The sequence below is a fragment of the Colletes latitarsis genome, chromosome 5, assembly GCF_051014445.1.
Source record: "Colletes latitarsis isolate SP2378_abdomen chromosome 5, iyColLati1, whole genome shotgun sequence".
Classification (NCBI taxonomy): Eukaryota; Metazoa; Arthropoda; class Insecta; order Hymenoptera; family Colletidae; genus Colletes; species Colletes latitarsis.
This window is the reverse complement of record NC_135138.1, coordinates 25811894-26055686: the sequence shown is the minus strand read 5'-3', so window position 1 is coordinate 26055686 and position 243793 is coordinate 25811894. Positions and strand designations below refer to the sequence as shown.

At 37.4% G+C, this 243793-nt stretch overlaps 1 protein-coding gene and 1 pseudogene across 1 annotated transcript; one reads left to right on the top strand and one right to left on the bottom strand.

Moving 5' to 3' along the window:
- Positions 1-1780: 1780 nt before the first annotated feature.
- LOC143341834 (uncharacterized) lies at positions 1781-201453 on the bottom strand. The gene is made up of 6 exons (XM_076765114.1): positions 200866-201453; positions 105270-105478; positions 96743-96878; positions 79982-80115; positions 23890-24139; positions 1781-7683 (listed from the first exon to the last, which is right to left on the bottom strand). Exons 1-6 carry the CDS (start codon positions 200915-200917, stop codon positions 7598-7600), a joined length of 867 nt encoding a protein of 288 aa, XP_076621229.1. The 5' UTR covers positions 200918-201453; the 3' UTR covers positions 1781-7597.
- LOC143342006 (uncharacterized) lies at positions 99546-100958 on the top strand (annotated as a pseudogene).
- Positions 201454-243793: the final 42340 nt, after the last annotated feature.

Sequence of the window (243793 nt, the reverse complement as noted above, 5' to 3'; positions counted from 1 at the left end):
GAGGAACGTTTTTGAAACGCGGAAAAATTTTCATTTCGACCGAAACCCCGTCACCCATGGTTAACCAACTTTATTTCGAATGTATTTCTACGCGAATGTACCATCGCCGACAGGAAGGAATAATTTTATTAAACGCGAACGCTTTGAAAACTCTTGGTAAACATTCGGAGAGATTTCTGTTTGAAAATGTTTAAACATCGAAATTTGGTTGTGGTTCATTCGCTTCGTGGAAATAAAAATTTGTTTTTAAATCTCTCCCAGGTTCGAGAATCCGTGAAAATGTGTACCGTTAGAAACTTGTAAATCATTTATCCCGAACTAATTTCTCTTTTCCGTGGAACATATCGCCCCGGAGTTCCGTTTTCGTTTATTATGGGAAATAAAAGGCGTTCAAACTTTGTCCGCGCAGACGACGCGGTATTCCGAAGTTGGCGGGACAAAAATGCCGCTCGTCGTTCGTCCAAGCGAGAAAGAGGCTGAATACGAGCGTTATTCCCTGTTGGAAACTAACCGTTGAAACCTGGGAGGAACCAGCGATGCGTGTCGATTTGCGCAATTCGACTCGCGACGCGCAAACTCAACGTATCAACCGATGTCATTGAAGATATTCATAACGAGACCGGGTAACGTCAAGAGCTCTCTGCGGTTTTCCTATACCCGGGCAACGCAGGACAAAGAAGAGAACTCGCGGGAACGAGTACGTATACGGGACGCGAGCAACCGTATTTGATGGCTGGAGGGATATTAAGCGGAGCCCGAAACAAACTTTATTTCGAACCAGTCACCCCGACGGAGTCTCGTTTGGCGCTGCCAGGCTCCGCAGTGGCGCCATCTGCGTTGCGTCTGGGAGAAAAGGGGCGACAGAGGCGAAACCGAGGAAAAGGAACACCGAGAGACAAACGAAACCGGAGGGAAAATAGATAGATAAATAGGGGGAGAGGGAAACAAAGGGGGTGGAAGATCGAGAGAGAAAGGGGTAAAGAGGATAAGCGGTGGAAGTGGCTGAAGAGGCGAGAGGACACAGGGGAAGCAGTGGTAATTGTTACGGCGACGACGTTTCAGCTAACTGAAAGGTCGTTTCCTTTGTCGCGTTTGTGTGAGGAGGCAGCCGTCCCACCCGCTGCATAGATACACACGTGCACGCGGCTTTGGCTGATAGTGGTGCACGTACTACTGCAGAGGATATACAATCATCCGTGGATGCTTGGAGAGTACACGCTATTCCCGCGGTGGGTATACCTGGCGCCGAGTATTCGTCGTCCAAACTTTGGGTTTGCAGACGTCGGACTTCCTTTCGAGACTTTGGCAGCTTCGACGTGTCTAGAGAGCACAGAGGGATCTTGACGCGAATTGCTTGCGGCCTTTGCCTGCGAACCGACATTCCGGGAATCAGTTTTATACCGGGTGTGTCTGCGCGACCCACGACAATCGTGGAATAAAGCTGTGTCTCGGGGATGATGTTTGGGGAACTGCTTTGTTTGCTGAATGAATTAACCCATTGACATTTTGATTTTTTCCTCGTGGAGTCCAGGTGTAAATTCTTTGGTCTCGAGAACAAGTGTGTTTATATTTATTTCAACGGTTGGAGGAGTTAAATACTTTTTTCACTTCCTGAAAAGCAAGCTCTCGAAACCGAAGGATTCACACCTCGACTCCACATCGTTTATACACACTAGTAGCAAACATTTACATAAATTATCGTTTTAATTATCTTCTCTTAGTTTTACCTTAAAGTTCGAATCATTTCTGCAAACAGTGGGCTAATATTAATATCTAAACATTTTATAAATTACACTAATTTATTTCTCAACAAAAGTGATCAATTATGCACACAGGTTTCATTACTTACAAAACGATATATAATACATGGTATTTTTTCAACGAGACAAAAATAATTTTAAGAAATAATAACGATATCGCGATCGCACGACAAATGATTATGATCGTCTGTCGGACCGCTGTTGATGCCAATGAATTAACCTTATTTGGAAGAACTATAATTTTTTTACTCGAAATGCGTTTCTTTTTTTCTTTCAATTTCGAACAACAACGAAGTTAGTACTTGGTAATTAAGTACGAGTTTCGAATAATGAAACGGAAACGAACTACTTTGGCATCCGGGAAACGTGTTAATTGAATTCCAGTAGATAACGTTATCCACAACAGTACGTTTTCAACAAGCTCGAATAAGTAATGTTTTTTTTGAACGTATTTATGTGCTATTTACTTGGAACTATTTTTGTCCGTGTTTTAGTAAACCTAAAGTAGTCTCGCGTTCGAAATTACTTGTCTCGAAAGCTGCGCGTGTCGAGGCTTACAGAAAATTCATTCCCCCATTCTTTTTCTTATTTTTCCGGCGGGAAAATATCTACACGCAGACCACGCCAGGATACGTCCCGAATCCTTGCACAACGGCGCGCATTTGTAATCTCTACGGACTCGGTGATACAGCAGTAGATGAAAGATACAATTGTGCGAATAAGAACAGAGTACAGGAAGAACGGCGCGGTGCAAGCGCAACGTGACACGTTAATATAGAAAAGAGGTTTTTATCCGATGAATTTAATTTTAAAGTCGTTTCAGCCGGGTCTCTCTACCCCGATGAGACGAGTAAATAAATAGTTTTTCGTTGTACGATTCGCTATGAAGTTCCTTTTCTCGTTGTATGGCTCTGTATGACTCGTAATATCATAAGCTGCCGCGTCGCAAAAAGAAAAGAAGCATCCCTCGAGGACATTAACGTATTTTCGCCGTTGACTTTAAGACAGCTTAGTCGGTCGCTGTTTTGCGATAAAACTGAAGGGAAGAACGTTCGAAATTAGTAATGTCTGGTACTCGTTGGCGAAGGAAAATTCTTACCAGTGTCTGTACATTTTAAGGAATTAGAAAATATATCGAACGAATAAAAAGGGTAATTGGAATAAACGTAATTTGAGTTCGAGAATTTTAATCTTCTAAATAAAAAGGATTACTTTTTTTTACGTAGTAAAAATTAGAAAAAACTATTGAACCGTAGAATTACGTTGTCTTCCGATTCTTTAGGATGTACAGACGTTATGCAAAAATTGTTTCTTTTTCAAGGAGTACCATAAGTGACCACTTCCGAACACTGTCGTCCTTTACGTCCTCGACGTTGATCCATCTTGTTCGACACGACGTACGTGTAACTTTTAGTCGATACACCTGCACGGGGAATAAAACTCGCCAGTTACCCTTTTACGTCGACGTTCTGCGTAAATGCTCGCGAGTTTACCAAGCATCGTCCAGTCGCGTGCGTCGAAGAGTAAAAAGGTGAAGTTACCGCAACAAAATAATACGGAACTATTTCTCTATCCAAAGCAGAGAAACACGCGGCACGTGGCCGGTTTATAGACGCACGATATCCTTCGGCGGTTTTACAGTTTCTTTAATAAAAGAAGGATGAAGGGGGAAGGGGGAGGGGGCAGAAAGGTATGAAAAACGTTGTATCTCAGCCTCGAGTTTCCTTTTCCTTCCATCGAAGTATCGATCTCCCGTCCTTTAGCCCAGGTATATATTTACTGTAAACTTTCGTATTCTGTATAACGTTTGAGCGAACGAGAGCCTTGATTGTTGACATAATTCATACGCCGGCAAGCAGGAAAATATTCGAGAAAACACGTCGTGGGAGAAATATAAGAAAATATCTCGTTTCTGAAAAATATTTTTCAAGCCTTGTTTTCCTGATGCATTTTATGCAACGATTTGTAACTTTATATTATCTCGTGTTTATAAACTAAAATTACACACTCGCATTTGTTTGATTTCTTCTTTCTACTCTTACGTTTAACGTTACAGAGAGGGTGGTTACCTAACGTTATTATTCGACATATTCCCTTTGGTGGTACGGTTAACCCCCTACAACCTCGTCCGATCGAGGCGAAAGTCTGTTTTCACCCTTTCGTTGCTATACGCCGTTGTTGCTTTAAGGTAATAGTACGGTTAGCAACGGATCTGTTTATAACAGCTTACGAGTTACGATTTCTCACACTTAAATGGAAACGTTTGGAACATTATTATAATGTACCGTTTAATTTATATCCTATTATCAATGCTTATCGTGTACTATTATGTAAGTTTCTTTAAGTTAAAAATAATTTGGATTATAGAGGGTTGAAACGAAAAGAATTGTTTTCTATAGAGACTATACAAAATACGGAAAATCGTACAACAATTTTAGAAAGATATTGCTTCTAATTTGAAAATTTACAAACGTATCACGATTTCAAAATTAGAAAAGAAATCGAAATTAATATAAATTGACAAAATGTATGCTTTTTAGATTTAATCATGGAATATATTACACTAATGGGTCAAAAGAAAATTGTTTGCGTAACGTATAAAGCAGAAGCGAGTATGTGTACACTGAATGTCAGTGATTCTTGCCATTTGGGGGAAAAATTGTTGATTTTTTGCTAATCCATCTCCTTCGCGTCACGTTTTTCAGTTTAGTTTATTAAGGCGCTTAACTTGTGCACGCCTTAGGTGTGTAGGATCATTATACCGTGAACTGCATGACAGTTCATGAATGAACTCGTTTATTCTGTGTTACATCAATTTACATCATAGTAATATGGAATTAAAAAAAATACTAAAAATTATTGACTTGTGTCATTTTCGTAATCACCGGTCCATTTATACATAGGACCAGCAATTAATACAAATATTCCTTATATTATCAACTTTACAGTTATCTACTTACAAAAGCTAAATTATAAGCAATTCAAACGAGAACTTTCACTTCGAACAAACAAAAAACCGAATTCTCAAACACAGTATATAATCACAGATCTACAACATTATCGATAAACTTAAATTGTTTAACAATGAAAGAAAATTATACTTACCATTCCATAAATACAATTTCTTTCGCATAAAATACAAGAAATTTCCAATAAATTTTACTTGAAATAGAATAAATAAAAATTTTCAACATAATGTTATATCGTACAGAATATGCAAAACACCTTAAAGAAGGTAAATTTAAGTGTTTAGAATGTCAGAATATGCAGTTTATACAAAAGTTTTAAGTATTCATATATTTGTACATTTTTATGCATCGTAAACGTTAGGTACAGAAATTAGTCGCGTTTAGGTTAAATGTTTCGAAAGTTTGAAGCCTCTCCACCATGCAGTTGCCGATATAATGATTCTGCGCATTTATGTCATGCAGCCGTTAGGCGCCTTAGTTCGTTAAACCGAGGAGTTGCGCGAAGCGAGACACTTCCCCCTCATTTGGCAAGATTGCCATAAGTTGCTGCATTTCAGATACAAAGGATTTTTCGAAACTCGTACATACGTTTGTCATTTAGTTTGTACAAACACGAACGTTTTCGACCCTCGATACTCTTTTCTTTTTTACATGTAAGTAATACTCATAATCTGCCCCTAACGCGTGAATCAGAGGACATTGAACGTGCTAAAGAATCACCAAAAATTTTAACATATTTTTATTTTTGATTATTCGTATATCCGCGGAGGACGTTATTTGAAGGCCAGAAACGTTCGAACGTGTGCAAAGGAAACGACAAGCATATACAGGGTGTTCGGCCACCCTTGGAAAAAATTTTAATGGGGAATTCTAGAGGCCAAAATTAGACGAAAATCAAGAATATCAATTTGTTGATTGAGGCTTCGTTAAAAAGTTATTAACAAATTAAATTAAAAAATTTCAAATCATTCACGGAAAAATTATTTTCGGTTACGGGAATCAATCACAATCATTTTTGGTGAATACATATACCCTCGAAATCCTACGCACTTTTGAGAGAAAAATTCGAGTAGGTGAAATTTTTCGGCGAAAAACAAAAATTTCAAATCGTTCTGGAAAAATTATTTTCGATTGCGGGGGTCAATTACAATCATTTTTGGTGAACAGACATACCCACGAAATCCTACATACTTACGAGAAAAAAATTCCTTACTGAAAATATCATGTCTGACCATACCATTGATATGTTTCACTGAAATTTCATGCGAATCTTTAAAACTTCATAACTCCTGAACGGATTGGAGGATTTTAATGTTTCAAAAGGCAAACGATGCGTATTTTAGTGAAGAATATGTAGAAATTCCAAAAATATTCGAAAAGTTGATTCTTGACCCCGTAAAATGAGAAAAATAAAAGTGGTCCAATATTCAAACGTTCATAACTTCTACAATAGTGAACGTATCTCAATGAAATTTAGCATGGAAGTAGAGCTCATGGATACCTACAAATAAGTATTAAATAAAATTTCCGTAGGACGTCAAAGAAATTTATTGAAAATGGAAAACGAATTTTTAAGAAAAATCGACAGGGGGTAAGTATTGAAATTTTTCAGCGAAAAAAAAATTTCAAATCGTTCTGGAAAAATTAGTTTTGGTTGTGGGTGTCAATTACAATCATTGTTGGTGAATACACATACCCCCGAAATCCTACGCACTTTTGAGAAAAAAATTCTTTACCGAAAATATACTGTGTGGCCGGAAATGTTTTTATAACTTTTTAACGAAGCCTGAATCAACAAATCAGTATCCTTGATTTTCGTCTTATTTTGGCCTCTAGAATCTCCCATTCAAATTTTTTTAATGGTAGAGTCACGAAAACCTATGGTTTACTCAAAACGTTCGTTTTAATTCGGAGATGAACGTATACTTTGATCGCACATCGGATAATAAAATTAGGTGAATCGCCCGTAAAAGTAAATCGCGTTAAAACTAGCTCTTCTCGTTTACCAAACTATCGTCGATTATTACACTTTCCCCGAAGAAACAACCCCCGTGTTCGCGACAGACCTGGTAAGTACGCACGCGTTTCACTCTCGCACGGAAGCATCGTTGCAACGAAGCGATAGCGTTTCCACGGCTACGCAGGACGCAAGAAGAGGGAAAGGGAAAATTTGAAATCTGGGCCGTGCACCTCTTGACTAGCTTCTACGCGTGAAAATCGCAGGATCGATCCCCGAGTCTTTCGCCTGGCTCGCAAACAATGGCCGAACGGATGCAAAGGGCGCCACGGCACGCATCTTCGTCCCAAAATGGCGGCTGGAGTATCCTCGTGGGTCTATACGTCGCTGGTCACGTTCTTTCCAACGTTCGTCAAACTGGGAATTCGGAAGAAAGTACCCTTTGAGGCGAAAACGTATGCAAGCACGGCGCACAACGTGGATCTCGACTTCAAAGCCGATCGTCGAACTGTCGTCGAACAGATCAGCTGCGCGTTACCGATCGGACGCGAAATCGCTTGAGCAACGCGACGGAGCGATCGTTCGCAAGTTTAATTGCCTTTGTTCTCCCGAAACCTGTGAGTCGTAAAGCGTTTCGCGGAATTGTTCTACGGTGGAACTTTTCGACCGGATATCGCGTCCGACGTTCCCCGATCGCGCGAGATTTCGAACAAACTGAACGTGGTACGCTAAAAAACACGTAATATTCATGCCGATTCAACAATAGTGTTATTGGTTTTCCCGCCGGTAGATCAGTTGCCCCTTAAACTTTGCCCCCCTTTTCCCTTCCTCCTGCTTCTCCTTTTGACTAGTGCGCTGTTTATCGTGCGACGCCCGTGAGCTCCCTTTCCGTGGCCTCAGGCGTGCCATGACTATCTCAGAAGCAGCTGGAGCATACACAGCATCAGCATCGTCAAACAGGCGGCCGTGGAAGCTTCGCTTCCGTTCTCGGAGGTCACTGTAACATACACACGACACGTACAATGTTATTATGTTGTCCTGTCCTCGGGTTCGTGATCGCTATATCGGTGTCGTCAAAGCTGGCTATTACACAAGGTGTTGAACGTAGGACTGGGAAGGGTTGCATGGTCGAAAGGGTCCCCAGACACGACGAAAAGGCATTTGCATCTTCCAAATTTCTAGGCGGCTTAATTAGAAATTGATAAAATTTCTTTCACAATAATCGTGTACTACTTATGATGAAAAAGCTCGCCACAAGGATTTCATTTGCTGAAAATATTCGACATCAAAATCTGTTATGATGATCTCCAATTATTTAGGGAAATATCTGGAAAACTAATCAATATAGGGGCAGGCTGTGAGAACAAAAAGAGTTTAATTTTTGACGATAAATAACACGGTTCCGATACAGACTATGACGTCTCTGTAATCAATTAGATAGAATATTGGGAAAATATGTACCTTAGTCTGTAAACTCAGCGACCAGTGTTCATAGAGCAAAAACATAAAATGTATTTATAAACCGACGATCCGATCGATGAAAACGTATTCAGTTTTAAAATATTTCGTCGAGTAGAAACTTCGTAACTTTGAAGGTAACTTTTATTCCTTGTGCGTAAATGCTAACCGATAAAACAGATTCGTTTAATATTCGTCAAAAAATTTCATAAAAAACAGAGATCGCCAATCGAGTGTTTTTTTTCAGTTTCTATCAATCAATTTAGAATTTTATGGAGTTTACTACCATCGGATAACCGCGAATATCTGACAAATAAAACACAACGATCGCGCGGTATTACACTTTGGCGGGTGGCTTGTAAAATGTTGCTATTTATTCGACACGAATTGGCGTCGTGGTTCTTGGTAATACGAGAATAACGCTTATCTGTTGGGCAGATTTGAAATCTGATGAATAGGCATCGCGATGATGGATCCGCGTAACAATGATAATTGGTGAATTTTAATCCCCATAGAACAAGCTGTGCGTTATCAACCACAATTGCGTTGCATGCGGAAATCAAATATCTGGTACGCCAGTGACGTTAGCAGACGCTGCAATCGATGCAGAGGAAAGAGGCTTAAAGTATCATCATGTCCAGATACATAGACTGATGACGTTTCAAAGTTACCGTACCTAATCCCTTCTCATAACACGCAAACAATGGAAATCCATTGAATGTTTCCCCGTATATAACCACAAATCGTGGACCAGTTTCAATAAAACCGTATTTCACCTCATTCGTACATTCGTTAAAGGAACTTGTGCTTCCTTGTATTTTTGAGATGAAACTTTTCTTTCTTCCTTCATTAAACAGTGAGTTAAGATGAACAACTGTAAACAGTGATGATCAAAATTTTATTCGAATAATAACATTAACGATATATGTCTTCATTACAGTATGCAGATAACCGTTAATATTTACATTTCTCCTCTCTGTTTGAACAGTGAATTATACTATAATTTATGTAAAGGAGGAGATTTAGCGATAAGCTGCAATTGAATCCGATTCTGAATAGGGAATACTAAATGATAAATAAAATTACGGAAAAGTGATTTATTTGCAACATTTATTCCACCGAACAGTTAATCAGATAAGCTTATACTTCTCCAAACCCATATATAATTTCATTTCACAATTTACATTGTAACTTTTATTGCACAAATAATAGATAAAAGTCGTGTACACAATTTAATAAATTAGATACAGGAACTGTCTAGGAAACAACAGTCTTAGATATGAATGAATCTCATTCTTTGTCCCCGCTACAATGTCGTAAAGAGTCTATAAGAAGAACGATGGAACTTTTTCATAGTTACAGGTAGCATTATTCAACGATGCAACTGGTAAACTTCTACCCCTTTTCTTTGATATCATCTCTCCATTCAACCCTTCGTGTTTCACGTAATAGGGGTTACAGACGTAACCATTTATCATACGATAAAACACAACGAGGTGCAACGATGGTTCTTTCGACCTGTCGTTCATCGTGTTCCCCACATAAGTACACTTAATCGTAAAAAAATATATTTTCGAGTTAATGATTCTGTTTCTAAGCTGAAACTATACAGACAATCTTTCTGATTGGTCGTTGAACACGTTCCTGCATCAAATCTGCAATATACTGGACTTTATGACAGGGTCGTACTGGTCATTCAATATGGCCGCGCTTTACGGCAGATTGTACGAGCCCGTGAAGCGTATAATTGTAAAGCAGAAGTAACAAAGGGTATAACAAGAACGAATCGAGAAAGTACACTGCGTGACTCAGAAAAATATAACTTAAAAATGCTGTAGATTATTGGTCTCAACAGCAAGTAGAAAACAGTCAGCGACCATCAATTGAAAAGTGTCTTTAGTTGTTAAAATACTACTCACATTGTATGTAAAATATTTAAATGGGCCATTTATTACCTACGGACAAGCGAATAAAATCAATTTTCACGTAATCGTATGACTTATTCACTGAGAAATTGTAACGTCCGCGGTCTGAACACGTACAACAGATAATTCATCAGCTATTTCCATGAATCCCTGTTTCTCCTCTATTTATCATGGGTAATGATATTAAACCGTAATACCGAAACGCATAATAAAATTTCCCAGCGGAGCAGAAACTCTCGCAAGGGATACTATTAAACGGAACGCCAATAGATTTTCTTTCTTCGTGCTTTGTTCCTTCGGTCGGGGGAAAAGTCAATTCCGTAAAAACAATTCTGTCGACCACGGGCCAGGGAGTAATACGTACGAATCAACGGACCCGAGCAGTAGCCTGCAAAAGACCTGGTGTGAACGAAATGAAATTACTACTAGCACGGAACCGAACGAATTCCTGTAACGTCGGTGCCAGGGGTTTGATGGAAAAGGGACCAAAAGGAACGAGCACCGCGGGTTCTCGAATTAGTACAGAACCGCACTCTTTTTCGACATATCAATCCTCCGGATTCGCTCTAGACATCTTTTTATCGAGCTACCTCGAGGAAACGCGAATGCACGTGCTCGAAATGTATTTCTTTCAAATTGATGCGTCCCCATGGTTAGTTAAGCTTTTCTTTTAAGCGACGCTGCTTGTTTGGTGGTAGTTTTCCAAAGTAAATACGTTAACAGCGTTTTAATGAATATTTGGAAAGATATGGAGAACATTAAAAATAATAGATATTTTATTTCCAGCTAAAGTCGAACTCGATTGAAACGAGATCGATAATTATTTTAATTTTCACGTATATCCCAATAATCGTTAGTTTTTATAACGATCGTTCCACGTAGGTATACCGTACAAATTTTGGTAACGATGCAAACATTTCAATATTTCGAAACAAATATCCATTTCAAGATTCATGAATTGCCCATTGAAATTCCGTTTATTATTAATCCATGTTAAGTGTTTAATGCATCGTATTTTACATAAGCATATTAATCTACGTATTGTACTTTTTCCTTCATTAATTTTGTTTCTGCAATATACCCTTCACTTGATTAAATTCGATATACTGTTTATTTCGTGAATTTTTTGCGTGCAATATACTTCGATAAAAAATTGCTCGTTTAATTTCGTAATTTAACAACAGTTATGGAGGATTGCTCTCTTTATCGTGAATACTCAGCGTCCATCGAAAAAAGCAATTAACTTAAAAACGTAAAGTGAATCATTCAGACTAAAATATGAATCGCAAAAAGCAATCGCAAACGCATTCAGACCGAGCGTAAGCTTATCAAAGTAGGAAACAAAGGACGTCTTTCCCGGTTAAGCGTTGATAATACTATACATTGAAACAACGATCAATTTTTTGTTTCTGAACGTAGCAAAACTGAGCTTGCTTGGAACAACAATTTGAAGAATACCCGGAAAAATTCTCGTAATGCATGAGACCGCGATAACGTTCGCCTATGGGTTTCCAGTAAGAGCTTTTCAGTGAAATTTAAGTGACTGTACTTTCCGAGGAGTCCATGAGGCTTAAGCTGCAGGGAAATCTGAAGAGTTCTTGATATAAAAACTCTCCAGACAACTTCATGAGCTAACATTCTAAAGTTCGTGACACGAGTCCTCGAAAGTTTTACAGAAACGATTTACTTGGAATATGGGGTAAAAGACGTTGTTATTGTCGTACTCTCGTGTGTACGCTTACGCGTGCGTGTTGCCTTTCCCGGGGCTCGAAATTTTCCGAGTTGAGAAAGTTATGGAAAAAGGCGCTGTTAGTCGGCGGTGTTGAATGCACAACTTCGCGAATTACACAGGATTAAAGTAGAGACGAAATTCCCCGAACGGACCAAACTTGCATTTTTACACGCCACTGCGGTACAATGCGGACCCAAACACCTTACCTTATTTCGAGTCACACTAGATGCTGACAGAATTTCGATGCTACTTTGTGAACTTGATTCCATACTAGAATGGTCCTTATTTTTCGACTTTCGATTACTTTTTGACGCAACCCCCAGGTTGTGACACTTGGTGAAAAAAAGTTCTGTGCAAAATTTCAGCCAGATTAGACAACAGGAACTCGTGCTGCATTAAAATTAGAGTTTTGAAATTTTTATGATTTCGCGTTAGAGTCGGATGCAATTGTACCATCTTATATCAAAGTTGTCGACTGATATTTTTTAGTGAAATTATAATTTCATATGTCTAAAACAATAATGTGATTTTCATTGTTATATTTAGAATCCCATACAACGCAGTGTCTGGAGTAGAAAAGTATAGTACATATTAGGGTGGTCCTTGTTTTTCGACTTCCGATTTTGTTCAGTCTTGCTCTCTTAAATTATGACATTTAGAGAGAAAGTAACATGTGCAAAATTTTAGAGTGATTGGAAAACGGAAACCTGTGCCGCATTTGAGTTAAAATTTTTAAATTATAGGTGATTTCACGTCAATTTAGGACATACTTGTATTCTGCTATTTTAGAAGTATTAATGAATATTTTTAAATAGAAGTACAATTCCTCAGATATATATTAATAATATTTGTATATTACTTTTAACAATAAGGCCATAGGAATAAGAAGTGTCCCTTATTTAATTATCGTTAAGAGTTCGACGTGTGCAGTTGGCAAAATATTATTCATAGAGAAAGTGAATGTGTATAAAAATGGAGACCAGAAGTTCTGATGAAATACAGGGTGTTCGGCCACACTTGGGAAAAATTTTAATGGGGGATTCTAGAGGCCAAAGTAAGACGAAAATCAAGAATAACAATTTGTTGATGGAGGCTTCGTTAAAAAGTTATTAACGTTTAAAGTTTCACCAGTACTGAATTTTTTTCTCAAAAATGCGCAGGATTTTGGGGGTATGTCTATTCACCAAAAATGATTGTAATTGACCCCTGCAACCGAAAATAATTTTTCCAGAATGTTTTGAAATTTTTTTTTTTCGACGAAAAATTTAGGCACCTACCCCCTGTCGATTTCTCTTAAAACTTCGTTTTTTATTTTTAATAATTTTGTTTGACGCTCTACAGAAAAGTTGCCTAATACTTTTTTGTAGGTACCCATGAGCTCTACTTCAGAAAAAAGTTTCATTGAAATATATTCACTATTGTAGGAGTTATGGCTATTTGAAAATTGGACCATTTTTATGGGGTTTTTCTCATTTTGTGGTGTCAAGGACCAACTTTTCGAATATTTTTGCGATTTGTACATATTCTTCACCAAAATACGCGTAGTTTGCTTTTTTAAACATTAAAATCGTCCAATCCGTTCAGAAGTTATGACGTTTTAAAGATTCGCATGAAAATTCAGTGAAACATATCGATGGTATGGTCAGACATTATATTTTCGGAAAAGAATTTTTTTCTCGAAAGTGCGTAGGATTTCGGGGGTATGTGTAATAACCAAAAATAATTGTAATTGACCTCTGCAACCAAATATAATTTTTCCAGGATGATTTGAAAAATTTTTTTTTCGTCGAAAAATATCAGCAACTACTCGATTTTTTTTCTCGAAAGTGGGTAGGATTTCGGGGGTATGTCTATTTACCAAAAATGATTGTAATTGACCCTCACAGTCGAAAATAATTTTTCCAGAACGATTTGAAATTTTTGAATTTAATTGTTAATAACTTTTTAATGAAGCCGCCATTAACAAATTGGTATTCTTGATTTTCGTCTTATTTTGGCCTCTAGAATCCCCCATTAAAATTTTTCCCAGGGGTGGCCGAACACCCTGTATATTTGTTGGGGCATGACGAAAGTCAAATTATTGGATCAAAGCTTCCTAGCAGTAGACAAGTATTGTGTGTGTTATTTTACAACGTACGGAAAATAAAATTGGATTTCAAGACAAGTGCCGCGATCGTGATCAAAGCTCAAAAACTATTAGCATTGTATGAAACTTGGCGTACATTGCAACGGTCTCATAAACGCCAAAGTGAATTACAAAAAGCAAGAAAGAAGGAATTTTGTAATTCTTTTGACGATCTTTTTGACATAGCTCACAACAATGTGTTAACTATGATTAAGATCGAAGAAGTACTGAAGTCTTCCCAGGTAAAAATTATAAGAAAGATCTGAATAACAGAAGACTATGACTGTGTACTTGAAAAATGGTTTCTGTTTGAAAAAGACCCTCAACATCAGACCAAGAAAATCGATCAAATGGTAAATTACATATACTAATGGTAGATTCTCAAGGCAAACATAATGATTGCCTAGTATGTTCAAATCGAAAAATAAAAGGTGGAAGGCGAACAACAGTCTACTTTGGTGAAACTTGCGACAGGAAAACATTTTTACATGTAAGAGATTGTTTTAAAAAGTATCATATGTAAAAAAAATATAAATAACAATAAACTAAATATTCGTATTTTGATATTATACATTTTTTCTGAACAATCGTTTTGTTAATATAACATTAAACTTTAAATAACTGCAACAATTACTTCATATCTAACATGTGATATCAAAACCACAAAAATTAAACCAGAGTTGGCCGAGATCAAACTAAAAAAACAATTATAGTGCAAAGGGTTAATATAAATATTTCACCGGGTCCACGAAACTATGCTCCAAAGGAAACTTATAAGGGGGATGATCTATCACGAAAACATCGCGTCGACACGAGATGAAACTGGCCCCCGGAGAAACGCTTCGATTGCTTCAGCGATGGCGAGAAATTCCTAAATACATTTTTCTTCAGGCTGACCGCGCCTGAGAATTCTTTCACGCTTCGAAGAGTCTCGGAAGTGATTCCCGAGATATCGCCGTGGCCATCGGTCAAAATAATCGACGAGGAGACACTTCCGATAATCACGACGCTAAGCGTCGCCGATCAATCACGGGATAGCGTTCTCAGCCGACGTTTAAGTGCACCTACCACGGACATTGAGACGCGTCTCCGTGAGCTATACAGCGGGATATTTCCCTATCTGGCCGCACGTGGCCCGTCTGCGTCGCTATGATTCCGCTGCGCGAAACCATGCAGCCGATAAGCGACGTGGCCGATGTCATCGTTTTCGACGGTGTTGGTCGACTGTCCGGTTGTCCGACCCGTGAGCTTCCTTCACGGAGTAGTTAACACGTGAGCAAAGCGCGCCGAATAATAGGTATGCTCAAGGACTGATAGCGTAACATCATTTAGGAGAGTGATTCGATGCATACCAACTGTACGAACATCGTCTGAATTGTCTTGCTTGGGAGAGACGTCCCTCAAATTTTGACAAATCTATTGACTTGAGTTATAAGTAAATGCCGTTTTTTCGCGCTAACTTTATTTCTTTATTAATCCTTTGCACTCCACTGGCGCCACTATGGCGACAAACATAATACGTACCATAGCTCGATTGAACTTTCATTTATGATGACACAAACTGAATTTAGAAAACATATAAACAAAATTTAATTTATAGGTATTCATATACATGTTTGTAGAAGGAAGAATATTTTTTTATTTTTAAAAATCACATCACAAATTTGGCATTGCTAATCGTTCATATTAATAAATACTCTCAGAGTGCAAAGGGTTAAAAGAGTTACACAACACCTTAGTGTAAAACGTATTCTCCATTATTAAACCTTTTCCTATTCATTTGGCAGCTTATCAATTTCTGATATAAAAAACTCAAATTGTTTTGATGAGAAAAACGTTTGAATAAATTCCTGTACATATCGCTATTGAATTTTTGTCCGTTTAAAGAATTTTGTAGGGGTCGAAATAAATAGTAATCTGTGGAGGCTGGGTCCGGTGAGTAAGGAGGATGAGGTAACACGGTCCATCCTAGTTCCAACATTTTTTCCTGGGTAACTCTTGCTGTATATGGTCTAGCGTTGTCATGCAAAAGCATGACGCCTTTACAGTTGATAAGTCCTAGTCGTTTCTGTTGCAACTTTGCTTGGACCCTGTTCAATTGTCCAGTGTACAAGGCTGCTGTTACTGTCTTATTACGCTTTAGTAACTTATAATGGATTATTCCTCTTCGATCCCATCATACGCAAGAGGGAATCTTCTTTCCATGAAAAGAGACTTTGATTTCTGGTAGAGGTTGTTTATCTTTATTTACCGACTTTTTTTTCGGATAACATTTTCGTAAGTGAGCCACTTTTCATCTCCTGTAATCAGTTTGTTCAAAAATGGGTCATTTCTCTTCCTAGACAAGAGCGAAGTGGCAACCGCCATTCTACCCGCCTTGTTTTTCTCCGACAAACTGTGCGGAACCCATACGCCTAGTTGGCTAACTTTCGCTAGTTTTTCCAGGTGTTGACAAATGGTAGATTGGGATGTCTTCAACTTATCTGCTAATTCTCTGGTTGTTTGACGTCGGTTTTGCTCCACTAGGACTTTCAAAATGCTGTCATCCGGAATGAAAGTTGGCAAACCAATTCCGCACTGTACGTTCTGCTACTACACCTTCACCAGATTGGAATTCCCATAACATTATGTAACGAATGTACTGATTTGACATCTTCATTTCACTTACATGAAAAATTGTACTAATACTTGATCTGAACTTGCTGACTACTATTTCTAAACTGTTTAACCCTCTAAAATAAGGTAAGCACGACGCGACAACGAACTACAGGTCATTTGGAATTCCCAAAACAGTTTATGATCTACTACCTGAACCAGCAATTACTTGTGACTCAACCCAATATTATTTCTCTGCTGAATAGTAAGATAACTGACGAATTGGGGTTGAAAAATACGCGTTATGGATTTCGCCAGAATAATTCTCTAACTCCATAAGCCGATATTTAAATATTTAACTTCGTACGTTTTCTACTGTTTTGTGAAAAAATATTTCAAACCGGGGCTTTATTCAATCAACTTTAATAATTGAATCATGGAACGGAATCGGATCGATCGGGAATCCATTAACGATTTACCGCGCGAACCCGTGACGTTCATAGAAAGAGATTTGAGGACGTTCAAACGCTTCTCTTCCCCTTTTAGTTCGTCGTTGCACACGTGAGATCAGCGTCCAGGGATTCCAGAAGAGATTCGCGAAGCCATTGGAACGAAGGCTCAGCGGGTGGGTTTGGGGGAGCGCGAGAAGAACAGAAAGTAAGACGAAAAGGGGATGAGGTTTTAAAGGGGTCAAGAGAGAAGCGGGCCAGACGGTGAACCGAAGTTTCGGAATGCGTCGAGAACCCTACAGTCGACATCTTCTACGAGGCAAGTTTTTCAACGAGACCGAATCCTAACGTACCCCCTCGATTCCATCGGAAAAGAAGACGTGGAACACGGCACAGAATTCCGGCTGTTGCTCGTCGTCGGAACTTCTTGCGTGCACGCTCGATTTTTGCTAGGGAAGCCAAACTCCAAAGAAAATACCCACTCTCGTTTAATATGCCGGATCGTCCCATTCTTCGAGAACGGCTTCGTTTCTTCGTACGGTAATCTAATCTTGATTCGTTCGAATTTCTGACGGCGCGCTCTCGATCCCAGTTTTGGCTTTTTATCCGATAATCCTTTCCCTCGAATGAATTTAGATCGAGAATTCGGTTTAGGGAATATATTAAAACGGGACGAGTAAGCAAACGCGTATCAGCTGACAAAATTTTGGAAAACAATTTTCGGTAAATTATTTTTCCTATATTATGCTCCGAGCGCATTTTATCTCTAAAACCAAAATGAAAACGAATAAATGACAGTAAAATCAGTTGAAATTTCGAGTAGAATAAATTCCATGAGTTTTACCATTCATTTTAATCTGTTTTACGATGATTCGTTTATCGAATATACAGGATGTTCGGTTACCCGTGGGAAAAATTTTAATGGGAGATTCTAGAGGCCAAAATAAGACGAAAATCAAGGATACTAATTTGTTGATTGAGGTTTCTTTAAAAAGTCATAGAAACATTTTCGGCCACATAGTATATTTTCGGTAAAGAATTTTTTTCTCGAAAGTACGTAGGGTTTCGGGGGTATGTGTATTCACCAAAACTGATTGTAATTGACCTCCGGAATCAAAAATAATGTTTTTAGAACGATTTGAAAATTTTCAATTGTGTCGAAAAATTTGTGTACACACTCGAATTTTTTTCTCGAAAGTGCTCAGGATTTTGGGGGTGAGTCTATTAACCAAAAATGATTGTAATTGATCCCTGCAACAGAAAATAATTTTTCCAGAACGATTTGAACACATTATTTTTCGCCGAAAAATTTAGGCACCTATACCCCCTGTCGATTTTTCTTAAAAATTACTTTTTCATTTTTAGTAATTTTGTTTGATGCCCTACAGAAAAGTTGTCTAATACTTTTTTGTAGGTACCCATGAGCTCCACTTCAGAAAAAAGTTTCATTGAAATATATTCACAATTGTAGGAGTTATGACTGTTTGAGAATTGGACCATTTTTATGGGGTTTTTCTCATTTTGCGGGGTTAAGGACCAACTTTTCGAAAATTTTTGTGATTTATACATATTCTCCATCAAAATACGCGTAGTTTGCTGTTTTAAACATCAAAATCGTCCAATCCGTTCAAAAGTTATGGTGTTTTAAAGATTCGCATGAAAATTTGGGCAGAGATTTCTGGCCAGAAATTATATTTTCGGTAAGGAATTTTTTTCTCGAAACTGAGTAGGATTTCGGGGGCATGTCTGTTGACCGAAAATGCTTGCAATTGACCTCTGCAACTGAAAATAATTTTTTCAGAACGATTCGAAATTTTTTTTTTTCACCGAAAAATGTAGGCACCTATTCCCTGTCGATTTTTCTTAAAAATTGGTTTTTTATTTTTAATAAATTTGTTTGACGCCCTACGAAAAAATTTTGTTTAGTACTTGTTTGTAGGTATCCATGAGCTCTACTGCCAGATTAAATTTTAATGAAATTCATTAACTATTGTAGGAGTTATGAACGGTTGAAAATTGGACCACTTTTATGGGGTTTTCTTCACTTTACGGGGTTAAGGAATAACTTTTTCAATATTGTTAGGATTTTTACATATTCTTCACTGAAATATGTGTTGTTTGCCTTTTGAAACATTAAAATCCTTGAATCCATTCAGAAGTTATGACGTTTTAAACATACGCATGAAATTTCAGGGAAACGTGTCAATGGTATGATCAGACATTATATTTTCGATAAGGAATTTTTTTCTTAAAAGTGCGTAGTATTTCGAGAATATGTGAATTGACCAAAAATGATTATAATTGACCCCTGCAACTAAAACTAATTTTTCCGGAACGATTAGAAGTTTTTTAATTTTGTCGAAAAATTTGTCCACTTACTCAAATTTTTTAATTTAATTTTTTAGTAACTTTTTAACGAAGCCTCAATCAACAAGTTGATATTGTTGATTTTTGTCTTATTTTGGGCTCTAGAATCTCCCATTAAAATTTTTCCCAGGTATGGCCGAACACCCTATACAAAATGTTAATTTAATTAGAGCGTACACGTGATTATTATTTGAACGACATTGTTGACTATCATTGAGTGCATTTAAAACATGCCAGAAAAGTTTCCTCGAACACGCTACGTTGTAAGACATTACAAGTCCGTTAAAATGTTGGGGCATGTTAGTGCACGAGTAGTTTCAGATTTTCAGTATTACACCGGTCACAATAACGTGGTATTCTGCTACTATTGACCCACATACGTACTTTCCCTTCGTATCACGTGAGATATCTCGGTTTACCACTGCATAGTTGATTGCCTATCCCAAATAACTCTGGTTTACCGCTGCATAGCCGATTGTCTATCCCGAAACAACACGATTGTATACCAGTCAATGGATTAAAGCGGCACATTTAGAATGATATCCAGCAATTTGAGGTTTCCAAGAACACAATTCAGCTCGCTAATGAAAAATAAATCCAAACTAGACTCGATCTCGTAACTCCATTACGTCGAAGATTATTTCTAACAAAGATAAACTGCACCGGTAGGAATTCCAAGTACGAACTGGACGCTTAACTCGAGTACCTAAAGCGTCAAAATATCGTGCAACGTGAATTTCACGACATTAATTCGCGAGTAACGGGAAATTATTTTCCCGCAAGGAGATAGTGAATTCTTCGCGTTTTAAAGCGACGAGAGAGCTGTCGGTTAGACGCCATCCATCATATTCTACTTTCAATGCGGCAGAATTCAATTTAATCGCGCCACGTGGCTCGTCGATAAAAACTAGATGAAATTTTACGGTTCGTATTCGTAGCTCGCTTCACCGAAAGTACTATACGATACGATATAATTCATTACCTTTTGTGAAACGAATGATATAATTTCTCTCCTCTATAGGAGGTAAGTGATTATTTCAATCGCGGGAGAATTCCATTCTCTGGATTTAAGAACGCCCCGCGATGGATGAGAATCGCGAAGGAACGAAATAAAAGTAAATCTAATTCGATTCCGGGATTGTTGCAAACGATGCTGCGAAAATAAATTAGGTTCGAGCGCTCGATCGTTGGTGAATTCAAAAGTTCGAGGACGCTCGAGCGGCTCGATGACAAGTTTATAAAATTTAATAAGCTTGTAATATAATCCAAGCGACCGAAGAGTGCGACTACTTCTGAAGTTTGAAAGTTCAACATGCATATCATAAGGAAAAATGAAGTTATGCTAACTTCAATTGCTTCGAGATTGAAGGGGAATTTTTTAGTCGTTACCATCAAGTTCAGCGTTCTCGTAAATTTCCAACAGGTCGTTACTAAAAAAACAAACACAAGGTCCTTCAAGTTTTAATTATATTTATACGTATCGTCTAAATTTCCTAATTCCATTACGAAAGATAAAGCCTTTATTATCTGCACAGGCGAATAGTTTCACAGGGTCATCGAATTTTACACCTATTTATACATGAACGCAGAGCATTAGTTTCGATTGAAAAACAACGACACGATCGGAGTCTTAATTAGGAAGTTGCTGTCCGGTTATTTGTGTTCGAACGGCTCACCGAATAATGCAGATAATCCGTGAAAAAAATTGGTTTACCGTTAATACTTGCTACATCAAAGTAATCCAAGCATTGGTATGCCTCGAGCGGTGCAAATATTCGACGATCTCGAAATTCTTCGTAGGATTCAGCTATTTCCCAACACGAGGATACGGATTATTTGGGTATTATTAATTATACGTCGTGTAGTTAATTCGGGTTTGCATCGAAAATTAACCGTGCCGTCGTATCATGGAAAATCACTATGTGTCGTCGTAAGACATCAATATAAGGTGGATCAAGGTGGGATTATCTAAATGAAGAATTACATATAATGTCAGAAAATAATATTGTTCTCAGAGTCGTTTTTAAAAAATTTCAATTATACGAGGGTCGTTCAATAAGTCCGTAGAAAAAGATAAAAAAACAAATTATTTTAGGTAGATTTTTTTTATTTTTCAACATAATCTCCTTCTAGTTCGATACACTTTTCCAAGCGTATCTCCAATCGACAATAAAAATGAAACCATGTGGTGGATATAACTGAGATTTTGACAGCTGCCTAGTGAGTCATGATGCTTACTAAAAACAAACCATTTTCGATGCTACGAGTGCCAGGTCTTGGATTTTCTAAGGACTTATTGAACGACCCTCGTATACTAAATGTATTGTGGGAAGAAAGAAAGATCAGACTTGGACATTCTAGTGAGCCTCATAATAGATTCATTTAAAAATTGTACCAAAATTGTTTTATTATTTATAATTCATCCTGTCGTTATTTTATCGTTTTGTATTGTGTGTTACAATTGGATACGTAAGACAATATTAGCAGAATTTCAAGTTCCTCCAAATTTTCAAAAGTGTACCTGTAGATCGCTTTATCATACCCAAGAAATAATAGACTAATGGTGTAATATGCGGTGTTTAAGGAGACCATTTTACAGGAACATCGTTCCTCCGTGCTCTGTCGATTAAAGTGAATAATGCATGTGCACCAGTACTTTGCTGCTACAATGAAATGTGCAGGAACTCCATCATTATTATTGGCAATATGTCTCCCAACAGCATTGGTAGATTATTTTTTGAAAATATCAAATACGTGTGTATATATAAACTACACAATTGGACGAATTTTTTGTTTCTTGTATTTGCCATTATTAAAATTGCAAATGTGAGACAATTAAATACGTTTTAAAGGAAAATTTTGAACGTTTCGCATCAACGTTGATAGTTTTGTTGTTCGTAGGATATATATTGCAGATTGATCGTTCAACCTGGGTACACCCTGTATATATAAGAGGGAACGATATTACAAGGGGATGGAAAGAATGGAGGAGGGAAAAGGAAGGGGTGTGGGTGGGTAATAGGAGCCGGGGCTCTACCCGTGGCCGGTCAATTAAATCTCGTCGACGTCGCGTGCAGGAAGCGAGCGCAGCGTGCACCGGAGGCTTCCTTTCCGAATTCGAGTGGGTGGACCCTAACTCTCGAAATTTATTAGCCTGTGCGACCGACCGGCTAATCCCGGGCTAGGTAGCCTGAGGATGCAACTATTACCCACAGCGTACACCAACCGGCCGCAAGCGAGCTCGTCGGGAGGCAGGTGAACCAACCACCCTGGCGAAATGAAACAGACAACGGTATTTGACAATTTACCAAAAAAATCCATCGAGTCGCAAACCTACTTTGTTCGTTGCGAACTCTCAGTTGATATGTTCTTAAAATAAATATTAATCGAAGTGCACGTAGACTCTCCACCATGGAAGACTATTAACTGTTTCGAAAATAATCAAAATTTTCTAAATTTGCGTCTAAACGAAGATTCATTTCGGTATGTGTGAAGGAAATGTGCTTGTAAATATGTTACGAACGTAGAAAATAGTTTGTTTTTAGAAAAGTTAGACGACTGTGGGAGCGTAAACAGCGCGAACCGCTATAACATTCTGTTTGGCATGCAATACGCACCGCGGAGTTTCTCAGAAGTTTCATGCGGTGGCTAGAGTAGCGCTAAACATGTTTATACGGTTAACAAAATGGAGGGAAACGTTATCCATTCTGCAAATTAATTTCAAAATAAATTGTGATGATTAGTAATATAGGACTTCAAGCCTGTCTATTCTCAACGAAGTTACGATTTTATTTTGCAGAGATACCGCGATTCTAAGCAATCACTTTCTGCCCTTTTAGTACTAAACTCAAGACTCTATAGGTCAATATTCTGTCGCTAAAATTAAAAAGAAATTCGTTCGAAAGCTGGGATTCTGATTCCAAAACGCATTCTCAAGTTCGTCATTGCTCAGATGATTGTAGCCTTTAATTCGTGGGGGTGGAGTATTTATTCTACAAGCATGTTTATACGGCTAACAAAGTGGAGGGAAACGTTATCCATTGTGCAAATTATTTTCAAAATAAATCGTATCAAAATAAATAGGTCAATATTCCGTCGATTAAAATTAGAAAAAAATTTGTTCGAAAGCTGAGATTTCGATACCAAAACGCATTTCCAAGTTCGCCATTGCTCAGACGATTGTAGTCTTTAATTCGTGAGGGCGGAGTATTTATTCTACAAGCATGTTTATACGTTTAACAAAGTGGAGGGTAACGTTATCCATTGTGCAGATTATTTTTAAAATAAATAGTCCAATACTCCTTCGATAAAATTTAAAAAAAAGTCGTTCGAGAATTGGGATTTTGATTCCAAAACGCATTCCCAAGTTCGCTATTGCTCATCAATATAGACTTGTAGCCTTTAATTCGTGGGGGTGAAGTATTTATTTTAGGCTTTCGCCATTTTTCCACTATATCGTCGAGAATCCCGCGGCGTCGTATTACGCTACAATCTGGAGCATTCGTATCGAAGTCCTAGCCTTAGTCAAAAGTCAGTATAAAATTCCTGTTACCTCTCTCTGGCACGGGTTCACGCAGACCAGCCCCAAGCTGCACTTCGCTTATCGCCGAATATATGCCGGGAATCTGGGCGCTGCAGCGCAGATTCAACTGGCCGTTCGAGTAATGGAACGGTTCAAGGTTCACCCTGATCTCGATCCACTGAAGATTCTCTTGGTGATCGGCATGAGACGCGGCAGCGTCGTTGTGATTCCACTTCTGCTGCGAGGACTGCTGCGGCTGATGTTTTGTGTAGGAATCCACCTACGAGAAATCAAGCGTGAATTCATCGCGGAGTTTCAGACGTCATGGGGAGGGAGGGAGGGAGAGGGAGAAGAATTCAGTCGCGCGAGATCTGTACGGCACGTATATAGTCGGAGAACGTTCGCGCGAGCGAGTAAGAAATAGAAAAAAAGAAGGAGGAGCGAGAGAGATTCCGAGGAGCCGAGGAAATGTAAATCTGCTTTTAACGAAATCCGTTCATCTGGAATCGGGAAGCGAACCCTTCGTCTAGCTCGCCCTACTTCATCCCTTTCCCACCCTTCGCTACCGCATGCTGGCACCCTCCGTTAAGCACAAAGACGACTCCTTCCAGTTCGATGAAAAGTCGAAAGACTTCACCATTTCCGGCGCCGTGTTCTCCCGATTAACGTTTTTCTTTTTCTTTTTTCTTTTTTTTTTTTTGCCTTGTGAGAAAACGCCGCTCTAGCTAACCCGGGAGTATTCACTGGAACGCTTGAGTCCCGAGTTTCTTAATGGATCATTATCGTTCTAAGAACTGGTGATGGCGTCGAAAGTAAGTTATTCGGTTGAGCGGTCCATGAGCTGAATCGCAAGTGGGATCGGCTAAGATTTACTTAAAACTTTCCAACGAGGAAAAATACTAACGACTTTCCCGATACTCATCCGCGTGCGCCGTTTCCGGCGTTTTTCCGACGTCAGACCTTATGGTTAGTTGGATATGAGAGCACGATCATGAATTACATCTTACAGTTTGGGTTTCGGGATCGTCGAATAAAATAAAATGGTACTACACTGGCGTGCAAAACTTAGGGAACACTAAATTGCCATCGAAAAATTGCTGATATTTAAAGTGTGATAATTTCGTAATAAAACATTATGCAACAATCATTCTGAAGTCGTTTTAAAGCTTGGAGCTCTCCCACGTAACGCAGAAATGACTCTGGAGGAAACTGCTAGAGGATTTTGAAAATAAAGGCTCCAAGCTTTAAAACGACTTCAGAATGATTGTTGTATGATGTTTTGTTACGAAATTATCACACTTTAAATATCAGAAATTTTTCGATGAAAGTTTAATAATTATTTGCTAACTTTTCGTTCCAGAATCGTTAGTGTACTCTGTAGAGGTGTAAACCGTGAAGCATATTAGGATTCTTACGACGTGAACGAAGACACGACGAAGATCTTACGAAAATGAGATCTATAAGTGGATTCCTGAGCGAGGCTATCTAGCATACTCATGACTCGGGGTATAGAGACGTTCGGTATTAGGAAAAGCGATCTGCTTGAATGGATTAGTGTTTAACTTTGAAACTGGGGTGAAGTAGGGATTTCACGATAATAATCTTACCTTGAGACATGAGTCATTACCGAGTTGGGTTTCTAGCGAGTGCTTGCGTCACTGTTAATAGGAGCACTCAGGAATGTTACTATAAGCATCTCTCAGAGGATGAAACAAGCTAGCCATTCTCTTAATGCCATGAAATCTATAAATCTATTGATTTATCGAATGGATAATGCCTAGCGTCAGATTATAGATGCACTCAGTCAGGGAGAAATACTGCAAAAATTATGTCAAAAATTTTTAGCGAGCTCGAAGAGGAAATTTTCGTTCGCTGGCGCAGAAAGTGGTTCTAAAAGTTTCGCCTTGGTGGCAGAGTTCGGCGTTTTTCGTTCGAACAACCGTTAATAAATAATGCACGGGATTACTGGTTATTGAAATTAATCGATGAAAAGATATATATGTAACTATCGCAAATTCGAAATTGCAACGAAAACTAGGAATATCCTTCAGAAAATATGAAGCTCAGTAATGAGATAATGGATGACGCAGTTGTACGAGAGTAAACAGTTATTATCATTCGTTTGTTTCTTTTCTGTTAAATAGGTTAATTGCTCGAATAATTGTTCTATATTATAAGTCGTCTATTGAAGCTCGCAGCGAGTTAAATAATCATAATTCGTGAATTCAACAACAAATCTTTCGACGAACGCTTAAAATCCGATTCGAGGCGCGAATCAACAGCGCTTAAAATCCGGTTTCTATGTGCAAACCAATGTTATATGTTGTAACGTCGAGTAATGTATGATGCCACGAGCATGACGGATATAAGAACAAATGTCCGGACATTCCTGTCGCGTCTAGCGGAATGAATAACGCGTTTTTAAACGTAACACGTTCCTCTGTCGCGTTATTATTGTTATTTCGACGAACATTCTTTATAAATTCGTGGAAACGCGGGAGCGAGAACGCGAATTACGTCGAAGCACGAAAGCTAAGGGTAGAGTTATCGAGCAGCTGGCAGAGTTTTTCACCGCGCGATTCGGGGATGGATTTAAAAATTTTAGTGGAATTTGTCAAAAAAAAATTTATATAAAAAAAGAAATAAAAACTAGAAATTGAACGAATAAAATCTGAAAATAAAAACGAAAATAAAGGAAACAGTTTTCTAGCCATTTTTTTTCGTAAAAAGGAATCGAAACATTTTCGCCAATATTCGAATTAATAGACACGCTTAACTTTTCAATTCCATTGATTTATCGATTCTATTTTATAGTATATCAAAGACCAATGCCTGTTTCGTACTTTTAAATACGATTTAATGAATCAGATTATTCGTTAATTTATTACTTTAAATAAAATATATTCCGCGAGGTAGAGGAATCGATTCTGTGTTAAATTGATGGCACGCTGAATAATAGTTTCGTCGGAAACACTTGTTCGCGAATGTAGAATTCAATTTTGAAATTTTTAAACGATGTTTACGCGAGATACCTTTGTACAATTTCGAAAGACCTTTTAGTGAGGTTAACTATAATATGTTTCGATGTCGTGTAAATTAAGAGTAAATGCAGTGGTGTATACGAATACCCAAAAGTGCAACTCAAAGTAATGACGAACTCGAAGAAGTTTCGCCGGGAACCTCTCTGCGACGAGGAATCAGGGTTACCGTCGTGAAATTAGATCTGTGGGGACTTTTGATCATTGACAATCGAAAGAAGCCATTGCTACGAAACCTTTGAAAAGAATGTTCGCGGCTCGATGACGAGAAACGTCACCCCTAACTTTGTAAATGCGATTCGTGTCAAGTTCCACTTTAAGTACTTGAAATCTACGTCGCATTTTTATGAACCTTTTATCATGACTTTTATCAGACTTCTATGACTTAAAACAGAAATTTAATATCGATATGCCAGAAGAAGAAGTGTATTATGTAAATATAATTGTTTGTTTGAAAAATAATAGTTACGAAGTACAGTGGCTCGTATCAAGTAGCTCATTTAAGTTTTTTGGCATTGGATTTAGATCATCTGCGGTAATAATTAAATTTAGAAATATGCAGAAGAGAAATATGCTGTGTTAAAAAAAAAAGACTAAAGGTACGTGATACAATTTAAATTGTAGTAATACCTGACATTCCGTTCGGATGCAATACTTGGCCCCCACAATAAAAACCCGGAAAAATTCATATCCGTCGTCTGCGAGCGTATATTTCCCGTATTTAACAATTTGTCAAATTCCCGTCAGTCGAGACAAACGTACGCACGCAGATATGTTTCGAGCGCGGCTACGCGGATTTCCCCGTTTGAAAAATTATGCAATTTTCACCCCACCGGTCGCGTCTGAGAGGAGAGAAAAACACGATTCGATTGACTAATGGTTTAGCAGCGTCGATGCTTATCTCCTTTCGTAGGGGAGATCGCGACGAGTCGATAAATTTCGCGCCTTGAGCAGCCATTTCCTGAATTCAATACAGCACGGGGGTGAAACGTGAAAATGATCGCAATCGACCGTCGATTATGGAAACCAGGATACCATGTAGCGCCTTGATCATTTATTTTCTTTCTTTCAACAATCGGGACAAATTTTGGAATACAGAAAACGCTTTAAAGATGATTCTTACAATGTTTCAACCCTTAATCAAAATTCTATAGGAAAATATCGAATAATAAATATACAACCACTTATCTGGTACTCGTTAAATAAAAAATATAGAATTAAGTATTTCACGGACAAAATTTTGGAATACTCAGAACGCTTTTAAGATAATTCTTACAATGTTCAACTCTTAATCCCTTGACGTACGATTTAATTTCAAATAATTTTTCAAACGTGTACTATTTAATTTTGTTTAAATTTGTTCATACAAGAAATGGCCACGAGAAAGAATAGAGTTGTTTTACGAATACTTCGTGAATGTAAAAATATGTTGATTTTAATCGATGAGACTTGATGACGAGTAAATAGTCTCATGATTGTGGAGGATGTCATCAAAAACTTGTAACGAGTCAAACTCGTCATTGTATGGCAATAAAGTTAATCAAAATTCTATATGAAAATATCGAATAACGAATATACAACCGTTTATCTGGTACTCGTTAAATAAAAAATATAAATTGAAGTACTTCACAGTGAACAAAATGTTTCTCCGTTCGATCAATCGAACGTCAGAAGTAAATTACCGTGCCTTTTATCGTATTAAGGTCACAGAACGTCGATTAATTAAATAATTATTCGACCATGCCCTTGCCCTACAACAAAATTAGTTTTAACCGTCCCAATTATATGGTTCCATTAACTTGAGCGCAGCAATGGAATTGGTAGGGACGAAGATTACGAGGAACTTCGTTGGGGGTGCAAATTCGTGCACACAGGCTGTGTAGGCTCGGAGGCAAACAACGGTACGTCGCAAGAGGTTAAATCCTCGGCGCTTCGTTCAATTAGAGAAAACCGAGAAAACGCGTGCCGCGGCGGCGTGTGCTGGAGGTCGCTTTCTGTATTCGTCGAAGGCAGCCAGAACTCTGGGAGCGACGATGAGAAGCTCAAAGGGGCGGAGGTCGTTGAAAACGAGCGACGGGGATTACCAGATAGCGACAAGGACGACACCAGTGCCGCGCATTCCTCGTCCGGGGATGGCGATTGTCGGCGAACGATGCAATGTACGATGTAACACGACAAAGTGCAAGAGTGTATACGCAAACACACCGACGGCTACGCATCCTGTGACTCTCTGTACACCTATACCAACCCCCAAAAGTTTGGAGTCGCTGCGCGAACAAACAGGGACAGGATCCTTTTCAGGAAAGTAAACGCAAAGTAACAGAAGAAATTTTATTCCTCCAAAAAGTAACGTGTTTTCGTAAACTGATAGGAATTTTGTTTAAATTGCTTTTTTATTTAAAAAGCCTTACTTTTAATGGGGTGGTATATTCTGGGCATCCTGCCAGTGAGTTTCTCTCTGTGAGTATCTTTCTGTGACTGGTGCTAATCATGCCATATTTTACCCTTAAATGGTACTTTAGTGTCAATTCTCACCCACACACTACAACTATAATATTATTCTTGTAATATTGGAAATGAAACGAAAAGTATATTTTCTTTAAAATCCAAGTTTATCTGTAGGAAATTTAAATAAAGTAAAATTTGAGTAATAAGACCCATGGTACCAAGTAAGGGTTGAATAAGAATTTCAAATTTGGGTAACTGTAAAGTCTGTAAGTGAATCTATATAGTAATGTCAGTTTACTTATTTTCTAACTTTGTATCATGTAAAATGTCATTAGTGTATCAATTTCTCACAGACCCTACCGTTACTTAAACTTGGCACGTGACCATAAGTCGAGTACGTATTGTCATTATCTTGCTACGTATCGAAATTCTTAACTATTAATCAGTGGCTTAATGACATGACATACTACTCAAGCATCTGCTTATAGTCATCCTTCTTCATTGTAATTATCAGATTCCATGTTCTCCAACTGTTGGAAGCGCAGCTCTTAGTCGTCCATCCATTGCAATTAGGAACACTGAATTCGGTCTACTATTATTAATTAAAATCGGAGTCGATCAATTTTATTCGCGAATAACAAATAATTTACATTTACATTTTATTCGTAAATGAAAATTCCTGATTATGGTGGATCGTAAAGCGTAACTAAACTATTACATATTTCAAGAAGACAACACTTTCTTTCCCTTTGATGTGTGAGAACATCAAAATGTAATAATGAAAATTTCGTGTTTATGAATTTTGTATTTAAACGACGTTTCGGTCCAGTCCCTTCATGTTCGTTTTCAGACACAATATTTACACGCTAAAAGGAGGAAAATTATACACTTGCATAAAAGAACATCCTACGAATATGAAGATTAGGATGCAAGCAAACTAAAGAAGCTTTTCCGCAATTTTAATAAATCCTGCTACAACTGAAAATTCCATGACCTTTAAAAGAACCAATATGGATATCGTTACATAAACAAATTGATCGCGAAATGAGCGAACAACTCTAATACATCATAATTGTGATCCAATTACGACGGAATTTAATAACGAATCCTTTAAGGATCAGATAATTGCTGCATATTTAATACCGTAATTTAAAATTGCTAATGAACTTGGGAGTTACTTAACTCATTATTTTCTACATTCTACTTCATTTTTATTCAAACGCTTCCTTCGTTATGAGGTAGAGATATGGGCATACTGATCTTATTACAAATTCCTTTAAAGTTTAAAGTTATACAATTTCAATTTTTAACAGTAGAAGTGTTTGAAGTTTAAGAATATTTTATAGAATATTACATAATATTTGAATAAATTTAGTTGTGTTCTTATTGGCAATTCATTTCGTTACACTATTGTACTGTAACTTTAGGTTTTGTCAGTGAAATAACAAAAGGCAATACATAGTTTCCTTTCTTCTCCTTTGATTTACTTCTATCATTATCATTATACGTTTTTTATTCTGCTCTTTCATGCAAGGGTATAATTTTCCTCCCTTAAGTGTGTAAATGCTATGTTTCTAAACATGGCCCCAAAGGAAACGTCGTTTGAATAAAGAAATCATCCATGAGCGCAGGATCTCCGTTATTACATTTTGATCTTCTTACATAGTAAGAAGGAAGCTACCTTCCTGGAATACTAGTTTGTTTATTTTCGCTTTGAGGCCAAACAGAATTTAAATTTTTTATTCACAAATTAGAAACGGTTGAAGAACATGTTTAACGATCATTAAAACAGGATTTATATTTTTGCAGCAACGATAGAGTCCAGTATAACGAATATTATACTATATGAAGCTCAGAGTTTATTTAAATAAATTACGAATCTTATAACCGGAACGGCGAAAGTGCTTCATCGAGTATTATCAAAATAGATAGAACCACGACTAAAAAAAAAATTCATAGAAAGAATTCTCCCTTGGAAGGATCCTGTGTTTCTTAATTCGCGCGATGGTGTTATACTTTTGACCTGTAGTGTACATTCTAGGTAGTACAGCGCGGGCTTACACCTCAAAATGTACTGCAGTCGGTGCTATGAATTGCACCTAAGGGCGTAGCCATGCGAAACCCCTGCAATGGCAGTTTGTCCCACGAATTTATGCACGTGGCTGGCTGCTCCGAAAACGGGATACTTTTGACCGTTATTCCACGCGCGAACGTCAAGCCTTTTCGGTACCTTTGAAGCGTTTTCGGCGGATTTTCCTTGCCTAACCGCTGCTACAAAACACACCGACGAAACGATATTCCCGTGAATATTGTTTCAACGTTATTTGACACGTTATTGCCCGGCAATTGTTGAATCTGCGACCGTCGCGACAACGGGACCGTTTCAATTATTAACATCTCTCCCTGCATGAAACGTAGATTTACATTCCCTTACGAGCGCAACCATTTTCTCTTCCTACGTGTCCGATTGTATTCGGCGCGCAAACTCGTTGCTTATTTCCTCTGTCGAGTTTAATGACAGTTTTACAGGGTGTACGGACAATTTATCGTGGCGCGAATTCAAGTACGATGACGCCAACTTTAATGCGTTCGTTGTCCACTGGCCCACATGTAGGTTGCGGTGACTCTGACCCGACCGATATCGCCCAAATGATTAAACCGAAACCTTTTCTGAAAAATTTATATTGAAATCAAAATTCAATTCAAAAGCACAATGTTTCAGGATTTTATTTTATCCGTACTGTTACTTGTTCCGAATGGATATTATTGGAAATTATGTTATATGTATCGTGAGTACTCAATTCGATTACGTGGTTAGACAGCTACGATTGGACGAGTATTGAGTCGGAATACCCGTAGAACTCGATGAAGACGTTTTACGAACTGCAGCTGATCAAACTCCAATTGCAATAGTTGAAGAATGGAAGCCTGGACTCGCGAATAGCTCTGCTCCAATTAAAACCTCCGAAACTTCGCCAACGACCACAATTAGTCCTTTTAATTTTGGTTTGCCACAAAATTCTAAAATATCCTCGATTCACGTTAATTTGTGAAATATTTTAAGAAACGTAGAGGACCAGATTGTTTCAAACGTAAACAAATCTTGACTTGGGAATTTATTAAATGTCCGATTTCTTCTCGCGTAACTCAATGGTAAGTTTTGTAGAAAACCATACAAAAATTAAAGGTTATCGAGGATTGTTTGAGTTAGCTAGTGAGAGAATTTTTATTTTGCAGTTCGAAGGGAATCGGACCAGTAACGGGATGACCCAATGCAGGGTGGTAGAACAATACCAAGAATACCCATACGCGTGCACGGCAGAAGGAACTGTGGCATCTCGTGCAATTACCTTCTACCTTTTCCTTTTCCAACGATTCCTCTCGTCCATGATTTCCTGGTCTCGTCGAGATTCAGCAGGTATTTAAGGGCGCTTACGCCCGTTGAAAGAACCACGGATAGGTGGTATCGAGTGAGCTCGGCCGGGGAGAGTTGGGCGGAGGTAGGAAAAAAGCAGAGATTGTCTAGAAGGCAGTAGGAACGAGGAGTGAAACGAAACCACGCTGCTAGAGAAGAAAGAAACTGAAAGCCGATGCTCGAACACCGAATCGATCCAATAAGATTCTTCCATTCTCCCTTTTACAGGGTTAGCCAGCTGCTTGCAACGTGGAATCGACCGACGTGTTCGGACTTTCCTTCGCTCTGGATGGGGCAAGCCTCGAAATTCGTGCACCTCTGCAATTTGTCGGACGATTTCGGCAACGAAATCTCAATTAAAGCGACTTAAATACAAGGGTCGTGGTACGTTAGCCGCGGTTAGATAAGAGGGAGAACGAGCGTATTTGGATTCCATCTATTCCTCTTTTTCTTCCAAGCCAACTACCACCAGCACCCTACTTCGAGGTCCAAACTAACGATTTCACAGAAAGCTTACGTATCATAACAGAAACGTTGATATTTTCTGAGAAGTCAATGATCTCTTCGGAAAGCATAAATATAAATATATAAGTAAAGTACATAAGCTGTTATAAAAAGGATATCAACCGTCGCGGTGAAATTCGCTTCGACGAGCAGTGAAGGACCGAACATAAAGAAGTGCCAGACGTCTTGTTATTTAAATTAGGGGTATGTTTATGCATGAATTGCGCCCAAGTGCACAAAGACACACGAAATGGCCTGATATTTTCTCAGACATCGGAAAGACTCTTCAAAGGGACTGGCGCAAGCCGGTTGCCAAGAATGAAAGGTGAGGCCTAACCGTCAAATCGATTCGACGGAATTCCCAGTGTGTTTCTCTTTCCGTGAAGCGGTTGAAATCTTCGAAGAAACGTCTTTGAAAACAGTTCGCCAGCTGATTCTTTCGCCGACTCTGTTTGATCTATCGTGCATCCATCCGCAGAAACCTTTATCTTCGTCGGTGCTCCGCGTTATTCGCTGCGCATATGGTGCATCGGTAATCTATAAACTAGATCCGATCCAGCGATTGCCGGAGACTGACGCGCGCCGCGTATGGAGGCGCACGCGAATACAATATATCACGGAGAATATGACCTCGAAACGCGCGGGATACCATTCGAAACAGGTTGAACGTCCAGGGCAAGCGTTTGCAGTTTCTCTCCCGCGTAACGTGTCTCTTGTGTACCCCTTTGATCGATGATTCCGCAACGACAGTCGCTGTTGCTTCGTGGAGTTCACGAACCAGTGACACTTGGATGATTAAGAACGCCACTCATAAAACTACTGCCCCACGGACGGAGTTCTTTCCTCTGTATTTACTTTATTACGGAGAACGTGGTGGACTAAAGTTGCTTTCGGTAACAAAACTTTAAAATATTTGTCTCCAGACTTTCTTAAAAGCAACACTTCCACCATCAAATAGAAAATTTTTATGTAACGTGTGATGATTTTTATCAACAAGGAATGACAGATAAGCAGAAGGATCATTGAAATCTCAAAATTTAGAATAAATTGATGGAAACTTTAAAATATTTGTCTCCAGCCTTTTTCGAAAGTAACACTTCCATCCCCAGATAGAAAATTTTTATATATCGAGTGATAATTTTTATCAACAAGGGATGACAGATAAGCAGACGGTTTACTGAAATTTCAGAATTTGAAATGAATTCATGGAAACTTTAAAACTTTTTGTTTCCATCCTTTTTCAAAAGTAACCTCTCCATCCATTGCCCCTAAATAGAAAATTTGTATGCAACGAGCGATGATTTTTATCAACAAGGGATGACAAATAAGCAGAGGGATCACTGAAAGCTCATAGTTTAGAATAAATTGGTGGACGCTTTAAAATATTTGTCTCCAGCCTTTTTCTAAAGTAACCCTTCCACCCTCTAAATAGAACAATTTTATGTAACGAGTTTAACCCTTGGACGACAGATGAGCAGATCGCTGAGGTCTCGCAGTTTAAAATGAATTTGGGAATTTGATTTTCAATTTTATCGTCAATGTGTTCGCTAAATAAATGGTCGAATAAAGTTTCGCGGTGCGTCGTATGCATCAAGCCGCGATTAGCATCGTAAGTTTGCCCGTATCGTTATTTTAATTACAGAAATGAAATCACGTGGCCTGATTAAACATGGGAACTAAATCACCGCCATGAATTAAACATAGGAATTAAATTACTCGCATTAACGTACAATCAACATTCCACCCTTTCATTTTTGCACCGACTACGGGAATACGAGGCACGGAATCGAACAGAAGTTTGAATTTTAAAACTTTGTTAAAACGATTACATTTCAGCGATTCTCGAGATATCGCAGGTAATATAACATCGGTATTGACTGAATTCTGAAATATGCAAAGTAATTGAACGTCGAAGAACATAAATTTAATAATACGGCGTGTCTGGCATCAATGATTAATTAAACTATCGAATAAACATCGTTTTCGAGGAAAGTAAGGCATTCAAAAATTATACAAAAGCGTGTGGCTGGTAAACAAATTTCTGTTCTAAATATAAACGATCGAGTAATTGCATTTTATTGGCACTTTAATCAGTTAAGAAAACTTTGGTCGGTTAAAATTTTCGCACGGTAACTGATTATCAGTGAAAGAGGTATAGTGAACTCCTCTGGGCACACTCAAGTGGTATGTAAAGAGATACCCTTGTGGATGCACGCCGTTAAATGTATTCCTCGCCTCTCATTACAGAGCCGTATAGGTTCGCAACCCTTAATGTGGTGGTGCCAAAAAAGTGTATAAAACCTTTCCCGAGCTCTTAAACCAGACACTCAAGTTAGCTACCATCTTCACCCCTCATTGTTTTTAAGAGATTATTACGTCGCTGTCATTGATAATACTGATTAATTTTTCAGTCTCAAACGAAAGTATAAAAATGTAAAATTGAACCACAAGGGTGAGTCGAACGCATACGAGTAACATATCATAAATTATTGCATTCTAAAAACAGGTCAATCAATTTGGTCTCCATTTCAGATAAATTATTCAATTATTGCATTAATATCCGTTTCTCTCAAATTCTATGCTCCGTATCTATTTCCTGAAATTGATAATGGAATATCTGTTGTTGTTATATTTAATAATTCGTCCATTAAGCTTTCCTGATGAATGCAGTAACAAGTATCTACTTTTATACCACTGTAAATGATTATGAAAACCTAGTCCATTACTGTAAAAATAACTGACTGGGAAAGCAAGAAAATCTGACACAATCCTTTCCAAATCGTAAAATTCTATTATGGAAAATCGATAAATACCATTTCATGTTGACGCGATAAATTTTCGTGCGTCGTATAACGCATATCAATTAACCATTCATTCACGTGTATGCAGCGCGAAATTCACAAGCGAGGAACGTGACTAGCTGTTGAATGACGATCCAAATAGAAAGATTCCTTTCCCTGTTCGGGTTCCATGAAAATGGGGAATAAACATAATATCATCCCAGCCACCCTTTAGGGTACTTTTATACAAATACCTTGGACACATTTGTCCTCTGTGTCAAGTAACCGTCACCCAGGATCATTTTTATCGCCCTCTTATATCTCATCTTAAGGATGTTGCAAGGATACTTTTCCCAGAATCATATTTACCAACTTCTCTATTATTCCGAAGGTGTCTCAGGGATATTTCTGTTTCCTAGAATTCTTTTTCCAGACAATCGTGTTTCCTCATCGTTTCTAACACCTTTTTGGGTATCCAAGGTATCATTCTAAATGCGACCAAGGTATACTTTGCTTCTACTTATCAGATAGTTGGTTCCTAGTATCGTTTCCACCACAATTACGAGCATCGTCCTAAACGTGTTTCGAGGATGCATTTCTCTCTGGAAGGTGGCCATTATCCAGGACAATTTCTACTATCGTTTTAGGTATTATTCTTTAGGAGTTATCACGGGGATTCTTCTTTTCAGGTGACCATTACCAAGGGCCATTTCCACCACGTTTTATATATCATTCTAGAAATGTCTTCACGTGACCGTTAAAATATTTATAAATTTTACATTATCCAAATAATTTTACAACAATTTTAATTTAATTTAATACTTTTTCTCATAGATTTTGACAACACGAATGAACCTAGAATTACCCAAAGAGCGATCCAAAGCAGCTTTGCGATATTTCAGCTATCGCGTCAAAGTGTTTCGAACGAAATATGTAAAAGGTTAGTCGGGCCACCCGGTGATTCGCCTAAAGGTTAAACGGCGAATCGCTGTACCGTTTAGGTCCACCAATTAAGGCCTCATTCATGCGTACGCAGAACGAAATTCACGGCAGAACGTGACTGGCTATTGAATAGCGGATCGAATCGAAAAGATTGCTTTTCCCCGATCGGGCTGTAACGAAAACAGGGCGAAAAAACATAATGCATGCATTCCTATAAAGAGCAACTCGATGTTCCTGGCGCGAAGCTCGGGCGAAAAAAGTGGCGACGAAGAAGCGGTACTCGCTGGCGCTTCTCGTTTCCGATTTAGGTTTTTCCGTTCCGCTGTTCCCGCAAAGAATGCCGCGTAAGAGCGGCGCGACTAGCTCGGAACATTAAGGGATTCAGGCAAGTATCTTTCGGGGTGAATACATCGCATCGAGGGTGGTTTACAACCGAACAGCAACTTTCTTTCGACGTCGCTGGCCCGCCCACTATTTGCATTGGAAACACCGCGCGCAGAATAAACCGACTGTGACGACGAACGGTGAAGTTCGATGTACACGATCCACGAACGGAATAAAAACTATGATCACCAGTTTTACAAACCCTTTACTGTTCTTCGAGTCACGCGAAGGCCGATCAAACGGTAAACAAATTATTTAAAATTGTTCACGAGAACAAAACTTCGATTTTAGATAATTACTCAATTTAAAATTTAACTTTTATCATCATCATTTTAGAATTTTTTAAAGGGATGTTCTTCATGAGTGCACTTCTCGAGACTTGTCATTGTCGTTAGTAATCAAAGGGTAAATAAATTATTTAAAATTGTTCACGAGAACAAAACTTCGATTTTTAGATAACTCGTAAACTACTTAAAATTTGTCTTTTATCATTCTAGAATTTTTTATAGGGATCTTCTTCAAGAGTGCACTTCTCGAGACTTGTTGTCGTTAGTAATTCTGAAAGTATCGCAACATTCGTTTAGGTGTATTTTTAATTATATCCGTTTATTTCTTTGCTTGTTAAATAACCTGTAAACCAATTACAAAATGATCTATCGACGCTCTAGAATCCTTACTATTCGAACTTAGAGGGACATGGAGGTTTGCGTAGCGGCACACTCGCGAGCATGATTTTAGTTAGCGGGACAATGACCAGGGGGTTGTGTCGTATCTTGTTCGAAAGCTTATGCTTCAAGGATCACAATGGCGGTGCTCTGGATTGCTGGAGCTCCCTCGTTCACGAGATATAGGGGGTGCAAGAAGGGCGTGACTGGGGAGGATTTCCATTGAAAATATAATCTTTCACGAACAAGTCTATACATTTTATCGAAATCTTGCTATTCGTATTGGGTGAAAAGTAATGCACGTTCGTAGTACGAGCCATCAGAATGTAATTATAATTATCTTCTACAAATATCCAGGACATACTTTTGTTCATGATCAGTGTGTTTTAAAATAGAAACAAATAAAAGTATCGTGTCGTCGCAAATAAAACTAAGTTGTTTGTGACAGCGAGTCTGTTAACCGGAAGAATTCGATAAAATTTATAGATTTGTTTGCGAAACGTCGTATTTTCAATGGAAATCCTATCCAGATACGCCCTACTTGTACCCCCTATATTTCGCGAACAGAAGGGTTCCGGCAACCCAAACCTCCTTCATTGTGATCCTTGAGTCATAAGCTTTCGAACAAGATACGACACGCCCCCTTGGTCATTGTTCCGATAACTAAAGCAGTGCCCACTCGCGTTTCTCACGTTGATCATACTGCATTTCAGAAAAAGGAACACATACAGGGTGCTCTACGAAACTGGGCCAAGCCATAGCTTCACAGAGTAAAGGATAGAATAAATTAGAAACTTCTGTGTCTTCTGTGAAAGATTTATGCTTTGGAGGCCTTACACGTTATTAAGGGGGAAAATCACTGTGACAACTGAAAATAAAGACAATTTTCAAAAATTTTTTGGGTGTAACTATAAAACTTTTTCTGATAATACTTTCGAAAGCACATTTCTTGTACTACTTCTTGTAAAAATTTTGTATAAAAATATTAATTATTATAGCCATAATGGGAACCAGCGTGAGAGTTGTGAAACAAGAAATCATGCAATTTCCTTAAACTATAAGACAGTAGCTTCGGTTGCACGTACGAATTTTTAAAAATAATTATTTATTATTACATGGTGGAACTTTGAAGAAAAAATCTCAAGAAACTGTGACAAAATCAATATTTCTTTTAACACCACGTCTGAAAAGAATAGTATTAGGAACCATCGTACAAAATTTTAAGTAAATCGGATGAAAGTTGGCTGAGTTATTCAGCCGCCCAGTTTGAAAAATGTGGTTTTGAGAAAAACGTGTTTAAAGTTTTGCACCAAATTACCTATGAAGTAACGTTGAAGTTTTTAAACTTTCTAAAGGACATCCACTTCAGGACTCTAAAACGTATCCTCTGTAGAAAGATCATCGACATCTCCTTCATTTATATCTCCTTTTTCCTTCAACCGAACATTATACGTCTGCTTGCGGTCCAATTTTAATATCGAGGATCTTCATTATTTGTAATAATCCTGAATAGCTATCGTTAAATTGGATTACGGCTAAATAAGTTACCAGTTGGATCAATATCGCTTTAGATTAAATACTCTTGATTCACATAGTTATTTCGATCAAAACACTTTCCATTCATATGAAACCTTTACCACGGCAAAAATAATAAGAGTTTCAAATGAATGACCCGAAGTAAAGAGCAATTAGTTTCAAGCGTTACGCATATTACATTTTCTACATCAATTTTGTCATTTTTGCGAATTTTACTTCAATATTTTAGGTGATCATTCTTAAAGTTCCCAAGCATTGAAAAGAGATAAAAAACAAAGTTTCGATGTTTTCAATCCGTCACAGTGGTTACCCCCCTTAAATTACTGTAATATCACGTTTTTGTTGTGTTTAATCTCGTTGCAGAGTCACAGCCATTTTTATAAATAGCAGTATGCAGTTGCTTGTAATCGCAGGAATTGCGATACAAGTCTGCAGATGTACTGTTATAAAATTTTTGGAATCTTTCAAATATCGCAGGTTTTTTGTCGAATTCGTGTCCGAAATATTTCAACACTAGCAATGGGATTTGAATAAATAAACGTTTCCAAGTGGCTCCAAAAATAAAAATCCGAGGGATTTAGATCCGTGGACCTAGCAAACCAGGCAATAGGTCCTGCACGATCCATCCATCTGTTACAAAATTGTTCATTCAAGAACTGTCTGGCTAGTCGGCTAAAATGGGACGTTGCATCGACATGCATAAATCACACGGGACGTACAACACCTAATGAAACTTCTTCCAATAACTCATGGAATCGATTACTCAATAAATTGATGCACGATCGACTTGTTAATCGCCCATTAAAGAAACTAAGCAGGACATTAATTCAAATAGATTGATAGACTCAATTATACTAGTTAAACACTGATTAAGAATTGTAGAAGCATAAAAACGATAACTCAGGAAGAAGGTAAATCAAGATAAATGTTTATACAAAACGAAACAAGGTAATTGAAAGAGGAGATTCAAAAACTTGAAAGCAAATAGCACCCACAAAAATGAACAAAAAGCTTCCCCAGTGGACCGTGGAATAGATACAAGTAATTTATTGTATTTTTGGAAATCAATCGTATATCGACTGTCACGTCACGTCGTACAGTTTGACAGGCAATATTTAATTCACCAATACAATTTTTATTCCACACAGATCCAATATCGAACAGTTTTGTTCATTTTTTGTAACGACTAAATGTAGATATTCCAATAACTGTCATCTTAAGCTTTTTAATCATATTAAATGTTTAACTAAAAAGCTGTCTCAGAATGTCAAGAGAATTTCAATGTTATGATTGTCACCTCAAAAATCATCCTTTCCGTATAACTGCCACCCAATAATAAATGTCAGTCTTATTGATTGTCACCAGATAATTGTCAGCTCTTATTATTGATAATGGGACCCAATTACTGCGTTTAAATTAAATTAAATCGTAGCAAGATTGGAAATTTTAATACCCGATGATATATTAATTCTTCATCAATTATAGATTAAGAGAATCCACACGATACATTGACAAAAGATAAGTGCTGGATATTCCGATATATTTCCTGACTTCTGATACTTCAAATTGGAAAAATATTTAGTTTTCGACAATTTGTGTTAGCAACTGCATCCTGCGACTTGGTCGTATAAACATTAGTTCTATTTTCTACCAAGATAACGTACACAATTTTCCAGCATTTCTCAATATCAGTCTCCAGTTATCGTACCAGTATTGCGTAAACGTCTTGGAGTGGATGTTCCTGATTCTTTCTGAATGCTTCACTGAGTATGTCCAATATTTTTCTGCATACGTACTGGACATGGTCTCCCGTCTCGCAGAAAATTATTGACAGACCCCTACAGCTGGAAACGTTGAACTAAATGACGCATCGTTGGTTTTATGGGCGAATTTTAGACACGAAAATAGCTAAAAGATAATGGATCACTGATTTTGGAAGTCAAATTCAATTTTACGCGTTGTTCCCTCGTGGAGTTCTCTATAATAAACTTTCAAAATTTGAAACCAAATTAGAAAAAAATAACGTTGTTCAATTTTTAAATAGTAGTTTAATAGACGTAGGGCTGCCCTGTACGTTGGCGTCTATTTAACCTAAATTCATCAAGCGTAAAGAGAATCGATAAAATTTCCTTACCGAGTCGGATCAATAGTATCTATTTTCGACAAAGCTGTTTGAAGTTGATCAGATCTCGTTTGAAAGCAGTTAATTTGCGATCGCACCGCGAACTTACAACGAATCCACAATAGGGACCGTATTATCTGGGTCACGTTGATTACTTATTCGATGACAAAGTTCTCGACGTCGAAACCAATACCGAATACTTCAAAGACTCGAAGGATAGAACCTTTGCCGATAGGGAGGATTTAACTTGTGGTTACCAGCGATCCCCCTGTATACGATTTGCAGAAACGCTGTCGGTTTGCTTCTAGCGGAGCAACGTCTAATTTGTATACGCCAGATACGATGAAATCTGCTAGAGTCGAATAAAATACGTTCGCCAAGGATTTGCTAGAGAAATACTCTGCGGTTTGATACAATTATTCTAGAATAGATGTACAAAATTAAAATACTTTTTAATGTCGTCGTTTCTCACTCCAAAGTGTCATCTAAAAGAAAAAGCTTCGAACGTTAAGGATTTGAATATCCAAACAGCTTTAAAAATAAACTGTCACAAGTGTAATTTAATTGCTCGTCGATTGAAAATATTACAATTTTGTACGCACCACTTTATCTTAAAGTTTTTGGCAGTCTAAAATATTACAACTGTCTATGCTTGGAGAAATGTCTAACGCATCAAGATATTCAAAACTCTGCAAGACTTCCAAGACCACTCAAGTCTGAAGATGTCTCGAGGTTTTCGAGACATTTCAAGAGCTTCCTATTTCCTATAAGATTCCGAGCGATTGGATACTTACGTTATGTATTCGACGCGATTTGATCAGTTTACAATCTACGACTAATAAGATTCAAATCCTGTGCTATATATTTGCAACGATCGTTATTTTTCCTACGACATATTACGGAGCTTCGACTCTATTTATATCGTATGAACTAGCCGGTGTTTTGATAAACCACTTCCGTGATGGCGCACTGGTTTTTACAAAACTCATAAATCTCACGTTGGAACGTTGAGTAAACATAACTTGCAATTAATTATAAAAACTCACTGCAATCTCTGCGAGCTCAGCATTTAATAAACAACTCTTCTGTACATGTATCTATTTCTTTCCACTTTTCTTATTTACGTTCACATTTATTAGTTTAATTCGTGTTCTCGTTTTGGACGTGTGCAATTCAGTTTACGTCTGAGCAGAGAAATAATTTTTATACAAGTTATTCAAATAATCGTAGTTCAACCGGAAAGGGGATACAATTTTTTTGCTTGGCTTTCCGTTACAAAAAGATCTAAATCTGGATGGGACGCGTACACATGACTAATTATAAGCCTCGAGCACGATTCTGTATGCAACAACGTGAGCAGCATTTTGAAGAATTTCTCTCGTAAAATTAATTTCAGAGAGTGACTGTTTTATTCTTATCTACGCAACCATTCTAATTAAATACAGTCCACGCCAAAAATTATTAGATTGAGATTCATGATTAATAAAGTGCACTGGTTCTCCTCGAAAACGGAACTCGTACAACAATGTTTTATTTCGCAGTTTTTACCTGTCTTTTGCATAAAGAATCACTTCATCTCCTTGGATGCCTTGAATAAACACATAGAACAGAATATAAATTTTCACGAGTGGAGTAGGCAGAAACCCATTCTGTTTTTGTATCTGTGGAGCTACAGACTAGTTATAGATAACAAAACAAGACGAAAAATTACGGGTAATTCCATACTAGACGTCCTGCATAAATAACTATAGACTTCACTGAACTCTGTAATTTTTAATTCTATTAGTTCCTTTTTCTGCGCGCCCGAGGAATTTTAAATTGCTTCTGTATTATAATTCCAGTAGAGAACGCGTGGATCGAAGCGTTTGGAAACTAAATATTCTAATCAGGAAATAAACAAAGTACATTAATTTCGAATTACTTCCGGAAAAAAAATAATAAAGGAACAATCGATGTACTTGATTCTTTTTAGTGAAAGTCAGAGCCAATATTCGAAGTCGATTTTCTCGGGAACAAAGCTGTGTATAAAAAAATGTTATTCTATATTTTCAACACACCTTTTCACGTAGAATCACCTCTGATTTCCATTAAAAATCAATAGTGTTGTATACGTATACAGAGTGTTCGGCCACACCTGGGAAAAATTTCAATGGGAGATTCTATAGGCCAAAATAAGACGAAAATCAAGAATATCAATTTGTTGATTGAGGCTTCGTTAAAAAGTTATTAAAAAATTAAATTAAAAAATTTCAAATCATTCACGGAAAAATTATTTTCAGTTGCGGGTGTCAATTACAATCATTTTTGGTCAATAGACCCTCGAAATCCTACACAGTTTCGAGAAAAAAATTCGAGTATGTGAAGAAATTTTTCGGTGAAAATAAATTTTTTCAAATCGTTCTGGAAAAATTATTTTCGGTTCCGGGGGTCAATTACAAGCATTTTTGGTGAATAAACATACCCCCGAAATCCTACTCAGTTTCGAGAAAAAAATTCCTTACCGAAAATATAATTTCTGGCCAGAAATGTCTGCCCGAATTTTCATGCGAATCTTTAAAACGTCATAACTTCTGAACGGATTGGACGATTTTAATGTTTAAAAAAGCAAACTACGCGTATTTTGGCGAAGAATACGTAGAAATCGTAAAAATATTCGAAAAGTTGATCCTTGAACCCATAAAATGAGAAAAACCTCATAAAAATGGTCAAATTTTCAAACAGCCATAATTCCTACAATAGTAAATATATTTCAATGAAACTTTTTTCTAAAGTAGAGCTCATGGGTACCCACAAAAAAGTATTAGACAACTTTTCTGTAGAGCGTCAAACAAAATTATTAAAAATGGAAAACGAATTTTTAAGAAAAATCGACAGGGGGTAGGTGCCTAAATTTTTCGGTGAAAAAAAAAATTTTCAAATCGGTTTGGAAAAATTATTTTCAGTTGCGGGGGTCAATTACAATCATTTTTAATCAATAGGCATACCCTCGAAATCCTAAGCACTTTCGAGAAAAAAATTCATGTGTTTAGACAAATTTTTCGACAAAATTGAAAATTTTCAAATCGTTCTAAAAAAATTATTTTTGGTTGCGGGAGTCAATTACAATAATTTTTTATGAATATACATACCCCCGAAATCCTACGTACTTTCAAGAAAGAAAATTCTTTACCGAAAAAATACTGTGTGGCCGGAAATATTTCTATAACTTTTTAACGAAGCCTCAATCAACAAATTAGTATACTTGATTTTCGTTTTATTTTGGTTTCTAGAATCCTCCATTAAAGTTTTTTCCAGGGGTGGCCGAACACCCTGTATATCCACGTTATCATTCCGGGATTAATGTTGTAAGGTATATTTTCGTCTCTATTCGCAGATTGCCATAAATTTCACTGCCTAGACTGTCTCGAGACAGAAGTGGATGGAAGGAAATGGTATCCAGACGGTATAAAGGCTGCATGGGGCGAAGCGCGAGCAGGCCCAGTTTTCAAGCGCGAAACGGTTTAAATTGTTATGGAGTGGATATGGGAACGCTGGTACATCCGTAATTACGTTATCCGTAACTGAGATCCGGGCTTGTTTTGAATGCATGGGCGGCGTCGGGATATACTGCATATCCAGACCCACCGTAAAGCTTTTCCCATTACGTGTGTACTTGTCACGGGGAAGACCTCTCCCGCGTTCGCAGAATCCTCGAGTTACAGGAGATTTATTCGAATCAAGATACTACCTCCCGCGTGATTGCGAAGCTTACCCGTTGCAAGATATATTTCAGCCACGAAGAAGAAGTATGTCGGAATTCGGGAGGAGGACGGCGAGCAATCTTTTTCCAGCTGTGGGTCGAAAACGAACTCCCTCTCGTCAGGTTACATTTCTTCTTCGGACAATTCGTAATGCTCGCATGAATGATTCAAACGGCGGAACCTTTCGTCGACGGTTCTACAGAGCCTTGAGAGTTCATCTTAACGGTTTTCACGATATTTTCAGACGATTCTGACAGCCCGTTATGAAAATTTCGCGAATAAAAATTACGTAGCACTCTTACAATGAATAAATAACAACGTCGTTAATTTAGTTCTTATTTTTTAAAGTCTTCAATCATCACTGAATGACTCTGGGTACGTTTGTAACGAATTTTTATTTGTAGAGACGTTTACGATTGATTCGACATCGGAAACATGCACGTTCAGGTACGCGGATTCGTGAAATTTGTTTGTGTCTATGCGTCGAAATTTAATCAATGGAGCTCGGACTTTGTGTTGTGGAAGGCGCCATGTAGTTTGATCGCTAATTAGGTGCTCAATAATAATGTAATTGTGAAACACGGACAAGACATCGAATCTGTGACAAGCTTGTTTACTGGTTATATTCGGTTACAGCGTATCATTGGATTATGTTAATGGTTGACTTACGCGTTGAAACGAAGCTTTGTTGTATTCAATTCTGTTATTTATAATTTCTATTTTGTTCGAAAATGTTAAAACAGATCCAGAAAATACTAAAATACTAAGACTCGAAGTATTTTGAATCAAATTATTGCAATTTATTCTCAGAACGTTTTTATACTATCTGTGCAAGACTTAAGTAAAAATATTATTATCAAAAATCCTTGAACTTATATTCGTAATTTTCTTGTTTAGAAAGAATCTGTTGCCTCTCCAATCGGTATAGATGGGTTCGCGAGCATAATGCTACACGGCGACCATTATATTCGACAGATTTAGCCTCGAGCTTTTCTAGGTAATAGAATGAGGTACAAATAACGATAAATTAGTTTTACCTGTTTTCGTCGACCGAAAAAATAGCAAAAATCCCCCAATAGTTTACGATAACATAGAAGTACCGAGGGAATTTAAATTTTTCAAATATTCTTACCAAAGAACTTACCAAAGCTCAATTTATGATTTAATTTAGTTTCAATAGATATATTTGAACATCACGCGTGCACTATGAATGGAAAAATATTTCAGTATTTCTATTCACGGAATATATTTGTCATTTTGCATCGCAGGGGATAAGAATTTTAAAGAAAAGATTCCATTGAATTTCGCATACCAGGCGTCGGAAATCTCGCGTATCACGCACTACATTTCATCATGACGCAGCAAATATCTCGAGGATATCAAGCCAACACCTACTATAATAGAAATACAATATTTCATCGTAACAGGACCTTCCACGCGAAACGTGTTTAAACATTTGTAAGGTTGACTTTATATATAGAACTACTATACGGGCTCCTCTGCCTAGAGTTGTCGAGTAAATAGTCCGAATGGGATCCACCTCGGTAAATATGTCCCCCGATATGTCACGGGCGCTTCCACGTTATATAGCATCGTTTATAACACAGCCAAGACGGTTATGGCACGAAGCAGTTATAATAAATAATATGCAGTCAGAGGAATCTCTTCGCTTAGGACTCGAGCTAGCAAGTAAGAACGAGAACTTCTTCGTTTGCTGCATCGACGTTTGTCGAGAGTTTCAAACGGCCTTAATGTAAACAGGAAAGAGATGGGAATAGGGAACGGACGGGCTAGAGTGCACACATCTTACAACGTCGGAGATGTCGCTGAAATTGGAAATACTGTACTCGTTGCTTTTACTAAGAAGATTTTAGTAGTAATGTTTCTGCACTGAGAAATTCAGCAATTCTCGATTGTGAACTCCCTTCTATTCAATAAATATAATTATTCACGGAGAATCTCATTTTCTCGGTTTATTCGTACAAAATGACCCCAGTGACTTTATTTTTAACTTCAAAAACGCAACGTACAAAATGACCCTTCGTCCACCTAATCAATCATAAACCCTTCTACCTCCAAAAGGTAAAACGGTTCTTGATAAGTTGCATAGAAAAACTTTTAGGTCTTCCTTTTCCACAAAAAGTACACGTTTCCACCAACTCAATAAGTAGCAAACTTCGCTACTAAAATATCTCGTCAGAAGTTGAATGAAAAGACTTGCAAATTTCACATCTTTGCTTTCCGCTAACGTAATAAGTAGCAACGATTGCTCTTAAAACGCTTCGTCTCAAAATTCAGCGAAAAGAGCATTATTAAAAGACTCAAATCTCGATTCGGTGGGTAACAAGGATTGCAAACATACTTTTCGATCTCGCGTTCAGACTACCTAGACGTTGTAATATCCTGTATTTCTTCGGAAATGTTGTAATATCAGTTTCGTGGCAAGATATTCAGCTTTTAGCAGCCTGGTTACAGTGGGAAACAAGAGTAATAAGTAGCAACGATTGCTCTTAAAACGCTTCGTTTCAAAGTTCAGCGAAAAGAGTATTCTTTAAGCAAACCAACGAAATCATTTTGTGGGAAATTGAATGAAAAGACTCTCAAATCTCGATTCGGTGGATAACAAGGATTGCAAAAATGCTTTTTGATCTCACGCTCAGACAACGTAGACGTTGTAATTTCCTGTATTTCTTCGGGAACATTGTCGTATCAGTTTCGTAGCAAGATATTCAGCTTTTAGCAGCCTGGTTACAGCGGGAAACAAGAGATTCTTGAGTCCCGCAGGCGGAATTTGTGGGAATGGGGGCAGAAGTGGTTGCGGGCTCGCGACGTCGATGAAGCATGCAGCGTCGATACGAAAATTAATCGAGCACCTGAGAATTGAAAGTAAACTCCCGGGGAGACTAGATCCCGGGTTATAGCAGCAGGATACGTTTAATACACGACGGGCGACGAGAACGACGGCTCCGGGATGCAATGGCTGCCGGGTTTACAGCGGAGCGACGGTAATGGATGCGATCGTTTGTTCTGCAACGCGACGCGTCCTCGTTTTTGTTGTAATTTTATACGTTTAATGGCCGGCCGCCCAGAATGGCCCGAATGTTCGGAAAAAATGCCCGACGATTGTTTCTACGACGGGGATTTATTCATTTTCGAAAAGAATGATCGTCGGATTTTCAGCCCGCGGCGAAACTCCTGCGTTACGACAAACAATTTACTGTTTTCTTCTTTCCGAATAATCGTTTATCGCGTTTCGCTACGTGTCGCTCTCTGGACATCGATCTTCATTTTTTTTCGAACCATTTTAACACCCCTCTAGTGACACTGCGAACAAAAATTCAATATATTGACTGTTTGGACTTTCAAACATTGTTATTGTCGAACAGCCTAGGACGCGTTCTTTATTCCTTTCAAATATTAATAGTACGAGGGTATAAGACCTTTCAAATTACTTTATAGCACAAAATTTACCGGACTTATTTAAATTTAAGGAATTTGCAACTTTACCATCTTACTACCTTATTCGACAATAGGAAATTGACGTATACTAAAGCCGAGGAGGACGAGCTCAGAAATCATGATTTAAAGGATTAGATTTAGATTTTCTGTTAATTCGTTTTATGTATATATATTCGAAATGTTAATAAATTATTGTGTTGGCAAATAAGCGTTGTTTTCTTTTTTATTTGCTAAATAATCGGATTCACGAACTTTGTGAGAGCCAACATTGATCTCTTACTACTATCTTTTTTGGTAGAAGATTATGAATCTTTGCAAAAATTTTGTTACAAGATGTAAGGAACAAAACCTAGCATTATCAAGTGACCAGCGTTGGGATACAGTTTCGTATTTGTAGAGAATAAATTTTATTTTAATTGTTAGGCTTTCAGACGTAAGTAACAATTTTTATGTTTGTGTTAGAAATCGTCTGCATGAAGAGATCTACGTTTAAGATAAAGATGCCAGATGGTGTCCAAACCTCAACGAAAGATAATTTAAATGTTTGGCAGAAGTTATTCAGACATTTAGCAGCGAAGTGTCAGACATCCAATAGAATACGTTCAATCAGGGGGACACATCCATCAAACGTGGAACACATTCAATGCATACTCTTGCACTATAGCGTTTACACGTATCTATTGTTGTGTCAGTAACGTAAGTTTTGACACAACTGTCGCGCACAACAGATCTCACATAACAAATCACTGCAGCGCATCCTATCCGTCATATCACACCTATTTCAACTGACTCGGTGGTACATCGCGATAAAGCATACGATCGCTTCTCTCAGTCGCAACAATAATTATCATGACTGAACATATGTCTATCGTCCCATTGATTAAATCGTTAACAGCAAATGAATTGTAATTTTTCCTAAAACCTTGCTAAAACACACACACGCTGAACAATAATTTAAAGGATAGAATTTTCTATACAAAGTGCAAATTAGAAGTTACTTCAAACGATCAGCCAATGTGACTGAAACTGTAAGGGAAATTAATATTTTGAACAAATTTTGAAACAAGAATTATTCAGATAATTTAAAATTTCAGTAATTTCTAGAAACTTTTACCGCTGAAGAGTCATCGGGTTTAGCGTGCGATCAGTCTGTACACCCTACAAAAACTCGACCTAGATCCAGCGCGCATAGATGCTACTCGTGCCTGAGCAATTCCAAAATGGGCGTACAAATACATACGTTTGAAATATCGGCGATTAAACTTTATAGAGCCGATCGTTTCGAACGACATACTCTCTCGTTAGCCACTCGACACGAACAGAAACCGAAATTGATTGCGGAAGCTGGGATGGCTCGATCGTTTCATGCAATCACAATGTCGTGAAATTTATCGTTTACAGATCTAAGGTACAGACTCGAGGAAAATAATTTTCAGCGTCCTGCCTGAAAGAAATTTTACAGTATTAATTCAAAAAACAACGTCTATACTAACGATAAATTCAAGAATTTTATTAAATGCTCCGAGTCTTCATAAAATTATCAACCGATAGATCTTCTACGGATCGTCGAAAGATAACTGTTTCTCCCTTCCTCCGAATCAAGTTACAAAAAAACGTAGTTTCTCTTAAAACAGAGTTTACGACACGAGTGCCTGGAATGTCACCATTTTTTCTAAGCACCTCGAAGGAAAATTTTACGAACTCATAGACCAGGATTTACAGCTAAACGCGGAGTTGAGGTTCCATAGTAGTTGTTTTTGGTCACAAAACTTCCGAGCTCTCGTTGAGTGGATGCGTTACCAGCGTCTCGTTTCTCCATCCTCAACAGCGATTGACGTATCGTAAACTCGCGGAACGTCGCGAGCAATAACTGGCTCTAACCAAACAGTATTTCTTGCAAACTCCTACACAAAATATCCACCGATCGTACGTGCAACGAAAACGTGAGCAACAGTATATATTTATGGATGAATCAACTTTTCCTGCACGGTAAGACGAGTGTTTGAGACAATGCGGAAGAGATCACTCGGTGATTTAAGTTTCCATTTACGATGAAAACTAGTTCTCTGAGAATATCGAGTCGAAAAACAAATTTAAAACAGCATTTCGGCTTCTCCGAATGAAAAATCGACGTTTTAAAATCTTCAGATATTATATTCGTGGATTTGAAAAAGTTCGCTTAAAACTTTAAGACTTTTCTCATCGAGGAAATCTCGAGAAATAAAAGGCCGATTGGATTGTGTTCAATTAGTTAATGTAAATTATTGTTTTCATTTTAATTGGCATTAGTGATGCATGGAGCCTCGTCCTATTTACCAACAATAGTCGAGATCGAAGTCGTTTTCCTTGGAAACGTAGCACCGAGTCTGAAAATTTCGCTGCACACTTTCGATCCGTGGCATCGTAAAGAATCTTCTATTTTCCACTCGCGCCACGAATTACGTCGTGCCCCACATAAACATACGTTTCTTCCCGCGTCCTCTTTATCGGTTCGCGTTACCCCGGAGCCATCCCCGACGTCGCCACGGCGGTTTCCTTTCTCAATCGAAATTTCCAGCCTCGGTCGCGACGTGGAGCGATCGTAAAGCATCGGGCAATGACGCGAGGAGACATTCCCGTGGCCAAAACGATGACAACGACGGCGACGTCTAACCCAGTCTCGTACGGTGAAAGCCTCGTGATAATGGCGACTCGATTATTCAACCGAGAGGAAGGAAGAAACACGTTATCCGGCCGACACCTGTGATTTCCCTCGTTCTAGACGAAAAATTACGGCTACGTGTAACTCGGCGTCGACGTGTAACGCGCCGTTTGGCCCGATACCGGAAAAGGCATTCCGGGCCATTGGTCACGGCGACGCTTAAGCGACATTCTATCTCTGCCCCTCGATGTGTTTCATCGCGACGCTTTATGCTCCGAGGCGAACAAACTAACGGAGACCGCCGCTTTTCTTCGTCTTCTCGTCTCACGGCTACGAACTTCTCAGCAGTTGGTCCTCTCATTCCCCTCTGACCGTGTTTCTCTTGTATTTTCTGCCCCCCCCCGGGTCTCCGTCACCCGGTCAACTTCAGAACTCTTGGACCTCTTCGTAATAAGACATCGTCTATTTGCAGTAGATACCTCACGATAAAGACGCTGTTTCTTTGTACCCTTCATTGTTTCCGTCCCTTTCGCTTGTATCTCTTACTTCCATCAAACGCCAGATTTAATGAAAAATGGCCGACAACGCTGTGAAACTTTCGCGGTGTTAATAATGTCACTGGAAATAATTTTTATCATTTTGTTTTAATAACTGATATTTATCGTTTACTGAATTGAAAGAAAGAATGCATTATTTTTTAGAAAATCTCAGAGGGAAATGGTCGAGTGGATGAAATCAGGCGAACGAAATTACTATTTTTCTCCATACGTTTCCGATAAATATTTTTTTACGAGCTTCGCGATGCTTCGTTTCGTTCATAGTACTTTAAATTGCATCTTATATGTAGCGGAATATCATTTAACAAGGAGGGTGGTGTAAACTCCGAAAAATGCCAATATCGTTCGCTGTTCAACGCGTCGAAGGGGAAAGAACACGAACCGATAAGACACGTATTGAAAATTCCACACCACGCATCGACACCATATATTAACTGATTATTTTTACACCTTTTAAGACGACACAAATTTACAAATTGTTAGTTATATCTTTCAACTGTAAAAACTTCCGAACTCTTCAAACAACCCTTGTTATTACAGAATAGTTTCGTAATTATGACAATATTAGTTATTGACTATGACTTAATTGTATCGTAATTTATAATTAACTAAAAGTTTAAAGTGAACAATGCTAACAATTGCTTTGATCCCAACATTATGAAACACTTTCTTCCCTATTTAATCGCAAGTTCTACTAAATGAAATTAGCTCGTTAGTTATTTTCGTATCTATATAAACAACGTTTTTTTGTAATCGTTATATTTTTAGCCGATTTCGACTTAATTGTGTCGATGTGACTATAGTCGACGCTGGTACGGAAGAGGTTAATAATAGTCACTAGGGGATTCACCCCTGCGGAGCGTTTTGCGCTCCACTTACCTCGCAAAGACTTTAGCGACGCTGTTTCTATAATTCTAACCAAAATTACTGTTTCTAATTCAGTTCTTGAATTAATAACGTATTTCGCTTGACGTATAACTGACCGTGACTGAATATACGTCTGTAAATATCAATTCCAATACGTTCCAATGTGTGCTCTTATAATTTGTTGACCATCATGGCGAACGTTAATTGAGTTGGCCACTAAATACACTGAAACGAATTTCCTTTTAGCGAATAAAAGTCGTCGTTGAAAATGAGATCTTCAACGATTTAAAAATATTCACGATACGAAAGAATTTCGACAATTTTCACGCCGTTCGATCCTCAGAATTTAACAGTACGTTTCGAGACTTCTTGAATCTCACCCTTTGACCCAGAAGGCCTAGAGACGGTTCGAATTCCATCACTGGCTCCAATCCCGTGTCTCGTGTCTCTTAGAAGGACAGACACGTGGATGCGTGCAGAGACTCTAAGCACCTCGACCTATGCGAATACCGAACGGACGTTGGATTCCTTGAGGTTGCTCCAGGTGTATTCCATAATACGTTCTCAGATACAGTACTGACTTTCGCGCAATTAGTCGAGCTGCCGTGCATTAATGCGTGGATTTACGATCGTAATTAATACGCCTCTACGCGAATTCCAGTGGCATGTTTAACGTCTAACTAGATTTATGGCATTATTTTAACGAGACGGTAAACAGAAATTCACGCAAACTGCGCTCTTCGAACGAACTTGGTACCGAGCTCGTGATAATTCGAAGAATAAGTAGCTGTTTCGGTAACTTAGTTTTACGTTTCTTCTAGTTTCGATAATATCATTGGTCCATCACGTCGAAACATATGGATAAATTGTCGAGAACCAGTTTAGGTTTTGCCTCTGCTCGATTATCTCCAACGAATCGTGTTTTGCGAACGGTATCTGCAACAGTGCATAATAGTTTTGCACGTCGCTTTTGCTAATGCACTTTCTTATCGACGAAACAAAGTTCCCAAGAGAAGCAATTAGAAACTTTCGCAGTTAAGTAATCTATGAGGGAATGAAGATCCTGTTGTTGTCTTTTATTCGCGATGTCAGCGCCAATTTTTATGGAACGTTTGGATCGACATTAGAGAATTTTTAAGACGTTCGTTGTCCTCTGTTCCGTATGCTGGTTATGAGAGTCAGAAGTTCCTGATCCATAAACTTTAGGATTTAAACCATGTTTGCGAATATCCATTTAACGACCAGCATAAAACTTTGTTCGAATTACTTCTCGGTTATAAGTATTGTTCCTCGTACATCAGTCACGACCTTTATCGATTTTTGGTGCATGTAAGTGACATCCATTTTTGCATTTTTGTGACTCAGTGATCAATGTTATACAAATTGAATTAGAGAATTGAATTCCTGTGTTACAAGAAGACGTTCCGCTAAAAACTCGGGGAGGAATAGACGCATGATGGATCTGGAGCTCATTTCAGTCACAATGTTAGACATCATCCCAACAAAAACTATACCAGTCGTTGAATTGATAGAAGAAGATCAATTGTATGACCTGCACATTTACTGATTGCTACATTTCTTTGTGGATATCTAGACTATAACTGTAATTATTGTATGGTTTGTGTATTAGTGTGGTATGAAGCAATTAATAAAACAAGAATCAGCTTGACAGCATCCTACACAGGATTTGGATTGGATCAGTTTGATACATTAGGTCTGGGATATTATGTCTGGGTTGGATAAAAGCTGAGAACCCAGTTGTGTATGCATCGTAGGTAGATTATGGGTTAGATGGCTATATATGTCATATCAATTAGCTTATTTAGATCCTCTATATAAATTCATCATATTAGATTAATTAGATCTATTACGTCAATTAAGTACATTAGGTAAGGTAAGAAGATTAAATATTGTGTCTAGGTTTGTTAATTTGAAGTAGCTTAGGCATGTCAAGATTATGTAAATTCTACGTCTGACTTAAATTTCTATTATAATATTCCATCGTTAATATTTCCAAGCAACTGTAAATATTTATAACGGATATAATGATCGGTCAAAGCACCGAAGTTTCGAAATGCTGTGTGCAAGGAAATCGTAACGAAAGCTATGGAAACTCTATGATTACGCTGACACGAACATTGCTATCCAATTTGTATGCAGCGAAGGAAGTAGCATAACGTCTATATAGGTTCTCGTAACGACAGCCGAGTTTAGAGTTTTGGTACAATACAATTCCAACCCATGAGAACTAACAGATATCTTAATTATTCTCTGTATGGGGATATCACCATGTTTAAAATAAATCCATTAATCTTTATAAAAACTCTCTAAGTAGACGTGTTCGTTACACATTATACGTAATTAATATAGTTTTCTAAAATAGCGGTGACGAAAAAATTGTAAATTATTTTACATGGATTATGGTTATTGCGTCGCCAGACGACTTGAACTTCCAGTTCTATACTTTTTTTGCTTTCCTGCTGACGAGTTAACAGATTACGTCAGGTAGGATGATATTAACGGAGTCCGAGTCGCTATGAATTCTGAAAACGCCAGACGTCAGCTGTGCATTTTCTTGATGATTGACAAATTACGTTTTATCCAGGATGAAAAAGCGTTATTATCGCGTTATCCGTAACTTGCACCACCCTTTTAACTTTCGCGAAATCCAATTTGCACGTTTAACTCATGATATCTATCAAATCAAATAGTTATTATTTATTTTAAAAAAAATTGTACAGGATTTCTGTCTCTGAAGAAGTTGACGCCTCGATGACGCGCAGCTCGAGCATAAGGCGTTAGTTCTCCATGCTCATAGAGAATCCTTAAGTTCGCCTGGCCGTCGTTGAGAGTTATCTCGTCTCTAACGAACCGGTCGTCATTTATCATTTATATGACGTCAGAGAACCGGTGCTTAAGTTCACGAATAACGTAGATCTACGAGTCCTTTCTTCACCGCAAGGCAATTCCATTGAATGTTACGCCCCGAGTGTCGGACGCGGTATTACCCTGGCTCTCAGCCCCTTGTAGATCCAACATTTCGCTCGGGATGGGAAGTACCCAGCAACAACTAAGCTACCCGATAAACTCATCAACCGTTTGAATTGATTGTATGGTATCAGCTTCAATTTGCCGACGGTTTTGGCTCACGGTTCCTTCCAACGAAAATAGATGCGTAATCCTAGTCCCTTTTCACCGTTTCCGGGTCGACGTATTATCCATCTACGTGTAAACATTCAATCCTTAATCAAAGTAACAGTAACATAGAAAATGGCGTAAACGGTTTCGCGAACCGTTGTCAAACAAACGCTGAGAAACAAATCGATCCTGTATTTTATCCGATTTATGACTGTATAATGGCTCTTGGTATTTGTAGCCATGCAAATAAAAAAATTAAAAATCATAATTTGGGAATCTTTATTACCTATATTAGTCATTACGATATGTTTTAACACTACATAGGTGACAGAACTTTTCACTATGAAATTAAAAGAATTGATTCTCAAGTTGAAACGTTAAAGGAAACAAATCTGAATAGGATTCATGAATTTTAACGAGATTACGAAAATAAGTATTAAGACAAATTTTAACTGGTAAAAAGTTTAACGAAAACGAGCATATAAATGGGAGAAAGCGATGGTTGGGACATTAATATTTTGGATTGAAAATTAGCATCAGAAAGCGACGGTGGTTGGGGGATGATTCAATAACTGTCAAATTAGAAAGACAGCGACAGGAATCGCGGGGCTGTAATCAGTACGGAACAAGACGGAAACCGAAGAACTCAATAAAACACGCTTGCCAGGGTAACACCCGCGACTGGCGGTAGAGACAAATCCTGACAAGCTGAAATAGCTCGAAATTGATCACGAAATCGACTGGGGGCCGTGGCAGACGCGAAAATACCAGCAAAACGAAGATCTCGACGAGCTGGAGCGACAGGCTAAACCACTGAAGCGTCGAAGTTTCCGTGAAAAAGGCGAAAGGAAAGGAGACGGCGACAACAGGACGGGGAAATCGACGGGGAGACCTATAACGGTGAGTGGCTGTTTTTGAGGGATAGAGGGGGCGGAAGCAAATAATGCACGAGACGAGGGAAAGGTCCGAAATGCTTGTCTCCCTCGGTTTTAGAGGATCTTACCGGAGAAACAATGGGGATCCATCTGCATCCATGGGCTTCCATTCCATCACGCGGCGCGTGTCCGCGGTAATTTGACGCTGAGTGATCGTACTTGTCTATCGACAATTTAGTAAGTGGCCATCCCTCCGCGTTCCCGTCCCGGGGCTCTTTCTTTTCCCCTTCGGATGCAGCACGCGGCCCGCACTCGCGTTTCCGTCAGATAGAGCTGTCTATAATAGCCAGACGTCGACCGCCACTGTAAAGCCTAGAGAGCAGAATCGGGAACGGTGATTGCAGACGCGCGCCGATTTTCCTCCGCGTTATTGGCCAATAACCTCGGCGGTATTGGTAAACGCGCCAACACGTACGATCCTTTTATACGTATATAATATACGTATATACACGTTGAATGCAGCGGCTACGAGGTACAGGTGAACAAGGACCGAGAGCAACACCAGCGGTAGAAGTACATGTCAAATGAAACGCTCTTTCCCTATCCTCTGGTTCCCTCTCTGGCTGAAACCGAGGCTGCACGTCGGCGCGAATTAAACTTAACCACAATTAGCAGGCCCGTTGCTTCGTTTAGCTACACATAACCGCGTGTAAATTGTAATAGCTACCCGGCGCCGCCTACCAACACGCTCAAACATTCCGTGAGCGCGGGCTACGAGGGCCGTGATAGGTATACTGTGGATCGTGGCGCAGGTTGCGGCTGACGCACGAGATCGTGTGTCCGATCGCGAACGTTGAATACGAGATCAGGTGATTGCGATTCCATCGATCCAGCACGGTGCGCTGGAGCTTAATCAGGAGAGAGAACCGAGCCACGAAGCTAGGCACGCGGTGACGTAAAGGGCTCGATCTGTCGGATTAGATAGACCCTAAGCAGATTTCCACGCGACAGGAATTCGCGTTCACCTTTCTCGGTTCGCCGATAGTTGCCAAAAGAATTCCATTCGAGACTATTCAGCGACCACTTTCAAACACCGCCACGAGTATCCCGACGAAGGATTTATAGGCCAGCCGATTTATAGGCATTGGATTTAAGGCGACGGTCTGGTAATTTCAGATAATAATATCGATTTTGTTCTCCTTTGTATTTTTATGAAGCGTCGAGTCGAACGGAACGTCGCAATGCTCGCTAGTTTTATTACAACGAGCTTTTATTCGTTCGAAGAGCGATTATATAATTCAGATTGTAATTCTTGTTTGCTGTTTGCCAATAAATCGATTTCCATAGAATATCGTCCAGCGTCGAATTAATGTCTCATGATACGTGTTTATTTATTGATTACTTTCTACGTTTTAATCAAACCAAGAGTTAATGTACCAATTTTTGAGGAATACCAATTTAAAATTTATGTAATTTAAAACATAACCGACGCGATTTAAACGATGAATATTTAATTCGTACAATAAATTAAGTATTTAACGTTTCTGAGTGTTGGAACCAATTAGTTGTCCAGAGTATTGACGTTTTGTCCCGTGTTACCTCGACTATTCAATGAGCTTTCGATCAACTATATTAAATTTTAATTAGCACATTGACAACCAGATCATATATGGACGACGTGACTTTTTGCTATTCCGTAAAAAAATTAGTTTTTAAGATATTAACTAATCTGGAAGATCTTAATACTGGCCAATTTAAGCACGTACTTATTAAAATTTGCCTTTCAAATTTAACATATTTTTGATATAAAATAAATTTATATAATGAAAATCCTTCAATTAAAATAATTAAAACTAATAATATTAAAAATAAACTAATTTCATATGAAATTGACTGTGAATAGATCGAATTGAACCTAATATTGAATAATTTGAATTTGAAGATCAACCTCTAATTATAATAGGAAATACCCCTAAACTTATAATGCTCAATATAAATATAATTGAATATTTACTAGAATATATCTCTATCTTAGGGCTAGTTGCCCTAGTATGGAATACGTTCCTAATTTGGAACACCGCAATATTAAAGAATCGTGATTTTGTCATGTATTGGTGATGAATGCAATCGATTACGATTGCCATTTGTTGCAACTAGCGTGTATATGCCCGAATTCCAAAGCAACACATTTCGTAAAAGAATATTGAAAAAAATATCACAGTCTGAGTTTTTGCTAGGTGATCTTTGACCTAATATTATACATAACAAGATAACTGCATCAGCTTTGTGTTAGCTCAATTATTCCTTCAAATATAAATATATATATAAATATATTTAATATAATTATACATATATATTTATATTAATGCATAAATATGCAGGGTGTTCGGCCACCTCTGAGAAAAATTTTAATAGGAGATTCTAGAGGCCAAAATAAGACGAAAATCAAGATTATCAATTTCTTGACTAAGGCTTCATTACAAAGTTATTAAAAAATTAAACTAAAAAATTTCAAATCATTCTGAAAAAATTATTTTCGGTTGCAGGGTCAATTATAATCATTTTTGGTAACTGTTACGAGTCAAAAGAACAAAAATTTCGTTATAAATTTTGATAAAAGTACTGCAAGCAAGTGAAACACGCGTATAAAAAAAAGTATTCCATATTAGAGCAACTGACCCCATTATTAGTTTAATCATGGAAATAGTATTAACTGCCTTAAGCTTCATCAGTCGAATTAAATCCAAGTAGCATCTGTATTTCAATTTAGCCAGTAACACTATCGTTAAAATTTTAAAATCACTCACTAGCGAATAAATATGTGAAAAATTCAATCGTTGGAACGTGAAAACGACGCTGCTGTAGCAGCACTTTGCCTGTTTGAAACGTTTAACGAAATTATCCCTTAAACGCTTCGACGGTAAATATTGTTTCACGGAATGACGCCTGACTGATATTTATCGAGCCCCATTCGTTTTCCCCCGGATTTAGTTTTTCCTTTGCCGGATTGATTGATCGGACTCTGAACGCGTGCTGGCCTTTCGGGAATAATAGTGTATCGTATTAGGGAGGGCAGTGGACCGATTCGTTGAGAGGCGAAATTTATAGGTCTTTGAAAAGAGACGGCGCGTGTCAGTGACACAAGGAATGGAAAATGAACGTTCCGTCGATCCAAGGCACTGTCATTCGTTCGTTTCCCATCAGTTTCTGAATCACTCAGAGCCATTTAGAACGTCCAATAAAATTGATCGTGGCGCGACGAATTGTAAGTTCGACATCGTAGATAAAACGTACAAAGGAGAATGTCGAAAAATGACCATTTTTATCTGTGGGTGGAAAAGAAAAATTTCAACATTGTATACGTTTGTTCTCATCGTATTTCGATTAAACAAATATTGTTCCTCCGCTCGTACAAACTACATAGAAATTTTTCCTTTCCAACGAGTATTAAAGATGGTTGTTTTTCGATGTTTCCCTTTATATGGTGCTAAAGCGGTAGATGGTATGCAAACTTCTCAATTTTCACTCACTTTTCATTTACATGATGTTTGCGTTGCGTACTGCGTGGAGCATAGCTCAATGTACGCTGGATATCTAATTTCCGTCCTATATTCACGGGTCGTGGTAATAATTTTCACCGAATATCTGTGTTACGCGAAACGTCCAGCGGTTTGCGGAGATTTGCAAAACAACAGTTGTACACCGCCACGCGATATTGTAGTCTGTGTGAGATACACGTAAATATTCGATGTTGATTGTCAACATTCATCATTAAATACTGAAACATTATGTGCTCCGGTATGGCAGGGGATTAAATTTATGTGCTGATTAAATTACTGTACTTGCTCTTCCGCGATGCGCACGATTTCGTTGATTGAACGAAGAATCTTCAACTTCGTTCCTACGATTTCTTTATTTTAACATACGTTAAATTAACGGTACATTAAATGGCTATACCAACGTGTTAAATTAAACAATAACTAAACATTATAAACACTTTGCTAAATCAGATTGCTCCAATCTTTAATTAATAGTGACAGTTTATTCATATTCCATTTCTTCGAATAATTGAGAACGAATTAAACCACGGTATTGCAATTTATCGACAATATTTATCGAATTGGACATTTATTCGGTTAAGCTTTTGTTCGTTCAATGCAAAATATAATTTCATTTTATGATTCGGACTGTAATGTTTATTCAAGAAACGACGCATATAAAGTTTATCGTTTATTCATTATTTAACATATTTATCTGGATACGAATTCTGCCCATCCAGGTCACATTCGTGTATTTTTCATTGCGCGAAATACAATTTCATTTCATGATTCGGTATATTATGTTTATTAAATAAATAACACGCAAAAAGATGTTTACCTTATGCTTGTTATTCGAGAGTTTTACCTGGAAAAGAATTTTATTTATCTCCGTTACGGTTGTGTACGTACGACTCGGCGCTGTACAATAATTCACTACGACTGCATCAAATCGGGGTCTACGCGCACGGACTCTGCTGCAGTCTTAAAGACGCTCGCTTGGAACGTCCCAGAAAATGAACATATCAAACCGCAGAGAAACGATGTGTCACGTGTAACAACTGGAGCAGCATTTGCTCCATTTACTCCCTTTGGTGGAAATTATTAATACGCTCCCTCTTCCGTCGTGGAAAAGAAAAATGATAAATAGTGAAAAGGAAGAAATCAGTCAGAAGAGATACAAACATATTACAAATTATATATTTATCTATAATATAAAAACTCGTGTAAAATAAAAGGTCGATTACCGTGGGCAAAGAAATTAATTAAGTATGGAAATCAATAAGTACGACTGCTTTAACCAACCAAATTGCGGAGATTGTCTACACTCCCATTCCAGGGCAATTTTCCTAACAAGGAGAGGACTCCAAGTGTAACGGGATGTCTTCGAGTAAGTTTCACATAGAGTGGGGCAAATTGTATTCACGAATAGTACAAATTTCAAATTCATTCCTGAACTACTTATATTAATTATATTAAGATTGTGTTGTTTTGCGATGGCATTAATGTACGCCTAAAACCGTACGGTAATTTTATCGTAATCAGGACAGGAAGATTTAGCAGTGTGTAAGACCTGGCTGAAAACTACGGTTAGGGACTTCTCCTCGTAAACGTAACACATGCAAGAGCTTGTATCTTTAAGCGCATGTACCTCGAGTGCCACTTACTTAACTTCTACCTAGGTAGGGAGATTTTTATGACAGCCGTATGCGTCTATGTTACCTTATAAATCATTCAGTCGCTCGTAGAAAGAAAATCATTGCTTTCTTTATACGAGACGTTTGAGTATGAAAAGTATACTCCGAAGACATTTTTAGAAGCTTTGTCGCGTACGTTGGTTAGATCGCTGTAAGTTAGACCTTTGCTTCCATAAATTTACCCTTCCAGAGTAGAATCAAACCATCGTTTAATACGACTTTCGTAAAAGAAATAAACGTAAAAGGAAGACGAAGACGAACGAAGATAGTTTTAAATTTGAAACAGAAGAGGTACTGAATGAAAACAGGATAGAAACTAGAAAAATAACCTAAAAGAAGAAAATTGAGTGCACTGTACAGATGACAGTTACATGAAAGCCGTACAAATTTCAAAATTCTGTACAATTATTAAGGTATAAAAGCTAGAATTTATAAAAAGAAAAAAATATATTTTTGTTACAGAGAAATACGTGTAAATTGGTTTTCCATAGAGTTTCACCCATCCAAAGGGATTCAAACAACTCCCAGAGATAGTTGGACCACTGTTGTCATTTTTTATTTTTGTTTACGAAGAGTTTGTAAAATGTATAAGAAAACACGATCCACGCGAGCGAAGCTAGTAAATTATAAAGTTCTGAAACAACGTTTATTTCACTTACGTCTTTATAATTTTTGCAAAATATACACGAGATGTGAAGCCTTTTAATAATTCCCTAAAGCGACATGGAGCCTTAAAATTCCGAAAAAGCAATGGTTGCAATATATTTGATTATTCGGAAAATTCGTTTTCAAATTCACACTCTTTGCGTGCTATACTAACCGGTTACTATGGTAATAAACAAACATTCCTGGATGTGTCTCTTTAACTAACATAACTTCACAGGCTATACTAAGTACGTTTGTTTTGATAGAAATTAAATTGAAAAATGGAAAATCAAAGAATTCACCATCATTACGTAATGTCCGTACGAAAAAAGTTATTGGACTTTGACTGGGACGTTCTACTTCACCCAACCTATTCTTCCAATCTTGCCCCATCTGATTTCCATCTGTTTCTTTCACTGAAAAATTTTCTTCGTGACAAAAAATTCGGATCCTTGAAAGAGCTTAAAAATTATCTGGAGTTGTTTCTCAGAAGTAAAGATCCTTCTTTTTGTAGCAAAGCTATTAAGGGAGACCGGGGTCAATAATAAAACTTTGACTTTCGAACATAATAACTCAAAAAGTATTAGAATAAAAATTCTTGTATGAAAATGTTACCTAATTATCTGACAGTATTCGCTCACGGCTGCTTTATTGTATGCCAGGTAATACTAAAGTTGTTAGTAAAAAATGAAAGTCAGAGAAAGTGTTACAACCGTCTCTTACCCAGGGGTGATTGTAACACACTTTTATTCTTAAAGAAATCAAGTTACTTATAAATTAAATCATAGTATTCAATAAAGATAAAATTAATACACATAAAAAATCAAATATAAATCAAATTTAGAAAAAAACTAAAACTATCTATGAAATAAAAATAATAAAACTAAAATTATCTGTAATTCTTATTTGCTTTCCCAATTTTGGATCACGTTGTTTTATATATTCTTCATGTGTCCAATTCTGGCATTCAATTCATTGCACCCATTTCTCATTCGGCTTACTGGAACTATATGAATCTAAACATACAAGGTAATAATATTCTTTTTCGTTGTCTTCTCTATTCTTGCTCTTGCTCGTGTTTTTATCACCTTTTTTTTTCAAATTCGAATTATGTGTCTCTTTGTTTCTTTTTACACTTTATTTTTCTTCATATTTTGCTCTAATATTATAGTAACGTTACAATTGCCCCGGATCCCACTCTTGAATTTATATTACAAATTCTCACTAACAATACGTTTAAAAGCGCTAATTAACGATCAATATTTAATTCAAAAGGATGAGACTAAAGATTAAGAGAAAAAAGAAGTACTTACTTGCACGAGGAATACTTATATCACAATTTTAATGCACTAAGAAAATACTACTTTACGACATCGAAAAGTCATTTATTTCAATATATTTGTTTATTGAGTAACTGTATCGTTAAATGATATATTCAAAATTTGCGATAATCGTTAGGATAGATATTAAATTATTTAACATCTTATAATTGCCCCGTGTTAGTATTGACCCCAGTTTCCCCTACATAAAGATGGGCCAAGATCATACAACAAAACGGTGCATATTTGATATAATAAAGTTGTACGTTAAACAAAATATCGTGTTTTTAGTTCACGTACCAGATTTGAAACGAACTTTCCGAACAACCTAATATTTCCATTAAGGTTACAGTAATCTATTCCAATAGAAATGTCAGAAGATCGATAAAATTTTAGACATCAAAGGAAAAGCGATCGTATTAATGATAAAACGAACATTTTCAATTTCTCTGGGGCATCCATTCTCCGGTGTCGCTCCACCAGCAAGCATTCGAAGAAACTTCATCGATAACGGATTGAAGAACAGGATCAAAGGGGGGCGGTTCTTGATTGGAAACCGCCCACCATCCGTGTTCGAATGACAGAACGGTCAGGCAAACAACGTGATTACATTGTCTGTGCCAGAGCACGTTGAAATTTGGCGTCCCGAGCTGTGCACGCGTGCACGCACGGCGCATAGAGAGGACACCAGAGAACCGGTCCCGGTGGTTTCCGGGGGATGATCGATCGCGTCGCACGACAAAACTGTTCGATGAAGATGTTCCGGGGTGGAATGGTTCGAGGGGTCGTGATCCTCCGTAGTGGTCGTGGGTCACGGGTGTAAACTTTCATTATCTCCCGAGACGGAGACTTTATTACGCTTGTTCCAGCGTAGCGGTGTACGTCGACAACGATACGTCCGCGTGTACGTACACATATTTGTATGAGCGGCGTCTGGGCGTGTTATCCGAGGAGGACATCTCGAGTTTCAGAGGAGAACAAACGGCACGTCGTGTACGCGTCTACTGACGACCCTATAGAGATTGCGAGACCGTTCTTGAGACTTAATGAATGAGACTCCCGGAAGAAGGTGGGACAGATAGAGAAGCGAGAGGAAGCACGGGCGAGGAACCAACGAGAAAGAGAGAACCGAGAACAGAACAGAAGGAGAGAGGAGGAAGAGTCGATGGGTTAGTTTGGGTAGGTGGTTAAGGCCAGGTCGTTACCCGATTTCTCTCTCTTCTTCGTCTGCGCGCTACAAAGTTCCACCGTGGATTCGATGACACCGCAAAGAGGCGTACGTAACTGGTTGCATTCTGAGCTTTGGGGGGGAAGGAAGGGGCAGAAGAGAAGAAGAAAAAAAAAAAGAAAACGAGCAAGCGGATGAGAAGAGACGGAGAAACTGCTCCGTCGACCCCGATTTTTCCTGCTAAGGATGCCTCTCCACTCCGTCAGCTTCGCCCATAAAGTCATGACGAGCTCAGCGTCGGATTAGCCTCGACACCCTTTTCTCTTCTGCGCGGCGCTGCTCTGCAATTTGTATCGCGGAGGTGAAAGGAACAGGAGGGTGTACTGTCGGGATTTTAATCTGCATTGGATTATACCCTCAAAAGACGATGCATTTCATTATGTCGAAGCCACGCGGGAAAGTGGGCCGTTGTTTGTACACGCTGTTGCCGGGCGGAACTGCGGAGAGAATAAAGAACGGGGGTCCAACGTCGAGGAAAATCCCTTTGCGTTATCACTTTAGACACCCGTCTATTTACCATGGAGAATGAAAGTAGTGTCGGAATGCTATAATTTCGCCCCCATCTTCTGCGCGTGTCTCCGTCATAAATCACGGGAATTCATTTCGACGTTCGCGCGCCCATCGTCCGCCATTTCGATACTTTTCGTCGACGAGCGTCGAACTCTGTTCCAGTCGCGCTCTTGATTCCCTTACGATCAGTAAAAAATCGAAAAGTAAACCCGCTGTCGCGTGCAAGAATCGAGGGACACTTTACTTGGTACATTAACCTCTTGACGTATGATTTAATTTCAAATAATCTGTACAACGTGTACTATTTAATTTTGTTTAAATTTGTTCGTACAAGAAATGGCCACGAAAAAGAATAGATTTGTTTTATGAATACCTCGTAAATGTTAAAATGTGTCGATTTTAATACACAGGCTGTTCGGCCACCCCTAGAAAAATTTTAATGGGAGATTCTAGAGGCCAAAATAAAATGAAAATCAAGAATATCAATTTCCTGATTGAGGCTTAGTTAAAAAGTTAATAACAATTAAATTCAAAAATTTCAAATCGTTCTAAAAAAATTATTTTTGGTTGCAAGAGTCTATTACAATCATTTTTGGTCATTAGACATACTCCCGAAATCCTACGCATTTTCGGGGAAAAAATTACTTACTGAAAATATCATGTCTGACCATACCATTGATATGTTTCACTGAAATTTCATGCGAATCTTTAAAACATCATAACTTCTGAACGGATTGGAGGATTTTAATGTTTAAAAAAACAAACGATGTGTATTTTGGTGAAGAATATGTAGAAATCATAAAAATATTCGGAAACTTGATCCTTGACCCCGCAAAATGAGAAAAATCCCATAAAAATGGTCAAATTTTCAAACAGCCATAATTCCTACAATAGTGAATATATTTCAATGAAACTTTTTTCTGAAGTAGATCACATGGGTACCTACAAAAAAGTATTAGACAAAATTTCCGTAGCGCGACAACCAAATTTATTAAAAATGAAAAACGAATTTTTAAGAAAAATCGACAGGGGGTAGCTGCCTAAATTTCTTGACGAAAATGAAAAGTTTCAAATCATTCTGAAAAAATTATTTTCGGTTGTGGGGGTCAAGTACAACCACTTTTGGTCAATAAATACACCCCCGAAATCCTACTCAATTTCGAGAAAAAGATTCTTTACCGAAAATATATTGTGTGGCCGGAAATGTTTCTATAACTTTTTAATGAAGCCTCCATCAACAAATTAGTATTCTTGATTTTCGTCTTATTTTGGCCTCTAGAATCTTTCATTAAAATTTTTCCCAGGGGTGGCCGAATACCCTGTATAAGACTTGATGATGGGTGAGTAGCCTCATAATTGTGAAACTTTATATCAAGAACTTGTAACGAGTTAGACTCGTCATTGTACGACAAGGGGTTAATTACAAATATCTTAACCATTTATAAGTAGTAAATCTTCCTTATTATTATTTTCTTAAAAATCGTTTCGTTAATCTCAAATAATTGCAAGCGCCTAAACGTTGTGAACTTTTCTAATACTTTGTGTAAAACACCAGTGCTTGGAAACTTTTCTATTAAACGGGAAAAAGTTTTAAAAATTTCTGCTCTGATTGAAACCATAGATGAATATATCATAGAATGCTATACTGATAAGGATCGTCCGCTAAGTTACCTAGATTTTGATAAAACTTTGCAAGTTTACGGAATTAAGAAGAACGAAGGACGCGTGTTCTTTTTCAGCCACAACTCGAGTCCTCCGGAGCGAAACTACCCTCTATTGTGCATTTATGGACACTATTAGGGGCACAAAGAACCTTTTAAAACAATTTATCTTCTAATAAAAATAGTGTTCTCGTGTCTTTGACAATTTAAAAAATATATTTAAAATGCTTTGGGGGTAGTCGCAATCCTCAGACTCGAAGTGAATGAGAAACTGTTAAAAAATATATTTAAAATGCTTTGGCTCAGACTCGAAGTATCGTGAACGAGAAACTGTAGATTTTCCGGATTTATTCGATTAAATTTAGTTTAAAATTAGCAGTATATTTCCGATTACTCCGTATCCGGGGACTAAATAAAACGTTTTGTTCTTTGAAGGCCCGTGGTGCATTACGCTGTTTATTACAATCGTGCGATTAATTTAAACACAACCCAATTAACGCAAGAAGCGAAGTGATGATGCAGCAATCGATTCGCAGCGTTGTTCATGCGTCGCTATTGTGCCTGCAGGTGATAAACACGTGTTTGCGGGTTCATCCAATTCGACGAGGCCGAATCGGATCATTATTGTGCACGTGCAGTTGCCTGCGTTTCGTCAGATGTTCATTTTCCTCGTTATCCCCATAGTTTTGATCGATCACAAATAACATGTTCCCGCAAACCTGTCGTTCGTCACAGACTTTGAATTTTGTAGTTATTTCTCGTGGCATTTTTTCGTACGAAAAACTGATTTTCAAAAAGAATTCCAACCAGGGAAATTACGAGTACCTATTGTTAGCCTCCTTCCATCTTCTACGATTGTGTTAATACGACAGTTTAAAGTGCACGTCGTTCCATTTTAAGGTTCTTTGTCTCTTTATTTCACGGATGATTTATGTTCCATTCAAGGGATCCTTTGCCCAGTCAGTACGAATCAATCATCGAATAATCCTTGTGTTCTGTCTCCGGGTAGAAGAGGCATCGAGTAGATCTTGACACTTTGATCGATATCCCGACAAAAAGCAGAAAAATCTAAGTACAAACTGCTATCTGGGGTAATATGACTTTCTATTACGCATTCTCGAGGATATTGGCCTTTTGGCCACCGAGCACTTGGCCCATTTCACTAGCTCGTAAGAACAATACGATCGAACGATTCGTCTGAATACGAGTGTCGTACGTGGTTCGCTGAGTCGTCGATTCAACATGGAAATAAATTTCTTCAATTTGATCCGATCTAAGCGAAATTTGGGACAGAAGTCCTACGTGTTTTATTTTACCACCGGCGGTGTACAAATCGGAAAATAATGCATAACGTTAATAAAATAATCACTACATGAAACTAAAATGGCAACTTAATCCCATTCTTGATTTATACGAATCAAACCATATTTAAATTTTAATAAAATCTATAACGTACGTTGCAAAATGCGATCGATCCGTCACGGAATAATCCCCCAATATATTTCCGAGAAGACTCGATCAACAACCGACCGTTGATTATTAATCCAAGTACAAGTGCATGCATTAACTAGTAACGTTGCAAACTCTTGGCGGGCCGTATGATTAAAAGAAGCAATTTCCCCCTATAAAATTCCTTTGCATTTCTCATCATTCGCGGATGATAAAACGAAGAGTGGCTCAACTTCTCAGGAGTTAATTGCACCGCCTCGGGACGAGACGCGAACAACAAAAGAAAAATAACGTACGAGTATTACTTATCAGGACGACCCTCTACTTGCACATAAAATTTCATAATTTCTTCAACGCTCGGTTCTAAGGCCCCCCCTTTTCCTGGAAAAACTAACGCGGTCGTTTCCACGCGGATTCCCAGGACTGTCGCTTTTGTGCTTTATAATGTCCGCCATACCTCACGGGGCCACACGAACAACAAAGCCCTCGGAGGTTCACCTGCGAACAAGAGAAAGAAAATACGCGACTGTAGGTCTCCTTGGGAAGTCGTGAGTGCACGGACATCGGTCGCCCCCGTACCTTCAGGTGGCAACTTACGATCCAATAAAGTTTTCACCTTCCCCATCCCTCTGTACAGCTGCGACCCCGATCTTTCTTCCCGCGGGTTGCACATTTGATTCGCGAAAGTTACCTTGAGTTTTAAGTCAATTAAATTCCACGGAAGCTGTGGGCCAGTTTCGTGTAACCGTTATCCCTTGAATATCGCAAAGCTTTCGTTGTGCAGTTAGTAATACTTAAAGTTCGTTCTACCTACACCCGACGGTGAAATTTCGGTAATACCGCCAGTTATAATGGCGTAAACAGAGGTAAAGAACACAGAATTTGTGACAGTGAGTATACATTTTCAAATTTAAGAGAATTTCTGATAAAATTTAAAAATATTATGGTTTTACGATTAATGTAAAGTAAATAATCAAATATTGTTTTGTTTCAAGGATACTGTTTACATTAACGTAACAATATTTTCATGGAATCAAGATTCTGCATCTTCAGTTATTTTCCAGGAGCCAGGAGAATTAAATTTGAAATGTAAAAATTCAATTATGCATTTCTAACTCGAACGCAAACTTTCTACTGCAAAGAAGTAAACACGAGCTTTGTAATATCTTTAAATTCAATGTTACCGAGATATCTACATTAACATGAAATATGCGTTTGTATAAAGCTGAAGTTTTAAAAATTTTTTTAAAGGTTTTTAAGCTTTATGCTTATCACAAATATAAGGCACAATGTTTTTCGAAATACTCCATGGTCCCTTCGAACCATTTGTCATATTTTTCGTAGACAACGATCCGCGTTTGCAAACGAGACAAAAATAAACCGACTGCTTGAATTGGACAACTTTTACGGGGTCCAATTTAGGGAAACGTACCCGGGCCAAATTAAGCAGCTGCACAATTTTTTTTTAAACAACCTTATGGATAGAAACGAGAGTGAAACGAAGCTAAACGAACGCTGTATGAAAATGTTCGGTGAAATGTGTGGTGCTATTATTCTTGTAGCGATTTTTTGAAGTTTTGACGTAGGAAATAATCGCGATTTCTGGTCAGCGTTTTGGTTAACAATATGCGTCAGAAATAATCTACTTAACGAGGATTTCCGCGGAATGTCCCGCGTCGTGACAATTTGCTACTTCGAGATTCGACGGAGCATGACACGTATGAATTCTAAATATTTCGTATGAATACGAAATAAATCTCACTCGAGCAGATACTGACCGTTTTATTGAGAAATATATCACGACGAAACAAAAACCGCAGGAAGCAAATCAAAGTGGGAAGAACAACAAACACAATACACTGATCATAAATAAACTGCTGAGCATAAATGGCTGACCAATATTAAATTAAATATAACCAGTACCAAATTGTTAAAAAGAACGCAAGGGAAATTTATTCAGCGCCAGTAATGGCCTTTATTTATAACATAAAATTAACACATTGACTGCCACGTCACCCACATATGAGTGACATGATTTTTCACTAAAAAACTAAAACAATGAATTCTCAAGATTAGATGTGGAAGAAAATAAATCTAGATAGGACTCTTGAATTTTAGCGAGTCTGTAAAAATAAGTTCAATAACAAATGATGGGTATGCTAGTTTTCAGTTGTCTGAAGACAAAGTTTCCTTTTCGTGAGAAATTTGAAAAATTTACTTTTCTGTGTTTAGTTTGAGGAGCACTGCATTAATATAAAATGGGCTAGTAAAGGGCGATCAAACGTTTATGAAATATAGAATTCCCAGCAAATATGCGATAGGAGAACGCCTCGAAAGTTGATACGATACATTTATGAGTTAATAAAGGTTTCGCGCGAGCGATTGAGCGAAGGTGCCCTGTAAAATGAGAGCCAATCGCAGACCTGATGGTCGTCTTATCGTCGACCTCGTGTACAAAATGACAGAATGACGCATTCCTAGAGAGACGGTAAACGCGCATTTTTACAGAATCGTAAAACTTCGCGGAAGTGGGTTCGCCAAACCGCCAGGTCAAGAAGTGAAAGAATCTCGCTATAACGTTTCCTATATCGAGGTGTTACGAGAGGCCATCCGCGTATGTTTATCAAAAATGGGAGAAGCCATAAGGCAAATATTACTCTCTAGCTCCTCGTCAAACGTCGACAATGAACGACGACGAATCTCCTCGATTTTTATTCCCGATCGTTCCTTCGTTCACCGTCTATCTGTCCATTCTTTTGCTCATATCGAGTGCTTCTGGATGCGTCGAATGTCGCGCATTGTTGCTCCAAGTATGATCGATCGAAGCCGTATCAATACGATTCTGATTTAATTTTTATAATTACCAGACAAACTAAATTTTTAGCGAGAAAGACTCCTTCGTTCGATAAAACACTTGTTTCGATTCAAAAAGTTTGCTTTAAATTATTATCTAACAGTTGGATCGTTTAATTTGCAATATTCAGTTTTATGTTTATCGATCCTATAGTTAGTACTACCGCTATAAATTATGAAAATACAGTGGTTGGCTTTTGCCTCCCATTCCAAATCCTCTATTCCGGTTAATGATTTATAAATTAGAAAGGGTCGAAATCGTTAATATTAAATCGACCTGGAATAGACTATGGAATACTTATAGTTTATACTAAACAACCATGATATGATATTAAATGTAATTATGCATGTAATTTAAATTTAGTAGCTGTAATTGTCTCAATAATGTATGAATGAAAATTGAAATTTAACGTTTCGACTATTTACAAATTGCTATTAATTTTATTAAGTAAGATGAGAAATTTTGTTACAAAAATGTACAGAAATAATACAGATGAATAAAATCCTATTATTAATTCTGTTTCGTCCAATTTGTATAATTGCGCTACGTACAAATTGCCAGGTTGAAGAGGCGATCCATGGTTTTAATTATCTCGCGTAGACAGTCACAGAAGTTTTAGTTCATTGTTCGACCACATTTATAGAACTGTTGTTTGCCAGTTTTTACGGTTTGATTTTTCTTCCATAAATGCCGCTTCGATGCTCTTATTATCGGTTCCGAGTATGCCACCAGTAATTTACGCGCCGCGGGTCTCGTTATTAATTGTAAAATGTTACAAACGAAAAGTACGACTAAAAGTAATAATGCACGCGCCGGAAGTTTCGTCATTAAAAGTTACTTCACCGCGGCTAATGATAATTTCCCTTAAAAGTACAAGTAAACACTCCATAATGCTTAGCGAGTACTTAAGTGATATACGGAGGATTCGCGTATTGTTGGACCTCATTAATTTAATAAGCAAACCTATTGTTAGAAATCGCGAGGAAATAAAATATTTGATTAACCGTGGAAAAAATATATTTCAAGTATATTTTACCTAATTGAGAATAAAGCGTTCGCACTTTTGACATTTGTATTTATTCGAAACAAATTCGCGGGTTCCATCAACTATCAAGGCTAGAATAAATACTGTGCGTTTAGTACAAATAAATTTTCGCGTTATATTTTCCAGAAAAAATAAAACGGTGCATGGCTGTGACAGTAATTAAATTGATACGGAAAATCATGAATTTATTGTTTATTCTCTTCCATTACGTACACTGCCGTTCAAAAGTTTGGAGCATTATTTTATCCTTACAATGAATGAAACACGCGGTTCAAATATTCGTATAATAGAATGAGCATGGTGTACTTTTTCTAAAATTCCTGGCTTTGTTCAAAATACTCGACAGGCATGTTTTACTCACCGAAGCAAGAAATTACTCCGTATAACGCTATGAAATTAGAATTTGCAAAATTCATTAAATACTCAGAAACATAATACTTGCATGGAATATTAATTAAATGTAGAAGAATGTAAAAATACTGTTTGTAATTTTAAGTAATTAAACAAACTATCTACTAAAATGTTATTTTTTTAGTTAAAAAAGTAGACAGGAAGTTGTCGTTGGTAAAATCTGGAAAGCTTCTAACTTTGACATCGTTAATTTTTCGAAAATGTTAACGAGTACTGAATATTCACAACATACAGAAGTTTGTTCAATAACCTGCATAAAATGTGAAAGCAGAAATAAATAAGTAACGTAGAGTTGGAATTAATATTTAGTCAAGACAGTTACAAAAATTTCATGAAACGAAAAATAGAAGATATCGATATTATGCATACAGAAACAAGATGAAAAATAGAATAAAAATTATAATATTCATTGTCAAGTGCAATTTCCTCGACTTCGCCAGAGGCGGTGATTTCTTTTTTAATTTTTTATTTGCATTTGACATTGAATAAAAACTTTTGGCGTTTAAAAACACAGTTAATAGATAAATATATTATACTTCATTTTGAACTTGCCCTGATAACAATTTTATTCTACAATCTACCACATTTATATACAAAATAAATGAATTGTTGTTAAGTCGTGTAGCGTTCAATGTGTTTAGAGACTGCGTTTAAAGTTTTCACTTCGTTTGAGACAGGCGTTCTATTTCGAAGTTCTTGGAAACGTAAAACTTGAACCCACATCGAGCCTGAGGAGTTCGTTGTCTAAAGGAGATACGACATTCTGTTACACAACTCTACGAATCCACCACTTCGTCTTTCAGTAAATTTAAATTCCAGCCTCTGACATCCAAATTCGAAATACCGAATGCAGGAATGCACAGATCCGAAAACTGCTGATGAACAATTAATGTACCTATCCCATACTATTTGAACAATCCTCTCGCAGGAAGTAAAGCATCAGCCTATCGATGAACTCGACTGGTATTCGAACCCGGACATTGCATTTGATGGCCACCGTTCTAACAATCGAGCAGTTCAGATAGTCGGCAGATTCTTTTTCCTAAAAGTTTAATCTTTGACAAATGTCTGTTCAACGTCGTACCTATTCTTACATTGATTAGGGCACTGCTTCCCGATCTTCAACTTCCAATACACTTTAGAGAAGCCTACAATTGCATGGTACACTTATGATCTAAATATATTATTTATTTAAAATAAAGAATTTCGATAATTTAAAAATTTGTCTTGCAATTTTGTAAAGCATCGTCAAATATTTTCGACCGGTAACGCAATAACGCAGAGAAATCTTTTCCATTCAGCCGCTAATAATAAATCAAGACTCGTTGTACACAACGGAATGAACAAACTCTTTTATTGACCCTGCAAACATGCACAGCGTACCAATTAGATAGCACTTTCGAGGCAAGTCCACATATTTGGTTTAAAGCCACTCTAACGCGTGCGCCAGAGAGAGAGAGCGTTGTTTGCGAAATAACTTATTTCTTATCGCCCCCCGGGAGTGTTCTCTGCAAATTCGGCGAATACCTCGAAACAGTATTTCCCGTAAGAAACCAGCAAACCAATACTCCAGGCTTCCAGACCTCGCAATTCCTTATAAGACAGCGTTTCTTTGCTCGCGTACACGCGCGCGACTAATTTTCTCCGTCTCATCTAGTGAAGAACCAAGCGTCGACTTCCTCCATAACCGTACATTCCAAGAGATTTCTTATACCGTTGATAGTTAGAGGAAATAGCGAACCAACCCCTCCGCGCCTTTTTCTTTTACACCCTTCTTTACGACCAGGTAATGGAATTTGATAAAAGTAAAACGCGATGTCGGTGGACGGAGACGTATTCGGTTTCACCCACGCAATTTTATGATAAGTTTCTACTGCGAGAGTCGTATGGAAATACGCGTACGTACACGAGGTTCGAATTAACTTTTCAAAGAGAGATTTTTAACTATTTCGTGCACGCAAATCCCAATTTTCAACAGTCGATGTTAATATACTGTTATCGTAACCCTTGTGATTTTAGCAGTGGATCTCGACCTTAAGGGTTGGACAATGTTTAGGAACAATAATTTTTTAAATCAGGTTTTGATCATTGGGTATCGTACATCGAGATCTGACAAACCGACGTCTCGTGTATGAAATCTGGATATATTATATTTGCAAAGAGCAATGCGTGGGAGCGAGGGAGAGTGTGACTGGTATGTTTAATCTACTATGCATATAGACTTAAACGTGTTTAAGCTGCTGTGTGTATAGGCCTAAACATGTCAGGATGGTTATTATGCATATAGAATACACATTTTGCTAGAGAGCTGTGAATAGAGATGTTTTTACGAGTAAGTGTATACCAGTAAAAGCGTTATTAAATAGATTTACGTGTTCCACAAGCTAAGTAGTTTTAGTCTAAACTGGTTAGACAGTTTAAATTAAATTAAATATATTAATGATATACGCAGTCTAAATCTGAATCACGTATGGAGATATCTTACAATGTATTAGATATAGTAATTTATAAAGCAATTCAGGGGTTGAAAACGTCTAAAGTTATTTCCTCGAATGTAATACTATTGTACACTTGTCATCCAAGCTATTAGACTATATTAAGTAGGTTATAACTATTAACTAGACCTGTGCTAGATGGTATAGGTTAGGTCTCTGTTCCATAGAATGGGTTGGTTACATCTGGATTACATCCAATACTAAGTAGGTTATGTACGTACACTATGTTAGGCATATTAAGTACATGTCAACCGAAATAAATTGTGAGCTATGGGTTGCCTAAATCTAGTCTGGTGCTAAATAACGTATGCTACATCTCTATTCTGTAGAATATATTGGTTACATATGGACTAGATCTAATATCAAATAGAGTCTAGTCTGAATGACTTGTTTTAATCTAGAGTTGATCTCTGTTAGTAGATACTGCATTATCATGTCGTTGGTAAAAAGAAGTATATCCAAATATTAGGTTGGTCAAAAAGTTCGAGCGTTTCTTAGATGGATGAAAAAAAAACATTTTTATGGCGCTTTTTCTCCATGATTTCACGACCGTTTACGTTTGTTATAGTCGTACATAATCCATTTTCGTCTCCTATCACTATTCGTCTGACGAACGGAATCCAAACATCAAATCAACAGATGAAACCAAGTATATGTAAATGGTTTGGGTTGTATTATTTTCTATTTTTAAAGTAATAAAGTATTTTCGAAACAATGGGTACGATACAAAACAAAATAGATCTTGAAAATATTAAGTACGATAGAGTGTCTACTATCAATTGATTTCGCACACTTAAGACATGATATTTAGACTGTAAAATGAAAAATATTGTCAAAAACCGCACGAATTTTCTGGCCAACCTAATACACCTATCAAAGTCTGGCTTAATCGCATTACCACGTGATATAGTGATTCCATATCGAAGAATGGCGAAAGTCATCTCCTTAAAAGTTCTATTCGCACGTAAGTGTTTATCCATGCACGCCCCCGCGCGTATTCCGTGAAAACTCTTTCCCGCGAAAGATCAGTTTCCCGATAGTTTGGTACATTTTAACACGGCGAACTCGTGCCCGGGATCGACAAATATTTCCCGTCGAAATGAATTACAGTAAAATTCCGATTATCAGGCATACTCGGGACTGGGGCAATGCCGGAAAATCAAATAAACCGGATAATTGGACTATACCTACATATGAAGTGATAAAAATGAGGAATATAATTACAGACGAGGTATATGAGTGGACCTTACATCCAATGTATTCTTTCAACCAAATTTCTGAGGCTCTAGAGATCCATTACCATTTTCGTATAACTCTGCAATATTAATAACAGGTTACAGAAATGACCACAAAAGGAAGCGAGACAGAAAATGAAATTACAGAAACATTTCTGACCGCACATTATATTTTCGGTAAGGAATTTTTTTCTCGAAAATGTGCAGGATTTCGGGGGTATATCTATTGACCAAAAGTTATTGTAATTGATCCCTGCAACCGAAAATAATTTTTCCAGAACGATTTGAAATTATTTCTTTTCGCCGAAAAATTTAGGCACCTACCTCCTGTCGATTTTTCTTAAAAATTCGTTTTTCATTTTTAATAATTTTGTTTGACGCCCTACAGAAAAGTTGTCTAATACTTTTTTGTAGGTACCCATGAGCTCTACTCCAGAAAAAAGTTTCAATGAAATATATTCACTATTGTAGGAATTATGGCTGTTTGAAAATTTTACCATTTTCATGGGGGTTTTCTCATTTTGTGGGGTCAAGGATCAAGTTTCCGAATATTTTTATGATTTCTACATATTCTTCACCAAAATACGCGTTATTTGCTTTTTTAAACATTAAAATCCTCCAATCCGTTCAGAAGTTATGATGTTTTAAAGATTCGTATGAAATTTCAGTGAAACATATCAATGGTATGGTCAGACATGATATTTTCAGTAAGTAATTTTTTCCCCGAAAGTATGTCTAATGACCAAAAATGATCGTAATTGACTCCTGCAATCGAAAATATTTTTTCCAGAACGATTTGAAAATTTTTTTTTCCGTCGAAAAATTTAAGCACCTAATTAGATTTTCAATAATGAATTTTTTTCTCGAAAATGTGGAGGATTTCGGGGGTATGTGTAATGACCAAAAATGATTGTAATTGACCGCCGCAATCGAAAATATTTTTTTTAGAACGATTTGAAATGTTTTTTTTCAAAGTAGAATATTTTTGGTCAGACATTATATTTTCAGTAATGAATTTTTTTCTCGAAACTGAGTAGAATTTCGGGGGTGTGTCTATTGACCAAAAATTATTGTAATTGATCCCCGCAACGGGAAATAATTTTTTCAATTTTGTCATCTGTTTAGTATCGACGTCATTACTGGATTCATGCTGCTGTGACTTCTTTACTTGTGTGAAATATAATTTGTAACATTTACCCAGGGATAGTCGGGATAAATATGCCGGTTATTATGACATTCCGAATAACCAGGTGCCCGATAATCGGAACTCTATTGTATATTCGAGTGGAAGCAAGCTTTCGTAAACTGTCAGTCTCGGTCGAAGTTGGTTAAACAAAACTTCGCGAGCGGACGAGCGATCCGAATGCGGGGAACATTTAATTTCGCGGTTATACGTATTTAGCCGTATCGGATAATGAGATCCTTCGTTGTCATCCCCTGGGATTATGGGTAATGCATCGCCAACGGCTACGTCCCTGTTTTCGTTGTCGCGGAAACTTGGTCGACGTTTTTCACGAGCCTTTAATTTCATTTATTCAATTAGAATTTAATTATCCGCGGGAACGAAAAGTCATACGTTTACGGCTACTCCCGCTCGTGTTCGTACGCTATAATGATGATTCATTTCACTAAATAGGGGGAAAAAACTGGTTACGAATCGAACCGTTCTTTTTGGAACTGGTATAAATCATTGAGATATTTAAGGGTTTGCGTTTGTATAAATTTAAAACAAAACACCGTGCAAGTTTGAGAGCACTGCGTATTGTTGACATTATTTATATACTGTTTATACTGATATCAGAACTACTTCGTAAATGGAAGTAACACAGTGCAATAAACAACATTTGGTGAAAATAAATGGAAAGATCATCGTTGTGGTGTACGAATTAAATGCAGATCTTCTCTGGAGCAATCGTTCAAATGGAACGGAATTTAAAAATTATGAGAAACAAATTCTTCGTGAAAGGAGACATCGGCTAATATACATAGACCCATAGAATGTGCGCCCGGAAAGATTTTTCAAGAGGAAAAGTTCTCTTCTTTGCTTAACCTCCTTAACTTTTATAGAGCGGCTCCTCAAACTTTCATACTGCGATAACTTCTACGTTCTCCTCGTATATAGTGCAATTACTTCAGCCGTGTACACGCGTGTGTACGCAGAGTCGAGCACCCAATGTTATCACTGAAAATTGATTTAGATAGGAAGAAGAAGCGTACCCGGATGAAATTATTTATTTCGAAGAGGTAAATATCGTAATCGACGGAAATTTTCGTCAAAATGGCTGATGAATCCTTAAAGGCAAGTTCCGCAGCATAGATAGCGCCAGCGTCGAGTCAGTGATACGTCAAAGTAACGACAAATATTAACAAACTGCTAGTTCAAATATAGCAATCAACAATTATAGAATTTTAGAGTAGTAGCATATCGTGAATTTCATTTAAGTACATATTAAAAGGCTCGTTTCAGTTTACGAATGGATGAATATTCAGATATTACAAAATCAAGTGTCATCCCCAGACCTAGTTGGACTTGTTAAAGCTACCATTCAAACTGCGAGTTCGTATCAGTACATTTATGCAAAGTTCGTTCAATACTATACTACTTAAGTTACTTGGAACATTATCTTCCTGCACAATTCCACGGAATGAACGAAACTTCAGAAACGAAATGTGTACTATCTATCTAAGATAGTCTTATGCTTACCGAAACGTCTATATTGCATGAAGATCTGAAGAAGATGGCGATGATTTTAACGCGCGAAGAACATTTAAAATGCTGTTTAAAATTGTACAGAATAACAGGGGTGTTTGCAGCGATAACGCAAGGTGCCTGACTCTGTGTAATAACACTTTTGCATGATTAATTTCACGGTTTCGCCGTAAGTGTGGATTCAATAATGACGCGTGGATTATAGGTATCACTTACCACCACGTTGTTCAGGGTGAATGAGAGATGAGCTGGTGGCTTCGAGGGTGGCAAGCTACAATTTGCCCTTAAAGTCTCCCCTGAGTTGTAACGTTCACGTTCCGATACGATAATGGGCTTGCTTTCGGGTAGAGCTGAAACATAATAATTCCATGGATGTCTCTTATAGAGATCGTCGACGAGTTGCTCGTGCCACTCCCAAACAATATACAAGTTTAAATTGTGCTACTCTTCAGTTACGATCTTCGATCCGATATTCGAGTAGCTTAGTTGCTTCTACGATACTTTTAAAGATCGATAGTTTGCCAAATATGTGATAAACTTATTTAAAATTTTACGTAAAATTAACTTTGTTGTACTCGTGTATATAAATTAGAAATTACTAGCGCGAATATTCGTCGTTGTGCATTGTAAAATGATTGAATCTTCGTTTTACAATCTTCGACTGATCCGATATTCAAGCAGCTTAGTTGCTTCTACGATACTTTTAAAGATCGATAGTTTGCCAAATATGTAATAAACTTATTTAAAATTTTACGTAAAATTAATTTTGTTTTACTCGTGTTTATAAATTAGAAATTATAAGCGCGAATATTTGTCGTTGTGCATTGTAAAATGATTGAATTTTCATTTTTATTAATTCCATAGAAAATAGAGGTCGAAAACGTGGTACTATAATGAAATGAAACTATAATTGCACAGATACTTGTTCGTAGTTGCATAATAAAACATCCACGGAGATTGCCACGGACGGAATTAATCACGTAATGCGGTATTTTGCCAGTTTAGTTCGTACAAGCGAATTGCCGAACCAATCAGCCAAATCCTATTATATTTTACTTCCGAATAAAATTCAAATTCTGCCACAGTTGGCACAATTCCTGGCACAAAAACAAAGACGAGGAAAAATTTCGAATCGATCGATCCGAAACAAACGAGACCTTTCTTAGTCCAACCGTATGCGTTCGACCTTCCATTAAGTATATTGGACTTTCGATCGTTGTCGACAAATCTTTCGGAGCAATCGGAATAATGGTATAAAGTAGGTCGAAGTATTGTTGCAAAATATTAACGACATAAGTCGTGTACGTATCGGAGGAATAATGTAAATGGCTTCGGGAAAATCGTACCGACACACGTATCAATTCCTCTGCATTCGTGACAAAATGGTCGCTTCTTTGATCGTCACTTTCAAGCGACGTCTTAAAACTTTAAGTTAAATGCGAATACGGAACTATTTTGCTCTATCGTGCGTAAACATTCATGAAAGTATTAATACCTGTGCAAATTTGACAGTTCGAATTTTTGTAAACGAACATGAAAGCTCCTTTTTTCGCTAATTTTTAAAGTTCTTTTATTGTATAAGACATTACCTTCTACTGTCTCATTCGAGTTAATGCATTTCTTAGTTGAAAATTAAATATAATTAGAGATTATGTACGCTGAATGATATTTAAATAAAGTCGTAATTTCCAACTGCTTATTTTGCTTTCGCGTTCAACAGAGAGTTACAGACGACAGAAATTTCTAAAATCTAGACGAAGCATACTTGTATGATTACGCTTAAAGACAAGAGATAGAACGGTGATCTAATTAAACGATACGATGAGGATAACCTCTTTAGCGGCCTCGAGCGATTTGTTAATTTTGATCTGACTGTGACAGCCCCTAGGCGAAACCATTTTCTTTCTGTCTTATCATGTTACAGCTGTGAAATACTCCTGAAAGGTGGTTCAAAGACAAAGATATAACATCTTTAATTTTTAGAATTAACACGTTCACTACCATATCAAAACCGTATGACATTCTGCAAAAGTAAAATTTTGATTTTAGTACTTATTTATTTCAGTACTTATTAAACTTATTAAAATTCACAAATTCTATCCAAATTTATTTCCCCCAACATCGTAACTCGAGAATTAATTTTTCTAGTATCACAACGTTAAATCCTGTCACTCATATGTGGATGACGTGGCAGTGGAAGTGTTAAAAAGAATATTAAGGTTTGTGAGAAATGTGTAAATAATTCTTAATACGTATTGAATTTAATGTAATTATAAAGCAACAACTTTTAGTATTACGAACGAAGATTTATTTACTCGAATAATTGTAATTCGACTCAAAGAATTTCGATGTGGGAATTATTTGAGCAGATGGTTACAGACTAACAGCGGATGGACAGTACTTTCCAGCATTAAACATTCGCACTGGAGCCCCGCGGTGTTCAGTTTCTCCAAACTGTCATCGTAATCAGACTCCATCACACGAGACACCGGTTGGAAGAGAAACTGGTGCTGATTAATTTGAGAATATCAAATAGCGTGGCATTAACGCAGTTCATTTTCTCGCCGCTAATTGGCATTTCGTGATACACGTGCCGCTGCAGCCGTAGCCTAGCCCCGACGAGTGCTGAAATTAGGACGGTCGTTATCACATTTAATTTCACAATTGAACGAACCCCAGGACGTACAAAGATCCCCAGCAGCTCCTGGCTGCTTTCACTTATCTGACATCGGCGCAAGAGCTGAAACTGGAACCGATTACCGCGAAGTGAAGCGAGGGAAATAACCGTTTACCCTCTCGTCCTGTCGGTGATAAACCGGTGATTCGCGAAACGATAGAACGACTAATCGAATTTCAGTTATGTTATCGTCTTCCGTCTATGAATAGTACTCTGGCTTGATTGCGCTACAGTTACCGTACCCGCCAACCAGTCCCCATTTTGGTATATGTATAAATTCAAAACATCGTTTTACATTTTTCTGGTGGAAAACGAATTTCCACGGAAGCATAAGGGAACCATTGTCAGGGAGGTTAAAACTTCCAATGCCTCGCGCGAGAGATCGAACATTTCCATTTATTCAGGTTTACTGACGTTTCAACAAATAGCAAAACGAACAAGTCACGCGCATACACAGTTATAGGGTGATTCGAATATTGTTATTTCTTAAATCAATTCACACGCGACGAAGCACTTTATAACGATCGAAAGCTAGCCATTGTGTCTTTGCTTGAAAATTAAAAATGATTAAAAATGAACTAAGGAAGTACGTACATTTTTAGTTTTAAATAATATATTCAGTGATTTTATTCGAGTTAAAAGTCTCGCGATATTTTTGTTAGATTCGAGACTTGTTAGTATATTTAGTAATATCATTTTCTGATCAGTCTGTACGTTCTCGATTTCTGGTTAGATGCATACAGGAAAATGCAGCAGTCGTAAATGCTCCATTTCCATGAATTCTAAGCAAAATCGTTAGTCCCTATTTACGGAGAGAATTACGTTCTCGAATTGACAGTGTCCAATTACTCTATTCAAGCTAATGGAACCAGCGTCGCGATGTTGACCAACTCTCGTTGAAACAAATGAACGTCTAACACGACCACACACGCGCACGTTTTACGAAACTGATTAATTTCTGGCGTTCCGTGCTTAATTCCAATGATGCGTGCCCATTGTTTGTTACATCTCCGTAATTTGCTTCTTCGACACTTTTTGCTTATTTCGAATATTCGATGAGTATTTAGAAACGTAATCGTAAATAAATAGACAAATAAATATATACTGGACGTGTTTATTAATATTAAGTATTAATCAGAAATGTATTTATTTAATCATAATTCAGACGATTTTTAAAAATAATATCAGTTTACGTCATAGACTGTTCGCCTCAATTTCCATATTTATGAAACATTTAATTACACGTTAAAATCTACTCGAGTAATCAAATGTTTTCAGTTCCAATTTTGTTCGAATTATTATTTTGTAATTAATTTACTAACATTCAGAATAAATTTGTTCTTTGGAGATACGTGTATTTTATATTAATTTCAATGCTCCTATATTTCGAAGTTAATATTTCCATCTACATATAATATCTTCTTGCTTTATAAGTAATGAAAATACGAAATAACAACGTGAGTTTTATTTTCAGAAAATATTACATTAAAAGAAATGAATATCTCGAACGAGAACATTTGCAATTACTTTGGAAAAGATTATATCATATTTACATTGTAGTTAAAATTGATATATTGTCATCAAGACTCTGAAAATATTTTTCTATAAATAATTACTATTAGCAATCTTAAATCTTTCACTGTTATTTCTCGTTCCTCTTCATATTTATTTTAAATCGTATCGAGCAGGATTGAAATACGTTTTAAATATATACGAACCCCTATCTGAAACGAAGCGATTACACATATCAATTTTAAACTGTTCCCATTTCATTGTCAGATTCGTATAATCGATCAAAAGTAATACACGCGCATTTATCGCGCATCGAAATTGAAATTCAAAGTAAATTTACATGAATCTGGGAAATTAAACAGAACATAGCGATTTAAACCGCAGCTTTTTCAATCTCCAATATTTACGAGGAGACGCGAACGCCGGGTTCGGATAAGAATCGATATAAAAGGTCGTTTCGTCGATGTTCCATGGAATCCGGGAGTAAGTACGATTTTTCTTCAACTACGTGAAAACTGCGTCAAGCCAAGATTCGTTTACTTTAAGAACATCCCGCGGTATTATCGTAAAATATGAAATTCATATCCGGTCCGGCGTGGAAAATAGTCTTCTGAGTCGCACTATGAAAAATTGTACCCTCGGTCTCCAAGTGCCGCTAATAAAGAACGAGTTCCACTGATATTATTCCACCGTCGAATCATTATTATCGAAACCGAAGCTCTGCTCTCTCCAGCATGCTCGACTAAAACGACAATAGCGACTTGTATAAAATAAAATAAAATATTGGACAGTCTGTTGGGAATTCCAACAATTTGTAGGACACGTCATTTAGTTCACTATTACTTAAATTACTTGATTTGGTAATCTGGCAATGTACCTTATTGGCATACCCTAAAGCCATTAATCCCTACTTAATTAGTTTCAAACCGTACTTTGGGCCCATTTGCCTGCCCTTTGGGACTGCGGACGCCCACCCCCGTACAACCCTCAGTGGGTGGGATTTCGAGTGTCGGAAAGACTGGCCCAAGAGGGATGGGCAAGGTTTTGATTGGTTAATAGAATCTCCGCCTAATTTGACATCAGTATATAATCACGTTACAAATTACAATCATAACACTTCAAGTTACACAAGAACCTTTACAAGTGATACCCAGAACAGAATCTGGTTAGAACAGAACAGTTACAGTTACATAACAACATTGAAACGTTAATTGTTAACACCTATATATATATTTGTTAATAAATTTAAAGTATTTGCAATTAGGTATTGGACTTATCTATTACTAAATAACTCGGCTCCACGAATCTCGTGGGAACCTATACAGTCTGTATTATAAAAAAAAAAATAAATTAAAACAATTTCTTCTTCCTAGCGAAAAGAAAATGGACAAAAGTGCTAAACAGTTTGCAGCACGCGATATGCTTTAAACTTCCAAAGTAGAAGTTCCTGTCCGTCGACGGTGTACACGGCGCTCAACGAAAGCAGCGAAAAATGAAACTCGCGTTGTCTGGGAACGAGCAACCGCCCCGAAAAATTCGTCGCGCTTGTATAAATCATTATGTATCATTGCCGGTCGCGCAGTACGAGTCTCGTTACAGTTCCCGAATTAAGCTATTAATTTCCGTACGTAAAAATTTCAACGAATCCATTCGAACGGATTAAACGCTGTCATAAATTTTTCGGAATGGCGTTCGAATGGCCCCGTTCGATGTTCGTTTCTTTCGTTCAAATTGCACGTGCACGCGCGTCAACGAAATACACGCAGATTTATACACGGTCGTTCCGTTCTAACGCAGCACCGAATTTTCGTGCGCGCGCGCCGCGACATTATCGCTTTGTCACGGCCCGGTACGCGGCTACAGGGAAAAAGGGGGAGCGTATTTCGGCTAATTTCTGTCACTTTCAAAGTGTTTTATACGGACGAATTCGTCTGCGCCCCGTAGAATATTGTTCGATACAAACGACCCATGAATCCCGCGGTTTTAAATGGCCCATGGCTGCTGGGGATTTCGACAGCCATCGCGTATCATTCGATCATCAATCTTGCAGTCCGCTTATCGGAGCTCGATTTCAAAATTGGCCTGACACCCTGGGCCAAGAACTGTTCACCCTCGGCCAGGTGAAACGGCAAAAGTCATAAACTATAACCGGGGAACAGCGGGGGAAAAAGCTCTGTATTTCTTCGTTACGGGTCGCGGAAAATACCGATGAAGGTTTTTTTACCCCCAAACGTCGAAATGATAATCGATACTTCTACGCGTGACATTTGGGGCTGCGTTCGTGAAATTTACCGCGAACGTTTTGCTCTTGAACAAATTTATCGTATCGAGTATTTCTGTAAACACATATTTTATTTCATTAACGTAATTGATAATTAATTGTGGTGACTCTCTCGAGAAAGGCCCTATTGCCCATACGTGATGTAGTTCACACAATATTTGAGGCTTCCACGGTTCAGATTCTGACAATTAATGCTGGTTGAGGTTTGCCAAATGTATCATATCGATTATTTCTATAAACTCATATTTTCTTTCATTAACGTAATTGATAATTAATTGTGGTGACTCTTTGAAGGGAGGTCCTGTTGCCCATACGTGATGTAATTCACACAATATTTGAGGCTTCCACGGTTCAGATTCTGACAGTTGATACTGATTGAAGTTTACCAAATTTATCACATCGATTATTTCTTTAAATTCATATTTTATTTCATTAACGTAATTGATAATTAATTGTGGTGACTCTTTGAAGGGAGGTCCTGTTGCCCATACGTGATGTAGTTCACACAATATTTGAGACTTCGACGGTTCAGATTCTGACAGTTGATATTGGTTCAGGTTTGCCAGGTGTAAACCATACCCTTGGAAATTGTTTTGACGTTTTGCTAACATTGTGGCTAGATTCTATAGGAGTCAAATGACACGCTGATATTGATATGTAGATGTTACTTGTAGTTTCCGAGGACGCGACTTACATCCAGAAATCTCAACCATGGTCAATTGTCAGTTTACAAAATATTTAGTATTTGACTTCATCATTAACATTACAAGATTGATTGGAGTTTCGTGATAGCAATTTTAGTCGTTAGTTTATTCTAAAATAATTAAGGGGTTGTTTACAATTCGACACTCTGAAAGAAGGCTTTATGATTTTTCCCCCATCGAACTTTTAATTATTTTAATATCCTACTGCACTGGCGAAAAATATATTTCACGAACGAGTAAAAAGAAATATTGAAAAGCAATTAATTCAACAAATATATTAGTCGGTACGCGACGATGGCAAAAATTGAAATTTATCTGAACTTTCATTTCGATTAAAAATACAGAATTTTCATTGCAGTTTAATCGTTACGAATTGGGTAAAATATAATTTGATTAATGGTTAACGATTATGATTACTATGTATATGCCGGGTCAACATTATTGATGGGTCCACTAGCAACCCAGCACGGCTCATCAATAATATTTTTTATATAGCATCTGTTAAATTAATGGTTACTCCATTTGTAATGAAAGGGATCGCATAGTGAGGCTTGATACTGTAATGAATCATCGTTTACAAGCTACGCTGTTACGCTAATTAACGAAACGCATTAATATCAAGTTAAAAATAAAAAAAAGCTCGCGTCTACGTGATTTTGTAACTTCCGCTATTTTTCTCCGATCCTAATGAAATTTTGTTTACTTGCTGTTTATGTTCCGACGGAAAGTTAAAGGTTCCATCCTGTATATTTACGACACTTTCAATCACATCAGAGTGAGGTTAATCAGTTGTCGGCTAATGTGCCTGCAGATGCGTTTGGTAGCTTTACTGAATCGCAATGACATCGATCGATCGCTCAACTTTGCTACGTTCATTATTGATAAGCTGTCGAGCTCTAATTACCGAGCCTGTTTAATCACAGAGTATTTTTATTGACACCGATGAAGCGTGGAATATAATGAGAGAGGACGAAACCTGTAACATCGATGGAACAACTTTCTGTCACCAATTATATTGCATGTAGTTAATCCAACGCGAAACCGTGCAGTTTGTTTTTGTCTCGTCAAAGTACAAAGTTGTAATTGCGTGTCTGCTGCAAGTCGCGGTGATTTGGAACTGCGTTAACTAACTTCTCTTTTTCCCTATCATAAATATGGTTGTATACTTACAGCCTTACATAATGTATTCGATTTCTTAAATCATCAAAAGCCACACGATAAATATTCATCTGTATTTTCATATACAATAAATGACATGCAATCAATTTATGAAAATAATTTATTATCGAATCGAGCACCGAAGTAGTTTTAGTAAGTTGAATTAGTTAAATATTTATTTAAACTCTCAAACAGAAATTTGGTACGCTTACAACTACAAATATACACGAAATTTATGCGCTCGTCTCAGTGATAAATGTGTTTCACCGAAACATCAGAAATCAGTTTGTACAAGGAATCAAAATATTATATTACATGATAATATTTTGATTCCCTAATTCTAAATACGTAACTATAATGGGAATAAAGGATTAAGAGTGTAAATAGACGCAAATCGCTTCGAAAATAAGCCTTTAAACCTTTTTAATCTGTTTGAGACTTTCTAGCGAATCGAATTGAAGGATTGTGTAGCTGGCAAGGGAGCGTTTATTTCGTTCGAACAATTACTTTATAAGTAAGTTTTCAGGTGGCTGTTTATTAGATTTTTGCTATCATCTTACTTCTGTAACAACGAGTCAACGGGAAACGAATTTTAAAACTTTTTCGCAGGCGAGTGGATCAATGTTTTCAATGAGAGGGAAAGAGAAGAAAACCGACGAACTTCTGATATTTAACTTTCAACCAGAAATAAGCATTCTTCGTGTTAATCTAAAGTTCAAACTTTTGGAATAGTTTAAAGACAGATGTTTACTGAAAATTTGTTGACATAGTGTTTACGAGAAGAAGTTCGTAAAAACAAATATGGAGACTCGTTTATGCAAAACAAATTGACATTACCATCTCGAAAGAATTGTACTGAAATTAGTGTCGAAATCGATTCGTTTAATTAATGATATGAGCTACGTGTTTAGCCTATTTGAGGTAAAAAGGGAATTAAAGTTTCTGTTTAAGGATTAGCCAAAAGAAGTGAATAACTGGAAACAAAGAATAAAATAGGATTATAATGAAATGCGAAAATATTATTCTTTCTTTGTTTTACTCTCATTATATTACTTTCTGTACCTATTATTACTTTTCTTTTTTATGAAAATGGGAATAATAACGCGTATTCTATGGAACGGCTCGATTCTTCCATTCGTTCTATTAAAATCCGTTCTGGGAAAGTGGGAAAACTTCAGAACCCGAACTATGAGAATTGATTAAATTCAGCGTGCACGCGAGGGATAGTTTCTCGTTGCATAGCTCTCTTGGCATGCTCACCGATGCCAGGAATCGTTCAACTACTTATAATGTTTTCATTACAGAACATCGTATTATTTGCTAACAAACACCAATCGATCAACTTGTTCTTGTTTTAACTTTCAGCATTCGATAATTACAAGTTTCGGTATTCTTACTAAATTAGCGAAAACTTTTCGAATCCTATGAATACAAATACACTAAGAAATTTCTTCGAATACTAAAAAGAATTTTTACATTTACTTTACGCAAATCTACTTCCACATACTATTCAAAACATTTTAGTAATTTTATTAAGTGAGATTTCCTCAAATATCAAGACATAATTTGCAGTAGGCGCACATTTTTATCTCGAAACAAATGCACGTTTAACGCAAGATTAGTCCTTGTCGATTTAACGGTCAAGCGTTTTTCATTTTCCCCCTCGTTTGCACAGAAACGAGACCTGTGCATAATGGGATAATCCTCCAAAAAAACAGATATTGTGTCCAATCCAATTCCACGCGTCGAGTACCTCGTGCTGAGAAGAATAATTTTTGCGGAATCAATTTCCCGGTAATTGTTTGCGGAGTATCTCGAAATCCGAGATAAAAATTCTGCCCCACGTGTCGCGAGGTGAAAACATTGCATGAGAATTCTGAGCGTATGTACTCGGATATTTTTCACGGTAACGATCGCATTCTCGCCGAAAGCACTCGAAATTCATGGACCATTCGAAGAATCGACCAAGAAGAAGCATTAGAATTATCATAAAATCCCTAGTTCTTATTTCTTTGAATTACGCTTTCCAACGAATGGAGACGTTCGGTAAAATAAACGTCCCTCGGAATATAGGTGCATCGGTTTTATAAATTGCATTCGAGAAATAAAACTTCGTCGTATGCATTTTCTTATAATTTTACAATCTGTAACAACGCGACAATGATTGAACACTGAAGGACAGGTTAATATTATGATTCGAAATTTATTTAAATTCCTAAATGACTGCAGCACGTTTTGAACAGTTCCAGCGGTTCTATTTCTTTTCTACACTCCTACAAAGTTACACTTTGCATCGAGATTTAGTCCAAGTATTTCATGAAACCACTGTGCTGCAGCGAATTGCAAGATTACGGAAATTCTAGCGTAGCTACTACACATCCTATTACCGTACCTTGCGTTCCTTATTTTAGGAAACAAACAGTACTATGAACAGTGTCCACAATTGCCTCTAGTATCTGTTACCACTATTCGTACGCCATTACCTAAAAATTTAAGGGTTGTGCACAGTGTTCTCTACAGCTACAGAGGTTCGAGTGTATCGGTATTATGTAAATAGCCACGAAAGTACCGAGTGTGAGTTACTATATTAAAATTTCATGTAAACCAAACTATAATGGCGAAACATATTACCACAAGATTGCTGAAATTTTCAGATAGATAAATTTTATAAAAGATCTTCCAAGAACAAATGTTATAAGGATTCATTTTCTTGGCTTCTCTATTAACATTAAACCTACCGACACTTCATGTATATACATTCTGGATTAAATAAACAATTTATGACCCAGTTTTAACGCACACTAGTCGTACAATCAGTAGAAATTGTTGAAACATTTTTGGGTATATAGCGTCAAAGTAAATTTCAAAATAAACACAGAAAACAGAATAAATAATAATAGTTGATATATTCGTCGGATAAAGGATGAAATGCCCTTTAAAACGAGCATTCGTTCAAGTCGATAATGTAATTAGTTCCGGAGGTATACGGAGATATACATATAGTGTAGGTGCTGAAATTTTTCGGCAAAATAAAAAAATTTCTAATCGTTCTAAAAAAATTATTTTTAGTTGCAGGGGTCAATTATAATCATTTTTGGTCAATAGACATACTCTCGAAATCCTAACCATTTTCGAGAAAAAAATTCCTTACCGAAAATATAATTTCAAACCAGAAATCACAGCCCGAATTTTTATGCGAATCTTTAAAATATCATAACTTCTGAACGGATTGGAGGATTTTAATGTTTAAAAAAGCAAACGACGCGTATTTTGGCGAAGAATATGTAGCAATCGTAAAAATATTCGAAAAGTTGATCCTTGACCCCGCAAAATGAGAAAAACCCCATAAAAATGGTCAAATTTTTAAACAGCCATAATTCCTACAATAGTGAATATATTTCAATGAAACTTTTTTCTGAAGTAGAGCTCATGGGTACCCACAAAAAAGTATTAGACAACTTTTCTGTAGAGCGTCAAACAAAATTATTAAAAATCAAAAACGAATTTTTAAAGAAAATCGACAGGGGGTAGGTGCCTAAATTTTTTGACGAAAATGAAAAGTTTCAAATCATTCTGGAAAAATTATTTTCGGTTGTGGGGGTCAATTACAACCACTTTTGGTCAATAGATACACCCCCGAAATCCTACTCAATTTCGAGAAAAAAATTAATTATTGAAAATATAATGTCTGATCGGGAATATTCTACTTCGAAAAATAAAAATGTCAAATCGTTCTGAAAAAATTATTTTTTATTGCGGGGTTCAATTGCAATCATTTTTGGTTATTATACATACCCCCGACATCCTACCCACTTTCGAGAAAAAAATTCTTTACCGAAAATATACTGTGTGGCCGGAAATGTTTTTATTACTTTTTAACGAAGCCTCAATCAACAAATTAGTATCCTTAATTTTCGTCTTATTTTGGTTTCTAGAATCTCCCATTAAAATTTTTCCCAGGGGTGGTCGAACACCCTGTATAAGTAAATATGCGTCAGAAATTTCGTAAACTGAAGCGACTGAATTTTGATCTCTGTACTAAACTATCTATCCGTATCAGTTACGCTCGTCTTTTATCGTTTTAACATAAATGTTGTCGCGAACTAGCAACAGGAATTTTAGATTGAATTTTGGGGTTGCAATTTCAAAGCTTGACCATCAAGAACGGGATTATTCGAGCCATCACCCGCCAATTTGATATTGGTTGATTAATTCAATTACCGGTAGAGGATCCGTTGTGATAAACGTGCGATTGAAGTTAGATTGTCTCGAATGTTCCACGTTGTATTGACAGTAAACGTATTGCAAAGTCAATATATACTACATGTAAACGTAACCTAATGACTTTGAATATACAATGAAAAATTCAACAACCGAGTAAAATAAAATGAGAAAAGATATAGCACGATATTGTTGTACGTCGAGTAAAAATATTTTACACGTTATGATTTATTTATTTTACTGCCGCCGTTCATGTCTATCTGTTGCAGTCACGAAAAGTCTTTTTTTAAGGGGAGCCTGTTAAAAAGTTTGGAAACCACTGGTTCGAGTAGAGATTACCAGCTGGGGTACGAACCCTCGAGCGACCTTGACGAGCCAATTTATTCCGCCTCGATGTTAACGAAATCTTCAAGCTCGCGCGCCGCCATTAAACCGACTGGCATTGAAAAGGGATGGAGAAGCTGCGTCGTTGCGGAATCGGAAAACGCGTAAACATGCTCGCGATCGCGCAGCGTGCACTGATTAACTCTAGAAGCGTTCCTTTGATGTCTGCGCGGTGTACTCGAGGAAATTAGAAACACTCGAGGAATTTACGCGAAAGCCAGCTTCGCAACGTGTACACACGCGAGTATCGCTCCTCGGCGCGCGCGCGAAAACGTTTCGGGACAACGAAGCCGATGCGCTGGTTCGAGCATGCAGCTTGCAAGGATCAAACACGAGACGGTTAATGACGTCGACGGGGAGAAACTTTCCCTGCGAGCTGTACACCGCGCGGGCGGAAATTCACGCGGATTGAAGGCCGTCGCAGGACGAGCCCGAAACGTTTCAGTATCCTTGAAACCCAGTATTACTGATTTTGAGTCTAACGCGACAATCTTCAAAGGATGACTTTCCAGGCTTGCACGCTAGAACGCAACATGGCCGAAACCTTGAAATATAAAATCATTAAATATGGATTTATACTTCAGCACAGATTCTGTCAACTAACTTCGTGTAGTACTGATTTGGTGAACTTCTTGGTGCTCTTTATCATTGTAAAAAGATGCTTAATAGTATTAGAATAAGCATGCATTTAATATCTAATGCTAGTATAATCCTAAATTATATGTATGTCTTATCTGGTTATCCGGAATGTCTGAGTTATTCTTTTATTTTCTGGTTTTGATCGAAAGGCATGTACAAGTTTGCTTTCTTCTATCTCTCTAGTTTAGTAATCTGGTTTCTAAGAATGTGAAAGAGAGATCGATGGAATTTGAATTCCATCTATCTCCTTTCGGGTGAGATCTGGTAATCGATATTACCCACGATAGAAAAGTTCTTCTTCGTGGGTAATGGCTGCGAATTTAGAATTGTTTCCTAAAACACAAGAAAAAATTGTATTCTGAAACTTCTTATGAAATTTAAGAATACATAGAACTTTGTCTGTATTAAGTACACTAAAAACTGTGTATATTTCCATACTAGCGGACACTCCTTGTTAAACGTACCAGTTTCTAGTTATCTACGAATGGAAAAAAGATTCCGTATTCCGAAATTCTATGTCGTGGAAAATGTTCTTGATAGAATCTACGTGCTCCGCATTGACTTTGGTTGGAAAGGTCGTACATGAAACGCGTGTTGGCCATTTCTGTAGAACCGTGCATACGTGACCATTTTCCTGCTTCCAGAACCACACTAAACTCTCGAGCTACAAATTTATATTATTAACAAATTCTACGATCCATGATACTGTTTCTAAATATCAATTAACATGTTCGCTTCGTCACAAATATCGTGGATTTACTTATACTATAGGGTTATTCAAATTGAGTGTCATATCTTTCAAGAGATGAGACTGCTAAACGGTTTGATTGTTCTTTATTATATTTCACACGTCATGGCACACTACACTGTGCAACAACGTGTGCAAATTGTTGAAAATTATTATAAATATTCAAGTTCTGTTCGAGCTTGATTTTCGACGTCTGATTTCTCGAGGAGAAGATATCAACTGGCCCCCAAGATCATGCGATCTAACTCAGTTAGACTTTTTCCTATGCGGATTCTTAGAAAGTAAAGTTTATGTCAATAAACCACAAACGACTGACGAGCTAAAAAACAATATTATAGCCGCTATTAATGAAATATAACCCCAATTATGTAATAGTGTAATAGAAAGTTGCGTAAAACGAGTCGGGCTCGTGAAAAAAGAAACGAGGCGATCATTTGAATGACATTGTGTTCCACAATTAATGTTATGAAGTGACTTTATATTAAAATAAAGGCACTCGTTGCCTGTAACCGAATAACTGTTTACAATTTGCAGGCCTGTTACTGCGAAATATACCTGTTTACAACACGTATCCGCAAATCACAACGAACATGTCAACACTTTACCGACCACTAACTGTTGAACGTTCTGATATACAGGGTGTTCGGCCACCTCTGGGAAAAATTTTAATGAGGGATTCTAGAGGCCAAAATAAGACGAAAATCAAGAATACCAATTTGTTGATGGAGGCATCGTTAAAAAGTTAATAACAATTAAATTCAAAAATTTCAAATCGTTCTGGAAAAATTATTTTCGGTTGTGGGGGTCAATTACAAGCATTTTTGGTCAACTGACATAACCCCGAAATCCTACTCAGTTTCGAGAAAAAAATTCCCTACCGAAAATATAATTTCTGGCCAGAAATGCCTGCCCGAATTTTCATGCGAATCTTTAAAACGTCATAACTTCTGAACGGATTGGACAATTTTAATGTTTAAAAAAGCAAACTACGCGTATTTTGGTGGAGAATATGTACAAATCGCAAAAATATTCGAAAAGTTGGTCCTTGACCCCGCAAAATGAGAAAAACCCCATTAAAATGGTCCAATTTTCAAACAGCCATAACTCTTACAATTGTGAATATATTTCAATGAAACTTTTTTCTGAAGTAGAGCTCATGGGTACCTACAAAAAAGTATTAGACAACTTTTCTGTAGGACGTCAAACAAAATGATTAAAAATGAAAACGGAATTTTTAAGAAAAATCGACAGGGGGTAGGTGCCTAAATTTTTTGACGAAAATGAAAAGTTTCAAATCATTCTGGAAAAATTATTTTTGGTTGCAGGGGTCAATTACAAGCATTTTTGGTCAACAGGCATACCCCCGAAATCCTACTCAGTTTCGAGAAAAAAATTCAGTACGGGCGGAACTTTAAACGTTAATAACTTCTTAATGAAGCCTCCATCAACAAATCGGTATTTTTGATTTTCGTCTTATTTTGCCCTCTAGAATCCCCCATTAAATTTTTTCCCAGGGGTGGCCGAGCACCCTGTATGTGCGTCTTCTTGTACCTATAGGAATGTTAAATCAAACTAAAGTACTTACTATATTGTTCACTTTCTGTTATTATAGGCTAATTAAATCTAGTAACAGTTTTTTATTTTCATGACAACCGATTAATAGGTTACCAGTAAAATGGTAAAACGAGGAGTGATATTTAACAATTTATTTACCGCACAAAGGTTCGATGAAACTTTTACTTTCCACATATATTCTATAACATTGCAAGATACAAATGTTTCTTTTTTCATTACGTTTTATTGGCTTTGGATGAAATAATAAATATTATTCTTTATGTCGACGGCGTTGATCGGCGTGCAGTCGGTCATTTTTTTCCTTTGTTCGAGAACAAAAAATCAAACGACATTTTGTACATAATAGTACTACACGTCGCATGAACTAACATTCTTTATAATAATAATAATTTAAACTATGTTTATTGCATAATTAAATTAGAAATTTATTACAAGAATCATTTTTTTGTGTTCAGAGCCGTGTATTTTCGACAATTTTGTATTTTTTAAGAAGGATTTTAGTTCATACGACGCGTAGTACTATGATAAACAAAACGTCACTAGATTTTGTATTCTAGATCAAAGAAAAAAAATACTAGACTGCACATAAGGAATAACGTTTATTGTTTCATCCAAAGTCGATAAAACGTAACGAAAAAAAAAAAAAAATATTTATATCTTGAAATGTTAAAGAATATACGTGGAAAGCGACAAAAAGATTCATCAAACCCTTATGCTGTAAAAAAATTGTCAAATATCACTTCTCGTTTCACTATTTTACATGAATCTCCTCCCTTAATACCGATCGATAAAGTATTAATCTGAACCAAGTACACAATTACAGTGGATCAACGCGGACAGAGACGAACAAAGAGAGCTGTAAGGCTAGCAGAGGGCCATTTTTATTTCTAGCCTTCCTTGCCACCGAATGCTAAACACTTCCATTAGATTACGTTTCTTTGATTTTGTCACTATCCTCGTTTCTACCACTATAATTGCACCCTTACCGCACAAGGAAAGCAAAGGGCTGCGAGAGTGGCGAGCAACGAGCGTCGAGTTCACCGCGATACAACCGTGACGTAAGAAAGCATGTACTTACACACTACCGTAAGATTTTTCGAGACACAGTCCGTGGTGAAAGTCGGCGAGTCCGCCGTAACTTCGCAACTGAATGTACCCGAGAGGCCAAAGTCGACGTCGCGCAGCGTCACCTGACTATTGTTCGAGTTGGCAATCTGAAACAGAGGATGACGAGGGACGTTGTAAAGTGAATGCAAATGGATATCAGGCAGGGAGGACACGCATTATCGCCCACGAGCCCGGGTAGACGCCTCGAGTACTGACTCGTCGATTAACGATAACTCGATTTACCTGGCGCGGTTATAATTCGAATTAAATTCCGCACGGTTGCGGCCGCCCGGCGAATATATCCATCTCGCCGCTGTTTGCGCGGAATTAAGCGCCCACGCACGGTTCATTGCTTTCTTTTTTCCTTTCTCGTTGAAAATGGCCGGGCAGAAGGATCGTGGACGAACGTAATTGCGAGAGTTTGTTGATACCGCGTTACGGGGTACGCGTTGGTGCGTTTCATGATGTTGTAAAGCAGTCCTGTCTATAAATTTGGGGGAAAAGGATAGGACGAGTTTGTTTAATAGCTTGCATTTGACGAATTTAAGGGGGCAGTCTCATCTGTACGTTGCAAAATTTAACCATTTTTATTAATATTTTTAAATTAAATGCTGCATCTAACGCTATAATTTATTTACATAATTTACTTAACTATCCTTTGAGAATACAGAGTAAATTTTTGACTTTTCATGTTTTTATTACGCTCAAAGTAATCACGTGTTTAAACACTAGCGTAATTAAATCTCCCAAGGTTGACTAAATCAAAAAAATCAAAAAGATTTTTATTCAGTAGATTTCCTGTTATCGCCCGTAGCAAAATTAATTTATGTTGAAAATTGGCAAAATAGCGAAAGCTTAAATTAAAAATTGCAAAATTTTGTCATTTTTTCCTGCAACTTTTTAATAAAAGCATATGATATACTTATTATAAATGAGATTATACAATATTATGAGATTGACACAATACTTGACATTTATCTCTCAAAATTTAACAGTTCTTAACTAGTTTAACAATTCTTAAATATACATATATACTTTCAAAAAATGAAATGAAAAAGAATTAATTTTGTTGAGGTCTCACATAAGACTGTCCCCTTAAGCAAACAAAAATATGTAAAATTAATTTGTAATTAACTTGTAAAATTAAGGGGATAATATGTCTAATAAATGTTTTTTATTTTACAATGCATAAGTATATCTATGCATATAAAACGAGAGCCTTCTTTGTATAAACTAAAACTGAATATCCACTTAAACTAAAAATCGATGAGTATCTACTACAATAAAAATATAAAAATCGAAAGGATTGACTTCAAATGGCTCGAGTATGTTTTGTTGCAGCGCATCGAAAACATGAATATCAAAATATGCATATCAATTCAAGAAATCTCCCATATCATCGCTGAACATGCAGGTCGTGCGATATTACATATCTGCATATGCACAAACCTCGAATTTTGAACAATTTTTTTTCTACAGTGTATTGACAGACAGATCCATGTAATTCGAAAGTAAAATCATTCTGTAATATGTAAAATCAAAAATGTTTGATTCAACTGTGTTTCGATCGTGGAAAAAGTTTGTATTATTTATTATGATTGTACAGCATCTTCCATCAAAATGACAATTTATATTATCATTTTAATCTGATTATAGCGTCTCTCTTTTCAATGTGTCGCTGAATATCAACATAATGAACATATATCCATCGATTATTAATATGCCAATTATTATTAACGATTGTGCTCCGAAATGATAGTCGATATTGAATAATCGGAACCCGTCGTACAATAGCGTATTATTTAAAGTGAATCATAAACTGAATGAGAATCGAATTTACGCGTTGCAATTTGCTCATCGAATTGTCTATTTTCATAACGCCACTTTAAATTTCGCGAAATTATTTCGTCGTGCTTGTCTTAACATTTCTACGATTTACGTAACCATGGTAGAATGTTCCAACCCCTCTGGGTATCTTCTATATCCCGACCTTTCCCTGTGTCATCTAAATTCTACGTTACCTGAAATCTGCATCAACCTAACTGTACACCGAATCTTTATTCATGCTTCAAAATACAATATCCCTAAAGCTTGCTTTGTCATCTTCCTCTCGTGTCCACTCTAAAAATTCATGAAAGATCACTCTTACAGAATATGCATTTACACTCTCAAACATTATCGATTCGTTCCTACGCAATCATAACGTGTTTGAAATAGTAAAAATGCCTAAACCTTGCTTTGTCATCTTTCTCTCGTGTCTACTCTAAAAATTCACGAAATATCACTCTTACAGAATATGCACTTACACTCTCAAACATTATCGATTCGTTTCTACGCGATTATAACGTGTTCGAAATCGTAAAAATCCTAGAAAAAGTGCAAGAACACCAACCCTTGACGTTACGATAAATGGAAACGTTTATCTGCGTGTTTTTTTACGCGCTCGCAGATTTCCTGGCGGTTCAACTTATCATTGAAGCAACGCGCGCCGATCTCGTAACTTTCATTTCTCTTATCGCGAACGCGAAGCCCCAAATTGCAAAATACTACAAATCTTTTAAATTTATTTTTTTTTTGATAAGGAATCTATCTGAAGATCTCGACTCTGTTTCTCGATTTAATTTAAAAACGTGACGTTCCGTGTACAACATTTTGCCAGAGTACGTCTAATTGTAGCGAACTGTCGCGTGTATATCCGTGGCTAGATAAAAACCGACGCCGTTTTAGTTTCTCTCGTTAAATATCCGGGTCGCAGCTGCGCGCGTCGAGAAAGAATGATCGCGTATGTTTTTCTCCTGCGCTGCTGCACCACGGGCAAAATGTTAATATCGACGCAGGCCAACGCGCGACAAAGGACGCTTTTTTGCTAAATGTTTCTTTCTGTCGGCCACCGTCGAGGACACCACTCGAGAAAATCGTCATCTTATCAGGAATTACCCGGCACTCGAGTAAATTGGCTCGATGAAGCGAGCGCGAAAGCACGGACGCAACCGAGACCAAGATAGCGTCGTAGTTCATGCATCCCCCGAGGCGGGGGAGGGGATCGCTTCATTGGAACAGGTAAAAGCAAAATATGCATAATTAGCGGGATTTAAATAACGAAGCAAGAAGATACTGCGGCAACGGCGGGGGTGGAGACGACAACGGGGAGGAAGAGACGGAAGACTGCCTTCAGCTGCTTCTAAACCAACGCCAAAACTAGCGAGACTTTTTTCTCTCGTTGATTTATGTGATGCAGAATGCACACGATGCAACGTGACCGAGGATACAGCATAGAGCGCGGAAGAACCGTTTAACAAAGAATTTTTAGCCGGTTCTTCACTGATTTTAAAGAGGGAAATACGTTCACATCTTTCAAAACATCGAATTTTCGGGTTTGGTTGAAAAAGTTAGCTTTAATAATATAGTACAGACGAGTTTAAAGCGAAATTCGAAGTTTTATGAAAGTTATAGCCAGCATGGCGATGAATTAATAGTTGTAAAAAGTGAATGTGTCAGCCATGTCAGAAAGAGAATGGATTCGAAATATTAAAAAAGAAAAAAACTGAGAGGTAAAGGCAAATTAACGAATGCCATTATAAACAAACTAACTACGTATTACGGCTTAGCAATTCGGAGGAATATTAATAGCGTTGAAAACATGAAGTTATGGCGACGTTTAATCATATCTTTTCAATAAACGAAAATCCAAAACATGAAAATTGTCCGTCTGGAGCCGATAGCTGGTGCAAGTAGCAAAAGGCTGTTGCTCAAGGAGAAGATCCTAAACTTTTAAATCTTCCTGCACTACTCCACCAAGATTTAAAACATCTTCTTCCCATTTACGAAGATTTATCTAGAGAAGATTTACTTCAAAGATGCTTGGGCGGCCATACACAGAATGTAAACGAAAGTTTTAACTCGACCATTTGGCATATGGCTCGTAAGAACCTGCATTTGGACTTAAAAATAATTGAAATAGCTTCCTATAGAGCTGTTTGAGTATTTTATGAAGGCTACAGCTCCATTTTAAGAATGATGAACGAGTTGAATATCATTATTGGTACACAGTGCAAGCTATTTGCTGAAAACACCGATGAGTCGCGGATATCTCGGCAGAACCGGTGCAGCTTATTTAATTACTTCAAAATAATCAATTTTTTGAGGAAGCTGAAGAACCATTGTATGAGCCTGAGATCGCAAATTAATCGATAAGTCACTGAAATCAATAGTTTTCCTGTGTAGAAACATTAAATGCGTTTTTCTTAAAACATTTGCATTTTTCAAATTTGCGTAAATTGACCGATCTGACTGAATTTTTTCATAAATTTACATTATAATATTGTTTTCTAGATATACCCAAAAGTCAGAAGCTAACGCTTTAATAAGGACCCTTTTTTTTTTACATAAAAGTAGCAAAAATTGTGTCAAAAATTGAAGTTTTTTTTATTTTTTTATGTTTATATTTTATTTTTATTGTATATCAATAGCGCAATTATATCATTAATCGAAAAATACCCTGCTTTTCTGTTTCAGATCCATAGAAAAAAGTAAAGAAATTACGCAAAATAATAAGTCACGCGAGAGTACGCCTACAAGACTGTACAATAAAGCTGTCATTTTTCTTCATTTTTTTAAATAAAAAATTTTGTTGAACACCCTGAAACAATAATGAAATGTTGCGAGAGTTTCAGAAATAATAGATTATTTTATTACATTAAAAAAAATTCCTGAAAAACGTCTCATTTTCGAGCGTCTAAAGGTATATCCCCCTAGACTAGTCTACAACTCTCAACGAATCTGTGCATTATTCGGTTTAAGTTTAAAATTTTGCAAAATTAAGAAATTGTTGCAAGTTAAAAAGCAGCTGAGATAGTAAATTTGTTGAATCTTTGGAGTATAGAAGGTTGCAGTGAAATTAGGATGAATAGAGCTGGAGATAGAACGTTCCTGAGTTTGATTTAAAACGTATAAATATAAATTGGCAAGAAGCGTATTTTTGTTCGCAAAGACTAAATTACGACTGTCAAATCCGTGCAGAAGATTCAGAATAACGTCCCTCGTTGAAGTAGCCTCAGTTTAAACTGCTTTGAGTTCTTTATAATGCGGCGGATGTCTGCAATGTCTTGTATTCACAAAGGAATCGTACAAAGGAAAAACATTCTTCCATTAGCCCTCTATTGAATAATGTGCCCGATCGAGAACAGAAGAAAAAATAATCCCTGTAAAGTTCACTGAGGAAAATGTACAGGATTTGCAGATGTTTTCTTATAACGATATCTAATAGCTCTGTGGATTCAGCTGCTTCTTCTTCGATTTATTTAAGCTTATGTATGATCAAGAATTTCTTTTTCGAAATATGGAATACAATTTAAACAGTAAAACAAATTCTCTATTCAATTGTAAGTTTAACATTCCATATAAATTGAACTCAAGACTTTAATTATTTCCATTATCATTGAATTGTTGAAATAGTTCAATGTTTTGCAAATAGATCATTAAATTTTTAGAATATGAGTTGACGATTGAATGTGATGTTCTGTAATATTACACGAAAATTTTACTTGTAAAATTGAAAATTATAAATATTATTATATGCATGGAGTATACGAAGAGGAATTTCGTTTTCATGAAATGTAATTGATGTTTGTCCTAATTGCATGAAAGTTCAATATAACGTTCTACTTTTCGTGTGTATCCGATTACCGATCAGAACAAAAGTAGAACGTCGATTATTGTAGGAAATTGAGGCTGAAAATTCCTGCAATTATCGAGATAGCTGTTCCAACGAGTAATAGCCCTGTACCTAGAATGCACACAGATGTATCCTAGTAATTATGATACATCCAGGAAGGGGTGATTCTACGCGACAAAATAAGTCGAAAATGTAGAATGTAATTTTACCATACTACACTTTATACTTAAGAAAATCAACGACAGAAGAGCAGTAGAACAGCAATAGTATAGCAGAAGTAGAAATACCAGATAATAGTTGGACGCGTCAGATAAACTCTGTTCGGTTCGATAAATTTTCAACTTCGTTTTCGTCTTATCCTTTCAAGTAAATCACCCTCTCGTACCATGTAAATAAACGTCTAACTTTTACCGTTATAAATCGTACAAGCAACGAAAACCAATTTGACAGTACAGGCAGGGTTCTCCAGATAACTTTAAAACTACTTTTACATAGAATTTCGACGTAAAAAAAATACCTTCAGCCAGCTTTTTATTTTGATCTACTGTGGGATGACTTGTCGTTCCAAAAACCAGACCCGAGTACCGAAGAATAATAGAACAGCAGTAGTACAGCGCAAGTAGAAATACCACATAGTAGTCAGACGCGTCAGATAAACTCTGTTCGGTTCGATAAATTTTCAACTTCGTTTTCGTCTTATCCTTTTAAGTAAATCACCCTCTCGTACCATGTAAATAAACGTCTAACTTTTACCGTTATAAATCGTACAAGCAACGAAAACCAATTTGATAGTATAGACAGGACTCTCCAGATAGCTTTACACTACTTTTACATGGGATTTCGACGTAAAAAAAATACCTTCAGCCAGCTTTTAACGATGCTGATCCACCGTGCGATGACTTGTCGTTCAAAAAACCAGCTGGACTCCAATACCGAACAAAGTCCAACGACAATGGTGTAAACAATGCTTTTCGTTCACGGTTTTTACGCTTTGCCGGAGTGACCATTGCGTGCCTCTGTCGCCTGTTAGGAGGCAACAGAGGACGGTCGCGTGTGCAACGAAACGATAAACGTAAAAGCCGTGTGTATGGTGTTTCCAGATCATTCATTCGACCTCGGGGACAACAGACCGACCGAACTTGTTTTTACTTGCGTAAACGCGCGCTGTCGGAGGCGGTTGCATCGATCTCCGTCAAACCACCATGCTACGGAACTGCGTGCAACCGTGCCGCGTAACTGCATACGGAAATGTTCGAACGATGATAAAAGCGTACTGTTTTACGGTGATTACAGCGGTGAAGGGCACTGTTAACGAACAACGACCAGACCAGGCGCGATAAAAGTACGTATCTGGTCCAGGAGAGGAACAGGAAGAGGACATGACATCCACTACTGCTTCCTGTTCTGATTGTCTTCCCGTGTTTTAACGCATCCAAACCCGGTCGTGTTGCTCTACAAGGTACACGAGATACACTCTCAGTTTTACATCAGCCCATATAATCCTCTCGCGGATATATTACTTCCAAACAGTACCGGGTAATTCCAGCTGACTAAGCTGACAAACTTTTATGCATCACGAGACATTTGAGGGAGGATGACATTTATAGAATACATCTTTTTCTCTCCTTTTATTCTGGTCAATTTATACTTTGTTATTATATTGCTGTTTAGAAATGCAGAATTAGTTTGTAAGAGTGAGAAATACGTTAAAGACCATTTTCCAATTTTGAGGAATTATTGTATCTGTGTTCTCTATTGTATAATTTCTACAATTTCTTGCTGTAATATTATTTCTTTCGATAAATCATCAATATCTTCTTCCGCGGATTTATTAAATCAGTGATAAATTCCTTGGAAATAGTTTTCTTTTAAATCCTTGTATCGTGGTCAGTGCAATTAATAAGTGAATTCGTTACTGTGTAGGAAAGTAGCATTCCCCATTGAGTGTGTTATTTAGTACATAATTTTTTCATTCATGAAAATTTTGTTTCGTTTATATGGCGGGTTGAGAGCCATAGTGATGTAAGTTATATTTTAACTATTCTACGTAAAATAATGTTTTTCAATCGTTGATTAAAAAGATTCCAGATAAATATTAACGTTACAAAAGCACATCTACAAATTCGGAAACGTATTATAAAATGTCTGTATATAAAAATTGAAAAATATTTAAATTCTGGAGTGAAATAACCATTGAAATGGGCTTATTCCGCTATTTCGCAAAAAATAATATTCTGCAATCGTTAATTAAAAAGATTCCATACAAATATTAACGTTGCAAAAGCACATCTATAAGTTCAGAAAAATGTTAAAAAATATCTTTGTATGAAAATAATTGAAGGATGTTTAAATTCTGGAACGAAATTTCAAAAACATATCAGTTAGTGAAAATTTAATAATAAATATATTTTTAAGGAATAATAATTTTTAACGCACAATATAATATGTATAATATAACTTTTTACTACATTTTTATATAGAAGTATTAATAATAGAGCGTGAGGTGGACTTACACCATTATGGTGCTAAATGCTTTGCTAACTTTGAAGGCTAAGTATAAACTTGCAAGTAAATCAATTTTAATGATAAATAAAAGACAACTTGAAGGTTTCAAATTCAGTGTTAACTCAAATTTGAAGAATTTGGACTTACACCACTCTCAACCCGTTATACAACGATTCTCTCCGACTAAAAATAAATGAAACTGACACGTCAGAATCTATCGCGTTCAAAAGCTAGTTCAGGAACGAATGCTGTTCGCGAATAAAGTTTGCCCAACTCCGTAACGTCGAGAATCGCTGGAGAATGGAACGATGAGACTTACGTCAACGTAGATCCCGGAAATGTTGAAGATCTTGATGTTCGGCTGGTCCTGGGGTGTAAAACGGTAGAACTCGTGCTTGCCACGGTACCACTTGACAGAGTAAAGAACAGCGCCCTGGAGATCGTAATGGCAGCGTAGCATCGCCTTCTGACCACGTTGCACTGCCTCCGGAACTATTTCCAGGCTGACATCCCGCAGGCAGCTCGCACCTTTGTGGGAAATGAGAACAGGAACGGAGCATTAAGTCTAGTGTGCATCATTAGTCCGCTTTTACTCCTCGCGCCGGAGGTTGCACAGCACGCGTCAGCGAGAAATTGCAATTCCACCGAATGACAATTCCTCTCGCTTCCGCCACCTAACCCACTCTATTCTCCCTCTTCCGTAACCGTACACGTGCACACAAACGCAACGCCACCACAAACATACAATTTTTCTTCCCGCCTCCCGCCGCCATCTATCTTTCCTTTTGCCCTAACCTCGATCAACGCGCTCCACCCTCCCATCATCCTCGTCCACCGACTTCCACGACCCAACGTACGGCTCCCCCCCTTCTTTTTCTCTTTTTGTCCCTTTTTGCTGACGTTCCGTTCACTCGGATTATCGACGATTCGAACTATTAAAGCCCGGAGGAATTGAACTGTATACGCCATTCATATTAAAACAGAGTCGAGCTTTGCTGCTTGCTCCTTGATGTCGCTGCAGGATGAGACCTCTTATTACATGGTAGCTTCCGGCAACACGGAAGTAGGTGGATGTCACCGAGCCGCGAATGGGGACGAAACTCCGTGGGGTGATTTCCTCCCCCGAGAAACGCGAAAAACACCGGTGTGATGTTTCAGCAGACGTATTATTTCTCCGCGACTCGCGGCCTGTAGCTTTTCAGTCGGAAAAGGGGATGTCACGACGTCGACGACGATTGGAAATTGCAGATGAAGTCTACCAGCCATAACGTTTCTTCTAAATAGAACTTAAAACATACAGTGGACTATCGACTTTAATTATTCTTTCGTGCTTGGCGATACAAAACTGGTATTAACCCCTTGGCGTAGGATTTAATTTCAAATATCTTTTCAAAGGTATACTATTTAATTTTGCTTAAATGTATTCGTGCTAGGAATGGCCACGAGAAAAAAACAGATTTGTTTTACGAATACCTCGTCAATGTAAAAATGTGTTGATTTTAATATACAGGATGTTCGGCCACCCCTGGGAAAAATTTGAATGGGAAATTCTAGAGGCCAAAATAAGACGAAAATCAAGAATATCAATTTCTTGACTGAGGCTTCATTAAAAAGTTATTAAAAAATTTCAAATCATTCTGAAATAACTATTTTTAGTTGCGGGGCTCAATTGCAATCATTTTTGGTGAATACACATACCCCTGAAATCCTATCCACTTTCGAGAAAAAAATTCGTGTAGGTACTGAAATTTTTAGACGAAATTAAAAAATTTCAAATCATACTAAAAAAATTGTATTTACTTACAGAGGTCAATTACAAGCATTTTTAGTGAATAGACATACCCCGAAATCCTACGCACTTTCCAGAAAAAATTCATTACCGAAAATATAGTTTCTGACCATACATAACATACCATACGTATGTTTAAAAAATCTTAATTTCTGGACGGAGTGAAGGATTTTAATGATTCAAAATTCAAACAATGCGTATTAATGGAGCTCTAAAGTCCCAGAAAAATGGGTCGAAAAAATACATTGCATATAAGGTCTACTCTTACTTTAACGTTAATAACTTTTTAACGAAGCCTCAATTAACAAATTAGTATTCTTGATTTTCGTCTTATTTTGGTCTCTAGAATCTCCCATTAAAATTTTTCCCAGGGTTGGCCGATGACGAGTGACTAACCCCATGATTGTAAAACTTGATATTAAGAAATTGTAACGAGTCTGACTCGTCATTATACGGCAAGGGGTTAATCGTTCTCCAGAATTTTGGTGCAACAGTTTATTTAGTGAGAAATTTCAAATTTTTGTCAGTCTTTTTATAAAATCAAGAGGTATTTTCAAAGTTACGAAAATATAAAAAACAGGAATATTTCAGTTTTTAATTTTGAACGTGTGGCTGTAGTACAGCTGGGTATGCGAGGGATTAAAAACCAATATAAATTCCAAAGGGATAATTAACGTGAATTAAAAAAGTTGCGTATAGGAAACAACGAAAGTTGTGAAAATTAATTTTCTATTTTAATTGCACGAAGAAGAGAGCTGTATCGCGAAAACAGAAATATAGTAGAATGAAAAAATTCTAGAGAATGATCACGCAAACTTTCAATGGGAGGGTTGAGCAAAATTGAAGTATCCGAAAAAATTTGCAATAAAAAATTCTGTATTATACTCCTCATTTACTAGACGACCGAAATAGAAAACGGGGTTTTCGCGATGAATATTTTAATTATGTCAGTATTAAAAGCAGGAGGCTGTATCTTTTCCTTTGTGAGAAAACCATTATAATCACTGTTTCCTAATTTCCCTCAGCTACTTTAATATGCAATTACACCAATGCAACTTACGTTGTCTGTTAATATTTTTCTTTTCTTCTTTTACTAAAAACCGCCTAGGAATAAATTTTCAAAAAATTTCTTGAAACTAACAATTTTCAGATTTGAAAGCACCCGTCGTTAAAAGGAAGTGTAAAGGCTCCGTAGAATAAAGTCTAAATAGCTTTCAGAGCAGCTGCGTTAATTTGCATTTGCATTCGACGCGGTAAATAGTAAATCCAATACCAAGAACGTATCGCAAACTTAAACTTGACATCTTGTACTTTCATCGGTTTTCGCGCAGGAGTGACTAGCGACGTTTGCCACGGCGAGAGGAAAAAATAAGAGAAAATTCTGCGCTCACAAAGGCCAAGATCTGCGAAGTTGGAAGAGCTTTCTACCCCCCTCCCCCTTTCATTTCGAATTGAAAGGAATTCTGGAAAACGTAAGCAGGTATATGGCGTACGCTAGAAGTTTCAGGGGACTGCTTTTGAGGATTGCAATGTTCTCAATCTCCGTTCCTGTTCCGCTAGTTTCTCGCTGCATTATTCGATCTACGTATATTTAACACAAGCGACCCGTTTCACTTTTAAGGGTGGCTCAAAGGACTGGCCCAATGGCGTCTCATAGTTAATTACTCTGAAAAATGCCACCTGAATTCTTAACATTGCATACTTTTAAAAACGATACGCGATCTAAGACAAAGATTAAACTTGCCAGTTTCCTGAATTCGAAAGAATAAAAATCCTGTTAGATTTATTTCTATACGAATGCAAGTCGAGGAGCAGATACACATTTTCGACCGAATTCTTTCGTCATCATTTGGCAAATTGGCTGTCGTTTTTGTATTCGTTGATTATAACTATCGAAAGCCTGGCTTTACCATGCGTTACGGAGTTGGGGGTTGTTTTCCTAACAGACGAAGACTCCTATCCACGGTTTGATTTTAATATTTCCAACGAACAGTGCACTACGAACGTGTTCTACGCAAATTAAGCTCTACTCGTGACCGCAGAAGGCTGCAATCAGAATTGCAAAGTCCTGTTGGCTCTTTTCCTGCGTGGCGGTTTTTCCATTTTACCTGTTCGCAAACAACTTTTGCTCACTCAGGCAATACTATCGAACGCCGTATATAAAATGGAATATCCATGAGGCAGCGTTAAACAAATTTTTTGTCTGACCGATAACTGAAGAACAACGGATAAAATTCATTCGTTCCTTATTCGAGAGAAACAAGTCGTTCGTTTTATTGGTAAATAAATTATTTTATAGGAAATACGCTGTGTTTGTTTATTCAATGTTACCTAACCTATCGAATATTCTAAAAGAATATTAACATTGTAAAATAGAGTGTCAAGAAATATAGATATTAACATTGTAAGATCGAGTCTCAAGAAATATTATTGTTATAAATAATTGAAGAACAACGGATAAAATTAATCCGTTTCTTATTCGAGAGAAACAAGTCGTTCGTTTTATTGGCAAATAAATTATTATACAAAAATAACACCGTGTTTGTTTATTCAATATTACCTAACCTGTCGAATATTCTAAAGGAATATTATCATTGTAAGATGGAGTCTCAAGAAATATTGTATAGCAAGCATTTTACTATCTATGAAACGATAATGATATTGCTCCCATTGGATATTGCAAAATGGTTCTTTACAAATTAACATAGCTCGAAGTATGGCGACCAATATCGCGATAACGGGACAATGAAAAAGAAAATACCTCGGTAACTTTAAATAATGACGAGAAAATGATACCTAATTACATTGAGGATTGTACGTAGTATCGAGTAACAGTTAGAACATAAACGATGAAGACAGTTTTACAAATAAAACTGCGTGCAATTATATCGAAAGTCATTAAATATTCCAAGTAATCTAAATGTTTCGTGGTTTCTATCTTTTGTGAAGGAAATAGTTTGCTATAGCTATTTAGTTAATTAAATACCCAATTATATTGAGGACTGCAAGGTAGTATTAAATATGAGTTTGTCACAAATTGTATTAGCAAAGATAATATTAATTGCATTCAATATTACTGTTTACTACGTAGTATTGAATATAGGTAGTATTAAATATGAGTTTGTCACAAATTGTATTAGCAAAGATAATATTAATTGCATTCAATAGTACTGTTTACTACGAAAGGTGAAGACAATTTTATAGACAAAATTGTTGATACAATTGTACGATATTTCAAATAATTTTAGTTTAATTAGTTTCCTCTATGTACATCATTCTCTAATTGTTGATCGACTTCCATTTAGATTAGATTTGAAACGACATAGAGCAGCATCACGTTCCTGTACAGTAATTCTGACCAAACGAAATAATTGTATATTATTTATTAAAGATACAATCAAATAAAATTGTGACGATATTACAAAGAGGGAATTGCAGTATATAATTATATGCAGTTTTAAATACAATAAAATCAGTTTTAGAAATTAACAAGTTTCCTTACTAATTAATATTTATTAAATTTGATATAATTTAAGAAACGTGATCGAACTCCTGCATCTTTAAGATTATCATTATTCAATAATCCGATACTACCAGCGCGCCAAATTTATGAGACTGGTCGAAGCAATAATCTGTACCGTTTCTATGCGATCCCAAGATTCGCTACGGAACAAGTCGATCAATTATAATATTCATTTTTCTCTTATACAAACATACGTCACTTCATAGTCGTATTGCAGCCTCGAGCGTAGCTTACGTAAATTAAATTACACGAGCAGCCACAAGCGATGATCAGAATTGCAAAATTTCCTTCGCAGAAACCGACAGAGAAGAATATTACTCGTTCTGCGATATATTATACAAGTCTGAAAGCACCTGATGCCGTAAATAAACGCGTGTATAGTATTCGAGTGGGAGCCACGCTTATGGGAATGTTTTATTACTCGGGAACACGAAACATATCCGTTTCTTTATATTACCTTGAAAACGCCTCATTTTTTTTAACAAAATTACTCAATTAACGAACACGTCCCACCACATCTTATACATTTTAATTTAATCTACAATTTTGTATACCGTCCACGGTTGAGACTCATATTAATTTCTAATTCTTCCATCTCAGGTTTTTTCTTCTCTTATACAGTGGTTTTTACACACTAATTAATTATACATTTTCTTAAACTCAAATTCTAGATCTTATTCGATGAGCATTGTTACAGTCAAAACATCATATTTATCAAACATCTAACTCAGTATACATTTCGTCTATTAAAATAAATTTCCTGTCCTGTAACTAATTGTAAGAAAAATTTTTGAAAATTATTGAAGTTGATACAAAAAGAGTTTTATTAGTTTTATTTAGTAAGTAATTTCCATTTGACCTCAACTTCTGTTTCTAGCTGATGAATTACACTAATCATGTTACTAAACAATTGCCATTACGTTTCTATGATGCGCGGAACTTGATTTCGTCATAGGCTTCAGAGAGTCACCAGTATCTAGCCACTGAGCAATTTGCAGTCGATTGTCGTACAAATTTCATTTATCATCACACACTGCTACACAATTTAGGCACTATTAATTAAAATCGCATTCAAACACGAAGCACATTTATGGTCCTCATTAGACTTGAAAAGAGTACATTTTTCATATGCTTTGACGTAACTAAATCCTTGGAAATCAAGTACATTATTTCTTTTCACATTTCTTTTGTGCATTGCATTAAAATTCATTTTTAAAATATAAGTACATTTTTTTATAGTAGTTTTAATGTATGGAAAAATAATAATAATGTAATTTTATTTTAATGACGGTCCACCAACAATATTTTTTAACCGTTTTAATTCCAATTTATGTCAAAACATGCCAAAGTATTGTTTCGATAGGCTCAGCTGACGATGCTTTTAGATTGTAATTGTAACAAAGTTTTCGTTAAAAGTTATTGGCATTCATGCTTGTCAAAGCAATCATCCCAGAGACTATAACATTTTGCAAAGATTAAATTTGTCCTCCTAATGTCGTTACCGCTGTTAGTTTGGTATTTTTTCCTAGATGAAACAGAAGAGAGAAAACCACCAACAATATTTTTTAACCGTTTTAATTCCAATTTATGTCAAAACATGCCAAAGTATTGTTTCGATAGGCTCAGCTGACGATGCTTTTAGATTGTAATTGTAACAAAGTTTTCGTTAAAAGTTATTGGCATTCATGCTCGTCAAAGCAATCATCCCAGAGACTATAACATTTTGCAAAGATTAAATTTGTCCTCCTAATGTCGTTACCGCTGTTAGTTTGGTATTTTTTCCTAGATGAAACAGAAGAGAGAAAAATTTGCCGATAATATGGAGAACAGAAGGACAACAAAGGTGCTATGATATTTTAAATAAATCCTTTACTACGTATATCTTTAAACAGTCGTCAAATTATTTTTATATCAAAACAAGAAAACGACTAATCCAAAAACGACTCGAAATGAAAAAATCGTTTGTTAAGTTTCTTGAAAGGATACTGAAAAATAAAGTGTTCCGGGAGACACAGAGATCCAGAGTCTTCTATTGGCTTCGCGAAAGGTCCTTCCCCCCTATTTCTATGTGGAAATAAACCGGAAGTACGAGTGGAGGACTCGATCGTTCCCAAGAGAACTCGATGCTATACGAGCGGCTTATTGTCGTTTCACGGGGCTGAACTTTCGACTTGGGGGGGGGGGGGGGGGGGCTGGCGCGACGAGAATCGCAGTGAATCAAGCAGAAATAACAAACAGATTTCGCATCGTGACCATACCACTGTGCACGGTTTGAAAAAGTACACTTTTTTGTACGTGTCGTGAACACTGGCCCGCGAGACAAGTTAACGAAGTCTCTAAGTTATTACGGGAAGTTTGGCGGTTTGATCGGAACGAGCAACAATGGCCGAAAAGGCCACCGTGATTTTTCGCGAAGGCAGGTGCTTACGTCACGAAACAGCCCGGCCACACAACTTTGCAATAAAAAAAGACATTCCAGATTTCTTCTAGAGAAACACCAAAATACAAGACATGGAAATAAAAGGTTACATTGTCTAGCTGCAACATAGATAAAATTTATTTTATTTAACGTATCCAAATCGAGTAATACGATTTCTTTAATTTTAAATATTTTCATTATTTTTCTGTTATAAGCATTTTTCATTATAGCGATTCAATTTTTCGAATCCGTAAAAATGAATAACGAAAACCTTTGATATTTAGTTCCTAGGTATTATTGAATATAACAGAAGGGCAATTTTGGTATAAATCAAAATTTAATGAAAAATTTTATACGAATGTATGTTGACCTCTGATTTGCTTTGTACATCGCGAGTGGTTTATCAAAAAATCATGAAATTCGAAGTAATAAATTATACGCATGGAACTTTGATGTTATTAAATTTTTTAAAAAAGGAAGGGAGCAAAATATTTTAGTTTTTGTATTTTTCGAAATGAATTTTACAAACGAAAAATATTGAATAAAAAATGAACTTTTGTTTCTCTTTCGCATTGGTTAGAAATATTTTTTAGCAAATCTCTACGGATCTAATAATGTACCTTTTATCCGTACCAATCGTAACGAACTCTTTTTCATCCCTCGTTCGTGCAGCAAAAGTTTGATAAAATCGCGTTATCCTCTGCAATAAATAACTCTATAATGTTAATTAGAGCGTCGTTTTTGTTCTGTTTCACTTGTCAGAGGCGATGCTTTGTACTCCGAATAATCAGGGACTCATTACGTTTTCGGCTTTCGTGCAATTGGAATATTTTCCAGAGTTTTTGGCATCCGAACATGCAGCCAGCCGTCATTACATTTTCATTTGCCATCGCATTCATTTTCCATTTCGTTCTGGCTCGGTTCTTCCTATCTTCTCTCCGGTATTCTTTTTCTCTCGTTAATACAATATCTCAGTCCACTTCGGTGCAAATGTAAATGAAATTTTTGAAGCCAATTAACCTCGTGCGTTATGAAATCGAATTTCAACTTAATTTCGCGTTAATGTTTATTTCCCTGCAATATTTTTGTTTCAAAACGAAAGACGCAGATGCATGCTAGTAGAGTTATCACAGTTAAATTAATCAGTGCTATCTATGGGAAGCGTCTGTACAGAATCAATTTCACAGATTATTCTTTAATACTTATACGTATACGTATGAATTAAAAATAGAAGTTTATATGAAATTCTTGATCTCGTTGAAAATTGTATAATAAATGCAATCTTTTAACAGTCGATTCGTTATAAAATTAATTAAACGCTGCTTTTGTTAAATATCCTGTCGTAAGCTGAAATTTTTATGCACCTTGATGAAAGAACCGATTTGTTTCAAAATTTTAATTTCAACGAAATAAAGTGGTTCCCTCCACGCGACATGTTTGACGAAAGAATTGTGTATACAAGGCCACTTTAACCGTTCCGATCGTTTAATTTTTATCCTTTCAAAGCATTAAATTAACAAACGAGCGCGCTTTCAAACATTCGCGAGCGCATAGTGGAATTAAACTCTCCTGTTGATTGTCTCGTCAGCTTTCAGCGGCTATGGTAAACGATTTGTCATTTATAAATGGTAGGAAAAAATATAAGTATACTTTTTCACAAAATGAACCTTCAAAATATTGTGCGTAATCGATTAATCGTTTTTTTTATTAACTGACGATTTTTATAATTAAAATTCCAACGTTTTATTAAATTGCTCGTAACGTATAATGTTATAAACCTTTTTTCAATAAAACAATCGCGTTTTAAGATAATCTTGTTCGCGGTAGAATTATTATTTATTCACCTAGTACTGGTTAAAAATTTGTTTATAACAGTTTTTATAGTCGTTCTTGAGATATTTATGCACGGTATTCAGTTTATTTTTTCGAGATGGAAGCAACGACGTAACATTCAGCCTCCGCATGAAATATCCGGCTGGCGGCTCGGCGAAAGCCACTTGAATGCAAAAAAAGGAACGCAGGATATAAATGTGCTCCGCAGTGTACACACGTGCGTCTAGCCTATGAAGTTCAGTTTAATGAACGTTAATGACGCTTGGTGTCGTGAAAAATGTGTGGTTCTTGCGTTGCATTCCGTTCCTCTCTTCTTTCTCTATGAATACACCGCGATTCCACTTTATTACTCTTACAGAACGCGAAACACGTACAGAGGAATAATATCGTTTGCTGCGAAACGAGTGCCAATTGAATCTGAACCACTGATAAGTGGCGATAGCGAGCTGTTTCCTCCTCCTCTGGGAGCCATTAACGTCGATGTGGCAATTTACGGCTATTAACGAATAAAGTACCCGATTAAAACTGGCTATGCGAAAAATTACGAGTCTCTTTCCGTGGATACCTTGATTATTCACGAATATGATATACTATTCTCGATTGCGTTGGATATTGATTTCTTTGCTTACATTCGCAAACTTCGATACTATGTATGTATACATTTTGAAATACCTTTCCTATAAGTAATCGTGACAGAAACAAACGTAAATACATCGTTTCTAAAATTAACAGCGATTTGAACACCAGATTTATGGAACACGTCAATTGTACGCGTTTCAGATACCACACTTTAAGTTAGAAAATTTGTAAATAATATTTGCCACCAATTTATGTTGAATTTGATTAATGTAACGATAGAAATGTGTGGAATGTCTATAAATCTAGTATGTATATATTTAGGAATACTTTTCCTATAAGTAATCATGATGGAAACAAACGCGAATACATCGTCCCTGAAATTAACGGCGATTTCAACACTAGATTTACGGAACACGTCGATTTTAAGTTGGAAAATTTATAAATATTATTTGCCACCAATTTATGTTGAATTTGATTAATGTAACGATAAAAATGTGTGGAATCTCCATAAATCTAGTCCGTTGACAAGAGAGAAAGAACAGTAGAAAAGCCAAGTTCCAATAAAAATAAGTTTATCGAAAGAACGCGATGTTTCTTTTGCGATCGCATTAATTTAGCAGCGTACGTTATTGCGATCGATGAAATTCTATAGGGAAACCCGGTACGTATTCTTTCGCGGATATCGTTAGTCACGAGATTACTCGTGCATCGGATTAGCCAGAATAGAGAATCGCAATTTTGCTTCTTGTTCTCGTTTTATTTCCTACCACGTTCGCGATTTGCATGTGGACGTACTTTCCTCGATTCTTCGGAAAACCTGGGAGAACTCGGCGAAACTTTTCGTCCCGATCCCCCACCTGGGCTTTTGTTAGTCGAAAAGTAATTTTCAGACGCGACTGCAGCGAGGCGTTTACCATCGACGAAAACATTCGCGACAACGTTTTCATTAACCCCGCGTGCTCGGTAAAAAGTCGCTTTCCGCGCGACCCTTTCGCAGACGGGGCACCTAATTAACGATCGGAACAACCGCGATATAGAACTGTCAACAATGCTCGAAGCTTGTTCGCTTCGATAACTTTGCGCGCCAGGGAATAGAAAAGCAACTGTGTGAACACGGTTTACATACTGTAAGTAAGGCTACGCGAGAACTCGAGAACGTGGATTCGAATCGGCTGGAGAATTTTTCTCAGCTACGGACTGAGACACTGAAAGTACCTCGCTACGTAAGAATATTGAGAATCCCGGAAGTTTTCGATATGCGAAACACGAAACACGAGTCGGGACAAACTTCGCTTTGTACGAACGAGCACCGAAATTTTCGAAAACTTTCGTACTTTACGTGCCGGGCGTTCGATGTTATTATTTTTTCCAATTGTTCCGTCTGTTAAATTTCCTTCTTTGCGCTTATGACCACAATTGTTAAATTCTTCGGTGTATCATTAATGAAATATTAAAATAGGCACGTATTTTCTTTTTTTCTATAAATTAAATTAATTTGAGTGATTATTTAAATAATCATCAATCGTCAATCAACGTCTGTTAAATTTCCTCCTTTGCACGATATTTTGTCTACAATTATTAAATTCTTTGGTGTATCAGTACTGAGATATTAAAATAGCCTTATATTTTCCCCCCTTAGAGTAAATTATTTTTAATGATTATTTAAATAAAAATGTATTCAAATTTATAGTAAAATTTGTTGCTAAAAATGTATTGGTACAATGGCGTACGACTTGTAAGTAGAATCGGTCAGCACTGAACAGACCAGCCAAATATACAAATTCGATTATCCCGAAAACGAAGCGACACAGAAAAGAATTTTATTCTATATTTTCGATTTATTTTGGCACGTGGGATTGCTACTTGCTACGTTGTACCACCTGGGACACCTTATGTAACCACACCGTTGTTTCGTGGAAGTTTTAATGTTACTTGATATTCGAATTCCGTGGATACAAGAAACATCAGTAAGTACTTCTTATAGTTATAGTTGATACAGTTGCAAGAAAATTAGTCCAACGACACGATTCGAGGGAACGACCGATCCCAGCGGGAAGTTTAAAAGTTTTGATCTATTCAAGCTGCACGCAGTTGAATTCCCTTACCGCGATATCTGTTGTTTCTTCTTGTGTTCTTTTCTAAATTGCTGTTGCGAATGATGTAAATGACACCAATTTATAACCCGTAATGCGAGTTATAACGTTCTATGGCCACGAAATGAGGGCAATTATTAGTTTTATGTCTGTAGTTTGCTCTTACTATTTCACCAAAGCACGTAGTTTCCCAGGTTGGATACGTTTCTTAGATGATCCGCAGTTCCGCGAAACGGATCGACCTCTTTTGTGATTTAATTTCATTTTTAATGCGACTATTTTACGTTCCCGATGGCGAACCCGATACTTTAACTCTCTTAAGCACGAAAACGAAAATCCCAACTAACGGATAGTAAAAATTTTGAAAACTTTCCATGTATATTCGTCGAAGCACGACTCGCGAAACATTTTGTACGTTCTTCGAGTCCCCGTTCCACGCTGTATCTGATTTCTTTGGTTCCAATTCTCGTTGTCTCTGCTTCCGACAAGAATTCTATTGCCGTGCCCGCCAAAGGCATTCGAACCATTATTATCGAAGATCGACCAGAAATTTAATTTATCCAAGGACACTTATCGAAAACTCGAAGAATGCAAGGGGAAGTGTTCCTTTCAAGAAGGAAAAATGTTATTGAATTATGGAGAGTCAAGTGTTGTTACAGAAACTCGATAAGATACTTTGGAACAGGTTCGATAATTGGTAGCTGCATACATTTTCTTTGTAACAAAATCTTTTTAAAGAGTCAATTTTACAGCTACAATTCCGAGACCAGGATCGCTGATTCTAAAAAAATTCGTTCTCTTTCAAGTTTAGAATAATATATCAATATTCGAGGGAAGAATTCGATCAATTAACGAGGTAATATTGTGCCACGAAATCTTTACGTAACAAATCGCTATTTTAAATAGCAGAAAGGGTAACGAATATTTTAACTTTATTCTTCCACATAGTTTGAGAAAATTTTAAATCCAGAAAAGAGGAAATAGCCCAGTTTCTCGAAAATAAGCTACCACTGAACGCAGACTTTTATAGAATGTTGTCTGCGCCACAAAATCCACTACTTTCCAACAGCGTTCAAAGAACTATTTCGACTCCTTGATGGCATTTCCGAAAACTTTGGAAATCGGCAAGAAACCTCTCGGAAAGACGTTGATGTACCTTATGGCAAAGTTAATAAAGGATTATTGGTTGACATCGAACGACTGGCGACAGACAGTTCTCTTGTTGATGAATGGCCAACTTCTTACTGACACTTAATCAAACTTATTATATCAGCTTGCGCAGAGTTTCGGTTCCATCGCGAGTTTTATATGAAACTTCCAAGGTTCCGGTTGGAGCGTTCTGTTTTCAAGACCACATGTGTTTCACCCAATTTCTTGTTCACGTGTTTCTTACGCAAACATTTTTCTGATATTACTCCGGGATCGAATTTATGGAGGAAACTGAATCGAGAAAAACTGATAACATTGATGTACACCGGGGTAAAAAGTTAGAAGGAAGTAAAATAATGGCTCCCATTTGTTATTCTTTCCTCATTATTTTTACGTCGGAGATTGGATGCAACGACTTTAGAAAATTATGTTTTCTTATTTCGTCGTCGAGTCGAGCAATTTAATACTCTGACAAATATATTTTCACGATAATATTTACATTTTGAAAAATAAAATATTCCTTTAAATAAGCTTCAAGCTTCGACAAAACTGAATCTGAATTTCTCGTATTATTAAAGATTGGTCTGTGCAATAATTCATCAGAATACAACTGGTCGTCATTACGAACACTAATGAAGTTTTTTTCGTTGTTCCGAAGACCAAGTTTCTTTTCTGCTTTCGTTAAAAAGCAGTTGTCAATTACTCAGTCACTCGCACTGAGTCTTATTCATTCAAACGAACCGGCTGACTCCCTCATTCGGTTACACCGAAGCATTCATTTACTCACACTGGCACGGTTGTTCATTCACTGACTCTCTGCTAATGCAGCCACCGATTCATTCATATTTGTATAATGGTTCACTGACTTGCTCACACTTAGTCATCCACTCGTTTTACGTTTGCTCGCTGATACCGGGTAAGCTGCAGCCAAGGAGCGCTTACAAGCGAAGAACCATAATAGCCCGGTTTATTGTCTTCCTAACAAGATAATTAATTTTTCCTATTCTAGTCGAGGTAAATTAACTAGCAACGCCCGAGGATTAAGTCATAAGCTTAACCTCAACTGCTAGAATCAAGATACCAATAATTCCGTAAATTAGTTTACGTCATCCTCGGTACTCTTTAATCACATTAATGTCCTCGTAACGACATCCATTAAAACCATGGCGTTCGGGCAAACGATTAAGACGACTCCTTGGTAATCCACTCTTAAACGTGCTAACAACCGTGTCTATCGTGAACGAAAATACGGAAACGCTTCGATTATTATAAAATTCAACTATCCAACGATTATTGTCAGGTTTCCTCGTGCATAATACGGAATCGATGTATGCCACAATTTCAACGAAATAATTCAATTACAACGAAGCCAATTATTTACGCAAACATATTTGCGCTCCCGTATTCCAACGCTCATCCGTTCGGATTACGTTCGCGTAATTCTCCAAAATATAATACGGTACGATCGCGAGTATTTTTCCGAAACGAAATGTTAATGAAAAGTACCTTTAATGTCGTCACGGCGACATATCCCAGTCGCGTGGGAACGCCGTATAATTAACGAGGCGTTCTTGCGCGAGCAAAAATTACGTTTTTTCGCGTCGCGCGGGACCGTTTCCAGTTTAGCGGCGCCCGGCGATCCCGAATTATACGAGTAATGACGTTGCGTAATGGAATCAGTAACCGTTCAAATCTATTCCCTTTTAAGCTAATTCTTTCCAGTTGCGTAGGGCTCGGAACGAGATTAATCGCGCAACGAACGAATCCAATAAACGATTTTACGCCCGTGACACCGGAACACTGTTAAAATTCATCGCTTATACAGATTATACGCGAAGGGGGCTTGTTAACGCGATTCCCGCGGTTTGCTTGTCGCTGGAAAATGTCGGCCTGACCCGGAACATTTCGCGCGATATTGTCGAGTCCCCAACTAATGGTAACCTTGTCCCGTGTACACTTTATTTGCGCAAAATTGCGTCTCGTACAATTGTCAACCGGCGTTTTCTACGATTGCTGTACGCGTGTTTACCAGGTAACTATACTCGGAACAAAGAGACAGTCGCCTTTCTCCACCATTTGCGTGGGCGTGGCTATCCAGACTGGACTGAGAAAAAAAGATGATAGAAAAAAATTTTTTTTTATAAATCAGATTCAGGTAAAACCATCACACTGTCATCATACAGGGGGTGTAAGAAGTATTCGTACAGTGACTAATTACGACTAAAATGATAAATAATAATGTTTATTGAACAATATTTTTTAAACAAACATGTTACATGTATACTGCAACGTCTGTAGAACAACAATTTATGTAAATATCAAGGAAAATGAACAAGATGACAGAATACATTTTTGCTCTGATTATGCAAATTAATAATTAGCTTTCGCTCTTCTACAGTAATTTTCTCACTTTTTCAATTCCAGACAACGTTTCTAAGCAGACTAGCATAAGTAAGCGATATTTGAAACTAATTACGTTGTGTTTACACAATAAAATTTGAATCATACATATAATAAACTGTAACTGTGCGAATACTTATTGTACAAGGTGTTCGGCCACCTCTGGGAAAAATTTTAAAGAGAGATTCTAGAGGCTAAAATAAGAGGAAAATCAAGAATATCAATTTCTTGACTGAGGCTTCGTTAAATAGTTATTAAAAAATTAAATTAAAAAATTTCAAATCATTCTGAAAAAATTATTTTTGGTTGCGAAGGTCAATTGCAATTATTTTTGGTGAATAGACATACCACCGAAATCCTACCCACTTTCAAGAAAAAAATTCGGGTAGGTGCTGAAATATTACGGCGAAAAAAAATGTCTCAAATCGTTCTAAAAAAATTATTTTCGGTTGCCAGTGTCGATTACGATCATTTTTGGTGAATACACATACCACCGAAATCCTACGCATTTTCGAGAAAAAAATTCTTTACCAAAAATATAATTTTAGGTCAGAAATGTTACTCCAAAATTTCATGTGTATCTTTAAAACGTCATAACTTCTGAACGGATTGAAGGATTTTAATGTTTAAAAAAGCAAATAACGCGTATTTTAGTGAAGAATATGTAGAAATTCTAACACTATTGAAAAAGTTGGTTCTTGACCATGTAAAGTGAGAAAAACCCCATGAAAATGGTCCAATTGTCAAACAGCCATAACTCTTACAATAATGAATATATTTCAATGAAACTTTTTTCTGAAGTAGAGCACATGAATACCTACAGAAAAGTATTAAACAACTTTTCTGTACAGCGTTGAAAAAATTTATTAAAAATGAAAAACGAGGTTTTAAGGAAAATCGATAGGGGGTAGGTGCCTAAATTTTTCGACGAAAAAAAAAATTTTCAAATCGTTCTAAAAAATTATTTTTGGTTCCGAGGGTCAATTACAATCATTTTTGGTGAATAGACATACCCCTGAAATCCTACCCACTTTCGAGAAAAAAATTCAAGGTGTGAAATTTTTCAGCGAAAAAAAAATTTTAAATCGTTTTGAAAAAATTATTTTCGGTTGTGGGAGTCAATGTCGATCATTTTTGATCAATAGACATACCCCCAAAATCCTGCGCATTTTCGAGAAAAAAAACTCAGTGCAGGCGGAAATTTTAACGTTAATAACATTTTAACGAAGCCTCCATCAACAAATTGGTATTCTTGATTTTCATCTTATTTTGGACTCTAGAATCTTCCATTAAAATTTTTCCCAGAAGTGGCCGAACACCCTGTATAGACATTCATCTCTATCATTTTGCTCACTTTTCTTGACACTTATATAAATAATATAAATATTATTCTACAGACTTGGAGTATACATGTAACTGTTTGTCTAAAAAATATCGTTTAATAAACATTATTATTCAGCATTTTAGTCGTAATTAGTCACTATGCAAATACTTTTTACTGTATGTATAATTTGACGATTTACATGAACTAGTGGAAATCCATATTTGCGCTCCTTGATGCATGTCAACGACGATTGACGATAAATTAATTTGCTTGCATCGTTTGTTTGAAAAAAAAAAAATGTCTGAAAATGCATTTATTCTCGGGTCGTTAGTGTGTCGTTCCTCCTTAAATTAGTCTACTAATCACCGGAGAAAGAAGAAAACAAAGATCGCGAGATCGTCTGCGGCGAGCAATTTGCTTTTTGTACCGGTACGCTTGAAAAGCATTCCTCCGGCAGGCCCGCCACCGCTGTAAAGAAATATACTAGAGATTAGAAGCGCGATAATTTACTAGCAGCTCGTTTCTTTGCGATGCTTCCGTTACTCTGTAGTTTTCGCCGCTTGTAGCACGGATACCCGCTCGACGGTTTGATACGGAGGTCATTTAAAAAAGACTTAATTAAAAGGATAAACTGGAGAGGTCGGAAGCGGAAGAAAAATTCGCGGGCTCGCGTTGGAAGAAACTTGCAACCGATGTTGCCAAAGTACACCTACGAAGGTATTCCGCTTTGCTGCACTGAATTCCCCGAACCACGCTGTTCCAGAAGTTATCGTTCAACGGGTAAACAAGTTGTAATTCGATTTCTTAACGAAGAAGAAGATGCGTGTTTGATAAGATTTTAATAATAGGATTATCTTTACTGTATTTGAGAATGAGAAGATGGTATTTTATTCCGAATCTGTTAAAATTGCAGCGAGGAAATGTATCCGGTCGACTGATGGTCCAAACTGAGAATAATTATCAAAGAAAGGAAAAGTTAAATTAAATTGAAAACTGGTACAAAGTGAGTTCAAGAAGAGTTTTGGACGTGACGGTAATTAAATAATGAAGAAATATATTTAAAAATGATGAAAATTATAGTGTACGACATAGACAATGCAAACATAGTGCAAGATGTCAATGGAGGACGACCGACATTTGGTGGAATGCGATTCGTGGCTAACTGTTGATAGAACCAATAGCTAACAGCACGCACTTGGATAACTCTGTAAACATTGATTTTAGCGGAAACGGATTAACAGGAATATTGCATAATTCAAAGGAGGTCATATAATGTACTGATCAAATCGATGGTCTGGACCTTAACTGCTTTCGTTAGCAAATTATGTTTGTCAATTTATCGACGAAACAGAGGAATGTGATTCCTGGCAATTAAATAGACGTTTCTGTACTGAGATGAGAAAACTGTTTCCTTTCCTATGAAAGAATATTACCGATCTTGCGAGCTTTAATATTCACCGATGTTGTGTAAAATTTCTTTCGTAAATAAAAGAAATTTGTAAAAAGGGCAACGTTCACCGATTTATTGAAGGGGGTTACGCGACGACCCGTCACAGACGTAAAGACGTTCCCGAATATAGGATAAAAAGGAAGAAATCGTCGAAGCGACTGCTTCTAGTTCGTTGATCATAAGAAAATACAATAGTTTCGCGTAGTTTAAAAGCAGGAACCGGTTGAGCGAACTTGTAGGCGGGCGACGTTCTTCCCTTTATTCCACTTCGGAGTTGTAATCGTTGACTTCGAGTCTGCCGACGGTCGCGTTTCTATATTACGCTTCCGTGCCGAATTATAAAGAGAATCCCGAGATCAAATTTTCCCAGTGAAACTCTCTCCGTGTTCTTATTCTCTCGATTACAGGCTAAATTGTATCGAAAAATGCGACGCTCGGGTCGCGGCAAAAGACTCTGCAGTTAGGCGTACCTACGAAACAATTTTCTGAAAGTTTTACACCCGGTAAAACGAATTATAATTATAACATTTAAACTTGCGTTCTAAACAATTAGCAATGTATTTAAAATAATAATAATACTTCTATATTGTACACAGATACACTATAAAGGAGAAATAAAATAATAGAGATTGATAACGATGACAAAGTTACTTGTACTACAAAGAGTCAGATTCATCAATATGCTGTTATTAAATTTAACCCTGTGTTTGTGTTTTAAAAAATTTCGTTTAATTTCAGTGGTCCCATATTTTTAAATTTTAACATTATATATATTGGTTGCTAAAACAACGTACAAAAGTACACATCGTCAAATATTGATAAACTTTGGAATTTATTTGATACGATTCAATGAGAAATCCAATACAGTTCGTCAGTGTTTATTACTTTTACCAGAAATAAAATGAGAAACAATGATTAAATTATAAGCACAAACCAACGTTGATAAAATTTCGATTATTTCATACTTTTAAGCTGCTTCCACCCCCGTTTTTAGTTCCATGTTTTCGCTAGCGACGATAGAAAATTTTTCAACACATTTTCTTAAGGAGAAAAAAATATTAAGAGAAACGATGTTTTCATCTCTACGTATTACATGCTGCTATTTTTCTTCTGCGAGCTGTCAGACGCTCATACTTAAAAATACAATTATACTGTACAGGTAGAGAATCGCAAAAAAAAAAAAAAAATAAGAGAAAGGTACGTTTATTTTTCTGACTATTCATTTGATAAAGTTAAGATTTCAAATTAAATGAGTAAAATATGCATAGAAAATTTCTTTACTCTTTTCGAATTGGAAAATGCTCCTTTCTCTAAGGATTCATTATTTTTTAAAACACTTTTATTACGCAGAAAATTTATGATGGGAAGCAGAAAATGATTTTGCTCCACGTATGCATACAATTTTCAGTTCCCTAATTGTTTTCGTAAGATCTTGATGTAAGAACGATGCTAGAATGCTGCACGTGAGATGTTTTGTCATAGCGTCTAACAGTCACCATACATTCCTCGAGTTACATTATCGAATTGGGCGTGGATCTAGCTTAAACAGGCCAAATGTTGATACAATGTGGCACGGTAACGTTCGTGATACGCGAACCAAATGATTAGTACATATTAGGGTATCCAATCTACCGTAATTCACCATTATTTAAATTAGGAGATCCTGTACGTCATATCCAAGTGTTCCATGCTTAATGTTCTACAGATTAGGATGTTTCCTAATAATACGTGTTTATACTGCTTAAAAAATGAGAACCCACGATTTTCAGGTATTAATATTTATCTACTTATATCGTATTTATTAACCTTCTTGCAATATTTCATCTAATATGTACGTAGCCGAAACGTCACATTTTGATAAATATTATTAACGAAGAAACATCGTCGTGAACCAAGCCATTGGTCAAACACCCATGGTTTTCGAGCAGAGTGATTACAAAGAACCATTCATTCTACGTTGTCGGTGTAAAACTCTCGCTGTAGATCGTTAAATAAAACCTTCCATTCATTCTGGCCGGCTTTATTGCCTAACTGAACCAAAATTGAAATGAGATCACACACATAACTTTGAATTGTTCTATGCGTAATATACACAGGTCATCACACAACTTGTCAGCGCGTCATAGAGGCCTCCCACTGATAAAATGGCATTGATCACACGCATTCTATCAATCGAGGAACTGAAACGCGCTTTGCACCATAGGTGCACTTGTGACCCAATGACAAATTTCGCGAATACCCGAGCACGCCGATCGTTTTCAGCTCTATTCAAAACACAAACATTCAAGCAGCTTTCAATGACGAAAATTCGCCTGCCCTTTTATTTTTAGACATAAAACGAAAATCAAGGAGGGGTAAAACGATTAGAAACTACACATTTATTAATTTCTAATTCCTTGGAACGTCCATATTAAATAGTCCTTATAATTACACTATGCTCATGTGTCTTTCTCGAACTTTAGAATATAGATTACAAAATTGGTTTGAATATTATTAATTAAGTAAAGGAAATCGGAGCAACAAACGGTCCAGCGATTCTCTTCCGCGCGATACGAGAAGTCCTTCGCGGGAAGAAGTTCCATGAAAGAAGTCATACTCATATCACGAATGCAATCCGCGGAAACTCCTTGTAACGGAGTCGGTCTTGCGAATCTTCGTTAATTACGGGAAAGTGTCTGTCGGAACCGGAACTGGAATTCGTAGCAACGTAACGGTGCCCTTAAAGAAACGTCTTCTATCGGCGCTCTCAAAACTTTGAACGAGTTTCAGTTACCCCCGGCTCGTATCGTAAAGTACATCGTCCTGGAACGACGAGAGAAGAGAATCCGACGAAGAAAGAAAAAAAGGAAGGGAATATTTATTCATGTTCCGGAACATCCTCCCGCTCCGGTGAAACTCGATAAAGTGCAGTATTCAAAGCTACGAGATAGGAAAAGGTTGAAACCAGACCGAAACACGCTAGAAAGAGAAACACGGGAGAGGTCTGACGAGGTCCGTAGGCGTACTTTATGAGCAGTTACACATCGTCCACGGACTTATCCCGGAAGTAGTCACCGCCTCGTAGAACGAAAATTAACTCGTCCGACTATTTCACCAAGTTTGAGACGCGGTTGGAAAAACTGACGTTGCCTCGAATGGCCCTTGGAAATCACCCTTGTTTCACGGAACTTCCTACGGTTATACATTTTCTACTTTCGAAAATACTGGTCTGATGCACGACTGGGAACGTGGCTTTTACAATATCGTTAACCGTAGTAAAATATGAAATGAATTTGACACGTTTAATCTGGATGTTTCGAATTTCTGCGCTTTCCCTGTATTGCGTGGTTCGTTCCGTCTCTCGCAGGAGAAATTATTATACGTGTCCAGAAATTGTTTAACGCTTCGCGGGAAACGTAGAAAAATAACTCGTACCTTGAAATTATTTTACCCTGTAAATTTCATTTTAATTTAACGACCGTGTCAAATCGTGTTCGAAGTGCAGGGTGGCCACGTGTGTTGGCGAGAAGAAAGCGTAAACACAAACTCGATGAAGCATTTAAAATCAAGAAGGAGAGAAACAGAGACGTCTGACGCGAGATCTATGGGCATTAGGGTGGTCCTTATTTTTCGATTTTCCATTACTTTTTGACGCACTTCCCCAGGTTGTGACACTTTTTCTCTTTTACGGGGCAACGTACTTCTAATTTTTGCATTATATATACAGAGAGTTGTGTTTTGATGTTTATTCGTAAGATATCCTTCTCTTTTATGTTAAAAAATTTTTTAATTTTCATCGGATAGGAGCTAAAACGCCCTTGAAAACGAATTTTGTCGATACCGTAGTTAGTTCTAGAGAAAACAACTATTTAAGAAAAAGTGCTGGCTAGTAATTACACAAACATTCTATATTTAAATTTAAATTCATTTTCAATTAAATAAACAATTTATAATTCAGTTTTGTCGCACATCAGTCGTATAATCAATAGGAATTGCTGAAATTACTTTAGGTATGTAGCGTCGAAGTAAACTTCAAAATAAACATGGAAGACAGAATAAATTATAGTAGGTGATATGCTCATTAGGTAGAGAATGAAATGCCCTTTAAAATGAGCGTTTGTACGAGTCGATAGCTTTATTAGTTCCGGAGATATAGCGATTTTAGTTTCAAATCGATGCGGTGGCTAGTTACGGAGATATAAGGCTTTAAAGTTTGTTTACGTTTTACTGTTGCGCTCGCGCGAGTTCATTGATATCGCGCGCGTAGATAGTAAACAGTGCGTAGTAAATTCTTGGAAATACTACTACTTCCTGGTCACGTGACTGTCTCGACTCACGCGCGACGAAGAGGTCCGACGCGACGCGTCAGACGGAGACAGAGATAGTCGAATTATAAAAATTACCACTTTACATACATTACGATATCTTGAAAACGAAAAGTCCGATCGTCAAAAACCAAAAGCCATTTTAAAGGGGAAGCTTTGCCGCTGCCACCGGTGGTTTAATAATTAATATAACATTAGTACTTTCGGAACTGCACGCGTCTAAAGTTTTACTATTTTTAATACGTGTGAATAGGCTATTGTACACGAGCCGGACAGTGAGAGTCGAATTAAGAAAAATTACCTTTTACATAAATTACGATATCTCGAAAACGGAAAGTCCAATCGTCAAAAACCAAAAGCCATTTTAAAGGGGAAGCTTCGCCACTGCCAACGGTGGCTCAATAATTAATAAAACACTAGTAGCTTCGGAACTGCACACTTCTAAAATTTAACTATTTTGATACGCGTTGTTAGACTGTTCTAAGACAGTGGAAACTGAAGATTCTCTTCTTTCGTCTTTGCTATATATATATATATTTCCTATTTACATCGGAAGCTAACCAGAATTTGATACCAAATTTTGTCCAGTTTTTTATAAAAAAATATAAATCATTCAACCGGTCAGATGACCGGTCGTGGTAGGCAAGACTACATATTTTTCTCGGAAAACAAACAATAAGAATAGAGGTGAATATTGTAAAATTCATTGTACGTACATTATACGAAAAGTCGTGAAGTTAAATGGCGCTAAAATAATATTATATGTTCGAAATTCTAACCGAAATTTTAAAAACGGTCATTTGACCGGTCGCGGTAAGTTCAGTGTCGAATTATGACATTCACTCCCTATGTTATATGCGATGTTTAATAGTAAATCGAATGATAGTATTGGAGATCACACGTAATTATTGTTTTACACTAAAGGAATTATAATTTCACCAAAAAATATCGGTTAATAAATTTAGAATAAAACGACACAAGTACATTCGACTCTAATGCAAAATCGTTATAATTTCAAAACCTCGATTCAAATGCGGCACGTGTTCTAGCTGTCCATTCACGCAAAAATTTGGCATAAATGATTTCTTCGTCAAGTGTCACAATCAACGGGCTTACGTCAAAACAGAATGTTGTCCTTTGTAGCTAAGGACCACCCTGGTGGACATACTTTATCTTGCAGTTACACGCGTCGTTCGCGAACTTGTCCCCGGAAGTAGTCGCCGGGCTCGTAGAACGAAAATTAACTTCCACTCGTGGGTCTGTTTCGCCCAACATCGGGACGCAGTTGGAAAAACTGACGTGGAACCCCGTTTCCGTTAACTGGCTCGAATGGCCCTTCGAATTTCCCTTATTACACGGAATTCCCAGGTTGCGCGATGTTCGCGGAGCCCCGAGTTCCCGGGTCTGAAGTGCGACAGTACAATTTCCGCGGTTTCGAAACTTTAAAAGCCTGCACGCTGTGAATTAAAACGTCGGAAAAGGGTAAACAAAATAACGCTCGACTCGCGCAATTCACCCTCGCTCGAGTCGAGTTCCGTTTCTCACTCGAATGGGGGGGTTGAGGGTAGAGACTTGTACTCGGCACAGATAGATCCACCTCGGCCCCGATGGTTCCTCGGGTACCTTCCGCAGCTACGAGACGTGTAGGGGTATAAATTACCGCCCTAGAAGCCTTCTGGCGGGAACAAGACGAGAAACTCCGTCATTTTCCGGCTCCCTCCCCAACACTGTGCTCGGCTTTTTCAATTTCCTTGATCAAACTGGCTATTCAACGGTCGCGCACGATTCACCGATATTGTCTCTTTTCACTCTGCAACCCGCGATTGACGAACTGGAGAACCAACCTGTCTGTATAATTCGGAGATAAAAAGGAATCGATTCCTTTCTTTTCGTGTTTTCTGGAAACTTCAAGCGTTAAACACTTTACGATTATACAGAAATTTGAAGAATTTTATTGGGAAACCTGTCTACCTGGAAGACAAGACGAACTAATTTTTTCGTATGTTTTAAATATTAAAAATGATATTCTGAAACTACTAGGCATTAACAAAATTAATTCTATGGCAAATTTTGAGGAGCTTGTCTAATTCGGAGATAAAATAAATTAGTTCCTTTTTATATTAGATCGTCCCATATGTTCGTGCAGAGTTTTGTGTTACACCTTAAAGCAATATTTTAAATATATAACAGAATTTTATGAAAAACGGTAAACCTCTTCTCGTTGGACATCTTGCCCCTTCCTTTGGCAAAGCCATTGTATCGTTGCTATAAAATTTGTTTGATTTTATATTAAAATGTAGTTCAATACTTATTATCAAACCATTGACATTTTCAAATTATTTGCCCAGTAATAAACCTGGAGACTGTTGTATTTTATTTCTTATAAGGTACAAAAGGTTGCCAAATTGCTGATTAAGTAATTTAAACTACTATTAAACTGAATAAGGTGTACGCTAAATTAATAATTAAGTAATTTAACTAATATTCACTAAATGAGGTCCGTTAATAAATGTTGGAATTCCCAACAATATTCATGCAATGAGGGTCAAGTACGATCCGTTCGTACGATTTCGTTCCGTAAGCCAGTGTGGAATCCAAACTTCGAGCTTTGATATCTATTTGTTTCAAATTTGTACGAATCGTTGATGTTAATATGTTTAAAATTTTAGAAACCCTCTGAACTGAGGATTGTCCGTTTTGTGTAGTTTATACAAATTATTCGTAGTAATGTAGTTCGTATAATATGAACAGATTACGAAGAGTGAGCACGAATATTGCGTCTGGTTACTCTGATTGCTTCCTGACATTAACAAACTTTGAACAACTGCATAATTCATTCACCTGATTCCAATAATTAATTCCTGACGAAATACATTATTTTTAATTAATTGATAGGTTTAAAATATTATTCTGTCGCAACTTAATATTCTGCAGAATATTCAATAAATACATAATCCCGACATCATGATGCACTATTAAATCAATTTATTAGTACGGTATGTGATTTCAAATTTTTTGTACAATTCTATCGTCCAAATTAAGTAAGTTTTCTCTACTCAAACATAGTATCTAACAGAAATTTTTAATTTTAGAAACTATTTTTAAATCATTGTAAACGTCCATCTAAAAATTACGATGGTGATTTGATTTTTCAAGAAAAATTTTCTAATTAACTTGGCAAATCTGGATTACTCATAAAGCACTTAAAACATGAAAAAATCCATTTCGAACGAATATTCTGTACATTTCGAGTTAAGGTTGCATCGATCAGCTTCTTACTGCCTCGTCCTTTTGTCGCGCGAGCCTTTGATCTCAAAACTAGAACACCTAGATTTTTATTCTGGTCGTTCTGGTTTCTACGTAATCCGAGTGAAATAATTTCATAATACGCAAATCGAACTGGACTAAAATATTTCAGAACGAGACATAAAAATGTATTTTTTATTTTCTCTTAATTCTCTCATAGTTGCAGAAATATATAAAAAAGGAACAAATGATCCTCACTCTAATAACGTACGTATCTGTTCGTAATAACAGAGTTTAAGCGTGTCACTTGTAGCCCGATTAAACGTTTCGATGTAAAATGTTATTATGAACACAGTAATGTTAAATCAACGTGTAGCTTAAGGATATTTTCCATTGCTTTGTTCCTCAAGTAACTCGTCGCGCGACATTACAGATATTCAATTAAACATGGACCCACGCCATGCAGTTTCAGTCTTCAAAATAACAATTACCTTTGTCCTTGTTAATTAGCGTCGTTGTTAATTATTCGTTTCATTTCTGGGGCTAAACTGTACCTAGTGTTGCAACAAGCAAACGAATTGCTTTGATGTTTAACCGGAAAGTATCGTCCCTTTAACCTGAAAACGGAACGCAAAACCGTGTTTCGCTTTATGTAACAAATGCCGGACGATTAACGAATTCTATTATACGTTCCATAGTTAAGGAATGCGTTGTTATGATCATGGATTCGCTAACTAGATTTAAAAGTCTAATCTAGATTTTAAAATATTCGAAATCGAGAATGAATTTCGTAGATAAAAAGTCCATTTGTGCTATCGAAGGAAGCTGTTTTTCGACAAAAAAAAAAATTAAATTACGTATGATGTGATGCCCCACAATAATTCTGAATATGTAGCCGTATTGTAGGATCTAGGAAAAGGAATCTATAGTTACGGAATTGCAGAGGTATAGCGAAGGTGACGCGAATAGGTCGGCTGTTCAGCAGTCCGAAGAACGTAGGTTTGAATGCCCGCATCCTTCTTTTTCCTCGATTCCTACAACATGGCTGCAGTGTGGAATGAAAGGGCCAATGTCGGGATTCCCATTCATAGTATTATGCAATAAATCAGATCAGCCATTTTCCCATCGCGACACAGTAGTAATTACTGCACGAAAAATCGTTAACTCTTTGATTCTTCCAATAAACGTATATAAAATTCTTGTGCTGCTTTTTTGTACTATGCTGTGATATCAGCTATCAGCTAACAATGTTAACTAGTTATACTTAATTGCCCAAGAATTTGGGTGGTTCGAAACCCTCTGCTTAATCGAATAAACGCAAAGAGTACCAAAATTCTTGCATCTAAATCGTTATCGAATTGTCGTGGAGGCAAGAATATGACACACTGAAGAATGAAAGGGCCAATGTCGGGATTCCTATTCATAGTATTATGCAATAAATCAGATCAGCCATTTTCCCATCGCGACACAGTAGTAATTACTGCACGAAAAATCGTTAACTCTTCGATTCTTCCAATAAACGTATATAAAATTCTTGCTGCTGCTTTTTTGTACTATGCTGTGATATCAGCTATCAGCTAACAATGTTAACTAGTTATACTTAATTGTCCAAGAATTTGGGTGGTTCGAAACCCTCTGCTTAATCGAATAAACGCAAAGAGTACCAAGATTCTTGCACCTAAATCGTTATCGCATTGTCGTAGAGGCAAGAGTATGATAAAGTTATAAGGGTCGTTTACGAATTATTCCGAACAAACGAGCAGGAAGGAATTAAAGGGTCGTCTATTCTTGTCGAGGAGGACCTCTCCAGAACACGGTGCATCGCGGTGCGCCTCAGGAACCGAGAATTATGTGTAGGGAAACACGAGAGCGTTACACGACAGCTGTCGCAATAATGTAATTTCGCGGGGAAAATGTAGCAATTAACGAGCTCGCGTGTACCTTGGAGAGGAGGTTATAACGATCCAATGGAAGGAGGACGAACGCGTTGCATGCGATACAGCCACTCTGTGTCCGACTGAAGTACACGCATACGTACATGCACACGCGAGAGAGTACTCGATGCGTTGTGCAAGCGCGGTACGCAAGCACGCGACCCGTTCATACGCAGTGGCGAAAGCAAATTTTCGATGTCACGCAGGGAGTGAAGGATGCATGCCGCAAAGTGGCGGTGAGATCCGAGAAGACTATGGTAATCGGAATTATCGTCGATCGTCGACCATATACAGGACCAACCACACAAAATGGCATGCTCAGATTACTTTGCAAAACAATCCTTTTGGAAACGCTCAAAGTAAACTCTTTCTTTCACAAATTTTCAGATCATAGACACTATTTAAATGGGATTCTAGTATAAAATATCCTTTAACGCGTTAACTGACCAAAACTTTGATTTTAGACAATTTCAAACTACGCGACTTAAAATTTGACTTAGTACTTATTTTCGTATCGAATTAAATTTATTTCTAAAGGGAAATTTAAATGGTGAAAGGGATGCGCGATGAAAGAAAAATAATTATAAGTGAACTGAATATACAAGGTGTTCGGCCACCCCTAGGAAAAATTTTAATGGGAGATTCTAGAGGCCAAAATAAAACAAAAATCAAGAATATCAATTTCTTTATTGAAACTTCGTTAAAAACTTATTAAAAAATTAAATTAAAAAATTTCAAATCATTTTGGAAAAATTATTTTTAGTTGCGAGGGTTAACTACTATCATTTTTGGTGAATAGATATACCCCCGAAATCCTATGAGCTTTCAAGAAAAAAAATCGAATAAGTGCCTAACTTTGTCGGTGAAAAAAAATTTCTTTAAATCGATCTGGAAAAATTATTTTCAGTCACAGGGGTCAATTACAATCATTTTTGGTGAATAAACATACCCCGAAATCCTAAACATTTTCGAGAAAAAAATTCCTCACCGAAAATATAATATCTGACCATAAATGATCTACTCCTTTAAAACATCATAACTTCTGAATGGATTGGGGGATTTTAATGTTTCTATTATAGGTTTGTCCTCAAATCAGGAACATACAACGAATTTTCTAGTTTTACAGAGTTTTCTATGATAGCATTTGTGGTATTAACTTGAACCACTCCTGCTGCCTTTATACTTGTCGATGCATTATTAGCCAAGTGCAGTTCCTTATTAAATGAACTTGTAATTTCCATAAACTTATCTTTATCTTTGCACAAGTGAGCCTTACAGCCACTATCAAGACACCAATACTTATTTGTCCAACTCTCAGCAATATTATGTGTCTAGTTTTTGCTAATATCATCTATATTAAACACTTCATCTGCCATTCCTGCCTTCGAATTGGCATTTTCAAGATTTCTTGAATAGCACTGGTTTGCCTTATGTCCTAATTTTTGACATTTATAACAACGCAGCCTTTGATTTGTCCTGGCATCATATCTATCATCTCTCATTTCACAATATATACCAACATTTAGGTTATCAACATTTCTATTTGTACCATTAATACTTCCTTTATAAAAACTTCTACTTGAGTTACCACCATTTCCCTTATAATAGTTAAAATCTCTGTTATAATTATCATATCTTTTACTTATACTCATTGCTCCTGGATTATCAGTGTTATGCTTATATCTGTGCACCTCTGATTCCTCTAAAATTTTTATCTTGAGTGTTTCTGCATCTGGCAATTCGTCCCAAGATTCTATCGCACATCGAAAATTTTCGTACGACACGGGAAGGCTATACAACAACATTGAGCTTAACAAATCTTTATTTAAATTTACTGTCATACTTTCTAACTTGTCAACAGTTTCAAAAAACTTGTCTATATGTTCGCGTACATTTTCACCCTCTGACATGCGATTTGTGATCAACTTCTTCAGCAGTGCTGTTTTTCTCGCGGGTCCTTTAGACGCATAAATTGTATTTAGTTTTTGACATACCTCAAGCGATGTGGTGCATCCTTTTATTTGTATGACTTGTGATGGACTTATTGATAAAATTAGATCAGCACGTGCCTTCCTATCCATGCCATCCCACGCTTTGCGCCATGCTTCCAACACGTGGTTAACCCCACTTTTCTTTTAAACTTACAAACTTTATATTTAAACCAAGCTGATCAGAATGTATTGGGCCCATAACCTGTTATAGGTTAATTGAAACAAATAGTTGGCCAAAATGCATGGTTAAACAGTATGAATTTATTTCAAAAACTTTACACAAAGCACGTACATACTCAGTGCATAGAAGCCGAAAAACACAAGAGCCGATGGAGGAAGCGTCACGTACCGGATGTTATACGAACGACTGAAGCGCGAATTACAAACACAATTATATCTAACAGTTTCAAAATGCAAACAACGCGCATTTTAATGGAGAATATGTAGATATTCTAAGAATATTGGAAAAGTTGTTCCTTGACCCCGCAAAGATAGAAACCCACCATAAAAATGATCCAATTTTAAAACGGCCATAACTCCTACAATAGTTAATGGATCTCATTGAAATTTAGTACGGAAGTAGAGCTCATGGATACCTACAGAAAAGTCATAAACAACTATTCCGTACAGCGTCAAGCAAATTTATTAAAAATGAAAAACGAATTTTTAAGAAAAATCGACGGGGATAGCTGTCTCAATTATTCGGTGAAAAAAAATTTTTCCAAATCGTTCTGGAAAAATTATTTTCTGTTGCGGGGGTCAATTACAATTATTTTCTGTCAATAAACATACCCCGAAATCCTACACAGTTTCGAGAAAAAAATTCCTTTCCGAAAATATAATGTCTGACCATAGATGACATGTTTCACTGAAATTTCATACGAATGTTTAAAAATTCATAACTTCTGAACGGATTGAATTATTTTAATGATTCAAAATTCAAACAATGCGTATTTATGGAGCTCTAGAGCCCCAGAAAAATGGGTCGAAAAAATACATTGGATATAAGGTCTACTCTTACTCTAACGTTAATAACTTTTTAACGAAGCCTCAATCAACAAATTAGTATTCTTGATTTTCATCTTATTTTGTTTCTTTATTATTACAAATCTACTTGTTCTCCATATCTATACCTCGAGGGATTACACATAATTGCATTTTGTTCGTCTGAATTCGAGAGCCGTTACATGTATACTAGGTGTGCAAAATACAAATTTTAAACGATTTAACGCTTACATTTCCTTTAACGTTTCTACTCGAGAATCAATTGTTTCAATGCCATAGTGAAAAGTACATCGGTGCGAAAGAATTAATAACCGTGAAAAGATATTTTCCATCGCTACACGCGTCGCCAAAAATAGCGTAAGCTCCAAGGAAACCTTTCGCGCGCAAATAATGAAAATACTCGTACGATCTCTATCACGTGTATATTCCAAGAAAATTCTTCGCGCCAAGAGGAACGCGAGGCACCGTTTTCGCCTCGCGTATGGCAGATGTTTTCGAAAAAAAAAAAGTAGTTTCGTACGCGGGAAAATGCATATCCAGGGAACTCGTTTTCCTTCCCGTTGAATCAGGAACAACGCCGCGCCGAGTATATGAATCAACGTACGAAAACTTTATCTTTAACAACGCCTCTAGTGTGCAGCCAGAGCCAAGAGCGCGCTTGAATACTGCGATTAAAAGGGAACAATAGACCGGTTCGCGAGGAAAGCCTGAGACCTATTGCAGCAATGGAATTTCCTGCACCCTCGGTTTCACGTTTTGTACTCTTCCGGTAACGCTGCGGTACGCCGGTTTCGCGGTGACATCCCCCGCCTCCCCCGCAGCCCCAGACTCACACAAATATTGTCAGCTGTAATATATGCCGCGAAACAGTGCCCGGAACCGCTTTACACCCGAGTGCTGTTCGCGGCAATATTTAAAACAAAGTACTTTCTGTTCGAAGCGAGAAAAACGCTGCAACCCGGAGGGCGCGAGCTGTCATTCGAATGATCGAAACGTCATGGTTGGGCCTTGGCTCTGCAGCTGCGTTAGTATTCCTTGCCAGTACCATGGACTATCGTATAAAATGTGTTCACAAAAATTATCGTCATCCATGGAATAGTGGAAAAGAAATATGGTGGCATTGTAGTTAAGGGAAATACGATAACTGCAATATTTATAAAATTAGTAGCCACTCTGATTGCTTCCATTTTTCAAAAGCAAAAAAAATATTTCAAGCTTTCCTTTTGCACTTCAATTAGACAGTTCCAGAGTAAACTATAATTTTATTTCATGTTACGTAAAATTTTAGTTATAGTTTGGCCCTGGAATATAGGGAGCGATAGCTTGTTTCACTGGTTTCGGGCTCACCACGCAAACCTGTTAACTTTATTCCCCGGTCTTCCCACTACTTTTACGATCTACGTAGCGAAGTTTTGCTGAGCGATTACGCCAAGAGGTTTTATCCCAAGATTAGGGGAATGACAAACTTCGGAGTCCGCATCTACACGGCGGAGTCTTTAGAATGCAAACGGAAAGCGATCGCTTCTATTAGCGGTTGCTTTAAGGATCGATTTGTAAATGGGGAGAATATACGCTGGAACCCAGAGAAGTTTTGGGATTCTCGAAAATTGAATTGTAGAGTGGGTGTGTGCTCAATATGGAACAGCACGTAATATGGAACACTGTACGATCTTGACTGGTAAATAACGAACTTTACTTGCAACTATGTAAATTGCTGCCTTGTGGGCAAAAAGCAACCACATCGAGTTTCGAGCCTCGATCGGAACTCGTTGAAAGGAAAATATTTTTCACGACATACAAAAAATGGGAAAAAGCAATATAAAATAATGTTTTATATTTCTAATACCCCCTTTTTATTGTTTGTAATTTCAAGAGTCCATAGTTCTGTCGATGTTTAGAAAATATCAAAGCCTTTCGATAAATGCTGAAAAAGGACGTATGAGACAATTCAGCATATCATAGGGAACTATGCATCATGACCAGATTCCATTTTCTACGACCATCTGCGTACGAAAGAAGTCTGTACCCTGTAACTTGACTGAACAGTACGTGCGCGAGCAGAATATTGTCAGAAAATGCTTCAAAAGTTCAGAAAGAACCAGTCTGGTGCAACAAACTCGATCGTAACGGTTGAGGAACCCCTCTGTTGTTTCAAAGCAGTCTCAAAGCTCCGAAACAAAATCAAGAATCAGAAAGAAACAAATTTAATGTCGTGCAAATAGAACGGTAGTTTTTAGAAATATCTATTAAAAATCTAGAAACGTTCAAAAATTTTATACCAAACACCAAATATTATCATGATATTACTTCTTTGTAATGTAGATATCATTACTCCTTAATTCTCATCTCTTTGTAAAGGAAAAATTCTAGCATTTTAGCAAACCTGACGAAACGGCGTTGCCCGGAAACATTTAATATAAAACCACGACAAAGATTTCTTCGTTTCGAGCGACCGACACCGGCCACGTTGGGTAATTATGAAACGTTTCTAATTAAACAAATTAAATTTACAGGTCATGTATATCACCGAGGGCGTTTCTTTGCTCCCCAGCGACAAAGAAGGTGCGTGTTCCCGGAAACAAAAGGTCAACACGCGTTCGCTTCTTTCTTCGATCCAAGTTTCCATAAACGGAGCACCAGGAGTGCGCTAATCTGTATTAGGACGATGCATCCACGGCCCGGGGAAAACTCGAACGCCCGTGGCCGAGCAAAATAACGAGAGTAACGAAGTCCCCGGCTGATAAATTCACTAGGACGGAAGGAGATCGTTCTTCTCTCTTCCGCTTCCCATCAGTAGTTACCGAGCGAACGACGAGAGACCTCGAAAGTTTGAACGGAGACGCTTCAGAAACGCCTGCGAAATCGACCTCTCTTCCGGCACACCAAAGCCAGACTTCTCCCCTAATTACGCCATTCCGACGACGTTGTTCTTTCTAGGCAGAAACTCGGCCAGCGACACGATGCTCGTTATGTCCCCCCCCCCCCCCCCCCTCAATCGAGATCTATGATATTTGTCCCTTTTATGGAGCCGGATACTTTCTACTCGATCCATCGGTTTCAATTTATCGAATCCCGAGTCGATCGAGCGAGGCCAAGATAATTTCCCGGGATTATAATGGATGAAATTGTAGACGTTCGACCAGAAGATCGATTACTTAAGTGAACAGTTGAATCGGAATCAGTGGAATGGGAGAGTTACACAAATTGTAAACAGGTTTTATTTTTCAAATTTGCTACTTCAACACCTTCATTGACATGGAAATTGTATAAACACGAACATTTATTAGTCTCAACTTTCGTTTCTTTTTTGTCTAATATTGTGTTTATTCTTTTGTGGGGAAATTTAAATGGTGAAAGGGATACGCGATAAAAGAAAAATAAGAGCGAGATTCTAGAGGCCAAAATAAGACGAATATCAAGAATATTAATTTCTTGATTGAGGCTTCGTTAAAATGTTATTAAAAAATTAAATTAAAAAATTTCAAATCATTCACGGAAAAATTATTTTCGGTTGCAGAGGTCAATTGAAATAATTTTTGGTGAATGTATATACCCCCGAAATCCTACGCACTTTTGAGAAAAAAATTCGAGTAGGTGCCTAAATTTTTCGGTGAAAAAAAAAATTTCAAATCGTTCTAAAAAAATTATTTTTGATTGAGGGAGTCAATTACAATGATTTTTGGTGAATACACATACCCTCGAAATCTTACGTACTTTCGAGAAAAAAATTTTTTACCGAAAATATACTGTGTGGCTGGAAATGTTTCTATAACTTTATAAGGAAGCCTCAATCAACGAATTAGTATTCTTGATTTTCGTCTTATTTTGGTCTCTAGAATCTTCCATTAAAATTTTTCCCAGGGGTGACCGAACACCTTGTATAAATTAAAGGTAACATTAGCAGTCCATGAGTGTTCCTTTATTATTACTAATATGCTTGTTCTAGAGCCGTTACATGTTGTACAAAAACTCGAACGTCCTCTCTGCATGGAGAAGAGGGAGGGGATTTTGTGTATATACCGTACGGTAACGATGTAATAGGTGTGCAAAATAGAAATTTTAAACGATTTAACGCTTACACTTTGAATTTACATTTCCATAAGTTGAAAATTAAAAATCTGTGAGTCGAAGACTTGAAAATTTTGCCCATTACGATCAAGTTACTGACGCGTAAAAACGATTGTGCATGCACAGGAACGCAACTTGGAGCGTAACTTTTTCTTGATCGATATTATCAGGAATGAAACACGATATAAGAAGTATAGCGTAGAAAAACGCGAGGATAAGATCGTTAAAAATGGTCTGCTCGTTTATCCCAGCAGCTCGTGATGGACCTTTTTGCGTCGATTACAGCCAACGCGAGTCAACAAGATGGGCGCCAAAGTGCGAGGCAAGAGTCGGATCGTAGCCTCATCGGTAAACGGTCGAGTTCGCAAGATACAAAGCAAATAAACTCGCGTTGCCACGGTGCAGTTTGCCAGACTCGCCATCCCGCAGCGTATACCTCGGTTTATTAGGTAATTATCTTCCTTATCAAAATATTCCTCGGCCCTCATTGCAGCCACTTGAACACCGAAACTAACATAACTGGTCGAGTTTTAACGAGAATGTTGCGCGGACTTTCGAAAATCCCTCATTACAATCGCGGAAATCGTTCAGAAGTCGGTCCACGGTGAAAAGGAAACTAAACAGAAACGAAAGCTCAACGACGAAACTCTTTTACCACTTTCATCGATAATTAAGTTATTTAATTTAGAAATTTTAACTCGCAAGAATATGGTGAATCTTACAATTACTTTGCATTTTTATTATTCTTGCTGTCTATTAAATAGTTCTCAATTGTACGCATGTATTTACGTTCAACAAATCGTAACGATTATTCTGATGCTACGGATGCTTGCAATCGACGGTTTAAATTCATCGTACAATGTTTTAATTTCGAGTTTCAATTGAGTAACGATAAAACGGTGATATAAAAGTATTTACCTTTTCATATTTACATCGTCTAACGACTATTTGAAACGTACAACGATGCGATATTAATCATTAAAAAAATTAATTCCACGATACTGCTTCGCAATAAAGCAGTCATGTATTAATTTAACAATTGCAACCTTAATACCATATTCTGGTGTTTGAATCGTAAATAATACAGCTTCATCTCACTTTTTACAGAGCACTCGTGAACTGAATTTCTTTAACGACCGAATAATTAACGAAATGAAACGTAATTTGACCCCAGACGATATTACTTCTCGACAACTTGAGAACTGCACGAAGATAAATGAGGTAAATTTAATGACTCTATTGGCAAAATTTAAAGACAACTGAAAGTTGTTTCTTTCGGATCTTATTCACTATTTCACGTACAAAGTTTTCCCTTGTTACACGAGGCACTCTCGGCTCGGCAACGAGAAACTTTGTAAAAGGAAAAATCTCGACTCGTGATTTCGACAAAGCTTTACCCAAGAAGAAGACTCTTCTGTTCGACGATGATGCAAGCAGATAGATAGTTCAAAAAGTCGACTGCGCTCAGATTTATTTGCGGCATAGCTGCTTGTTTTCTCCGATACAGTAGCGTAAAGTGTACTTTCTTTATGCCCTTTTATAGCGACGTGCGCGTCTCGCTAAATCTTTCATTTGAAAGACGCTCAGTCCAATACCACTGATCGATTGTGACGACTGTGAACTTTCTACTCTATCCGATTTATACTGGGACGTATCTTAGAAACTAAACTTTTTACAAATGCATAATTTATACAGATTACACGTATATACTACATATAATTATTTAAGAATTTCAAATTCAATCTCAAAGATTTGTATTATATATCACATTTAGCATGAATTATTTTTACATTGTCGCTATGTTCTATGAATTTATGAATTCTATTATTCTTCTATGAAGTTACTACATATTGTGAAAATCCCTGTAGATTTGATGTATATAATTATTTGAAAATGCCAACTTCAGATTCACAGATTTGTTTCGTTATAAAAAATTTAACATGAAATTGCGATTGAATTAAATGAAATGTAAATGAAATGTAAATTGAATGTAATGTGGTTAATCTACGTGAAAAAATGAATCGAAAATGTACAATAAATTTTTTTCATACTACGCACTGTCTCCAAGAAAATTGAATCTTTAAATTCGCGGAGCGTGTCTGACCAATTCTCGATGTTTCTACTTGCGCTGATATTTCTACTAGTAATCGGACATTGCTTGTGACGCGACACCATCTAGATTTCGTTTATAATTATAACCAATGGAAATAATTAATATTAGATCATTATCGACATTTATAAACACTCAGTAATAAATTTATTACGATATTTCATTTAATTTGAAACTCTCTTGTTACGATTTCATTTATACATTAAATTTTGAAACGATACCGCATGTTAAATAAGCATTATTTTCAAACTCTTTACAAATTCCTACACACATTTTTTCTTATATAATTTTAAATACCAATAATCCTGTAAAAATCTAATTATTTTCCCATATTTATATTTCCAGTTTCAGAACAGTTTGACTGTTTTGAAAAGTACAAATAGACATGAATAAAAGCGAACAATTAATTTCTTGACTCAGAAGCCTGTAAAAGTATGGTCGTGTGAATTTGCTAGAGATTAGAGATCATTCGATTGTGTTAGGTCAGCGTACATAATGATTAATGCTTTGTCCTAATCAGTGCGCGTTGCTGTGTAAACGTGCAGAGTATTAATTGAACTATCGTTTTCGATAACTATGAGAAATGATCGGTGTTTATGTATAATATTGGCAATGTAGAAATTGATGTAATACATTGCTGAAGGGATGTGACGCGGTGCACGTATTAACGGAGAAATTACCGTACAATTTGGAGCTACATATACATTACAGAAACCAACAAACTATAATGGAGAGACAGTCCATTCAAATTCACACAGTATACCTCGTTTCTACTTACCGTATTAATAATATATTCCGCATGGATCGAATTCATAAGTTGTCGATCGTGCTAAAAATACACTGAAGCTGCTTCAAAATGGATTACATAAATAAAGCTAAAAAGTTTCGAACACAACCGTTGACAGTGGAGAATCGCGTGTAAGTTAGAATTAAATCTATTAATTAAATCTGGCGTATTCAAATAAATGTGTGCGTACGCGCAAAATTTCGTCTAATTAAAATCATGGTGCAAACGTTAGCTAATTATTTCACAGAATTCGCAGCGTCGAGTTCTCGTCGTCCATGATATTTTCGAAATCGCTCGATCGAATTAAAATTTTATTTACGCGGTAAGTAAATTTGTCAATGGCGGAAACGCGGGTGCTATTGAAATCCGAAGCATCGAAAGCGCTGAAAAATGTTCAACCAGTATCGAAAGTACGATGTTATTCGTAACACGTAACAAACGTTGGAACGCATTTATTAATCACCTCTTTACGAGCACGCACGATCGCCGGCATGATCGCAATTATTAAATACGTGGACTGCAAGCGTTAATACGAAACACTGATAAAACGATAATGAATGAAACAGGCGTACAAACGATTTTCCAATACTATGCTGTTAATTTTCTTGCTTATTTTTTTTAAACGAAGATATCAGTGGATCGATCGTTCCGTTCAGTCGCTTGTATTTAATTGCAAGTTCGAAACGCGACACTTTATCAAGCGAACAGAGATCCATCCTTCACAGGATGTCCGACGTGTGATTCGCTGGAATTTAAGTAGCCGATAGGTCGGCCAGTCACGTCGAAACCAATTACAATCGACACGATGATCGATACGCGAATAATTATTCCGAGGCTAATGCAATGTCAACAGGATTGCGTTAGGGTACAAGCACCCGCTTCGTTTTCATCGGGTGCAGGTCCCGTTGGGATACATTTAACGCAGCCGCCGCTCTCGACAGCGGACTCCGTGCACACACTTTACCGATGCATCGACCGCTGCATAAGATTTTCATTTGCATTGCGCGAATCGGTTGCTGCCGGCCTCGTCGAGAGCGACCTATTTGCACGCACGCAAATTCATTTAAACAGCCATTCTGCTCTGACCGCGGAAAAACTGGGGCGTTTATGGAATTTTATAACGCGTACGCCATTCCAAATATTAGGTCAAAACTCCGCATCGACGTTCAAACGTCTCTTAACATCGTAATTTTTTCGTAGAAAAACACGAACAACAGTGGCGCGACTATTGCAGGAATTTTTGCATCTTCTACAATCACATAAAATCGTGATCAATTGGTAATTGTTTCATTTTTTTAACAGTTTGCCGTACAGTAACGAATCACTCGTTACAAGTTCTTGATGTCAAGTTTCACAATCATGGGACTACTCACTCGTTATCAAGTCTTGTATATTAAAATCAACACATTTTTATATTTACGAGATATTCGTAAAACAAGTCTATTCTTTTTCGTGGCCATTCCTTGTACGAACAAATTTAACTTTGAATTTACAAAACTTTGAATTTAGGCAATTGTAAATTACACAACTTAAAAGTTGTCATAGTAGTTAGTTTCGTAACCTCATTAAAATTTATTTTTTTTAACATTTCAACTCGAGAATTAATTGTTTTAGTTTCACTGTTAAAAGTTCTGTCACCCACATATGAGTGACGTGGTAGTCAAAATGTTAAATAAAATTAAATAGTATAAGTTTGACGAATTATTTGAAATTAAATCGTATGTCAAGGGGTTAATTGTAAGATCAAAGCACCAGAGAGTACCAAATTGAAAAATATTTTATTTGGGTACTTTATTATGTGAAAAATTCAATTTATCTAATGTTGGTGTTAATATTTAGCCCTTCAGTGGTTTTATTTTACAATTGCAGTGAATTCTGATCGTTTGCAAATATTCATACAACAATATTCCGCCATTATGGTTTACTTATTTGTCCAAGTACAAATCAATATTAACGTTGTAGGCAATAATCTCGATCAAGTGACCGTGATATAACCGAAATTTCCTTTATCCCATGTATCAAAACTGCAACAATGTTGGATTACTGAACGATTAGCGTGGTCAGAGACGCGGAAAACTGGGAAAAAATGGCGTTGCCCGGCAACGGTGTCATGTAAATAAGGATGAAAACGTTCGCCGCTAGCCAGCGACTCCGCCAAAAATTTTCCGCACAAATCGTTCAGCACACGATGAAATTTCAAGTGAAAATACTCGGTTATTCTTACGAAACGAACGGCGTGAAATCGATGAAAAGCACGTTCATCGCGACGCGTCCTCGAAAGTAACACGTCCGACGCAAAACCTCGCGCCTTTTGTCAGAGAACGAAACTTCTTGCTAAAAGAAGCCGACGGCGTCTTAATTTCCTCTGTGCTACATTTGCGCCAGTGACAACAATATAATAACATGTTACCCTCGGGAGAAGAGATCCGCTGAAAAATAGGAGCCCTTTGTAGGGGCTCCTCCAAACAAAAAGCGGCAGTTACACGTATGTATGTAGCGACTACAGGCACAAGACGAGCGCACAAAAATGAAAAATGTCCCTAGTTCTGGTATCGCCGTGAATCACGCTGAAATTTGTCCGGGTGGACGGAGTGTCTCTTTTTAAAGAAGCGGGACCGAGTTGCGGGGAAGATGTAGCCCACGTGTAGGGCGCGTACGTGTCTCTTCGTAAGCAGGGCGGCGGTGTTCTCAGCCGTGCCAAAAATGTACGTGCAATACGTACATACGCGGATGAGAGAGGCTCGCGTTGCACCATGTACGTGACCTGCAACTGGCCAAAAGAAAAATGCCACTGTCATACGGCACAGCTGATCGTATTACCGAGCCACTCGTCGCTATAATTTTCTACGAGCGTATGGAACTTGTCGTCCCTCGAATCCTCCATTTGCGTGTCAGGAGACATTCTTGCTTCTACAATACTCCCACACCGACACAAATTTTTCAGGTTTCGCTGTCCTATTCCAATTACTGTTTCCGTTTTTTAACTGACAGATCAAGACCGTATAATATTTTGCCAGACTAAAATTTTTATTCTAGACCATTGTAAACTGCGTAACCTAAAATTTGTTTCGGTTCTTATTTTTGTAAGTTTGTTAAAATTCACAAATCCTATCCAAATTTATTTCCTTCGACATCTGAACTTGAGATGGTATCTTAATTTACCTATTACACTGGTATCTTTGTGTCATCTAAGATTTATATGTTCATTTGGTTTTATATTACTTGTGCTTTCTTCGATCATTCGCTGTGTAAGACAATCGAAAAGATTTTTTGGAATTAACGAGTGACAGCTGCCCTCTTCCAGATTGCAGAATATTAATCTTTTACTTGCAAGCGTAGATATTTTTGCTAACCGCGTTAAAGTAATCAGAGAAATGCAGAGAGTTACACGGTGCCAGAGTATAGATGTTTATGCATGCCGAAGCATCGAAACTTTGTTCTTTGACGTATTGGAACTTCAACCTTTCGTGGCAGGGCGCGTGGTTTTTGAAATTTCGATGATAACGGAAGCACTTGTGTATTCTTCTCTCGAAATATAAATTTCCAAACGTTTGTTGGAACCTTTCCATGCCCGATTCAGCCCCGGGAAGCTGTCCTGTTTGGAAAACTATGCGATCCGAAATGAATTCGATTTAATATTGAAAGTGGTACCGTTCCGTGTTTGCGCGAAATTAATTATAGAAGTATATTTTACGTCAAGCTTAGTTTCCAACGTCGTATCGGCAAAATGCAGTAAAACGTAGCGCGTTCGATTTTGGACGATTTGCAAAAAGAATTAGAAGAAATTATTCAGATTGAAAAATATAAAACTCTAATGCTTGGGAATTAAATAAATCTTCTACTGTATAATTCTCCGTACGTTCATATATATTCAATGTACATATTTTATTGTTCCGAATGTGATCACGCATCAAGTTCCATCTTAATTAATTATAATTAATGATATTTTCGAAAAATGAAATTGGATAATTTGCTTGCTTCGTAATACTTGCATCACGTGTCACCGAATACTTTATAACAATAAACATTATTTCAAAAGGTAATGCAAAATGAAACAGAATATGTTATAATATTATCGTAAAGTATAAATTTCAACCTTCGTTTTGGATATTCTTAGTAATAAATAAATAACCAAAATTGAATACGACTTCAATGCAATATCGTCTTAAGAAGAACAAAATTAAAAAATGATTGCACTGTAACAAAGTAGGTTATGTAAAGATATTGGAAAAATGTAACGAGTTTTAGAACGATCGCGAAAGTTACAGGGAAAAGAAGAATGTGATTTCAATTTTAACAAGTAATTTGAGTTTGTTTAGCCTGAGACATTGTTTTCCATTTTTTTCTAATTTCTGTACTGTAAAATATACTTTACAATATATTTTAACTTTGTCGTCCAGAACAAGAAGTATGTAGAAACATAGGTAACAATATTTATCGCTTCCAGTCCAAGGTAAAACAATTTTCCAATCGGAGATCGCGAAATAAAGGAGATAGTATTAATTTATCGGAATAATTATTCTCGACCGAAATCTGGATTATTACGAACAGATCGATGAGCGGCAAGCACAAACAAAATAACAAAATTCGACGCTCCAATTAAACCGAACGAGTCTCAAAATTGCTGTTTAATGAGCGCAGGCGGCGTTTGAAATTTTTAATGAAGCACCGCGCACCTGAACGCTGAAACGATCAATCTATCCAGGGAAACGTTCACTTCCTTTCGCTAACTACCGCGATTATTCCCTGTTTGTCATCGAGGAACCGTCCTCGCTCGCCAAGCGGTTCGCCATTTCCCAGTGATAATTAATTCATAATCCGGATTCTCAAGGAGTTGGCAGAGATAATCGTGCTCGGCTGGAAGAGGGGCCTGTCAACGTTAATTCTTCCTGGCGGGCAGATCGTTTGTGTCTTCGTTATTTGCCCATGATAAAGTGCGAGTCTCCAAGAGACGACCCTCCCTGGCTCGGTTTTACCAGTGATTTACGGTCCCCGGTATGGCCAGCATATTCATATAACCTTCTCGCCGCTAATATCCATACGTTCCCTTTGAATCCCGCGCCGTAAGAATGCAAATGTCGTGGAACACAGATACCACAAGGATGAAAGAACCTCGATTGCCATCGATATTCATCGTCGAAGGCGGGCTCTGGGCCACGGGATATCGCTGACGACATAATAACGCGTCGCGGAAAAGAAATTAAACCAGCGGTTCGCTTTGAAAGAAAAAAATCGTTTCTTGTTAGACAGCTCGAGTGCCAAGCGTTCCCAATCTCGAAGCAAGGAAACAACCTCCGCGCAACTATCGGAAAAGACATTCAAGAATGAAAAGGGTCTCCCGCCTTTTTGCTTGCTCGCCTTTCCATTCAATTTTTTTTCCTACCTTGCAAACCAGCCGGAGTTTTCATCCGTCTTATCGATTGAAAACTATTTCCATCGATGATGATTCCGACATTTTTCAGAGGTGTCTCGTTCCCATCGTCTTTCCGTCTAAAATCCAGCGCAAACGTGTCTTCTCCTTCTTTTAATTTCAAACTCCGATAATTATAATTTTTTCCGTGTGTACCTTCGACGGAAGCAAAAATCGGTAGAACAATTTCTTCGATCTTTCCAAGACTAATTAAAGACTGAGCTTGACTATTCGTTTGTATCAATTTTATAAATTTCCGTTAATAAATGTTTGTAAAGAGCTTCGAGGCTCGTAAAAATACCGCTAAATATTGTCAGGTCGAATATTTAAAATATTTTATAAAAGACAGGAGCATCGTATGTTCCAAAACAAAACAAAAGGCTCGCTCTGCATATCCCTTGACGATAATTAATAGTAGGAACGAATAAGTGAAATAAAAATAAATATTAGTATTTCTTTGGTGAAACGAGTTGCACAGCTTCGTCCCAACGGGTGACAAATTTCGCTCAGCGACGTTTCGTTTACATCGACTCGATACGTCATCCTTCAGACGCCTTCGTCCAACACCTGCCGCGTATCCGTAGCAATTTTCCACGCACGCAGTATCACGTTTTCATTCCCGTTTCTGGCGTCGTGTCAAGCATACAGACGCGAAGTGTGCTTTTCTTCAGCTGGCTATGGCCCCCGCTCTTTTCCATCTCTAATCCCATAACACTCGCCCGCACGTTCTCTCCCTTTGTCGCTCCCGCCATCGCGCTTGCCGTGGTTTACTTATCCGACAATAGAAGGAACCGCGTTATTTATACATTCCGTGCCATATGGACCCATACGGTGAACCGAAAGAAAAACGTAGCGATAAAGGGAAGAATGTAGGGCGCGTACTTGACCCTTTGAAGACACAAACCTCGATCGAACAAATACTCGCACGATGGACTACGCGCCTATGAACCCTACGAACCCGCGGCACAATATTGTCACGAACCCTTCAACGTTTTTTTTTTTCTTTTTCTTTCGAGAGAGACGACAGCCGTTTTTAAGTTGTGACATAGGCGCCATCGTTCCAGCCTTTATCCGCCAGTCACGACTGTCCCGGTGTTGGAAATCTATTGTGACCGCGGTAATGAAGGGACAAAAAGATTGAACAAGATCGAGTTGCCTCGCCTTTCTGTCCTGGAGCAGCTGCGAAAATGATTTACGCGAAATGAAGTTCCAGCCGTTCAACTCCGACCGCCATTATTTATATCCTGCTCGCGGTTAACATAATTCCACTTGGATACCGGTCGAATAACTTATTTTTGGTAGACCATGAGTGGGTTTCCTTTATAATTGGCTTACAGTATCGGAACGAGCGTTACGTTACCGAGGACGAAGCTTGTATTTACTAATAATTTGTGATCATATTCAGAAATTATGATGATGTGCTTGGGATAAGTGGAAAATAAAATAGAGTTTGTGTTCGATGGTTTGTGGATATGTTTAAAAAGATCTGAATTTTGTACGGTCGGAGAATAATTCATAAATTTTTAGTGGGTCGTCGCTCGCGAAGAATTTCGTAGGCATTACTTGCGAGAACCGCAAATTCCGCAGTATCACGGAATATCTGGAAAAACGGAGGTTCAGACAATATACTTGAGGCTTATACGGCTTACTGTTCGTTAGAGAAAAAAAAAAGAAACGCTGAGTCTTCTAGACTTTGTACAGCAGCAACGGCCGTATAAAAAATGGAGGAATTTAAAAGCTTGGCGCCCATGGGAACCAGACTGGTGCAAGGTTATCCGGAAAATCCCGAGCATGGTAGTCAAGGAGCTAAAAAGTTTAGACCCTACCCACAGCTTTCTCTTTCAAGTACGAGTCACCGACATCATGCAAATCTCTATACATAAAAATGCCGAGATATTAACTTTACGCATTTTGAATTAAGCCATTGAGTATTTAATTCATTTTTACATTCCCTACGCACAGTTCTCTAATGAACGATAACGATAAGAAAAAAGTATATTATTTGCTAAATATAAAAAAAAAATAAGTAATATAATGAGTAAACTTTGTAAATTGTAATTCAAATTTGTTGATCCAGTTTCTGAATTCTCTACTTTTTAAGGTACAACGTTTTGAGGTTTAAACAGGAATTTTCCTTTTTGGTCAACTCTTTTAAATCCTCAGACTACTTTGTAATTCAACTAAAAATTTTAATTCCCCGAAGAGGAATCACAATTGATTTATATAATATTGTTGCTTACCAACTCTTGTATTATGAATTTTACAAGTACAAAATATTTATGTAGAGAATACGAGAAACATTGAAATAATGTGTTAATATCCCCAAAATTAAGTTGCGTTAATTTCGTTTTATAAATACTGGTGTAATCGATACCTGTTAAAGTGGAATATTCTTAATTAAATGCAACTATACTTTTAATTATCGAATTCTATAATAACTATATTTGTTCGCGACATTTCGAGACAGGCCGTAGACAAACACGCCTTTAATTATAAATTTGATAATTTATAAATACGACGGTTCTATCGCGCGAAAGTAAATTTATTCAGAGCGAACGAAATTAAACGAAATATCAATTCTTCGATGAAATTTTAATTAAAACGTCTGTGCCATCATTTTGCTCCTAGATTGGTCGTACGATGTTCTTCAAAGTACGCGTCTAAATTACCCAGAAAACGAAGCATACAAATTAATACTTTTATACGAAGAAAAACGCGTTTAAACGTGGGAAGTTTAGAGAAGCTATTATCAAACAGTGTCTGAGAAAAAATAAAAATCCTCAAGAAACACTTCCTCTTAGCGATTTAAACTAGAAAACCCCCCTTAATTTTAATTAGGAACGGCACGGAGCTGCGCGTTACGTTTAATTCGCCTTAATAACGTTTGCAACTTATTCCATTCGTTACTAATTCAACCGTTCTACTGTCTGTCTCCTAAATACCAGGACGAATAAACATAATGCTAGCTAATGGGCTAAATCCACAGAGAGACATAACCGGGGAAGACAAACGCTGAGCCTTCTTTCCCGCTTTAAAAGTGTGGCCAAGTCCAGGGTACCTAGCGAACGAGTACTTTATTTACGGCTACCTAACCATTATCTCGTCTCCTATACTGTGTCACGAGAGCTTGAGCCACGGAGAACGAAAAAAGGAGGAGCCTTAAATTGCACGTATAGATTTCGAGGCTCGAGGCTGCACAGGGGTTTGCACAGTCGCGTACAGTGGACCAAGGTAATAGTTGACCATGTTCAAGATTAAAGTCTATTGACTGAAACACAAAGAATTGGTCCTTATGGATCAATGTACTTTCCAGTTATCAATGCATCCTTTGTACCGCTGAGCACAAGGCTATACGAGTTACTAGCAACCATTGATACTTGTATCATCTCGTTGATCATCCCTAACCCATTGGAGTTGGAAAAAAATTAATTCTTTAAGTGAAAATGTTTAAAAACACGAATCCGTACAGGATGAATCTATCGGATTACAAAAATAAGAATTTTTTATTATTTTTCAATTATCTGAAACTCTATAATTTTTTACTCATAAATTTGGACAACAGAGAGATTTTAGATTTTTAGTCTAACTAATATGAAAGATTGATCACGGTGATAATGCATATTAAAACCAGTGAAAAATTGACTAGTGACGTTCAAACGGACACGAGCAAATTTAGTCTGATCTATTACGATCTCATCTCGTACTATGATCCATCACCCCAATTTGTCACTAGTGCACCTATGGGATATGAATGTTATAGATGCCTCCTCTTCGCTTTTTGTGCGATTTTGCATTTGTCCCGGTACCAGTCATATTTCCGACCATTTTGATTATAACGTGCCAGAGTTCAACAAAATTTTTATCGTGAGATGAATTAAAAATACTCGACATTCCTCGATTACAGTTTTTATTATTAAACGATTTTTCTCGACATTGATTCGATCAGATTTCTTCTAAAGTTGGAAGCTCTTCAAACGATTAATCACGTCACAATTAAAGGCAGGATTTAGTGGAAAAACTTTATCAATAGAAACGTGGTAATATTGATCTTACTATTTTTGTTTCTTTGAACTTTTGTCAAATTAAATTTCAACATTCCTTCGTTCAAATTGTTGCCCACATTTAAGACCCTCTCTCGACGATGAATTTGATCTAAATTCTTCTAAAATTGGAGACTCTTCAAACGATTAATCGCACCACGACTACAAAAGCCTCAACGACCCACTGTATAGTAAATTCTGGACGAAGCAAATTAATTACTCCTCTCGCAAAAAATATTGCTTAATTCCCTTTGTACGTATAATTTTGCTTCGACAAAATTCTTCGCTTAAAAATGTAAAAAAAGCGACCCCTTCGACTTTTCTTATATTAAGAAGTAACGAAGCGTCAAAGTCAAATTTTTTTACAGATTCCTACCCCTACGCGTCGTTGTTTCGATTCCCGGATTCACAATACGCGATCGACTGAAGGACCCCCCGAACATAAATACGCGACTTCATTGTTTATTTTCCAAACGTCGTGCGCGGAACGGCAGGGTAAAGGAACAAGAAAATTTCTGCCGTCGGTGGAACAGCTCGGGGACGTAGACGTAGCGTGGGTGGTTGTTGCGAAAGGACGATTTCTCTTCCCGCGCGACGTATCGCGCTACGCCACGCCCCGCTTCGGGATCCGTTTCTATATTGGAAAAAAATTCTCTAGGAATAGAGAACAGGAGTGAAGAGAGTTTCAGCGACTCCACGTGTGCGCCTGACGAAGAGAGGGATGAAAAGAGAGACGGAGAAAAAGGGAACACCAACGTGTTTACCGAGAGCCACGTAGCTCACTCTTTTTCTTTATTTCGCCGATGTTTTCAACCCTCTCTTCTCTCTCTTCGCGCAAATTCTGACCTCCACCGAGAATTTCCAAGGATTTTAGCCGCGGCCGGAACCCGAAGGCCGTTAAATCGAATTCAGCAAATATACGACGGTCTTCTATCAAACCGAAGTGCTTCGTTTTTAAGGAATTTGTTCCTCGACCATCAACAGTGTTTCTGGGTAATCGACCACGGGGCATTTTCGGGCAGACTCGGGGAAGAAATTGTCCTTTTCTTCTTCACGGATCGTTTAACCCTTCGACGACCGCGAGGGATCTACGACGGAACCCCGATCTCGTTATTTCGTTAGTATCTCGGTTTCTTAATTAATACCGTTCCGTTTATAACGCTGAATTTCTGAATTATACGGTTCAACTATTTCTGTACGAAGCAATTTTCTATGGAATACCATTTTAAACAAAATATCGTAAATAAAACGATAATTTCATATTTAAAATTACAAAATTATATGATGTTTTAAATATACGCATGAAATTTCGGAGAAACATTTCTGACCACACAGTATATTTTCGGTAAATAAGTTTTTTCTCGAAAGTACGTAGGATTTCGGGAGTGTGTCTATTCACCAAAAATAATTGTAATTAACCCCCGCAGTTAAAAATAATTTTTTCAGGATGATTCGAAATTTTTTTTTCACCGAAAAATTTAGGCAAACCTGTCGATTTTCCTTAAAAATTCGTTTTTCATTTTTAATAAATTTGTTTGACGCCCTATAAAAAAGTTGTCTAATACTTTTTTCTAGGTATCTATAAGCTGTACTTCAGAAAAAAGTTTCATTGAAATATATTCATTATTGTAGGAGTTATGGCTGTTTGACAATTGGACCATTTTTATGGGGTTCTCACTTTACGGGGTCAAGGAATAATTTTTTCATTATTGTTAGAATTTCTACATATTCCTCACTAAAATACGCATTATTTGCTTTTTTAAACATTAAAATCCTTCAATCCGTTCAGAAGTTATGACATTTTAAAGATACGCAAAAAATTTTGGAGTGACATTTCTTGCCTGAAATTATATTTTCTGTAAGGAATTTTTTTCTCGAAACTGCGTAGGATTTCGGGGTTATGTCTATTCACCAAAAATGTTTGTAATTGACGCCCGTAACCAAAAATAATTTTTTCAGAATTATTTGAAATTTTTTAATTCAATATTTTAATAACTTTTTAACGAAGCCTCAATCAAGAAATTGATATTCTTGATTCTCGTTTTATTTTAGCCTCTGGAATCTCCCGTTAAAATTTTTCCCAGAGGTGGCCGAGCATCCTCTATATTCTGATTTTCAAAAAATCGTATCTTAACGTAAACGTCAATATAAAAGATTTCAATAAAAATATGTGCAATGAATGTTCGTTAATCTAGCGTTAACGACTGAAGAACAGCTCCAGAGTTACGGTGTTAATCCTGTTGGATTATGGTCGAAGCAAACACTCTGCGGAGGGGTTAGTCGCGAGCGGTCACCGATTAATTGCCAGCTCGATCGGTTAAAAACACGGAGCAACGGGATTGCTGGACCACTCTGGGCCACGCAAGATCGAGCCTGTAACGCAAAACCGAATGACAGGCACGTATGTCTGTCACAATCTCGGTTGAATTATTCCGTGTCCGCCTGGAGAGCCACAGCGCATTAAACTCCGGCTCTTAGCGCATCGGAAATCCGCCGTGGCCGGACAGAAAGGGGTCGAACCGTCCACCAGACGCATTTATCCGTAGCACCGAGTCGGATACTGGAATATTTTCAACGGCGATAAACAACCATTCGTCTAGACCCCCTACGGAAACTAGTCATCGGTTCTTTCTCCACTCGTTCTCGTGGCAAAAGGGATCCGTGTGCTTCGCCATCCTCCTTCTACCTAGGCGAGACGCGCGTACCGCGAAACGATCTGATGAATGTTCCGTGGCAAAAACGATTCCACTGGTTGGGAGATACGTCGCGGTTCCTTCCTGAAAGAATATTAAGCACATCCCCGGCGTGTCCGTCGGCGCTAGGGGGGGGTTTCTAAAATTTTCGATCGATCAGTCTTTGGAGCCAGGAAGACCTAGGCCATCGTTCCAAACCCCGACCAGCGGCAGGGACAGGAAAAACGTAGACAGGCGGATAAATCTTCGATCCCGTGCGCGGTAAATGACCCATCGGACAACCAGAATCGGAGAAATGGGGTGACGCGTCGCGATATGGTGTACAGGGCCATCCAGCGTCGAACGAAACCTCAAATATTCCGAAAGTCGCGAATGGTGGAGAATTGTATGGGGAAAGAATCGAAGGTAGCGAAAGAATCGACGACACGAAGCTTGGAAACCATTACGTAGGCTGAGAAGTGTGTTAAAATTGTCAAATCATAATAAGAATTTCTTTTAATTTTCAAATGTTTGACTTTTCCTTTCAGTTTTCTATAGGGTCAGACATTGCGTTTAAATATTATATTTATTTTCATAGTATGTCAATGACGTGAACTCGACGTCAAAACGTTTAACTTTGAAGATTTGTTTGTACAAAAACAAAGCATTTTTGTTTGAATTGAATATGTCATTAAAGTTCACGCAAGAGTTCGTTGGACGATATGACTTTAATTTGCGTTTAATTGGTCTGTGACGTGGATGTACGTTAATTATCATTATAAACGTGATTGTTCTGGACTATGCACGAAATAGACAATTTGAAATTATACGAAAATTGAATTGAAAGAGAAGGTGCTAATTATATTTCTAAAAACTATAGAAAATCAGATATTTACTCTAAATTCTGTCCAATTAAGCTACGCAGGCCATTGACAGATGCCATTTCTTGAGCTTAATATTAAGAATGAATGTCTTTTGCAAAGATAAAATTCTTTCAAACGGAAGTATGCCATTCACTGCAGAAACATTATAACGAATGCTTTGAACGTTCCTAATGAAAAAACTCTTAACAGTAATTATCGCAGATTTTCCAAAACTACGGTCATTTTCTTTTTCTTAATGTCACTATTATTTGTATATTAATTTATTAAAAATTTGTATAAAAATGAATTTTTATCGTTATAAAATGTTTTGGTAAGAAAAGATATACTTCATAGAGACATTGTCTGTTCGAATGAAGAATATCTTTCCTTTCGTTTTCTTTTCTTCATACGATCCATTAATATTTCTAATCCTCGCTACTAGCCACCGAACAGATTTCCAAACATTCGTTTCCCATTTTGCCGCAATTAATCAGTAACGTGGATCTGCACTCATCAGAAGCTAGCATTCGTCGAGCTCCCCATAAACCTGCAAACTTTGTGTCACGCGGTTTAAATCACCCTACATGGATCTGCTATCGCGCGGAATAAATTTATGACAGCTGAAAGAGACAGAAACGCACCAAAATGATGAAACGTTGAACCATGGAGATCCCACGAGAGACCAGACACATCGGAACACGCATAATTTCCAGCTTAAGAGGATATTGCTGTCTAGACTGTCATTTTTTCAATCTTCTTTGTGATTTTTTTTTTTTAATGGTAGGTAGGCTGTTTCGTAGTGAGATTTTGCAAATATATTTACTCATCTTATAAGTATGTACAGTATTTTCATCAAAAAATATTAAAAATTATGGGAGTTATAACTTTTTGTTTAATAGCTCTTCTGAAAAGGGTGCTCCACTGACTTCCACGATTCCAGCCGATCCGCTAATCTGAATCAGAGGTGGCCAAAGTATTTTCATTAGGAAAGGTGCAGTTATAGCAGGAATTAGAGAGAAGTCAAAATCTCTACAAGTTCTAAATTTTTATTTTTCAACCTTTTTTTTGTCTGTAGTATATTAACAAAGATAGTAAAACTCAATAATTTTAAAATCTCTTCCAATGATAAAGACGTGCCTGCTGAATATTCTCTTCGAAGACAATTTATAAAGGCACATTTAAACAAGAAGTTATAACTCCTAGAATATTTAATATTTTTTAATGAAAAAAATACTGTACTCACTTACAAGATAAAAGAATACATCTGCAAAATCTCAGTACAAAACAGCCTACCTATCATTAAAAAAAAGTCACAAAAAGGGCCGAATAAATGGCAGTCTAGACAATAGTATGTACTCCCTTAAGGACTCACGATGAAATATACAGAAAAATATCGCCGACAGTTTTACGAACCGCTTAAATCGCAGGAAACGACAACGTGTATCGTTGAATCGCGCGAAAGATGATACGAATCGTTGGAAAAAAGATCGAATCTCCGGGCTGATCTCGGATTATGGCGCCGAGGCAAAGAGATATCGCTTCGCGACTCCCAGCGTCCGAAATCTTTCGACGAGGCGCGATAGGCACGAAGAAGCCAAATGCTCGGCCTTTCAACGATCCCAAGAAAGTTCTCACGAGAAGTTCCAAACCTTCTTCGGGACCGACGATGCGAGAAGCGTCCTGTTTTTGCGATAATACCCTGGGATCGTCAACCAGCGACGTATTGTGACGTATGAAGCACGGACGTAATTTCCTAGAGAATGATCGACGATCTTTCCGGATCACCGGCGAGTAAAAAACGCGGAAAATTTTCTGAAAACGCGTTTCCAGCCCGATACGAGCTTTTTCGCCCGAAGGGAGATTTCCAATTTAAATTCAACTTCGGTTCCGACCTCTTTAAAATTTCGCGATTCTGGAACACCGACTTATGCTCGCTGCTGAGATCAATGAAACAGAAAAATGAAGGAGGACACGCGACAGAGTATCATTGCAGCTCCTTGCAACTTCAGGTCGCGCGTTTTAATTCTTATTTTTGATAAATTAAATTGTGCCTATATTAAAGGAAAATTAGATACATATATAATATCAATATGAGGAAGGAAATATATTTTTTATTGTTTTGAATAAATGCAGAATCACGTTCATACAGATAACAAATGTTTCTATTTACCATTCCTCACTGTGTATATTTAATATTTATTACATTTTACAAGAAATACGTTATGAAATTATTTCATTATATTACCCAACAATTGATTCAAATTAAACGGAAAGTAAATTGTTGATTTTCTAGAGAAACAATGTAACCATTTGTGTTGAAATCATCATTTAACTAAAATTTATTTCCGAGTGTCGAGAGTTTTAACCAAATTTATTGGCTGTATTTGCGTGGATGATTTATAATTGAAAAATAAAACTAAAACATGAGATTTATTAATTTTAATATCCAAACATTACGAAAGTGTTAAACACATATTAGAATCTGTGGACACGGAAACATAAAACGTATACATTTAATAATTGCCAGAAATTAATGTCACACTCTCTGATAAATCGCATATGATCTACAAATTTCAGAACTTATTACGATAATTATTCAGCATTATACAATTCCGTTTTAATATATATGCCCAACAAATCGTTATGATAATTACGTTAATTGTTCGCCTACCGGTTTCAGAATATATAAAAATTGTTCTAGCAATTACATTTAATAAAACGTTAATCATTGAAACATTAATTACGGAATCTCGTTAATTTACTTTAATTGTCCCTAACAATGTACATGAACAACGTAATACGATGAATAAATTTCAAAGCTCAATTGTTCAAGGGATCCGCGTGTACACATTGCGATATCGCGTTACGATGTTAACGAACGCATTCATTTTTCAGCAAAATACACGTAATATTACTGTGTATGCCACAGTTTCGAGATACAAACTAGCAATAAATAACGCCTCTGCAGAAAACGCGATCAACGAACACCAACTTTTTCACTTTTATCGTTCGAATAATAAATAATCTCGTAAATGCTTCAACACTTTCGCTACGTAAATATCAATTTCAAACATTTGAGTCATATTTTATTACGAGCAGACGAAATGGAATCATGATTTAAGTGGAAAATGTAAACAGCGATATTTTGGCGAAACCAATTTTTTATTAGACGTCGTGAAAATGAAATTGCCAACGTACACGGTTATCTAATAATATGACTGTGTAACTGGTGTAAATTTAATGGATAATTCACCATAGATTCCAAGAAGCCGAGTATGGCTGGTCAAACAGATACAGTAAAGTTTTGGAGTATACTGAAATGGAATATTAATTTGATACCCTTGTGGGTTAAAGTTATACTTCAAGTTTACAGAACTTCCGTTACTGTGAGACTAAGACGAAAAGGTATGGTTTCTAAGAGGGGAAGGGAAGGATGCAAGAAGGATGAAAGGAATAACTTTGGTCTTGGGTTTGCCAACGGACATGTCAGTGAGCTCCTTCTAATCAAAGAATATCATTAGCAAATAACGATCGTTTTGAATAATTCCAATAATTACACTGAATAGTAAAATAAAAAAAAATAACCAGTTAAAGTAGTTTATTCTGTTCAAAGCTAAATGTTTGAAAAACTGAGTTTAAAGATTGGTTCTCAGTACGTATATCTTCGAAACGCTGTATATTATAGCTGAAATACGTAGCACACGAGTTGGCGGTATAAATCATGCAATATAGACAGGTCTCAGAATAAGGCATGTACCACTTGTCACGTAGTGCGCGGCAAAAAGGCAAGTTGCTATCCAGGGACGGAAGTCTGTTCCATCCTGAAGATCATAGCGAGTGGAGAAGAAGGCGAACCACGAGTTTTATGAATATATTACGAGTTCAGTGTACGCCTTAGATCGTCCAACCATCCAAAATCTGCACTCGGGAGCCGTAACACTGAAACCCTGAGACCCTGAGAGACGACTACACCAGAGGGGCGGAGGAATACACATCCGGGAGGAAATTGAAAAGTTCTATTAAAAATGGCAACGCTACGAGACGCATACGTGGAAACACGTGACGTAAATCGATCTTTCGGTACGTGAGACAGAAATTCGGGAAAACTGAAGTTGAACATCGTCCCCCCGTGTCCCTTAACTCGATTCGAACTACTTTTTGTTGCCGCGTTAAACTCAAGCTCGACGTTTCACTCAAATATACGTGGACGTAAAATTTTGTTCTCTTGCTCTCCTACAGGTGCAAGATATAAAAGTATAAGTACTGTTCATACTGCATGAAATCTCCTATCTTTCGATAGTCTAATACAGTGGACGAAATTTCTATAAGAACACTATGATTTTCTACAAAGTATTCCTTTATTTTATAAATATCTGGTACTGGTATGAGGGAATCTTTCACAAACCACTGCATCGTTACAATAAATGTAGACAAACTCGCGTGTTCAACGCTTGGTAAACAGAAATAATAATATGCTGATAGAGGCAATGAGGAAATTTTTAGAAGAACAGCAACTATTCCACAGTTTTACTTCTACTTATTAACAGTATCGATACTGAAATACAATATTCGTATGAGAACATTAAATAATTCGACGGTGTATTAAAAAGCCACTAGGAAAAGTTTTGTCATAGCAATTTAATTCTCTGAGACAAATTTAAAAGACTGTACTTATACAAATTTCACCATATTTCCGTGTGTTAAACTGTAACATCTTGTTTACGATAAAAATAAACTATTTTCTACAGATCTATATATTACTTTTTCAACTTCTATTGCACCTTAATTATTTCCTAGCATTCCTTTCATTACATCGTCAAAATTATTTAAATTCTTATTAAAAATCATAGTGTTCTTATAGAAATTTCGTTAATTTTGGTAAATTGTGTTTCTTTTAATATCGTAATAGTGAAAGTAAAAGATTCTAACGCTTATAAAACCGAGTCCCGAGAGTAAAAAGCATTGTATCGGTTATTGTTGGCGTTTAATTAAGCCACGCCTTTCTCTGGGACTTTTACGGTTCCCAAGCCTGAAATTAAAACTTGAAGTAATTGACCGATCGAGGTGTAACCAAGCGGAATATACTTTGCGGTAGGGAGCTATAACGACGATAATCGACTCAGTATAAGCCTATTACTCTGCACACGCAAACCTTGGATGCTCGTGCAGATTATGCCGGCAAAAAAGTTGCGTTCTAACGCAGTGTAAGAGTATTACGGTGTTCTCAGCTTTAACAACGGCGCATCAAGAACAGTAGATAATAAGGATTTTTAAGCATCGCCACTTCCGTTAATTAACTTTGTTTCGAACGATACCCTGTGTGCATTCAGAAACTACCAAACTGGCCGAACGTTCCCATCGAGTATCGCTATTTTCTAGGAAGCAATAATCGGAGTAGCAAAAATACTAATAACCAACTTGGAATTACGAAATCTCCAATTAATTCGACTCGAATGTTTTGGAATTGCTATTACTATTTAATTTGAGAAGTTTCTACGTTTCTGTAAGTTTCGAACATTTCAAGAAGCATCAAGTGATTAGGAGTATTTACAGTAAAATTATTTTTTAATTAGGCTAATCCAAATATAACGAAAATTTGTAGGTATTGAATATATATTCGCGTATATTTTGAAACTAATAATTTAATACTTTGGAACACGCGATATTTTCTGAGCCACCATGGTGTGAATCCGTGAAACAGGAATCTGTTTCGAACCTCACTTTTCTCGCATTTATCAACATTTTCACGCTCGATTGCACTTTTAACCAATAAAGTAATACATCCACGTTTCTAGTGGGCGTATTTCCTTTTTCGAACGAAGCAGAGTGTCCATAAAACAAACGAAACTCAAGCATCCAGAAGCCATCAGCGCCAAACTTCCGGAATAGGGGGTTAGCAAACAATTCTGTCAAAACTAGACCGTTCTGTGCGCTACCATAAACAAAACAAGCGTTCGAAAGTGACCTAAATTGGCCATGAACATTTATTGCATAGAAAAACTTGTGTTCCTCGATTTAAATTTTCATCGACGCGAATCCAATCATTTTACACCAATCGTTTGAAGTTTTCTAATCGACCGATCAAATTTAACGGAATTCAAATTAATATAATACTAACTACAGAATCGATTCATGAATTGTAGGAAGTACCACCGTCATAAAAGTCAGAACAAAGTAAAACATCGTCTTTTTAAACGTACCAATTAAATTTTCCGATTTTACAGTCCAGATGTTCGATCGACTTTTATCAGATTACTAAGAAAGACATCAAGCAGCGATAAGAGGAATCTTCCGACGACTTAAACTTTTCGTACTTCGAGAAGTACAGATAAGTTTCGAGGGGAAAAGAAAACCAAATGCACGACAAATCAGTTTGGTTAACGTAGCGAACGTATTAAAACGACAGAAGGCAACTTGATAGAACAGCCATTCGTTTCAAATATTTCCTAAGACATCGGCTATTTGTATGGAAATGGAATCTCCGAAAAGATACAATATATATGTATTGATACCGTTACGGAGGAAATGATAGAATCAGGACAAATGGTTGTTTTCAAGGAACGTGGATAAAAGAAAAGGATTTGGATTGTCGAAAAATCTCGATTTCCTGAAATATTTACAGTCTCTGCGTATTTTCGAGCAAAATTACAATCTACTCGTGCTTTGAAAGTTAGTGTTTTTCGAAGTGGAAAATTTTCAATGCAGAGAAATGTATAAAATAGGATTACCACAGACGTAACGCGTTAATTTTCTTTCCCTTTTCAGATTGACAACCGTAGAACGTCCTCTAACAGAAATATTCACCGAATTCACATATTTTTCATCGAACTCCAATATTAATAACATTGTACCGTGTATATGTACACACTTCAACCGGACACGGTATTCATTATACGCACGTAAATCTGCACAATTGCTGTCATCGACACAAAAGCGCGCAACATTTTGAATACGTATTATAATACGGAACGTAATCGGTCGATTGGACGAATGTTCCATATGTTTAGTATTAAAACACGAAAGCTTCACGTTTTGTGAAGATAGAAATCCTGATCCTGCACACGCGTCCTCTGTGTTCGAAAAACTGATTAAATTTCACATTCTGTTAAATTCAGTATAAGTGACGTTTAAAAACAAAAGCTTCGAAATTGTACAATTCATTTTTGCGTTTCATATCTACGTGTGTCAGGCGTACGTATTTTCGTATCTTCCTTTGTGAGAGGAAGCAAGGTTGCCCAATGACTCCGAATGAGAGAATTATTTAGCGTCGAGACTAATGCAATATCGATACTATCGGTATCGGATAACCAAGTATCGTTCCGCATCAAACTTTTTTATTTTCCGTACGAAACTATCGATACATATTAATTACAAGAGCACGTTTTCGATAATTTTGTAATGCTTGATCACAATGCTGCGTATGCATAATATCGCGCACAAATCGATAAGCGTATCGACTTATTATGCTTAATACGAGAGATTCAGTGGCATGCGATAAGTGTTTACGATAGGTCCAACGTCGAGAAATTACTTTTTCAAATTTGTCATCACTATTATTAATTGTAATATTATTTTTTTACTAAACGATGTTTGATAAATAATTATAGTGGTAATTATAAAAATAGCCTTAATTTTTATATGTGTAAAAAAACGAAATTTATTCCTGACTTTGCTTAATCTCGATCCTTTCATGCAAAGTAAAATTATAATTAAGTTTTGATTCCATGTTTGTGAACCGTTAAGATATGTTAGGTTGGATAACCGCAAAGTACGATTCTAAGTGACGCAGCCAGTATTTCTATTTTCAACTTCCTTGCCGCATGCCACGAACAGGTCAACTATGCAGAAGGTTGCTCGAAAAACGGGGCCCAAGGGTTACACATCTGTTAGGGCCACTGTATGCGCGTGCCGCTTCGAGGGTTTATGGCACTCGGCCACGGGGACCAAAAAATGAGACACACGTGGTCAACAGATACGTGCAAGTTTCGTAACAGCGAGACTACGAGGGCCTCGACTCTTTGCTTAACCAGTCGATTCACCAACAAACGTTTGTTTCACGTGCTTTATAAAAATAGCTTGTTCGAATAATAAGCATAGTTTTCGAAAAGTTCTAGCAATCATCAAGAAGACAAACAACTTAGACAGATAAACGACTTCCAGCAACTTCAGGCAGAGCCATAAGAATTCGCTAACCAAATAATGTCAGAGAAAACACTCGAAGAACTCTGTGTACCTAAGCAGCTGCTATCTACAAAATATTAATATAATTCAAATACCTTAAAACGCTAATACACACGTATATACCGGCATCCATGAATATCACATTTCCTCGTATTAAGTTTACCTCGTACACTTGCGTGAACAAGGAGAAAGAAATTGGTTGATTCGAGTTATGCAATTTCGTTGTCAAATGCATTGTCAAATTTGACCGTGTTTGCTCGAGCCATGCAAAATTAGTTCGACGATCGCGTAACCGCGTAGAAAGTAGATAGATACGCTTAGATATTTATAGTCACTTAACGGGAAAATGATGTGTTCTCGTAGGCACGAAAGCAATCAGGCTCGATCCGTGAATATAGCGAGTCGTATGAAAAGCTTTTTTGGGCTTAGGGAAGGTCCATCCCCCGAGGGATCGTCCTGTTACGAGGATACGACGCGGGATCTATGTGTGTGTGTGTGTGCTCGCGGACAACAACTGTAAGAATATGGCTCTCTCCAGCGGGCCAATTCGTCGATCATGCGGATACAGTGGGTTTTCCTCGCTTTTGTGAAAATTGCACAAGGATATTCGGGGAAACCCTTTCCTCGTCCGACAAATTGTACCACGGGGAAAGTGCAGATACCGGGGATTTGCCTCATTGATCCCTCCACCTACGCTAACACGCGATTCCTCGGGAATACGCTGTCGGTTTTAATTAATTAAGCGAAGGGACCGATTCTTCTCTCTCGCCGGTCCGTTACATTTTGTTCGTGTAATCATTACCTGCCCCCCGGATCTCTAGTACACTCTTTTTTTTCGCTGCACGATGAAAAAGGAATCCACGATGGACCCTGGCAACGTCAAGAAAAAAATAAAACTGCTTATCAAGGCTCGGGCGAAAAAGAATTTTCACAATGGGAATCCACTGGAGTTATTCGACTATACAGGCTGCTCGGCCAAAATAATTATTTTCGGTTGCGGGAGTCAATTACAATCATTTTTGGTGAATAAACATACCCCCGAAATCCTACGCACTTTCGAGAAAAAAATTCGAATAGATGTGAAATATTTCGGCGAAATTAAAAAATTTCAAATCGTTCTAAAAAAATTATTTTTGATTGCAGAGGTTAATTACAAGCATTTTTGGTCATTGAACATACCCACGAATTCCTACGCACTTTCGAGAAAAAAATTCCTCACCGAAAATATAATTTCTGGCCAGAAATGTTTGCCCCAATTTTCATGCGAATCTTTGAAACATCATAACTTCTGAACGGATTGGAGGATTTTCATGTTTAAAAAAGCAAACGACGCGTATTTTGGTCAAGAATATGTACAAATTCTAACAATATTGAAAAAGTTCTTCCTTGACCCCGTAAAGTGAGAAAAACCCCATAAAAATGGTCCAATTTTCAAACAACCATAACTCCTACAATAGTGAATATAGTTCAATGAAATTTTTTTCTGAAATAGAGCTCATGGATGCCTACAAAAAAGTATTAAACAAAATTTCCGTACAGCGCCAAACGAATTTATTAAAAATAAAAAACGAATTTTTAAGAAAAATCGACAGGGGGTAGGTGCCTAAATTTTTCGACGAAAATGAAAAGTTTCAAATTATTCTGGAAAAATTATTTTCAGTTGCGAGGGTCAATTACAATCATTTTTGGTGAATACACATACTTCTGAAATCCAACCCACTTTCGAGAAAAAAATTATTTACCGAAAATATACTGTGTGGCCGGAAATGTTTCTATAACTTTTTAACGATACCTCAATCAACAAATTAGTATCCTTGATTTTCATCTTATTTTAGCCTCTAGAATCTCCCATTAAAATTTTTCCCAGTTCTGGCCGAACATCCTGTATAATTGTAAATACTGTTAAAATAATATCACGTTTACTAGGACTGGCCAAAATAATACGTCTTTATTATGAAATATTAGTCGAGTTGTCTGAAAATTAATTAAAGTACTTTTGCAAATGTAAAACCGCAGATGCACATGCGAAGTATTATTTAAAAAATATTCGGGAGAATATTTTATTTTTAAAAAAAATTTACATTTCATAATTTTAATAAAAATATACATTTTACATAAATGGGAATATCATTATTATCGTAGCTAACGTTCGAGATAGATTCCATACAAATTGGATCAATTTACCGTGCAAGAGTTATGTAATTCGCGTAGTTCATAATTTTTACATTCAGCAGAATCCGATAAAATGGCTCGTTAATTACTTCAATGAGCTCAGAGATCTTTGTTCCCTGATTAACCACGCCGTGTAATCGTAAATAACTCTTAATGGGTATAAAAGAACAAGCCCAGCTTTAATTACCAGCAATTTGGGCGCCTAATATTTCGACAAACAAAAGTCGAAACTTTGGCTGGGTAAAAAATACGATTGGAATAAAATAGGACAAACTATGGAACATAAATATTCCATAGTTTTTTTAGTTACTATATTCCTTTCATTTTGATTTTATTTTTCCTCTCTTTCATTTCTTCTGCTTCTGTTTTGAAACGTCATATTCTGGTGTAAAAATTACGTATTATTATTATTTATATTCCAAAATACTGTTTCTCGTGGCGGTGAAATTTTACGTGTTATCACCGACTACAAGGTTTATTGATTAGCACCATCGAATAAAATAAACTGTTCCGACCACCTCAGCGAATACTAAGAAGCAATTTGCGTTCTACAAATATACTAGAGAAACGTAAATACTGTGTCGGCGATTCCAATGCTTCGGCCATCATGGCTGGACGTAAATGCATCGTTAAGTGCCGTGAAATGGAAACCAGACACATCGAAATAGCGTAAATAACCCAACCACGTTAATGAAAGCTGAGGAAACGTTGCGGTACCCAGAATCATACAAGTAAAATATCGTCCAGTCAACATACGTGTTCCATTTTCGTGGCCAATTTCTTCTGTTCCATCCACTACGAACAAAAAGTATTGTTTGCTTTTGTTACGTTTTTCTATATCCTTCTGCCAGGTGATTTATCAAGTTCATCTTTTCCTAAAGACGTTATTGATAAAGGAATACGTGACTCTGTATCTGTAGCCTTGCACTGGCCCGAACTATGGAGGATTTATCATCCAGTTTATTAGCTTTCACTGTCGCAGCTGCTCGAAAAATAATAGTGTTATTTTTCGTTTCAACAGTGTATATTTTGTCAGTTATTGAAGCAATATTTTCAACAACTTCGGTGGAGACGCTATTATAGTACATTTACGTTGTGAACTTTTCGTATTTGAATGATACATTTGAGAAAGTAACTGGAGATTAGGGACGAAATGGTCAGCAAATTGTTCGATTTAAAATGTTCGATATATAAAAATGTCACTAAGAAAAGAATTTTATTTTTAAAAGACAACACACTTACAGATATATTTATCTGTGAAATCCATTTTCCTGATTTTTTTTTGTTCTAGCATGTTTGGATGAATTCTATACGGCGAATGTACATTTAATATTGTTAAAAATATATTTTCAATTAAACGTAACTTCAACAGACAGCCTTGTACCTTTGCAAAAAAATAGCAAGTTCATTTTTAAAATTGCAATTCGAAGACAAACATTTTCGGTTTAATATGAATGTTATTAAAAGTCAATTTTTTCCGAAACGGCAAATATTTTAAAATTGATTAAAAAATTCAAAATATTTTGAACGGTTATTTATTTTTCTACACGAGCATTTTTAAAGTTACGCATTTCATTTGAAAACGAGTTTTTAAATATTTTACGGCTGTGTGGAATTTTCATACTGTCTCTAATCCTTTTATGAATAAAACATAATTTGATCAAACTTTCAAAGTAATTTTCAAATAGTACATTATATAATGACTTTTTAAAATTGTTACAGAGAATTCAATAAAGAAATTTCATTCGCAAATCTACAGCTAGATTTGCAACTGCATTTTATAAAATTGCTTTTCGACATGTTACAATTTTTTCGAAAATAAAAAGGTACGTTTCAATTGAAACAAGTCTTAAAACTGAGAGTTTTTTCATTGCAAATTAATGATATATATTGAAATCAAGATTTTCAAAACGATTGCGTTGAAAAAATGTTAGTAAAAAGAAAATTTTAGTTAATGATTTATTTTAATTTTCGAGAAAATGGGGTCCCTTGAAGGGATTGCACCCCCGTCCCTGAGTTACACCCTTACGCCGTGCCTGGATATGTTTGTTCTAGAATAATGCACGGAGGAGAATAAGTTGGAAATTCAACTTCGGTCACGTATTTCGTACGTTTGTTTGCTATTGTTTACCCTAATATGCATTGCTTTGTGAGTAACGATTAAAGGATTGTCGTGAACACCTGCTAACGTACATTTGTAACGTAACGACCTCCTTTGAGTGAAGTGTAACAACATTGAAACCTTAGCTACGTTTGAATTATACGAATACAAAGGGCTAGACTAAGTAAAATAAAAGCATAATCCCAGCGTGAATTCCTTTATACATTGGGCTACCTCGAAACATGAATGCTAATGTACTAAAATATTGAACGTAATTGAAATGTGAATAACCATAATACTCGCAGATTGGCCTATCCCAGACTCATTTAGTGTCCTAATTGATATCAGTATATTATTACATCGGTTAAACCATTTCAATAAATATTTTTTTTTCAATAAAATTTCATAAATACTTCACGATTCGTCGAATATTTCAGTTGACTTATTTTTAATGTAAACTGTTTTATTTTATCATTTTATTCTCCAATCATAATTGTCATATAATATTATTATAAACGACACCGTTAACGGTTAGATCAGTCACAGCAATTTGAATTTAATTTAACACAATTTTGTACAATATTTGATTTGCTTCAACGTTATTTAAAAATTGCTTACTTGACAAATTTTTAAACATTTGATATTGTAAGAATTAATCGCGAGGCAACGTTTATTATTCCCCTAATCAATTAAGGGGAATGATAAAATGCTTGTTATAAAGACCAAAAAATTACCGGAGACCAAAGTGACAAACTATTTAATATTCGAAGCATCTGTAAAAACATCTTACGTCAAAGTTCTGCTAAAAACAAATTCATCCTGATGCGAGAAGCCGTAGTTGTTGACGTAGAAGAAATACAAGGGTATCTGTTTATCAGATCCATTGTTGAGGTTCTCTGTCCAGCAAGCCAACGCGTGGGGGAAAATGTTGGCCATTTGATAGCCGTCATGTGGGTACTTTGTAAGCTACCCTTAGCGCACGCTACATACGCACATGCTCTTTTACGCTCCCTCAAGTATTATTCAGGTGAGCCGGTACACAACTCACAGAACCAGTCATCTGCATTCATAGGCCAAACGCAACCGCATACTGGGTTAAACTAGTTCGCGCCAAGACAGCTTGCGCGAACAGTAAAGGGTCGAATAAGCAATTAATAAACCGAGGCAACCCGCGAAACCAAATTATGACAGAATTTCCTAACGTTTTGTCAGCTGTTTAAGAATTCTATATCAACGCTTCTCGCGTTCAATATTATTAAAACTGTCAGAATTTTGGTCGAATCTCAGACACTAGCCGACCAGTTCAAATTTATATCAAAATCAATTACATCGTGGGTCGTTCAAAATTCTGTATTTCTAAATCCAAATTCAAATTTATATCAAAATCAATAGTACAATTAGTGTAAATTAAATTTTTTTTTCGTACATAAGATTGAAAATGAAATGAGTTTTGTTTACAGTTGGTATATTTATGAAACACAGATTAAACAGTGTTTCCGTCACTTAAGTTATTAGTTACAATAAACTAACGGAATTGCTTTTGAATATTTATTTTTATAGTACTATCTAGGAATAGAAAGTACTATTACAGCTTAATTTATTTCCAAGATATCAAATCCCTTACATTTTAAGGGGTTGGTATATTTATGGTATTTTTTACAGTATATTCAACTTTTGATATCGTGCAAATTCTATATAAAACATAGAGATATTCAAATAGAATATATGAAATGATAATTAGAGAAATGCTAGGAAACATCCTCCTAAAAAATATTTGATACATCAGTCGTGATTTTTAATATCAGTTTGAATTTCTGTTAGAAAAATAAGATTCTCTGTCCAACCCAACTACCGACGCGACTCAATTTCGTTACCAATATTACTTTCGATGTTCGTTTCGCCTAACGCTTGCAGTATACTCTTCTTTAGCGAATTTCATCCCCCGCGTACGATATAAAGAATTTATAGTAGCCGACAAATGCAAATTTATATCAAAATCAATTATATCGTGGATTATTCAAAATCTGTACCTCTAAATCCAAATTCAAATTTATACCAAAATCAAATGTACGAATAGTGTAAATAAAATTTGTCAAATCCGAGGTTGCGGCCCGTATAGATTTTTAGACGGTTATCCGATTCGTTATCAACGTTTACATTTTCTCGTTCCTCGGAACAGCCAGCATCTGGAAATTCGTGTCAACAGATGCCACAACGTATCCGTCAGAATATGAAAGAGTAATTAGTATGAGCAGACAGCCGGTAACGCGCGCAAAAGGGTCGTTAATGAACGATCGAAATTTCGAACGCGCCTTCTCTACGCTTGAAAGCATACTAACGCCTTACGGGACCCGAGCTAATCCATCGTGAATTTCTCTCCTTATCCGGCTCGCCTTGGTATTTGCACTGATCGATCTTGCACAGAGTCGCCGTGCTGCGATAAGTCCGTAATTGTTGTACTTGCTCAAGCTGGCGCCGGATGCAGTATAATGCAGATGCAATTAGTGCTTGATTTGTCGCGTCCTCCCATCCTCATCGTCCACCTCTGTCTCCATTTCTCCGCCATTTTCTATTGGGGGAGCTTTAACGTCCAAAAACCTTTGCTTGACGAAACGCTCAAGGATAATCTGTCGCGCTTGTATTTCGTCCTTTCGACAAAAACTTTCGGGCCACCAACTGTCGCGCTGGCAGAAATGGGACACTTATAGATTTTTAATCTTGCAAATTAATCTTCGATCGAGATTAAAGGGACGATCAGGCCTGTGAAATTCTTGTTACATTCCTGGGATATACGTATAATTTGACCGCCGAGAGCAACCATCCCTCAAACATATTCGATTCCATTGGTTTCATGTTTCGAAAGCCCGGAAAAGAGGTTAAAAAAAATAAAATATGACCCAGCAAAAGTTGCCTTAAACAGCTAGATTCTGACCGACTTTCGCTCCGGAGTTTTAACGTCAAACTTTTAGCAGCGAAAAGTGGCGTTAACAACGATTTGGCAGCTAATATAAAAAACGGAAAATTTGCTCGATCTGTGCAGCAGCCAGTAAAAAATAAAAAGGTGATAGCTGATAGTTCATTATACAAATAAATTATATACTATTTTCTGGGTCATTATTATTACCTGGATGAAACGTTTATTTTTCTAACCTGTTCTCTAAGATTCCACGATAATTTCTGTCAAATAAGTAACAACAAGCCACATGGATTTGAATCAATCAACTCCGTAGAAACTGCTGGTTTATCGTCGCTATATTTCAAATTCTGTCACAAATTTTAACATTTATATCGATTTCCATAAACTATCTGATTCGATGAATCGCTCCAATCTTTTATCGAAGCTACATATTCTTCTAATTTGCATGGAATATTTTTTGTCCCCGTTTTACTAGGTTCCTGACTAGAGCCAAGACTAGAATTCTGTGTCTCACCTATCGTACAGTTCACGCTCTTATCGCTGTATAATTCTTCCGTGCGATCGTAGATAAAGGGCCAAACTGTTTAGTCTGCTAGATGCAAACCTCGTATTGCTACGACTCAGAGAGTGCAACGAAATTTCTGAAGCTTCTCCAGACCAACAAACCCACGACTGTCTATTGTCATGATTATGAGCCAGTTCTGTCAAAACCAGGTTCTTTGCCCTCGAGCAGCAAAGAGTTACAGCAAGTCTGGTGTCAGAATATAAACTTATCGATTATTTGTTCCTCCAACGTTTCATTTTGTATACCAATAAACAGTCTAGACTAAAATAGATAAATGCATTCCACTAAATGCTTTAGCCATGCAGCTTTCGTTTCTGGCTATATCTGTTCTTTAGTACAGATTCTTAATATCTGAGAAGTAGAAAAAGAAGATTGTAACCTGGTTTCTAAATAGAAATTTTATTTTACAGACGCTGTGTACTCGTTATTGATCAAATTTAGTGCGTCTATATTAACAAAAGTATTCTAACGAATGTTGAGAGACATTGCAATATTAAACAATATTTAAAATATTTCTTACTCTATATTTGGACAATTCTAAAACAGAAATTTCACGTAAATAAATACTCCGACGTCACAACGAAAGACAGCCATATTAATGACGTCAAATCCATTTCAGCAGGAGTTCAAATTCCTGCATATTTAATTACTACAACTTTTTGGATTAATATATTTGCTTTGCTGATTCACCGAACTCCAAATAAAATACATGGACAGTAAGGAAGCAAATGAATCAACGTATCGATATTTTAGATCGTTCTATTGTAGTTTCATCAATCTAAGACGTTGGAAGAGTCTTCGTTTGGACACAACTTGTTTTATCCAAGCTACAACTGTGCTGCGTCACCCTATTGCATTACCACGAACAAGGCAAATACTCCACTTTGCGGGATACACGCAAACATGACTGCAGCGAGTATGTCAAACGCGAAAGGCGCGCCAAACCCGAAAAACGTTGATTCAGTAATTGCAATTTCGTACGAGTTTCCCACCTTGACAATATGATTAGAGACAGAGCAACGAAAATATGCGAATAAACGAATACCGTTCGCGATTTTAATATTTACAAACATTTAGCCGTCGCCTAATTTACCTCCGGAACGGGATTTCATTCATAATATTCCCGCGGGACTGAAACGCAGTTGAACGATTTGATTAGGTGCGTTTCTGTGCCAGTGATAGAGGAAACGAACGAAATAACGACGAGCACGGTTAATTGTAGCGCTCCTTTGTGATACGCGAACGCGAATTTTTTTTTTTTTTTTTGTAACCTGAAATTAAACTCAACGAAATTGGAAATGTAGTAAAATATACGGGTTCTAATATTCGAAAAAAACGATTCCTAAAATTCCGATCGACGTTTTTATCTCGCATGCCTACCTTTTTCCAGGCTGGAACTGTAACGCGACGATTTTACTCTTCATTTGTGAACACGCGTTGGAAAGCCGGGCAGCCGAAATATTGAAACGTCCAAGTATATTTCACACGAATTAAATACAATTAAAACGTTCGACGACGAGTAAGATAATATTTACGAAATTCGGTTCAATATTTTGGTAGACGAAACTGATCACCTATAAAAGAAGTACAGTGCGTATCATAAATATACCAACCCATCTATATTTAAATATTTTGTCAGATTAGGAAAAGATTATGATGATGCGGCACTTTAAAATAATGTATAATACTATTTAAGTAAATAAAATGAAAGAATTATAATACTTTAGTGTATGTAATAGAAATGGCTATGTGAAAACCTAAAATACTAAATTTCAATGTAATATACCAACTTATATCATTTTTATTATATTTCCAGCAATTGGATTGTGTTTTCTTTTGTTTGCCTGTCATATGTTTTATTTGGCATCTTTAAAAGTCTAGCGTGTTATTTAGGTTAAAAAAATTGTAATATACAGGGTGTCTCAGCATCAGTGGTACAACCGGAGAGGAGGTGATTCTACATAAAAAAACAAATTGAAAATAAAGAATAAAATTACTTCATTTGAGGTTTCGTTGTCCAGAAAATCAACTGTATTCACCAAGCACGCATTTAACTATGGCTTAGATAAATAGATTTCGATACAGGCTTTTGTTGTGTTTTTTATACTTCTGTACACCCATGTTAACATGATTTCCTGATCACGTATCATAATTTTATTTGTTGCCTTAGTATGTTATTATCTTCCATTTTGACTAATCATGGCCCCCATATTTAACACTCATATTAAAACAAACGAGTATAAGAACAATATTTTATGCACTCTTCAATTAAACGCGAGAATCATTTGGTATTTGCAGAATTAAAGACACAGAATACATTAGAATCCATTAGTTCATACAAATCTAATTTAGAGAGTTATATATGTAGCACAATGGGCAATTTTTAACAATTTTTGTATGAATTAAGTTAGTTTAATAAGTAAATTACATGCCTTATTTTCATTTAAATCTATTTTAAATCCATAAACAGAGGTAACACAGTACATCATGTTGATACTAATGATATTGGTGCTTCTAAATATTTATTTTTATAGTACTATCTAGGAATAGAAAGTACTATTACAATTTAATTTATTTCCAAAATATCAAATTCCTTACATTTTAAGGGATTGGTATATTTATGATACGCACTGTATTAATATTGAGCACCGGAATATTTTTTACAGTGTATCCGACTTTTGATACCGTGCAAATTCTATATAAAACATAGAGATATTCAAATAGAATATATGAAATAATAATTAGAGAAATGCTAGGAAACATCCTCCTAAAAAATATTTGATACATCAGTCGTGATTTTTAATATCAGTTTGAATTTCTGTTAGAAAAATAAGACTCTCTGTCCAACCAAATTTCCGACGCGACTCAATTCCGTTACTAATATTACTTTCGACGTCCGTTTCGCCTAACGCTTGCAATATACTCTTCTTTAACGAATTTCATCCCCCGCGTACGATGTAAAGAATTTATAGTAGCCGACAAATTCAAATTTATATTAAAATCAATAGTAGAAGTAATATAAATAAAATTTGTCAAATGAAAAAAAAATATTTGATACATCAATCGTGATGTTTAATACCAGTTTGATTTTCTGTTAGAAAAATAAGACCCTCTGTCCAACCCTACTTCCGACGCGACTCAATTCCGTTACCAATATTACTTTCGACGTTCGTTTCGCCTAACGCTTACAGTATACTCTTCTTTAGAGAGTTTCATCCCCCGCGTCCGATGTAAAGAATTTATAGTAGTTGCAAGAGCACCTGCGCTCGTATCAATCGCGCGACTGGAGACGAAAATTGATGTGCAAACGAAGCGCGCGAGAAAGTATGCCGCGGAGCAATTACTCTCCGCGTCTTTGTCAGCGGAGAACAAGGCGAGACGAAGCTACCCGCGGCTTCTGGTGAACCCGAATTTCCCGAAGATGGGCTCCGCTATCACAAATCGTGACGACATATTTATGGGAACGCGTAAAGACCATAAGATGTCGACGATTCGTACGCCCGAACGTTTTCACCCTAAGCACTCCGGGGTGCGTGGGGTATTTTTAGAAGCCATTGATGAAGCCGGGGACTGATTTATAGTAATCTCTCCAACGAGGACAAATTTCTGCTCCCGTTTACGGAACGAGAAACACCGATCGACCCGCTCCAGCAACGATAACGAGATGATCTTGACGAATGATCTCGCGGAGCGAACACGCCAGAGAGACGCGTGCCCGTAAAAAAAACTGTTCGTGTATCTTGTTAAATATAGTCGGGGCGAGATCCGCAAACGGAAACGTAGCGAGCAGGCGGAAGTGCTTGTACCATTCGCAGCTTAGAAGAATGCTTCTGACAGGGAGAAGTCGCGAACTGTGGTCCGAGTTCTATACTCATATTTTTGTTTTTTTCGTCTTCTTTTGAGGCGTGCGAGGGTAACTAGAACAGCCTCAGAAAGCAGCAAGAAACGTTTCTCTTCCGTTTTCGAGAAATAAATTCTCGAAAATGCGGAAATGACAAATGTAATTGCACGAAACCTAGATTTAGAAAATCTTCCTGGCGAAATATTATACAGAATATTAACTGTGAACATGGAAAATATGAAATGGGATAATTCACCACTGTGAGATACGCATGGAACAGATTATTACGCTGTTTCGCATTAGCTTAATGGAGATTCAAAGAATCTCGTTATTAGACCATGCAAATTAACTGCACTTATTATGGAAGCTTGTGTCTACAGATGATTCGTGAAAATAAACGTTACGTGAATCAAGACGAGATCTCGTAATTTCATTACTTTTACTTGTATACATATAAGATACCTACTTAATGATGTCAATAATGAAGAATTAACTCTATATACTTGTAACACGCATATCTGTGACTGCTAATTAGTACTAAATACATATTTCTAGAATATTCACTAAGAATGTATTATATAATACATATACAGGATGTTCGGCCATCCCTGGGAAAAATTTTAATGGAGGATTCTAGAGACCAAAATAAGACGAAAATTAATAATAACAATTTATTGATCGAGGCTTCGTTAAGAACTTATTAACGCTTAAAATTCCGCCCTTACTGAATTTTTTTCTCGAAACTGCGCAGAATTTCGGGGGTATGTCTATTCACCAAAAATGATTGTAATTGACCCCCACAACCGAAAATAATTTTTCTAAAACGATTTGAATTTTTTTTTTCCACCGAAAAATTTCACACCTTCTCGAATTTTTTTCTCGAAAGTGGGTTGGATTTCAGAAGTATGTGTATTCACCAAAAATGATTGTAATTGACCCCTGCAACCGAAAATAATTTTTCCAAAACGATTTAAAATTTTTTTTTTCACCGAAAAATTTAGGCACCTACCACCCCCTGTCGATTTTTCTCAAAAATTTGTTTTTCATTTTTAATAAATTTGTTTGACGCCCTATAAAAAAGTTGTCTAATACTTTTTTGTAGGTACCCATGAGCTCTACTTCAAAAAAAAGTTTCATTGAACTATATTCACTATTGTAGGAGTTATGGCTGTTTGAAAATTGGACCATTTTTATGGGGTTTTTCTAACTTTACGGGGTTAAGGAACAACTTTTCGAATATTTTTGCGATTTATGCATATTCTCCATCAAAATACGCGTTGTTTGATTTTTTAAACGTTAAAATCGTCCAATCCGTTCAGAAGTTATGATGTTTTAAAGATTCGCATGAAAATTGGGGCAAACATTTCTGGCCAGAAATTATATTTTCGGTGAGGAATTTTTTTCTCGAAAGTGCGTAGGAATTCGTGGGTATGTCTAATGACCAAAAATGATTGTAATTAACCTCTGCAATCAAAAATAATTTTTTTAGAACGATTTGAAATTTTTTAATTTCGCCGAAATATTTCACATCTACTCGAATTTTTTTCTCAAAAGTGCGTAGGATTTTAGGGGTATGTCTATTGACCAAAAATGGTCGTAATTGACCCCCGTAACCGACAATAATTTTTCCGTGAATGATTTAGAATTTTTTAATTTAATTTTGTTAATAACTTTTTAACGAAACCTCAATCAACAAATTGATTTTCTTGATTTTCGTCTTATTTTGACCACTAGAACCTCCCATTCAAATTTTTCCCAGGGATGGCTGAACACCCTGTATAAAACCACATGTTCCAAAACCTGTAACACAGAGAGCCGTAAACCATTATGAGCAACACATAATGTATATCGATCTGAGCCAATTTATTCTCCTAAAAACCCAACAGAATCGAATTTGATTTTCAGTGCAAAAATTAAAAAACCAAAGATAGAGAAGGAAAAGGTAGATTTATATTTAGATAAGTGTCTTTAAAATGTACAGTTTTAGCAAAATTGACTGTGCTTGAAACGAGAAACGAATAATATACAGATAATACGTGTGGTTTTACGAATTCCCCGTCCTTAATAAAAAACGATCGAGGGTTAGGGCTGCCGTAAAAAATGTTCGTTTATCTTGTTAAATATACTCGTAGTAAGATTTGCGAACGGAATCTGAGCGCGCAGGCGGAAACGTTTGTACGAACAATGTCGCCGCAGAACTTTCCGTCGCTCCAAAAACCGATAAAATATTCAATCTGTCTAACAATAAAGCAAACTCCACTCGAGATTCAGCATTTGAATATTGCGTCGACCGCAACCCGGTGCCTTGAGCATTTACTTCAACCACCGTTAGCGTTACGCGATTCAGAAAGGGCCTTAAGGGTTCGAAACATATGTCACGACCCCGAGAACAAAAGGCACGTGTGTACAAAAGCGTTTGCAGCCGCGTTCTTTGTGTCTTTAGCGGTTGAAAAACCCGTTGTTCATACCAAGCTTTTGGTTTCGAGAACAAAATTTCACTGCGAATACAACGGCGTTTTTGCATTAGATTTGAAACGGTTTCCAACGTTTAGTTTCATACGAAACAATGACGAACGCGTGCAAACAGAAGAAAATAAACGTAAAGAAAGAATGGAAGACGAAATCACGATCGAGCAAACACCGAATAAATAGCAGTTTATAAACTTTCATCGACAAGTAGGACAAAAGGGAATTACACTCTTCGCTATATCAGGTTTTTAATCATTAATGTTAAATAATACATGAAGTTTAATATACAAAATGTTTTCTCGTCTAATATAAGTTCTACGTGTAATTAGCGGTTGAGCGAGCGTTGTTCGTACCAAGTTTTTAGTTGCAAGGAAAAAATTTCATTACGAATGTAATAGCGTATGTAAAATGGCGCAGTTATTACATTCAATTTCGAACGAGGTACGTTTGTGATTTAGGTCGATGCGTACAAAATTTTTCGATGGAATTTTTAACATGTAATATATTGCAATTTCATATATTACGTTGAAATTATTTCCATGCGAACTCTCGAGCTTCTCCTAATGATCAAATATTTCCAGCACGATAAAATTCAAATATCCATCTCGTAAAAAGTGATACGAAATATCTGAATCTACAGTCCAATAAATAAACATCTGTTGGTCAATGATTAATAACTCAGAGAGGATTGTAATACAGTTTCATATTCTTAAAAATTTGTTTTATTTATATTAATTTTTACCAAAATTCCATATTCCTGTTTAAGTCTTATAGAATCCGTCTTTCGTCACAAGTGACAATGTATATTCCACAAATATATGTTAGCTGTATCTCTGGGGCAATGAAGCGGCTGTCACCATTCGTTACAGCTTTTGAAGTTTCGGACGTTACTTAAATCATACGAAATCCACTTATCCATCTTTTTTAGCGTGTCAATCCTTGCCAAGTGACGGACGATCGTAGAATGATAAATCTACAGAGGCAAAGCCATCTCTCGTACTATTCGACGTGGATTAATGTCAATACATAGTCTCTTCCAAAACTTCATAGTCTGCGATTTGCTTCGCCTTTCCTGTAGACTTAATCTATAATTACACACGACCCACTTTCAATACTGAAATGCTGAATACTTCGTGTCTTAATATGACCTTTTCTACGTACAACACGACGCAGGATTTATGAAATATCGAGCCAATAATTCTTTGATAATAATTCACATCACCTTAATCAGACGTTTTAATATATTTGCTTTCGCAAAGAACGCTTCAATACGCGCATTTTACGAACTGAAATTTAAATCCCGTTGACAATGGAGATTTCAGATGCTGGTGTAAAAATTTTCTTTGCTCGCGTGCAAGGATTCAAGCAAGACTATCTCATTTAGCATTAACAAGAAACCTTAATGAGGAACCACTCGTCTCTGAGGCAGCTCGAAGGGAACTAAAAAGATTCCTTGACTCCGGCGCGAATGACAATGCCGTACTTATGTAAACCGTCTGTTTTTACGCGCGGGACGTTAAATCATTCCCGATTGGACTTGCCGCCTTGCTGTTTGCCCGGAAGAGCATAAGTAATCAGGGCGTGTCGGGGGGGACGAACATACTGGCGCATCTGGAAAGGTTAAAAATCACCTCGTACTTTCTTGCCGGCCCGAAATTCCGTTTCATCGTGTAACGAACCAAGAAATTTATTTCTGGCAGTGCACAACGTTTTTTTTATAAATAGACCCACGCTTTCTTGTTTAACAAAAGAAACTACTTCCTGTAATTGTCACCCAGCGACGTTAAAACAAACGTACAACGCTCGATGACAATTAAACGTTGTAAATTTGTCGTGTTTTTCCAAAGAATATTTTCCCTCGTAAAATTTTTACTCGAGTTAGTAACTTCTTTTTGACATATTACAAAAAAGGTTACAAAGAAATTTCAATTGACTTTATTCAGGTTTCAATTTTACACCTCATGGTTATTTATGCCTGCTTCGCGATTCCGTTTCCTTTTTCTTACCAACCGAAATAATTTTTCAGTATAAATTGTTAAATATTCCCTTACCGTTTGCGAATAAATTAAATATAACCGGGAAACAGTTGAAACCTCGAGGGTTGAATTTACGCAGTTTTATGTAGCAATTTATTTCTCGTTTTCGCTGAACTTAATTAACAGATTTACCAAGGTGTTAATATATTTTTCACCTAGTTAAGATGAATTCAGCTGCCAAGAGAAAGAATACCGTATTTCTTGCAAAGATACTCTTTATACAAACGTCTCGTTTATTTCTGATACTAGGGAAAAATGTCAAGGGAAAAATATTTGACAAATAAGTATTATTACCAGTAAATACTAATTACTTGACACGTTAATTTGAGAGAAAAAGGAAAATAAAATCTTGCATGAAATATCCTGGAGAACATCCTGTCCGTTACCAATCAGAAAAGTCTCGTCTAATGGAAATCGAATTCGTTTGTACAGGGGTGCCTTGCTTGTTCCTCGACATATTGGATGGAGTATTGATTCTCGTTCCAAGATCGAAGACGAAACGAAGTAACGGTGAAACAGTAGCAGAGCGTTATCTTTTATCCCAGATACTTTCACGGAATAACTACGTAGAACATGGACACGTAGCTCTCCGGCAGAAAGCATTGATCTTATTGGAGGTAGCCACGTTTACCGAGTGAATTCCTTCGCAACCTTTACCTTAATTACTTCTTACAGTTCATGGGCTGCTGGATAACGAGTCCGCGACAAGAAGCATGCATTTAAGCCCGGGAATTAGGGACTGGAAAACGCGAAGAAATCTGCTAATAAAGTTCCGCGGAAACGAGAAACGAAAAAACGTTTTAACGTTTTTATTAGTGGCAAAGTAGCGGCTCGAAGGAATGCTAATCTTAATTCCGACGTTACATTTCTATCCTATCAAAAACTTAATTCTATGTTTACAATTCGTTTATTGTGAATTTCTTTTCACGCTGCACGTGAATTCGGTGCGGATTCCGTTATTAAGGCAATTCGAAACTGCCTTGCGGTACCGTACTTTTAAAAACACGAATCGCATACCAATGTCACTGCGGAATTTTCAGGTGACGCACTCGAAACGCAAGCAGCTTAAAATCTTCACTATGAACCGCACGGCTTTTTCCGAATTGGCCAATTTGCAGCGATGAGAATCGACTACTCGAGGAACAAAGTACGATTTGTGGTATGCGCGGAATGAGGTCAACGTCGTCGTCCTCTTACCCTCTTGGGAAACGATCGGTCCTCCGATTGCATAGGATTTTCCTACGTGCGCCATGCCAGCGTCGTTTATATGCCTCTATCTCCACAAAATATCTAACATCCTCTAAAATGTATCCATGCTCTAAAAAGTCAACCTTAAAGCAAGTAAATGCCACGTACCAACGTGTCGTTGTATTCAAGATACTCCAACCCTGCTACGCGCGCGTAGAATCGTAACACTTAACTTAATTTAATTTCTCCCGCAAAAACAATCAAAGATACTCAATTTTAAAAGGTCCCAAGATTTAAAAATATACTCTTTTTAAATAATATGCTTGCGAAATTTAATTTGAAGTCTGTTCTTAACCATTTTCTCCAAGTTTTGAAGTACTTTCTAATATTAAAATTATCCTTGAAGTTCTGGAGAGACACAGAGTAAGACAGAATAATCCAGAGAAAGGTACGAAAAATGAAAAAGTAAAAGATGCAAAATTCATTTCCAATCAAAATATTTCAACAGTTTCAATTATTCCAATGCTCTAATATTATATTACTTTAATTAAGTATATTTTTGTCTTGCAGCGATCTGTTCGTATCGAATCTATTACGATTCAATTAAAATGTCGATGAATGCGAGGCGTCGCATCGAAGATTATCAAGATTTTTGATTCTTTATTTAACGAAGCAACGGAAATGTTCAAAGATTTATCGTTCCATGCTTTTATGTTTGAACTGGCTTCATTACTTCCTACAAAAATACTCGTTTCAATTTACAGAATGTTGGATCTAACGTTACACCCGGAAATATTCTATTACACGTTAAATGAGAGAAACTATTTCACTTTATGATTTCAAGATTTTAAAGAGTTAAAGAACAAAATAATCTAGTCACTAATTTTAGCAATTAAATTGAGTTCGTGGCAACTACTAAAGTTTTTGCACACTCTATAACTTTTCATTCATTATTAGGAAGTTGCATACATCTTGACACTTTGAAAAACTCGATTTTTAGTAATTTACATTTTCTTGAAGCAGGTCTTCAGAGTATGTTCCTAAAATATTAAGAGGAAATTTGCATAATTGAAGAAGTTATTGAATTTTAAATAAACCAATTCCCGAGAGGCTAAACGCGTTTACTGAAACTATAATTGCAGTTTTCTGAAATTCATGTTTCTCGAATTGGTGACCCGAAATATTGAGAAACATTTCACTGGTTTACTCGAGACTTTCAAAGACTATTCTACCAAATTATGCACACCTACGATCGACTTTTGTTAACAATAACTACAATAAATAATAACTACACATTGTTTTGATGCAACTAATTTTGTAACCAACTCTTGTTCGTGCATAATTATAGCCACTAAAGTTTGTCTGTAATGCACAATTATATATACATGAATCCTCGAGTCACGAAGTTTCGAATTTCGCGAATTCATATTGTGATTACACGCTTGCAGCTGTGCCCATATTTTGTACATGTATATACACGCACGTATGAAATAATACAGTTTTCTTTATTTCGATTCTTCTTGCCACAAAGAAGTACGAATGTTTAACTTTAATTAACTTTTATGACGAAAATTGTGTATACTGCAGGGAGCAGTTTTGATAGGAGTTTTAGTTGCATTGGGTCAAACTTTTTAGTCAACATTCTCGAAAAGTCTGCTGATAAGGGAATAACGCAAACTTCAACAGTAGAATAGTTTAAACCATTTTTAATTCGTGCGGAGTTCCAGTATGAGAGAGTGAAATTTTACCTTCAAATCATGCAAATGTTCCTTCGGTCATGGAATATTTTCTTTTATATATTTACAAAATTTATTAAAAGAAAACAATTATTTAATATATATCAATTCTTCAATATCTTTCACCGGGTGATGTCACCCCTTCAAACCGGAACTCCGCACGAACGGAAAATGTATCACGAATAAACCATTCTACTTGCACACAATTTTTCAAAATTGTCTGAATTTTCGAATCCGCTGTTGCTTTGCAAGTAAAATTTAATCTACCACCCTACAATATATCACCAACTTGCTCCAAAAGCTTTAGAACGAATTAACCGTCGGAAGTCGAGGATTCGCTGCGCCGTATTGTTCTTTCAGTCTAAACGTTGAAAGAACTGGCAGAACTTTACTGCGAGACTGAGTACATTTATCGTTCCAAGCGCAATGTTGATAACGGGTTAATAATTAACGGAAAAAAGCTTCCGCGAAGTAGTTCGGCAAACGACACGACCAGAACCGCGCTCCAGACGAGAAAAGGGGTGCGCGCTAATTTCCGTCTGGCTATGCAGGTTGACTTATTTTTGCATAATGCAGCCTAATAAGGGCTAATGAATGAAATGCCGTAACCCTCGATGTTGCGCAAATTGGATTTACACCACTTGCTATTCCTCCACTTTCACCTCGCCCTTCCACTAGCCGTTGTCATACTTGTAATCTCACCGTTCCTTCTATCTCGTGCTTCTTTAAACCCTGCCCCATCTCGCCCATATTTGCATACTATACAGGGTGTACAAGCATGCACGCTAAAACTGGGTCAAGGGATCATTCTACGCGTTACGATACGTCCAAAAAAAAAAAATTTTAATCTTTTCGTTTAAGGCCTCGTATTTTAAAAATCTCTCAATACTACTTGTGACTCAGGATTATTAATATTTATCATGATATTGGCACTGCAAATTAGTACACAGACAAGCTTGGAAATAGTCGAGCGTATCGTCGACAGATTTTTGAACTCGATTTTTTACACGTTACGATACGTCCAAAAATAAAAAATTAAAATCTTTTCTTTAGCATTATTAATATTTATCATGATATTGATACTGCAAATTAGTACACAGACAAGCTTGGAAATAGTCGAGCGCATCGTCGACAGATTTTTGAACTCGATTTTCTGTGGAACGAGGCCCCCGAACGATAAAATTTTTCTTTCTTTTTAGGGTATATTTTTACATGTAGAATTACACCCTACACTCTGTAAAACGCGGGGCAAATTCTGTGAATTCCTCTCGCCAGCCAGCCTATCTCGAAGAGTGGTACGATTTACGAGCGTACGAGGTTGAGTCTTTCATATTTTTTTCTATTTCATTTTTTACTTTTATATTTTCTTTTTGTTTCTCTACTCCGCGTCGCAGTGTCCACTCTTCCGCCTGTTCCATTACTCGCCATTTCGTTTCCTGTGGAACGAGGATTAGGTAAAAATCGGCAGCTCGCTTAGGGTAAGAAATTCTGCAACGCGGGTCTGATCGATGCAAAGAGCCACTGGGAAAAAGTTCGACGGATCGCGAGTGTCGGGGCAGCACAGAAAATCAATTACCCGTTGCACAGGAAGGTGTTGCGATCCGGATTAAACAGTCACTCGAGCCAGCCTAAACGCGCTATATTCGGCGAACAATCTGTTAAGAATATTCTGAGAGGGTTGGTTGCGAAACGTCGATTCGCTGAACATAGCTTTTTCATTTTGCACACTCAAATTCAGATGCTTTTTTTATTTAGTATCAAATAGTGTAAATCCATTTTTATTTTTATTGGAACATACAGAATGGACTGTGAATCGATCACCGCGATATTTGAGTTAATCCCGATAGTTTAACAAAAACGTTTCCAATGAAAATTCATCGATATCGCGCTAGAAATTTATTAGTGTAAAACGAAACTTGCCGTTGTCATGCACTGTTTAAATAGCACGTTCATTTATTACTTCCATAATAAAAAAAAATTATTCTCACAAATACAATGAACATATACTTATGCATTTTCGATTATTTTCCTCTGGTTCTTTACAGCTCATAATTTTAAAAGCAATTCAGGAGTTTATTACGCAGATTAAATCACCGTGGTACACGTGCAAAGAATTTATCAAAAATTGTTTAAATTCAATACACCGTATCATCTGTCTGGGGTACAATGATTCGAGATACAGATCATTAAATTGCACGTCACTTTACCGTCGAAATTTAATTAGTACGTAATTCGTTCCATTTAATGCGGAAAGAGAATATAAGTTATTTCCATCATAACGAAGTACACTTGGTCAGATTCATAAAAACGCGAACTAAAGTGAAATTTTTGACTGCAGCTGGAAACCTACGATTCGTAAAACTCCTGATTAGGCAAATTACCGATGGAAAAACGTACAAATAACTGCGTTATTAATTTAGTTCGCGTTTTGCGGACGGCTCGAAATCCAGTCCAAATAAAACGAACAAGAACGATGACCTGCAAACATCTTATTTCCATTTCATTATTTGTACATCTACAAATCTTTCATGAGACTAATTCTCGTAAGAAACCTCGAAGTACCCTAGTTCCTGGCGTCAGCCCCTTCCCTGCCAGCTGTACAAGTTTGGCTCCATTTGTAAGCGGACGATAAAAGAGCAAAGTACGTTCCACGTTAGAAGAACAAACATCGGCTGCAGCACGTTAAATAACATAAACTTGGCATCGGGGTTAAAGAAAGTATGGTTACCGCAGAATCTTTCGGTGGACTCGTCAATTGCTCGACGAACATCCATTGCTATCGCAAAATTTCAGTTAAGTGTCCATTCGGAACGAGTCTTTCTCATTGGAAATGCACTAACAATCGTTAAACGAATTCGCAATTGAACTTAACAATAAACACGCGTACCGTTTGGTTAACCTTTTACGTAACACTTACAATTGCAGGTATTAGATGCTGGCTACCTCAACGAAGTTACGCGAAATCTTCCCGTCATGAGATTCTCATTACGCGGAAACAGCACAACTTCCTAACTGCCACAAAATACTTTGACGGGTACGTAGACTTGTTAATGTACGAATTCCTGAGAAGGTTTGCGTCGTCGACGTCAAATTAGTATCACTATCATTCTACGAAACGAGTGACGGATGAATTCTCTGTAGACAGTAATACCATTTGTAACGACTGTTCTGACTCAATACTAAAGTTGACACTCATGACGCTATATTACAACCGAAGATTGGGTGAGTTGTTACGCAAAAACGAATAGAAAATGTAGAATAAAATTATTTTGAAAATCTGTCGAAGATGCATCGGGAACGAACTATAATATTCATTGAGAAATTGTGCGGATTCAGAATTAATTACAGTTAATTTTATTCCATACTTTCGTCGAGAAAACAATTTGTAATCTAAAAATTTCGGAAATCCTGAATGAATTTTTTTAGAACCAGAAATAATTCTAATATTTGCAGACGTTGAAAACGCCTGAAATAAAAAAACTGAAACGCGTAAATAAATTAACGTCGGCGTAGGAGCGTGGAAAATTTTGATTTTCATTTATCATATTCGCGTAGCCATCGCGTTGATGTATAGTTTCGTACTATTGAATCTCACAAATATCTTGCACGGAATTCCGACTCAAGACTAATAGGTTCTTATCACGCATCGCGGCTAAGACCCTTTATCACGAAATCAACGCTATCAAAACTTCTAACCCCGGTTATTACGATCGCAGATGAAACTAAGTAAACGATGTCTCCGAGCAAGATGGCCTCGTTTCGAATTCACGCCCGCTCCCACGGTGTTAAGTGCACATGTAGACATTGGCTTTCGCGCTTCGGGATTTCGTCGGAGCAAGAAGGGCGTGGCTCCTAATTGGAAGGGGATTAATTAACGCGAATAGACGCGGTAAGAAAACCTCCGGGTCTTCGAACGTCGCGAGCGGTTTTCTCTGTCGCGCCGGGCTTTCCTGCCGAATTATGCGCAGAGTTTCTCATCCAGCCCGTGGGTATCTTCGCCGTGGAAGGCGTGGAAACACGATTCGCCGTTGTGCTCCAGCCACGGAAAGGAGAACAAAAGAGATCCAGGCGCGAAGGAACAGAGGAAGATGGATGGAATTTTGATAACGTCAGAGCAGGGCATGCTTTACCGCAACAACCGCGATATTTCCTCCCCGTAGTTATCCTTGGCAGAGAAAGAAGAATCAGTGCTGCCAGGCGTCGTGGCTGCTGGGTGTGCGCATTGTTTCGAAACAGTTTCAAACTGTGCATGAAACATTCGTTTCAGACTAATTGCTTTCCTTAAACTTCCGACGCTTCTTCTTTGCAATAATTTTCTACCGAATGACGTATCCTTTGCAGCTTCTCGCCTATCCCGGGTGTCGCGTAAAGAGAAAATAATGAGGACGCAAAGACTATTATATGCTACAGAGAAACGAGCCACTGGAATATAAGGTGAATTAGACGTAAAACTTGGTTGCATCTTTTTTAACCCTCTTCTGAGATAACCTCACACGTTCGTGTTTAGTATGCAAATTTCAGTAAATATTTGAACGGAAGACCGTTCAAATATTCCATCTAAATCTCGATTCTATCGATTTATATTTTACAGCGTTTTTGTACAGAAAAGAGGCGCAATTTAATTTACCGTAATAACCAACTGAAAAATTCTATTATCCTGCTCGTTGCTGACGAGATAAGTACAGGTTTTTAAACTACAGAAATTAGAGATTGTTCGCAGAGTAAACTTGATTCGTACGTTTCCCACGTTAGGCCTCAGTTTTATTTGAATATCGATTCAATATGTTTGCTAATGACTGCAAATGTGTTACATGTAGAATGGCAATTTAGGTCTGAAGCCGATGCAACTTTCACTACGAGATCAATCACGTTCCCATGGATGATTCTCATGAGATATTGAATTTCTCAAGAGAGTTTCTCAATTATAGAACATGGAATCATCGATACAAGATTAATAGAAGATATGAATCAATAAGAATAAACATCACGTTGGCCTTTTAAGCAAGAATATCGCATAACTATTAAACACTAATTTATTACGCTTGGAAATAAAATCAAAAGTAATTGAAAATAATCAAAACAATTGAATCTTTTCAGTGTTGCGCCGCGAATTGGGTATTCCAGAGTCATGAAGAATGTAGAATTCATTTATTGCAGACGGTCTCGTGAAAAGGATTTTTTTGGACAACTGTAACATGTACCTAGGTAGTCAGTATAACTGTTACTAGCCACAGGCTAATTCCCAGGAATCCCGGAACAATACACAAAGAGAAAATTATAAAAATTCTCTTTCCCGACGAAATGGCGCTCAGCGTGACATACATGGCTACCAGGGCAGCCGCAACGGATCCGCCTCGACATCAGATTAAATGAAAAGAGATATTTAACAATGTACACGGTAAATACAACCACTCACGAACTTGCAAAATTAGCTGTAAACAAGAAAAATTCACCGAGATATCTATTAAAACAAATTTGACTCTGACTTACACATTTTCTGAACTACTCTATGGATTTATTTAAACACGGAACACATGTATCGTCCGCTGATAAGCCTGTAACGTTTACACGTGTACACGAGTACTTACGAACAAGGTTTCTTTCCCCATCAGATTAAAGATCAATTTGTAAAAGCTTCAAAGAGACCCTCACCCTTTTTTGTGCTCGATATGTACATGGTTACATGGCCCGCGTTTCACGCTACAAAAACTGGACGACCTCGTGCATGAAATTTTGTCACATTCGCCACGCTGTACATTTCTGATTTTATCTCCTACCGACCGACGCTTTTTTCGTACTGTTCGAATCAGATTTGGTGGGAACCTTTCTATCGCGATAAAGAAAGTACGGGAAACGTGTGTTCGAAAGGTCAGAAAATAATATATAAATATCTTTAATTTAGTACTTTAATTTTTATATTCTTGTCGTCGTTAAAATATTCGCTCACGCACGCCATGAAATTCAACATCGCACCTTTTCTTGCAATTACGCCTCGAGCGAAAAATACTGGGCGTTTCGTAATTTAACAAACTGTCAAAATTAACTTCAACGCAAACCCAGTTCAATTACACGTAGCACATTCAAGAGTAAAAAAAACTTTAATCACGCAACGTTCAAAAATTCTTTCATTTAAAATTCTGTCCGACTTTGTTTCGCCAAAAACTCCACTCGGCCGGGAATCTTTTCCCTTGGAATTTTAACAGCACAAACATAGCCGGAGACTCCTAACGAGGAAACGCACGTGCTGCACAAGGGCCTAGCGAAACGTGCTCCGGCGGGAATTCGCCAAAGTATCCCAATAAAAAGAGGCCAGCCCCGTGGCGGGGCATATCGCAGAAATATCATGCTATTACTTCTGTCGTAACTGCGATCCTGAGTTCAGAACTATTCTGACATTTCGAAGGGATTCGTACAGTCCGTGTTCTAAGAACCAGCCGCGAACCGTAGCAATAAAACGAGGACTTAAAAGTTTCGTGTATGGAAGATTCTTACAAGAGGGGAACACACATTACACATGTAGGTAAGCTCGTAATGCGGTAAAATGCTATGAGACTGCGGATCGCGAGGTAATAACTGGGTGCACGGTCGAACCTGGACCGCTGCTTCTGTCGCTGGGGAAAATATATTCTCTCTTTCGCAGTTCCCAAAACCAGCGTTACGTCGCGAACGAGGAACAAATTTCTTTTGATAAAGTCAAAACAAACGCAATCATTTGGTGAATATACACGAATTTCTCTTCTAGATCAAGATTTATAGAAATAGAGGAAGCTGGAGGATGAATGATACAGGAACTATGAAATCCTAGGTTTTTACAGTTTGAATATTAACGATTGATTGCCTGAACCAATTTTGAGAGTTGATAAGAATCAATAAAATTGTGGTGAATATACACGAATTTCTCTTCCGGGTCATGATTTATAGAAATCGAGGAAGTTGAAGGTTGAACGATACAGGAGCTATAAAATCCTAGGTTTTTAGAGTTTGAATATTAACGATTGATTGCCTGAACCAATTTTGAGAGTTGATAAGAATCAATAAAATTGTGGTGAATATACACGAATTTCTCTTCCGGGTCATGATTTATAGAAATGGAGGAAGCTGGAGGTTGAACGATACAGGAGCTATAAAATCCTAGGTTTTTACAGTTTGAATATTAACGATTGGTTGCCTGAACTAATTTTGAAAGTTGATAGGAATGGATAAAATTGTGGGCTAGAAATTAATTGAAATTAAAGTTTAAAATTCGCTCCGTTCGAAAGTGCGATGTTATATTTGGCACTCCAGCGCCTTTTAGACCGCGTAAAAAAAGGTGAAACTGAAGAATGTCACGCAAATTTTTGAGAAAATCGAGCGAGACTGCCAAGTTCGGTTCAGCCTCGGTGGATCCTGCAACTGGGGTCGCAGTCGAAACTTTAACTAAGTTTTAAGTTTAAAGAATGTGACTTTCTAATTGAGCATTTTCTTATAAATGCTAAATTTTGAATTAAAATTATTGTGCCAACCCAGAAATGAATAATTATTGGAAGATCAATTTTTAGTACTTTTTCCCCCTAATACAGAATTAATATAAAAGATTTGTACAACTAATAGTTCTGAGATCGGCATCGGGAGACTGAAACTTTGAAGGGTACTTTCGCAACCCTTAAACTTGAGCTACCGCTGCTAAAGAAAATTCTTGTCTCTCATTTATGGCCGCTCTACAAATCTGCAAAGTTTGTTGCATTCAATACTTTTAACGCGGCATATTTCATTTACATCGTTGCCCTGCCAATAATAATCTACAAAGTTTGCGTATAGAATGAGATTAGAAAGAGAACCTTTACAGAGATTTATTAACTTTCTTGGCCGTGAAATTTATTTGCTATGTGTTTCATTAATTATCATATAAATCACAACAAAATTAGACAAAAATATGACTCTATTTCTATCTTTAAGTTCAAGGCAGTAGCTCGCTCTGTGGAAAGTGGAGAATGGAGGATGGACAACATCGGTCTTAGTTAAAATCTGTAGTTTCCTGTTAGGGATTAACAGGATAATAGTTAAGGATAATAACCTCTCAACCGTTGGTCATTTACATCGTTGACTTCCTTGACCGTGAAATTTATTTGCTATATGTTTCATTAATTACCGTATAAATCACAACAAAATTAGACAAAAATATGACTCTATTTCTATCTTTAAGTTCAAGGCAGTAGCTTGCTCTGTGGAAGGTGGAGAATGGAGGATGGTCAAAATCGGTCTTAGTTACAATCCGTAGAGTTTCCTGTTAGGGATTCTAACGATAATAACCTCTCACCCGTTGGTTAGGAATGTCATATCGTATTAAAGCGCGCGCTCGTACACGTCAAACCGTTTATTATCGCATTCGCGCCAGTTGGACATTCGTGTATATTATTAAACCATCTTCGCCCTCGGTGTATGGCGTCTCCTTACATTTACGGACGTTTCTAAAATTACGCGCCAATCTCCCTTTTACTTCGTTTTCAGAGTCTTCTCTTTACGGCCCTCTTGCATCCACTTGCCTCGCGCGTACCGCGTGTTCGCACGTGCGTTTTCATTCGAAACAGCCGCCAACAGATTCTTGCACCTTCGCCCCCGGTTTCGGAAACGTAGATCAACATCGAGATCTTTACGATCATTTTTATACGATTGTACAAAATAAGACAGCTTTCTTTTTTTAGTGTTTTAGATACAAATAAAGAGTAGTTTTCGTACAAAAATAACGGACAAGATCGTATAAAAATGTAGTTTCCGAACTAATATTAAACGTTATTGGAGACTTTATAAAAATACAAGATGAGATAAAATAATATAACTTTAGACAAGTGTAACTTCCCTGACAGGGATGCACAAAAATAAGTTGCAAGTTTAGAAAAGGCACTATTCGTTCTAAATCAAAATACGTCGATTAAGAATACAATGTGTCACAATTGCTCGAAATAAGTTCACCAAGACTCCATCTAATCTCGCTTAAAAATAGCATTGTAAATTAATGGAACGATACGTTTTCAGTGGCAACAACTAATTTAAGAATTTCATGAAATACAGCAAAAATAAATAACGCTGGCGTAAAAATCTGCCTGATTTAGGAGCTAATTACGCCCTTAGAAAAATTCCACTCGTTTTCCTGTTAACCGAACAATTACGTGGAGTGATACGTTCTTAGGAGGACGTGTCGTAATTCACAGCCAGCATTCCTTGGCGATCTAATTGCCGCCGCGACGGGCTGGAATAGTCTCATGCTCGTATAATGATTCGATCGCGATCTCGAAGTGTCTCTTCGAAGGAAATTCGACAGACTCGAGACGTTTACCTGGCACGACTTTCAGAAGACTCGTTGCGGTACAATTCCACGTTTCTCTTCCACCCTTCGTTTTCCCCAACCTTTGCTGCAACCCTACCTGTCTTTCACAGGTACATACTTTGCTACGAAGCCGTAACTTAAAGCAAGAATAATTTATTTTGACAGAACCAACTTACATTATCCAGTTTCATAACTTCTGCAACTTTTTAACTTGTAATATACTTAAGCGAAGTTACATCGCTCAGTTTTGATTTAAGGATTCATAACAATGCGTTATTCAGCTTGCCAGGTACCATGCTCCAATTGTTATCGATATTAATGGAGCCTTCATTTTCGAAGCACATATCAACCACGAAGTCCCTATTGTATTACTAGCAATAGCTAAGTCGCGTATAGCAGGTACGAGTATGTGATATATTAGAACAGTATAGTTATCGTGTCCAGTCTGAACAGAATGACGAATGTCGATTTTAGACCTGGCACCGACAGTTGTTTACGGAGTACCGATTGTTACTGATCTTGACAGCAGCTTCGCCTGAATTCGCGCGAATAAAGGGTGTCTCTACCGAACGCTATACCCAGTTTATAACTGATCACAACTAAGTTCCTCCCTGCAAGTCGTAATCTCGTAATCTACTAAGGTCGAAACTTGTAATCTTCTAAGGCGAAGGAGTTATTTCATCCACTCGGAAAAGTTTAATAATTTAACACGCGATGTCCCATCGGTTGGAGGACGAATCTCAATTTTTATCATAAGTATACACGGTGAAGTAAATGGAGAGTATTCTAATTGATCTTAATGAAGCTTTTAATTTAAGTACACGTATTAGAACAACGAAGTTGTCGTGTCCACTCTAATCAGAAAATCTTAATTTTAGACCTGGAACAGATAATGTTTCATGTTGCCTCAATCATTATTAATTCTGATAGCAATAGCATCCGAATTGCATCACGAGTTAACGGAATCCCTACAGGGTACACCTATCTTGCTACTAATTATAATTAAATTTCTCGTAACAGGGAAATACTCATAATGTACAATAGCAGACAAAATTTCAAGACTACGTTTCTTTAAAAACGTTCGATAGTTTTCCAAACATCGAATTTAACTCAGAGCCATTTTCAGAGCCATGTATAAAATATTTTCAATATTTTCCGAAAACAACGTCCGTCACACGACAACGGCATTAATGTATTTTTCGAAACTATTCGACTTTTTTTTATGTTACCTTTATGAGTAAATCGTGTACACCGTTCAAGATTGTGTGCTGAAACACAATTTCGCTCCTGTCGCGTGCAACTCGCCACGCGTTGCTAATGACATTTTCAAATATTAAAAAATATTCCCGAATGAGCATTTTTGTAATTAAGCAGAACGTTTTAAATCCTCCGATTAATAGGATATTCGTACAGATTCCATTAAAAGCCAGCATTTTTACGCGTTCGGTGCATCCTCTCAACCCCCACATTAATGAAAAGAATTACTGATACGATAGCTATCCTAAAAGCCATAAAATTCCAATGTTTATTTAAATTAAAATTATTTTATTAAACTCCAGACTTCCATATTGATTTAGCGACCTCGAAAGGCCTTCGATACCCAAAAAACAAGTTAGCTATTACTTTCAATGCACATATCGCGATCTGTGGTTCTTTTCGCAGAGGCTTCGATTGATCCAAGACGTTTACCCGGCACGAGTCTCGAAAGACTCTTTGCGGTACAGTGTCACGTTTCCTCTCCGCCTTTATTTTCCGTCGATCCGCCGGTACCAGCTCTCCTTCACGGGCACATCCTTTACGGCGATGGTTCCTCCCCCTCCACCCACCACCCTCCCGGGGAATAACGACGAAAATTGACAAAAACTCGCGGTGGTGGCGCGTGAGGCGTAGGTACAGTGGCTCCTTTTCGTCGGAGACGCGCATTTACGCCGCAATGGAAATCCGAGAAAGCCGCGAGTTCATTCAAAGCCAGCCTGTTTTTTCCCTCCTTTCCTTGCCCCGGAGAAGTCCGCGAACCGTGAGACGCATTCATCGTATCCCGCGGGGACTTTCCCTGGCTAATGCGAGATGAAATTACAGCCCCCCGGGGTTCCGGTCGACAGTCACGCCGTCTACTCGAAAGACACTGGCGGAGTTCCTCCACCTCCGGCTGCCTCTCTTTCAGCTTCTACCTTTGCTTTCTTCGTCCTACCGCGGAGTCCCCTCTATCCTTTCGAATGCTCGTACACACGAGGAGAGGCATTCGTTTCAACTCGTTTGGTTGCCGGCTATAGCGAACGTTTACCCTCACAAAAAGCTGCCCTTAATCTCCAACGGAAGCCAGCCTTCCTCCTTCGACCGTACAATTTCAAAGAAGAGTTCTCTAGTTATTGGAAGAGAAATTCTCTGGGTTTTAACGAGATAACTTGTACTTGCACGATCGCGGATTGATAACACGCGATAACGCTCGCGGAACCACTCGGGCGACCTTCGTCGATACCGTGCGACGATTCGTTTTCCGCGAGCGTTCCCTAATTTTCGCTCGTTAGAGTGCCATGGTTACGCAGCTGGCTTCGTTTTACGCCTTTCGCTATCTTCCATCGTCGTTTGTCAATTACGGATGCGTGCAAATTAATTCGACACGACGCAATCGTTATATTTACGAGGGTCGTTCAATAAGTCCTTAGAAAATCCAAGACCTGGCGCTCGTAGAATCGAATATGGTTTGTTTTTAGTAAACATCACGACTCACTAGACAGCTGTCAAAATATCAGTTATATCCACCACATGGTTTCATTTTTATTGTCGATTGAAGCAAGAAACTTCCTCTTGCATCAAGACGAGCACGGGTGCACACCTGTGCAGTTTCGATGGCCAAAATCATGGAATTAAAGTTCGAATTATTACAACATCCACCGTATTCACCGGATTTGGCCCCCAGTGACATTTTTATTTCCAAACTTAAAAAAATGGCTCGGCGAACAACGTTCACGTCGAACGAGGTCATCGCCCAAACAGATGCCTGCTTTGAGGACCTTTCGAAATCTGACTTTTTAGATGGCTTAAAAAAATTGAAGAAATGCTTGGAAAAGTGTATAGAGTTAAAAGGAGATTATATTGAAAAATTTTTAAAAATCTACCTAAAATAATTTGTTTTTCTATCTTTTTCTAAGGACTTATTAACCGACCCTCGTAAGATCAATCGGTATATTCTCTCTCTCTCGATTCGAACGAATTAAAAATTTTATTTCAGGGACAGAGAGTGTGATATACGATTTTACTGTAGCAAATAAATACAATAAATTCTTAAACTAAACGCGAAATAAATTTCAACCGCCTTGTATACAAATTAAAATTAATTAAACTCAAGTAACCTGAAAATGAACATCCGAAACATTTGGTAAGTACACAATTTTCGACCTTCTGCTGAAAACTTTCCTGAATTCCTAACGTAAACGAAGAAAACTTTGCGCATATAGTACTTTCATTTCGCCGAGAAATTGATCAAAGTATCTCGTTTGAAAAAAACAAATGGTTTTCTGAAAATGTTTTACCTCCCGAGAAATAGACAGATTATTAATGACGCGAAGAGCGTGGACTTATTGCCCCTTTATACAGCTTTATATTCAAGGGAATGAAAAACGACTGGTTATTACTCGCTGTCGTTTACATTTATTCCTATTAAAAAAAAACTCTTGTACATAAGATACTACGTATACAATAAAATGTATATGATTGACGGTTCGTTAATTACAAGAATAAATTGCCTGCTCGCGGAGGGAAAACAAGCTTCGGAAATATGCTCGACGGAAACAATGGCGGAGAATGAATCGCAAGCGTCAAAAGATCGTGACAAATTATGCGTAAATAATCGTCGCGACGCGTAACGCTTGTTGTGGAACACGTGGAATAATCAGATTGTCGAATCTAATTTTTGGGCCTGGGTAATGTTTCACAGTGTCTCGATTATTATTGATGCAGATAGCAATTTCAGCTGATTTGCTTCGTGAGTTAACAAAGTCCCTAGTGGATACACCTATTAGGCTGCTAATTGTAATTAAGTTTCTCGTGTCATGAAGAAACTTATAATGGATGTCGCGCGTTAAGATTTCATGGCGTTTCGATTATTTTCGATCCCAATATCAGGCTTACCCGAATTGTATGAGTTAATGAAGGGGCAATCAATTTCAATATTTGATAGTTATTATCTATAATTCATCATACAAGAACGCATTAAAATAACACAAACGTAGTATAAAAATTCTCATTCAACGAAAAATACGTTTCGCGAAATTCGCAATTTTTTCGGTTCGCATAATCGCCTAAACGAGCAAACAATTCGCAATTTAATGGAGAAATTCGAGAAAACTGAGTTTACACAGACCGTGTGCAGGAAATCCGAAAAATTCAAATATTTTTAACGATTATTACTTAGCCGGAACTTGGCTGACAATTGTTTATAAATATTCCGGACTAGGAGTTATGGAACATTTTGTGACCGGAATTAGTTCATATTGATTTGGAGAATATATGGTTTCTGCAAGACAATGCCACACGCTATACAGCTGTCAAACAATTACTCTATTGCGATCGAAATTCAAAGCTAGAATTATCTCAGGAAACAGCAATATTAATTGGCTGTCAAAATTCTATGATTCGATGTTTGCCGCAAAAGTATTCCGTCGATATATTATATATTATGATTAACAATAGAAACGCAAGAATGGTAGACGATTTTGAATGCGAGCCAATAATGTTCTCTGGTCGATCTCGTCGTTAGAAACTAGGTGCACTCTTTCTCTACTTGTATATTTACAAGTTGTCTAGCAAATTGGAACATGATCTCGTTGGATCAGCCTAAACGCTCCACTTTCTTTCGCTCTGAACTTCACCTTTCTCTTCCTTACGACCAGGTCGACTTTAGGCATAAACTAAATAAGCATTAGCCTAGTTGGTATCTTGCGTTGACAGTGTCTTACATTTAACAAGGACTGTGTTTACCAATACAATTCACTATCGTAAACAAAGTCGTCTTGCAAGTCTTGTGAAAGTCACGTTGGCTGAACGTGTTTTCCAACACAGGACAATTTATTTCAAAATACATCGATAACCATTTATTTTAAACTTTATTTAATGGAATACTTTTTCGTGTGAAATTTAATCAGAAAAGAAAGATGAAAGTCTTGAGCCTTAGCATGTAAAGCAATCATTAAAATATGGTAAAGATTTCATTATGACATCTTATGGAACAGCGTACAATTCATCTTATTAATGGTACTATAAATCAACGTATGTATGAAAACATTCCACAGTGCCATATATAAAAAATTATGGAAAGTATATAATTCTCAGCGAGACAGAGAGTCCAATCGTACTGTATAATTGAAGTCTTAAATTGGCCAGTACAAAGCCTCAAAGCAAGTTCATTTATGGGCTTATTTGAACAAAAAAAAAATTTTGCTCTGAGTATCACACTCCATCGACATTCATCGCTAATCGTTGTAACAGATTCCAAGAAGAATGATGTAAAAACTACTCCGATTATCATGAAAGATTAATAAATGCAGTACTGAAAGCGAAAAGCCTCTGAATAAAATATTGAGATTAAAAGAGTAAACAAATATTGGTGTTAATAGACAGTAGATAAAATTTATATTCGTGTGAAAGCACGATTACAAAAGAGTGTACAAAAAATTAAACAAGTCAGAATAACTCGTGTTACTATACCTAGCCAACGTTTGTTGCAACATGTTCTATACGATTTTAGATGTGAGTGACTGCATGCGTGTCTAGCTCTAGAAGGGGCTTCGAGGAACGTTTAGCTCGAAGCCCCATCGATCTAAAATCCGAACCTATCCTCGACGCCATACCCGCGTCGAAACAAGGAAGCCCGAAATTCTCTAAACTGCATTTTATTACGAAAAGATCGTTCCATAATTCTTGTTAGAAAACCGTGCACTACCTTGTGATCAAAAAATATCCGGAATTTCTCATTTAAACGAACCGCGTTTGAGATATTGTCGAAATCATTTTTTTTTCTAAGTTGATACATCTGTCAGTTGTTTACATGTTACTTTTAAGCGCAATCTGTCAGATAGTTTGCGCGTAATAGCCTTGTGAACAAGTCATTTTTTAGTGTACACTGCGAATTTAGTTGAGGAAACAGTCTGCCAGAAATTTTGTGTTTCTAACAAAATATCATGTGTGGAAGCGTTGAAAATGTTAACGGTAGCCTACGGAGACTCTACAATGTTGAAAACACAAGCATACGAGTGGTACAAAAAGTTAAAAGAGGGCCGTACATCTCTGACTAACAAAAACATTGAAAAAATTAAAAAAATTGTGCTCAAAAATCGTCGTGTGAGCATCAGGGAGATAGCAGTCGATATTGGTATCTTGTTCGGATCGGTGCAGAGTGTTATGCACGATGTTTTGGGCAAGAAACGAGTTGAAAAGCGACTTGTGTCGAGAGTCCTGAATGTTTTGCAGAAAAAGCATCGCAGTGCTATCGCTAAAGAAATGTTACTTTTTGGGCCAAAATGTTATCGGAGGCATTATTACCGGTGATGAGACATGGGTCTGTCAATATGATATCGAAACGAACCAACAATCATCGGAATGAAAAGCGTTTTCAGACGATTGATACGACAAAGAACAATTCGCAAGAGCTGAAGGTGATTCCAAAATCGGCCCATGAAAAGTGTTTTCAAGAATGATTGAAGCGTTGAAATATGCATATTGCTTGCGATGAAGATTACTTTGAAGAGAATAAAATAAATATCGATGAATAATTGAACCGTTTTCGTTTTATTGACAAATTCCGGGTACTTTTTGATCGCAAGGTATAACGCGGTACTTTCTCATAAGCACGCTACCGCGATTATTATCGAGCATGATAGGTCTGTGTTTCACTCCCAATACCACAAAGTTTAAAGCAGCATCGGCAGTAAAGAGTTCCCACTGTACATCACGCGTACGCTTCAGTTAAGTCACTCTGCAAAGTTTGCCAAGGAGGGAAACCCAAGACCCGTTAATGCGTCGTAAATCGTTTCTCTCGCTCCGTGCGCGAGTCAACCGCGGAGATTACACTCGAGCGAGGTAGTCAAAAGTGACTCTCTGGTAGCTTAGTCAAGTATCCGGTCTTAACAATGTGCAGCAGCCTCCGCTCGGAATCCCAGGCTTGGAGTATCCGTACCGTGAAAAGCTCGCCAGCTTTCGCTCGTCCGCGCGCCCAACCCGGAACCCTGACAAGAGACACGCGCTGAAAATCGCCCGAAAAAGCAGCCCTGCCCCCGGAATCAAATGAGTTTGCACACGAACGACAACGGAGTTTCGCGAGTGTAATCAAGCCGGGGGAGATCGAAGCTTAGGAAGAGAGAATCCGCAACGCGGAGGAACGGTTGCCTCCCAGAGATTTAAATTTCCGCCCAAAGGTAAATGGCTCGAACCCGACAAAGACGAGAGAGGATCGTCGAACGTCGCGGGGTAAGATCGCCTATGCGCGACGCAATAGCTCCTTAATTACCGAGAAACTCGTTAGAATCTGTCTAGGGCGGGATATTTCGCCTCTCTGAAGGAAGACCACCCCGAGATCGAGCCACGACAAAGAGCGCCGTCACGCGCGATCCTTCCGAAGAGAAATTAAATCGATTTACATTTCCAAAGAATTCTGATTGCACGAGAAACCGTTAAATTAAAAACTATTACCTTATCTTGGAGTTTCATCGCTAGTAATTACAAGCTATAACTAAAATTTGTACATAAATTAATGATTAATTACTATCGTATTTTATGAGAATTAAAGTACACTTTGTACGCTCCAAGATGTCTGAATTTTCTCGATCGAGACCTACTTGTGCGCGTGAAGTCCCCCGACGACGGTTCCCGGTGATTCAATCGCGACAACAAACGTACAAAGCCGCCGCTTTACAACATTGTTCCCACCCCCCTGTAACTCTTTCGCGCTCACGGGTTTGCGGAGAAGAAGAATATTTCTTTGCTTAGTCGAGCCTCGCAAGCTCGTGCGTTCCTTTGTCTCCGTTTCACGCTTGAGGCGCAACGATGAAAGAAGGATTCGCGCGACAGCGCAAGCAAACACGGCGGGAGCTCGGCAACGGGACACACTTTTCCGCCACTTTATTCCCGTGTTACTGCTCGCTGCGCGTTTTTTTCGAGCCACCAACTGACTCCATCGTAGGAAAAGGATCGCGATCGTGACTTGTTGGCGAAATGCCGGACAACGCGCTAAAAAAGAACGCGACGACAGCGTGTTCGCGGCGATATTTCATCCGCGACGCGAGGAGGGGGTCCTGTCGTTTTATCGTATTACTTACGATTATCCGCGTCCCACGCGTCAACGCACACACCCACGCATCCCACTGTCACGAACACGACGCGTTTCACTGTTCTATTCTCGAACGACGTCTCGACAGCTTACCTGACACAGCGAGGAAAGTAAACGCTGCCCTTAGCCACAGGTGGCGAGTCATCTCGAATACGCGGAAACGTTGCTCCGTTGTTGGTCACTGGGTCCCCTCGTTCACACAGTGTCACACCACTCGCAACCGTGTCCCGTGTTAACAGCGTACGATTTCTCGATGACACATGGAAGAAACTGTAAAACTGATTTTCATCGATCTGACCGTACGGTCATCGTACACGCGGGCCCCGTTCAACACTAAACCGTCTTTGGAATCGAATGTCACCGTCACACGTCACCGTAAGAAACGTCAAACTAACCCCAAACAGCGCACGATCCCGACTGATTGCGAGTAGCAGTCCAGGCGCAGACGGTGGCGACAGCGGCGATTCGAATTACCGTGAGCCACGAGACAGGGAAACGTTTAATTTTTCCTTCACGTGGTCGCGACACGCGATTCCCTTTCGAGGAACACGCGTAACACGCGAACGAAGGGACGATCGATGCCCTATCGGTCGGCGAACGTTATCGATCAATGTGCGCGAACCAACGCCACGAGCACCAGAAGAGATTTTAAGCACTGTTGACAGGATAATTGCGCGTATATCTGCACTGGATTGCGACAGACGAGACTGAGCGTCGCCGCGCGAAGCTGTTCCGTCGTGAGCCGCGCGTGCGCAGACCGCCCTTCCATCCCCACCACCGTGCATCGCCCGAACCATCCGAAAGATCGCGCAGCTCTTATCAACCTCGTGGCGTCTCGCTCCCACTCGTACCGCGACCATCGCCACTCGCCCCCCGCTTCACGAACACGATCAACGGTCCGCGCCGCGATCTTATTCCACACCTCCTTTCGGGGTGAGACGAGGCGCGAGCAAGAGAGAGACAGAGAAACAGAGAGAGAGAGAGTCCAAGCCCTCTAGATTCAATTTGCCGACTGAAACTTTTTGTTGAATAAGGTTTGTTACGTATCATCATTCAGTCGCATTAGAGCCATTGTCGGGCCTCGGTCTCTTCCTCCGCCTCGACCTTATATATTTCCAGTGTCTACACGACCCTGCTAGCCAACCCGTTGAACGCTACGCGCGGTACACCGCAAACATACTATGTATGTATGCGCGCAGCGATATCTTCTCGTGCACGGGGCCTCCCCAGCTCATGTTCGACCTGTCCGTAGGCGCCAGGGTGTCGAACCGCGTAACAACATACGCTGGGATCTCTCTCGCTCGAAGACACTCGGACAACGCGATTCCGTGACGTTGGACATCGCTGGCGACAGTTAGAAAATCTAAGAGCCCACGATGAGTAACGGGTTCGCGGCCCTGTATCTCGTCTGTTCGACGATTACGTTTATGTGCGATTTACGGCCCGTGAAATTTATAGGCGAATAAACTAACCGTGCGCGATATTCGCGGCAGCCGTGCCCGCCACGATCGAAATCCATTGCGTGGGGCTTTTTTTCAAAAGGACGATTTAACTTGTCATGCGGGTAATCTTTCGGGAGAGCACGAGCCCCCGTATCGGGCAGCTAATGACCGTGGCGCCTCGACTTGCCCAGGATGTATAACTCGAAATTAATTTCGTTGTAAATAACTGTATTAGCGAGAAGCTTGGGGGGCGAACGAGGAAATAAATATAGTAATTTCGACGCGATCGTGTTAAGCTCGATCTTCCGGATAATTGCGTTTCACGATACTCTAACACAGTGTTTTCTAAAGTAGAGGGCGCGAATCCTAGAATAGTGGACGTCTTACGACCTAAAGAGGCGCAAAGGATTATTTTTATTTCAAATGCTTGTAATTTCCGCTTTTAAGTAGCGAAACCAAAATCGTATGTCAGCTTAAAAGCGGTGCGGATAGCAATTCTTATCATGAACTGGTGCCAATAGAGATTACGTTACTCGAATTCGATGCCAAGATTATCACTTGAAAGCATGAAATACTGTACTCCGAATGGTCGTAACTCACGAGTCAATTATTTCGACAAATGTTACCATTTTAGACTATGTTCGAGACAAATGACTAGAAATTACGCAAAAATTAAAAGCAAGGGAGAAGTAAAAATTTCGTTTTTGAAAACAATACAATATGAAAAATTGGATGGACAATGTGTCAAAAGGCTTCAAGTTCTGACCGATTAAAGTACACGTGTCTTTGACGGGTTTCATCTCTCTGTGTTCGATATTTGAAATGAATGCCTTTTGTGTGCAAATGTTCGTAACGAAATAAAGTAGACTAAGTTGACTAATATAGGTGTCTGTTCCTTAAACTTTCGAGGAACAATTTGCCACAAAAATACTTATGCATTCATTAGGAATATCGCGAACAGCTCAGCAGGCATTGCCTTTACGAGGACACGTCCGTGATCCCAATTTATCTTTTCCTGGCCCGTTCTTTCCCTCAGCCTTTGTCGCCTTTCTTTATTTCTTTTCCGCCTCTTCCTTTTTCGTGTCTCGTGAATCTTGACCCCGGAAGTGCCGGGAAGAAAAAGGGGGACGAAGAGTGGGGCAAAAGGCAGCGCGAACCCACTGAAATATTACAGAGACATCATTCGTTACCGCTGCGTCGTTTATCCGTATCGTAATTCTGTCTCGAATATATAAGAATCCCCTCCATCCTCATTTAGGACTATTCGCGGAAGAGTTCGCAAAAATTATGCTGCAACTTCTCAACGACGAACGATAGGTCATTTATAGAAAACAGGAAACACATTATTTCTGTTTTCTACCCCTTATTACGAAGACAGTTGTAAATAATATTGTTCTGTGTACTTTGTTCCAGTATTTGCAAGTATTCACAGAAATTTTACATTTGTCGCTGGTTTGGGAATGTATAAGAATATCTTCCATCCTCGTTTAGGGTTATTCGCGGAAGAAATCTATCAAGCGTTGCTGGAATTCGCAAAAATTACGCTGGAACTCCTCAACGACGAACGATCATTTATAGAAAACAAGAAACACGTCGGAATTATTTCTATTTTCCATTCCTTATTACGAAGACAATTGTAAATAATATTGTTCTGTGTACTTTGTTCCAGTAGATACGAATATTCACAGACGTTTGTCGCTGGGTTGGGAGATCGAAGAGAAACGTGTGCGTCACCTACCCTATGTACGCGTTCTAAAATGTAACTTATGTGCCCGCCCACGACCTGGCGACCAATCGAGGGATATCAAGAGTCAGGGATGGACTCGAGCAAAAAGAGGGAGATACGTAAAAAGCAGTGGAAGATCGTCTCGCCAGAAATATTGAACGACGCACCGTTACGCACTTCAGCAGCTGTCCAATTTCTTTCTTTCCATCGTTTCTCCTTCTCTTTGAATTTTTTATTTTACTTTTTGGTCCGTGGCAGCGACACTGAACCCGCTGTACAGGGTGCTCAGCGAGGAATGGCACAAAAATAAAAACTAATAACGATAAGTTTCTTCCCTTGAATAATTTTTGCTCGATCGTAGATCGTTCCACGCACGGTTCCTTCCAGAACTGATGTTCCTTTCATCCCATAATACATCCGACACGCAATCCTCGTTATAAAAAATTAATCAACATAAAACTAGAAAAATTAAATGTTATGTAATACGCGAATACATACACACATGCAAAGTATAAACAAGAACATAGAGATACACAATCTAGATTCTACGACTGTAATTCTATACCGCGTACTGCTTTTAATTAATTTCATTTACATTAAATTATGGTTTCTTCCGTAAACAACTGCAGTTGTTTGATGGATAAATATTTTGTCTGCATACACGAATAAATATCGTCGAATATGCAAAATTTAATTCGAACGTACCTATGATCCGTAGTATTATTGTTTATCAGAGACGATTTAAAAACTCTCCCCGACCACGCTGCGGTTCAATTACGTTTCTAACTGCGTGTCTCTAGTAGTAGTTTCCAACGATCTTTTTGTTTATATGAGTACGCTTATTATGAGAGCACAATGGTGTACAATGTCTGGCTGCTGGATATTATCGAGAATATAATTACGCGAATTTTCATCCGTTGTTTTGCACACTTTTTCGCTATAGAATTCCTTCAGTAGCAAGGATTGGGTCGTTAAAATGTATCTCGATGTTAACTCCGAATTCTAACTACCCGGTACACTGCGAACTCTTTTTCTTTTATCCGCAAGCTTCAAGCGAGAGTTACAATAACAGGGTAGTTAATATTTTCGTATGTTTATTACAAGAGAATTTTACCAGAATTTGCATGTTTCAACTGACGAGGGCTGTCTACGCTAGTGAAAATATTTGTCCAGAAATCTTGCACACGGGTTCCTCGTAATGTTTTGCTATCAGTACAGCAGCCACTCATGCTCGTTAAGTTATATCAATGAAAGTGGCGCATCAAAATAAAAAAATTTTAATAAATTTATTTCTCGAAACGTCCGTGAAACTGTACTTTTATGGTACGAAGAGAGATACGCACGAACGTGCGAATTATAAGAAAGGGAAAAATAAATTTAATTTTGTGTGTACCAAAAAGAAGAGAAAAATAAATTTACTCTTGTTTAATACACTATGGGGAGGAGAATAATAAATGTAACAGTACGTGGGCTATAAGCACGAGGAAAAGTGAATTTAATCCGGCGTGTTATGTAAATACTACCAGAAATATTCGTATAAATTATGTAAATACGTGAGACGGATAGGTTTAGGCGCGCGTGTCACGATACGTGGATCTTTTCGTCGGTGTTGTTCCGTCATTGTCACGTGCACAATAGAAAAATGAAAATTGCTCTCGCCGCTCGAAAACGCGGCGGCAGTATCGAACGTGCGTTCAACACACGCGAATTACTTTCTAACGTCGGGAGCCATGGAAAACGCGACAACAGTTTTGAAAGTGGCATTCTCCCTCAATGTACGCAGTTTTATAGATATACCGCGCGCACGATACCGGAATAACAAATGCTCGAGAGACTGTTTTCTTTCTACGGTGCTCCTCCGTACCGCGTTTACGATTTATCGTCGTCCGCCTCATCCCGAAAATTGTTTCGGCAAGCTTTTAAAGCCTGTCTTGTTTCTCATCGTTACGCTACGTCAAAGAGGAGACTTCATTTCCTTCCCTTAACGACAAGAATTTCGCGTGGCGTACTGTCGCGACATTTTTCCAGCAAGCAACAACGACGGAGGAATGGAAGAAAATTTGTAAGCACTGCAGAATCCTGATTGTCGGGACCATCGGAACAGTCAGCCAGGAAAGAGACCTCGCACTGCTTAAGATACGGAAAAGACGCGAGTCGGAATGACAATCACGATCGTGAAATTTAATATTACAGCAAGAACGTTAATCTTTCAAAGGCTCTATTCATTTTTCGAATCAGAGTAATTTAACTTTTCGTCAATAATATTGTTACGCGTTCCCGAGCGAATTTAACGAGCTGCATAGCATTCCTTTTGATCGAGCATTAGCTCCGGAACCTTAAATCTTTCTTGCTAGAGAACGAATAGCTTTTCTTTCCTCGAAATTATTGATATCCTCTGTTCTAATAACAAGTAATGGTAATTCCTAAATGAATGGTATTTAAATACAGGGAATTATAATTGGAGAGACGAACTGGAGACCATCGCGCCAAACCCATAGCTGTCATAGGAAGCAATTATTCTTACCACTACACTGACTTGCAACATACAACGCTACGTCTCATTGAAAGCAATCAACGCGGGCTTTCAGTCCATTTCGTTTTTAACGTTAAATATCTTCCTAAATATCGCGCGTCGACACAAACTCAGTGGCATGCGCATTACACTTGTCCCAGATGTATTAAAAATCATTGATTAAAATTGGCGACTTCATTAATAACTTTTCCCCGTGTTCAACCTAGTCTGCAGCAAACATTGTATAGTTTATAATATTTGCAAATTGTTAAACACATTTCCGGATCTGAACTGTTCGATAATGTAAATATGATAATAACAAGAAAAAGACCGTTTCGTTTGACTCAGTAACTAGAGTAAAGTGAATTTCTGAATTTGCGAAACGTGAAATGACTTAATGAGAGCGAAAGCGTACCGAACCACAAATTTTCCATATACCGGTGTACACACGATACAAAATTAATGTAAATTTACCATACTTTCAATGAATAAATAAATGAATCATAGTTTTATACATAATAGTTCGGTAGCAGAGCACTAGTAATTACTATGTTACATGTTTTAAGCTAAACCACTGATGCAGAACTAAATTATGAGGATTAGAACATTGCATTATGGCAATATAATTATTGCATGGGTTATGTAACCTGTGGCAGTCACAGTTAATGTTATCGCGTTACTGTCATAATTTTGGTGGTTCGAGTATTTTTCCTTTTAAAGATGGTTGGTTTTCAAAAACAGGCTTTTATTTGTTAAATAAAATTCTAGAGTTTCCAAATTGTTGCCACTTTCTTAACGGTAATAATATTAAACTATATTTTAATAAAATTAAAATTTAAAAATTATTGTATCTGTGCGAAAGCATCGCGAGCTCCGCAGGGGTTGAATTTTCCACGCGATTCCTTAAATTTCAAAGCCGAACACGTGAAAACGCAAGGTCTAATGGCTGGGTAATACCGAAAATATTCTGTATACTCCGTCTCCCTCGATTGTTTCTCGTCGTTTGCCAACGCCAGCTCGTGTTCCTTAGTAGACCGGTAAACGTTTGCGCTTTATCCGGCTAGTCCAGTAGGAAAATGCGACTGAACCGCACTCGCTTGGCAATAATGCATCTCCTGTCCAAAGTGTCAGTGGTATACGTGTCGAAATATATACAGTCCACCCCTGTTCTCCCCCCTTTTCGTGGCTCCTTCTCTCTTCTCGCGAGCTTTTCTCGTTTCTTTCAGCGTTGAGAGCAGGGCTACGTGGCAGCAGTGATTAATCGTGTAAGGGTCGGTATTCCCAGCACACAACGAGCGACGTGTTGCTCTGTACCTACATACACCCGGAAAAAACCGCTTGAAACCCTCCTCTTTCTCTATTCGGCCTTATTTCAACTTCTCTCCCTCCTCGCAGGCGTGTTTCCTTCTCTCTCATTATTTCCCCTACCCACGGTTTTTTTACGCTTTTTCCCCTGCTCAGTTTCAGCTCGTCCTCGTACCTATTTCGTTCCAGCCGTCGGTCTTTCCGCGAGATAGAGACGGAACATCGGGACCAGTCAGAATCACGGTTCTGGTTATCGAAACAGTTTCACGGACTGTTGTGTTGCGTAACGGTTGCCGGGTTTCGCAGATTCAGAATTGGCGATTAAACGTTCGTATCGATTCCTTGGGAGACAGACCAAATCGTAAATTGAAGCAAAACTGATTAACTGCCATCATAAGTCGTGTATCTCAAAGATCTGTTACTGCTTAACCGTGCATTTTAAAACGGAGCAATATTCGTATGCCTTGCACGCGAGGAAATAATTAATTAAAATATAGAAGGATCCCAAAGTTTCTATGAAATCAAAATTAACGTTCTCATTTTTTACTAATTTCCTCTTCTTGTTTATGTAATGCTTTGTTTCTCACTCATTTTCGATATGATCGACGTTCTATTACAGGATCTCCGAAACACAACATACTCGAAATTTGGAGTCCTGCGACGATTTTAGACCACAATTTCGAATCTCATTCACAGCGTTGTGGAGTACGTCATTAAGAAATTCATTCATCATAGAGATGGGCACGATCAGAGATGAGATTGTAAGATCTAGCACTATCATGCTCGTCTATCAAATCGTCGAAATGGCCTCGCATCAAAAAGGCGCAACCCATTAGATATATCTACTAGACACTTTATGAGTAATCTCTCATCATTATAAATGCTTTGCTTGAAAATTTGAGCTCAGCGTGAAAAAGTAGCTCTCTTCTTCTTACCATCATAATACCATCATCTATAGTAATCTTTCATCAATTTTACTAATAATTATCTTACACGAAACCTTGTACATAATTGCTAAGTGTATTAATAAGAAAAATAATATAGTTTATAATTATACTCTAAATGGTACTAACCCCGCTTAATCATGTTAAAGATCTTGGTATAACTTTCTTTTCATAGAGTTTCCAGATACTTTAGTAAAACTAATACACTCAAAATCCTATATTGTGCTTCGACAAGACCTATCCTAGAATATGGCAATATAATTTGGTCTCCTTATTACGAAACATATATCGACAACATTGAGAGAGTTCAACACAAATTTCGTCTTGTTGCTAGGCATAGCGAGTGTCCCATGCCTCTTGAATCACATAATTATGATGACTTATTAACACTAATCTTCAAACATTGCATAATAGAAGAAAAATCACAAATATTATGTTTGCAAGTAAGCTAATCAAAGATCATATCTCATGTTCAACGATTACTCAATTGTTTTCTTTGTATGCACCATCAGGATATTTAAGAAGTCACTTTCTATTTTATTCTGAAAGTTACCATACAACGTTTGGATCTCAGAATTGTGTAAATAGAATGATTTTTTACACACTAAAACTGATATAATTGAACAAACATTAGAAAGTCTAAAATTATCTTTGCAAGGTATTGTAAATTAATTTATATTGTTAAAATTTTATAAGCGATAATGTTTGACTATGTCAAATTTACATTTGTAGTTCCTTACATATTACATCTTTTGTACTAAAGGGTTTATTCCCGTTAATAAATGAATAATAATTAAAAATAAGAACACTGATTTTTGCATTTATCGAGTGGTCCTATCGTTATTTTCAAATACTACTCAGTATCGAAGTTTGGACATGTTTGTAGTATCGATAATGGATCGAGTTGAAGAAGAAATGGAGTGCATTAAAGTTTGCGTCCAGAATGGAAAAATCGATAAGAATTACTTCAGGCGATGATTCCATAAAGGTAGCGGGTTAACAGATTTAAAGAGGACGGAATCTTTCAAAGACGAGTCACGTCCAGGTCGACCTCCCACGACCCGTGACGATGATACGGTCACTCAAGTTCGTGAAAGAATTCTCCATGTCGCCGTTTAATCATCCGAGAGATGGCTGATGAGATAAACATCTCCTTCCGCTCGCGCTAAGCAATTCTAACTGATGATCTTGGCATGTCGCCTTTTCACTTTACTAATTTCTCGCGGAAAAAAAGTTTCTCGTTTTCTTTGCTCCCCGTATCTTGTCTCTGTGACTTTTTTCTATTTCCTAGAACCAGACCGAATTCCGAAGGAAAAAGATTTGAGAAACTCTCGCTGAAATATCTCGTATTAATTTGTATTAACAACAGAAGACTGATTCGAAGAACTATTAATATTTAGCCAATTCTGTTCGTCAAAGAGAAATAGTAGCCTTTGGGCAGTAGACGTTTCATACCAAAAATTAATTTTTAATATTTATTATCGTCTCTAATCCAAAGGCTTTTGCCAACCTAACGATTTCAATTCCTCGTGTAAACACAAAGCGTTTTAATTTGCTGCTAGACGAATGATGAAGAACAACGGTGGAGGGAGTTATCGTGGCTCCGCGAAGCGTCGCATCGCATGGTGAAATATGCATATTCACCAGGGGGAGAGGGACCCAGGAATTGTCATCTTCGCAGGTTGGGGAGCGAAAAAAGCTCGTTACAAAAATCGACCGGTTGTCGCTTAGTAAAATGGAAAAACTAGCCCGGGAGAGGATAATTAGTGCCTTCGCGAAAACAGGCCGGGGAATACTTGCCCGTGGAACGTTCAACTTCCACAAAACCCTCCACTTTACCTAATTGCGTCCTTAAATCATCAAGCCATTACGCTATTGCCATCTCTTACGGTCTGTAGATCAATGCCCCCTATATACGTAAGAAGCAGCAGCAGCTCATAACTGGGATAACGAATCCCATCGTTCTGTAAGTTTACTCGAAATTGTCTCTCGTCTGCCGCCGGTAAACTCATTGTTAGGCGTCTATTGTAAGCGACCGAGTACCCACGTCCATCCACCCACCCTCTCGCTCGAACGAACTGTGCAAACTTTCGCGTTTCCTTAGAAGAGGTAGACATAGGGGACACACAATCTTCCTGGACTGTAAACACAGCCGCAAGCTGGTGGTTCCGCTGCCGGTAAATAGGTTTTCCAAGCGCATAATATCACCTGGAAAGTCGATCGAATTACGACGCCGTAGCGGTGCCGTCGAGGATCGAGAACTTTGTTGAATTCCAGCGCCGTTCGATGTATCGATTTAACCCTTACGCCCGAAATTGGGTCGTTTCGACGCCACGCGAAACGGAGAACACATTGTCCCAACCTCGAGCACGTTTTTCCTAAATAGAGGAACAAATTATGCCTTACTTCAAATCTTCTACTAATTTTCGTTTTAGAATTAATTAGAGAATGAATTGTTTTGTTTTCGGAGTTCTATAAAAATTCACGTGGACGTAGATACATGGGTACGCGGAACGCGACTTTGAGGATCAACTGGCTACTTCAATATCGAAATGTTGCAAGGATTCCTATTCGAATCTCCACGTCTTAACTCCAATGCTTTTCCGTCTATTACGAATGGTACCGTTCACCGCGATTTTAAAATGCTTATAGAAACGGAAACAGTCCTTTTTTATTTCTCCAACCCTTTGCCATACAATCAACGAGTCTGACTCGTGACAAGTTCTTAATGTCAAGTTTCAAAAATGTTTTATTCCTGAAAAATTATTTGAAATTAAATCGTACGTTAAGTGGTTAAAATGCAAATTACCAGTTTCGGCAGATCACATTTTTTCTTATGCTTCATTAACGATGTACACGGAAAATAGAGATCGAGACGACAAAGGTCCATTAATGTTCCATAAACTCTTCGATCGCGTATTACGTATGCACGCTGCATTTTCAAAGAGTCGTTAGATCAAAGAAAGTGATCGGGTCGTGTCCGCCCAGTCCTTCGAGAGCGCCTATTTGCTTTTCTATAAGTATAAAGAAACGAACCAGAGTCTTCAAAAGGATTTCTTGCGAGGGCTCACGGGTCTACTTCCTGACTCCTCGTCTCAGCTTCTGGACCAGCGAGATTAACGAGTGTTTCGAGGTAGCGTCAAGGGGTTGCCTTTCTCGCTCCTTCTAGATATTCCGTGGCGGCAGTATGGCGTCAGCTATTGCGGCGCCTGAACCGATAAAGTCGTTCAAAGATGCACATTCTGTGAGGCGTTAACCAATGAATATCTATTGGGTGTGATATAATCCACATGCCACTTTGACCTGAAATATTCTGTAAACCTTAGTGGCTCGAATGTTTAAAATTGCATGCAAGTGTGTTGATATCGCGGGGAACAGCTTATGGGTTTAAAACTCTTACCGCGGAAGCGAATTTTACTCGAATAATAGGTAATTTATAGAACCAACGTATAGCAATTTTATAAGAATTTATTTACAGGAAAAGAATTGTAATATTTTAGGATTAGGTTCGATAGCAATATTTGACTTTACGCAATTATTCTGGCACGACGTTATTTTCTTATAATTTGCGTAACGAAGACGTTATAACCATAATAATAATTTTATATGTGCATTTGCATAACGCTCATTAGAAAGACGTTATCGTTTCAACTGGAAGAATAAAGGCGCCCCGAAATCTGCATAATTTCATAACTTACGAGTTTCGAAAACATTTAGATGACTTTGCAAGTCCATTACTTACCTCGCCGTTGCAAGACCCTTGCAAGGAATAAGTTTTATGACATCATGTTTTACCAAAACAAGTTTTAGGTACGACTCTGTCGTATGTACCTGCACGTGCGCAATTCCTGTTGAAAGTTACGAAAGTTCCGTAAGCTACGCTTCTGCTCGAGAAGTAATGGCAGCTTTTCAGTTATCAGAAAGATTTGTCATACTCTTGCCGTTGCAAACACGAATAACTGTTGCGCGTTACTTAACAACTGCAACATTTCTATTTCTGTCACTCTGCTGCACGCAGAGATTTTAACGAGGAATATCTGTCAACAGTACGCGTCGCTTTCGACGATACTTTCCATGCGATTTTCGGGATACTTTCCACCCTTTAAACGTGACTTTTATCCGATAAAAAATGCATCTCGAAAGGGCGATCGTATTAAATTGTTAATATCGATTGCATCGGATCGATTTATTGCTAATCGTCGTTCTTGTCTCTCCGAAACCGTGTCCATTTCGCTTACTCTGTACTCGTATGAATTTACATGCTCATTAACCACGCGTCCAGTGGTACGTTGTGCGGCATATAAAGACTCTACTGAGAAATATCTTTCTTCTAATCGCGGAACGAATATGTGTTTGCGGATTATATTTCAAAGGGAGAGCTTGTGCCGTGAGCGGTTAAACGAGAAACTGAACCGAGAAAAAGGTATAAACGATTTATATCGAGTACGCAGCTCAACTACTCATTCACTGAACGATATCTCGCGAGTTCAACCTCTTCGTTAGAATTCTATTTCTGTTTCACCAGATGCATACGGTTATTTATAGGAATAACAGCAATTCTCCAATTAACGCACGAAAGTGTAAGAAACTTTCTTCTTCCGTCTGTTGCGTCTTATTCGTATAGAAAGCTATGATTTCTGACGTTTATTTCATCATTAACGAGATTTAAACTATTTTATTTTCTGTAAAATTACATATAAGATTTATGTTAACACTAGATTTACGGACTGAGCCAATTTGACTCATTAAAATTTTGATTACTATAATTGGTGGTATTCGGCCACCCCTGGGAAAAACTTTAAACTTTGGACGAACACCTTGTATATACATATATAAAACTTAAATATTATTTTTTTAAAACATATGTTGATTTTTAGTTACGTAATTAAATATATGTAAATGTTGATTCCTCTACCCCGCAGACCCCTTCATTTCGCATTATCAAATGCGGTATACCTATTTTTTACGGTTGTGAGCCAATTGATTTAAATACATCAAATTTATGATTTATATGAAGAAAGTTCTTATTAGTATTTTAAAAATACCTAATGCGTAAACATTCATGTTCAATCTTCTCAATTTATTAGTTAGCTGAGACCAAAAAAACAAATAAACAAATAAACAGTGTATTTTTTGTGAAATAATATAATTTTATAAAATCAATTTTTTGTCAAATAATTTGGTCCACCAAGATAATTTCGATATTTATTTGTAAAAGGCATTTCAATTGATATTTATTTTACATCTAATTACGTAGGGTTGCCATCGTTGGAAAAAAGTCAGAAAAAATTTCTTTTCCCTAAATGTATTTTAAAAACAGAGTGTATACGTGAAAAATGTTTTCAATGAAATTTTTAATAATAAATCTTTCATTTAAATTGATTTGAAACTATTTTTTTGCAAACAAGTAGAATTTTGTTGTATGAGCCAAATTGGCTCACTTCAGTAAAAATAGATGTATAATCAACATCCGTAAATCTAGCGTTAAGATTCAGAACTCACGAACTGTTGGAAGTCACCGAGTAATACGAAGTTTTACAACTTTTCAAACATTCTTTTCCATCTTCAGAATGCTTTACAGTATTTGCTGAATATAGCCAACAATATTCCACGGTATTTGATTCACTGACACGAACGGAAGGAAGCGTAGAAAGCGGGTCGATTTAGTCAGGATCGCCCCCCGAAATTCTTGCAACTCCAATAAACACTAATTGAGTTCTCCGAGGGATCCGAACTCCAGCGCGCCATCGTCTTCGTTCGGACACCTCCCTTATCGTTTTCAATTTATCAAAAGGACAAATCCATCTCGGGAGAAGTTTTAAAAGGTGTCCATGGAGGTACGTTCGTTCCTGATAGCTGGCGTGGCTTTGATTATCCGACGTGTTCGCGCTGGTTACGTCCCGAAAATCGTACCCCATAGAAATTACTCGTTCCCCCGTCTCATTTACTCCTGTCTCGTAAATTGCGACCGGCTGATAAAAATCAGAAAACGCGCTACGGATTCGTCGTAGTTTCGCCGCTGTTCCCTTGGCACCGTTGGCGCGAAGTGGCTAGATTTCCTCCGCGAGATATCGAAAGGAAACGCACTCCGATAAGGAACTACGGATCGCTATTCGACGATCGCGGCCACGCTTGTCGGTGCCTCGATTCTCTCTCTCTCTCTTTCTTCCTCCCTGGCATTCTTTTATTTTTTTTTTTTCTTTCCTTTCCTCCTCAACGGCTGTGTGTATTTTCCGGGAGCAGGTTTCGCGAGAATGAATGGACACTTTATCCACCGTTGAATCTGAAACACGCCGTTCGGAAAGCTTTGCTCGCACGGGCCCGGATAATTTCTCCAGTTATCGCGATGCTCCGCCGGGGCTTTTACAAAAACGGTTACTCGACGATGGAGATAAAGAGGAGGCGCGGTGGAAAAAAACCGTGTGCTCTTTTCGACGGTGAAAACAGTTCGCACACAGGCCGCTGGCATGAAAAAAAAACCCCAGCGCGACCTACTCGTTACCGTAGAAATTGGCTTTCAATTACCAGTACTCGAAAGGAGATAAAACAATGCCGGTTTACAAGTTTCTATACCGTACTGTCAACCGTCCAATAGGCCACCATTCAACTTTCTTGCCGTAGGGCTTCGAGCTCTGTTAAAATCGCGCTGAAAATTCGTCGTTAACATTTCCCGACTGCGAGCCATTCACGTGTCTTCAATCGCGCGTTACTTTTTTCGCGATGGAACGATCGCTGACGCACCAAACCGCGCTTGAACAGTATTTGCCGCGCGAATTTTCGTTTGTTTTGTCATAAAATGAAACCCAATATACAAAAAATGCGGTTTGGCTATTGGTAAATTAGAGGAAAATACCTCTGGCGTATTTTTATTGATGCAACGTTCTCACGTGGCCCTTTTCAGGAACGCATTTCATACGGTACGTTAAAACATTAAAATTATATATTATTAGCGTTTCTTTTTCCATCGCATTTACGAAGGTCGTTTAATAAGTCCTTAGAATATCCAAGTGCTTTTAGTAAGCATTATGACAACTGTCAAAGTCTCAGATATATTCACCACCTCTTGCATCAAAACAATTCACGGGTGCACAACTGTGCAGTTTCGATGGCCAAAATTATGAAATTAAAGTTCGAATTATTACAACATCCACCGTATTCATCGGATTTGGCCCCCAGTGACTCTTTTTATTTCCAAACTTAGAAAAAATGGCTCAGCGGAAAACAGTTCACGTCGAACGAGGAGGTCACCACCCAAACAAATGCCTATTTTGAGGACCTTCCGAAATCTTACTTCTTAGATAGCTTAAAAAAGTTGGGGAAAAATAAAAAAAAATCTACCAAAAATAATTTGTTTTTCTATCTTTTTCTAAGAACTTATTGAAAGACCCTCGTAATTACCTAAATCTAATTTAATCCCACTAACTCTTAGAACTAACATCCAGTGCAACCCACATCAAATCTCACTAGTCACCTGGTCTGACTTAACTTTGCCAACACGGTTAATTCAAACTTCACTTGTGTAAAACACTTAACTTACACGATAAGTATCCTACGACGATGGTTATCGATGCAAGTTTATGTTTTGTCCCGCGCCGTTGCAAAAGACGAACAGAGTAGCCTAAGAAACTTGCGATGCGATGGCGGGATACGTCTATTACCGCGAAAGCTAATTTACTTCGATCTGATTACTCTGGAATTTGCAGAAAACAGAAATTTCATGATAATGATAAAACCTTCTTATAGCCAGTGCGTGAGATTACGCCATAAAATTGTGGTTCTCAAAGGAGACACTTGTTGACGAATGGGGAATATTAAAAAAGCGATTATGATTACAGATTTCGCGACACCAATGTGGATGCAGAAGTATTTTTTGCCTAAATTTGATTGCAATATTATTTGGAATATACAGTTCAGACGATGATCGTGTTCTGAAGTTACGTCACGAACAAAACGCAGGTGCCTTTCGGTAGATAACGTTATTAACGATCAGCATTGAAGGATAAGTTGGGTATAATCACAATTGGTTCTGTATTTTTATTTAAATAAATTTTATTCGAAGAAAATGTATTGTGTTTGTTTGTTTCACAGAGTTCATTTTCAGAATCGCGTATTAATTTCGATACGTCTGTGTTGGTAATGATTTTGATTCTGAAAAAGTTGTCTCGACTCCGAAACGAAGGCTACTATTAATTTGACAAATCGATCAGTCGAATCAGTCTTCAACATGGATCATACTCTATAAAATTACATTACATACCAAGTATCTGCTAGTCTCGAACAAAATAACCAAATTGACACTGAATCTTTTTATTTTAAAACAGCCTTTGATACTGTATCTCATGAGATTCTCATATCTAAGCTTTTGTAACCCATTATTGTCCTGGTTGTCATGTTATTTGCGTGATCGCATGCAAGTGGTTCAGATTGGTGCTCAGTACTCATGCTCAGTTGTTGTTCATTCTGGTATACGCCAGGTACTTAATTTATTGACACTTGAATCTAGGAAAATTGTTGCAGACATGTAATTCCTATACAACTTGATTAACGACAATATTCACTGCTCCCAATTGTTGTTCACAAGATGTTAGTAGATCCAAGTTTGGAGCGATAGATCCACTCAATCGTCTCTGTCTGATACCAAATTCTTATTGTACCACTTTGGATTTCTTTACGGACACTATTGCATCATTCAAAAATTGTGTATTTAAACTTTTTTAACATTTTGTCTTTATGTTGTTTACCCCTTTTCGCGTTAAAATCATCTTCATAACCATATTTTAACTATCATGTTCTACTACTATTTATTATACACTAATGGGACTTCCCAATTATTGAATAAATAAATAAATATTAATTAGCATATACAAGCGATGTCGATATATAATTGGTAAATATAGATTCGCTCGTTACAAATTGCAAATTTAGTAAAATTTGTTTAATTTACCCGTCCTTGTTTGCGTCCAAAATTTCGTACCGCGATCCCCGATTTGGAGATCCATCAGACAAACGAGTTTGTAGGTCGGGATCCATATTTCGCCAAGAACGGAACAGGCAGGAATTTACTTCTGTTTCGTCGCGCTTTGTTGGCTTTATTGCGTAAAGGCCACCGTGTCGAGCGAAATAGCGCTCAATTTGATCGAATTCTATTTTTCGATGGTTTCAGGATATTTAGTGGAAACCGGACGCGTACACGGGTCCGTGTTTTTCACGCGCCCGTGAGTGGAATATTAAAAACTAGATCGAAATAACGAACGGCGGGCCGCGGCCGAGTTTGAACTTGTACAACTGCGAAACTCGAAATTAAACGGAACTTTTCATGCCTGCGACTAAGGAAAACGCCCGTAACGACGTTAATTGTTTATGCCGGACGTACGGTGAAAGAATGGCCGACCAAGCTCCGCAGTGTAAGAGTATTTCAAATGTAACGTATCGCGCGTGTATGAATCCGGCGAAAAAAAAAAATTTTACTCCGGGCAATTAAAACGCAACGCCGCTTTACGAGGATGCATTTACTTTTATGGCCGATCTTCCCATTGGCCTCTCTTATTTTTACACGGATCGTAAAACGACTAGGGACAATGGTGAGACATTCTCCGGTATGTCAGCGTCGGCATCTTCGTCTCTAATCTTTATTCTGCTTGTTCGACCAGCAATGCTCGTGAAATCATACCTTCCTCGATTTTGCGACAGATCATGTAATTCCTCGGAATTACTTTCATTCTTTGTACAAATCAGTTCGATCGTCATTGCACATCGACTTTCTTAACATTACCGCGACCGGTCAAATGACCGTTTTTAAAATTTCGTTTAGAATTTCTAACACACAATATTATTTTAGCGCCATTTAACTTCACGACTTTTTTTATAGTATACAATGAATTTTTTTAATATTCACTTCTATTTTTATTGTTTGTTTTTTGAGAAAAATATGTAAGGTGTCTTGTCTACCACGACTGGTCATCCAATATTTATATTTTTTTGTAAAAAACTGGACAAAATTTGGTATCGAATTCTGGTTAGCTTCCGATGTAAATAGGAAATATATGTATGTATGTTTCCACTGTCTTAGAACAGTCTAACAACGCGTATTAAAAATAGTTAAACTTTAGACGTTTGCAGTTCCGAAGTTACTAATGTTTTCTCCATAACTGTACCATCGTTAGAAGCGGCAAAGCTTCCTTTTTTAAATGGTTCCTGGTTTATGTCGATCTGACGTTTCGTTTTCGAGATATCGTAATTTATGTAAAGGGGTACACTGTTTACTATTTACGCGCGCGCGGTCAATGACCTCGCGCCAATGAAACGTAAACAAACGCTTCGAACCCTTATTCAGAACTAGCCACCGCATCGACTTGAAACAAAAATCGTCATATCTCCGGAATTAATTACGCTATATGCTTGAGTGAATTCTCTATCCAATGAACGTAATAACTGTTATAATTTATGCCGTCTTCTATGTTTATTTTTGCATTTACTTTGACGCTATATACCCAAAGAAGTTTCTAAAACTTCATAAAACTGGACCATAAATTATTTATTTAATTGAAAGTGAATTTGAATTTATATACAGGGTTTGAACAAAATAATTGTTTTTTCCGGAATTAACTACGGTATAGACTTGACACAAAGTTCGTTTTTAAGGACGTTTTATCTTCCAACAGATGAAAATTAGAAAATTTCGGCGTAGTTTGTAAATTTTCTGTACGAAGTTAAAGTACTAATGCACGTTTAGAGTGAAAATATTGAATATTTTTGTACAGGTTCTTAGAATTCATGCTTTAAGAAAAACTATGCGACATAAAAGAAGAGAATATCTTTCGAATAAACTTCAAAACATAACTTTCACAAAAATTAGAAGTGTCGGTAGGTTTAGTGTTAAGACTAACCTTAAATTTCGATACTTCTTGGACCGACCTTTTCACCTAAATGTAATAAATACATTAGAATAGAACGGACAGAATAGTGTCTGTCCATCAATAGAACGTCACGTTCGAAACAACCTGTACAGTAAAATCCACCGAGCTACTCAAACAGCGAATTTTGATCAAAACACTCGTATGGATCATTAGCGGATATCCTGGCTCCCGTTGGACAAATAATGCAGCAGTTATCGTCGATGGCCTGGTAAGACGACCATGCGTCTGTTCGGAATCCGAATGCGAAAAGAATCAAGTGAAACCTCATTTTCTTCATTGCAGCAGCGCTAGGCATACCTAACCCGGACCAACTACGATTCCCTTGGGAATATCGTGACTCGGATTCGCCGATCTAGCACACTTTTCGCGGCATTCTCTATTCCCGCGAGACGAAACGAAGTTTGCAGAACGGTTTCTCAGACTTCGAGGCTCTTACAGCTTCTCCCGCGAACTCGTGGGACTGCGCGGATTTTCCGTTTTTAGGGGGAAAACGGTCTTGCTGCACACGAGTCGGCCATCGACCGATACAGATGCGAAAAATTCGTTTATCCACGAGCAAGAATTACGTGACGTTTAAAATAAACAGATGCTTCCTTAGGAATCGAATTTTTCTGCATAAAATATATTCGTCGACAATTGGGAAATTTTATTCTAAATACTAAGGAAACAAATAACTGCATAGATACATTGGACCCCTAATTAATTTAATTTAGGAGAATCAAGGAAAGAGTAATATCTTAAAATTTATATTTTCAATGAAGATCCGTTTAAGTGTTCAAACGGAGCCAAAAGGAAATGTAGCGGATTCGTACCTGTTATTTTCAGTCGTCGTTCTGATAACTTTTCGCGAAATGGCTGCGAAACAATAAGAAGGGGATGCAAGTTTGTTCTTTTTCGTTCATCGGAGGAACTCGCGGACAGCCAGACGAAAGTGTCGTTGAATCCGGAAGGAATATCGTGACTCGCATTCTACGATTGCACATACTTTTTCCCACGCGACACGAAATGAAGTTTGCGGAACAGTCGGCGACTTTAAGGCTCTGGGGCTTCCCAACTTGCTCGCGAGAACTCGTCGATTTTCGGTTGCGAAGAAAAACGTCCGCTCGAGTCTGGAAGTTTGAATGCAATTAACCCGTAGGTACTTAATAACCCTTTGCACCTCTAACCTCGGCCACCAAGATTTAATTAGAAATTATATGAATTACGTGCATCGTAAGGAAGGAAATTGTTTAATAGCTGCGGGCAACAATGGTTCAATATTGGTAATCTTTATCAAATTATGCTACTGGCGATAGAAAATGTTAAGCGGCATCCCAGATGTATTTTATTATTTTTTGTAAGCTACGAATATTATTTTAAAATATGATAATTAATGTGCAATAGCCTGATAGATAATATCGAATATTATTATTATAATAATTTTTCATTTAAAATCTGCATGTGAATGTGTATTTTGATATTTTCACTTTGTGTACATCAGAATATCTTTCGTAGTTTTCATTTTATTTCAATTCATTGGGAAACTATATATTATAACAACACCCATCGGGAGATCCATGAATTTCCATACACCAATTTCCCAGCGTTCCAAATGATTAATATTATCATTTCTGCGAGACGCAGCCTTTATTTGTGCTTCGATTGCGTTCCAATTGAAAGTAATTGATAAGCAGCGATCACGAAACATTCAGCCACGTAATAAATTGCAATCGAGTTGTTCTGTAAGACTCCTAAATGAACCGTGACAGAGGAACAATAAATTCAGCTTAATAGTGTGTTGAAATGTCAGTGAAAGTCAGCAACGATTCTTCGAATCTTCTGTATCGAACGTTACTCGATCGTTCATCTCCGATTTTAATTCGTACTTATATGTTACTGTATACAAAATTCGTAGAATAAAAGTCCATGAAATTATGCTAAAATTACCCCACATTGCAAATAGTCCGCCAATTTACGATAGGTTTCTTGCTCCTTTCGTCCATGTTTCCAAGTTCCACAGAAGTTACGCTCACTTTCCAGCGTGACTAAACTCAAAACCGTTTTCTTCTCACGTAAATTTTGTAGGGGAGCGTCGTGTGTGTTCTGAACCATCGTGTCAGTTTTCACACCCAAATATTCGTCGCGCACGGTCCTAAACTAATCGAGGATAGCAACGAGGTCACTGCTCACGCTACTTGGATACATTCAAAATGGGCACGAACGATTGACGTGCTCGCTCGTTCGTGGTTTGCGCCATTTAATGACGTAAATATCCTTTGGGGAATGACATTTGACGCTGCCCGCTCCTTTGAGGGAGTCGTTTTAGCAAAAGCCCCAACGGATGGTCGAATTTCAAATGCGTGCCGCTTTATGCGCGTTCTTCGCCGAGCCTCTTGTTTCTGTGACCCAACCGGAATTCACATCCGACGAAATTTCGTTTTCACGTTAATATTGGGGGCTCATCGCCGATTCCTCATACTCCTTCAAACTGCGGCAGTTTACTTTAATAGTCACGTTGAAATAAATTCTCAATATCTTAATAATCTGTTGCATAATTACTCCTAGGAGAAGCCCAATATAGTTAAGCTCAAGTAACTTAGATGCATAGTGTGTTGGGAAGCGATTTGGTAATGTAATACTACCAACAACCTATCCAAGAACAACACCAGATTTTCATTCACTCTTAGCCTAACATGTAACGTATTACTTAAAAACATATAATTCGTTTTCATTGTATCTATTTTTAGAACAAGCTGCCATCGTCTCGTCGCTTCTATGCAATTACTGGAAACGAAATCATTATTCTATAATTAAAACTATAATTCACCCAGTACAGAATTCAAAAATTTTTATTATCTTTTCTGAGTAATAATGCACTCTTTGTATGACAGATAATTCAACAGTAATGACGAAATTTCGTTTTTATGCTAATATTGGGAGCTTGTCGTTGATTCCTCATACTTCTCCAAACTGAGTCAGTATACTTTATTAATCTCGTTGGCGTATTGAAGATACAAACATAGTGTCTGATTTTTCTGAACAAGGGTGTAGGGAATGTATAAAGGAAAAGATTGAATTTTCCATCTTTTGAGAAATATAGATATACAACATAATAAAATACGAATTTTCACACTGCATACGACTATTTGCGGTAGGATCAATGAGCGTAGGGATGATTCTCGATGCTCCTGCGGACTTTGTATGGATCTCGAAAGGGGCCAGAAAGATTACCGCACGAACAAATCGCCGCTCGTGCGACGGTTATTCGGACCAGCAAGTTCGTATGAATACTCAAACAATTATTATATTTCGTGTTTCAAAAGAATTTAATATGGGAATCACATAATATTAAAATTGTCAGGAGTAACAAGACAAAACATAATTGTAAATCTCACTTGTGTCGATAAAGTAAAGCAGGTAATCGACCGCCATCTGCTGGATCAATTATTGATTATAGATCAGTCTGTAATGTAATGTAATATACTTCGTACAACCAATTGTTTTCTCATTATTTGTTATAAATAAAACATATATAGGGTGTTCGGTCACCCCTGGGAAAAATTTTAATGGAAGATTCTAGAGGCCAAAATAAGACGAAAATCAAGAATATCAATTTCTTGGCTGAGGTTTCGTTAAAAAGTTATTAAAAAATTAAATTAAAAAATTTCAAATCATTCTGAAAAAATTGTTTTTGGTTACGGGGCTCAATTACAATCATTTTTGGTGGGTACACATACCCCTGAAATCCTACTCACTTTCGAAAAAAAAATTCGAGTAGGTATTGAAATTTTTAGATGAAATTAAAAAATTTCAAATCATACTAAAAAAATTATATGTAGTTACAGGTGTCAATTACAAGCATTTTTAGTGAATAGACATACCTCCGAAATCCTACGCAGTTTCGAGAAAAAAATTCCTTACCGAAAATATAATTTCTGGCCAGAAATGTCTGCCCGAATTTTCATGCGAATCTTTAAAATGTCATAACTTCTGAACGGATTGAAGGATTTTAATGTTTAAAAAAGCAAACTACGCGTATTTTGGTGGAGAATATGTACAAATCGCAAAAATATTCGAAAAGTTGGTCCTTGACCCTGCAAAATGAGAAAAACCCCATAAAAATGGTCCAATTTTCAAACAGCCATAACTTCTACAATTGTGAATATATTTGAATGAAACTTTTTTCTGAGGTAGATCACATGGGTACCTATAAAAAAGTATTAAACAACTTTTCTGTAGGACGTCTAGCGAAATTATTAAAAATCAAAAACGAATTTTTAAGGAAAATCGACAAGGTGCCTAAATTTTTCAGCGAAGAAAAAAGATCTTAAATCGTTCTGGAAAAATTATTTTCGGTTGCGGGGGTCAATTACAATCATTTTTGGTGAATAGATATACCCTCAAATTCCTACCCACTTTGGAGAAAAATATTCGAGAATGTGTGAAATTTTTCGACAAAATTAAAAAATTTCAAATCGTTCTTGAAAAATTATTTTCGGTTGCGGGGGTTAATTACGATAATTTTTGGTAAATAGACATGCCCGCGTAATTCTGCGCATTTTCGAGAAAAAAAATCCAGTACGGGCGAAACTTTAAACGTTAATAACTTTTTAACGAAGCCTCCATCGAGAAATTAGTATTCTTGATTTTCATCTTATTTTGGCCTCTAGAATCTCCCATTAAAATTTTTCTTAGGGGTGGCCGAATACTCTGTATAATTAGAATAATATGCAGTAAAAACCTCAACAAAATTCGTTATTGTAATTTAATTGCGTACCAATCATGAATTTATCGCAAAATTTTATACCATTTTGAACGGTGCTTTCATCGGAATCAACATTCTTATCTGAAACTTCCAATGGCGTACAATTACTGATAGAAGTTTCAGATTACCCTCGAGAGAGTGCTCGAAATTCCTGAAGCATTAGACAAACGATTACATTTTAACTGGCAACTAGCGCAAATGTATTCATCCACTTTTTTTTTTGAGGTTTTCGACGCTCTTTTTACAATATTTCCGGGACAAGTGTGCTATCTTTGTAATACTAGTCGTATTTCGGTATCGCAAAAGGATTGCAGCACCTCGTTGACACGATTTGAAACTTTCGCGGCAGGAACAAACACGTGCACAAGTTTCAACTGTAATTACAACATTGACAAACAGAAACTAAGAGACTAAGAAACTCCCACCCTTGATGAGGTTGTATACTTCTACGAACCAGCAAAAGACGTGAATGGCGACTAGGTACGCGGGTAGTGACACAGAAATGTTTTCATCGATTAATTCTATTGACGAATTACGAGCTTTTAATATTTGCTGACCGTATTATAAATAATATTTATTGCAAAGGGTCACCGTTAATTGTTCTCTGGGTTTCCAAGCTTTAATTTCAATAAAACATGGCGTAAAAAATTAATCACGGTTCAGAAAAATTCTAATTAATACTTCAAAATGGAACGGATTTTTCTCGAAGTCACTCCTGATTAACAATATTTGTAATCTACAGATACTTACTTCAAATTTTATATGTATAATTTATGTAGCTCGGTCTATCGATATACATGGTAATCTGTTTCATTGTGGCCTTAGAGACTCAATCTACTGACTAGATCTAACTAGTCTGTCGTATGTAAATTGCACATAATACGTCTACTCTCTGTAATCAAGGCCTACCTAGACTACTATGTAAAGCTAGGTCCAAGCAACCTAACTTAATATAGATTTAATGCACTTAAGCTGCATAATTTATGCAGTCCATATTGTCAATCATATACAACTTAAGTAAACTTAAGTGAAATCAAGTCTGAAATGTAAATCAATAATTTATAGACACAATTGTACAAATAGTTAGTATTATCGCCTATGTTAAAAACATAATATTATGCAAATACGTACTGTAGAAAAAGCGATATGGACGAGTTTAGACAAATTATTGTTTTATAACCTAATCCTACGTACCCAACACACATTAAACTTAACCTTTAACGTTCCATAATTTCGAAATTTCGAACGAAATGAATTTAACTACGAATAACTAGGGCGTTCCAAAAGTTCTTCCGTTTACCCAAGCATTTATTCTACTAGCGAGATATAATTATCAACGTCAATCATATTCCCGTCAAATATTATAAAAATATTTGAACGTATACGAATGACAAAGCAAGCAACTTCGTTAAACCCACGTCCATCATAAAAGCGCACAAGGGATCTTGACGGAAAACCACGCGCAAATCGATTACCCTCATAAAACTGTATGAAACGAGAGATCGGGGCTGTTCGATATAGCCCTCGGAGCTTTAAAATTTCCAGGGCGATGGTGTTTCCTCAGGTAAATACTTAATTTTCTTCCATCTCTGGCGTACTACGTTTTTACGAAGTATCGCGTGTAATTTAAAGTCACATGTTACGAACGTATAAATTTTATTGCGTACGCTTTATCGAGTGGGATAACACGGCTCTATCGAGAATGAATCGAGCAAATTTTCTTCGTCAAACTTCTCGCTTAGTTGCGAGACGAACTCGAACGTCGACGTCTAAATAAACCAACAATTCGAGTCTCTCTATAATACTTTGTGACTCTGTGTTTTGAAAAATGGAAATTGTACGCGGAGACATCGAAGATTATTACACAAATTAAAATCCATAATATAATAAAAATCACATAATAAAGCAGACCTTAACATTAGAACTACCGATGCAGTCAAAATTACCCATTCGTAATTTTTAATGAAACTTGTAAAAACTTTACTCGACTGAATTGTTGAAAAATAATTTTTTATAAGAGAATGAATAAGCACTTATCTCCATTGCATTATACGTTTCTTCAAGTGTCTATCGTTTTAATTTCTTTGATGCGAATAAATACACTATAATTGTCGGTAGTTCTAATGTTAAATGTGAAAGAAAATGTCGGCAGAAGCGGTGTCGACGCAAAAATTAGCGAGGGGATAAACATTTTTCTTATCAACGATTATCAGAATCGTAGTCTGAAAGGTCGCGTCGTCCCTCGCAGACACGTAATTGGATTTTTCGAGGTCGACGATTTCGCTTGGCAAAAAATTCGTTTGCTTTAAGGAGCAAATCCTTGCAGGTTCTTCTCATCACGATTTTTGCCCGAATATGGCCCCCGGTGTCGCAGTGTCGCATATTGGCGCGTTGGCCAGAGTTATTCTCGCGCGACAGAATAATATAACGTAATGGAAACTCCGAACGAGGGCGGATTTACGTGTTCCGTTCCGAACAATGCTACTTTCGCGGCCTGTCGCGTGTTTGCGTTTAAGCCCGTTACAAATAATTATCGTAGCTATGCGAACGAAGAGATAATACCCGCTGTTTTATTACCGGATCCGCGGAATACACATGCATACGTTCAACACCTGCGTGTCCCGCGACCACGAGGACCGTGGCTTTCTTCGTTCGACTTTCCCGAACAAATGGCCCTCATAACTCATCGCACGCACGATTTAAATAATTACTCTCAGTCAGCGGTGGCCCGCCAAAATGGTACTCGTTCTTTAATGACACGATTTGTTTCATTGAAAAATAAATACAAGGTACAGGTTCAAAATTTTTGATGTGACATTGGAAACATATTTTTAAATGGCCCTTTAAGAATGTAATTTTCGACTTTATTTGTATCATGGCTGATTAATGATACAATATATTTAATTGAAAAATAAATACATCGTACAGGTTCAAAATTTCCGGTGTGACATTGGAAATATATTTCTGAATGACCCTTTAAGAACGTAATTTTCGACTTTATTAGCACTATGGCTCTCTAATGACACAATATATTTAATAGAAAAATAAATACACCGTACAGGTTCGAAATTTCCGATGTGACATTGGAAATATATTTCTAAATGGCCCTTTAAGAACGTAACTTTCTACCTTATTAATATCATGGCTTTCTAATGACACAATATATTTAATAGTAAAATAAATACACCGTACAGGTTCAAAATTTCCGATGTGACATTGGAAATATATTTCTAAACAGCTGAGCCTTTAGTTTCGGCTTAAGTGCATAATAAAATTGGTACGAGGCCGTTAAGCCAAGAAAAGTTGCGAAACGCTGATTTAGACGCTCTTTCGCTGTGTTCCGTAAAACTTCGTAATTCTTGCCGTGTATCGACATCGCGAAAGCTACTTCGATCGCTGTTCTTCGTTCGCACCGTTTAAAACTTCCGCGGCCGGTATGAACACGTGCACAAGTTTCGAATGTAATTAGAATACTGACAAACAGAAGCTAAGAGACCGAGAAACTCCCACTCTTAATACGTCTGAATGCGTCTACGAACCAATGAATGAAGCACACCGGTAACTCGGAACGCAGACATCGAGAGAGAAAACCATCGACGAAGACCGAGTTCTCTATATCTACTGATTGCATTATGAAGAATTTTTATTGCTAGGGATTAGCGTTAATTCTTGACTGACTTTGGGACCCTGCTGCGGTTGCATACATTGTATAACAATGGGTGTAGTGTGGTAATTTCAATTAATTTTTCACAACCGTGTTCCTCGTCCATTTAATTTCATGCAATTCTCATAGTCTTGCAAAAGAAAACTACAACTCTCGGCCCAACAGGTTTATTTCGATTGCTCGAGGAACCAAAAACTGTTGTTTCGATAATGTCTGCTATTCGAATTGCATCGATAATGCAAGAACTGCCAACAAATCCGTCACATTGATCGGACAATAATTTATTTCGATACCTGTTGCGTAGGATACTACGATGCTTGGAAATTGATATGCATCAGTATTAATGGATACGTCATTGGATTGGTGCCATCGCTATGTGCAAGTCTGTACAGGAAAGGGCACAATCTCCGTTACGTTGCAGGTATTCGTGCAATTTCTTCGTGAAAAGGATAGGGAATTCAATGGCATTGTTAAACCCGGTGCAGAGAGAAGAATTAAATAAAGCTCACTTACTGCGACCCTGGCTGGCGAATAAAAAAAGCGGGCATATCACGCTGAATGTTTAACAGATATTTCAATGGAAAAGTAATATTCCCCTCGGCACTTTCCTCCGTGACGCTTGACAATGAGTAACCCCTTTAATTATGGAATGACGCACGAAGCTGAAAAGAACTTTATTTCCAAACGAAGTTCCGCGTAATGTTTTCTACTAAGCGGATACAAATCTCTGCGGTGGTGCATCACTGATATACTGGATGTTCGTTTCAAAACTTTCGACCTGAGTATTTGGAAACAATGCATTTTCGGAGGTAATGTTCAACGCGAAAGCTTCACAGTTTCCAAGAGGATACTGCGATATTTATTTTTCAATCGTTAAAATTTTATTCTTCCCTCAGAGTCCTATTCATTTCATTTCATTCAGTAGAATACATTCGAAGAGTTCTAATGGCTTCACGTTTAAGGTGTAACAGTTAAAAATAAAGATACACGAAATATTTATGCACGGTTAAACGTTAGTCTCAGCTTTGCTTGTCTGGCCAGTCTAATGAGCTAATTTGACGTTGCTATAAATTCTCAATATCTTAATAGTCTGTTGCATAATTACTCCTAGGAGAAGTCCAATATAGTTAAGCTCAAGTAACTTAGAAGCATCGTGTGTTGGGAAGCGATTTGGTAATGTAATACTATTAACTACCTATTTATCTAACATGTAACGTATTATTTAGAAACCTATAATTCGTTTACATTGTACCTATTTTTAGAACAAGCTGTCACGGAGTCATCGTCTCGTCGCTTTTATGCAATTACTGGAAACGAAACCATTATTCTATAATTAAAACTATAATCCAGCCAGTACAGAATTCAAAATTTTAATCATCTTTTCCGAGTAATAATGCACTTTCTGTGTGACAGATAATTCAACAGTAACGACGAAATTAAATGTGGGTATGTGGAATGATTTGCATCCAAAGCACCCAGCATGATATTCCAGAGAAACGAAATTACATTCACAATGGTGGATGACGAATCATAGATTGCGTGTTTAATTTGTACCAATCGCTTAAAAAAATCAGCTTTTAAAACTGTCGATACTTTCCTGCACCCAGCCTCTTCTCATTTAATCTATTTCAAATTTAAGAGTTCGATAACTAATAGTATCCCATTAATAATAATTCTCGATTTTATTTTCTGGGATACTCCGACAAAGGAACTTTCCAAACTTTTACGAGTCGAGAACTTTCGAAAACGGTCATTTTTCGCGAAGTGGGGGCGGATAAAAAATATCGACTATCCCCAATATTAAAAAAGTTAATTCCCACCTAAAATCGGAGCTCGCGCTTTGGGTGTCTACATCGTGGCCTCCAAATGGAATTAGTAAAACACTTCTCGCGTTGAATAAATTTCACGCTAAGAGCCTCGCTTGGAGGTTATTGGTCGTTGATTGATTTTCCAGTACCCGCGACAAGTTTCGACCGTGACATATTTCCCGTTAATCAGACCGGCATGGGAAACTTTTTCCACTTGTTTTCCTCCTCGTCTCGGTTACCCTCTACACGCCGTCGTTACGTGAACTTTTTCGACCGGGGCGTTCGTTCTTTCGGGCGTGCTCGCTGAAATATTTAACCGCGCGAAAAGTTTCGAGGCGTACGGGACTAGAACGAAATGTATAATCGGCACGGCGATTTGTTAGGGGAGCCGCGAGCTGAGAAATTTCCGAATAAGCGACGCAAATTCCGCGGGGGTGGCGTTTTCCCACGAATCGCGCGAATTGATTCTCAGCCGAACTGAAAATTGCAGTTCCGGCAAAACTGCTGTTTCGCGTCAGTTTGAGATTCGCGACGATGTATCTTGCCACGCGTGCACGATGCTATTTCTCTTTTAAACTATCAGAAACTGACATTTCCCGCGGCTTTGCTCGAACAAATTTAAATTAATAAACGGGAATACGATGTGCGCGTTTAAACGGGTCGGACTAAACGACCGAATGCTTAATAAGCATTTATCATCGACAAAATATTCATGGTAAATGCAAATAAAAGAAACTGAAAATACCAGACTATACTTCCAAGCAGAATTTTAATGTCTTCAGCTCCGCAATGTTACGCTATCAATTTTAATATTCATTTTCTGCGTCCGTTGTCGCTCGTACTTTTCTTTTCCTCTTGCGGTTTTTGCGCAAAAGAAGAATGCATGAACGTGCATACGCGTACACAGAGGCAGTAAAAGTGAGAACACGATGGAAAAAAATAAGGTTACCTTAAGCTCAGAAACAGAAGAATAGTTCGCAAATATTCGCGTGTTTTTAGCACGTTTTATAATAAATCGTTGCAGGCTTCTACAAAAAAGTTACGTTTGCTTCTTCTTCGCTGTAATAATTAAAAACAAAAATTTTCATAGCGATACGAGCTAATCGTTTTATTAATAGCATTAGTAGCGCGATACTATAGTGCCCGTCGACCTCTCTCATTTATCACATACGACTGCCGGACATCATCCAGAATTCTCAAACATTAAAACTGCATTAACGTGATTGTGCAACTTCAATCTTTAAAGAGACATTTCCCCAGCTCGCCGGTGTTAATACAGTTTTCAATTCTATTAAACTCACATCTTTCTTAGCTTCTGCCTGGAACGAACGGAAGATGTCGACGTTACACAAAGGGAATCTGGGTTTTATCAAATCACTGTGCAGTGAAATAGAAGCTTCAGAATGTCTAAAAAGTAAGTGAAATTCGAAATATTCAAATTTAAATATTTCACTCGATCTAAATTTTGAAGCTTTGAAAATTCGAAAATCCCACCCCCCGAAATAATAAATATAAATAGAAGTGTCAATCAGATTTTTTTCTCTTTCCCTTTTATCATCGAATATATTTCTTCATAAAAATTGGTTCGATTCGGCAATTCGCCGATCAACCTCGACGAAACGCATCATCGAGAATCGCGGCCACCCCCGCCCGCGTCGAAGTCGTTTCTGGGCTATGACAGAAAGTTTCTGCAGAAACTATGAAGGGGATAGCATGCTAAAATATTACCTGCATCACGGAAAAGCCACTTCTCTCGAGAACTCGATGCCCATCCCAGCGATTTGCCTGCCGCGAAACTTTCCCGTTACGGTTGTATCGCGCGCGTATTTTTCCCTTCCTCTTTCCTCCACGTTCGCGTTTGTGATTGGAGTCGAGACTGTTTCGAATATCCTTCCGGTAGCCGGCTGTTATTTCAAACAGCCCTTTCTCTACGCGAATTCTCGTCGCGTAAACGCGATACGCGACTCGCTGAAAGGAAACTGTTCCACAGGAAGTACCTACGTACCCACACCGCGTATAAAACAAAGAGGGCCGGTGTCGCTTCCGTGGCATCCACGGTCATTTAGTGCGTAGGTAGAAACGTTCAAGCCTTTTGACTTTGACGAAATTTTGATAAGCTTCTCTCACCTCGTGAAAATGCATCTTACGAGACCGTTTGTCGAATCCTAAAACTTTGAATCGTCTCAAGTCGTCTTAATTTTAGGAATACGTCACCCCAGGGTGTTTAAAAATATGCACTCTATCGTCCTACGAAAGATCCTCAAAATCCTTGTCCAGATTCGTGCAATTAGAACGCGAATTCCGCGTAATGTCTTTTTAATGTAGAAAATGGCGCGCATAGTTGACGAGAAACTGCGACGGAGGGACGGTGTTTTCAAGGTCTATTGCGTTTACAGCAGGAACAAAGTTTCCCGTCTTTTTGGAGAGCAAAAAACTACCGTCGACGAGGTAAGCGTTTATTGAAACGGCGACTGCCTCGTTATTCATAAGTTCTGCCAAAGGGTCTCAGTTTCTTCGCCCTCTTCTCGAAGCTGAAGAAGAAAAAGGCACGGTCGACGCTCATTTCGTCGATGATGGGGATCTACTCGAGTTATAAATCGAAAGTTTCCCCGGTGATCTGTCCGAATTGGACCGGCCTATTTATAACACAATGAGACAAAGAGCAATTAAAAAAAAAGCAGCGATAGATCCAGGTAGAAAGATCGAAATAATAATGTCACTTTGGAGTCGAATATCTTCTTCGTATCGAACAATTATCACAAATACATCCTGTTTTATTTTAAGTTACATTTTTCTTTATTTAATTCATTAATTATTTTCATTTTCTGATTGAGTCAAATGCTTTAATACGAATTTCTTTTCAGCTACCTTACATTTTTACGAAAGCAAATTGTTCCAAAAACAGTACACACTGAATACTCGCTTATTTAATTTATATTAATTATTTTCATTTCCTGATTGAACCAAATACTTTAATACTAATTTCTTTTCAGCTACTTTACATTTTTACAAAAGCAAATTGTTCCAAAAACAGTACACACTGAATACTCGCTTATTTAATTTATATTAATTATTTTCATTTTCTGATTGAACCAAATGCTTTAATACTAATTTCTTTTCAGCTACTTTATATTTTTACGAAAGCAAATTGTTCAAAAAACATTACACACTGAATACTCTCTACTTAGTTAGCCAGCCATCCACTTACAGTGTATCGTAGAAGTAAATTAAACAAAAACAAAGACCCCGGTTCAGATCAAAGAAGTTAGTAAGCCTCGCGGCTACGTTGCTTCGTCCCGACGTTAAGAAAAGTTTATACGACCCTGCCAGTTTTACCGAGAAAGTTAGCCAAGTAGTACATTAACTAATTGCTTGCCTCTTTATTTACTTTCCTTCGATTAGACAAGTCACTTAACAATTACATTTGCCATTCGAACTAAAAAATTTCAGACTTAATGCAGTTTTCCGGCTAAACAGAGAATTAGATCGAGTTATTGGGCTCGCGAAGGACAAGTGCCGTTTTACACGTCGTTAGTTCTTTCGTCCACTCTAGAAAAAACGGTCCCCTGTATAACCACGAGTCTTTTCTGAGCGGGATGCGTGTTCTCGCAGAAAACGAAAAAAAAGAAAGAATAAACGAGAACGGTGGCCATTCTCCTGGCGTAGCGGGATCGGTCACCCTTCGTTAGAAGCAAAAAGCTAATGCGGGGATACGCGACATTGGATTCCGATCGACCATTACCGTCCGATCGATCCTTGTTTTATCTGCTGTTGACTCGATGGTAAACGAATTGCTCGCTCGAAGGTCCTCTAGAAACGACAAATGGCCGTCGGAGACGCGAAACGGTGGATCGAGATGGCGGGCGCAGGTGAACGAATTTACCTGGGGCTGCGGCACGTTCATATTCTTGCGCAAACATTTGTATCGCGAGTAGGTATGACGGGGCGCGATATGTTCGAAAGGCTGGCTACTTGAAGTGATAATTTTTTGTCCTGCCATCCGAAGCGACACCCTGGAGCATTCCGCGGCCGACGAGCTCGCCCCGCAACCTGTTTGTTACGTTAGACGATGCAATTTGTTGTTTTCGAGTTGGGAACTGGCTCTGTCCAACGACCGAAGCCACCCAGGGGCTGAGCAATGCGCTTGGATACACACTCTGCCGACAATTGAGGTTGAAATTGCAGTTCTCGAGCCGTTTTGTTTCGCGCGTATAATCAAAATAGATCGTCGTTTGAATACGTTAGACGCTGGCTGGCTCTTTGGTCTTCAAAATAAATTACGGTTTGTTTTTTTAATCGTCTGTTTCTCAGTGAAACTAGTATTTATATTTAAAATCGTAAACACTTATAAGTAATTTCAATAATTGTATCGTTGGTAGAACACGATTCAGACTGTGTTTTTCATTTCTTTTTACTCCAGTGGATCGTCAATGTCTTCAATGATCTCGATGTTACATGGACCATGAACACCCTCAAGGTCTAACTACGTTTCTCTAAACTCTTCGAATGTTATGCGTTTAATTACTTCATCGTATCGTGCTTTCCTGATGCCATTAGAATTTCATTTTTTTTTTGCTTACTGTACAAGTACTTACTGTAACTTCACGATTTTTCTTATAGTATACGAACACAGAATTTTACAATATTCACTTCTATTCTTATTGTATGTTTTCTGAGAAAAATATACAGGGTGCTCGGCCACCCCTGGGAAAAATTTTAATGGGAGATTCTAGAGGCCAAAATAAAACGAAAATCAAGAAAATCAATTTCTTGACTGAGGCTTCGTTAAAAAATCATTAAAAAATTAAATTAAAAAATTTAAAATCATTCTGAAAAAATTATTTTTGGTTCTGGAGCTCAACTAGAATCATTTTTGGTGAATACATATACCCACGAAATCCTACCCACTTTCGAGAAAAGAATTCGAGTAGGTACTGAAATTTTTAGACGGAATTAAAAAATTTCAAATCATACTAAAAAAATTATATTTAGTTACAGGGGTCATTTACAATCATTTTTGGTCAATAGACATACCCCGAAATCCTGCGCATTTTCGAGAAAAAAATTCCTTACCGAAAATATAATTTCTGGCTAGAAATGTCTGCCTGAATTTTCATGCGAATCTTTAAAACGTCATAACTTCTGAACGGATTGGACGATTTTAATGTTTGAAAAAGCAAACTACGCGTATTTTGGTGGAGAATATGTACAGATCGGAAAAATATTCGAACAGTTGGTCCTTGACCCCGCAAAATGAGAAGAACCCCATAAAAATGGTCCAATATTCAAACAGCCATAAATCCTACAATTGTGAATATGTTTCAATGAAACTTTTTTCTGAAGTAGAGCTCATGGGTACCTATAAAAAAGTATTAGACAATTTTTCTGTAGAGCATCAAACAAAATTACTAAAAATGAAAAAGCAATTTTTAAGAAAAATCGACAGGGGGTTAGGTGCCCAAATTTTTCAGCGAAAAAAAAAGATTTTAAATCGTTCTGGAAAAATTATTTTCGGTTGCGGGGGTCAATTACAATCATTTTTGGTGAATAGACACACCCCCGAAATCCTGCGCATTTTCGAGAAAAAAAATCTAGTACAGACGGAACTTTAAATGTTAATAACTTTTTAACGAAGCCTCCATCAACAAATTAGTATTCTTGATTTTCGTCTTATTTTGGTCTCTAGAATCTCCCATTAAAATTTTCCCTATGAGTGCCGCGACCGGTCATCTGACCGGTTGAATGATTTATATTTTTTTGTAAAAAAATTGGACAAAATTTGGTATCAAATTCTGGTTAGCTTCCAATGTAAACAGGAAATATATAGCAAAGATGAAAGGAGAGAATCTTCAGCTTCCACTATCTTAGAACAGTCTAACAATGTGTATTAAAAATACTAAAACTTTAGATGCGTGCAGTTCCGAAACTACTAGAGATTTATTAATTATTGAGCCACCGTTGGCAGCGACAAACCTTCCCCTTTAAAGTGGTTTTTGGTTTTTGGCGATCGGACTTTCCGTTATCGAGATATCGTAATTTATGTAAAAGGTAATTTTTTTTGATTCGACTGTCTCACTGTCCGACTCGCGTATAATAGCCCATCCACGCATATTAAAAATACTAAAACTTTAGGCGCGTGCAGTTCCGGAACTATTAGTGTTTTATTAATTATTAAGGCATTGTTAGCGGCGGCAGACCTTCCCCTTTAAAGTGGTGTTTGGTTTTTGACGATCGGACTTTCCGTTTTCGAGATATCGTAATTTATGTAAAAGGGTATTTTTCTTAATTTGACTATCTCTGTCTTCGTCTGACGCGTCGCGACGTACCTCCTTGTCGCGCGTGAGTCGAGACAGTCTCGTAACCAGGAAGTCGTAGTATTTCCAAGAATTTACTACGCACTGTTTACTATCTACGCGCGCGACAACAATGAACTCGCGCGAGCGCAACAACGAAACGTCAACAAACCCTATCTTCGAAACTAGCCATCCGATTGACGCGAAACTAAAATCGCTATATCTCCGGAACTAATGAAGCTATCGACTCGTACAAACGCTCATTTTAAAGGGTATTCCATCCCCTATCCGATGAGCATATGAGCTATTATTTTTTATGCTGTCTTCTATGTTTATTTTGACATTTACTTTGGCTCTACATACCCAAAGACGTTTCGGCAACTCCTATTGATTATACGACTGATGTGCTATATAACTGGATTATAAATTATTTATTTAATTGAAAATGAATTTAAATACGGGATGTTTGCGTAATTACTAGTCTGCATTTTTTCTTAAATAGTTACTTTCTCTAGAACTAACTACGGTATCGATAAAATTCGTTTTCAAGGGCGTTTTATCTTCTATCTAATGAAAATTAAAAAATTGTTTACATAAAAGAGAAAGATATCTTGTGAATAAACATCAAAACACAACTTTCTATATATACATAATGAAAAAATTAGAAGTACGTTGCCTAGTAAAAGAGAAAAAAAAAGACTGGTCATTTGATCGGTCATGGTAGGAATGGATATACATGAAGTTTAGTATTAAAATAATTTACTATTTCTCAATTAAAAAATATTCAGAAAGAACTATAAAAATAACACAAACGTATAATTTCATAGTACTATGACAGTTTTAGGATAAAATTTTTCGGGGAATTTGAGGAAACATCTTGTTTTATAATTATAGTTTTTTTTTATCCCATTGACTTCAAGACAAAATAAAGAATTAAGTGAAGAACAATTTCGCCGTTTTGATGATATTGATAATGATTTATTATATTTGTTTACTATTGCAGAATTGAAGAAATAATAAACTATAAATTACAAAAATTGAAAATATTTAAACATTTGGATTCTCAACTGTTTTAGTACGATCTCGAATGAGTCTTTTTGACTTTTCTATACGTTTGTGTTATAAAAGTATACTAGCCCGTTAAAGGTTAAAGCCATAGAAACGTAAAGGCATGAAGAATCATCGTGTCGACCTAAACAAGAGATAAAAAAATTTTTAATAATCCAAGAAGCCTAAATCCCTAAACTATGCTTGTACATTTTAATATTAGCAATGAAAGCAGCATTAACACTGTAATTATTAGCATCCAGTCGAAAATAAGGACTTTTTACGCGTATATCTCAATTAAATATTCCTCTCTGTCCTGTAGCACCGGTAACCTCGTTTCCATCTTCCCTTTCTCGAAAAATAAAATCTCCCTTTCAGCCGGAAAGTCGATCGAAAGGTTGCGTGCTTGTACAGGGGTCGCAGAGCTATCAATGCACGCGAATTCGCCTCGTTATTTACGTCAAAATCAATGCATCCGGACAACTCAAGAACCGAAAGAGAACGATACCGTCGAGCATAATAGCCGCGGTATAATTTGGGATCAATGTAAATAGAAACTTCATCGATTCTTGTCGTGCTTGGTGTACGCGCAAAAGCCCCTTCCCGCAAATAATTGCGTGAATTGAGACCTATAGAATAGCTACGGAGTCGCGTGTTGGTATTAGGAGAGGATTCAGCAACAGTTACGATAGAAACGGAACGGCAGCTACAATAAGGGAGGTGGAGGCACGTACCGCGTATATTCCATTATACAGTCGCATGACAGAATATTCATCGGTTGAGAACTTACTAAATGGCGAATTTACTATCGCGAGCATTTCCAATCGATCGGGGAATACAACGATCTCCGTGCCAAAGCGTCAGAGATGAGGAGCAATAGCATGAGATTCGGCACGGAATTTCATTTGATTACGTGGTACAGTAACGTACTGATTTGCTGTAAACTGAATTCGCTGCCCTTCGAATATGTCGCCGATCTATTGACGGAACCAAGTGTTACGTTCATTTTCATATCTAATGTACAAGTAGCAAATGGTAGTATTCTCCAAAATTGTATTCGTCATTACGAGTGCACGTTCTCTGGTTAGATTTCTCTTCTAAAGAATTTACATTTGTACCTAATTTATTCGTCGAGTGGCTACTGCTGTATTTATTTTACTAGACTTGGCTCTTGTTAAGTTTATACGTAAATAACTGTACTGTGTTTGCTAAAATAAAAAATAAGAAAATAAAATATAAGTCAAAGTTTGAGAAATTAAAATTATTACTGAATATATTCAAATAGGAATTTTTTCGTATAAATGATGCACTTCGATTTTCAATATATTTCCTTGATGTTAGCAATTTTTTAACAAAGCTAGTTTTCATGCTGATTGCACGTAATCGTATATAGAATAACATATTTTTGTTTTGTTAAAAAATTATTAATGTCAAGGAAAAATATTGAACAATATAGAATATAGAATAATACCTATGATATGAAAACTAGTTTTGTTAAAAAATTGCTAACATCAAGGAAAAATATTGAAAATCAAAGTGCATCGTTTATACGAAAAAATACTTATTTGAATATATTCAGTAATCATTTAAATTTTTTAAATTTTGATTCATATTTTATTTTCTTATTGTCTATATACTATTTTGTTTTCCTATTGTCCTAACAAAATGAAAACATTTTTGTAGTGAAATAGGAAATTATAAACGTTTAAATAGGAAATGAACAACGTTTTATAAATATGGAATAACACAGAACGGGCACAAAGGAAGGCAATTTAAGTTATAATTTGTATAATTTGAGAAATAATCGTCGAATGGGAGGAAATATCGTCGGACGTAAAAGCAAATAATTTTTAATAGCAACATCGATTTCTTCTTTAATTATACGGAACGATGGATATAGCGGTCTTCAGAACTTTAATGCAGCCTGCTGGTCCACCGGGATTGGTACATCGGTTTAACGAAAATTCGTGCAGATCCCATGGCAGCAGCGCGGCAGTCAACGTGTTAATTTTGAAATTTTATGCAAGCGAGTACAGTAAATTGCTACGTTGCCAGGAATGAAGCTGAGTCGGACGAACTAGACCCAAGCTCTTTTAAACTCTGCGTTTGGTGTTGCCTTTTAAATTGTAACACACGTATACTGACGACCATTTGTCATACTAAACGACCCAATAGCGAAGAACCCTTTGCGTTGGCAGGAATATTACTCTAATTCCACGTTTCGCGTGTACCGAATGCAAAGAAAATAAATTTTACGAAAATCACTGTTAGAAGATATGAAAATTCACTGACAATTACATGGAATTTATATTTCTAAATTAGTCTATATAAATTTTAACATGACAACATTGTCGACTCTATTTTTCAAACCTTTTCCAGAATCTAATCTGGAAAAGAAATTATATTATACAGGGTGTTCGGCCACCCCTGAGAACAATTTTAATGGAAGATTCTAAATGCCAAAATAAGACGAAAATCAAGAATATCAACTTCTTGATTGAGGCTTCGTTAAAAGGTTATTAAAAAATTAAATTAAACAATTTCAAATCATTTTGGAAAAATTATTTTTAGTTCCGGCGGTCAATTACTATCATTTTTGGTGAATAGACATACCCTCGAAATCCTAATCATTTTCGAGAAAAAAATTCTTTATCGAAAATCTAATGTGAGGCCAGAAATGCTTCCCTAAAATTTTATGTGAATCTTTAAAATGTCATAACTCTTGAACGGATTGGACGATTTTAATGTTTCAAAAGGCAAACAACGTATATTTAGGTGAAGAATATGTAGAAGACGCAAAAATATTCGAAAAGTTGATCCTTGACCCCGCAAAATGAGAAAACCCCCATAAAAATGGTCCAATTTTCAAACAGCCATAACTCTTACAATAGTAAATATATTTCAATGAAACTTTGTTGTGAAGTAGAGCTCATAGATACCTACAAACAAGTATTAGATGACTTTTCCATAGCACGTCAAACAAATTTGTTAAAAGTGAAAAACGAATTTTTAAAAAAGTTGACAGGGGGTAGGTGGCCAAACACCCTGTATATATTCACAGATTTTAAAACATTTGATTAGTTTGCTTGGACAATTTGGTGGACCATATAGAATTTTTTATATTCAGTGAAATAAAAATTGAATAAATATCAGAAGAATGAACTTACAGAAAAACATATGTTAATATTCTGTTTGAAGCACTTCCATGATGGACGCATAATCATAAAGAAATGATGGACGACAAGAGAAAAGGCATTCAGGATCGAAAAGTGAAGAAGGAAGTAAATTTTTCTTGCGAGTGTACTTTAGAAAGGAGTCTCCTCTAATAAATAAATGCAATCTCCAACGAAGTCTTGCGTATTGCTATCAATGCAATAATACACAAATGAAGTTTCCAGCGGGAAAGGCAAGGAACAGAGACAGGCACTGAACGCCCCTCGTATTTCTTTATAGTGCAAAGTCTCTTCCCAGGATATGTTTGCTCCTTAAATATTGGAATCGCTTTATTTCCTCGTGGACAGGACGGAAATGTTTGAACTTGTTGTAATTTCGTGGCAAGATATTGCGCGAGAAACCTTACGTGTGTACGCCATTTTATCACAGGTATGTGAAATTCATTTTTACCGGGGGACCAGTTTATACTTTGCTACCATATATGTACAATTTTTACAAACAAAAAGAGAAACAAAAATTAAATTTAATTATTATACATATAAAGAAAACGTAAAAGTGTTTGTTATCGTACACGTTTCATTCAACCATCGAAGTATCTCACGTTCCAAAGTAGAAAGAATTATTTTGCTTTTAAGTTTAGTATTCATTTTTAATTTTCCAATGTGAAAGAAAATATTGATTTTTATAGTGGACGAACTCGATTTATTATTAATAGTCCCCAGATTGCCAATTTTAATGCAGAAAGTAAAATTGGAAATTCGTATAATTTTTGTTACAATATTCTGAATTGTGGAAGTAGACGATTTGTATTTTTGAAAATTTGTGTTTGTTCGTTTGAAAATTTTCCCCGTTTTAAACTTAAGCTAACAAGATATCGACACGCTTATCCTATTGGCGCCACTTCATTTACTATTGGAGCTCTTTCTATTCCAGTTCCTCCTTCTCTGATTTCTCCCATCGGTGCGCTCGAAAGCTTTCCTTATGGCTTCTTGCGGATCGAATTGAGCAGTCGGCAATCAGAAACAGCTCCGAAAATTGAGAAGAGAGAAAGATAAACGAGTAATATCATCGCCGAGCAAAAATTAACGAGTGAGATCTCTTACAAAAATTTTGGGAAATTCAACTGTCCTAATTACCAATCTGACTGGAATAACGCGTAACGATTTTTATTTATTCGTTTGTCCAGCTTCAGATCCTTGCACAAAAATAATATCATTCTTATCCAAAGCCTTCTGGGGACATTGGAGAATTCTCAGCGTTCGAATTATTAAATTGTAGAATATAAAATTCGATATCGTAGAATATGAAAAGCTGTTCCTCGGTGTTTCGGTGGTATAACACTTGTTATACCTATGTAATTTTTTTCAGCGTCGTATCAACGCCCTAAATCCGATGCATTAAGTTCATGGTAACTTTGTTTTATTTTAAGTACTTCTTATTAGAGAGATAAGAACCTGGTAAAGTTAACCCTATAAAGTTAATATTCATATCTATTCATCGTTCTTAGTTACTGTATAATTTCCTTTATGTTTTATTACATTAAGGTCGGACGAAAACCTGATTTTACTACAACATTTTTTAAACTCCCAGTTTTACAGAATTCATCCATATTATAAATTCCCTCGAAGGGCAAACAAATCTAATTTATAAGAAAGGTCACCGTGCAAGAAGATTTTTTAAAATATGAAAATTATAAAAAATATATGTTGTTTTTCATCATTAATTTCCAGAATTACACTTTGTGAAATGTTATGTTTTCGTGAAACTTGTACACCGTCGTAAGAAAATTTTGATCACAAATATTTGAAGAATAATAAAACCGTAAATTATTAAGTTAATTTATTTTTTTTAAATATTAATGACCCCAGTTGGATCCCAAATAACACTACCTTTTCAGCGTCTGGCTTGTCACGGTCCTGGTTGTAACGCCTAGTTATAATGACGAAGTACAGCGTCTGTGCAAGCGCGGAATGTAATAACGAACCACGTGTAATTGAGTGATCCAGTTGAACGATAAATTGAATGCAACGAAATTGTGCAGTAACTGCATGTTCGTTCCCTTCTGGCTACAGTTCGTCTCGTTCGTTTCTAATTTGTGTTCCCTTTGCCCTTTGCGAGAAACGGGAAAATTGTCTTCGCGCGTTCGCACGCGTGAACGACGATTCTACTTACGATTATTGCGATGGACAAAGGTAGTCTCCGCTCAACAACACTTCGGATTCCTTTACATTAAATGCAATATTAAAGGCTCCATACTCAAAAACTGTAGTGACTCAACACGAATGACACGAATACTTCGTACGTGCGAAAGTAAATCGAGAATGTGGAAAACAATTGTTTCATACCGGGTTTTGTTTTCGAGAAAATCGCGAATGTTTTAATAAAAATTCCGTAGAATCGCGAGGTCGATTTTCTCGAAAACGAAGCCCCGTATGAAGGAATGTTATTCGACGTTTTCGCTTTGTTTTTGCACGCTTCGACTGCGCAAGCAGAATCGACTACGCTCGTTACCGAACACGACGTACTTAAACAGCACTCGTGAAGTTTCGAGCTAGGATTCTTCGGTACTTATGGGAATATTTCACGTTTCGCGTAGTTCCGTGGAAACAGGTTCAACCGGAGCCAGCCAAAATTCCATGTCGCTCCAAGTGGAATGATGAATGGATTATCATTGTGTCTAGAAAGACGTTCAACCGGGAGCGAACGTTCTAACGTCGCCCGTGAGTACGTTTCAGTTCTAACGCCCTTTCTGTCTCCTGGAATCGCCATGAATTACGAGTACCAGGGATTCTTAAAGCTTCTCACGTAATGAGAGTCTCCAGGATATAAGGAACGGAGCGCTTCCAAGGTTCGAAATTCATTAACGGCTCTACTCCATGCTTTCCAGTCTCTGTCTCCTTTTCTTTCCACCCCTCCCGTGCTCCTACTGTTTCCCATTTTCATCCCTTCGACCACCCCTCCACCTCCACTCTCGTCTTCGACCCTTTCTACTGGGCGCTGTGTGCGAACCGTCGCACTTGCGCCACCGGGATAATGGTATTTTTATAGGTTACTTGTTTCTCACCCGATAAGTGGACACGGTGATCGACCGCGCTAATTATTTTCAGGGATAATCCGGTCGATGGACATTTTCTTCTTGCTCTGTCGTTGGAAAAACAACGGGCTCGCCGTTTCTCGAACACGTCGATTAATGTTAATCGCGGTTCGACTCGATAATGATTCATCCTTGTCGCGTCAAGCGGAGGGAAACCGAGTTTTTACTCTGTTTTGCTTTCTCAGAGAGAGAGATTACAATAATACTAGTTTGTCAATTGGCGTAGATTAGACTCCGATGGCGAATTAAATATTTACGCGAACGAAAGGTGGTAATTTTGAGTCTTGTTAAATTTAATTACTTCCATTATGGGGTCGGAATTGCGGAAGGGTGTCAGCGCAGAACGCTGCGA

What these genes read in the sequence shown, in the direction of transcription:
- LOC143341834 (XM_076765114.1), bottom strand. Translation starts at nt 200,917, where the DNA reads ATGACTCGCCACCTGTGGCTAAGGGCAGCGTTTACTTTCCTCGCTGTG. An exon ending in TTTCCGGGATCTACGTTGAC is followed by an intron (nt 96,879 to 105,269) that starts GTAAGTCTCATC and finishes CCTCTGTTTCAG; the next exon opens with ATTGCCAACTCGAACAATAG. An exon ending in GAAAAATCTTACGGTAGTGT is followed by an intron (nt 80,116 to 96,742) that starts GTAAGTACATGC and finishes ATTATGTTTCAG; the next exon opens with CTCTACCCGAAAGCAAGCCC.